The 250319-nt window shown below is 41.3% G+C and overlaps 8 protein-coding genes and 1 long non-coding RNA gene across 19 annotated transcripts; 4 read left to right on the top strand and 5 right to left on the bottom strand.

Moving 5' to 3' along the window:
- The first annotated feature begins 9321 nt into the window (after window positions 1–9321).
- SMTNL2 (smoothelin like 2) lies at window positions 9322–27716 on the top strand. Of its 2 annotated transcripts, none has more exons than XM_076354228.1 (9): window positions 9322–9834; window positions 16576–16663; window positions 17417–17656; window positions 18374–18427; window positions 20011–20086; window positions 21497–21667; window positions 22228–22345; window positions 23719–23870; window positions 26161–27716. In XM_076354228.1, exons 1-9 carry the CDS (start codon window positions 9430–9432, stop codon window positions 26285–26287), a joined length of 1431 nt encoding a protein of 476 aa, XP_076210343.1. In that variant the 5' UTR covers window positions 9322–9429; the 3' UTR covers window positions 26288–27716. The 2 variants fall into 2 exon arrangements, with proteins under 2 accessions (XP_076210343.1, XP_076210344.1); XM_076354229.1 differs by having other exon boundaries at window positions 9325–9561.
- Window positions 27717–32972: 5256 nt separating this feature from the next.
- Window positions 32973–39404, top strand: TEKT1 (tektin 1). Of its 3 annotated transcripts, XM_076354784.1 has the most exons (8): window positions 32973–33071; window positions 33891–34134; window positions 34530–34695; window positions 34996–35124; window positions 35563–35706; window positions 37571–37793; window positions 38422–38618; window positions 38886–39404. In XM_076354784.1, the coding sequence occupies exons 2-8, from the start codon at window positions 33945–33947 to the stop codon at window positions 39043–39045; spliced, it is 1209 nt and encodes a 402-aa protein (XP_076210899.1). In that variant the 5' UTR covers window positions 32973–33071; window positions 33891–33944; the 3' UTR covers window positions 39046–39404. The 3 variants fall into 3 exon arrangements, with proteins under 3 accessions (XP_076210899.1, XP_076210900.1, XP_076210901.1); XM_076354785.1 differs by lacking the exon at window positions 34996–35124; XM_076354786.1 differs by lacking the exon at window positions 35563–35706.
- On the bottom strand, window positions 35670–55298 carry FBXO39 (F-box protein 39). 3 transcript variants are annotated; one of them, XM_076354782.1, is made up of 4 exons: window positions 55256–55298; window positions 42185–43413; window positions 40860–41036; window positions 35670–36321 (listed from the first exon to the last, which is right to left on the bottom strand). In XM_076354782.1, exons 2-4 carry the CDS (start codon window positions 43196–43198, stop codon window positions 36208–36210), a joined length of 1305 nt encoding a protein of 434 aa, XP_076210897.1. In that variant the 5' UTR covers window positions 43199–43413; window positions 55256–55298; the 3' UTR covers window positions 35670–36207. The 3 variants fall into 3 exon arrangements, with proteins under 3 accessions (XP_076210897.1, XP_076210896.1, XP_076210898.1); XM_076354781.1 differs by lacking the exon at window positions 35670–36321 and adding an exon at window positions 39804–40117; XM_076354783.1 differs by lacking the exons at window positions 35670–36321; window positions 40860–41036 and adding an exon at window positions 41460–41780.
- PIMREG (PICALM interacting mitotic regulator) lies at window positions 46532–53834 on the top strand. Of its 2 annotated transcripts, none has more exons than XM_076354789.1 (5): window positions 46532–46547; window positions 48110–48429; window positions 49269–49603; window positions 50411–50506; window positions 52771–53834. In XM_076354789.1, the coding sequence occupies exons 2-5, from the start codon at window positions 48139–48141 to the stop codon at window positions 52829–52831; spliced, it is 783 nt and encodes a 260-aa protein (XP_076210904.1). In that variant the 5' UTR covers window positions 46532–46547; window positions 48110–48138; the 3' UTR covers window positions 52832–53834. The 2 variants fall into 2 exon arrangements, with proteins under 2 accessions (XP_076210904.1, XP_076210903.1); XM_076354788.1 differs by lacking the exon at window positions 46532–46547 and adding an exon at window positions 46565–46572.
- On the bottom strand, window positions 54603–202227 carry PITPNM3 (PITPNM family member 3). Of its 4 annotated transcripts, none has more exons than XM_076354776.1 (21): window positions 202109–202227; window positions 170271–170366; window positions 148043–148150; window positions 128294–128341; window positions 112564–112640; window positions 110116–110351; window positions 101608–101797; window positions 98635–98754; window positions 91753–91934; window positions 88622–88791; window positions 81080–81250; window positions 74586–74780; window positions 73693–73841; window positions 70310–70426; window positions 69503–69619; window positions 65259–65407; window positions 63120–63269; window positions 62057–62240; window positions 61525–61653; window positions 60850–61126; window positions 54603–55359 (listed from the first exon to the last, which is right to left on the bottom strand). In XM_076354776.1, the coding sequence occupies exons 1-21, from the start codon at window positions 202128–202130 to the stop codon at window positions 55289–55291; spliced, it is 2958 nt and encodes a 985-aa protein (XP_076210891.1). In that variant the 5' UTR covers window positions 202131–202227; the 3' UTR covers window positions 54603–55288. The 4 variants fall into 4 exon arrangements, with proteins under 4 accessions (XP_076210891.1, XP_076210895.1, XP_076210894.1 ...); XM_076354780.1 differs by having other exon boundaries at window positions 61525–61572; XM_076354779.1 differs by having other exon boundaries at window positions 73693–73787.
- On the bottom strand, window positions 176592–178516 carry LOC143168390 (uncharacterized). Its single transcript, XR_012996679.1, has 2 exons — window positions 178377–178516; window positions 176592–177477 (listed from the first exon to the last, which is right to left on the bottom strand). It is a non-coding gene; the product is annotated as an uncharacterized LOC143168390 (long non-coding RNA).
- A 17434-nt stretch (window positions 202228–219661) lies between the features above and the next one.
- KIAA0753 (KIAA0753 ortholog) lies at window positions 219662–240459 on the bottom strand. 2 transcript variants are annotated; one of them, XM_076354651.1, is made up of 16 exons: window positions 240413–240459; window positions 239291–239434; window positions 237312–237924; window positions 236192–236298; window positions 235832–235894; window positions 234770–234985; window positions 233402–233612; window positions 231842–232038; window positions 230500–230669; window positions 229568–229654; window positions 229314–229401; window positions 227787–227960; window positions 226632–226713; window positions 224034–224154; window positions 223640–223864; window positions 219662–221311 (listed from the first exon to the last, which is right to left on the bottom strand). In XM_076354651.1, exons 2-16 carry the CDS (start codon window positions 239378–239380, stop codon window positions 221194–221196), a joined length of 2562 nt encoding a protein of 853 aa, XP_076210766.1. In that variant the 5' UTR covers window positions 239381–239434; window positions 240413–240459; the 3' UTR covers window positions 219662–221193. The 2 variants fall into 2 exon arrangements, with proteins under 2 accessions (XP_076210766.1, XP_076210767.1); XM_076354652.1 differs by having other exon boundaries at window positions 231842–232035.
- Window positions 240460–240490: 31 nt separating this feature from the next.
- On the top strand, window positions 240491–243174 carry TXNDC17 (thioredoxin domain containing 17). Its single transcript, XM_076354654.1, has 4 exons — window positions 240491–240713; window positions 241778–241859; window positions 242155–242230; window positions 242888–243174. The coding sequence occupies exons 1-4, from the start codon at window positions 240572–240574 to the stop codon at window positions 242954–242956; spliced, it is 369 nt and encodes a 122-aa protein (XP_076210769.1). The 5' UTR covers window positions 240491–240571; the 3' UTR covers window positions 242957–243174.
- Window positions 243175–243599: 425 nt separating this feature from the next.
- MED31 (mediator complex subunit 31) lies at window positions 243600–249535 on the bottom strand. Its single transcript, XM_076354653.1, has 4 exons — window positions 249364–249535; window positions 246133–246210; window positions 245370–245466; window positions 243600–244621 (listed from the first exon to the last, which is right to left on the bottom strand). Exons 1-4 carry the CDS (start codon window positions 249371–249373, stop codon window positions 244429–244431), a joined length of 378 nt encoding a protein of 125 aa, XP_076210768.1. The 5' UTR covers window positions 249374–249535; the 3' UTR covers window positions 243600–244428.
- Between the last annotated feature and the right edge of the window lie 784 nt (window positions 249536–250319).

Here is a 250319-nt window from a genome sequence, read left to right as displayed (position 1 = left end):
AGCTAAGATTAGGAAATTTTCCTTAGATGGGGAGTTTGTAGGGACAAGGACTCTGGTCTCCCTCCATTAAGATCCTCATTCATGAAAGATGCTGGAGAAAAAGCTCTTGATGATATATGTGTGCACTGGCATGTAGGGACTTGGGTTATCACACAAATGAGCAGAGCTGGCACAGGAGTGGAGGGGCTCATGGTGTCAATACATAACTTGTCCCGGCAAAGAAGAGTATTTTGGGACAGCCAGCTTCTGCTGTTGAGGTGCTTCAGCTTCACAGTTTCTAGGGACAGCATCAGTTGTCTGTGCCCTTTTGCTAATGCTGCCTGGCGATGTGGCATGTCTCTCCTTATGTTATTTTTACTTGGGCCTACCCATCCATCTGTGGCAAATGTGCGGATGAAAGAAAGCTTCAGTCACCAAAGCAGCGGTAGCCACCCACCCGTCTAGGACATGGCACACAGCATGTTGATGTCAGGCGGAGTCATGGCTTGTTAGTGAGGAGTGAATAAATGATGATTATCTCTTAAGTTCAGAGCATTGCTTTCAAAGAATAAAGATCTAATATGGAAAAGCAGGAGCATGTGCTTTTGCCCTTTTGGGTCTCACTGCAGGATCCAGTTGACACAGACTGGCACAATGACTTACTCTGGGGACTATTCTTTTGAAGACGGCATTGGGACCTTGTGTGCCAGTGGCACCTGTGAAACAGGCTATGCCATTTGCAAATGAGACACTTTTCAGAAATTCAGAAGGTACCATGCAAGCAGATATTTATCTGCTCAGTGTGCAGGAATGCAGAACTTTCCATCATCTGGTCAAGGAGGAAGTGGCCTCTTCAGTACTGGAAATAACTGAAAGTTCTGAGCATAAGGATACTGCGGTAGTTTGTAGGATGCTACTTCCCATGAACTGAGTTGGCCTGGAAAGAATGTTAAATGTGCCCAACGAGAAGCTCTGCTCAGTTATCCTGAACTTCAGGGTGAGCTGAGCCTCCTAGCAACTGCTACTGTCATTTATTGGTGGGCCCTACCAAAGCCAATGGAAAACAATGCCACTGTGCCAAGTTGCTCAGAGAAGTGAAAGGCAGAGAAGCATCTTAGCTGCAATGGTGGTGCCCGGAGTACAATCTGCATGATCTTGCATATCTGTGACAGCGTTGGACACTTTTTACTGGCCCTATGCATACCATGCTTAGCATTTGGGTGATAGCATCTGGGTGAATGACTTTGCTGTTCACATTGTGTATGATAGCATTTTTAAGACAAAATTTGGCAGTGCTGAGGTCACAGACCAATGCTATTTGTCTGCATCGCCGTTTGTCTGTTGTCATATACTTATACAGGGAGTAGCCTGTTGTTTGCTGTTTGTTTAGCACTAACACAAAAGGAGTTCTGGCCTGTGACTGTGTTTCCCTTGTGCTATCATCGTACAAATAAGTAAATAGTAATATTAAAAAGAGGGGCGACAAATGTGTTGCCTTGAGTAGAGCAGGTTGGATATTCCAGCATGTTTCAGGCTGTACTCAGCACCTTGCGGGATTTGGCCTTGCATATTTTGATGTCTGATTAATTTTTTTTACCTTTGGGAGGGGAGATGATAAGAAGCTTTCACGGCTGGGCCAAAGCATCTAAATCATGTATTTCTATATTCTACAGGACTAGAGATTTCAGAAGGCTGCCAAGCATTTTCTGATTAAGGGAAGTACAGTAGGGATTTCTCTAAAAATTCCATTGAGAGAGCAGTTTGCTGCAGGGATGTTGTAGAATTCTGCCTGCAGGACAGACTAACTTTAAACTTTCTATGTATGTGGCAACCTGCTGTAATTAACGTATCACGTGTTCATGGCGACCATATCAGCAGAGGTAAATCCAGGCGTGGCTTCTGTTGTTGGAGTTGTGAGAGTAGTTGAATTGACTGTCTTGGGTTTTATTGCAAAAAGGAAGGGCCTCTAAATGGTGCTTCTGTCATAGGAGTTGAATCCTATTTGGTAAAAGCAATAAGCTCTACCCTTATGAGTAACATGGGTGGTGATATAACTACATTAATGCTAGATGTTGTGTAAATATTTCAGTTTAGGAAAATGATACTCCTAACTTAAATTATATAATGTCATTACCAAAAGTCAGGGTTTTCTAAGAACTGGAAGATGGAATCCAGGTCACACTGTCTTTAGGTGTCTTTCCACACTTAAACTTGCAATGCATTTAATCTCTCAAGCCTTACAGGCCTTCAGATGGAGCTGTCCAGGTGAAAAACAACTGCATTGACCCACAGATTTTATAAAAACGTGGAAGGTAGAGGCTCTTAGTATGACAGCCCTCCGCTTCTTTCCTTCCCCTCAAAATATTTCAGAAAGGCAGAAACTGCATTTGGCTTGAATTTTACTGAGTAGCTGCCTTGTGTTACAGTTTATCGCATCAGGGATTTGTAAGACACTGACCACTATCAGAAGTGTCTCTGTGTAAATGAATTGCAGAATAAGCTATTATCTTTACTGTGCTACAAAACTAAGTTATGGAGCCCATGTCAAAGAGAATTAAATATCTACAGAGTGGAATAAATCCTCACTGATATAATTCACAGCAAAATGCACCCAAAAAAATTAACTCTGTATATACCACTGGTTAATATGCTGGTGTAAATAGACATTTCCTGAAAGGAGGTTGTAGCGAGATGGGTGTCGATCTGTTTTCCCAAGTTACAAGTGATAGGACAAGAGGAAACGGCCTCAAGCTGTGCCAGGGGAGGTTTAGATTGGATATTAGGAAAAATCTCTTCACCAAAAAGGTTGTCAATCTAAGTTAACAGAAGGGGAAAGTGAAGCATGAGGTAAAATGATTTCCTCAAAGCCATGCAAAGAAAATGTGCCAGAGAGGACTAGTTCTGCCTCCAAGTCCTATTTTCAAGCCATGAACAGACCTCTCTTCTTCACATAGGGTTGAAGTATAATAGTAGAATATCTCTCCTAGGTAGCAGAAAGACTTCTTTTTCTGCGCTTGAGTTTGCCAGATTGTTGCAGGTGATTGATGAAAAGCTGGAGGTGATATCCCCTACCACTAAAATAGCAGAATCCTGAAGGGGACATCTGTCCAGCACCTTCGATACCTACATAATGATTCCCTTCTCATTCAGCTTTATACAACCTTAATTCCACTGAGCACATAGAATTAGTCTAGATTTACACCAGAGGTAAACAGAACCTGGGTCAGACCTTTGGAACTACACTGATAACAGGCATAAGAACCCATAACTTTAAATCATCCATATTACTGTGCTAAACCTGATTACCCTCTAGTTCAGTAGTCACAGTGGACACAGTTGTAATTTATATCCTTAAAGATTATGTTAGGAGGAGGAGGCAGCAAGAGCCATGCTTCGTCTCAGGGCCAACTTGCAGTAACCTGAGCAAATGGGAGTCATCAGAGTTACAGTGGTGCACCTGCACAGAGAACACGGCCCATGCTGGAAGGAACAAACTAGCTTTGCGCAAATCCTTCTGCAACTAGAGGGGAGAACCAAGAGAAAATCACAGGCAGTTGCTGTGTGCAGGGTTGCCACAGACTTCTTAGGGGGAGCTCCATGGAGGTATGCTAGCATCTGTGTGCATAGAGCCCCTTGGGGAAAAGGCAGACAGCTCAAGCATTTCTGGGTCCTATCCTGTGAGATGCCACGCATCAGATTGTGTAGTAGGGCCACGCGTGTGTATGCCAACATCTTGCAGCAGGGTGATGGCTGCATGCAGAGACAGGATGCCTTTCAATTGGGCTCCTTCAAATTAAAGACCTGCTTAAAAGGCTCGCTCTCTCTGGCTACTGCTCAGCACAGATGCAGTTACACCCGTGTTCCTTCAACTATGCTGGCCTTCGGGCAACAATGCTGAGCGTGCAACTCACTGCAGGCCACCACTCTTGTCTCCTTGGGTGGCCTGGGCTTTAACTGTAGAATGTCGTGTGGAAGAAGTAATCTCAGAAGGTCTCACAAGGCAGACATTGTCTGTAAGGTGGGGATTGAAGACTATGGCTTACACTGACAACCACTGAGGGTGCCACAGAACAGAACTGGAAAGGACTGCAGCAAATGCAGTTAAAGGTTAATGCAGAGGTTAAAAGGAAGGAGTGGAGGAAGGCTCTGTGTAGAACCTCAGCCTGTTCCAAGGGAGATAAGTAATATGATGTCAGTGCTCACATCGATGTAAATTTTGTGAGAGAAAACAGACCCACAGCCTGAGAAGATCTGTGACAAGAGCTGAAAGCCTCATTTTGAACTCTTCATCATCCTGCGCTGCTCACAATGAAAACAAAGACAGCAGTTGCTGAGTCTGAGCTGTTACTCGGTTCCCGGCTCTGTGCCTCGCAGGGGAGAACTGAAAGGAAATTCCATCCCACCCCACTGAGGTTCCCAGTTCCTGAAAACAGTAACAGAGAGATAGGTAGGAGGTAGAGGCTAACAAGACGGGAAGGATGTCTGATTTTAAAAGCCTTAAAACTTTCAAAAACCTTGAAAGAGCTGAATACTCCTCTCACACCAACAAAAAACAGAAGTATCTTCCAGATGTTTACACCAAGTGAATGTCTAGATCAGATCCAAAGTGTTAAAAAATTCCCTCAGTGATTTATAGAGATGTAGTGAGACCCTCATCCAATGTAGCTCATCCTCCTTCCACTGAATTCAATGGAGCTTTACCACTTCATGCATATTTAAGAAGTCACCCATTAAATCTCCAAAGAAAGCACCCCCAATGTGCGTGGCCATTATATTCTTGTCACCATTTGCCATTGAAATACATATTTCAGCATACTCCTTAAATGCATTCTGGCAAAATTATACTATAGTTATGCATGTATTTGTAACACCACAGTGCTATTAAAATATCATGAAAAGCACTTTACTATGCAGTGGAAGTAATCTGTGAATACCCAAGATTAAAAGAAAACAACTTTTTCTTTCACAAATCTGAAGCTCAAATGTACACGTTAAAGGGAACCCCTGGATCATGCAGAACTTGCCAACCGATATTGACTGATATTTATTTTAGGTCCATTTTATGCCAGTGATTGAGTAATCACCCGCTTTATCATGTTCTACATATGCTAGCAGATAATCCAAGACGATGTAAATCCAAATGCTTGGATATAAATTTGCTTACTGTGCTTACAGGAGTGGGTTCAACTGTTTGGATGAAGTTTAATTTGGATGATCTTGTGGCCTGTTTGATGTGCCAAATTTTCACTCTCAAACCACAGGGAAAACAATTTAGAGCTTAGCACTGCAAATTAAACTATTTAGTCTAGTATCGTTGTACTAGAGCACTGTGTTGATGTCAGAGATTTGAACCACTGGGAAAAAAAAATTATGGCAATGGATCAGTGCAGATCTGCCAGAACAGCTACACAGATTTTTTACAAAAACACACACACATAAAACCATTGGCATTGAGCTTTAATGTGAAATAAAGCTTGGAACTTTTAATAGATTATATAATACAGTGTTATTTTCTGTCCCCCAGTCAAATGAGACAGACCTCTTTCTTCTCTTTCTTCCTTTTCCCCTTTCCCATCTTTGCAGGAATCTTAATAGACTTGTGGAAGTGTTTCTATTCTCTGCTTAGAAATGAAAATATGATGAACTTCCCTGGGCAACGCTGGGAAAATGATCGTGCAACTGTTGCATACCCTAGCTGTTCTACTGGGCACAGATCAGTTTTCAAAAGGATTATTCATACTTGCACGAGGATCAGTGGCTCATATTGCTCTAGTCCGTAATTCCTGACCAGGACCACTGAAGGCAAAATGAGCATCTTGTAGCCTGCTGCACATTATTACTCCTGGTGGGGCACCAGATGGAAAGAACTCAAACTTGTTTACCAAAGCCGGTGGTGAGCATGTTGGACTGGCATTTCTTTAAAGACAAACTCAAAACTCCTCTGTACGTAAATTGAGCATATTTTGTTCTGGACTGAAACATTTTTGGTTTTTCCTTAGTTTGGTGCCTGGCTGTACCACTGAAAACGACAGTTTTCCAAGCAGAACCTTGCCTTAAGACAGCTAAACTGGTTATTTGAGATGGGCTGTGGAATGTAGTATGTTCCATGGATGCTGATTTGCTTGCAGGGTAGATTAGATACTCCAGAAATGCCATAAGGCCCCTACAAAAAACATGTGATATTGCTACAGAAATTGTTCAAACTATTGTATTACTGTAGGCTGTAGTATTTGGACCATTACTAACAGAATATTGACAGGGTTATCATAAGTCAGGTTTTCCTGGGTGTTTCCTCTTCTCCTGAGGGGAGATTTTGCCAAATGAGATTTTGAGGGTTTTATAGTCCTTGTCTAGGTTTCCCGCATGCCAAATATCTCTAGTCAGGCTATCCTTCCTCTAGAAATCCTGCATATAACCACAGCAAATTTTTAATATTATTTGTTCATCCTCCCCATGACATCCAGCCAAGCCATGTTACCAGCTAATTTAGCTGGAACTGTATGTTCTTCAAGGTTCTAAATTGTGTCTGAAGGCATAATAACTAGGACCTCTTTCTTGCTGGCAGAAGAGAGTTTATTTCATCATAGTAGACAAATGTCAAGAAGCCTCTTGTTTGGAGAAATGGAGGAAAGCAAACAGAGTTTGTTTTAATGAAATGGCATGTTGCTGCTGTTCTAGGACAGTTTTTCTTTCTTTCTAGTACTCCAGACTGATTCTAAAAAGTGGTAAACACGAGCGCTCAGGGAACTATTAAGATCCCATGAACAGAAAAACACCCATTGATCTTGGTCTTTGGGCTGTGGCTCAGATCTGAAAAGAGGTCCTTAATTGCTTGTACTTCAAAAGAAATCTTATTTCCTGATAGGATTTTATTGAAGAAAAAGAGCATCAGATACTGAGACAGAGAGAGGGAAGGAGAGCTGAACATGAAATTCCTAGTGTGATTTGGGCATCAAGATCTCTTAAGTAAATTTAAGCTCTGAGAATCTGAGTGTCATCTTTTCATCTTTGAATTGTATCATTTGGTTTAGGCTTCACTTCTGGTGTTTACTTACAATACTATCTGTTCTGAGAGGCTTTTGGAGACTAATATATTCCCATGCTGTGTCCAGCTGCAAGAGCTCAAACGGAGGAGATTTCAAACGGACACAGAAAGGTGGGTGTGGTTTTAGACTACTGAAGTATGAAGCCAATTCCTCATTTGGGGCAGGGCAGAGAGACAGGGTGAAAGTTGTACTTAAATTTGCTGTGAGATTAGGAAGTATCTGAATTGTTGGTATCTAACCTGTACTGTAAATTGTTCTAAATGCATGAACAAGAGGCAGTTTTAAAAATACTAGGTTTTTATGATTATTCTATGGTTGCTGAGTCTAGAAACAAAAGAATTTTATTTTCTTGGCTCTGCTACACCCTGCTGAGAGTGGGCTGAAAATTTTCTTTCAAAACACCTTTTGTCAGAAAACTGAACTTTCAAATAGATTAATATTGCATGAAAAAGTATAAGCTTTCCTTAGTAATTAAAAAATATTGTAAAAATGGAAATCTTTACCATGGAGGGAGGAATATTTTCCAAAGAATTATGGTATTAGTACCATTAACTAATAGCTGATAGCTGTGAGCTGTCAACTTTAATATTCCCCCCCCCCCCATGTATTATTGTTAGATAAGGTTGTATATGTTAAGAAATGACCCATGAGCAAGTGGTAATTGACTTCTGTTATTATTGCTGTAGGGTTTCACACATACTGACTTAAACCCTTTGCAACCTGGAGTTGGGTTTCCAACAAGTCGAGGCAGAATTTCTCCAACTTTCCCTGCTCATTCTAGATTTACAGGCTCAGCTATTTGCTGCTTCGTGTTCAGAGAACAACTGTTAAATGATGACTCCTTTCTGTAAGAAAGCAGTCGTTATCTTGTAAGACATTGGCATTTTTCTACAGCAGTATTTCAACGCTGTAAAATAGGTCCCACAAAAGAGTTTGGGGTAATAGAAGGGGAGGGCAAGGAAAAGGAATGCATACAGCAGTACTGGAAAAAAGGAAGAGATAAGTTGGTATTTAAAGTTATCAGTAGCTTAGATAAATGGGTAAATATTACATACAAATACACACACACACACATCCACAGAGGAGCGTTAAATTTGTACATACAAAAACTATCAAATGTAAAAAGCTTTAAATTACGGTGTGCATCTTTGTCCTGCTTCACTCCTGGAGGGTTCTGACACAGACCTGCAGGTATTATCTCTGTAGTGTTCTGCAAACATCTGGGAGTCTAGGCATGCTCGTAAATGTGTGTGTAAGTGAATTAGTTATGCATGTGAATGCAGTGTTCCTGAGAGAAAGAGGCAATGATTCAGTAATATGGTAAATCTTGTATGGTACCAAAAAAGTTGTAGCTACCTGACAGGAAGTGCTGAACACATACAGGCTAATTCTGATGGTGTAAATTTGCTTAAAATATCTTACAGATTTCCTTTTCCTGTGAGGCTTTATGCATGAGGTATTGTCTTGTGCTGCAGTAGGCAATAAAGAATAAACCCGAGAGCATTCCCCATCGTGGCTCTGGCTAGTTTGACAGAAATGTGTATCTCATCCCGCATGCACACACGTTGGATCTGCTGGATGATTTGGCAGCTTAGTATTAATGCACATCGAATTGCAGCCCACAATGGGAAACTCTTGAGCGTGAGGGTGAGTGTGGCGGGTGTGTGTACAAGTTTGTGTGCATGAAGGGACATGTGAGACTTCAGCATGCATGTCTAAAGGCACATGCGTGTGCATTTCTGTCTCTCTTCTCCCAGAAACAGCTCTCCTCTCCCTTTGCCTCAGTGCTCCCCCCGGAAGAGATAAACTGTGCTTACTTTGGCATCATCATCCAAGGAACGCGGGAAAGACCAGATACTCATCCCTCCTCTCCTCACTCTGTCTCTCTCCTATTCCTCACCGACCCCCGTCTCCCACTCCTTCCTCTCCCTTCCCCACACTGGCGCCGCGGCCCCGCCCGCAGCCCACCGCGCCCGGCCCTCTCAGGCCTCCACAGCCCTGGGCAGCTGCGAACAAGCCAGTGCCCCCGCCCCTTCTCCCTCCCTCTTCCACCGTTGCCTCCTGAAATTACATCTCCCCCTTTGAAGGAGCGTACGCCGAGCGGGGCAGCCGCCCCGCTCCCTCCGTGCCCCGCTGCTGTGCGGCGCTGCCGAGGCGCCCCCCGCCGGGCGCGGCGCGGGCTCTGCGGGGCTCTTCCTTCGCACCACGAGAGCGGGCCGCGGCCCGGCGGCGGCCGGCCAGCGCGGGGGCCGGGCTTAGGGCCGCCGGGAGGCAGAGGGCGCCCTCCGAGGGGAGGAGAGGAGAGGCGGTGGAGGGAGGGGAGACGGCCGGGCGTCTGCCGCTAGCGGCTCCCGAGCCTCCCGCCTCCCTGGCCGCGCCCCGCAGCTTGCGGTCCGCGGGCACCATGGCTAGCGAGATCGAGGATGTGAACGGCCGGGAGGCGCAGACCGTCTGCGAGGCCCTGGGGCGCTACGAGGACACGCTGCGGGGCGCCGTCCAGGAGATCCACGTGGACATCCAGGTGTTCAAGCAAGGGGTAGGCCGGCAGGTGGAGGAGGTGCTGCGCCTCGCCAGCCCCCTGGCACACACCGTCTCTGAGCTGCAGCAGGAGAACCGGCGCCTGCGGGCGCAGCTGGAGCGCCTGTCTCGGCAGGTGGAGGCTCTCGGCCGGTCGGCGGGGCTGCCGCAGGAGTGGGCGGACGAGGCGGCGGGGAGCCCCCCGGCGGCGGGGCCCGGGTCTCCGGGGCAGGTTTCGTCCGGCGGAAGGTTCTCCAGCCGTGCCAAGCTAGCGGTCGCTGGCCGGAGCCAAGTAAGCGCTGTCCGCGGCCAGGGAGGCGGCGGGAGGGAGGGCCGGGAGGGTGCATGAGCAGATGCTTCACAGGTGTTGCTAGGCTCTGTGCCGGCACGGGGGAGCGTTTAGGGACACGGGGCTCCTCTTTTGCAGTGCAGGGTCAATGGGCTTTTGGGAGGTGCTCTGAGAAACGGTCTTGGCCCTGATACCACCTAGAGATATTCCTGATTATGGCACTGCTTGGTCAAACTGGGATCTCGGTTAAAGTGGTAGCAACCTGTCAGTTCAGTGTGGTTAGAAATAAGAAGAGAAGCTGATGCAGTCTCAGCTATCAATATACATATGTGTGTATCTGTGTATCCTTTCTGGACTCGATTCAGGGGGATCTGTGTGCCAGCAATGCTGTTTTGCCAGTTGGCAAGCTCACAAAGGAGAACAGCTCAGCATATAGCAGGGCAGTAACATGTTTTCCTAAGATAGTGACTTAGCATCCTGCAGCGAGACAGTTTTGCTGCACAACCACTATCCTGCATGGCTGCAGCTTGTCCCCGAGAGGTGGGCCTCACGCAAGCTGTCATGGTCTCCATGACCTAAACTAGCACAAACACATACATTCCTCCCAGTGATAAAACTCTTTTTGCAGCGTAGTGGAGCCTTGTAACTCGGAAACCCCAGTTAGTGGGAAGCTTATCTGACACTGAGACATTTTATGTAATACTTTTTCTGTGTGTCCAGCTCTATGGAAAGAGTTCAGAGCTCCTGTACAATCCTTGACACCAGGAGGTGGCAGCCAGGCAGTACATCGTGATTCAGTCACATAAAACTGTGCAATACTTGAGACTTAGCTTTCACAGATGACAGCCTATTTCATGTAATCTTGATTAAGCCATGTCTTAAGGGGTCTTTAAAACTGTTGGAGCACGAAAAGCTGGTCTGTGGTCTATCCAGGCTTTGGGGATAGAAAATAAAAGCTTGCAAATTAAATTCACTCAAAGTTAAATTGGTGGGAATGAGCAGAGAGTCTGTATTGCATTCCAGCCCTTTTCATTCCTACTGACTCAAGAATGGGGGCATAGGGCTTCCCACAGCTGGACAAGCGAAAAGGTAAAGCTGCTGCTTGATGCATTGTTCCAACATAGTCGTGGCAACTGCTGCCTTTTCCCCCACGTAACAAAGGTAAGCAGCATACACACAACTTTCAGATCTGTTCCTTTTTGTTCCATGGAGCCATCCACACTTGTTTGTATTGTAAGGAACAGAAGTGAGCTGAGCGACATGGAAGGGAGGAGGGGGTGTGGTTCCGTACACCATCTCACCTGCTTATCACCACTGCCTACATTGTAGTGTGTACTTCACGCTCTGTGAAAAGTCTTGCATTGAGATTATGGCAATATCCAGCTTTAGATATCGGTCTGCATTAAAGCACAGAATGAGCTTTTGTTTGGATCGGAACCTTCCCACTTTGCTTTGAGGGTTCAGGGAAGATCACTTAAGAACTGATAGTTCTTCAGTGCCCTCCCAACAATTTTCCCCAGAAGGCTGGACAACTTCCCAAGTTAGCATAGCTGACCGAGAAGGAATTTCAGTACTGAGAATCACGAGAGATGCAGCTAGAGCTACACACACCAAATGCATGCAGTGAAAACATGATTTTGTGTGTAAGGCTCTGATGTGGCTGTGCTCAAATGGCTAAAGAACAAGCCTTGGTCACTGTGCTGGTCACCCAGATTCACAGTAATGAAGAAAGTGTTCCCTCAGTTGCTTGCAATTTCTGGTTATATGACCAAAGCACTTGAAACAGAGTACCATAAATGACACTGTGTATGTTTTCAGATAAACGAGTACCTGTGATAAAATTGGTGACGCTACTAGCTTTAGTAAATACTTCTATGGGATACGAGGAGCAAATAATACTGACCTGGAAATAGTAGCAAATCAAGATGTGCTCTTTTTCCTCCTGAAAAGATTTATTGGTTGAGTTCCTTTTTACTGTGTGGTTGATGCAGCGTTTATTCCAACAAAAGGCTGGGTTCTGTTGCCTTCAACATTTCTAGCAAAATAGTTGGGATAAGAGTTAAGACTATCTTTTGCAGATTGCATACTGGAGATTCTGAGCGTCTTCAGTGTCTGAACCATTATTTTCTAATATTGCTAGATTATTTTTCAAGGTAATTTGATTGAAAAAAGTGAAGCCAGGGAGTTCCAAGCATAGTTCAGAAGTAAGGACACAAATCTCCTTTTAATTCTAATCTTCAGGCAATCTCTGCTATGCTGTCCTTGAAATCTGGTGTACAACAGTCTTAAGTGCTGATTTAGGTGGAATTTTAAATGGCCATTAGCCACTGTGATTTGGAGGTAAGTCTTTCTGGTATTTTGATGCCAAACTTAAATTTGGCTCTCTAACCAGGCCAGAATCTGAGAGCTGCTTTCACAAAGGTGGAAAATAGGGTATGTTTGAAGAATTAATTTTAAAGCGGTTATCCTGGAGCCATAGCTGCACTACTGAGGATTTATCCCTCACTGAGCAGTTTGTTGCTGTTTGTCATCCTTTGCAGTCACTGAGGTCTCTCTCCTACCTGCCTGTGATTGTTAGAAAGGAAGAGTTTTGACCTTTTTTGTTGATCAGATCTTACATTTTGGTAGGAGCTTTACCACTTATGATCTTTCCATAGTGTTTGTGGTTGAGCATGATGCTTTTGTGAACAGGGAGGACTGAAAATACTGTAAGGGTGTTCTGTTTTTATACTGTCAGAAGAGTTTCTGTACAATGTGGACAGACTGCTGGACAGATTGCTGCAGAGAACCTGTCTGCAGTGGTCAAAGCAGCAGAGACAGGAATAGCTGGCTATGACCACCTGGGAAGATCTAAACAAATATTACCCATTGGTATCTCTCTGTGGTGACCTGATGGCACCCAACAGTTACTCAGCCTGGGAGTAACTGCATGAGGCATAATGACCTGGGGTATACAGGCAGGGAGATTAAGTGATCCAGCAGTCACCTGGCATTACATACTATGATTCGAAACCATCTCAACTCCTATATTTCATAAAGGAAGTCTGGTAGTTCCATTTCCTTCTTATTAGTCTCTTACACTTCCTGCAAGTGTCCTTTTGGAATAGTGGCATTCCAAGGTTGCCTTGATCCTTATCTGGATTATCTTTGTTGTTGTTGTTTGATTTAATTTCGTTTAATTCACTGTGACATAGCTGTGGGCACCTGCTGAAGCTGCCAAGGTAGAATTGTTCCCTGTTGTCTGTTTTTATCCAGCCTTGCTTTAAAAAAGGTTCTGTGAAAAGGGCTTCTATTGTTTTTCTTCAGTGATTATTCCATGTGCAAAAGCTTTCCTAATATGCTCATGGCATTCAAGGCTTTTTCCTCAAGCTGCAGGGTCAGTTACAGATAAAGAATACTTGTGTTATCTGACGGACAATAGCTTTCTAGTAGAAGAATTAAGGGGTAAATGTGGTGCAGTTCTTGCTGGCGTCTAGCAGCCTTGTTTGCATTTCCTCACACATTTCATCATTCCCCATTTCTGATATATCAACGACCTCTTTATATGCAAGGAACAGAGTGTCAAACCTTGCCTTGTGGAAGTCATCGGTGGTTTTGGTGTTCACCGAAGTGAACCATCAATTTCATCCGGCATGCGTAACAAGAGAGGGAGGTACCTCTCAAAGATAAACAGCATTTCTAGATCAAATTATTTTTATCATGACCCTTTTGATAATTGGTGCTTTTATGAAAGACTTTGGATGACTGAGATCTCTCATTTGAGAGAGAGGAATCTCATTTGTCTGTCATTCTTCTACAGTTTGACCTTGTTGCAGGCAAAAGCTTGAAGACATAACAGACATGCACCTTAGAGGCTCAGAGAGGAAATAAAAATTGTATATTTCTTTTCTTTCTAATCTCATGATCTGGTGCTTACTTTTTCTGAATGCTTGGGATTTTCACTGGGTTACAGTATTTGCCTGTTTTATAGCAGCTTCCAGTTAATGGATCTCCAAGGTCTAACTTCTTTGCAGTGAAGGAGGAATTCCAGTAGCCTTACAACTATGGAAAGTATTATGACCCTACATTACATGGAGACTTCTGAGCTACAGAGAGATTAGTTCTAAGAGCAAGCCTGAGTAAGACATGCAAAATGTTAGTGTTAACTTTCTTTTCTTCAGCTTCACCAGTTCCTCATCATGTTGCTGTTACATGAGTTGTACAAATGAGTAGTTCTTGTTATTAAGCACAGATATAGGTACCTGTCCCTCTGCTATTTACAATCTATGTAGCCAGCATTGACAGAGGAAGTATTGTTACACACATGGGTTTGTCAGAAGCTTGGCATCTCCAAACAAAGTGGATTTTAAAGTACATTTGCCTGACACTACTAAATGCATGGTAGAATCTGATCCCAGATCCTCCCAGTGTTTTATCAGCACAGCGGCCTTCCCTGTCCTCCAGCCTGGTATCGGTTTCTTCCCCAGCACTGTTAGCCAAAATGTAGTAACCAGGTTTGCATAAAATAAATTAATGCAGCACCTGTCACTGCATCAGGAAGCCAGTTCAGTGTGTAGGATGCTACATGATCTTTGCAATGACCACCTCATTTGACTGTTTTGCTCGCCCCCACCCCCCCGAGTTTATAATGTAGATTAATGTTTGCAGTCTACACAGGCATTCAACACATTCAGGTCATAATGGCTGACACGAATGGCTAAACAGTTCTAACTTTATGCCACAGGTACATTCTAGGGAGCTGCATTAGCTGTGCTTTACATTTCAGTTCTGGATATGGGCAATAATTGTTGACTAGGATCTCAATTACACTAAGTACAGCAATAAAAGTTCTGAGCCCTTGATTCTGCGTGGGTTGTATAATTAATAGTTGGTCTACTTTTCTCAAGTTAATCCTGGCAGCTAGAAAGGAAGTTTTAGATGCTGGGAAAGAGTGAGAAGTTCTCAACGTTCTGACTTCCCCAATCCAGTTTATTTTTCTTTCTTTTTATATAAGAAAAATAGAGGAAAATTAAAACGAAGCAAAAGTTCTCCTTGTTCGGATTGATATACTAAACTGCGTTACGGATTTGATTTGTAGAACTTGCACTGTGTCTTAAGGCAGGCTAACCTAATTGTGGAATGGACGTTCTAACTCCCAGCTATGTTAGGTGCACCTGAAGCTTTCATTGGGCATCAGTGCAAATCTGTCAGTCTTGTTAACGGGGCTGTAAGCAATATTGTGCTAAAACATGGTGTTGTGTGTGGTTGTTTGTTTGAGTGGTGGGTTTTTTTTGTTTGTTTTGGGTTTTTTTGTTTTTTTTCTAAAAGCAGCATCTCTCATGCATTTTAGTGGTAAACAGACTAAGGAATGTCTTGGTTCACCATGTAACCTCTGCGCTCTTATCTAGCAGAGCACATAAGTGCATGTATAACCCCAGGAAGATCATTGACTTAGAAACTAGGCAAGAGAATTAAATGAAAGCTCCCGGCTGAGAAACTTTTAGAAGTCGTCTTTTCTGAGAGTACATCTTCCACATTTTCGGGAAGTCTCCATTCCTCTTCTGAACTTTGTATTGTTTTGTTTGAAAATCATATCCAGGTGATTCTATCTCTTTTCCTTACCTAGCATAGAAAAAATTGACATTAGAATCTGACCCCAAGTTAAAAAATAGTATACAACCCAGTATAATAAAATACACCGTCCAAGCTGAGCTTTAAAGACAGTTCACAGTATCTCAGTGTCTTGCTGCCATTCCTTTCTGTGTTTTATTGTAATGTATCTTTGTAAGACACTTGCTTACAAGGCAGTAGGTCGTCATCTTGAAGTCAGATTAATGGGGTTTTACCACACTTTAATGGTTTCTCCAAATTATGCTGTAGTCTCAAAAAGCCTGGATACCGATTGTGATCTGAGAATGTAGGGCCAAACCTTAAAGTCAAGAGAAGGATTTTCCTCAACTTTAGTAGTGGAGGTGTGTAGCCCAAATTCTGCTATGTACACCTGTATTCCATTGAAATCAGTTGGAGGTTGACACTTAAATATCTAGGAGGAGCAGAATCTAAGCCCACAACTGTATACTCTAAGACAAAATCGTGTTTAAGCTGCCTTACTGTAATCTAATACTAGTTAACAAATTCTTAACAAGATCTCAGGCCATAGTTACCAAGAGTTGACTGGGATTTGTACTTGAGGTAATGAAAGTTCTAGTTTCTCAAGGATATTAAAACAGTCCGTGCACTCTGCAGCATATAACAAGATTAAATGCTTTTAAAAAATTTCCAAGGTGCATTAACGTTGTTGTCTGTTGTTCTTTACACTTACAACTGTAAAGGTCTAGGATAATACTTATTTTATCTGATGCTTTTACAATACGTTATCAGAATGTCATTTTTTCTGCAGCAAACAGAAAAAAACCTGCAGAGCATTAAGCGTTTTATGCAATCCCAATCAATATCTCCACTATTGTGCGGAGTCTTCTGTTTATCACCTTCACAGTGGATGGTGATGCCTTTATCTAACAAAAGTGGAAGACCCCTCCTAGGTCTGTGGGGTCTGTGAGGACAAGTATGTGAAGAGTGATACAAGTCCTGCATTGCCAGTGCTCGGTTTGCAGGTTTGGCTCTTGGGGTTAGATAATGGTTCCCTTCTTGTATTGTGGTCACTAGCACAAGGAAGACCTGTTCTTGGCAGGTGTTTCTGGATATTCTTCTAACTTTTGCTGCTGTTTGAAATTTAGCTGTTGTGTCTGTTGTCTGTTCTGACAGAGTGTAGACCTGGATGACCACCACAAACCTGAGTTTAGAAGAGTTTTTAGTTCTTCCATCATTGAAAATGGGCATCAGTCTTCATCAGGTAGGAACAGGGCATAAAAGAAAGTAGCACTACTTGTAAAATACCTGATCCTGGCAGTCATAGAGCAGCTCTCACATGTTGGAAGCATTAGAATCTGCTAGGGTTTCAGCATGGATATTGTACTGTGGCACTGATACCGTTTAACTTTATTTCCTAATTAGGAGTTTAACTTTTAAACTTGAACTTTATTGTTAAGCATGCACTATGGTGTTTCATAAATTAGAGACTATTACTGTCACGTTATCTTGGGGCACTAGTGATAATAAGGCCTGCTATTCTGGGTGCCAATGTAGCCTTGCATCCCAAAACATTTTGCAAATTACCTGTCCGCTTCCATCATCCTTCAGTGGATGGACTTACTATCTCCATTTTGGAGAAAACTAAGGCACACAGTGTTTCATAAAACCATGAAAAGAACAAGAATGCTGACTCCTCACCCACGGCAGGAGATTGGGGATGGGGGCTGCACAGAGGGGGAGGAGGAGCTTACCAAATGCAGATGCTAGTGGATTAATGATCTGAAGTTGTTCTTGCTGAGATTCATGTAGGACAGGTATGATAGCTGCAAGGATCACTTACACTAGGGTGGTTTCTGCAGCGTCCTGTAAATGGTATAATGTCCCACAGGGAGAACTAGGTGGAATAATTCCAATGAGTTGTAAAATAAAGTTGTTGCATGGAAATTGGTTTGTAACTTAGTTTATTTGCAGATTTGTAACATACTTCCTCTCTCCTTTTCTTTTTACTCACTAGGTCAGGCAAAAGTCTCCCATGAACTGACCTGTTTTCACACATCAGACTCTTCCCCTGAAGCCCATGCCCCTGCAGTCACCTTACAGATGCCCCACCTTCCTGTTACTGCAGTAACCAGGATATCAGAGAAGTTTTCAGGAGAGACCATCTGTTCAACAGGAACAACTAATGTGTCTCCTGGCCTGCTGGGACAGAGCAAGACCAAAAATGTGATGGCAGTGAAAACGTCCAACCAGTCAGGTAAGAGAGAAAAATAATTTGTTTGCTGAAGCTGTGTCCCATTTCTTTACTTCAAGAAACTGGTGCTACAGGGGTTGTCCTGTGACCTAGTGGTAATTATGAAACCTCGCTTCTGTGGCTACATATCCCATGGTGGGACACACTGATTTAGAATATTTTGGGTCCTAGGTGGAGCTTTAGGCTAGAATGTCACATCTGCTGAGAATTTTTGCTGCCTGATATAGTTGAGTTCATAGTGCAGCCTATCTTCTAGCACAGTTACTGAATAAGTGTCTCTTCAATGTGGCCAGCTATTTTAATGACATTTGCAGGATTTTTTAGTGCTTTGAGACCTGAGGCCCCTTGAGAAGTTAGGCAGATATTTGGCGAACGGGTTCAACAGTCATTTGGAGGGAGGAATGACCAACAGCAGACTGACACATATACACAAGTTAGAGTGACTGCAGAATCTTATTTATATCTAAATTGAGTTTAAAAACAAATCTCATTTCATTCATATTTTAGTTATTCATCTTTGAGCTGTATTTCATATACATTTAGTAATAGTGACACTTACAGATCAGACTATATATATGGGTCAGAAATTACAGAGAGAGAGACCAGATGGAATTGCTAGCAAGAGATAGGGATTATTTGCAGATTATTCTTTCAACTTTTATCTTATTAAAGCTAAGAATGTAGCAAAGCCTTCCTTTGTCTTTCTTTCTGCTGTTTCAGTGAAGGCCTGGAATTCAAGTACAGTAAGAACAGTGCGTTCATCTGCCACTGGAGGTGAGTGTTCCTATCAACGTGGCCTTACGCTACACAAATTGAGAGGGATTCCATGCTCCATGTCTGGGGGATTCAGATGTGAGCATGTAGTTCCGATTAGTAGGTACATGGTAATACTAAAATTGCTAACAAGACTGCATACAGATTCAGTTTCACAGGTATCATGGAAACTTGTTCCACTGCATCAGATTCTCAATCAGTTCAAATTGAGGGGTACTTATCCTTATTTGCACAGTGGTGTACGTGTACTGTTAGGCAATCTCTGCAGTGGAAGGAATAGCTGCCAGAAAAGTGTGGCAGAACAGACAGTTTGAGCAGTGAAGATTTCAGCTGACCAAGTGAAAACTGTGACTGAACACAAGGTAATGGCAGTTGGAAAGTGGTGGGCCCACCCTATGGATGTTGAAGCAAATTCCTTTGAGCAGAATAGCAGTAACTAGTCTCCTTCATATATGAATGTGTCAATGGACAAAATGCCTTAAGGATATTTGATTTCAGTCGAAATAGATGAGTTGACCTCTATCCAAAAGTACTTCTGACTGATGTCACCAAGCTCTTACTGTCTACACAATGTACTGGCATTTCACAGTGGTCTCGAGTGTCAGTTTAGCAAAGATGTAGCTCATCCAGAATAAGGATCACACTCCTCCTCAGCTTAAAAACTCTGAGATTTGCACAAATATCTGGCAATTGTTTGTGGTCCCAAATTTGTCACATCTGTATGCTGGCATTTACTAGGGTGTTGTACGTGAGAAGTCTAGTTGATCTGGATCCTTTCTATAAGCAGTGGGGAGTGTTCAGCATTTTTAGAGTGATTTGGACAGTGATCAGGTTGGATTGCTTCTAAGATGCCAGTCTTTCTTCTTTGTGTATAGAAGGAGCCTTCAATAAATAAGTTGCTGGCTTATGCAACAAGTTTTGGCTTTAATGTGTTAAAACTGGGCAAGCCACTCCATTGTTCTGCATTTACAGAGCATAGCTGGAGTCCAGAGCTGGGCTCTAAGAGGCAAAGCACAAAAGATAGAACTTCAGGGGCGGGGGGAGGAAGATGCAAAGTTGGTTTTAAGCCACCTTTGCAACCTTTGGAGTCTGCTCTACTTTACAAACAAAAACATTTCTTGGTGGAAATTAGGTAATTTAAATTATGCTCTCAATCATGGCAGACTTCCCAGGACTCCTTATGTCTGCCAGGATGACTGTTGCAAGCTGAGCTGTAGCACCATTTCTTCCTTTCACTGAAATGTCCGTAGCAGTGTGCTCTCCTCTGAGGTCTGCACAAGGGCCTGAAACGATCCAACCTTCCCAATGCAGTTTTATCAAAGGCATTCTCTCACAGCCCTTTCTGGTATGTTTATACCATCCTCGCTGCAGTGCAACAATTTTGCAGAGGGATTGAACCCCTGGGGAAAATCCCTCTCCAGCTTGTTAGCTCATACTGGAAGTTAGAGGCCTGCAGCTTTTCACTGTGGTGAGTAAAAATCAATGTGTGGCTATCTATCAGGAAATGGTTTGAAAATGTATGAAGAAAGGAGATCAAAGAAGTTTCTGCGCTGATGCATCTTGTTTTTCCTGCTTTTGTACAGAGAATACCACTTCTGTCACTAAGTCTGTCTCAACTGTGAGCTATGGGACGAGTAGTGGAACCAAAACTGGTGAAAGGTATACATTTTTCTTGACATTTTGTTAGGCCGTTGTGGTCAGTATAGTCTCAAGGGACAGGTGTTCTGCTGGCTTGGAGAACAGGTGAGTCCCAGATGCTGCATTTTAAGCCCATTAAAGGTTGTGAGCTTTCCTGAGTGAGGGCTAAGTGGAACAGAGATGGGAAGGCATAAAAGTCTTTCACAGAGCATTTTAAAGCTGACCTAGTTGTGGATTTCAGCATTGTTACAGCATTAGTAAAACTCTCAGTGCCAGTGGTGGATTTTTGTTAGGAGGAGCAAGTTATCAGGCCCTTTGAAAACACTTTTAAAAATACTCAGCTGTGTTGAAATTTGTACTTTGGGCTTATTTTTGGAAACCAACATGTGACTGCCGTCAAAGAACCTTAGTTTGGCTAGCCTAGAGTTTAGTTTGTAGATAAATGCCTTGCTGAGGACTGAGGACTGCTATGCATTCTTGATTAATTCGGAGTCGCAGTTGCTTAGTATAGGATTACATGGTATCACAATTACTACTGGCGTATTCAGGCATCCTCAGCATGCAAAATATCCATCAAGAAAAATGGGAGGGCAGCCAATTTAAATCTCTTAAATTGGGCTTGCATCTGCCTTGGAAATTATCCCAAATTTGGCATTACATTTCTTCCGAGTTAGTTCCAACATCAGCACTTCGATATTTGAGTCATGATACACTGAGCACCCTAGAGAACTTGCTATCAGATCTGACCTCCATCTGTACCAGAAATTAATGTGACACTGATGTTATTGCTCTTTGCCTCAGTTTCCCCATCTCTGTCACGGGGAACATTTCCAAGTGCAATGTGTGGCTTACTTCATTAATACTGATGAAGTGGTTTATGGTTCAAATAAACACAAATTAGAATATAATCCTATATTTCTCGATCAAATTACCAGTTTACGGTCAGTGAAGCAACACTGACATGAGCTCAGGATTCAGTGTACTATAAGTAAAAATTTCAAAAGTACTTCCTGAATTACTCTTCAAGTTCCATTTTTAAAATGTGACTTACCCTCCAGGAACACCAAAGTTGGAAATTAAAGGGATTTAGTGCTCCTGTGTGGCCACAACTTTTTTTTTTTCTTTTCTTTTTTTCTTTTTTCTTAAAGGTGTTTAATTGTTGTTCTACTCAGTGCTATAAAGCATTTGTGACTTGTCCAGCTATGTGTCATTTGTAAAAGTACCTTAGACTCTTCTATAGTTAAGTGCTGTCGTCTGTCAATAAAGCTTTGACTTTTACTTAAATTGCTTTTGACTCATTCAGGTCTTCTTGAAACGGCTGTTTTGGGAGGTTTAGAGTAGGCCACAGTTGGACCTTTATGCTGACGCCTGGCACTGCAGAGACTTACTTTTTTTGTTTAACCACATACTTTTCATGTTATGTTTCTCCAGTGCCACTGACAGTTACTGTGATGTGACCCCCAGCTCTCACTCCTCTCCTCCCACTGTACATCGCCAAGTTGAAAGGAGGCGAGAACTGGTGCGGTCTCAGACGCTCCCACGGACTACAGGAACACAGGCCAGGAAAGCGCTTTTCGAGAAATTTGAACACGATGGTGGAAAGTATGTCACACCCCTTGTCCCCAGAATGGGTTTGTTAATGGGAAACTAATTTGTCAATTATTACCAGCAGAGGACAGCTAGGTGGGAGGACCCTCTCAATGTAGGATTTTGAGCTAAGGGACAATATGGGGTCACGTATAGCTTTGCTGACTTTGCCCTGGAAATTCACAGCTACAGATTCTTTTGGCTTCGGAGTTGTTCAGCTGAAGAAGCAGATGACTTTTATCAGGAAAGAGTGTTGTGAAAGCCTTCTCTATCATTATAAGAGACTGGGAATATAGTGACTTTCTGTTGCCATTCATTAAGGACCAAAAGCGTGGACTGTTCTTTATGCACCATGATGGGGGTATGATTTAAATAGAAGTGGGCTTGGAATCCTGGCTTTAGTGAAATGAAAATGAGTTTTTCTTGCAGGACCAACAAGGTGAAGTTTCAGCAACGTGTTTCTCAAATATCACCTGGACAGGGGCTGACCTGGGCAAGGTTGCATAGATGTTGCTGACAAGTAGGTTGAAGTTTTTCTAGAATGTAATTTAATCTGGTCTCTGTTAATTTTCCAGAGGAAAAGGAGAATCCAGAGCTAAGCTGAAGAGGTCGCAGAGTTTTGGGGTTGCCAGCGCTAGCAGCATTAAACAAATTCTGTTAGACTGGTGTCGCTCAAAAACCATAGGATACAAGGTGAAGACATGCTAGCACTTTCAGCTCTCTCTTTTTCAGGAGAATTTGCCAAAAAAGCGTACTCAAAAAGTGAATGTAAAACATGCTAGACAATGAGCTAACTTCCTCAAGGTCATCAAGTTTTGTGCGGGTAATGCAAACATCATGGTTTGCATGGGCAGCACTTCAAGACAGTCAGTGATTGCATGAGTGAGATGCTGTATGTCTGTCAAAGCAATGCATTAGTGTTTGTCTGAAAGCCTGCATTTTTGTGCTTATGGATATAGACTTCAGTATACACTCACACATTTTTTTTCTTAGTTGCAGGCTATGATTTTTGCGTTCTCATTATACATGGCAAGATCTGAATAACATTTTGCCAGTACGTGGAGACTATGGCCATTTTGCTACACAGCAGACCAAAGTACTCTCTTACTGGTATTAGACAAGTGAATTTGTAGTAAATGGTTGAGGTTGAATCACACGGTGTTAGTGAGCTAATTTCTATGAGGTAACATCAGTGTAGCTAAAAGAATTCAGCAGTTGAGATTTCAGTAATTTTACCTGGCCTTAAGCTGCAATTGCCAAAGCAATTTCCAGGAGAAAGAGAAATTTTTTTTCTAGGCTTTTTTTCTGTAATATGTTTTTCAACGTTATTGTAAAATGTGTATTTTATTGCTGAACTCTAAATTATAGTATACATAAGCAGAACTAGTGAAAATTACTGTTAGTTGCTTACCAGAAAAGCTCGGGCTTGAATTTTAAATGATGGGAAAGCAGCATGAGACAAGAGCCCAGATACGTTTCTTTTCACTGTGGCGGTTGAAAGTAACAACAAGCACTTGTTCTAAGAATCAGGTTTTGCAGTAGGCGTAATTCTTCCTATATTTCTTCCTATATTTCTACCTATCTGTGTGTAAACAGGCATTGAATTTGGCCTTACCGAAAAGCAAAGCAAGCAAGCATAGTCTATCTAGTGTTATTCACAGCCACAAAATGAACCATTCTTCAATTATAAATACTTCACAGGGATAAGCAGTGTCCTTAGTTTCAGCAGATACTGAGCTAGTGCACTGGGCCTGCTCCAGAGCTCACTGACGTTGACAAGATTCTTCCCAGTATTTTCAGTGGGCTTTGGATCAGGGACCTTGACTGTGTGTCTGCTTTGCATCTGGGCATTTCAGGCAAAAGGCTTTCATTGCCGAGTGTGCCGTTTTTTCTCAGAATACAAATAATGTAATGGATATACAAAGAGGGGGAGAAAAACTTAAAGCCTGTGCTCTGTTGCTTTGGTTAGTGGGAGAGAAGGACAGAAAACTGCAGTGAGCAAAAGCAGCTGCTCTTTCCTGTTCCCCTGTGCTGCATTAATATGCGTGTTTTTTTTGTCATGACAGCACATTGATCTCCAGAACTTTTCCTCAAGCTGGAACGATGGGATGGCATTCTGTGCTCTTGTGCATTCTTTCTTTCCTGAAGCTTTTGATTATAATAAGCTTGACCCAGCTAATCGCAAGCAGAACTTTGAGCTGGCCTTCACCATGGCTGAGTGAGTATCACATTAGATCTCTGCGAAGTCCTTCCAGTTCAAGTCTAATGCGGCTGGGCAGCAGTGAAGAGTTTAATCATTCTTCTTGTAGGTCCTACGTCACTAGCTTATATGTGTTATGCCAGAGAAGATAATAAAGCTCTGCACAAAGAACGCATAGAACAGGAGACTCGGCAGTCTAAAATCAGAGGTGGTTTTACCAGGCACAGGATAATTCATTGGAGTCCTATGTTCAGGTCTTTCACAGTCTTCAGGCAGTACTTGCATTCTGCTTTCTCACCTCTGTGATTCTCACCAGCCTTAGCACTGACACACTAAACTTGAGAATTCAGCCTCCTGAGTTATGCTTGGACAGAAGAGGAAAAACCCCTCTTCTCTCTGTGTTTGTTTTTTAGTTTTTTTAATTATTTTGTTCTTGAAGTAATGAATGATTCTTAATGAATTTGCCAATATCAATCATAAAAAAGAAATTTGAGTTCATAGAGCACAAGGCATCCAATGTTTACTGACAGTCCATAGGAAGTGGACATACAACTTGTAGTTTCTTAGCCAATCCCACCTGCTTGATACCTGATTTGAATTTGAGGCATGTTAATATATCCATCCAGCCTCTCTGGAAAAACTGTGACCCTTGAACCACAGGGAGCAAATAGATTAACTTTTGGAATTGGGTTTTGTGGGAGGGTTCACCTCTGTCTGTACGTTGCTTTGGTTGAACATGAATGAAGGTTGAATTCAGCGTAAGTAGAGTTAGATCAAGGCTGAGAGCTTCTCAGTATCTCAACCTGGTAACTGCGTTTTTGTAAAACGGACAGAGCTAATACCCTCAGTCACACTGTCCTGATCCTTCTTGATGCAGTATATCAGGAAATTAAATGATAACGTGTTTGTTGAAGTCATTAGGAGTGTGAACTTGTCAGCTAGAAATAGTAACTTTTTTGACCTAGTATCAACATGATTCTTGGCTGCTGTTTTGTTTGACTTGTGTAACAGTAAGAACATTCTGTGTGGCATGCAGCTGGATTTGGTACACTCGTTTCTGAGTGTGGGGTGTGGGAATACATGGCTAAAGTTTCCTGGAGCTTCTGATACAGCTTCAAACACCGATACCACCAGACTGAAGCTCTGGGGTTCTTTCAGAGCGCTTTTTTTTTTTTTTTTTTTTTTTTTTTTTTAAATTAAAGCAATAACTCATAGAACTGGATTTACCCTTTGCCATTCCAGAGAAAAGCTTTGAAAATTCTTAGCATAATGTTGGCTCTCCTTATTACAGCCCCTAGCAAAGGAATTCATTTGGGAATTATCAGGTTTTTATACACACACAGATATACATGTATATATAAAAATTTTTGTTGCTTGTCAGCGAGTTGAAAGAGATTCTATGACACTTTTAGGTGGTTGATCTCTAAAACTATCTACAACTCTCAAAGGAAAGTTGCAGTGTTTTTCTATCTCAGTTTATGTATAACAGGAAGCATAGGGGAGAACAGAAGACAGCATGCGCACAACAGTAAGAAACATTAGGTAAGAGGTATCTACAGAACTGACTACTTCATAGCTATGACTACCTTTAAATTAACTGTTCTCCTCTAGTGCCAGAAAAGGCTCTTCTTTCAGTTATTGCTGTTCACCCCAGTACGAGCTCTGCTGATCAAATTGCTTCCTGCCTGCCCTTGTGATTTTTCATCCTAGGCCTCAGCAGATCTGTTCCTTTCTGCTGGTCCAGATCTCAGTCAGGCTTCTGCTCTTCAACCTGATCATCTGAGACTGTTGTCCAAGTCACTCACACCTTGAAGATATGGGGGTAGTGGAGAACAAACAATCCACAGCCACATGGGCCTTCATTGGCACATCTCATCTCTCCTCGTGTTTTCCCATTCTTTTGGAGCTTCCTATGTAATAACCAGAAAAACTCATGATTTGCAAACTCGCATGACCCTGCTTACTGAGACTTGGGCAGAGGAATGTGAGATTGGGCTACATGCTACAGGTATCAGGGATGTGAATGGCAGTCAGTGGGGAAAAAAAAAACCAACCCTACAGGGCTTTGGATCAGATCCCAGTATAGAGGAAGAGAGGGAAAGAACAGGAATATTCTATGGTCACAAAAATAACAATCTCCAACCTGAGCCTGACCATTTCATTGTGAAATGAAATGGTGCTGATAAACCTCAGGATTTCTTACATGCCTCAGTGATGCTCAAATCAGAGCAGCAAATGAATCTTGGAAGTAGTTACAGGCCTTAGATTTAACACTTGATTTGCTGTTTCTGTTTTATTATTACTACAGGAAAATGGCTCACTGTGATCGTCTGATAGAAGTGGATGACATGATGGTGATGGGTTACAAGCCAGATCCCATGTGTGTCTTCACCTATGTCCAGTCTCTATACAATCATCTGCGACGCTTTGAATAAAACCATTGACACCTCTCCAGCCAGAAGGGTCAAGTACAGTATGCTAATGGGAAGAGTGACTTTTTGCAAATGGAACACAGTGTTACTTCTTGCTTTTTACTGTCCCTTTGCTTACATTCAACTGTGTGGCTGGCTGACTGAAGTGTTGCTGAGCAGCGCCCCAAGTGTTGATCACATCAGCATGTCAGTAATACAGAAATATGTTTGAAAAAGACAAAAAAACATAGGGAAAGGCAAATGCTGTCATTTTGGTGCTAGTAGTAGGCTGGATTATTAATATTCTTGTGTTTAAAGATCACAGGAAGCTAATTTGCTGCTCCTATCTCTGTTAGGCTGGGGACACAGTTTTATGCAGTGACAGGTAACTCTGCTACGAAAGTGTTCCCTCTTAAAATGCAGGTAAAAGTCCAGAAGATACCACCTTCAATTCCACTTCTCTGTTGAGCATAGCACAAAAGAAATAGCAGATGGACAAGGAAAATTCCGTTTAGCAAATAATAACCTACTCAACCACTAGGGCAATATTGCCCCTCCTCCAACCCTACCCCCCCACTCCAGCATGCATGCACGCGCGCACACACACACACACATCAAACAGGCATTGTTCTGTTCTCTTAAAGCAGAAAGAGAACACAGCCTCTTACCTGCTGACTGGGGCGACAGATAACTACCATGTTACACAACAGCGTTTGTCTGTAATAGTCAACTCTAAAGTGATTTGCTTAGAGGCTTGCTAAAGCCTCTGCTGGCAGTCCTAGATTAATTTCTTGATCATGAAGAATAGCAACAGCTGGGGCTGTTCTGTGTAAGAGATTGTGTGTTTGCATGATTTAGGATCACAGGAAAGGGGGGTGCTAGCAAGATACTAAATCCTCTGAAGAGTTGTAATAGAAGCAAGACTGTAGCGTGCTTTGACCTGGACTCTGGGGGAGAGCAACTCTCCAGTGCGGACAGGAATGAAGTCTTTACAACTTGCTCAGTCCTCATGCTGACTCTGAGGTTGACAGGCAATATGCCAAAAAAGTATGAAAGATGTGGGAGTTTTGAAATGCCTTAGACTAGTTTCCATTTTCAGTTAAATTAGCGTTAAAACCACAATACAGTGGGATTATTCCAGATTTACTGGACAAAAAGGTCATGTGTCACCCTTTCTGGTTTTCTCTTTGATATATCAACAAAGCTTTGTTTTCACAGTGAATGTTAAAACCAAAACCACTAAAAAAGCATACTTTAAAAAAAAGAAGCCTTTTAAAATTATTTCTTCCCTAAGAACAGGCTCATAGAAAGTAAAATATGAAAGCCACAAGCCCTCTGCCCATCCTAGAGAATGTTTTTTAACCTGCATTTGTGCTTTTTGTAGATATTTATAAAGATGACTTTGGTTCTGTATTGATGACCATTTATAATAAAATATGTCAAATGCTCTTCAGATTTACTGCTTCTCTTTAGAATGAAGTGACAGGTAACAAAGTAAAATCCGTGAAAAGAACCCATAGCTTTTGCTTAGAAGATTTTTGTTCTAGCCATGATGCTGTGTGCTCTGAATTTCAGTGTAAAAAAGTACAGAAGTTCAGTGGCATTTGGAATAGGATTTTAGTTCAGCCTCCCTTTCTAGTGAAGTTTACTTAGAAAACCATGAATGAAGCAACCACTTTGTTAGCAGTCTCAGGAAAAAAAAAAACCACAAAACACACCACCAAAAGTGTACAAAGGTAAAGTATAAGTTAACTGCTGAAGGTCTGGATCATCAAGTTCTATTTGAAGTGTAGCTAGGCTGTTGCTATGACACTATGGAAATAGTTTGAAAGACTTTTAAATACACATCTTTTAATACAAGTATCTGAAAGATACTTGGTCAAACTAGCAGGGTCCTTGGTATTGCTAATCTCACAGCTTTAATGCAAGTGGCCAGAGGTTGGGTGGGCTGTTTGTATTTGTCACATGACTGCCATTGTCTTCAGTTTTTGACTTTCCCTTGAATGACCATAATTCTGAGGAGAAAGTGTGCACCTGTTCCTCCACCAAACACACTATAAGGATAAACACACTGTACTTGTATTTTGGAGAAGTGATTGAAATAAGCATGATGAGAAATCTGTCCACAACTGGCACATACGATACGCATATTTACATTCTTACAGCAGAATAGTTTTCATTGACTAGCAGAGCCAAGTTCCACTGTAGCTACAATAAGAGGGGCAATACTGGCTTTATACATCACATTCCTTCACAGTCCCAGGTCATGGATGATTTTCCTGTGTGATGTGAGTGCTAAAGACACAGGTAAGTGCTTGGCCAATTTAGGCCTAGTAGCAAATAATTATATAAAGGAAGACAATAAAATTATTGCCAATTTACCAGGGGGAGTTTACATCCTTTCTATAATTTAGCTTGTTTTCACAGCTACCCAGAAGCTATTTGTACAGGTTTTCTAAAGTCTGCCCACTTCAGAGAGGTGATCGTAAAGATACCTGGTACTTGCCTGGTACTGACTGATTTTAACTGCTGGTGGTTCGCATGTAAGAAGATGAGGGAGATGGTGCTGTGACATAGTTTTAGAAAAACCTACAGCTTTGTGCATTAAGAGAAGTCTGATCTATATGAATAACCTTGACAGTTAGACTGTATGATTAAATTGAAATTAAAGTATGTAATGTATGCCCCGGTGGATTTTTTAGTATTTTTAGTTCAAAAAATGCAGAGTGTGTGTGTATATATGACAGTAAACGTGTTCAGCACGAGTGATAAAGAGAACAATATGTTAAGTCGGCATAGTATATGTTTTACACAGATGGACTGTTTCCTGGCCTTTCTAATGTTTCTGCACTGTATCTAAAATTCAGTACTATCTAAGGTGGTTTATTGGCAACTTGATCCTACTTTTAAAGGCTAGATCAATTAATTCTGTGCAAGAATAATCTCAGCAGAGACATCACCTACTTTTTAAAACTATGTTCGCATATAGCTTCTGACAGCAGGGAAGTCTTCCTCCTTGAAAGTACAATAATTGGGTGGGTGCATCACTTCTCCCTTCGTGTGACATTTCCAATAAGTGTTTAATCTAAACATACGCTCAAACCAGTGCAAACTCCTGGGTACATGTAATTAGGTAGAAAACTAGGCCACGTGATTTGACCTGTGTCATTAATTTAAACCTGGCCTGGCTTACAGAGAGAGTTTTAAAGTGTCCAAAATAAAAGTTGGCATTGCTTTATGTAAGGTGCATTTAAAAGCCACTTTTGGTTATTCTAAAAAAGCTCTATGTCTAGATAAAGCCTCAGTGGAATTAACAGAATTACAGAACGGTTTGGGTTGGAAGGGACCTCTAAAGGTCATCTAGTCCAACCCCCCTGTAGTGAGCAGGGACATCTTCAATTAGATCAGGTTGCTCAGAGCCCCGTCCAACCTGACCTGGAATGTTTCCAGGGATGGGGCATCCACCACCTCTCTGGGCAACCTGTGCCAGTGCTTCACCACCCTTATTGTAAAAAAATGTCTTCCTTCTATCTAGTCTAAATCTCCCCGCTTTTAGTTTAAAACCATTAACCCTTGTCCTACCGCTACAGGCCCTACTAAAAAGTCTGTTGCCATCTTTCTTAAAGGAGGCTTGTAAGTATTGAAAGGCCGCAATGAGGTCTCCCTGGAGCCTTCTCTTCTCCAGGGTGAACAACCCCAGCTCTCTCAGCCTTTCTCCATAGGAGATTATTCTGGACACTAGTGGAACACCAGAATTCAGACCTGTTATGTCAGTCTGCTTTGCAATTTCAGCAACGTTGAAAGCAAGCAGTTAACAATGCTGCAGTATCAGCTCAACCTAGATTCTCCCACTTCAACCCACTGTCACAGCAGTTTGGATGATGGTTTAATCATCTGAAGAACGAGACTATGGTATTTTTAATGCATCTAATATGGAACATAGCAACACATTTAATTTAGATCTACTCTCATTAATGCTGGTTATTTAGACTCCTCCACAGAAAACATATGGTATTTTTCCAGACTCTGAGGACTTTGGCCACTTCTTCATAAATAATGAACCCAGTTTCTACATCCAGACCCAGTTCGCCATGGTGAGGAACTGCTCCTTTATAAAGGCCTTAGTATGGGATGTGGTATGTGAGCAGTGTTTCAGCAGCACTGAAGTTGGTGTTAGCTTACCAGTGCTTCTATACTGAGGAGGATTTGCTTTTTCGTCCAACTGTAACTGCTTTTACATGTTGTGCGTGGAGGGGGGCTGGAGGGGGAGATGGTGGGGGGCTGGAGCGGGGAGATGGCGGGGGGCAGGAGTGTGCTGCTGGTGGGAACAGCCGGGCCGGGCCGGCGCGAGGTGCGGTGGCAGACCCCAGTCTGTCCCGGGATCATTTTCTCCCCTTGTAAATTGCTAGAGGTTTTCAGGAATTAACAAGCCTTTTCCCTTCCCTTTCCCTTCCCTTTCCCTTCCCTTTCCCTTCCCTTTCCCTTCCCTTTCCCTTCCCTTTCCCTTCCCTTTCCCTTCCCTTTCCCTTCCCTTTCCCTTCCCTTTCCCTTCCCTTTCCCTTCCCTTTCCCTTCCCTTTCCCTTCCCTTTCCCTTCCCTTTCCCTTCCCTGTCCTAATTGCGGAGTTGATTTACCTCTGTTTGACGAATGGCGCATTGTTGTCAGCCTCAGGAAGTCTACAATGATTTAACCCCTGAAAACCATCTGAGGTAAAAATAAAACTTTCTTATGTCATATAATTCATATTGAAGGATCAGTTGCAAATTTCATATTAACAGTTTAAAAGGAAATAATCTTTTATGGTAAGCTAACAATGAAGAACAGATTTAGGGTTGGTAACTACAAATGAATTGCTTTATGACGGTGTCACTCACAAGTTTGGTCAGGACAGCATCAGATACTGGGTTTTCAGAACAAAACTGCATGAAGCCCCACGGGTCTCACAATGTCTTGGAGGACCATCACGTGGGGATTCCTCAGCTTTCAAAGCGACTGAGCACGTTTTCAGAAACATAAGACATTCATTGTTCTCAACCGCTGTTCCGATATCTCAGCATTTCAGTTTATTAAGAATCATTTTTGTCATCCCTCTTTAATTTGCTCATATTTGTAAAAGCCTTGGAATGTTAGTACTGTACTAACAGTACAGTACTACATGTACTGAGAGTACAAATAATAAAATTTTGTGGAAGATGACTAATATGCAGCCTGATACATATTCTGTGACTCACGCTGGCCAAAGTAAACCTCTGTTCAAACTAGCTTTGAGTTCAGATCTACTTAAGTCATTGCAGATCATAGATCTTTCAGTTATTACGGAAATGGCTCCAGTTCCTGCTCCAGCTGTTCATGTGACAAAAATTACTGCTTTCAACTAACTCATTTTAGCACGTTATGTTAAGAATCTGTTAAAAAAATATTCATTTTGGGGGGGAAGTATACCTAGACCAAGGGGAGCCAGAATGTACAAATCAAGGGACAGCCCATAGAAGCATTGCGCTCTTGTACCAATAGTTGCAGACTTCATGTGTGCAGTACCATATAAATTGATTTATAGGTCTGCGTCCATAGTGGTCTATGTAATTGATTCTGATCAGTGTTCAGCCTAGCCATAGTTTTGCTTTGCCTCATGATCAGGAGCATTCTGAGTGTCTGTGATCACAGCTTTCCTGCATCAGTTAGCATATATTGTTCATGTTCCTTGCTTGCCTTGCACCCCATTCTCTGCTGCTTCTTGAATCTCTAGGTCCTTCTCCTCTCAGGCTAATGGCTTCAGTTCTAATGTCAACCCTGTCTTCTGAAGCCTGTATTTTTCTTTGGCTAACTCTGAAATACCTGCATTTTTCTGTAAGACAGTATTTCTTCAGCTGAAACCCCTTTTTTGCTCAAGTACGTGCAGATTTCTGTTTACACGGCAGCTGACATGAGAGGCACTGTAGTTACCAGTTTTAATGATCACTGAGAGAATTTAGCTACTGTTTGAAGTAAGATCATTAGCAGCTTGCTAGCTGTCACTGCACTGTATTTACAACCAACAATTGCAGTTGCTTCCCACTTTTCCGTCTTGGACCAGCTCAACTTCTCTTGACCAATGCTACTTGCTTCTTTATCACTTTGCAATCTCCTTGAACCTTGTTGGGAACTCTGAGAAACCCTGCTCTGATCTAAACTACATCAGGGCTGTATGGAGGGGGCATAACTGTACCATCTGATGTAATGCTCTTTTGTCTCCTTCATTTCTTCTTCTTCTGTCTGGCTCCCAATCTCTTTTGTCCCAGGAAAGAATTTAGTTGCCATAAAGATGGAGCATACTACTAAGGATATTTTATGACTGACATTTTAGATAGCTAGGTACTTAACACGTCTTTAATTTGCTTTCACAATCTTTATGCATTTCTGCAATAAATTGATCAAAAATTACTGTCTGAAGCTGTGGGAACTATCTCAATTAATGTAAAAGAATACGTTTTTATTTACAGACAGATCTTACCTGGGAGTGGGTGAAAGGAAGCGCCACTGGCTTGTGTGTGCTGTGCTTCTTCCACCTGGTGCAATAGCAGGAGGTTGCCAGAGGCAGTGTTGCTGTTCCCATAGCAACCGGTTTGTTTACCTTCCATGCTGTTCTGAGCCACCTCCTGGAATATTTAGTTGCACATTTAAAAAGAAACTACGTGCTGCTGCTGTGGCGATTGAGGCTGGAAGACAGTTGGGAGCAAACCCCCCGATGAAGGGGAACTGAGGACGTGGCACTTTTAGCCAGGGTTTGACCTTGGGAGCAGCCTGGGCTAGGAGCAGTACCAGCCAAGAGGTGTGTGAGGGAGAAGGGGGATTGTTTTAAGGGTACCTGTGCTGGAGTGTGGGCAAAGCTGTGTGTTGCTGAGGAGCAGCTGTGTGCATTTGGGGTGAGGAGTTGTCTCAGGAACACTGGATGAGCATAGTGCAAGAATAGGAAAATTGATAAACTGCTGTGATTTTGCACATTTTTTGGGCATTGGTTTCACCCTACGTTAAACCAGTGTCCCCAGTATGCTTCGTTCTTTGTTCTGCTTCAGCCCTTCCTAGGCTTTTCCATTTCCTCATTTACCTGATGTATTTCCTCCTTCAGCTTTTCACGTCCTGATTGCTTTTTTTTTTCCCTAACGACTATTACGTTTCTTTTTTACAACCTTGAGTTCATCCACCTCTCCAGCCGTATTCTTAAGAGGTGTTTATTTCTCCAACCTGTGGGAGACTATTTAGCTTTTATATTTGTTTACTTTTTCTCAGTTTTCTGTGATTGTCCATTTAGTAATTCCATCCTTCCTCACAGGTCTCCTTTTCTTTCCCTTCTCTTCTCCCTCCTATTGCAGACAGCCCATCTTTTCCTCTCAGTTACACTTTCAAGCCTCTTTCTTACTCTCTCTCCTCCTAGCTTCCATTCCCAAATTCTTCTGTTTCTTCATTCTCCCACTCCAAACTCTCCCACACACCTTAGCAAATTCTTGGGGAGCCTTGAGCAAGAAGTCTTTTATTTTCATACCTGTGTCATTTTGCAGGTGAAAGGGGCAAGAATTTTTCTCACCCTCATGGACCTGTCTTCTCCCCCTCTTGCTTCTGCAGCCAAATATAACGCTATTCCTGTTTTCAGGTTCCACGTTCCAAGAACGGACCTGCGTTATATCCAGAAACTTTCCAAAAAACAATGGCCAGACTGTTGCAAGCTCCACCCAAGTTTCATCCCTCAGAATGGGACATTGCAAACAAGATGCAGTGTGCCAGTACAGAGTCTCAGAAATCCAGGTCAGAGCGCATGATAGCAGAGAGTCGGAGGCTGCTGGATGAAACAGAAAAGACAACTCAGAAAACCCAAAGTGATGTCAACAAGAAAATAGGTAATCCCATGTGTTCTGCCAGTGTCAAGATGTGTTATTTGAGCTATATGTTTAAGATGGCCTTCTTAGAAAATTAGTTGATAGTGAATAGGAATATATGTCAATGCCATGCTATCTGATCTCATGGAAAAATTAAAAATATTTTAAAAAATATTTTGAGGCAGGTTCTTTATTTTATAACAAATAAATTACTTCTCCAGAACACATAGAAAGCTATTCCAACCAAACCTCCTGATACAGGGTTGCAAAACTGTCTCCACACATCAGCCTACAGCACTACATGCACTCCACTATGGAATAAGTCTATTTTTAGCCCTATCTAAGATCTGACCCGCAGTGCTCTGGCATCTAAGATGGGCTTGTATTAATACCTGTTTGCAATTTTCATTCTGCAGAACAGAGACAGGAAGAAGTAAAATTCTGGAAGCAAGAATTAGAAAACAAACTTGAACAAATTGTTCATGAGACAGAGGTACTGTTGACTTTCAAGATTAGGCTGGAGAAATCTTTGGAGAGCTGCAAAGAGCCACTCATCATTGCCCGAAAGTGTCTCCTGAACAGGTGAGATGATTAAGAAGAAAACCATTCAGGGAGAGAAAAAAAATCTAGGTAACGAACCTTTAACGAATAATAAAAAAGGCTGCCTGCCTTTTTTAAATAATAAACTAAGGACCTGCCTCTCTTTGCAGTGGAGTCACAGTCTGATTTAGGTGTTGCAACACTGGGGAACCAAGGCCATAAGGGAAAAACTTCCTGTGTGGCAAGGAAAAGCCTTCAATTTGGAAAGCTGGGCTTCATCATCTTCTGTTAGCTGCAGGCATTTTAACAATGTGGCTGATGGCTTTTCCTCTTTTTGTTTAGGCAGAGGAGAGCTGGGATTGACTTGGTGCATGATGAAGTGGAACAGGAATTGGTGAAGGAAGCTGAAGTCCTCCAGGGGGTTATTGCTTTGCTTGGACGTACATTGGAACAAACCAATGAGCAAATCAGGTGCAGAGGCAAAGAGCGTAACTGAACACTGATTAGCTGGAAAGTAGGACAGCCATAATCCTGAGAAGTTGTAGGGTCAGGCTGAGCACAGGTCCAAAGTTACTTTCAGTGCTAAACAGTTACAAAGAAGTCAGTCCTAATTCATACCAGTCGCTCGGTAATGGTGAGAAGTTCTGTTTGTTAGAATTCAAAGTACTTGCACGTGATCCCTGGTCTTCTCATGATCCAGTCCTGTGCCTTTAATTCCAATGAGAATTGTACCATCAATTTATATGGAGGCAGCTTCATGCTCTAGATTTTGGGACGTTGCAACTGACAGTTCATACATGAAGAATTCCATAACAGCATTTATATTACCTAATGTATGTATGCATGCATGTTAGGGACACCTGTGAGTGCCTACACTTCGGCTTAGAGTCCGGTTGTTTCTCCTCCTAGACTAAACCGTTCAGCAAAATACAACCTGGAAATGGATCTGAAGGACAAGTTCACAGCTTTGATGATTGATGATTACTGTGCTAGCTTGACAAACAACACTCCTGATATCAGATATGCTGATAATGCAGTGAAAATAGAAGGAGAGTAAGTGGTTATTTAGTTCAATGAACATATGATAATTATACAGCTAGTATGAGCTGTTCCAGTAATAGCAAGATGAAAGTAATTTTATGTAAAACAGACTATATCTGTCCATCATCTGTCTGTGTAGATTGTTTTTTATACTTGTCATGGTTTAACCCCAGCTGACAACTAAGCCCCACGCAGCTGCTCGCTCACTCCCCTCCAGCGGGATGGGGGAGAGAATCGGACGGGTAAAAGTGAGAAAACTTGTGGGTTGAGATAAAGACAGTTTAATAGGGAAAGCAAAAGCCCCATGTGCAAGCAAATCAGAACAAGGAATTCATTCACTCTTTCCCATCGGCAGGCAGGTGTTCAGCCACCCCCAGGACAGCAGGGCTCCATCACACATAATGGTGACTTGAGAAGACAAACGCCATCACTCTGAACGCCCCCCCCTTCCTCCTTCTTCTCCCAGCTTTATATGCTGGGCATGACGCCATACGGTGTGGAATATCCCTTTGGTCAGTTGGGGTCAGCTGTCCCGGCTGTGTCCCCTCCCAGCTTCTTGTGCACCTCCAGCCTGCTCGCTGGTGGGGTGGGGTGAGGAGCAGAAAAGGTCTTGACGCTGTGTGAGCGCTGCACAGCAGTAAGGAAAACATCCCTCTGTTATCAACACTGTTTCCAGCACAAATCCAAAATATAGCCCCGTACTAGCTACTGTGAAGAAAATTAACTCTACCCCAGCCAAAACCAGCACAATACTTCTGTCCATCACTTTAGTATCTGTGTAATATGTCTGTGAAATAAGCCACAATAATCATGTTCCCAGTGAACTGCCATTTACTACAAGTTTTTGAGGCTCACAGTTAGCTAAGGAAAAATTTCACACATTGTTTAAACCCAGAATAGATTTACTCATCTAACTGCCTTTCCTCTCCCAGGGTGTCCTAGTGGGGAGAACACTGGACTGGGACACATGAGGTGTGGAGTCAGTTTCTGACTCAGTCATTAACCTGTCAAATGTGCCCCTTCTGTATGAGTCAGTTAGTGTGAACGGTTTAGATGGAGAAATAGCTAGCACAGAAAAACAGGCTGAAGAGAGGAAACACACTGAGAAAGCAGTGTGTGTGAGACAGTCTTCCAAGAACACTATTGGCTCTGCGAGAACTGACAAACTTGGAACACCAAGAGACTGACAGCTCTTGCTGCTAGCATGTTAGCGTGCATCAGCAACAGGTTGTGTAACTCAGACCACACCAGAATGGTGTTGGCTGCTATATGCAAATGACAATTACAGCTTTATATATCTACCCAATGAAACAAGGAACCCTCTGAGGAACTTTCCAAACACCTGCCTGCAAGCCACTGGTGCACAAGTATGACCCTCTAATTCTAGGGATGCTGTTGGGGGTTGGCGTCCCAACTGTACTATGAGGTGACTGTCTTATAGGTGGTAAACTATGTGAGAGAATAAGTGAATGTTTTGTGGGAATAGTTATCTGCTATTAACAGTAACAGCTGAATTATATTAGTAATAACAGCTTAATTAATGAAAGGTGTTCTAAGAAATATTGGTTATTATCTGTGTTTCCCCCACAACAACTTAATCCTTTATCAGGGAAAGGAAAGTTATAACAAAGTTGCTCTGTGACTTTAGCAAATTCGTTTCCATCCTATCCGTGTCTACTTCGTCTTGAAATGTTTGCGACAGAGAGGGTCTTTATTTTGTATCATCTGTAGAATTCCCAGCACAACTGGCACTTACTGGGACATGCAGTTAATAGTACTGCTTTGTTCTTGGTTTTGTGGACTAATTATAGATTTATGAAGTCACAGAGGGCCTGATGCTGCCAGTTGATGACCTTTTATTTTGACTCTCTTTCAGTTTTGTTAGCCTTGAAGACTGGATAGATTTCTCAAACATAAATATTGAAAAGGCTGACAAGCAGAGAAACAATTCTTTGGCACTGGGGGCACTGATTGATGGCATCCTCTCACAGACAAGGAATGACATGCGCAAGCAATGTGAGATGGTGAATGTTGCGTTTAGAAATAAGGTGAAGGAAGTCAAGGATGCCAAGCACAAGCTAGAGACACTCCTTGCAATGGTAAGTGGTAGGGGACAGTCAGCGAAAAAGTGGAAACAATGGGCTTGGGTTATCTATCAGTTTTCTCAATCCAGTGGCTTGAACTACTTTGCTTTAAGAATTTTACCTTTGCACTACTGGCAACCCCTGCCACATTTTCCTCCCTGCCCCCCCCCCCCCCCCCCCAAGTCATCTTGGATTTTATTTTCTCAGCTCTGCGTGCACCACTACAGAGGTTAATTTCTGGAATCACTCACTCAATTTAAGTGTTGCTGTAGACATCAGTAAAGTCAGGATTTCTCTTGTGATTTTTTTAGTTACATGGGGCTCCTATAGAATTTTCACAATTGTGATATAAGAGCCTAATAACTTATAAAATCAGGGTCAATGTGCTCAAAATTTGATACATGAAAACTGTTAATGTAAAAATTAATTGCTGAGCATAAATCTCCAGTTTCACTCAGAACAGTGATACCTGCTTTCCAATGAATCATAATCCTGGCTGACCTTTGTAAAATATCCTCTGATGAATAACATCTTAACAGAATGAGTGTTACTGTGATTGTTATTACTATAACTATTAAAGATCATTATGATTTCACCCATTGTAAGAGACTGTGCAGCACTTCCTTCTGTTGGATTTGTTAAGGTGATGGATGAGACTGCCTCACAGGAGAAGAACATTGCAGCTTTAAAGAAAGCAATCGCTGATAAAGAAGGACCTGTTAAGGTGGCTCAAACCCGCTTGGAAGCAAGAAACCATCGCCCCAATGTGGAATTGTGTTACGACACAGTGCAATACAGGCTGATTAGTGAAGTTCAAGAGATTACAAAAAATATGCAAAGGCAAGTGGAAATGATGAAAGAGCGGAAAATCTGTGGTATAGATTACTGGGTTAATTTAATGAGTCAAAGTAACATTGGGTCGCAGCTATTCTCCCTGAAAGGTTGAGAATTACTTTTCCCTTAAGGGCAGGACACTTTAAGGGAAGCTGCATGGATATTGTCTGTGAATCCCCTTCCATCTTTTTTTTCACTCAGAATTCTTATCCCATATGAAAAAAACCTATCCGTGTGTTTTCAACTAATGTCTGCCTGTATTCTCCCTTTTAGATTAAAGAGCACACTGGCACAGGCTGAGACAGTGCTGAAAGGTCTGAGCCGCCGACAGCTTTCCTTGGAGGAGGAGATCCAGGTCAAGGAGAATACCTTGTACATTGATGAAGTGCTCTGCATGCAAATGAGAGAGTCTGTTTACATTAACAGCTTCTGAAGCCATCATACTGGGAGATTGTATGTGCTCCAAAGAGCCAGCTCCTGCTGAAATTTTATTGACAAACCTCTAGATTTATTGTTTTGGCTCAATGCTGTCCTGGTTCTAGTTGTGCAAGGTAATTAAAACAGACCTAGTACTTACAGCTACCTGTTTCACAGCTATCTATACTCTAGAACGCCTGAAGAAATCTCCCGCTTGGCAATAAAATTCCAGAATAAGAAGAAATGTCCCTTCTTCCATGTTATTTATCTTGTGTGCAACTAATGGTATCTTTTGCCATTGAAAGGTCTAGAAGTTGTGGAAGCTAGAGCAAGAGTCTCCTCACAAGTCACTTGTTGGAAAGCTGGGCAAGTGGGAGGAGTGACTCTCAGAACTAGCCATAGTATGTTTTGTTCTTAACATCTGCTGTTAAGAACTAGGCACAGGGTGTATATCAAACTTAACAGGAGGTAGGGACTGGTGATACACTGGATAGTGCATCTGACTGCATCTGAGTCAAAGATCAAGCCAAGGCTGACTTTGCGCTAATCACTTCCTCACCTCATGTCTCAGTTTCCCTATTTGCAAAATGGAAACCAGATGGGCTTCATTGGTAAGGTGTTTGAAGCTCTACAATGAGAAGTGCTGAAAAAAGAGGAGGGCCTTATTTTCACTAGAGAAGCCTGTAAGGATGGAAAAGGGCTCACTGCTTACTTTGGTTCTGGTGAGGAAAAACAAAGCAAGGGCAAGAATAAATGATGCTGGAGACACAGGAGGCTGGTTCCCAAGTCCAACATTTTAATACATGGAGTGTAAAATTGTCCCTTGCCTCTCTCTTGCTGTAATGGTATCTCCCTTTCAGAGGCACTGCTGTCAAGATTCAAATCCCTTACTAACGCCCTCCAAAGGATCAGTTCATTGCTTGCTGATGTCACTGGGTGTTGTTCTCTCTTCCCGTGGTTTACACCATTGGGTAGGTGATGACAAAATAATTAAGCTCTGAGTCAATCAGGTATTTGAACTTCCTGTAAATATCGCATAACAGCCGATCCTCCTCACTGGTCTCTTGTCGGGCTGTGTAAATCCTGACCTGTATGCATGAATGACAGTCATGTCTCTCAGATAGAAGGCTCAGCCCATTAAAGCTCGCGACAACAAGAAGCCTCTGTGACTAATGAGGAATCTAGATAAGCCAAATTCCTTGGTTTTGAGTAAAATCTTGAGGTTTTACTCTGTTTTCACTCCAAACTGACTGAAAACATTATTTCCTGCCAAAGAATTTTTAGGAAGAGCAAGGTTCCTTTTACCCCCAGAACTGATGCATCCACAGATCTGGGAGGATCTACTGAATTCAGAATCTAGGACGCAAAGTAGCATGACAGCATGGTTTACACCAGCTGCAGTTGTGGTCTGGGCCCAGTTCAACACAGCATCCCTAAAGAGTGAGATGTGTTTATACCTTTTTGCAGTTTAGTGGGATTCAACCCATATGCCTCGATTTAAGCACAGACATAAGCACTGGGCCTGGGAAGTGACTGAGAATCCCTAGTTTGAACTAGAGGTAACAGAGGGAACCCCAGTCTAGGAAGGACTTGTGGAATTGTTGGGGCTTGTTATTAAGCTTCTGTAGTATTTGGTACATGGCTAAGTAGGTTGGAAAGCCCCATTTCTGTGAGTGGTTCTCAGGCTCCTTATAATGCTAAAACATAATGTAGGGAAGGTAGTTACGTTAACATTTCCGTAAGTGACCTTTCTATGGGCAGGGGGACCTCACCTTTCTCTGGGTACTGGAGAGAGGAAGGGAATGGGAGTTTTGAAGCACAAAGTCTTACCTTTATGGTAGTCAAAATGCATTTCCTTTCTGCACGGTTTTGTAGCAGCCTCTCCATAAAGGTGACACTTAGAAATGCCCAGACTTTCAGAAATAACAACCTCTTGCATGACAAGATGAGCTGTAGCAGCTCGTCATCCAGCAGCTCATGGTCATTGTTTAATTCGAGTGTTAATTTCTTGAAAAAAATGAACACTGTTAGTACTACTGAACAGAACTTGTGAATACAGTAACAAGAATTCAATAAACAAGTTTCCCAATTTTACCAACAGAAGTGACTGTCAGCAGATAAATTTTGTACCTTGACATTAGCAGAGAATCAGTTTTGTATTATAACAGTACAGAAATCTCCACACTCCTGTTAAGATGGGGGTGTCCCTTGTGCATTACTGTCCTGGTATTACTGTCCTGTGCATTACTGTCCGAAACCAGGACAATTACATACCATCCTAAGGGACAGACAACTTCTATTACCATTAGAAGATGCTACACCCACAGCTCATGCCATGATCTTATTTGACATATTGGAAATTATCCCAGATACAAGAGTAGATCCAAAGACAATTTCTAGAAAGCTTTACAGATCTCTGGTGTTTATTGGAAACTCTGCAATGCAACAGAACTTAAAGAAAGCTGTCAGCAACCATCAGGTATAAGGCCTTGTGCTTCCTTCAGGCATGCAAAGACCTGATGCTCGTTTACACATCAGCTGTTGCACACCTTTGGTGACACGTCCTTGGTGACACCAAAGTGCTTTGATATGCGCATCAGTTAATTTCCACGTGCTGTAAGACATTTGTGCATTGCCAAAATGGAGCAAACCCATCAGTGTAGGTTGATGCAGCTCTGTAAGCAAACAAGGTATACAAACTATTTTCCTCATATGCAGATTTCCCTGCAAAAGGGTGGGGTTCAGAAAAATCTGAAAGGATAAGAAAGTTATCAGTTACTAAACATGAAGGTGTCTAACCAGAATAAGCCTAAAGCTTTCTTACAAAAATGACATTTTACTGCCTGAAAGGTTCTTTTTGCTCACAGCTGACATTACAACCACCAGCATTTCGAGTGTTTTAGCTTTTTATGAGGGCAACCTGACATCAGCCTGACAGTGAAGACTAGCATAATGGGGATTGTAACTGGACAAGGATAATTACCTGAACTAGACTATAGCTGCAGCACTGGAATGGCTCACTTATGAAAACTACCCTCTGAACATAAAACTGAAGTGGTCAGGAATTCCTATTGATGACTGCTGTTATGCAGAAGGCCTATATGATTACTTAGCTTTGTGATACTGCAGTAAGATGTCACTACTGTTTCTCTTACCTGCAGAACATGCCAGTAGGCTGGGAGGAGGTTGGTGAGGGTAGGTCTCATTGTCCAGTCTGGGTCATTGAAATAGCAGCTCCGTAGACTGATGCTCCTGACTGGGATCTCCACTAGCAGGATCCTGGCTAGGTGATCGTGCTTCATGACTCTTTCAAAGAAGAAGTTCACTTTCAGTTTTGGGGCTCTCTTGGCCAAGTTTGCCCATGACATTCCCCAGATCACTTGCCCATGAGGGTCATGGATATGACATTTGATATTCAAGGTGCACAGGGAATGAGCGCTGTGCTCCCGCAGGATGTCCAGCAGTTCATCAGAGATGCAGTTATAATTGAAAGTCAGGATGACCAGGCTATGGAACTTGGACATAGTTTGGTGGAACAAAGTGCTGCTGTAGACAGGAAGGTGGAGACTGAAGAAATCCTCAATATTGATTTCAGATATAAAGCCTTTATTTGTCAAGAAGCTCAGAGAATTCAGAAGCTCACAGCCTTCTTCCAAGGTTACTCTTGCTCCTTTTAAGTTGAGATAATCAAGCTGTTTGCTCATTCTTTTCAGGAAGGTAGCTAAGGTCTTGATAAACTGAGCCCTGACCACATTTTTCCATATCAAGCGGTCTAATTCCAGGTACTTGATGCTCAGGGATACTAGGCGACTGTTACACTTACTCAGGTGTGAAAGAAGACCTCTCATAGTCACTTGAAATTTTTGGGTAAAGGCAGTATTGTAAGGATTCGATAACTTGATCTCAAGGTGCTCCAAATACTTGCCAAATTTCTTGACATACCACAGTGCACTTTGAAACTCCAATGTGTGTGCCCTTGATGGTCGGCCATAGAATGTGATGGTTCTTCTTCTCCAGAGGGATCCTGAGTACATGGCCCAACTCCATTTTTTACAGACCAAGGCAGCCTGAGATCTGTCCCTGTCGTCTAACCAATGGAAAACATGTGTCAGACAGACATCAGGTAGATGAGCCCAGGAGCGCTGCTCAGGTTCACTGTCGTCTTCCATTGAGAAGACAGTTTTTCACTTCTCTTCTGGGTGTTGAGCCAAACCTAGATGAAGAAAGCTGTGGGTAGATATCTTGCCATTCCCAACAGAATAGGCTTCCAAGCAAGTGGATGAAAGTTTGCTTCTTCACATTCACAAAACAACAATCCTTTCTTTGCCTCTGTACTCAAGCTGTCAGGGTCAAACAAGCTCTTGGGTCTAAACTATAATCTAACCTAAATCAAAAGAAAAAAAAAACAGTAAGTGAAGAACAATCACAGTACAAGCACAGGACACATCTTTTAACTTTTTGGCCTTCAGTCTAGCTAAACAGTGAAATGGTATCAACTGCTGATAGAGCAGCCACAACCTCTAGAAACCTTTGGTTAGCATCACCTGTAATTGATAATGGTTTGTGGCCTGATGCCTAGTGTCTAAAAGTATCCAGTGCTTTGGGCTGTACACATTTGAACAGTACTGTTGGTGTAAAACTAGTGCAAATGACTTTTCTTATCCTTCTGGGGTACTGTTCCATGACAATCATCTGAGGTAGTACCCTGCCACAGAGTAAGGTACAATCCCTGTTGAGAGTAATAAGCAATATAAGCTGTTCCATCACTTGATTCAAGCAGGATGTTCAGTCATTGTGCTCCAATGGACAGGGAGAAGGCTGGTGAGTCAGGACAGCAACTGGGTAGTGATAAAACACGTAAGTAAACAACCACAACGCAAGAAGTTACCAGTTCCACTCTCAAGGCTGGACTGTGTAAGTATTCAGCTCCCTGCACACTTTTCCAGCTCTCATAGTCTCCCTCCGGAGTTCAAGATTTGTTTTCTCTACCTCTGACCCCTCCCTCCTCAAAGTTCAGCCATTGCCATGGAGCAAAGAGGTAACGTTTGTGATGTCATGACAACTGAATTTATGCAAGGGCAAACAGTGAACAAAGCTGACTTGAGCCAAGTCATTTGGGCTAAGGTGAAGATAGTGAAAAGGAAAAGCAGACTTGTTTGGTAGTCCCTTAGGAAGTGAGAAATACAGGCCACAATCTACAAGCCAGGTACAGGCTGTGTGTCTTCTCTTGTCACTTTTCACCAACCAGATAAATGGATCAAGTGGCTGAGCAATGAACAGCCAAGAAGGGAAGTGATGCATCCTCTATCTTTTCAGCTATGAATTGCAAACTTCAGCTGTGAAATGCAAACTACATCCCACCGGTGCTTGTTTTCATGAGGCCTTTTACAGATCAGGATATTAGTTGACTCTGTGAACAGCCAAAGGGCATGGAAAGCTAGTATTTTGTTAGTACCTTTGCAGAGGCAAAAATTCAGAATGTATTTACTTCCCACCTCTATAGTGCATGTGTCTTATCATGTCCACTTGGTAAATCACTCCTTAGCTCTCGGGGATGAAATTGGAAAAACATCTAGTGATACTTTCTTATGGCCTATCCCAAAATCAAGGCTTATTGGCTGACTGGACTACAAGAAGATGCAACTCAAAAGTACATGATGCCAATCTCCAAACAATCTACCGTTCCTCCTTTGCATGTGCTGTTCTGTTGGGTAACAAAGTTGAAATGGATGGAAACAACAGAGGCACCATAAGAAGATGAAGAAAACATGCACACCTCCAAGAGTCTGTTTACAACTACAAAGGCTCAGATAGTTCTATTTTAGTTTTATAAACAGGCATGAAAGAACAGGCTGACTGGCCAGTTCAGCTTCAGCCTGCTGCTTTCCTTTTGGCCTACAGTTCTTCTGTCACACATTATCTCTCTGCCTATCCAATTAGCACTACGTCTATTCTTAGGGATTCCCCCTTCCCATCCAAAATGCCAATCCAAACCCCCAGCTCTCAAGATAACCCTTAGAAACTGAGCATGTGGATCTGATTACCACCTGACTGTCCACCTCTTGTGTTTAGTACCCCCTTCTCCCCCCAAGAGTTTTGTTTTGCAGAACTGTCAGTCATTTAGAAGGTCTTTACATGAATGACCCCATTTTGCCTGTCCAGACAAAGATCCGAGCCAAGTCTTGAAATATGGTGGCTCAAGCTGCAGTTTGCTAATGAGAAGAGCCTGAAACTTTCCCTATGGAGATGGGGGTGGGGCAGGACAGGGGAAGAGTCAGAACACATCTGCAATGATCTGGAAGCCAAAAAGCCAATGTGCAGAGGAAAGCAGAACAGCATATAGGGCTGTAATACATAGAAACACATGTCTATTAATAAGGGATATTTATTGAGATATACTCGCCCATATTACAGTGTGTGGATACAAAGGGTTCAAAGACCATCACGTAGAACTTTTTTAAAACCACAGCTCTTAGGAACTTATAGAAAGTATGTTTACAAGCTAATGGTGGAACTCAAGAGGTATCCTGCAGTGTTACTGCATTGCCTTCACCACGGCTCTAAGCCAAGTCTTAGCCATGGAGGTGTCTCTAGCTATCAGCTCTGAGTTTAACTTGGTGGTGGTGGTAAACCAAACCAAAGCTTTAGAAAAAAACAGAAGCTACTACAGCTTTTTCCAGAGCAATTTTTCAGGTAGAAGTGTTTTAAAGATAAATGTTTTGCATGTCTTGTTTTCCTCTAGGGTAGGATAAAAAAACCCCAAAACTAAACGAAACAAATAATTAAAAAAACCAACCCCCAAACAACCCACATTCTCCGCACTTGGCGTTTCTTTGCTGCCTCATTTGCTACAAAGGACATCCCAAAGCGTTTCCAGTACAACACTGTGCAGTTACACCAGCTGCCTCCTCCAGCAGGAGCTGCAGAAGCCGGTGGAGAAAAACCAAACGAACAAAAACCTTCTGTGGCTCATAATTAATTACCAGAAGTAACAGGAGCCGCGGCTTGGATACCCAAGCGGGCAGCCCAGCCTCTGAATCCTTTTGCTTGTTCCTTCTGACGTGGATCTCAAGGCCACAGACCCCCAGAGGCACTAAACCCATGGGGTGGGGTCGGGGGCCAGCGGTGCTGCCGCGCTCGGGACAGCCACCATCAGCGCCTCTACAGCACCTGCAGTTGCGCCGCGGCGGGGGGGGACCTGCGACTTATCGGCACGCATGGCCGCCACCGCCTCCCACCGCCTCGTCCTCCGCTTTACGCCCCTCATCCTCGCCACCCCGCCCGCCGGCGCGGGGAGGCCGGGGCCCGCCCCAAGGCGTCCCGACCCCCGCTCCCCCGGCGGAACAGCCGCAGCTGACGCGCAGACGCCGAGCCGTGTGACGGCCGCCGCGCCTGCGAGGGGCGCAGCGAAGGGGGGCGGGCCACGGCAGCGGCGCCAATCCGGGGAGCCGGAGTGGGCGGTGCGCCGTTCAAACGCGGCGGCGGAGGCGCGAGAAGGCTTCTGGCGGGCGGTGGCAGGTCGGTCCCGGTCCCGGTCCCCGCCGTGAGTACAGCCCCGAGCAGCTGCCGGAGCCGTCCGGTCGCGGCCCGCGTTTCCTGGCCGTGCAACAGGCCTGAGCTGGTCTCCTCCGGCCTCGGCGTCGCCTTTCGCACTTCTTGTTGCAACCGTCCCTGGCGGGCGAAATAACGGTGTCGGCTGGGCTTGCCCTGTGCCGCCGTGTCAGCTCTCGCGGTGCAGAACCGGTGCTGTTAGCCAGGCCGCAGCTGTACGGGCGGTTCCGGCCGCGACTGCCAGTAGCGAGCACGGGGAGTGCCAGTCACGAGAGCGAAGTCCTGCCCCAGCAGCGCAAGCTGCGTGGGTGAGCTGCAGGGGCCCCGTCCCGTTACCGTGGCAGGCACGTGTAAGGTGCCCGGCGCAGAAGCTGCCTGTAGTCTTGCCGTGGGTTCCAGGAGAACTGGAGCGCCACGTTGTATCGTGCCATGCCAGTTCGATAACGGATAAATGTAACCCTGGGACGGTAGCTCCCCCCTTCTGGGCGGTTCACCTGGGTAATATTTTCTAGCATAAATTAATCAACAGTAGTTAGCAGTTTATCAAAAGAAAGCTGGGTAAGCTGTGAGCTAGTAAGAGAACCGACTGGTTGCCTGACTACTAGCCTTTCCTTGTTGCCACATGCAGGACTGCATTAAAGGTGTTAATATCCCAAACATCTTCAGGATTAAAAGATTTCAATAAGCCTTATTGCTTTCTGACACAAATAAGGACACTTGTGAGAGATGGAGACAATTTGGGGGACCAGAGATTGTAAGGCATCTCGATAGGCTTTCCTAATATGTGGTATGATGATGGTAGAGACCTCCCAGTTTTTTTTATTAACAGTAATCTGCAATGAAGCATTGGTAAAATTAATTCACTCTCAATTCAGATTGCTCAAATACATTTGCACTTCAATTGCTTTTTAGAATTCGCTAGCAGTATCCTAGCTTAATAGCTAGTGAAAATGAAGAATTATATATATATATATATGTTTAAATTGTAATGTATCATATAGATAACAGGCATTTTAGCCTTTCCCACCAATGTCTTCTGCCAGTAACAATCCTGTCCATTTCAGGACTTACGTATCCACAGTCATAACTGTGACTTAAGTGTGAGCCTTCAGCTGGCAACTCAGGCAGGAGACAATAGTGGCTGTGTAAACTTGTCTGGCAGTGGAAGGCTGTTTTGATTAATGAAGGCAAAAAATTGGGATATGAGACCTTAGTCTGAGACACCAACAAGAAACTTTCAGTTACAGAGCATGCTACCTCACAAGCTTGAGTCTCACAGCTTACCAGGTCTGATGTCCAGTGCTGGAAATGCAGTATAAGACTTCTTCATGGACATGCACAGACATAAACAGCTGTAGAAATCAATGCTGTTCTCCTTCAAGCCTCCAAGTAAAAGTCTGCTCAGCTCTAACTTTGTTGTTTCAGGCAAATGTAACTGAATTTATTGTATAGCAATTTCCTTTTCTCCTTTTTCACACTGCTCTGTACCTTGTTCTGTCTAATTCTTGTTCTCATTCTGATTGTTTTAGAAATAAGGTTGACTAAGAACTGGAACAAGATGGTATCTGTGCTCCAAAATGTCAAGGCAACAATGGCCTGGCGGAAACACCAGCTCCTAGCAGACTTCGATGAGAATGAGAGCCCTGTACCCGACAAATTCAAGAGAAGGGCTTCTTTGAGTTCTGTCAATACCATCCGCATGTCTCTAAGGAAGCGAGTACCATTAAAGCAAGTAGAGCTGAATTTTCATAAGACCCCAACTTGGGAAAGTCTGGAAGCAAGACAGAAGTGCCAAACTCTTCAGAGTATTAAAAGAACAGCAAAAAATGCTTTTGGAGCAGTGTCCCAGGTACTTTGCCTTTGTAGTGGAGCATGGATAGAGTTTAGTTTTTGCTTCAACTTCAGTACTAAGATTTCTGGACTCTGTACAGAATGCTGTATTCCAGAGAGTCTATTCCACACACTTGCACACCGTAATGGTTGTCTCGTAGCTACTAACTAGTGAAATCTTTAATATCCTTGCTGAAGTATAGACAGGCAAATTATGGATCTGGCAGAACAGGGAGGAAGGTGAAAAGAAGAAATATGAGACATAGTTTCATCAGAGCTTTTATTACTAAATAAATGCTTTTCCCCTACTGTATTTCATCATGTATGGCAGAGCAGCCTTCACAAGGAGGAAGGTGGATAGAGACCACCATTGCCTGCAAAGAATTGTTTCTGAGAAATGTGTAGCCCTTTGGATTATTATTTTTCTTTACTCCTTTTCCTGTACCCATACTATTTATGAGCATGTTCTTCATTACAGTCAATCTAAATTTGGACTGACAAAAAATGCTAGATGGTAGCAGGGTACCAAACTCGAACTTGCACTTCCCTTTGGTGGAGACCTCTGATTTTAACCACATTAATTGTATGTTAGGGAGGCTGGCTCTTTGCTGCATAAGAGCAGCAGGAGCTCTGTTCCAATGCCTGCTGAAGTCCTTGACAAGTTCCAGGGATTGGTGGAGCAAATGATTCCTCCAACACAAATGGGTACAGAGGGTTGAGAAGCATTCATGCTAGACTAAACCTGATATGAGAATGAAAGCTAGGGATTCAGCTCAAATGTTCCTTGCCTAGAGTTTGGAACCAGAAAGACTAATCGAGTTCATTTAGCATAACATGTCTGTCTAATGCTTTTTTCAGAAAATACAGAAGTCTTGCCAAAGCCCAGTACACTCAATGGTGACCTTTCCAGCTGAATCCATCAGCAGAAGCTGTGCAACCAGTTCTACCAAGAAGAGAAGTACTACACCTCGAACCCCTTGCCATAAGAAGAGTGTTACTCCAGCAGCCAGTTCCAAAGGCACTCCAAGATCCAGCAGAAGAGCCTTGCCTGGGCCAGCAAGGATGTCAGAATATAGAGAATGGAGGGGTTTCTCATCCTGGCTTGGTAAAGATGCTGTCTCTCTCCGGAGATCAAGAAGAGCAGCAGCACTGAAGAGCCCTTATTCATCACCTGCTCCTGCCAGCAGAAAGATGTAAGCCACATTCTTTTGTAAATCTTACTCCTTTTTTTATTACTGTTATTAGAGTATTTTGTAAGGTGAAAGGCAAGATACTAAGGTTGCTATCCTATTCCACTGAAAGGGTGTGCTGTTCCAATAGTTAAGAAGGTAGTTACATGTCCCTGTATAGGCAGGGACTGAGCACTGCATAAAGCTGAAACATGAAACTTAATTTTGTGCTGTGACAAGAACTTTTTAAAAATCATTCTCCCACTGGGTAAGTTTACACCATGTTTCTCAGCACCAGTCCCCATCTGACACTAAGGACATACCTGAGTTCTTTGCTGATGCCCTTGTGGTAAAGAAAAATGCTCTCAATGCCTCTCACTTCTACTTAGCTCTAACTTTTCCAAAGTTGCTTTATGTACTGCAAAGATACCTGGAATAGCTCTGCTTATGCTGAGCTCTTTGTAGAGAGATTCTTGCCTCAGAGATTTAACACAAATGAGATAAAGGGTTGTGAGCTAGGGAAATACTTCATAATGCACACATAGGTTTTTGTTTTGATCAAAGTCACATGAGAAATGTCAAAGCTAGAAGCTGAATCCAAGCCTTGTGAATCTGAACCCAGTGTTTGAATTGGAAGATAGCATCTTGGGGATGAATGGAGATGTGAAGCAGTTGGTCAGTGGAATTAAGAGCATGATTGCTACAGCCCTAAACTTCTTTGGGTAAAGTCTGGAGGTAACTAGAGTTGTTACTGCAGGGATAGAGGCTTGGATAGCGACACCTAGTCAGTCTGTCCTGTTTGATCTTTAGTAATGACTGTTCTGTTTGCAGAGAGTTTGACTGCGAGTTGGAGCTGGTCTCCTCAGGGATTTGCCAATTGAAGCATATCTCCCAGGCATTTGATGATGCCATTGTGCAACAGGAGAGGTAAATACCGCTAACTGTCCCTCAACTTTTAGCAACAGGTTACTTCCCACTTGGACATTGCCAATTGCAGGCTAAGTGATTCCTGTAACTCAGGATGAGGAATAGTTGCAGAACTTTCTCAGCTGTAATGTAGCAGAGCCTTTCTTTCTTCAACATACCTGTGCAGATTATATCTGCAGTTGGACTTGCAGCTTCTAAAACCTGTCAAATGCTCTCCTTGTCTTCAGGTTTCTTGCTGTGGAAGTCAGATTTTTCCCAGCAAGAGCCTACCTTTGACCTTGTGTGAGAACAGTAGCTCCCTGCCTCTGTCTAAAAGAGGTGCCAATCCAGGCTGGGGGATGGGGGGAGGAATCCCATTGTACTGACACTGTCATTGGTGCCTGCACATTTATAAGAAAATCCTTTTATTAGATAGCATTATGTTAACAAATAGTCCGTGGTACCCATAACTCAAAAAATTTTGAGAATGCAGAGGCCTCTTATACAACACCTTGGTTAATCCATGAGGTGGTAGGCTGCTGTGTTTGTAAAGGTTATGTCATTCTGAATTAGACGTATTAAGACAGTAAAAACTAAAGGTCAGAAGTCTTGTCACAGGGCAATTCCCTAAACTCTTCCTCTCTTAGAACATTCGATGTCAAGCATTCAATAATTAAATGTCAAGCACCTAAAAACCTCTAGAGAGGGCTTAGCATTAAATACTTTTATCTACAAAGACGTAAGGGCTTAAAATCCTATGTAATTCCAAAAATTCAATTTTTACCAATGGGTCCATTTCTAGGTAACTATAGGTTAAATCCTGTATTAAGTTAATCATAATATCCATTGAAAGTTCACTAAATCTCACTCCTAATATTCTCCCATCTGTTAGTGATATGACAGTTTCTCTCATTCGTAACTGAAGATAGTATCAACCAGGTAAAGTAGCTGTTCACTTACCTTGTCTATACCTGCATGCATCTGTGGAGAGAAAACCTGCTGTTTGGAGAGAGAAAGGCTTAACTCATGCTTTTTTAAAGTATTATTATGCAGAACCACAGGGTTCTTCCCTCATATTCACTGCAGCTGTCTCTGCTACAGCAGATCATTGTGCAGTTGTGAAACTTCACCTCTATGTTGTGGATTAGTGAAACCTTGTGGGTTCGCAATGAACCTTAAGTTGGGCTTCTATGCAAACAGCAGCTTTTCTCATTCCAGACCAGAAAACTACTGGTACTAATGTCTTTGTCATTCGACCTCAGTTCTCACTGATTACTAATGAAGATCACAAAGCATGACAGAACAAACTATTATCCTGAGATGTCTAATTTTACAGCCTGTCTTTTCCATCCCTAGCATTGTCTTAGCAGTTAAGACGATGCTATCACAATAACAGCAGTTGATACCTGTATTGCTGGCATTTTTAAACACAGCGATTGTACCTAAATGGATGGGAACAGGAATTCTTTGCTGTAAGTTTCTAAACATCACTTCTAGTGTCAATACATTGAACCATTACCAGGTAAATGCCTCTATTACCTTCACTGAGATCTGTACTGTGACATTAATATCTTCACCTGTTATGTTGGAATTGTTCCTTTTGTTAAAGGGAAAGTTACATCCTGAATACTATGTCCTATTTTAGCAACAAAGATAGGTGTAAGAAGTTGATTGCTGTAATGTTTCAGGAAAAATGAGAGCAGTTTCAAATGCTTGACTGAAGCTTTAAACAGTGATGTGTACTGCTTCCACTAAGCAATTTGGTCCAGTTCTCCTGCATGTGTAGATGCATACAACATGCTCTGTCACTGGCTGGGTTGTAGGTTGACTACTGGAGTAACTATGAAATAAACTTTTTTGGAGGTGCCCTTACAGTCTTGCATATGACTTTCTGCTCTGGTATCCAATTGCCATGAGTTTTAGTGTTACAGCTCCCTTTTCATCTTTTCCATGATGAAACAAACCTTGATCTCAAACTGTTTATAGTTGCCAGCTCCATGTATTGTTCTAATGTTTTTCATTTTAATGAGTTAGATTACATCACAAGAAATGCTCCTGTTGCTAGTTGAAGTATTGCAGTACTTAATTTGTGTACTGCCATTTATGCTCACTGAAGGTAACAAAATATTCTCTTGCTAGTCTTTAAAACTGTTATACAGTGAAAGTGTACAGATCCCAGACTTGTTCCTTGCTCCCATCTAACAGTTTTCCAGCAATTTGCCTGACAACCAGTTAATTAACCTTACTGACTTCATGCTGCTAATGGCAGTCTTGTTCTTCTGCAGGCAAAACGCAGTATCAAACTACTACTATCTAATGGCACAAAACTTACAGTCTGCGCGTTGATCTTGGAAACTTTCTCAAGCTATCGGGAGGCGAGCAAAGAAACTCCATCGAGCACTTGGTACCTCGACAGAGATGGCTGTAACTATTGTTAGTTTATGAGTATATATAAAGGAGCACTTGAAAGGGTGCACTCTATATATTGAACAAGCCATTACATTTTATAATCTTTCTTGACAAAGCAGCTCAGGACTTCCCTTGCTTTCTCTTTTCAAGTGAACAAGAGAACCAAAATTGTACCACAGTGTATTATCTCCTGCTGAGATGAGGGTCCATCTTGAATTTGACTTTCATAAGGCAGTAAATACTTTGAAACTTATGTTGAACTGACCAGTAGGAATGGCCAGAGCAAGGGCCACAGACTTATGAAGGGTGATCATAGGTAACGGTAGTATTTAGACTGGTATCTGATTGCCATGAGTTTTAGTATGAGTACTTTGCATAGTAAAAGTACTGGTCCATTATTTTGAAAACCTAATAATTTTTTTCTGTATATGAACAAACCAAAAGTTAAGCATCATGTTTAACTGGAAGTTAATGAAACAGTAGTGGATTGTTTGAGTTCTGACCACAACTGCCATTCCAAGGCAATGGGTTTCTGTGAAGTCACTCACGCCACAACAGAGGAGCCACATTAGGACTTGTAATTCATGGCCTTAAGGATTGCTATTAGACTAGCCTAACTAATCCTATCTTAAGTAGTTGGGTTCCAGACAAATCAGAGCAACTTTGTCATTTCTTGCTGCTGCTTTAAATAGCATCTTGGCAGTTGAGTTAAACATTGCTTTTATACAACATTTGTCCTTTAGTTATATGCAGAAATTGGTTACTACAATTAATGTAATCTCTTACAACTACTGTTATTAGCTAGTATCACAGTGCAGGTATTTTATTTGATGAAGTATACTAAGCATTTGATACCTGTATTTTGCTTCTAATTACTTTTTGAAAAAAGTAACATTCATTTGACAAGCCTTTTTTGGTAGGTGATTCACAGTTTAACAAAGTTTAATCTTTCAAACTAAAGCAAAGATTTCTCAAGCTTCTAGAGTTCAATGCCAGGGCTGTTTTCCATGGTAGCAGCTTTGTGCAGGCTTCTCAGATTACATTCGCTCTAAGATGAACCTTCAAACAAAAGATTGATTTGGGAAACTTTGCTCTACTTGATAATTCTTAAGATGCATGTGTAATTCAGTAAAACTGGAACTACTAAAATTTTAATGGTATTAAGTATAAATATGGGAAGCAGTCATGCTCAGTTCTGATGTACGTGTTAAGTACTGATTTTAAACTTGCCCCCGATTGTTCTTTTTTCTTGTCAAGCTAGACTGTTTTAAAATATTGAAACAGTTAATGAGGCCTGGAAACATGAAAACAGACCTGACTTCCAGGCTTTCAGATGACTGAGAGCTTTTAGCTTGTGGTATTTCTTGATGTAGTTTTTGTGTGTTTTGCGTTGTTGTTGTTTGTTTTTTTTTTTAACCACCTTTCTATATGGAACAGTAGCTTGAAGTTATTCTTTGCATGTACTAAAACTACTTCTATAAAGCTTTCACAAAGACGGTGTCTCATTACTGAAATATTTTCTTATATGACTTTTCAAAAGCAAGGAGGGTTTGAGTTTTGTGAAAAGTCAACCTCCAATCTAAGTATTATTTTTGATAGTCAGATGTATTAAACAGCCTCTATTTATACTGTTTCCACTGGCTACTAGGACATGTACAATGATGATCTAATACTTCCCACATCACTGGTAAGAAAATCAGTGACACTGTTTGCTTAAAGTAAGGAAGGTTTTATTTAAGTGACTAATCTGTTACAAGATTTTAAAAACCAGCTCACATCAAAATCTATACCAGTTGTAGAAATCTTACTCCTTATTTCATATTAAGAAATTCATTATTGTACATTTTTGAATCTTTACAAGGCAGCCATAAGAAATATAAACATTTGTCACCAGATAGAACCTTCTCACTGACAAACAATATTTAAAAGTATGCACTTAATAAAACTATAGACTGAAAGAACATGTACAATTTCAAGTTTCCTTGTATGAATTCAGGTGTAAGTGGACTGCCCCCTTCCCTCCCCCACATAGAAAAATAAGTTATGCAGAAGGCTTGGGGTTCTGTGAGAGGACTGCCGTTCTGGGCCCTACACTAGTCCTCCCAGATTAACCTTATCTTTAAAGCTTCTAATCTGTAAATTATGTTTCAACATTATAATCTCTGGTATACCATCTCGCAGCATGTCACAATAAACCTGCCTTTCTCTCTCTTCCCCCCCCATAAGTTCTGTACATCCTTACAAATGAGAAATGAACTGTCAAATTTGTTTCATGTTCCCCCATCCCCCACAATTATATCCAGTTTCAAAGGTAGCTCATTGAGATAAATACAAATACGGGGTAAACTGTAATCCCCTTACCTTGGGTTTGAACTAAAATGAGGGAAAGAGGAACTACCAACACCTGACTTCAATTCCAGAATCCATGGCACAGGATTCTAGCTGCTCCAGGCCATTTCTTATTTCTGAAAAAAAAAAAAAGCTCTTTTCATCCAGAAAAATGTGTTATTACTTCCATTTTTTATGGGGGACTGAATTTAGGATCATCTGTAGGAACTTATATTTACACTTGAGTGATTAAACATCATGGAAGTCAAATTACCTTGTTAAACCCACATTTTCTGCTGAAGCTATGAACACATGAGGAATCATTGCTCTTAGAGAAACTGAGATAGATAAGTTAAGTTGGCAAGCTTTGTGTTTATGGGAATTCTATCCTGAACCAGCTCCAGAGGATGGAAAGTGTCACTTTCTCCCCTGCATGCCTGAAATGAACAATTCAATGCAGAAATCTTGAGTTCAGATCCCACATTTCAAGCTCTAATGAGAAGAATTATGAAACTGCAGTGTACAATCTCTTCTCTCCATTATTAAGCCAATGAGCTTATTAAAAAGGTGTCCATACTCCAATCATCTAGTACTTTTATGATGTACTCACCTTTCTGTGGCTTAGATGCAAGAGTGGGGAAAAAAGGTGGGGAAAATCCTATTTGTTCAGTAACAATTGTTGCACTTACAAATTTTAGAAACTGAAAATACCTATTGATTTCAGGTATTATTAAAAATGCTTATAAACAAAGTTTATAGCAAATTTAGGACAGGAAACAATATAGAAAGAAGGAAAAAAATCTTTTTTCCCCTTCTAAATTTATTCCATGAAGTACATGATGATACAATAGATCTAAGTATTGGGGATTTGCGTAAATACACACATTAGTACTGCCCTGGCCTAAAGACTGCAATGTATAAATGGGACAACTTGTTCAGTTCACTAATAATGGCAAACAAAGGCTATTTTGCGGAATGGTGGAGCTTCCAGGTAAAGTGTCGTCGTTCTGCTTATTTTAATAGTAGATTAAGGTGTGTCCTTTTTTTTTCTCTAGTTTACTGATAGTTCCACTTCTACATGACCAGTGAAAGTTTTAACTTTGTTTAGAAGTGACTTCCCTAGGTACTAGAGGAACAGGTGAAGTAATCTGTAAGAATTAAGACTCTATGTTCACGTAAACAAATCAAAATGGCAGCTCTCATGAACCCCAATGAACGAGAAGAATTATCAATGCCATGTCATTTTTACACCTAACAAAATTTTATGCTGACTATATATAAACCATGCCACAAAACTAAACAGGAGAACTTTGGTCAAGCAAGAATCTGTTCCAAGAGCACTAGTGTATGCAAACACTTCAAAAAAAAAAAAAAGTTATTCAAAATAAATAAGCAGATTTGGATCAATATCACTACTCAGGTCTGTGGAATATTCTGCACTCTTTATACAATGATATCTTTTTTCAAACTTACCTAACTAGACAACAAAACTGAATAAACAATCATTGTGGGTTTTTTTTCTTAAAAAGTATACTGGTTACAAATTTGCTGTGATAGCAGAACCAAAACTTCACTTAAGGTGTCTTCCAGTAGCTACACACACACACAAACAAAACACCACAGTTGTGAAGGTGTGTTTTCACAATATCTCAGATAAGTCTACCACTGCTATTAATCACAGCCATTTTTTTACAGTAATTTAAAACTGGATCCCTATCAATAGGGCAAAAAAAGTAAATGCTTCCAACTGTGGCCTACTTTGCACGGACTTGCACTGCTGACTTAGCACCCACTGGAATAACAGTTTTGTGTTTTACAGTTTCACTTATGCTTCCTCCATTCAGCAGGTTAAAAGAATGTGCTTTTCTGTAACAGACTGGAGGCACTAAAGGTGCTGAAACTACTGATGAGTCTAACCTGTGTTCCTTGGGCACCCACCATTCCTGCCTGACTTCTCTGTCCCTTTCCCTTCTCTGTATGCTTTAACATTTCCATAGCCTATAAAGTTTAAGTAAGTGCTGACTGCACAGAAACTGCAGCAATGAGGACTTGCAAACAGAGAATAAGACGACTGTATGATCAAGCTTATCCTCAGCAAATGGCCTGCTTAGGAGGACTGATAATCCTGCTGTGAAAGCACAAGTAAAACTGAAATCCAATTGCAAACTGAATACCCATGAACCACTGCATGTGGCTTCATGTGGACAGTGTGTAACTAAAACTCTGACTGGAAGGAAATGTTGTAAGAAAAAACACGATTGAAAAATTATGTTATAAATCTAGTGACTCATCAGGCAAACCTCAGAGATTGCCCAAAGCATAGCTGCGGGGGAAAAAAAAAAAAAAGCTAGTGGTTCAACATGCATGAGGTCCCCAGCCATTGCCACAGAATATTTGTTGAACTGTCAGCCTAGCTGTGAGATGTCTAAAATCACACTCATCTTGTTCATACTCCAACAGAAGTTGTTTTACCATTTTAGTGGCAACTGGCTAGTGCTTTCAAAACAAATGCATCTGGCCTCTGATGTTTCAGAAGATCAGCTCCTAATCAACATGAAGCCTTAACCTCCAAGCTAATGCCTGTATCACTGTTTGCCAAAGTGCTCAGCTGGAGGCATGTGATCAGGAGATAAACCATTCTATCCCTGAGCAATAAGTAGTGTTGGAATTATGCAAAGGCCACGTAAGCTCTCATATATTGTAGGAAACGAAGTCAGGGAAAATATTTTCAGCTTGATTTCAATCCCATGTGTAGAAACTTTGAAATTGTTACCACTCTAAATCATGCACACACGCTAGCATTTGTTTTACTACTATTAGCTCATAATATTCTTAAGAGAAGCCAGCACAGTGACTACTGTAAAGGTGACCCGGTTATTAACAGAAATACACAAAATCAGAGTTTTCATGACATGGTACCCTGCAAAATGACATTGTGTCTGCAAGAATAAAAGAGAGACCTTAACAACCTAGGAGATTTCTCTAACCTTGTGCTCAGACGCTAGTTCCTTTAATACAGTCACAGAACTGCACACAGATCCCTCTTTTGAAAGGAAGTAGGCCTTTCTACTACTACAGCAACTTAAAACGAAAAATAGATTTTGGAGTCTCTTGGATGATAGAGGTAGATGGCTAAAGCAACGTTAGCTTTGAACTTTGCAGCACGAACAGTGATGACTGTCAGGAGACATGCTATACAACACCTCAGTGCTTAAAAAGAACTTTGCAATCAATCACTGTTGCTTTTAGGTCCCCTCAGCAAATTTAAAATTCGCCTAGTGAGTTCCTCCCTCACAAGCCTTGGATTCCCGCACCTATTTAAAACTAACAAGCAGGAGCATGCTAACAGTGAACTGACTGGAGGGAGATGGAGTCTGGTGTACCTGTGCAATCTCCTCCTAGCTGCAGAGGATAGGAGAAGAAAAGGACTATGTGATTAGAATTATACACCCAGTGGGCCAAGACAGAACACAGAATAATTCCTCCAAGTTTGTGGGTTAAAGAACTAGGTGTGATACTACTGGGGAAGCATTTGTAAACCTGAAGACTGCTTCAATGTAGTTTGTGGATATCTTTCATTTAGCTTTGAACTGGCTGACTTGGCAACAGAGCATAAAACCCCAGCCCCCTGTAATGTAGTTACCTACTCTTAATTAGTGTGAGCTACCAAACTTTTAGTATCTTTCCTAAATCTTCAGCAAGGATTACCCCTTCCCTTAAAGGAAGCATTATAAAAAACAAATTACTGATGTGCCAGAGATCTTTCAGGAAGTTTGAAATAGGTAACTGACAATCTTGCCAAGTAATGTAAAAAAATAAATCAAAGATCTCCATTTGTGAGCTACTTTGCTGCCTTTTAAGGCAAAAAGCCACATTACTATGCCCTTCAAAAAGCACACTGAAACTTTTGGGTGAATAGGGAGTATAGACTTAGGTTTACTTCTGCACTGTCTTAATAGTTTTCCACTGCATTTCTTGTTTACATATCAACTTTCAAAATCATTAGCTAACAGACTTGTTGAGAGACTGTTTCTCGTCTAGCTACAGACTAGGAAAACCTGAAAGTAAGGGGGGGGAAGGCATGACACCCTCTCAGCCCCAACTTCTTGAAATTAAGAACAAACCAACCAACCAACCTGAAAAAGAAATCTCCTATTGACTTCAAGCTTTCTCAGTGTCAATAGTCTGGTTTTAACTTTTAAAGAAAAGGTTTTTTTATGTGCACTTGTAACTTCATTGCAGGCTTTAAAACATGCTTCAGTTCAGTCATGAAAGTTCTCTTGGTGAATTTAGTGCAGTGGAAGCATCTGCATGAAGAATCTGCAAATTGCTACTATGTTAAACTAACTACAACACTTTAGAAATATTACCACTTAGGGAAAATTACACACATTTTACTTCTAGTAAGTTCACTGAGAAATCCGAGAGAAATTTACATCAGTAGGAAAATGTCTATTTGGCACCTGCAATTTGGCACGTCCATTCTTTGAAGCTCAAATGCTGTAATTCTGAATGCTACAGATTGTCTTAACACAGCAGTTGCTATAAAGCATGAGAAGGTAAACAATTTCCCCATAGGAATTCCATTACTTTTTTTCTCCTTCAGTTTAAAGATTCTAGTTAGAATAATGAAAAAAGTGATTGCTCTGAAGTTTGCAGATCCCTTAGTAAAAGGGCTCCCTTTAGCTTACCATCTTAGGATCTCTCGGACTGAGATGGTCAGAGCCATCTCCTTGCTCAGAGTAGTCCATACATTTTGGACTGCGATGGTCAGAGCCATCTCCTTACTCAGAGTAGTCCACACATTTTGCACAGTCACCAAGTTCCACAAAACAATGTGATCTTTGTACACTTGCACATTACTTTGTATACAGCAACACTAACTGCTTCAAACTGTGGCAGACACGTTTATTTCTAACATGAAGTTTTTTATGATCTGGTTCATAAGCGGAGTTCTCCCATTTACTTGATGTCCAGCACCTCACACAAACACGAGTGCCCATGTTGGGGTCTGCTGACCAACACTGTAAGCTGAAAGGAAATCTTGGGTTTAAGGCACCCAAAAAGCATCTTGCTGTACAAATCCTGACCACCCATTATTGTAGTTCCTACCTCTGCTTCCCTTGCAAGCATATCGCTTTATCAAAAGTGAAGTGGAAACAGATACAACTATTTAATGTTTAAAATGTAAACCTTCTCTGCAACCTATGGGACCTACTGTTTATACTGTTTTGGGTGCAGCTAGTTAGCTGATACCATAATCCTTCTGAGTAAAATCAGCCTGTTACAGCTTTTTCTCTTATTGCACATTTTATTATATCTGTTGTAAAAAATAACCAAAGATATTTCCTGTTGCTTTGATGTTATAAGCACTTGCGATCGTTTTAGATTATTTTAAAATTTCCCAATAAATGTGTCAAGAGGAACAAACTGGAAGTTCCCCAGTTGGTGTAAGAAGGCAGATTCCAGAGCAGGGAAGACTCCGAGGTACAGGTTCCCCCCTACATCTCTTAGTTTGAAGCTGCCTAAATATTATCTTTGAGGCATGCCTACAAGTTTAAGGGGGTGCACCCAAGATCTATATTCCCAAGCTTCCTAGGAAACAGATTCAAATTTATGAACTCCACCTCGAACCCAAGCAATGGAGGGCAAATGCCTGTCATGATCTTTGTCTGATTCGGGCTGGCTCTGGGCACGCTCTGGCTTGGGGTTCGAAGAAGGTGGGTCAGGTTGCTGTACAGACATAGTCCTGCGGAGATGGTTTCTCTTGCGCAAAAACTCAGGTTGGGAGTGGAGGCCAAAGCTGCCTTTTCTCAAGATCATCCGAGAGTTGTTCTTTTTGGGTCGTGAATGGAGACTGAACTCCAGCGAGGCCAAGTGGGCTGCATAACCTTCACTGAGGAACTGAAATAGGAAGGAAAGAAAGGGAGTGACAAATTACTGCTGCCTCGACCTATGAGCTCTATGAGGAATTAAGTTCCTATCTTTGGCATCCCAGTTAGACAGCTACAGAATACTAATACTCCTCTCCCCTCACTTTTTTTTTCAGCGACCTGTTCCATTTTGTCATTGAGCAATATGCGATGCATGCACTTGGAGATACAACTTATGATACTCAATTCTCTTTACTATTCACCCTGCCAGAAAATGCATCATCTGCACACAAAACTACCCTTCTTTCTCTGAAACATTGTCTCTGCTCTTTATCGTGTGTATGTGTGTGTGTTTGCACATGCATTCACATGCACGCATTTCCTTGTTCCCCCTAGGACTTCCTGACTGAGTAAGCAAGAGTTACTTACTTGACACTGAGCCTGGTATTTCTTTGTTGATCGTCCAACTATGTAGATCTGGGATGGTGACAGAGCCAAGACATTGTACACAGAAATATCCTTCATGGAACCATATGCAGCACAGATTTTGATGTGGCACTGAAACAAATATTACTTCCAAAGTGACCGCTCTATTGAACACCATGCACTACAAGGATGGCACTTGTTTCACAATGAGGCAGCAGATGAGTTCATTGTTAACAACCTCATTCTGTAAACCACAGAAAGCTAAATCTGTCTGCCTGCATGCCAGCAAGAACTACAGATATGCACACAGGAAAGAGCAAGCAGTTCATTTATTTATTTGTCATGCCAGGAGGCCCCTTTGGATGCTTTATCAGCCCTCCTTGCTGTTTAAAAAGTGAGAAAAGAAAAGAGGAATGGCAAAAATACTTTGTGATGGCCAGTGAGATTTACTGCTCAAAAGGAAGTGAAATCTCTAACTTCACTGAATGACATTCTCTGGAAAAAGGTTTTAAGGCTATAAACAGGTTTCTAGTACCTCTTGCATGAGATTCCGGAGAAAAATGGTCTTTTGTCGCAGTGGGTCATGAACAAGTCCATCTGAGAAGAAGATCATCCCTTGTGGGAAGTTGTGTTGAGACAACCATGAAACCACACGCTGTTTTTGCATATCTGGACGGCCAGTAATATAGATAATCAGATATCCCAGGTCCTGCCAATGCCTGTCAAAAACAGTAGGTAAATTATGTAGCTGCAGAAAGAGAAACAATACCCACAGGTCAGGTCAGCATTGCTTTGCTCAGCACAGACCCAGTTAGAAGTCAGACGTTATCCTTCAGCAAGTGGAAAGCAGCATGCCTAAGTCTCTGCTCCTATCGAGAAATTAAGTAACAATGACTACAGCTTGAGGGAGATGGAGGGAAGCAAGAGAGATTCTTATACAATATGTTATATAAAATACGACAGCCATTTAAAAATGTATTTAGAATAGACCTTGCTACACATCAAGTCCTGCTACCTCTGAAACTTTTAATGAGATTTCCTGCCATTTCAGCTGTAAGGAGTGGAAACCCTTGAAAAGTGACAACCCTCCATTCCCATGCAAGTTCCAAAATGAGAGCTGTATTTCCCCACCCAGTGTGACATTAACAGACTTCCAAGAATGGATTAAAAGGCCTTTTAATTTTTCCTCCAAAAAATGCTCTTGCATTCATGGCACTTGGTATTTTTGAAGTAGACTTATGTCCTTACTTGAAGTTAGTGAAACACAAAATACTCTTTGCTAATCACAGTAACACATGGAATCATTATTAATTCACTGCACACACTTTAAGGCCATATTCCCAAAAAGCAACTTTTAATCTTTAGGCAACTTAAACTACAAACGTCAAAGTAAACCACAGTATGCTAAGATTCCTCTGAAAATCAGGCAGACCTGATGTCCAAGCAAATATAGAAATATATCTGCAAAGAATCCTGGCCTTTAAAGAACTGTTGTTTATTTAGTAAAAAAAAAACCCCTATTCTGCCTGCTTCCTTCCTATTGTATTCAAACAGGAAAGTCAGAGATTTACAAAGTGGAGTGTGCAAACCTCACTTACCTGACAACATCAACGGCCCCAGCTCGGACTTTGGGATCACTTCCCATAATTGAAACACTTGCTGCAAATGAACCATCAATGCTGAATACAACACATTCCATTCCTCGGGGAAGCACAGTCAGGTAACTTGCAGCACTGCTCTGGTCCCCTCTGGAGAGTCAAAGCAATAAATACATTTAAAAAGCAAAGTGTCAGAATGTATTTTCTGCACGTTCTAGTTAAGACCTGAAATTAGATCTGTCTGGATGTACAGCTTCAAAAATGACTGTCAAATAGGGCTTCTGATTTTAGCCTTATCTGGGGCAATTAAAACTTACACTTTTAGGAAACAGCTTTCCAAAGAGAAATTTGGAAGCTGACTTTAATAAGAAATCACATGTGTATAAATATCTAAAAGAAAAAAAAACCAAAACAGCCTGAAGTACTCAAACTACTACTCAAACATGCTATCTGCCTATATATGTATATATATGCCTATATATGTACACATATAAGACATGAATGCTATATATATGCACACACACATATACATACACACATAGCACACAGAAATTAGCTAAATTTTTTTTCCGGCAGTCTACAGTTACTGGCAAATTATTAGAAATTACAAGGGAAGAACTGATATGCACCTTTTATTGGCATGTACTTACACAAATCAGCTTTTCTCCATTAGATAAACAGTTGGTAATACTAGCATTACCCATCCCTCTATCCTTGCAAATTACAATGGGAATGCCAATCCAGAAAAGTAAAAAAAACCCCAAACCTAAACCAAAAGAGAAATGCAATCATAGTTGGCTTTTCTCATGGAAAGGCATGTGAAATGCAATCTTCTCCTCATGATGTATTTTCCCCAAGAGGTCTGGACATTAAGACACTAATAAAGCACAAAGCGATCCAACGCTCTTACCATCCCATGACCTCATGTTCCCTAAAAAAATGTAATCTGAAGACCACATCTTCTTTCCTTTAGAAAGATGATTATTGTATGATCTAGAAATTTATATCTGGTGATGAAGATTCTTACAATATGTGTGCACAGCTTAGTGAGCAAAGACAGGACAATTTCTTTCATTCCTGTTTGAAACTTATTCCTGCAGTCTAAAAGCCTGTGGGAGCTTAGGTTCTGAATACACCTTAATTTGTTTTTAAGTAACTCTCTTTTCTTGAATTGATTGTCTGTTCTATTACACTGAGGTCAAACATTTCTTCCTCCTCAATTAGCACTACATAAGATTGTAAATTGACTTTGGACTTGGTTCACTGGTGGGTAACAACACATTCTGTTTCAGCTAAATTCATCTCACTGATTTAGCCTCCAAAGAAGGGATTCAAAGGAAGCTGTAAAGCTCCTTCCTAAGTGGGTAGGCAATTTAATTCTAAGTGCAATGTTAAACTAAAATTCTGTATTAAATCAAACTGGATTTTTATTAAACATAAGATTTTTTAAAAGCACATCTACCCCAGTCCAACAAAATTTATTTCACACATCTTCATTCTTCATGCTTTACTTAGCACAGAGATTTTTAAGACATGCTGGAGAGCTAGGAGAGCTGACTGATTTTACTTCAATGAATTGTTATTTTCAGGTGCTGAGTTTTTTTTTTCTTTTTCCCAATTTAGAACAAGCATGGTCTTGAGTACAGAATTAACGTTAACTCTTCATCAGCCTGACATCAACAGATAAACAGGTGGCTGAGAGCAAGGCAGTACACTCTCTACTGTTAATTTGCATAAGAAAAGCTTCTTATCAGGCTGAGGAACAAAAGCTATACCCTTCAGCAGTCTTCTCCCCAATGAACAGGCTGCAAAATATCACAAGTCATACACTCTTGCCACAAGAAGACTGATTACAGTCATCCAGTCCCCATATTTTGCAAGACCAAGTGCTCCTAAATTGAATTGTACTGAGGATTTGTGTTGCAGTAGGGATAAACCCAGTGGCCTGGGCACCCCCAAACTGGCCAGTAAACAGATGATCACTGCTTCAAATCTAAGCTGACAACACAGTGACAAGACCAAGAAAAGATAACTAACTGACCAAAATCTCCCTCCGCACCCCCTTCAATCTTACACATCTTGGTGTCTTCCTCATCACAACAACCCATCACAGCTGTAGTTCCAGCTTGGAGCTATTACCTGACCACCATTTTGATGGGATACACACCAACTCTCAGTCTCTTCTGTTTGGGTATGTTGTAGGATATCCGGCCGCTGCTGTTGGATATCTCTGTGTCAAAGTACACCCACCTACCCGAAGATGGCTCAGTCATTATGAATATATCAACCTGCAAAAACAACAAAACAGTCATCTAGTGTGATAGTAGGCAACACCCCCCCTATTTACAAGGCCTGCCAAGCCTAGATCACATTAGTATCTCCAACTATGGCTTGTACTAAAAGCTTACAAGGAAGTTTGAAGGAACTACAAAACTTGGTAAAAACTTCACAGAGGGTCCTCTCAATTAGAAAATGCTTCCTAACACACAGTACAAGAGTTTATTGCCTTCATCATTTAAAGCACTCAGCACTGCAGGTGTGAAAGCAGGTGTACACACTGCAGGTGTATAGAGCTCAGAAACGTGGCAGGAAGCCTAAACTAGAAAAAAGATCATTTCAGCTTGCATGTGTATATTACATTTTTGCATACTAAACCTACAATATGGAAAATTTCATCTGGTTATTAGCAAAATGAAATCTTCCTCAAATCATAACCTTGCCTACAAATGTAAAACCTAAACACTTCAAATTATCAAGATTTTTCTTTTTTCAAAAGGTTTCATCAATATGGTTTTCTTCAACTGAAATATTTAATCAAAATTAACATAAAGTGTATGAAATACTTTGACTTGAACTGGCACTTTTTAGCAATAAGTACATCAGTAAATCTGAAGGAGGTATCTGCAAAGCTCTCCTCCTGTACTCAATTTTCACAGAACTTAGGCATACAAGGTTTATGTGGACTTCTTCAGTGCTCAACATGGGGCCAGATACTCTACAAGACTGGCCAGCAGCTTATGAGATCACGCTGTTTGTGTGGATATCTTAATAACTCTGCAGATATGCTCTTCTTGGACATAATGATGTTACACTGGGATGTAACTATAAATAACACTAAATTTATTCTGAACTGATGAAATTCAGAACTGAGTTTTTCTGAGGGATGAGCTTTGGTGCAAGGGAAGAAATGACAGGTATTGCTGAACCAGAAGTGTTATCAGGATCAAACAATGGGTTTACTCCTTTCTTCTGCTTTTTGACTGCAAAGTGAATTCACAGTTTGAATACAGATGTGTACCAACTGCCTCTTTAAAGTCTTGGATAGTATAAGTACGAGAAAAGCTTCACTTTGTACCCTAACTGATTCTGAACTTCCAACTTTCAAATGCACCATTAGCAGAGAGAGGGCCAAGGAAAACGTTTTTATGATTTGCTAGGGTAAAATCTAACTTCCTTCCAACCTGCAAAGGAATATAAGACCTAATCAGGAACAGAAATATTTTCTTTTGAGAATCATACTTCTAGCTTTGTTTTATTCAGCCATTCTGTTCTTACCTTCTATTCTTCCCCTTTAATGCATTTTCTCAAGTCAAGCCATTAAAGATGAGGGCAGGGTGTGTGTGTGTATGTGTGGTTCAGAAAAATGGTTTTTAAGTTTTCATTGGGCATTCTGAAAAAACTGCACAACTACAGTCCTTTCAGATCAACATTTTCTTTTTTCAATATCAATGTGAAAGCTAATAGAACAGCATTCTGCTGACTGTGGTCATTGAGTTGTTCTGGCTCAGTTTTCCCTCTCCACATCAAGAGATTATGAAATATAGCTTTTTATGTAAAGTTAGTTGAGATCCTTGGAGGGACAACATACAAGTGTAAAAAAAATACAGATAGTATTTCTATTAGTTTTGAAACCCCTCAAAATTAGAATAAAAACTATCAGTAATTCAATCACTGAGTATGGAATTCTTCCCAGCGCAATAATTCGTAATAATCTTAACATTTTCACTCAGCAATGCCTTTCAAGAGATTTTAATGACAGGATTCTATTCAATACCCAAGCATAATATGCATCTGTTTTACCACTGCAGAAACACAGCTTATTGTTCATCCCTATCCTTCTGAAATAGGAATATGACTTCAAGGCAACCAGCCAGCACACAATAATCTATGTAGGGAGGAAAAACATTAGACTATAATGCCCAGAAAATAATAGGTTAAGTAAATCCCAGAGAGGCACCTCCGGCCTCAGGAAAAGCACTGAAATGCTGAAATATATCTTCAACCTAGTTTGCATTTGCACACTGAAACGCTGAATATGTTGTCTTTTTTACCAGCCCAAATTCATCTTAGTAAAAGACCCAGGGCTAAAATGAATCCAGTCTACAAACCTGTAGAAACCCCAACAGGCCCATTTCAGGAATTCAGGAAAACAAGGGTAGTCTCCAGGACTGATCCTTGTCTCAATAAAAACTGGCATGTCAAGCCCATCTCAGGTTAATTAACGTTTTCTAATTGGTCAACAGACTGAGGCTGAGATTACCTAGGTGGCCAGTCCCTTGGGTGCATGAGAGTATATGACTGGCAGAGACTCTCAGAGAAGCTTAAGCTCCTGTCTCCTTATCTTGACCAGATGGCCTCATCCTGATTATCACTACTCTGTTGTGCCTCAACAGGAGCCACCCAAAGCAGATGAGGTTCAAGGAAAATTTCCTCCTGCTGAGGATAGCACTGTGATGTGACAGAGCAGATCAGGCTCTCCTGTCATAAGCAAACTAACACTTCAAGGTCTGTTCAAGTCTGCAGGCCACACTGCTAATTGACATAAATCCTTCCCCCCCTCTAATTCCCACCAGGGAAGGTGGGAGAGGGATAGCCTTTCCTTTGACAGATTCAATGGTCTTGTGGTAAAAACGGTTTCTTCTAATTTCTGCACTGTACCAGTTACAAGAGTGTCCAACTTTTGACCAGAGGCATTGCTATGATATAGGCACAAACAATGCATGCCAGGAGATTCATTAAATACACAGCTTTGATCTGCAGTCCTCCTGACTGTAGATCTAACTGAAGACCTTCAGTGCAATCCAATACACTCAGATACATTTAACTGACGTTTTGAACTTACATTTGAGAAATGGCACAGAGCGGAAATTATTAAGTCTTGGAACCATACAATCGTGGTGTTCTTCATAGGACCACTATGAACCCCTTTGGTGCCCTATTCATCATTGTGCCAGAACCACCTTATCAATGAATGAAATGTGATCAGATTGAAGAAATTTGTAAAAGCTAATAAAGAGCTGTGATTAAAATCTTCAAAATCAGACAAAATCTGTGATCCTGTCTTGCATGTAAACTCAAGTGATGGGGCTGCTTTAAGTTTTTTTTACAAACCATATGGGACAAGATTGAAGCAGCGATGGTCTTAAAATTGTAACCATAACTTATATTGACAGTTCAATGTGTATCAGCACAAGGTATGCTGAATTCTACGACAAAATCTTAGAAGCAGCACATCACTTATGTCTTGTGGAGTTGACTAACAAAGCCCAGCTGTGACAGAAGCATGGTCATTAGAGACATGGTTCCAGAAACATCCATCCCTGCCATTTGCACTAGCAAATATACTCCAAAGAAGGCATGCCATCAGCAGGCTGATCCCTAGAGGCATCAGGTTAGTGCTGCATCTCAGCAGAATGGGCACCCACAAAACAGGTCAAGTGTCAGGTGAAGCCTCCACGCTTCAGTTTTACTCTCAGCTCAGCAGCATTGCTCCGTTAATTTCCACAAAAATTCTTACAGTCTCAGTGAACACGAACAAATGTGTTCACTTAATGCTTGGCTTTGTTAGCTGTAAGCCTGGCTACTGCAGGCAGCTTTAGGAGTGACAGTTCCAATCGTGTCACATTACTGCTTAAATTCTAAAACTAATCTTTACTCTTCCATGTATAAGAGAAACAGCAGCCACCTAGCCTCTAGAATCCCTATTCCTTTATCTAGTTGTCTTACCTGGATAGGAGGATATACATTTTTCTTTTAGTGATTTGCCAACCACTACAAAATTCTTTTTCCTCCTTGCTCAAAAAGTTAATTGCCTCCAGTAGGTGGTACAATCAGATGGCAGGTTCAGAAATCACTGCACAGCATACTCATCATTAACCAGAGGAGATGGCCAGCATCATGTAAGAAGGATGAGAGCTGGGAAAAAGGTCAGCTATCAGGAAAGCCCACTTACAGCACATTTTTGCTGAAGTGATGGGGGCTAGTGACATACTTCCCCTCACTGTAAGGCTTTCTCTGGTACTATACATGCGTGCTACATTCAACAACTGTTTCTAGTAAAAGCTGGTTCAGAAAAATAAGGAAATTGATTACTCAAACTTTACCTTTTCACCTGTTAAAGCTACCATGTCCAGAGGTCCATACATAAAGCGCCCAACTAGTACCTGAGGACCGTCTTCTGCTGCAATGACGTCATTAGCTCGGTGATTAGCAGTCACATTCTGAAACAAGAACAGAAGGTGGGAAGGGTAGTATTTGCTTTTGTAATGAGGCTACTGTCTCTATTATGTTATTATGAACAGTGACACAGAAATACAGTTCTGGACAGTGTGTCTGAGGTACGTCACAGTGCACCTTAGAGCACCTAGCAAAACTGCATTCCTATTTCAGCTGGAGCCAGGTTTCCAGTAATGGTGGGTTCCTGAAAAGACTTTCTAGTGAGAGCGCTTAAGATGACCAAATAAGAGAGAACATTTAAGGGAATGCCAATTATCTTCACTTCAAGTGGTGCCATAGATTCACACGATTATGTGCAAAACACATGCATCTTAACTGACATTTCTAACTGAAGTGGCATCTGAAGAATGAAGAAAATATTTTTTTCCTGAGTTATGGATTCATCTAGCATATAAGAAAATAGAAGAATCACCTCTTTGCTTAACTGAAACTTAAGGCATCTCTGTTATTTAAAGAAAGAAATATACTTTCTCCCAACATGTACTGATAAACCAAGAATAAATTGTTCCTGTTCCCTAACTGTTAATTTGTTTGCCTCTGGATTACGTTAGCAGTTTTCAGCTCTTTGGTAATATTCAGTTATGTAAACTCATGCTTTGGGAGATCAAACTCTGTTTAAATTGCTGCCAAACCCAAGTTCTATAGCTGCCATAGATATTCAGATTTATACTTACTCTCAATTTGACATGTGTCCTTTTGCGTAGCCATTTTTCTCGTGGATTGGATGGACTTAGTGTTGCTGGATCCAGGCTGTCATTTTCCTTGAAATTTACATTTTCATACCTCATCACCTGAAATTATATTAATATTTTAAATAAACAGCGTGTGGCCTGAGGAGTCCCGGTACTTGGCAAAGAAAGGGAAAGTACACTGCTGCCCCAGACGAATGACACTGCAGAGCCAAAAGCACAATGAAAGCAGAAAGAGGTACAGGCCATATGTTCACATTAATTGTACAGACAAATAAACTGCTTTCACTCTGTTGGCAACACAATCTCAAGTACTTATTGAACAGCTTTTCCATTCACAACAGAGCTTGCACATTCTTCCAGAGAAAATGGTGAAAACATTAGTAAGGTATCAAGTGACAGTCACATTGTCTCCTCATGGTCTGCAAAGTCAGTAAAGCAGCTTAAGACCACAAAAGTAATTTTCAATGTCCTTTATGGGGCAGAGGTCAGATTCCTGACTCCATCTGCATTGATTTTCTATACATATACCCAGACAGAATAGTTCTTATCCCCTTTTGGATACTACCACTGCAGTAGGTGATAGGCTCAGGATTTGGCTTGTGGCTAGTAACATCTGAAGATAAGAGGACTTTAACTTGTGAACATGCAGAACCCTAATATGTCATACAAAATACACATTCTTACAACCTAAATAACACACACTTACCAAGAAACTTGTATGTCCAACTCAGATTTCAGGACACAACCCACAGATTACAGAATCTGTGGGTTATGCCCTGTTTCAATTGAAACCACAAGCCCTGTCTTACTGAAATCTGTGGGTTGCACCCTGGGATCACGGATAGCGTGAGCCTACTTCATTTTGAATAAGAAATAGCTTAGTCTGTTTCTTTCACAAGCTAGCAGAAAATTACTCAAGTTGAACGGTTGGTTTTCTGTGCTGAAGTTTTCCGCCCTGGGTGCCCTCTCTGGAAGAGTGGCCTAGAGTCCCTTTGAAAGATGTCTCATATGAAGTCTCTTGAGTAAAATCCTGCTGCATTCACAGCCTTAGCAAAGCAGTTGGCTTGCAACAAATCATAGTAATGCTGAGAGGTCAGAGTGTTTTTTAACAAATTGTCATAAATTCTATTCACTGGAGGTCCTGTGCAGGAAATATATGTGCCCACAGGAGCAGTTAGCCTTAACCTTAACCCCCAGCAAGGGCAGAATGTCCAGACTATGCTGGAACTAACCAGTCCTTTATGTAGTGCTGTAAGCTCACATATTGCTTTATGGGCATGTTCCAAATGCTTGAAGGGCTTACTAAATTCTAAAAACTGTAATGCACATACAAGTCTAGGTAAGACTTGTCTAGGTAAGAGCTGCAAAAGAGAGGAGAAACATCTATGTACAATTATCTAGGGCTCTTGAACAGAAAAAACAGGGATTTGCATCTTGTCACTTCCAGTAGAAACCTCTCCTCTACTTTGGGATGAGCATCAAATAAGATTCCTGTTCTGGACACTGTTCTCGTTCATGGAAAAACTCTCCAGCAACTTCTGCTTTGCCTTGATTATGGTGGTGCTAGTTATAAACAAAGTTTTTTAAATTAGCTTTTAAAATTCTGCATTGCTTAATGATACATTTTGACTGGAATCAGATATACTAAAGGATGCTCTGAAAGGACAGCAAGAGGTTAAAGGACTCTTAGAATTTCATAAATTAAAAACAGCAATCAAAAACTCCACAAGCATTCTGGTTACCAGCCAGACTGTCTGCTGCACAGTCAACTCACAGAATGCCATATAAAGATGGGGGCTTGGTACAATTGCACAATATGACTCAGCAGCAGTTCTGGACTGGAGGGAACTCGGCCTCTGAGCTTCCATTCCCAAGAGCTACCAGGTGTGCCTCCAGGGAGCTAACACCATTGACACCAGCACTGGGAGCAGGAGGTGGAGGGAGTTAACACTCAGAGACCAGCTAAAAGGTGTTGCAAGAGAGGCAGGCACACTGACATCTGCCAAACTGATTTAATGAAAAAAAAGTCACTGTGCAGTTTTCTGCATTATTCTCTCTACTATTTGCCTGGCAGCAGCTGTTTCATCATTCACTGGATGTAAAAAACACACTGATCCAAATTAAACTGCTTGTGACTGGCTTTTGGGTGAGGGTCACCCTCACCACTTTCTCTAGAGGTCAGAGCACTGCATTATCCCTAAGTCACTGTGAGTTGCTGACTAATTACTGACACAGTAGGAACAAGAGACCCATCATATGACTCAGAAATAAATTCTGAGGAGACAGCGCACACAATGCCTCAAAATACTCTAGTATAGTTACAGGAGAGACTTGATTTTCTTACAGGAGCAGTACTTTCAAACTGCTGGTTTATTATCAAATGTATGCTAATAATTTGCTATTTATTAGGGAAATATGTAATTAAGGCTGGAGATAGCCTATTCCTTCAAAAACAGGAGGAAATTAATACATAATACAGGGTTATACTGATCTGGGGCATGGGAGGGTGTCCTGGTTTCGGCAGGGATAGAGTTAATTTCCTTCCTAGTAGCTGGTACAGTGCTGTGTTTTGGATTTAGGGTGAGAACAATGTTGATAACACACGATGTTTTAGTTGTTGCTAGGTAGTGTTTACACTAGTCAAGGACTTTTCAGCTTCCCATGCTGAAATGGGAAGGCTGGAGGTGCACAAGAAGCTGGAAGGGGGCACAGCCAGGACAGCTGACCCAAACTGGCCAAAGGGATATTCCATACCATGTGACATCATGCTCAGTATATAAAGCTGGGGGAAGAAGGAGGAAGGGGGGACATTCGGGGTGATGGCGTTTGTCTTCCCAAGTAACCATTACGCCTGATGGAGCCCTGCTTTCCTGGAGATGGCTGAACACCTGCCTGCCCATGGGAAGTAGTGAATGAATTCCTTGTTTTGCTTTGCTTGCGTGCGCGGCTTTTGCTTTCCCTATTAAACTGTCTTTATCTCAACCCATGAGTTTTCTCACTTCTACCCTTCTGATTCTCTCCCCCATCCCACTGGGGGGGGAGTGAGCGAGCGGCTGCGTGGTGCTTAGTTGCCGACTGAGATTAAACCATGACAGAGGGGTGAGTAAGGTATGCATGACAGTGCATTGTGCCCAGTCACACAGTCAGTAGTAAGAATACCAGCCAACAGTGCTAATGGTGGGCTCACCGTCCCCTTCTCCTCTCCAATAAATCCACGTCTGTCATTTCTACATCCAGTTGTATGTGATGCAACCACAGTTAGCCATCTAACTGAACTAAAGATTAAAAGACTGATCACACTTGGAAGATGCAATCAACAATCACTCTGTTATTTGTTGCAGAGAAAAAATAAAGAGATCAATGACCTGTCTTAAAATGAAGGCCACAACGTCTGTTGATTCCCAGTAGCTGGCATGGAAGAGATGCGGCAGGGCCACAGTTGGAAAGGCTGTCAGCACATCTGGACAATACAAGGCATAATCTATTCGTTTTGTTCCCCACCACTTTGCAGTAACTACAGAAAACCCAAACAAAATAGCATCACATTTCTATAACATATCTTCTTAATAAATCTCTGCTGTCTTTATGTTTAAGCTAGATAATTGAATGAAGTCTTCTGCTTTTTAAATCTTGACATTTAGAGCTTGTCAAAGATATCTATCAAACACGAAAGTACTGTTTTCACTGACTGCATCATCACTTAAATGTCCGCAATCTAAACAGTTCCATTGGGTCCAAGTTTTGGGAAGCAGAAATCACCTCAGCATGATTGCTTCCTGGTCCACAGAAAATGTACAGTGAAAGACTAGTACTTTTATGATCATGTTATAGAGTAAGAATTGCAAATGCTTCCCAAATAGTGAACGGAATGTTGATATATGACTACAGTCTATAACAGGACAATATAATGATTTATAGCACTTTTAAATATGGGTAACAAATCTTATCTATCTATATTTCTTAGTATCTGGAACATGCTTCTAAATCCCTGTTAGTATGAAACCCTTAATGACTATTTATGAGTAGCACCTTAATATAAAACTGTGACTTCACTTCTATTACTTTATCTACTTAACTACAAACAGAAGAGGAAGCTAAATTGTGTTATTTAAAATTGCAGCAACTTAGGCTGCTCTCCTTCTCCCCAAATTTCCAAGCAGATAATTTTCCTTTTCATAATAAACTTTTCCACAGAAAGGATGTGGAGGGAAGGGTTGTTGCCATTATCAGACAGCACATGGCACCAGGCTTCACTCACTGTTGGTGAGGTATGCTGATGGCAAGCTTTCTGTTGACCCTGAGTTTTCACTGTTTGTGCTGGCCAAGCTCAACTTTCTTGTTTTTCCTTGTGGTTGATCAGATGCATTTGGAGATCCAGGACTCTCCTGAGAGAAAGGTATGTTCAAAGAGCTGTTCTCAAGGAACAGAGCACTGTGGTTGTGGATAGCATCACCTGCAGGTTACAGAAATGAAAATAATAATTAAAAAAACCCCCAGTGGGATGAACAACATGGCTTTGAAACTAGTGTGTATTTTTTTTTCCTTAAATACAGAGCCAATGAGCATTTTCCTGAATAATATCAGATTTAATGACCGTGGATGAAACTCCTTCAGAGTGAGGAGGACAGCGTGAGACAGCATGACTAAATGGAGAAAGCACACCCTACTGCCATCAAAATGCAATGGCAGCTGGGTGCTTTTGACCAAGATCTTCCAAACTGGGTAGTGATGTTGGGAGGCTATTTTACTTCACATTCAACACTACCCATTTTAAAGTCATTCTCTGAGAAATGCTACACAGCTCTGGGAGTCTGTGATACTTCTCTTGTCCTCTTCCTGACATAAGCAAAATGACTTTAGAGAGAGCCTTCAGCAAGGCTATTTACTGGTTTGCGTGTTCCCAAATGGAACGGAATTCTCATTTATTCATGCCACTCTGACAGATGAGCTATGGGCCATGGCTAACACCTCTACTTAATAAAAGAAAACAGCCTTCCTCCTGAGGTGTTCTGAAACATGCAAGAACAGATGTGCATTTAAACAAAAGCACTACTGATAATTTTGCTTGAAGCAGCCTGCACATCTCTCCTGTACCTAGGAAAGGCAGAACCTCAACTGAGACATAGGATATATAGCAAAGTGCATATCAAAAGCAGCTGACTCCTCAGTGTTGTTTTTCAAAGAACAAACCTCTTGGAGAGATTAAAACAGTGAGCAAAAGAAAAAGGAGACTCAGTTCAATGCACATAATACAAAAGAAAGCAGATGGCCCTCGATGATGTATTGCTCTATTTCTCAGTGTATTTCAGTCCCATTCAGACAAATAACTGTAATCACACTGTGCTCATCTTTCACATGATCTTGGGTTGGGGACTATGTCATACAATTACGTAGTGGAGGCCTAGAATAAGTTTCCCTTCAACTTTTCAAGTCTTACCAACTCTTAATGCAATGAATATCTCAATGGTGCACACCAGAGAACACAACAAGAAGTTGCTGCTTTCAAGGACACCATTCCTTAAAAAAAATACACTGGAAGCATAAGTGCCTATAGATTATCAGAACTGGTAAAACATGTCACCATTAAATGAAAAGGAACAGCAGCATAGCTCCCTACAATCTCCTCCCTTGCAAAAAGCAGACACGGCTCGAAAGATTCTGGCTTGTTTTGAGCTTGAGTACCTCAACTGCATAAGACAACACAAGGAGCTGCCCTGCAACGGAATCAGAGAAACAATTAAATTCTAACACTTTGTGATGGGTATGTAGTTTGGACAGAACATGTTCAATTGTAGTTTCCATGGGAACATGTGCTCTGAGTTTTCATTAAAGAAACCGCAGTGTACTGTTCTTTCAAAGGAATCTTGTTGACACCATACAGTAGGGAAAGCTATGTGTGGCTATAGGAAACCTTGATGGAGGTGAAAAGAATGGAAGGATAATTTTATTACTTCCCTTGTCTCAGGCAAACTATACAGACTCCAACACAGACAACTGAAAAGAAAACACAATGCTGCTTTCCTATTACTTACCTCACAAAATGAGGAAGTATTATATGCTCTTTGTAGTGAAAGAAGCAGCACAAAGAAGTCAAAGGTCTGATTCTATGTCATACTAAATACTGAACAGCAAGGCACCTGGTCCTTCTGGGACAACAAACCCCAAATCATGTGGCCTAAAATAACACAGCAAATCAGTTCACTGAAGAGAGTAGCAGAATCCACAGACATAAGCAGTAAGGAACAGGGAAGCTGCCAAATTGCACCCCATTAGGGGTCTATCTGAACCAGAAACCCTGATCCAAACATCAACCAACAGGAAATTGCACAGAAGAAGGTGCAATGAATCCCATAAATGAGAGCTATATCTCCATGAAGTGCTCATGATTGGCCTGATGCATACTTTCTGCTTCCCCTTCCAAAAGATTCACTGAAATAAAAAAGGTTGTGCTTTTAAAATAAATTTCCTGCTTCTGAATTGTTGTTGCTCTGCTGAAACAGTCGTAAATTGACCCTAATCTAATCCTTCCTCCCCCACTATAATTTTGCAAGAGTTTTGGGTTTTCATTCCCACTAAAATGGAGATGGAGAAAGAAGTAAAAATAGTAACTTTGCACAGAATGGAAAACATCTTGTCAGCCAACATATCTGTTAGCCTCTTCCATATTATTGACTAGCTTAAGATCAGCTTGGTAAGGGGTCTGGTGCCTTGAAACCTGTTGTTTATTTTGTAATACTGTTATTTTAAGCTCAGTAACCCTTCGCCCTATGAAGAGATCAAATCAATAAAAAGGAAGGCATTTTTGGCAGTTTTTTCTCTCCCATTTCCTGAATTATATTTATTTTGAACAGGTAGGGCAGCCTGCCTTCATCTCTGCAGGTCAGGTCTCTGTTGAACTGGTTAGAGATTAATAAAATACATGTAATACTGTTTTTTTTCCTAAAAGCTCTGTGCTCAACTTTAGACTAGGACAGTCTACTTGCCTAATTCTTCTATTTAAATAACTGAAATGGATACTTCCCACCAAAAACAACCTTTCTCATGGCTCTGAGGGTCACTAAAGTTTCTTATCATTTATCCTACTAATCTAAATTTACTATCATGCTTGGTAAGAAATAAAATAAAGACAGATCATTTTACAGAGTCTCATCTTGGATAATTATGATAGTTATAGCCAATACAAAGAGGCAAAGCAACGTCCTCAAGGCCACACAGTAACCACCTCCAGACAAAATTAATAATACTTTATTTTATGCATATACAATTGGAGAAGTACTGTGCTTTTAGACCTTAATTTCAATCTATCCATAATGAAGCAGACCAATTGGATCAGCCATAGTCTGGACTGGCACTCCTGCAAATTCCCTATAAATAAAATTTTGCAAGAGAAAAATTTTGCAATTATTTCAATTGTGCTGCAAAGTAAAATGTGAGGTAGAAGCTCAAACAGTAAAAAGGATTATGATTATCTACATTCTGCTATGTCAAATGTCTAAAAAGTAGGATAGGTTGAAAGCACGTGCTTTGAATTAATACACAGCAACCATACTTTTAACCCCCAAGTAGATAAAACGCATCATGTCATAAGCAGCAAAGCAAAAAAAGGAATTAAATCCCACACGTTATTAAGTGTCAAAAGACATGACTGGTGGTAGATCAGAGACCTGTCACAAAGCTAAGGCTCACTTATAATAGCTACAAAAGCACTTTGATTATGAAATGTCAGCTAGGCAGCAGCTGAGAAAGCTGCTGTTTAATGAAAGGTCAAGAGAGCATGGCTTTCTCCGGGCTGTAACATAACCTGAACTTTGTACCTTGCCCTTATAGTAAAAAAACCCCACCAATTACTAAATCGCATTTTTGAGCAATCACCATAGATGAAAGAGTTATGAAGATAAATGTTTTCTCCACCTGCTCTGTATATCTGGCAGTGCTTTGCATGCAGTTTCTTTTACTTTCATTTGTCTGTATATCACAGCAACAAGAGGTAAATATCCCCTTAAGAGGTAACTTCTGAAAAAGTGGGATGCCTTATATGATTATTTCCATTCCAGTGCATAGGTCAAAGATATCTCAGATATTAAACTTAATCTTTGCTAATTTTTCTTTCTCTTTGCATATAATGTGTTGACTCTCCTATACATTCAGAAAACTGAATTTAAATCATGCCTCAATTTTATTTTATTAAGCTATTTTATCAATAGCCTAATAATGTAATCACATCCACATTAGGAATTGTATCAACAGAAGATACAGTTGCAGCTGACCACGTAATTGACAGAAAGAGGAGTAATTCTCTGGGCTAGTCAAGTCTCTGTGATTGTCAAAATCAAGCCTGGTAAGAGTCAGCTTTCATCATCATTCAGCTCTTAATAGATCAATTCATCACACACGTGAACAATACCACATTACTACAAACTGAATGACCCTGGGGGCAGACTTAGTGATAGGTATTGATGCCTGCTGGATGCAAAAGGCAACTGTCTAGATAAACGTGCCCTGCTCTTTAAGTCCTGCCATTTAAGTCTTAGATGCTTCCTGAATCTCAATGGAAAGAGTAAATTTGATAAACTAAAAGCTTAAAGATAAACCCTATGCACAAAGCAGCTGGCTCCAAGAGCTTCATTTGATTGGCAAGAACTGAAAGACAGCTATAGAAATCCTACCCCCCAAGCTTTCATCATGTTCTCCAGCCTGTGTTATCGCTGAACCATTCATATGAATCATATGGTTAAATTCTCTTCTAGTAGTAAATTTTTTTTTAATGCGGCTTCCAGATCATAATTTTTTTCCACAGAGGCACCTATCACGAATGTCAGGCAGACAACAGAATCATTCTTATTTTAATCATCAGTTCTTATGAGAAAAGGAACAAGGAATGAGATTGTTTAATAACATGAAAGATTATCAGAAAAGGCTGTCTTGGGCAGTGCATAACAATTAGAGTTTGGTGTAACTAGGTCTCATCATAACTGATTAGTAAACTACCGTTCCAGTTGACACCACAAAGGCTCTCATTTTAAGAAATACTTTCACAAGCTCAGGTATCAGAGAAAGGAAAAAAAAATTATAGTCACTAGAATTAATCCTTTGTGAATGAAGAACCTTAAATTCCAAAAGGATCTCAAAGTAATTGCATTTAAATGGGAGGATTTCATGTTCATTGAAATATAATGCAGCTTAGGTGTAAAGCACAGCAATGATTTAATTCTGCACAGAGATTTAAATACAAAACCATACCATGGAACATTTGCTGATCATTAGCACTCAGGAATTTTTATTTTATAATATATCCAACAGACAGGATTTCCAGATTTACATGGTCTGTAAATCTTCTCACCCAGTGCCTTAGATGAACTCAAAAAGAACATCAGTTATTCCCAAACCACTTATGAAGTCTCTGCTTCAAGAATCACTGTATCTGAAGGGTTTACTTTAACATAACAAAGCTGGTAAAGTGTACCAACCTAAGGTTTTCCATTTGAAAAGCAGCCTAAGGGAACTATTCTTCCTATGACAGTTATTTAAAGGAGGGTTCAACTTTTCAAGATAGCCTTAGATATGTCTCAGTGACAGAATTTGTACCTAAGTAACCAGCAGGACTTCCAAGTGCAGTCAGTCATTATAATAACTCCAAGTCAGAATGCAAAGCAGGGTATATATTTCCATTGAAAGAAAACTCAGACACTGGGGTGAGGAGAGAGCACATGTTCCCTAGTTTGGACTGTCCCTCACCTTAGCTATTCCTTAAGTAATTCCTGAGGAACAGCCAGATCTTCACATGTTTCAGTGAAGCCAACACCTAGAAACCAACCTTCTGCAACTCAAGATCAACTGTTGCTTTTCAAACATTGATTTAATCAGATTCAAACTGATTTGCATCCAGTGTACACCATATTTGAGCACATAAAACAAAGGAGTTGTGTGTATCCTACTGCACAGAACAGATTCCCAATGATACGATTCTTCTAGCTCCAACAAATAGAAAACACTGCGATTTTACTATATTAGCCTCCAACCTTAAACTCTGAATCCTGAAAAGCCTTTTGAAATATCCTGCTGAGGCTTGAATTCATGTCTGAATCTGTAGCAAAAAGAATAAATCTAATGTGCATGCATGTACAGATACACACTGATCAATTCATTTTTTTTATAATATGACAAGTCAAGATACTTCGCACCTATATGATTTTCTCATTTTCTATAAAGTCAAAACAGCACAATTCCTTCTACTAGCACCTTGCTCATCCACGTCTTCCTCTTTCCTCCCCACAAATCAGTCTTATTTCTATTTTTTCCTGGATTCAAACATTTATTACCCAACATAACTATTGTTCAATAGCCTACCTAGGAAAAGAGCAATCAAAAGACAATTTGCCCAGTGATCTAATAAGTGACCAACAGAAACAATATCTGAGGATCTAGGCAAAGGTCAACTAAATGTAAAAATAAATTGTTTAAAATGATAGTCAAAAGACATGGAAGTTTGCAAGTGACACTGCAACTAAAGCAGTGGTATCACCTTCCAACCCCTCTTTAACACAACTGGTATCACAAAGCTCATACGTAAGAATAATTTTTTCTTGGTAATCTTTGGTTCCACACTTGCTAAATATGTCTGTGCCATTCTGTCCCAGATGACTTGTTTTTAGCATGTTAGCACATTGGTATTTCAAATCCTCTTGAGCTGTGTAAGGAGAGAATGCTTAAGAGAACAACAGGTAAGGAAAGCTATAAAAATCAGCACTGTACCTAACTGGTGAGATCTTCCATCCCCTAGTGGGTATCTCTGGTACCGTGGGACACTGAATGGAGGCAGGAGATGGAATCTTTTCTCCAGCAATGGTTCAAGTCTGCAGGCAGAGGGGTCAGCAGAGTGAAAGAAACTGTACACTTGGCTGCAGGCTGGGCGGACCTGGCATACTTGAATGAGAATGAGAAAGAGAGTTCAGTATTGCCCCTTTACAATTTTCAAGGAGTCTATACAGAAACATGTTTAATATGGTCTTCTGCAAACTCCAGACTAGCATACATCTGGCCACAAGAAATTTAACTAAACTGTTTGCTATTTCACATGTAAAGAAGACTTCACTGCAAAGGATTTTACAGACACATCACAATCTGAGATGCAGGCATGTAGCAGACGTGAAGACCAGCCAGAGAAATAGACAGAATTAAGGAAGGAAAAAGAAGTTTAAAAATCTTGTAAATATATTATTGAGCATTAGAGCTATGATGCTCAGCACTTCAAATATTTACCAGCAAAATGGTTTGATGGGCCTGTTATGTCCAGAGGACTTAAACCTAGGTGACAGCAGGAGCAGGTAGGTGACAGAAAGCCCTGCAGTTTCTTAAGTCACATTATGGAAGCTAATGTATAGAAATCAGGCTGGTCATAACAGCAAAGCAATGTTTATGATTCTTGCTGAAGGTGTGCAGCTCCTGAGGTTTCTGGGCTGCAACTGTAAGTGCAAATCTTGAAATCACTTACTCAGCTAATAAGACATTCTTTTGACTAAACACACAGCACCAAAGCATAACTTTTACTCAGGTGAGTGATCACACAAGACTGCTAAGGTCTGTAAAACAGCTGGTGTAGTCACTTCTCATCGCCACACATTTCAATCACACTGAATCTTGCCAGCGCGAGCAAATAAATTCATTATAGGCTCATTAAATTTAGTACAGTTTGTATAGTACTGCATTACATGTTACAACAGTCAGTTTATTAACTACAGGAGTAAAGGAATGACTAAAGTATTTATAAAATATGTTTGGGAATATTATGTCTGCTCCCCATGAACTCCATGCAAGCAAGACATATTTTCAAACCTGCTGTGCTATACAATAAACCCTAAATGTTCTTTTGATAGAATTACTATTTCCTTGTGGTGATAACAAAAAACAGGTAACATGTATGATGTTTTTCCTTAGAAGACATGTTTGGTACAGCATTGTTCCCATGCACAAGCCAAACACATGCTTAACTGGAAACCATGAAGAAAGATCTTAAGAGTTTTAATATAAGGTGTCACGGAATATTAGATCTAATGGAATCTATCTTAAGTGACATCTCTCACCAGAGCACCCATCATGGAATTAAAAAGGAAAAAAAAAATCAAAAACACACTACTTAGGTTCTTTCTCATTTTCAAGAGCAACAGTCAAGGTATTTGTACATAAGCAAAACTACAATGAGCAAACTTGATGCTGTACATCTTCCTCTGCTGCAGTCACAGAAAGTCACTAACAGCTACATCAGAAAACACTACATTCTTATAGATTTTCTCAAGTGCTTTCCACGTTGCTGGAAGGACTCTAAAAATTCATGTTCTGGTGCTTGCTGCTATTAATGGTATATAGGGACAAATCTTGATATAGGCTATGTCGATGTTACCAAGTTCTAAGCTTAAAAGATTGATACTGAGTTGTAATAGCAGCATTGCCATAAGCAGGTCAGAACAATACATTGTTTTGTTCTGTATGAATGTTTGTTCTACAAAGGCTACAGCACAGGCACACAATGTTTTTTCTCAAACTAGTAAGACAATTAACCTTTTATTGATCATAGTAAAAACTTTCTCAAGACACTTCAACATTGAGCATCCAATTCAGGAAAACATTAATTCCTAATTAAAGATCAGGCACATGTTTACTTATCTTTTCGAACAGGATCAGAAGCAGGACTATCTGAAAAGACAAAAATTCAGTTGCTCAGAAAAGGACTAGAATGGGGTGTCCTAGCTCATGAACAGCTAGCACACAATGCGAGACCCTGAGGAATTTGTGACGTGGGAAAGAAAGCAGTTCCTCTAATTTAATATTCTACCCGCTTCTCCACATTATCCTGCTAGTAGAGCACCAAATCACACTCAGCCCGTGTAGCTGTTGAAATATGGTACTGTCAGATACTGAAAATGCATTAAACCTCAGAAACCACGTGTGTACCCAGCCCACATTTGTACAGGCAGGCACCTTGCCAACTCTGCTTAAACCTATAATGAAGGGAGAATGGCACAGCCATTCAGAGAGCAACTAAATGCCAATCCATTGGTGACAGATGAAGACTAGACTGCTCCTCACGTGGTATCTGAGTTCACTGCTTAAGGTAGATGTGATGAAACACATCCATGGGGACCACTTCATTGCATGTGCTCTGTGCTAAAAAGTCTAGGAAACTTATCTTCATGTCATGAAGATGTCAATACTCATAGCCTCTCAAGAAATGCTCTGGGACAAATCTTCCAATAAGAGTATACCTATATACAATCCAGTTCTGCCAAACCATGAACTTTTTTCTTCTTTGGACATGCAGTGTGCATTGTATTTTGCATTCACTGACTCACTCTGGGGATGGTGCAACATCTCTTTAATTCTGCAGGATTTTTGTCACACAAAGTGAACAATGTGGGTGTCTTTGGGGGCATCAAGTGAAGCTTTGTGGGTTGTTTTTCCCCCCCAAGCTCTCTTTGTAAATTTTTTTAGGATTGTTATCGTTGGCAATTAGCAGGTTTCCAGCTGCAGGATAACCAAAACCTACTTTTGATGTCTGTTGTATGTTGATTTTTCTAGAAAGGATGGCTGTGTGCATCAATCAGCACACCTGGTAGCAGATGAAAAGAAAGCGGGAGATAATAAGACTGCTTGTTGAGGACACTATAGAATCTTTTCCCTTTCCCACTATCAAATAAATAGCAGCTTCATGCCACCTTTGTCCCTTTCCCACCATTAAGCCAGCCACATGCAAAAACTATGGCCTGTGAGATTCTTCTGTGAAGTACCTTTCCACAGTTCTCTGGGAACCACTATCAAGTACCCTTTTTTCCTAACATATTCTCCCAAGTACGGTACAAAATGTGCCCATCAGTTTATTGTGCTATGAAAACTGAGTAAATTCTCCCATGTATTCCAGTTAATTGCATCACAAGAGAAGCAGAAGGGAAACACCAGCAAGACTGCAAAGATCCAGATTACTTTTGATGGCTTTCTTCAAGCTGTATTTTGTTCTTAGTATTTGCCAGAAAAAATGGAAACAGGTCACCCGTGTGAGAGCATTTAAGCACAGCAGAAATTAATTCTTTGCAAGTAAAGTGTAATTCTCTTGCAGAGCCCAATAGTGTGAAATAAATTCTGTGAGGTAAAGCATTGCACTGCATTATAATTAAAACTGTATTTTGGCAAGCCTATAACTTTGACATGTGTAGTTAGGGATCTAGTGCTTATAAAGTAGAGCAGTAAACTGGGTATTACCCTACTAAACTAGAGCTTCCTTCCCTAGTGGGTAGTATATTGGTTTATTCTTTCTTTCTCGTCATGCTTAATATTAACTGTCAGAGCCAAACATAATAATTTCCTCATTTGGACATGAGGAAAAATTTCTTTACTGAAAGAGTGGTTAAACATTGGAACAGGCTACCCAGGGAAGTGGTTGAGTCACCATCCCTGGAAGTATTTAAAATACGTGTAGATGCGGCACTTAGGGACATGGTTTAGTGGGCATGGTGGTGTTGGGTCGACAGTTGGACTCGATGATCTTAGAGGTCTTTTCCAACCTTAATGATTCTATGATTCTAAAGGAAGCGCTTAATGTAATTAAATCACTTGTCTAATCGCACCTTCTAATACTTCTTGTACAGGAACTTTTTCTGTGTATGTCTGCCTTCTGTATATGCACTGAAGGCAGACAGAGACAAAGAAAGCCAGGAATGTAAACAGCAGGGTTATGAAAGTTGTCAACATAGGGCAAATTATGATATTTAGTGGCAACAAGAAAGCATGTCCTCTGGGTTAGCTGTTTTCATACCCCTCTTCCAACTTGGCAAAGGAATACAGCACATCATGTTCCAAAGGAGATTATTTCCTACTACTCTGGCATTTAGCAGTATTAGTTCCCAACCTGATCATTGAGAGCAAGTGCAAAACACCCTGCCATTACAACCATCCTAAGGTAAAACAGTGCCACTTTTTGGATGTAACTAAATGCTCATGATTTATTCAGAATTCTAAAAAACATTGACATTTTCATAGGGTAGCAAGCCTCTTCCAAGGATAATCAGCACACAGAGAGTGGAAGAATCTGACAGAGACACACAAATGATCAGTACTTTAGAAAACAAAAACTGAGACGAGACAGTGGGAGGACCACAGAAGAGAGTGCTAGAGGGTAACCAGAAGAACTGTCAAGGAAGCACTAAGGGACCAACAGAATATTTGACACAAGAGAATTAAAAGACATTTAGCAAGGAAATAAAAAACTGGAATGAAGATTTGGTTTTAGCCACACTCTTATTACTGTAAAGATAAATAAATATTCAGAAAGTAAAACATGACAAAATGCATCTGTTCTGCAGACAGAACAGGCAAACTCTGTATATAATTTTCTTACCTTTTATTTTAAAAACTGACTCTTAACAAAACAAATAAATAGAAACATCCTGAATTTTATTTCTCACATTTCCAGGCAGCTTTCCACCTTTCATTTCAGTACAAAGGGCACCTGACTCTTCTCACCTAACTTCCAACTGTCTGCATGACAGGTTTCAATTTGTCTGTTTTCCTCTCAACTGCACCATAATGATCACTTTAAAATGGGATCTCTTACCATATGTACCTCTAAAGACTAATTATGCTTCCAGTAAACTCTGCTCACCGTGGAATGTGTTTGAAATGCTGGTCAGTTGAGCTGCTCTCAAAGCATGCTCCCTGCAGGGTACCAGAGGGAGGATGGAAGTGAGAGCTAATTTGAAGAAGATACTTTAAAATACTAGTAATTAATGTGAAATTTTCCTGTCAAAGTGTCTGGAGGGTACCGGAGCTGAGATTGGGGAAAGGAGGACCATTGGCTAGAGAGTTTAGAAACTCTCTTTGCTTTCCAGTATCTAACGGTAAAAATGTAATTGTATGGCACATTAATTTCTTCCAAACTGGTAACAGGAATGCTTGCTGTGCAGAAGAGCTTGCTTTAGATTCCTGTAGCAAGTGGAAAACTGTGTAATAGACACATTATATCTTGCCCCAATCTTATCAGTTTCACTGTCCATAAGCCATGTCTCAGACATCTTCCTAAACTTAATGACGTTCTGTTTTCTCTTTACTGATACATTCTCACCAATAAATGGCAAGCAGACGCAGTAATCAGTCATGGTAACCTTCAGAAATTCCGTTCTTACCAGTCAGGGCAAAGCTGTCTCTTCTTTCTTCTCTTGCCTTGCAGCCTTCCCCAGTAACACAGATGAGTTTCAAGTTCAAACCAACATTATGGCCTCATACAAAACATAGTCAAAATATGGTAAGTCACTTTGTTTTTAAAGTTACCACCTGAGACAAATCCTAGTAGCCTCATTTTTATCTTGTTCATGCTTTGCCTGGATTTCAGACAGGGAAAGGTTATGATCAACTTGCAGAGCTTCCCCTGTCCCAGTGATCCTAACTTCACAATACAAGGTTTCAGGAAGGCAGCTCTCACCTCTGTGAATCCAACATTACTTCTAAAGGGCATGTTTATATGGCCAGCAATGACTTTTAAACGTAATTGTCACACTTTTGAACACACAAATGCTTTCACATGCAGCACAGCATTCAAGGGAAGACTTTCAGATTGCACAGAGAATTACATACAAAAACTGTATCACTTCAGAGCAACCCCTCTTGCAAAAAGCCACAATTCCATTAAATTTTCACACATTTTCAATACACGCGTACATTCCCTTGAAGTGAAATGTGAATTTCATCTGTGCTCATCAGGACTGACTGATGGGAGGGCTTACCACACACAGTCAACTGCTGACAGCCACCACTGGCTATACGAAAAGATGTGTCAATGTCTGCTACTGAGGTACTCATACCAAACACTGCCAGTATTTTCTACTTACTGTGCAATACCCGGCATCTGCTAATCAGCATTTGTCCTCAAAGACTCTAAAAAGGTATCTAATGAAACAGATGCATGCTCTATTTCATATGAGAATCCAGAGTAAATGTGTCCATTCTGATTTGTTAAATGGAAACCACAACATCTTGCAAAAATACGAATTCTAGCTCAAAAAATTTGAATCCATGCACGTAAATTAATACTGGTAGGTTTTTCCACATGAAGTCCTACAAAAAACCCCCCTCAACTCCCTGCTCCAAACCCCCCAGCAAAACCTCCACCGCCTTCAGAGGGAAGTGTTGCTAATCCTGTAAAGAAATCCCTAAGACAGAAAAACAAACTGCAGTGTAGTTTTCAAAGCCAGCCATCACCTGTGTAATTTTTGTTCATTTCCCTGACAGCTCTTTCACAGAAGCAAAAAGCCTTAATTTGTTCGAAAATATATATGAATTCCCATTCTCTTTAGCTGAGCTTTGGTTTTGGTTGGTTTTTTTATTCGAACAGAACTAAGTATTGCAAACATGAGGAATAAAATACAAAATGGGAGTTTAATTATGCTCTTTTGTAAGTCCATGGAACTTGCTAAAAAAATCCTACCAGATTTCTAAAGGCTCTGAAAGACATGGGTTTGGTAATTTTTTTAATTATGGCAGGTAGAATACTTTCCAGTTTATATTACATTCCACTTTATTCCCACAATCAAATGTGACTTTGAAAGCTCAGTCAAATGCATTACTCAGAAGTCTATAAATTGAGAAGAAAAAAATTGGGAGTCCTGAATTATTGTCTCCTCTCACTATTGCAACTGATTTTTCTCCCTCACCTGATAAATGAACGTATAATTTCCTATGAAGATGCTGTGCTATCTAAACCTCATACAATGCAGAGGCAAAACACGCACTGAATTTTGAAAAGTAAAGTAAGCTTTTACTTTAACTGAAAAACTGAAAAAATCCAGATATATTTAGAAATAAAACAAAAAAATCCTGTATGTGTCTGATCACAAGGCTCTGTTACCAGAGAGGAAAAAATGGCTCACAACCAACACACCCGGGGGCCAAATTTACCCATGAAGCCAGACATGAATAAGATGCAATGCTGAACCAAGCACAGATGTTATTTTTGGTATCTTTTTCAAGGACTGATCCTTGGTGAGGTGTAAGCTTCATGTTGTATGACATGGAATATATCATTAACAGCAGAGCAAAAGACACACTATTGTAAATGGGTAAGCAGTGACACCCCTGGAACAACCCTCATCACCTCAGTACCTACCTACACTAACACTCCCATCTTTTAGAGGAAGAAACTTACCTCACTCCCCAGTCTTTAAATAGGCTCCTTTATTTACCGCCTTTTATGAGAGTTTCTTTGTTCACAAAGGTCATTAAGCAGCCTGTATTCTAACCCCAGAAAGAGCTTACCATCCAGGCCAGGCAGAACAGTACTCCTCATGGCCAGCACCAAACCAAGCGGCGATCCAAAGAGGAAGAAATCAGACACCTCGAATTCAAATCGGCCCAGGTTTACTTCTGAGAGACTGGAAGTCACAGGAGGAAAGTCTGCACCATCTTTCAACACACTTGAGTGGATGCTGAGCAAAGAAAATGCACTGATTCAACAATAATGAAGAGGGCATCCAGAGAAAAAATCCATTCCCAAAACAGGCTGCTTAGAAAGCCCTAGCATCTCTAACTAGATCTAAGCAATATGCCTTAAACTGTAGATAGGTATTGCAGTATAGCAGCCACTTATGATTTTCACTGCGGCTATTCAGTAAATTTACTACCTTCAACATGCAAGAGTTTTCTACAGAATACTTATTGGTAAGTTATGCAAGGACTCTGAAGATTGAAGTTTACCTCCCCTCCCTTTTAGCAGTACAGATGTATGTAAGCTTATTCTAAAACTTCTGCTACAAATTCAAACCTACTCAGGTTGTATAAGGACAATGGTATTAAAAGGTTACAGTCATGAAGTATGTTACATGGGTACATAAAAAGCATTGTTCTAATCCGTTCCCTGAGCTATTAACTAGAATTTCACTACTTTTCAACTATTTATTACAGGTTAAAAATAGTGATGCTTATAGACAGCTTTTAATCTTTAAAGTGATTTAAACACTTTCAGTACTTAAAGGGGGCTTACAAAAAAGATGGCAGCAAACTTTTTAGCAGGGCCTGTTGCAACAGGACAAGGGGGAATGGCTTTAAACTAAAGGGGGATAGATTTAGACTAGATATAAGGAAGAAATTTTTTATGCTGAGGGTGGTGAAACACTGGCACAGGTTGCCCAGAGAGGTGGTGGATGCCCCATCCCTGGAAACATTCAGAGTTGGGTTGGACGGGGCTCTGAGTAACCTGGTCTAGTTGAAGATGTCCCTGCCCATGGCAGGGGGGGTGGACTAGATGACCTTTAGAGGTCCCTTCCAAACCAAACTATTCTATGATTCTATGGTTCTGTGATTTACTTTGTATGCCGTACATGCATGAGGTAAATACAGATCACCTATCCCTCACTGACAGAAAAGACTTGCCCCTCATTTAGTTCTGCTGGAGACGAAATTACTACATTCAGAAGCAGAAAAGTAGCATATACACCTGCTGTCCAGTCATGAGACAGAGCAGAACATGCCTCCAGAGTGTGCAGAACCTGGCTGAGGTGCTGACTGTGCTGACTTCAAGAGCTGTAACTGAAGCCCTCGTGAGTTATCTGCACACTACACTCTGCGTCAGTGGCCAAGCATGGAGCAGAATGCAGAAATCCTGAAGACTGGTCCCAAATCAGGCCAGGACACCAGGCCTCTCTTTCAATCTGAGAACCTAGTGACATTCTCAATTTATAACCTGATGTTATTAACTGAAACTCCGGGGACCAAGCTTAGGGCCCCTTTAGGGCAGAAATGAAGAAAGCCAAGAATTAAATCCATCATTGGCACAGCGGTTAGGAGTTACCTCTCTATGCCAAAAGCACTCAGACAAAAAGCACAAGCTGACACACTGAAACACAACCACAGTGTGTAGGACAAGGACATTTCTGTGTGAAAGAGCGATCTTTGTAACCTCATTACTCACGCTGACACAGCACCGCTAAATTGCAGTAAATGAGCTCACGGGGAAAAATGTCTTAATGATCTTACGCAAGTCTCACAGACAGGAAACGAAAGGCTTGGAATCTCTGTGTACAGGGTGGGTCAGAGGATGACATGGTTTGGTTTGATTTGTGGTTTTTTTCCCCCTCTTTACCTTACCAAGGAGTTTTTTCTGCCGTCTTTAGCCTGTGTTTGTCCAGCTAGTCCTCAATAACTCAGCAACAGCCTAAAGTTTGAGGAGTCCAAAATGTGAATGGAAGATAGCACTTTTCTATCTGCTTGCTTAAGTACAGCTGCATGTAAAGCTTTCAGTTTAAAATCATAGATACACAGGAAATGAAAAAAGGCTTGGAAGAAAACTGTTATCTTTGTCTTTTAATTATCCTATTATCCCCCAAGTCTGAAGTCCTTTATACAAGCCAACACTGTGCTTTAAACATAACACAGTACTCCTTCTATACAAGAACCTAAAAGTGACTGACCAAAAAAATCTTCATGTTTTCAGTTGTAGACAAACCAAAAACAACCATTCTGCCTCGGAGGGAAGACACTTTACAATGTATCGATATCCCAATGGTAAACCCAATGGTTTGAAAATAAAAGCAGAATAGTGAACAAAAGCAAAGCAAAGTACATTCAGTCAAAGCAAGAAAAGAAAAGAACTAAACTACTACTAACAAAACTGCCAGACTTGAAGTACAGTAGTAAGTCTGCACCATACTCAGCTATAGCAGAACTGAAACTTCAACACACAATAAGACTTCTCCCTCTGTGTCACTCCCAATGAAATAAAGGAAATAAGATGATGGATAGAGGGAAAAAAGCACAAAGAATTCAGATAAATAAAAAAAAACAAATAGATTAGAACAGGCAGAAACAATGAGACAAAGGGAATGCTTCTCTTCCCATCAAATCTGCATTTTTAAAGTTTTCTTAGGATCAAGGAAAGCTAATTAAGTTAACTCTCCTCCCAACCTTCTCCTCATTTAAGCCAAATGTTTATGCAGGGTTTTTTTTTGTTTTAAAGCTGATCTGAATAGATCATAGACCAATGGGAGCACCTAAAGTAATTATCTCACTCTCTACAGAATAACAGAAAGCCTGTAAGTGAAGTCAGAGGGATCTTTAGAAAGAAAAAAGTAACAGAAATTTAGAATTATGAAGCATTCATCCATCTTGATTTGTGTGGGCTGCACTGAAGAAATGGAACTACTTGCATTCAGTTTTGCATATTCAAAACTCTCACAACTGAATAAAGATTAAATAAAAAACTCTCCACGTGTGAGTAAGTTCATACTAGACCCACTATATCTATGGTTTTCTTTGAGGGGTATACAGTGGCTTTAAGCAAACCTCCAGAAACACACCACAAACAATAAAAATGATTCTGTTGCTCTGGTGCTGACAGGCTCCATTCAATAGGAAAGCCTATTTCTTTTACTCAGTCATCGAACACTAGTTACCTAGACAAGAAAGCATGATGTTGGGTTATAGTATCACAGTCATAGGTGGATGAGTCACTCTGTTTCCTAGGCAACGGCTGCCTTGGCTTCTCATCCTCCATGATTCCCGAGATGTCAATATTGCTTTTGCTCAGGCGTTTGCTGCCACCCAGACTGGAGTCCTCTGCTAAGAGGGGATTATCCTTCAGAGAATGAACAGAGCAAAAGGAAGATTTAGACAGTGACCAAAATACGACAGAGCTTATATGAAATGGCTGCATTTATACATTTGACCTCACTTTATCCAAGAAAGGGTGGAAGGGGTTAGACTTTCTCTCTGCAGTAGAGATAAGGAAAGAGATGAAGACTAAATTTCCCTGTAAGATGTATAGCCTAAAAGCTGGAAGGAGAATCAGGAATTGGGGGGGGGGGGGGGGGGAGAGAAAGACTAACACAAAAGCTTTATCCCTCATGACTTCATCATTCTTAGAGAACTATAAATATCATAAGGTAATCAGAAGGGGCCTTACCTGAGCGCACAAAATGCCCATTACAACATTAATGGTCTTGCTCATCACGTTCCATTGATGCGGGACCTGATTTTTTAAGAATGTGAACTTCTGTGGGATGCAAGAGGAGACCAGTGGTACCATATCTTTAAGGTACCCCTTAAAATAGGAAATAGATTTATTTATTGTTCATTTCCTCCAGCACTTCTGCAGCTCGCACCAGCATCCTCCCTGACATATCCCTATTACCCCCGGACTTTTATTCCTGCATCCATTTCAGTAGCCAATGCAAACGCTGCTTTTCAAAACAAACACCATTGGACTGAATGCCCCCATTCATGCGTGAGATCTGGGTGCATGAGGCATGCAAGATCTGGTTCTTTCTAACAACTGTGTAATCCAATTCTGTATACATCTCCTGCTATTCAGATCAACAAAATAAGACAGTGTGAAAATGCCTGACATCTGTTTTTACAAAACTTCAAAGATACGAACATCAACAAGGCACGCTGGGAGAACAGATACAGTTAAACTCTTTCTAATTGCGGAATTATTGGTTTTCATCCATACTCCACTAACTCTTACCAATGCAGTATGGGATATGATACAACTTGCATTAGCATCTTAATAACTTGCAGAAGATTAGTTTAGGACCAGCATGTTCACAGACAATTATTCCTGTGATGGTACAATGAAAAAACTTAACATGTGGGTAGGAATCTCTTTCTGCATTTCATAGTAATGTAGCAAAATTCACATCATGCCAACTTTCATATTAAAGTTGTGTAAGATTTAAGACCTTGCTTGGCATAATACTAATGTATCTACTATGCTAAAATTAAGCCTCACTTCTTGTAGTTGTTACTGAGTGCAGAGAACTATTTCACAGGGCCAGGTAGGAGGTAAGGGCTCCTGCTGTGTGTTGGCAGCTGACTGCTGCCACCGTTTTGCGTGCTAAAGTGATGTAAAACCAAAATAAAATCTCCACCTAAAATATGTGCTTCTGTTAAGTTGAAGCCAACTACAGGCCCTACTTGTATTTTTTTATGTAACCAGTAACTTTTTTTTCAGCCTGACACTGACTCTATGTAGCTTGATTTGCCCCGCAGTTTACAACCTTACACTGAAGCTCTGTTACAACATCAGTCCTTTTTAGCAACTCTCTCTATGCTCCAGAACACCAGGGACCTTTCAAAGCCAAAATTCCTATAACCAAAGTGTTTATGACAGTTTCTTACAGAGTAACTTTTCATAGGTGAATTCTCAAGAACATAAGTGAACAACATGTCTTTATCTGCTCACGTCTCATGATTATCTCAAATTGATTAGCCAAGTTATTTATTTACCTCTTAGCCTTCGTGATGAGTTCCGATCTCTAGCTTGTTCCCAAGCAACAGTGCCGTGAAAATGCAATATATTTATGATTTTGAATTGTAACTTGCATGCCTGCAACCTTTGCCTAAAATTCCAATTTGGTATTTTTACTATGAATAAATTTATTAGAGTGCATAAGAATATTCATGGTGGCACACAAAATGGAGGTGAATCCACATACACATAGCTGAAACGGAATTTTTAGAGATTGAACCAAAGCCCATGAAATACACTGACAAATCCCTTGATTTAAATCGGCTGTAGGTCAAGCTCTTAAACATCACACCACCAGTGACTTCTGAAAACCGTATCAGTGCTGTCAAGTCTCTGAGTTTCATCAAAACCCTGGTGACATTTTAAGGCTCTCTCGTTAAAATCACATGGCAGATATGTCAGCATCTTGGCTCCCATTACTTTTTAAAAAGGAATTCCTGTCAATGGATTGAGAAAAATGGGAACCCTTGAAGGTGCCAGAGCAAGAAAGCAAATGCAAGGAACTCAACATGATTAAATACTTTTGTTTAGGTCTCTTGATTTCCTGGTGGTCTCAGGAAGAAGTCTGGCTGTTGGAAAGGCATAAAGTTGACAGTAACGTAACACCAAACGCTTTTCTTTTAGTCACACACATATTTCTCCACAGTATTTAAAAACTAGCTTGTGTCACCACAGAACTAGCTAAGAAGACTTTTTAGTAATGGAAACTAGTATCTTCATCCCTGAAAGCTGGTAACAATTCACCTTTGTCCTCTAAGCTTCAGTAACGGGTTCTCCTTGCAGGGGGTGTGTTCTTCTCTTGTGTCATAAGACCTGTCTACTCTCAGACAGGTCAATTTTGCAGGAGTTTGACAGTCTCGGAACAATACTGTGTGGGAAAAGCATCAAACTCCCTTTTCTGCACTGCTATCATTAAGGTTAGCCTAGCATACCTAGCATTTCAGTTATGCATGTTGATTTATTGGGCACGATGTTTCTGTCAGAGACACAGTAGAATGCTAGCTGCTTTTTCTTTTTTTTTTTTTTTGTTAAACTCTAGAATAATAACCATCACCTAAAGCGAGTTAACAGGACATGGCATGCTATTATTGCACTGCACAAGAAAGCCTTCATTTTCTTTGGTCAAAATCAACACATTTTAAACTTGATTTTCTATGGGTAAAACTCAGGTCTTCCAAAGCATACATGCCACAGACAGTTCAATGAGGGAAGAAAAAAGTTGTTTTAGAAGGACAAGGGACTAGATCTCCCTGAGACGACCCTAGGGAAGGTCACTGGGAAATTGGTTAGGCATTGTACAAGAGAGTAGGATTCAAAGTTGTTCTTTTCCTTGTTGCATATAGCTCTCTCCCCACACTCATTTACATTTTCTCCATCACTGCTCCCTGCACCTGTCTCCTTGGACATAGCATTATGCCACTGCATTACACTCTTGAAGTGTCATTGGAACACTTCACAATTCATAACAACAAACGACCCAAGTGAAAACAGACTTTATCACGCTTAGTACTTTTAAGCAACTTGCAAAGAGTGTAAAATCCAACTAGACAAAACAGAGGATGTGAGAAACAGTGCAAGGCTTACAGATGAGGACTGAGGCATGATAGATCAAGAGACTTGGCCAAAGTCACGCAGACAGACTATGGAAAACATGCTCACTGAATCTATTTCTCTGAAGCTACAGAAAGAACAAGTTCATAGGACAGGTATTTCCCATAACCTCACTCAGTACTGGAGCACGTCAGCAGCCCTGTGCATGTGGGGTGAGACTTCATGTCAAGAAGAGATGTTGGAGAACCTAATCTGTTCTCCAGAATTATGCAGATGAGTTGCAGGAAAATGAAACCAAGACAGCAGCAGTATATGATCTATGAGATGAACCTTCCCACACTGTTCCACCTATAGTCTTTCAACAGCCAAGAGCACTTCCTGGCTTCTGTGACAAGTAAATAATTGGTCTTATTCCTGAGAACAGGGAACCTGGGAACTATAGTTAGTGCTGACTCTGGAGCTAGCTTTTATCCCATGAACAATCTGTTCATGTGATAGTCCCTTGGGGACTGAACTGGGACCAAATTCATTTTACACATGTTACTGAACAGCCATTCAATAGGGAAAGCCTGACAGCCATTTCACAGAGACAGCAGGTTATTTGGTGAGAAGTACTATCACTGAGAAATTAGCTTCTCTAAACCATCTGGGCCTTCTCTGCATCTGAACGGTGAAAATTACATCAGATGCTAAGAGTATGTCAAAATGTCTGCACACTGTGGTATCACGGTGAAGAGAAAGTGTTCAAATTTATAGTAGTCTAATACTTTAAAAAAAGTCTTGTTAAAAAATCCCCTATTCAAATCTATTCAAAAAACCTGGCCAGATTTTAATCTCACTGGTCTGAGCATTTAGGTTCACCTTCATGACGCAGTCTTTCTTGTATACTGCAAAAGAGACCGAGACAATTCAGCATTTATATTAGCCAGTTCAGGGAGTGAGAAATCGTTCCAAAAAATATACTAAACCACTTAAAAAGACATTAGGCAACACATTAGAAGAAGGTTGAGGAGATCAGCATAGAGACTATTTGCTGCATTTTAAACAGTTAAAAAGCTTGCTTTCCATTGCTACAAGCTCTTTCAACTCCCCCACATGCCACAATTAAAATCTCATCTGCAGTAAAATGGTATCAATACTGGGATCTGAATCAGTCACCCACAGGTGGCTTTTATTTATCCTTGATCCGCGTGAAGCAAATCGTCAACTTTCTCCATTCATCCTAATGAAGAGTCATCTACTTATGAGTATTTTAGCTGTTGCAACAGAAGAGAACCTTCTTCCTCTTCTAAGAGACAGTGTTCCCAACCAAGTACAGTGACTGCTAATATAAGACTTTGGCTTTCCACTTCTGATGATGTTCACTTCATCCTTCTGTCTTTTAATAACCCAAGGAGTGATATGACGATGATGATGACGACAACGCTGGCTTTCTTTGTTAAGTATTTTGACATTTATAAATGTAACTGATTTTTAAAGAGCAAGAGTTACTAGTCTGGTCTGAGCAGAATGACATTTGCTCTACTGCAGATTCTTTTATTGAACATGCAGGTAGATTTTCAAATACTGCCCTGTACAAGCATGTACACACAACAATCATCATGATCTCAGTAATCATTCACATTTCTGCCTATACTGTAGAAGTCACTACCTATTACAGATAATCCTGACTTGATTATTTAATGTATACTGGAAACTAAAATACAGAAAACAGACTACAACACACAAACCAACAAATACTCACCTGGGATAGTAGAGGAATGTACCATTCTAATTCCTTATTTACATTGCCTCATTAAATTAACAGGCCCTCTCTCTCCAAAAGGAAGTTTCTAGTGCCTAAAACTGTGAACTATTCAGTGAATGTAATGGTCACTGCATCACCAGTCTAGCTTATTATTATGGACCACTTTGAAATAAACTGAGTAAGAAGGGAACTATATAAACCTAATTTACTCTATTTTCACAGTTTATAAGCAGCACATAAAATGCAATGGTTGAGAGTACCTCAGTATCAACCTTATTTCCAACTAGTTTCATTTCACAAATGCCCCTGACATTTGTGAAATGGAAAAGTAAAAAACTCTCTTATATTTCTGCGTCTCAAACTCTTCCAATGAGATCCATTTCTACTGGAGACACCAAGGAAGGGAAAAAAACCAAAACAGTAAAAAAAGAGTCCTCCTGAATGTGTTTCACAGGAGCAAGCTGGGAACAATGGACAGAAAGACAAGATAAGGAAGTAAAGGAATACTTAGTTCTTCTGAACACACAGAGTAGTAGAGATGAAGACGGGAGGAGAAAAGGAAAAAGATGGAGAGAGGAATGGGAAGAGAAGCTCTGTGGTATCAAGAAAGAGATCTGATCCCCACTCAGATTCATCAGCAGCCCTTGCACAATCAACCCCACTGTAGGACTGGGATCCAGGAGGACGATTTCTCCATTTACTTTGCTTGCAATGCACTGTCCTCAGTGCTGGTACTGTCAAAGGCTGGTTGCTGAGAATCCAGAGCCATGTTATTAATGGTGAGTAATTCTCCTTCCTGGAAACATTTAGCGGATGTCTCCTTGCTCGAGAGCACTCCCATCACACATAGCTCTCAACTGAACCAAGCAGGTTGGTATCACTGAGCCCATTTTTGAGGGGAGAGGTAACTAAAGAGTCAAGAGATGAAACAATTTGGCCAGGGTCACAAAACCATCAAAGAACAGAGCGTGGGCACCTCACTCAGTGTCAACTCTAATACACCACATCCCCTCTCCATATCTACTTGAGTCTGAAGTACGTAAGATTAGTTGAACTTCAATTTTCTTTCTTAAGTGTTGAACACAATAATGAAGTTACATGCTAGCATTACTTTAAAAAATTGTTCTTTTACTATCATAAAATCTTTCCTGGATCACAGTTAGAATTAATCCTCCCTTCTCTCCAAACGTAGCACTCATACAGACACTGTTATGCTCAGTGGTCCATTCACAGATCCTCAGGTGACTTGCATTCCTTATCAGGAAGGAGACATTCTTTCACCAGTCACTAAAACTTATTCATGAACACATCTTAATGCTAGACTACCCCCAGGCAATAGCATAAGGAATTCCAGACCCTATGTGAACAAATAGAAAAAATTATAAAAAGAAAGAGAAAAGATTTTGGCAAAAACAGGAGCCTACCAGAGATTACTGAGAGAGGACATGTTTGCATCTACAGTTAGGGATACAATAAAGGGACTTGGTAACCCTACTTTAAAGATTTACAGATAAAGCCTTCACTAGTGATTTCTGTGTATCATAAAACTGAAACTGCAGACTTAATTTTCAGACAGCAATTTTTTGATATATGAGCAAAATCCCAGGCTATCATGGCAATTTACCAAATCCTTAAATTTTCTCTGGTTTATATGGAGCCGATTTCCTCCAGGGAATGATTCTATAATGAATCTATAGGGTTTCAGCTGTGTGGATTTTTTCTCTTCACCTGGATGCTGCTGATGCTTCCTCTCCTGCTACTGTTCCGACTCTCATCAGCTGTATTAGAATTATAGCAGATGGCATCAAAGCCCAAAATTCCTCCAACGCAGTCACCAATGAGACACACCTGAGGAAATAAAAAGATTTTTTTGGGAGATGTAGCAAGTGTTTTGAAAGAAACAAAAAGCATCACAGCACTGCAGAGGAGTTGCTGTCTTACTTTATACCCTTGTTCCTGTTTTTTTTACACCTTGGTTCCTATTGCAGCTGAAAATGTGTAGCCACTTTCTCCCACTTCCTTTTATCTCCAGACATATACCCTATGCCAAGAATATCTGTCCCAGGTACTATTTTGACCAGCTGGGAGTTCTGCCAAATGGGCTAGAATTCTTCCAGCTGCCTGCAGCCAGATTCCAGCTCGAAAAGTCCAGGTCACCGGACAACCTGTCTCACAAAGATTTCAAGCCACTTATTTCCTTCAGAATCATATAGGGAAGGGGATCTCAACAGATTAAACACAGATTGTTACTCCCCTGTCAGGACAAGGGAATGGAACTTTTAAATGAGGTATTAAGCAGAGAGATTCACTCTTGCTTCACATTTAATATAAACATACAAGCTACCTTCAAAGTGTGGACCTGGGAATTAAAATACATAGAGTACTAAAATTGGGAACTCAATAGTTGGAGTAATTTTATGGCACACTAGAATTTACCTCACAAGCCAATTCCACTGAACACCTCCCCATCCCACAAGAGATGATTCTTTCTCCCTGTCCCCCGTCTGTGTCTAAGGATGAGTAATAGCTGTATTACCTTTCTCCTTGATAACAACCCCCACAGTTCCACAGGTTCCAGCAATCCTTTCTCTCCAATTCTCAAACTGAAGCAAACATCTAGGCTGTTGTTCCCAACTCCAACTAGTTTAACAGAAGACATTACCTCTCCTTACAAACCTTAACTTGCTTCTAGCCTTAATTCAGCTTGGCTACAACACTAAACCAAGTTTTGGATAACAGGATGTTGTGCATGATTTCTTCAAAGTGAAGCGTGTTAGGAAAAGCGAGTGTTTCAAGATGCAGGTAGGGAAAAACCTCAAACTTCTCTTAGTGCATCTCCACATTCCACACTCTCTTAACTGAGTGCATTTCTTGGGATAAAAACATTTTAAAAAATAAAATAAAATATCAAAATACATTAAGGTAACATCTATCCTAAGACAATTCTAGTTCTAAAGTTGTATACAACTGAACAGCATGTTGATTTACTCTCTGATTTTCAAATTCCTATGCCACACAATGAAGTCCACAAAGAACTGAAAATTATATGATACAGGTAACCTTAGTAAAATTAACTGCACGTTTTGTGGGGGATTAATAGCATCTCCTTCAATTTACGATTTCATTTCTAATCCTCACTGTTATTGCCATTAAGGTAATGGAGTTAACTTGTTCCAGGTACTGTACAAAACCAAAAAGGCAATCTCTGATGTAATGAACTTGCAATATAAATGGAGAGAAGAGACCCAAATATGAAAGGAAAGGTACACAGAGGGTGGGAGGTCAGGTTATATGGTATGTATTTTAGAAGTACAGGACTTATTCACAGGTAGAGTTGAGATTTCTATCTAAGGACCAAAGCAAAACACTGTAGACAGCACAGAGAAATCACTTCCATTCTAACAATGCTGGTAATTGTTGATGGTGAAAATTCTGTGGAGCATACAGAGGTCATGCAGGCTTTTCCACATGAAAAATTAATATATACGGTTTGTAAAACACACCAAGGAGACTTCTTTGTAGCTTTGTCAAAGAAAAAAAACCCGTAACACTCAATTTCTATTGAGAGAATTGTTTTCACAATTATTTCTGTAACTGGTATAATTCTTCTTTACATAATCTCACCTTTCATAATGTTCTGTCACTGCAGCTGGGCTGTTTTTATGTGTCAAGCAATAATAGTTTACGATGGATATTAAAACTGGCTTCAAACCAAATTTTAGTCTAAAAATATTGCTATGCCACAGCATAATCTTATTACTGCTACGGAAATGAATTTGTTTGTGTAGTAAGACACATGCTTTCCTTCAAAGATTACACTGTACTCTATATTAAATGTCTTTTTTTTTTTCCTTTTTCTGAAGTCTGGAGGTCACTGTACTATAAGGAAGTGCGTGTTTCTGGCTACGTAGAGGGCCCCATCACAAAACAATTTCAGTAACTCACACAGGGTAGCAGTATCCTATTTATTCTATGTGAAGCAGGAAAGTACTGTTTTTTGTAGTCTGAAGATGGAGAAGCAGATGGAATACCTGTGACACATCAGCTGGAAGAAGTTTGCAGGTGACTTCACTGGGGAGTGGGTCACATCACAAAAATTACATGACTTTCCTAAAGTTACACAGGAAATATGCAACACTGCTAGTAACTGAGTATTTGTCTTCTAAGTTTCTTTACTGTCAATTGTTTTATTACTACTGTGATAGAGGCAAAAAAGAAATAGCAACAGTTAAATGTTGGAATCCTTATGCTCTTAGTCAGAGATGCCCCAACTTTTCTATCAGCTATAGCAGGTGTGTGAGGAACTCAGTAACATAGATTATCATTTGTCTTGGGCTGGCATGCTTGTTCACTGCTTAGCATACCACACTTTTAGCGCACAGCTAAGGCTCTTATACATTACCAGAGTTCGTAGCAATACTTAGTAAGAGCTTAGGGGTCAAAATGCTTGTGGGAGAAGGTATAGTATCTTCTAGCAATTGAGTAAGTCCAGGTTAGATACTGCACAGGATTCCAGAATTGTCTTTCTCATGCTGGGCACTGAGAAGGCATTTTGCATAGGCAATCCCATGCTAACATTCATTCATCATATCTGCAGTATTTTCCTGCACTCATAACTCAAATCCCTCAACACAACGGCTTAAAAAGAAACAGCCTTGCTCCGAAGGAATTTTACTTTGATGTAAGAGAAAATAGTCCTACCTGTCCATTAAAACCAGCCCCATCTGTAGATTTGAGAAATTCATTGTAAACTTGATTGGCTCTACTGATCACCATGGCAACTGCATCCTGGTACTGAGGGGATGAAACAGCCAGCAAGGGCAAGGCAGCCAGTGGGATGTGGTCTTCACTGCTGCTGAGACAGCTCTCATCATAGCTGTAGGGATTTAGGCTAGAGAAGGACATGCTATCATCAGGAAAAATGCAAGAGGCAGCACACAGCATTAGAGAATGAACAGTTACTTACTGACAGAAATAGATTGGGCTATTGCAGTTCACAATGAGAGAATACAGGAAAGATCATTTTCTCACAGAATTCAACTGCCTAAAAAATCAAGGAGTTACTGCTTTATGTGGATGAGATCATGCTAGAAGGCATTTCTGTAGTTAAACATACTTGATGCAATTTTTCCACATACGAGAGACATAATTTAGAACAGCAAAGAGATTATTCCGTTTCAGCTTTTTCTTATTCCCATATAACAACTTACTACATCAAAGAACGGGATCCAATCATCACAATGGAATATTGTTTCCTAGAACACGTGTGACAAATGTATTGTTCAAAAGCATATAAAAACATTTTTCCCAGTGTCCCATCCTTTCAAAAAGATGGAACAAAGCTGCACACGTTCTGAAATCATATGTAAATGTTTGCATAGTAACATTTGCAAAAAGGAGGTGACTCGACTGAAAATGCAAGCTTAAATTTGATAGGATGTCAGCTTTATTTTAGCTTGGATGAGCACCCTGCAAGTTTCTCAGTAAATCTGCCAATTGTGTCTTGACTGATTTTTATTGATGAGTGGGGAAAACAATTCACAGAGAGCCAAAGATGCAAGGCACATTAGTGTGTGCCAGATTCTCTTACAGTAAGTTGACTGTCCTTTAGAGATTAAAGAAAAGTCAGAAGTATTTTGGATAATTCAGCTCATCCAAAGTTCATTGAAAGCTGCAGACAGGCAACTTCAACACTATTTTGTATTCACTTTCTTTAAGAACTTTGTGGGCTATCACAATATTAAAAAGCAAGCTGCCTGAAATGGAATTAGAGTCTCTGTCTTTGCTAAAACCTGCATCCTTGAGACTATTACCAGGGTAATGGAAGAAGAACAGAAGACTTGCAACGCTCAAGTATGGAAGCTGGTCTATGTTCATGTCCTGAGCCTCACTGGACACTTCCACACTTGTCTCTTGCTGAAGTACTCCAATGATTTGGTATTTTTCATCTGAAGTAGTATAACAGTTTCTATGTCCTGGAGCTCAGCTGGTCTGCCAAGCTGTGTCAATTTATCAATTAACACAGCTTCATTTTGCCAGCTGATTAGATCATCCAAATGCACAGCAGACATACAGTTATGAATACTAACTCTCAAAAATGAAAAATGAACCTTAAAAACCTACATAAAAAGGACTCATTTACTCTAACAATTGACAGATAACACCTCAGAAAGGGAAAGGGAGAAACACAGGAAGAAAAAAATTATGAAGTAAATGTTTGAAATGGAAAAAAATACCTGCATATGTTTTCATAACAAAAGTAAAATGCAAACAATATTCACAAGAGAACTACACAAAACAGAGTCAATGGAAAAATGAATAGCTGGTAATATTTTTTTTCGTGGCTACAGGAATATAGATCAAACTGAAATCGAGCAATTATTGTCTAGACAGTTAATCACAGTTAACTGGCTTAGAAATGAGGGTTTGGGTTTTTAATTCCAATTTATTTTATTGTAAAGGTTGCGACCACAGAGACCTCCATTGTTATCGTAAACACAACACAAAGGGAAGAAAGATCCAGACCACCGAAAGAGTGTATGGAAGAGATGAAGGTGCTTATCAATAGGGGACATGCTAAGTATTAGTGCTGAAGCTGAGACAAACAGGTAAAATATCAGCGCTGGAGCTGAAAGGAGCACGAGTCTTGTCATCTCGATGCATTGGCAGGACACTGCAGAAGGTCGTTCCAAAGCACCAGCTTGGAAACATCACACTTGCACAAAGGCTGGAGATGGACAGGGAAGGAATCACAAGGAAGCAGCTGAAATCACCAAATGTAAGAGCCTGACAGATTAAAGTCACCGGTGTTAGAACCTAACACCTCCCTGATAAAAGGCAGCAAATGACTAGGCTGCAAGACAGAACTGGTCTTCCATGGTGGGTAAGAGTACCCCTGGCTCCCAGGGGAGAAGTGATTGATGGCACAGTGGCATCTGCCAGCAGGGATAACTGAGACTGCACCATGGAGATGGGGGGTGAGGGGTTACCCAACCCAGGGGGGAGGGGGGAGGAAAGGAGGAACAAGGGAATAAAAGCTTATTCTGAATGCAGAAAGCATCTGGCTAGATGCAGATCAAGACAAAACACTGGTCCCTCCTCAAAACTTCCTCAGGTCAGCAGTCCCTGACCATGGCAGAGGTGAGAGGAGAAGGCAGAGGGGGAAATCACCCATACGGTAACACTTGTTTGGATAACTGTCACGTAACCGTTTTTTGACTTTTATGGTTTGGCTATCTGCACTCCATGCTAACAGTCCTACGGACTTGCTATTGCTGTTTCTGAATGCCAGAATATGCATTTACTTCCTCCACTTTCAGGATAAAAGAAAAACAAGGAATAGAAAATACTCAAATCATAATGACTGGACTTCTCCATACGCTTTCTAATTAAATTATAAAAGTATTTTAAAAAATTGATTAGGAAAATGCAACACCAAGAGCTTACATTGCAGGACCCACCACTGTGCAAGCAGCATGTAAGGGGCTGAGCACTCCAAAACTCATCCAAAAACTTTCATCTCATTTGATTATTCATATGCTTACTTTCCTACTTAAGTGTTTGCTTCCTAAATGTAACTTTTGTTTTGGCCTTTTTTTTCCTTCTCTCTCCTCCCCCCCCGCCCAAGTTTGCAATTACTATTCTCCAGTTTGCCTAATACTGTAATTTAGGAGCTCTAGTCTGAGGTGTGAATCAATGTATGCTCATCAAATCACATGCTATAAAAAGCATAACAGTTGATCCACTCTGGGATACTTTTCTCCCTGAAAAGGGAAGAGACGGCTCTCAGGTCATCTAGCTGGAACAAGAATGTGCCTTAGTTTTAACCCTTATCTGTCCTTAGCAGCAAAGACAGAGATAAGTGTCACAGGAGATGAGTCAATGCATTACAAATTTACACAGGTTGCATAAACAGTGTCTTTCTGATTTATACGAGAGATACAGGAAACTGAAAGTGATGGGAGTAGATGGGAGCAGACCAGATTAAACAATCTGAAACATTTACTAGATGGAGTGATTTTGCCCTTAAAGATTCCTTTTCTTTAAGCCGCTATTTGCAAGGCAGGGAAGAGAACTGCATAGGTGCATTCAGATGAAAAGTCCCAGTGGAATCCCTCAGCACACAGACACAGCATAATTCAAAACCTGTGCCAAGGTAAACAGAGCGTTGTACTACCTTGGCATACACTAAGCCTGCACATTCAGAAAATGGAGGATACATTCAAACCAAACAAGAAATCTTGTGCTGCTGCTTAGTCAGTCATCTGGCTCACCCTCAATGAAACATTACAGTAATTAAAAAAACACTTCCTCCCCCACAGTTTGCTAAATGGAATGTTTACCACAAGTTTATGTTCCACAACTGCATCCTGGAGTTCTGGCTCTGAAAGCTGTTGGCATGAAGCTGCAGATATGTGAGAGCAGGGAATCATCTCTCCTTTTGTCAGCCCCAAATGGGTACATCACAAGCAGCTTCATGCAAGAACACACCAAGGCAATACCAATCTTATGTCAGTGCCGGGAATGATTCTATAAGACATTCAAACATCCAGCTTCGCTATTTTCAGTCTGGCTGAATACTGTGTGCTGCAACAAGAGGGATACAAAAAACACTGAAAGAAAGTGGGAGCTCTGTTCATTTGGGCTGCTAGCACACACTCCTTCTTCCACTCTACCAGCTCTTCTTCCAGATAGTTGAGACCTGCAGGCACTGCATTATGGGATACCTAAGAGACACTACTGAGCCCTGTGTTAATCAATGGCCCAAATGGGCAAGAGTGCTGGTTTTGGCTGGGACAGAGTTAATTCTCTTCGCAGTAGCTAGTATGGAGCTATGGTTTGGATTTGTGCTGAAAACAGTGCTGATAACACAGGGATGTTTTAGTTACTGCTGAGCAGTGCTGACACAGAGTCAAGGCCTTTTCTGCTCCTCACCCCACCCCACCAGCAAGCAGGCTGGGGGGGGCACAAGAAGTTGGGAGGGGACACAGCCGGGACAGCTGACCCCAACTGACCAAAGGGATATTCCACACCGTATGGCGTCATGCCCAGCATATAAAGCTGGGAGAAGAAGGAGGAAGGGGGGACATTCGGAGTGCTAGCGTTTGTCTTCCCAAGTCACCGTTATGCATGATGGAGCCCTGCTGTCCTAGAGATGGCTGAACACCTGCCTGCCCATGGGAAGTAGTGAATGAATACCTTGTTTTGCTTTGCTTGCACATGGGGCTTTTGCTTTCCCTATTAAACTGTCTTTATCTCAACCCACGAGTTTTCTCACTTTTACCCGTCCGATTCTCTCCCCTATCCCACTGGAGGGGAGTGAGCGAGCAGCTGTGTGGGGCTTAGTTGCCGGCTGGGGTTAAACCACAACAGCAAGGATGATCTCCCAAACACTCTGATGCTTCACCTCCTCTTCTACTATCAGTCCTCTTGCTTTACAGGGCAGCAACTTGGACATGCACACACTTCTTTCCTGGTTGTTTCAGTGTATTCCCCCTTGATGCGAACAGTCAGGCACACCTTCCACCAGTCTGGTCTGCACTCTGCCACCTCTTCTTCCTGTATGCCTGTCACAGCTTTAAGTCCAGCTAGTATTTCAGAACTTTAATGTATTCCCCATCTCTTCTCTCTAACTCTGTCATCTGGACAGCAGGCATCACCATTCCTGCACCTTACGGTCCAAAACGTGGTTGTAGACCTCCTCAACTCCTCTGCAGGGTTTTCTACTCTACGTGAGGTTCAAATGTAACCTTGGGCACTATACTGCAACAAAAAGACTATAAAAGTGACCGTCACTGAGGGGAAGCCCCAGACAAAACCAAGAGAAGTTTCTCTTTGTTTAGAAAAGAAGAAATCAAGCAAGTCTGATTCTGTCCTCCCCATCACTACAGAGTTCACTAGTTATTCCTAGTTTACACTTGTAGAAGAGTTGAAGCAGGCCCAAGAGTATGTGTTTCTTTCTCCTTTCTCTATCATGCCATTTGAAATATTTATGTTAAGGAAAATATCACTAAGGAAAGAAATGTTACCTGAAAAGATTCTCTCATTTAATGAGTGAATTTCAAGTCTGAAAAAGCGGGCGAGGAAGAGCAGCTACTGAAATGGATACATCCAATGGAAAACTCCATTTGTTATTTCTAAATTCATTTCACTAAAGCCACGGGGACAAATAACAACATCAAAAACATTTTAAGATTTTAATCGTTTCCCTTACTCAATATTCTGTATTTGCTTAGCTATCCTCTAGAATACTGCTTAGGCTAGTACCAGAACTAGAGCGCAATCAGAAGTACACTACCAGAACTGACAGAATATAATCGATTATCATTACGACGATGTGGAAGCCAATCATACAGCACTCAGTGGAAAGTTTGCTCACCACCTGCTAAAACTTTCATTCATTTAGTGTGCAAGTAAAATGGTGCACAGAAAAGTTGTTTCAGTGGGGGGAAAAAAGTAAAATTAAGTTGGTTACACTATTGCTGCTATGGTCCTCGTTTCTGCACGAACCTCGTAAGGCTACCTGGTCATTTAATAGGCTGGGAATGAAAGCGTAACATCTCCTCAATCATATAGGCTAAGATCAGCCTTTGTTCCTTGGTGTTAATTATCCTACAAAGGAACACCCAGACCACTCTCCTTCCCTCACAAATCATCTCCTCTCATGCTTAACAAGGTACCAGTTGTCAGTGTAAAGTCTCAGCATTGCTGTTTCCTTTCCAGCTTCAGGGGAACACGCCTTAAACCACAGTACCCTCTTACTCCTACATCCCTTAAGCTTTTCTCATATATCCTAGGCTACAGGCACAATCCAGACAGCAGAAATCTTCCTGTTTCTTTCTCAGGCTTTATGTTAGGCCTTTGGTTAATGACAGAAAAATTCCTCCTTGTATCATTTTAGCCTTGTTTCTGTTCAACAAATTTGAGAAGTGAGGCACCGACAGACTGATTTTCTCATTTATGGTCAACCAGGAAATTTGTTACAGACCCAGGAATAGTATCCATATCTCCTGATCCCCAAGTGGATGCTATAACTAGAGTCATATTTCCTCTCCCAAAGGAGTTGCTACATGTAATTTTTCACGTCTCACAGCATTGTCAAAAAGAGTGCATATCTGAAATTGTTACTGCCATAAACAACAATTGTTAAAATTAATAGTAGTAATAGTTTTGCAAGGCGACAATACCTTTCATATGAGCATGCACACAGGAACTTCAAAACATATCATTGTTGATGCACAGTTAACAGTTCAGAGTTATGTTCTTGCTTTGAGTGCAGAAGTGGTGGAGTCTCCATCCCTGGAGGTATTTAAAAGACGTGTAGATGTGGCACTTAGGGACATGGTTTAGCGGTGGTCTTGGCACTGTTAGGTTAATGGTGGGACTCGATGATCTTAAACATCTTTTCCAACCTAAATGATTCTATGATTCTATGAAACACTAGACTAAGCAGGTCTCTCAGATGCAGTTGCTAACTACTCTTCCTCTGAAAGTTGCATTTAGTATTTCATAGTGACTTGGTTTTGTATCAAAATATTGTCACAGCTTTTTACACAACAATAATTTTCAAATGCAGAAGTGACTACCAGGAATCTCAAAGACACTAGACTTAATGCCAATGTGATCTGATGAACTATCTCTTTAAGCCAGACACTAAGAGACATGTACTAAAACATTTCTGTGAGAATTTTCTTAAACCCCTCGGCCCCCCCCAAAAAATCCCAACACCCCCAAAACTTTCCCCAAATCCCAAACCCACCAAACTGTTTTTTTTTCAGTTAATAAGCAGCTTCCTAAAATGAAATCATTATCTCTGCTTCATATAGCAACTAGTAAGTGTTTCCTAGCAGAACCTGGTCTCAGACAGAAACAGGACCTGACAGCTGGAAATCTAAATGTGAATGTCATGTAGCATACCATACTATAGCTTGGTATCGTTTAAGTTTGCAGAGTTATGCTAATTGAGAAATTTACTAATTTTATCAATGACAAGATGTTTGAGGCATTCTTGCCTAGTGCTCTTCATTAATGAAGAGCTGATCCAGTATCTATTGTAATGCACAGCATTCTCTCCCAGTTGCTCTCTAGAAGCCCTGAACTGGGGTCTCTCTGCCTTTATGCATGTGAATTACCAAATTGCTTAAAGCAAACCACCCATCTCTCATGTTAGCAAGGGCAACCTCGTGAGTGCCATCCCCATTTACATCAGTTAGCAAATGCATCTGCTCAGACAGGAAATTCCATCAAAGCTAATGGAATCCTCTCACTATGCATGCAACCAAACCCTAGTTGTACTGCGAACCGAAGCCTTTATTAGCCAAAAGCACTGTTTCCTAGAGACGCATCCTTTGTAGCCCATTCAAGACACTTCTGTATGTGGCATTCTTGCAGGTTAATGATGATAAATGAGTGGTCTACCACTAAATACTACAGGACCTCAGAGTGCAGTATCTGCTATTGGGAACAAACAGATACTAAAGTTTTGTCATCTTAAAATGTAAAAAACATGTTCATATGTAAATTCTCTCTCACCAAGAAGACGTGTTAAATCACTCTTGGTTTAGATATTTATTTCTGTTCTCAATTTCCAGTGCAAAGCAGAATTTACTTAAATCAGCTTAAGTCTCTCAGCAATGCACTGGCTGCACTCTCAGCAATCTCCACTTTATTCCTAAACTCATGTTAGCAATATGCCATTTTTGTTAAAACTATCAGAAGCATTTTCTATAACATCCTATCCCTACAATGGCCAAATAATGAACAGATAAATAAGATAGACAAATGTCAGTTGGCATATCCGCAAGCAGATCTAGCTATGTTTCAATTTTAAAATAAGATAAAATTGACTACTGATTTTTTGGCGTCAGATTTGGTGAGGGGGGAGCAATTTAACAGTTATCACAGTTTTCTTCTTCTTTCCAGATTTCTTCTGGATTTTTTTTTTTTCCTTTTGGATGAATGTGGACAATAGGCTGTAGTCCACCATGGGTTTTGGTTTTGTGGGTTTTGTGGGTTTGGTGTTTTTTTGGTGGTTTTTTTTTTTTAAATAAATACATCCACTCAGAAAAGGATGAAAGATCACTCCAAGTCTTGCAGTAAGCAAAAGATTAAGAAGGATTCGCAACATTTCATTATGAAAAAGACAGGTCACAGAAATCCATTCAAAACCACACTGCAAAGCCAAACATTAGAAAATGCAAATCAACTTACTTGGAAACAAGAGAGAAAGCCGCTGAACAGATTGCTGGGCAGGGAACAAGTCTGATTAAGATGTGGCCCAAAGCGGCTGGGAAATGGGCTTGGGTCACTTTCTCAAACACAGAACTGAAGGTGTTGATGTCTGCCAGCTTGCTGCTGTGGTCCCCACCTCCAGTGTCTAAGATGTTCCCCCCATGTAGGATCAAAATTAGCACATGAGTTTTGCAGTTCTGGCGTTGAACTCCTTCCTGTGAGAAAAACAGGGAATAAGAACAGAGGAAGCATTTTTATGGACAGTGTTGGTATACTTGGTGTCAACGTTCACAAGCAGTTAGCGGTGATTTTTTCTCTCACCCCCACTGTGACCTTTTTGTGATATTTGCCTACACTCGGGGGGGGGGGGGGGGGCAGTGTGTGGGTGGGTGTGCCCTGTGTTCCATTTAATTCAAGTGTGCCTGAACCAAGTAGAGCACACTATGCTCTGCCAGAAAACCCCTGCAGCACAGATGTAGGTTTCAGATCAACAAAGATTATAAACAGCTTTGTGTACATCAAAAGCTATTTTAAATATATTGAGACTGGAGAATACCAACATCCACAGACAGCCTAAGTGAACGTCTGTCTAGGTATCATGAACGAGGCTACTGCATTTACTGGAAAGGTTCTAACTCAAATCATCACAGGTTCTAAAAAGACACATTTTTCTGCCAATGAAAACATCCAGCAAAAGCAGCTGGTACAGTTATCTCAGCCTTTTGAGATTGGCAACTTATTAAAATGAAAAAAATGGGGCTAACTTACCCAGACATTTACTGAAAGAGTAAAAAAATGTATCATTGCTGATATCCATAAACCTCACAAATACATTTATGAATATGTGAATACATGCATACACAAACAATAATCAGTGTGCTCTGTAGAATAAACAAAATATTATCTACTTGAGACTGGAAAAACATTTTGAATGTCTCACAACTCCGCTTTTTTTTCTTTTTTACCCCTTGAGAGTTATGTGCACTCAAAGAAGAACTCAGTTATACATTAAAAGATTAGGATATTTTTTGTTTTTAAATCTTGATTACCATTTTCTTCTTCGCTTTGGATCACATGATTCCTGGAGACTTCTAGTTCCTGACCAAATATGAACACACAATGAAAATAACAGTAACATTTCTTCTATTTGTCTGAGGATTGTTAATTGCTAGATTGGGTTATTTACTGAGAATCAGGCAATGTTCTGGACACTTTATTCTTAAGTTCTGGAACGAAAGCCACAATCTTCAACAGTAAATACAACATGAGAAAAATTGTTCTGACTTTAACAAGAATAACATTAATTGGAAAAGCTGACAAGTAAACAAGCACACACATACATTTCAGCCTGTAGTTTAGTGAGGGGTAGGGGTGGAAATGTTGTTGACATGGATAAGCCAAAGAAACTGGTAACTTTAGCACCTGTATAATGGTGCTAAATGGTTGAAAATGAGAGAATTATAAGTTGTTCCATAAAGCCACTATCTCTGTTCAGCCCATGATTTTTAGTATCCAGTAGAAGTATTCATTGTGAAGGCATTTTGCTGACCTGCCTTGTATCTGCTTAAGTACTGGATCTTACGAGAATTTTTAAGGTTCCACTTTTCCTTGCTCTAATTTACAATTTCCCTTTCCATATGGACCCATTCCAGTTATTCAGAAGAGAAATTTAATTCCCTTTAAAAGCTAAGTGTAGCTCCTTCCACAGCCAATGACAGCTTGTAAATAAGTGGCACTGCTGATGGGTTGGTGGAACTGAAAGCTTCGAAACAGAGGGAATAATTCAAGCGGGTCAACATCGCTAAAGTCACTGTTACAAAAAGTCTCTCAGCTGGATTTAACTGCATCCTTCACAAGAGGACTCAAAGGGAATGAAATTAATTTGCCTCTCAGCAGTAGTTCAGCCATGACTGAGACAAGGGGCTCAAGGGCTAATCAAAAGGACGTTTGAAGTCAATCAAAGACTGTCATCATTTTCAGGGGGTTGTAGGATTGGAATTCGTAAAAAATGGAAAAGTAGACATTTCCATTGCCTGTCCTATGCGTGAACAGAGGACCGTAATCAGTTAACTGGAAGGAAGACAACTTGTTTAGATTCTTTGCTGCTTCAAAAAAACCCCAATTTTGTCACTATCAATTTCATGACTGCTGCTGAATCTGCTTCACAAAACCTGCATTTCCACTGAAGTACTAAGTAGACATAACAATTTCTCTTCAGTGAACTGGGTCATATTTCCACATAAGTTAATTATGCAATGTCTAAAAAAGCTTGTGATGATTTTCAGTGATTGCATGTGCACCTACTGAACAAGGGAAAGACACACTAAGCCACCAAATGGGTTTATAATTCCATAATACAATATGAGAGTATTTCCACATGTCTACTCCTTGGAAATCAGCACAGCTTGTTTTGGGAAACAATCTCACCTCATTGTCCTCGTGTATTTCAACACTGCCTTGTGCCGGGAACCTTTGTTTTCTTAAAGAGGCTCTATATAATTCACCTAAAAGGAAAAGAGACACAATTGATCATATAAATATTTGTCTGCCTCATCTTTTACAGACATCTATGGAGGTAAGGCACATTTCTAGTTTCAAGACAGAAAGATCTGTTCACAGGAAATCCTGTGGACAAACAGAACAATAGACAAGGTTTCTTGCAGCCCTACATATTAGAGGCTCTTCTATTCTTAGCAGCAAAATTTAGAACAGGATTCAGGTCCTTATACAGAGGCGTGTAGTACCGGTACAGCTACTATTAGTCATCTGTGCCTTTCTGGAGCAGCAGTAGAAGAGGTCACCTGAGGTTCTGCATCATCTCTGCTCGTCCCATACAGATACCGATACCTTAGATACTCTGGTATGACTTAAATGGCACTAAACACCTATATATAGGCAAGTGAATTAAGCCTTTAAAGTTCTCCAAAGACTTTCAGGATCCAGCTCTTCCACAAACCTCTGTGACTACCTGGGAAATTCCCAGAAGTAACTGCAGTGCTCCGTTACCAGGATGCAAAATGGGAGTAACAGATCATAGAGCAAAAGACAGTTTCTCCTCAAAAAAACCCTCGTAACCTGAAAAATAGGAAATAACATTGCAGAGAAATACAGTGCTTTGCTAATACCTTTTCACATCAGGATCGCACGTGCAACATCCTCTGTTATAAACACAACAATGAAAGTCTCCACATTGACTTCAGAGCATGACCAAACAGACCCAAAGACCCACTTGTGACTACTTCTTAGGCAGACTGGCTGGACCTGCTATAAGTGGTGGAACATTCACAATACCAGCTTTAAGACCATGAGACTGTCCACTGTATGGCCATGGGAAGCAAAACTTAGGAAGCATTTCTTTGCAGAGAGAGTGGTCAAACACCGGAACAGGCTTCCTAGAGAGGCAGTCAATGCCCCAAGCCTGTCAGTGTTTAAGAGGCATTTGGACAATGTGCTTAATAATGTACTTTAACTTCTGGTCAGCCCTGAAGTGGTCAGGCAGTTGGACTACATGATTGTTGTAGGTCCCTTCCAACTGAAAATATTCTATTCTATAAAACTTCTACAGCTGGCTATGAAAAGCTGCCCTCTGAACAAATCTGGTCTGTCTTTGAGGACAAAGATGACGACGGTGTAGCACTATCCACTTTTTTTTTTTAACTGTGTTTCTTCAGTCATTGGAGAGCATTGCTAAGGGATCTTTCTGGTCTCTTCATAATGCAGTCTTTTTTCTACAGCTGCATGTGTTAGTTACCTAGGAAACAGCTATAGGATGAAATTTGATTAGCACTGTTGTCAGTTTCATTGTCACATTTATATATGGGGTCAACCTAATCCTTACAAATTAAAGGAATGTTCCATACTCCTGTCTCTTACAGCACTTATGAGACATCTACGTCAGAGGCGATGAGCACAGCTTTGCAAACAACACACTGAAGCCCACCTACTCACACTTAGCTTACAGGGTTCTGCAATCGGATCCTGGAACACTGATTTCTCAGTGAGAAAGAAGGAGACAAAGAAAAACATCAAAATTCTGATTTGCTGCTGTCTCTAAGAGGTATTCTGCTGGTCATTGTGCTTCGTTTCCAAACACAAGGACAAGAAAGTGACTGCTGGTAGTCAGCATGGATTTACAAAGGGAAAATCATGCCTAACCAACCTGATAGCCCTCTATGATGAGACGCCTGGCTTGATGGATGAAGGGAGAGCATTGGATGTTGTTTCTCTCAACTTTAGTAGGGCTTTCAACACTGTCTCTCATAACATCCTCATAGAGAAACTGAGAAAGTGCAGGCTACATGAATGGACAGTGAGATGGACTGAAAACTTGCTGAACTGCCAGGTTTAAAGGGTTGTGATCAGCAGCACAAGGTCCAGCTGGAAGCCAGTGACTAGTGGTGTACCCCAAGGGGTCACTACTGGGTCCAGTCCTGTTTAGCATTTTTATTAATGACCTAGATGATGGGACAGAGTGTACTCTCAGCAAGCTTGCAGACAATACAAAACTGGGGGGAGTAGCTGAAACACCAGATGGTTGTGCTGCCATTCAAAAGGATCTTAACAGGCTAGAGAAATGGGTTAAAAGGAATCTCATGAAGTTCAACCAACTGAAATGCAAAGTCCTGCATCTGGGGAGGAATAACCCCACTTAACAAGTACAGGCTGGGGACCAACCATCTGGAAAGCAGCTCTGCAGAAAAGGACCTGAGGATCCTGGTGGACAACAAGTTGACCTGGACCCAGCAACGTGCACTTGCAGCAGAATGCCAGCCGTATCCTAGACTGCATTAGGAAGAGTGTCTGTAGGTCAAGGGAGGTGATCATTCCCTTCTACTCAGACTGGTGAAAAGACATCTGCACTTCCGTGTCCAGATCTGGGCCCCTTAGTGTAAGAAAGACATTGACTCACTGGAGCAAGACCAGCAAAGGGACACAAAGATGATTAAGGGACAGGAGCACCTGACATGAGAAGAGGCTGAGAGAGACGGGTCTGTTTGGCCTTGAGAACAGAAGGCTTGGGGTATGTGGGGGAAATCTTATCAATGTGTGTATCTGACTTGAGGAAGTAAAGAAGATGGAGCCATAGTCCTCTTCATGATAGTCAGTGAAAGGACAAGAGGCAATGGGCACAAAGTGAAATACAGGAAATTTCATTTAAATATAGGAAAGAACTTTTTTACTGTGAGGGTGGTCAAACACTGGAATGGGTTGCCCAGACGAGTTATGGAGTCTCCATCCTTAGAGATATTCAAAACCTGACTGGACACAGCCCTAAGCAATCTGCTCTGAATGACCCTACTTTGAGCAGAGGAGTTGGGCTATACAATCTCCAGAGGTCCCTTCCAACCTCAGTCATTCTCTGAATTAGAAGACATCGGAACACAATATTTAGGTTTTTCATGGCCTTCAAAACATAGCAGTTCTTTAAAAATTAGTACCTGATGGCCACTATAACCCACAAACCAGATATTTGGTAGGATGCTCTCTTTGAATTTCTAGCAGTATTATGAAAACTCCAGTTTTACAGCACACAGCTGGCTTTTTTTAAAAGGCGCTAAAAAGAGAGTAGCAAAACTGAAACCTGATGGTTTTCCATTTAGAATTTAAAACATCTATGATGTGATTGCTTCTGCTACCATCTCAATTTCCTAGCAGTGACTTTTTACTTAAGACAGGAAACAGATAACGTATACAAGTAAACCCGAGAGGAAGACTTTAACACCTAAAACATTGTCAAGTTGAGTTTATTTGTTTAGTCTGCTAGCAATCTATGAACCAACCAATATTGACCTAGGAACAACAAATTAATTTCCTTTGAAATACAAACTCTACTGATACCTAGACCAGTAGAGATGATTTCTGCTTTATCTGTTAAATGTGCTCCTATTCATGAGTTTTCCCACTAATTTCACAATGCTTGCTTCTTTACCTTATATGCCATTGTTCTCCAGAATATTAATTTCTTTTTAAGATACAGAATATAAAAAGCTACAAATTAGTTGCTGTTTATTAAAATGTGCCAAATGGCAAAATTGCCATGATTTACTGCTAAGTCCAGCATCTCAACCTCTGCCTAAACATAACCACTCACGTAGTGAGAAGCAACAAAGGCCAGCAAAAGTTCTTTATGAGAACTACGGCATGGTCAAACTATGCCAGTCTTTCGTTTAAAAGAAAACAATTACAAACTAAAAGTGCCAGGCTGTCTTTAGACAATACCTTTTATTCCTATACCTCAGTGGACTTAAATAGAAATTAAATATTGCAACATCTCACTGAAGGAGAATTACTTCAGCTGAAGTTGTGGGGGTCAGTTCTTTGGGGAGGGCAAATGTGCTTTTCCCTTCTACAGACAGTGATCAAATTCCAAACAAGACGTGAATCCTCCTACCTCCGTAACACCTCCTCCTCCCTCTCATGGGGGGAGGAGGAGGCTTTGAAACCCTTCTGAATGTCAACACCAGAAATTTGTGATTTAAAACTTCAGCTGACTGCAGTGTTGCAGCCTTAAAATTCTACTCATCTCACAAAGGTTAGCTGTTCCACGAAAAACTGGGAGGCCTTCCTCCCTCCATGACAGATACAAGTTGTAGGAGTTAATGAGAGAGGATTGTACTAAATAATAATACCAAAGTAGTTCACTGATAGCTTTCTGGATTTAAACACATTTTCCTCTGTTTCTTCCACAATGTCAGAAGAAAATAAATGCATCACATAATGCTACAGATAACTCAGTTTCCTTTTTTTTTTTTGGCATTCTGAGTTCACACCCTGTTCGTGGTTCCGCTCCATTTGACATATGTCTATAGGTAGTCTGCCAGACCCTAAGAGAGCGGACTGTAATTTTCACCTCGCCAAGAACACTGATTAAGCAGGGTCTGGCCAGGTTATTCTAAAAGCACTGAATTTAGTCCAAAACACATTTCGAACACTCTCTACTCTTCTGCATTAGGATTGAGAGCTAATTCTACAGCAGATTCTACCACCATCATTCCTTATAGCTACTAGAAATTTATTTAACCTCTGTGGGTACGTTTCTCCATATTTAAAAGCAAGGTAATTATTCTTGTCTTTCTGGCAGGCAAGGATTTAAAGGATTAGCCATTTAATACTTCTACAAAACAAAACAATATAACAACAAAGACCAAACCACCAGAAAACAAACCCAACAGCAACAACACACACTCATAAACCCTGAACTTCCACCAAATGCAATTGCTTTCTGGAAGTCTCTGCAATTTAAAGCAGCTTCTAATTAAAAGTGTTGTTTCCAAAAGCCTGTCCAGAAGACTCACTTTTTTCTGAAGGTCATCATATGAAAAAGTGTCAGTTTAACACCTAAGCTCACAACAGAACCAATACCACAGAAACATTAGCTTTGTGTCATGAGAAAGAATTATTCAGGGCCATGAGGCACCACCTTATACTGAATCCCAGTATTTATCTTCAAGAGAATACTGAAACAGGAAACCCAGGACTCCTCATCACATGCTCACAAATCTCTTTGGTTATCTATACAGTGCAATGCACTAGACAAAAATACTTCTTCCGATTACTTGTGTGCTGTTCCTTTGAAAAACTTGTTCTGAAGATATGCTTTTAGAAAGCAGAGAGGGTGGTTTGCTTTTTTCCTAATGCATCAAATGCCAGGTTGGAAGATAGTTTCTTGCTTCACACACACAAAAATGTTATAGAAAACTGGACACTAGGATTCTAGGCATTGTTTTAATCACAATTTCTATTCTATTGTTAAAGTAGCCCTCTAGCATAAAATTGGGCTTCTTTTAAAACTGCTTTCTCACTTTGGCTGACAAAAAGAAAGAAAAAAGCATGATATCAACTTGCAGTATTAGAGATTACAGAAATGATGACGCACGGATCAGTCTATGGAAGCATACAAGGTATTCTTTTATTTCAAACATACCAATGTGCACAGTTCTACTGTCTTCAGAACACTGTTACACTGCCAAAAGGTCAGGCTGCAGTAACGCTATAACGTGTACTGTATTTTTTTGAAAATCTGCACTTAGAAGTACAGTTTTAACATAAAAAGAATGAGAAGATCTTTAAAAAAAAAAAAAGGCTAAGGCAAAGGGGAGCCAGGTGTTTTTTTGCCGATTTGCAACACAAGTCAGGAATTTCAATGGATAGATCTTCAGCAGTGTGCTGCCCAAAGAAACAAACTTGCCTGAATTCAAAGCAGTCCCACAGTGGGGGAGGCAGGGGCCTCTGTGTCACACGTGTGGCATGTCTAAGGGGATCAACACATGCCTTTATTTGAAGAGATGTGCTGATTATATACTTTGGAAAATAAGCAGATTTTGGGTCTACGTAGGTTCAGTTTTATTGTTTAGGTTAAATATCAGAGACTTAAATAACTGGGGGACTTCTCTGTCATGATATCAATATAAAGGGTAAGACTATTCAGCAGCTAAAGCTCTATAGGAGACAGAAACAGACAGCATGACCTACTAGAGAAAATGACAGAAATTTAATTAGGCACTGAAATGAAACTGATTACAGAGAAATTACGTGTTTTACTATTTACTGGAAGGGCTTTAGTGAGGTAAAATAATAACATGGTTTTGCTGGACCGAACCTCTCTGATGACATTATCAACATTTTACAGATTTTTCCAGCTGTCTTGATTCATACCATCATTATACCAATTTATACTAATTGTATCATTATGTAAATTGCAGTAACAAAAAAGATACTCAAATCCCGTACAGAGTCAGAAACCAGTGGGTTGTAATAGCTTACATTGTAACAGCTAGTGATGCAGTCAGGAAAGGTCAGGGTAGGATAAGATTAAAAACCTTCTGTTCATTTGTTTTGTCTTGTTTTTTAATTAACCTGCAAACACACCAGCTACAGAGTCCGCTAGGCTTCTCAAGTCTGGCACAAGGAGAGGAGACACAGGAATAGGAGAACATGCTGAAATCTCATTCCTCAAGAAGGTCCGCTCCTCTGCAGGCACTCAAACTAACTGATCAGTAGTGGGTAGATAGTAGTAGTGGCTAGTTCCAACTGCTGTCCTAATGCCCAAGTTTACAAAAGCAACCAGGTCTCCACACACACTGAGAGCTTTCAAAAACCCAGCCTTTGTTTTAATGCTTTCCTGGGAGCAAAACACTTGAAGAGCTCAATCTAAACACAGCTGCTGAGCCACTCTACACAGCTCTGGCTCATATTACTGAGCAGAGTGAATTCTTCATGCTATTAAGTGAACTTGGCCTAATATCATTGCATTGGTTTCCTGCAGGTTACAAGTCAGAATACAAATTCCTAGTATCTTTTTGCCCAGATGCTTTCTCAGCCCAGGCAGCATGGCAGGATGTAAAAGTCACAATCAGTTGTTCTGCTTCTAAAATGCAATGACCTCTCTCTAAAAGGGTAAACAATCTTGTCTCTGCAGATGGGAGCATCTTTTCCAGAGCTAGTCTGTGGAATTAACTCACCTATCACAAAACTCTGGACCTCCCACTCCCCCTGCAAAATGCTCTGCCTGTCAGAGAACAGAGTTGAATGTACAGTAGCATTGCAATAAAAAAAAGAAAAAAACAAAAACAAAAAAGAAACAAAATTCTGCTAAATCACAAAACTATCTTGCACATAAAACTCCACTGTGGACAGAAAGAAAAAACTGCATGGCATATGATGGATTTTAGCTACAACACTTTACCACACTCATAAAGGCAGTCAGATACAAAGGAAGAAAATGGTGTAAACCCACTTTGGGACAGACTAGTGAAACAGACAAAGAACAAACTACTGGCTAGGATGTAAGGTTTGGATCAAATTTTTGCTTCAGTGTATGCTTCTTCTATGGTACCTAAGTGTGGTGGGTTGACCTTGGCTGGATGCCAGGTGCCCACCCAGCTGCTCTATCACTCTCCCTCCTCAACTGGACAGGGGAGAGAAAAATGTAACAAAAGGCTCGTGATCGAGATAAGGACAGGGAGAGATCACCCAACAATTACCGTCATGGGCAAAACAGACTCAGCTTGGGGAAATTAATTTAATTTATTACCAATCTAAATCAGAGCAGGGTAATAAGAAATAAGAACAATCTTAAAGCACATTCCCCCCACGCCTCCCTTCTTCCTGAGCTCAACTTCACTCCCAAATTCTCTACCTCCTCCTCCCGAGTGGCACAGGGGGACGGGGAATGGGGGTTGTGGTCAGTTCATCACACGTCTCTGCCACTCCTTCCTCCTGATGCACCCCAGAATACAGTTTGCCCTCTTGGCTGCCAGGGCACACTGCTGACTCCTATTGAGCCTCCTGTCAACCAGCCCCACAGACTCCTTTCTGCAGGGCTGCTCTCCAGCCACTCCTATCCCAATTTATTCTTGCGTCCAGTGTTACTCCATCCCAGGTGCAGAATCTGGCATTTGTTCCTGTTAAAATCCATGCCACTGATGATTGCCCAATGCTCCAATCTAACCAGATCCCTCTGCAAGGCCTCTTGTCCCTCAAGAGAGTCAACAGCACCTCCCAGTTTAGTATCATCAGCAACTATATTACAGGGTCACACAGGTAACTCATAATGAATTTCTAAATCTGGAGAATTAACACAAGAACAAGCTTAATGCAGCACAGAAAAAAAAGCTGGACATATATAATTTCATAACAGTAACTTCATTAATATTTTACAATAGTCCTTCACACTGCTCTACAAAACCCCCAGAGAACACTTCCTGCTTCCTCTCACTACATACTACAGTGTTTTGCACTTTTGCTAAAAAAGGCTGTTGCTCCCTATAGATACTGGAAGAAAGAGAGAGAAACCAGTCTGAATATAACATACAGTCTGTAAAACATTACAGCAGTGTTCTCAAGTTTTTGGCAGCCAGCAGTCCTTTTTTTATTCTGTCTATGCATCAAGTAGTCTCTATCCACTGCAAACAGGCAGTGTGAGAGCAGCACATTTGTGTTTTCTTTTACCAACCTTTTCTTTGCTACTCTCATTTTCAGCCTAACTTCCTGATTTTACCCTCATATTAGATCAGAATATATCACCATTTCCTGCTTCCTGAGTTCCACGAAAATTAAGAAGTTAATAAAAGAAGCAACATAAAAACAATGAGCTTAGTTCTAAACTAATACGCCTCTTCTTAGAGAACCAGATTATCCATAAAGAGAGTCTAATATTCTATCGCACAGGTATTCACTCCACATTTAACACCACTTCCACTCCAGTTTTATTTCCTCCACACAGAACATAGATGAAAAAATAGTGAGAGGTTTTAATTCTCTACATCTATAATTCACTTACAGCAGTGAAAAACCCCATATAGCCATGCTGTGAATCAGGAATACCAAAATCTGCACATATTTCTGGATTAGGCACCGCTCAGAAATCTTCCCCAATAAGAATTTAATAGCAGTTAGAAGGTCTTCCGGTATTTTCAAATAATTCTGAGATAATATAGAAATCAGAGGACAGAGTACAAACCTCTCCTCACCCCCCTCTCTGGAACATTCTGGTATATCAGAATAATTGAATCAGTTCCTTTACAGAATCCAACAAAAGACCTTTCTTGACCTGCCTTGTCTGTTCAGTCCCTACACTCAGGCTCCAAATCCGAGTCAGGTCAGAGATTTATACTGTTACGCTATTGATATTTTAATGGCATACAGTCAGAGATGAGGGTTCCACAGAGCTGGTTGTTGTACAAACAGAAAACACAGTGAGAATCTTCTAAGGGAAAGATTCTGGAAATATTATTACTGACTAGAAGCAAATCCTACCCTTTGAAAACAAGGATGCCTTTTTAAAAGTGTTGCCATCTGTTAAGGTGTCACACCTAGACTGCTCTTTTCAAGAACAATAGCAACTAGAGTCCATGTAAGTGGGAATAATCCATGTTCATTAAAAGCAAGCTCACCTGGAGTTCTTCACAGCTGTTTTAGCTTGGTTAGTCACACAGCAGACCTATGTGATGTGAGGTGAGAGTAAGCATGGCTGTGGGAGGGGGAGAGGAGGAGCCATTCGATCCCAGTAGCTTTTGTACCTTGGCAAACTCAGCAGAAGAGTAGAGGCCTTTCATTACACTCCCAAAAATTTTGTGACACAAAACACCACTTGCTCCTCCTCAGAGCAAAAGAACCCAAATCACAAGAAACAGGATTGTCACTAAACCTGATCAATCTACACCCAGAAAAAAAAAAAACCACCCACTTTGCACCAGATATGAGGTTGACACTTTGCTTGGGCCAAGGAGAGACAGTCCACATTTAGGAGACAGACAAGTATTTTCTAAATGTTTTTAATGATGAAGTTTTGCTTGAAGCTGTTTCAATGTGCTTCAAAGGTCAGAATAAATGCCAGAGGGAGAGATGATCAAGCAGAAGACTGCAGAGACAAAGATATGTCAGCAACTAACACGCAGCTGGGCTATTTATCACACAGACCCACTGCCTACCCTGTGACCCTACCACTCATCTGACGGTTATGATGCGTCTGTCAGACATGCATGGATTTCTCTCTCACCTGTACCCACTCACTGTCATTTAAACAGATTTTGGGTATTTAACATCATCCTTGGAATAATATTCTCGGTGAAACACCAAAGAAAACCATTCACATACTAGAAATATCCTGTCTTTTCTTTACTTCTCAGTAAATGACCAAAATGAAACCGCCTGTGAAAAAAATAGGGCAAGACAACACATGGAATCTCTCTGTGATGTGAAAGGTCTATCAGACTTTAGTTTATTTACGTGTTTCAGTTTCTGAGCTATGACAGGTCTCTCACCTGCGCAAACAGCACAGTAATTTGCAGGCAGTGCTGCAAGGCAGAATGTAAAAAGCTGCTCTTGGCTGTAATGAATAAATTACATAGAGCAATACTGCGGCTCCTGATCGCAAGCCTGGAAAAATGAAATGAAGGGTGGTGTGTTTTATGTAAGAACATGAATGAATGCATCCCTTCCGATCACTCAGTTCGGAGTAGTCAGGACTACTCAAGTGACAGCAATGCATGCAACTCAGCTATATGGTTTGAAATCTGTACTTCCTGTGATTCTTGTCCTCTTCCACTAAATCTGCTGGTGTAGGTTTTGCAAAGCTGGAATGGTTAGGAAGCCTGACACAGACTGAAAAGATAAAACTGACTTTGCAGAAGACAAAAAAGGAAAAGGCTTTATTCATCATAACACAGTCACTCAGAAAGCCATGTGGTGCAGGAAACACAGACACACTTATTTGGCCAGGAAATTCTAGCTCTATTTGGCAGGAACACGTATACAGAAACACTAACCCACACACCTGTGCACACCTATCTAACCAGAGTCTTGCATGCATGCAAGTTCTCAAGTAGCAGAGCTGCCTCCAGTGCAGATGCACAGGACTGTTCTGTACTGAGGTTGTACCACAATATTAGAACAGCTCTAGTGATCTCAGTGCTGTCACATTAATTTCATGCCTCCCTGTCCAGATGAAATCCAGACTAGGAGACAAAATGGGACTCTGATAAAAATTGGCAGTGAAATGGGGTTTAGCTGCCTTCCAAAATACTATGGAAATAGCTCCTATTTCATAGCACCTGCCAGCTTGAAATGCAATAGTCTCTAGTACCCCTGTTTTATTTAAAATAAAAAAAAACTAAGAAAATCTACTAGTTGTAAACTGCTACGACAAACGAGGGTTATCCCAGACATCATCTGGGCTGCTTTGGACTATCAAGAACTGCATCAAACATGGTCAACTTCTACCTGCTCCTACCTCTTTCCCAGCCTCCACATACAAAGCCAACAACAGCTCTTCCTCCTTTCAGTTCATGCAAGGTTGGACACAAAGTCCTCCCCTGCACACCACCCCGCATTCCCTGGCCTTACTGACAGCAGGGACGGCAAGGAGCCCTCACAGAGACACTGTAGATGGACACTTTTAACAATCTGCCACTCATATCACAGATGAAGACTCAGCAGTCCCACTAAGCACACTACCAGACCATTACATTCATGCCCTGAGCAGCCACAGCTCATGACTCCTGCAAGCTCTGGGAGACCAGCATTATACAGCAGGGTAGCTCAAGCACAGGTTCTCTGATAGAATCAGACCTGGCTCCATGCCTCAGAACATACTGCATCATCCCTCTCTTTGGCTGCAGTTCTATCACAATAATCCGGAGGAGAGGGGAAGAAGGGTTGCAGGTCCCTGGCTCCATATTTGTATACCTCCCAACTCAATCTCAGTTTGATATCCACCAAGAACCCACCGTAAATATACCCCACAGCCTCTCCAGAGGTTTATCCATCAAGTATTTTTTGCCAGGAAAGGAAGATCTCTGCATTTGGAGAACTTTCATACAAGAGCTTTGGAGTCCCTGTAGAAAAAGCTTTACTAGTGTTTTTTACAAGAAGAGGGGTTGACCTCAAACATCCCTGCTGAACCCTCCTCGGACAATACAGTGCAGGCACAGGTACAATCCTTCCAGAAGCCAGCACAGCAAGGTAACTCCATTGCAATAAATCAATGGAGAAATGGATACATGCTGAATGTCCATAATAAATATTAGCATTTGTTTCTTTTATTATCAATAACATGACACTAAAAGAGCGTTTTTCAGTGCTTCCACCTCAGTAACATCTCACCTCTGACACTGTTGTACTATCTCTGTTTCGCATACTAACAGAAGTCATCCACAGCGTGCTGCGCCCAATATAAAGAATATACAAAGGTGGAAGACCATGAAGGCCACTGGCCCTCATCATTTTGAATTATCTGCAAAGAGGACAATCACTCTTGCCAACTGAGTGAGCCCAGAGTAGAAAGCGCAGAGTCATCCTAGAGAAATAAATCAGATGCTTCAACCATTATAATGTTTCTCTTTAATCATGTGCAGTTTCAAATGGTGTTGTACTAGATGATCTTTAAAGGTCCCTTCCAACCCAAACCATTCTATGATTCTATGAACTCAGAGAAAAGGATGCAGATATAACTGTTAGCCTCCAGTGACTGGATCAACATTCTTCTAAGTAAATAATTTCTTCTCTTCCTTCCTCTCTTGTTATCTTACATGTGCCATAAAGGAAACAGCAGCAGAATTTATCCAGAGATCTCCTAAGAGGGAGACTTTTCAAAAGCCACCAAGTCCTATTTCCTAATGTCTCTGTCTCCTCAGTACCTTTCTCATACAAAATTCTACTGGGTTTAGAGTATTCTACTGTGGAAAAGTGCACTTCTGGTTAAAGTACAGCAGAAGAAACTATATAGGAATGCAAGCAGATAGGTTCAGATAGGCAGCATCCAAATGCTGAGAATCCACCTGAAACAATTCAGGTTGACAGTAGCAAAAACACTGGTTTAGGATTGTCTCAGGCGCTTCATTGCCTAACATGCAAATCTGCCTTCCCTGAACAGTATTTATTTTCAGTGACTGTTTATTGCATCAAGTGAGATATTATCACCTAGTCTATCATAACCAGACTGTAGTGTGAAATGACGCTCATAAACCTTTCCCAGGTACAACAATAACCATATTTTGCCACTAAAGACACTATTCAGGTCAACAGCTACATGACTATTACTAGTCATCGGGGGAGTGCTTATGATTCAGAATTGGCTTGCAAAGATGTGGGGAATCTCTCCTAAGCTATTCCTGTCAAGTACACCTTTCAGGCAACCTAAAATAACAAAGCAAAACAAAACAAATCTTGGGTTACCAAGTTTTCTAACTCTTTTGTGCAAGAGACAGATACACACTAACAGCAGAACTCCTGCTCCTCAATACACTTTTTGCACTGAGCAATAGCCTCCCAGATAGCTCTGGGCAGCTCAGCTGAGTAGTATAAGCACAGGGCTGGATAATTCAGCATTCTGGAACAGCAACAGCTGAAATATGGAAAGGGGAAGGAGTACTTTCATTAAAATAACAGTAATTTTTAAAATGTTCACTTTCCCATTTCCTCCCCAGGGAAATTTCTTGACATTTTAATATAAGCTCTGCTCAGAAGTTGTAATCCAGGCTCTGACAAACGCCTTTCGTAACTTTCTACAGGTTTGTAGTCTGATACCAGCAACAGAGGTATCAGGGATGGAAAGAACAAAATTAATGCTATTATATTCCAACTGCAACAAGCCAAATTAAAAGAATACACGTCTCCCATTCTCTTTGGGGGGAGAGAAAGCAAGAGAGAGAGAGGCTGAAGTCTTGAAGAAAGAGTAAACCCTCTCAACCCAATCTCAAAACTGAAAACAGAGAATTGCATGTCTAGATGAAAATCTGAGACAAAATAGCATCCTGGAGACACATCCTGTAATCTGGGGCTAACTCAGCCAACCTGGAATACCTGGTAACCTCAGTTAAAACAGGACCAGTGTCTACCATCTAAGTCAACTGATTTAATGACTAGGGAAAAGATTTACCAAGTATTTCTGGAGACTGAGACATACACTGCTACCGCAGATACCAATGAGCCAGCATCTCTGGCACAAATTGTTTTGGACTCGAATTCCCACAGGAATTGGTATATATATGTTGCACATGTTCATCAGTGACTTACAGACACATCAAGCAAGCTGTGTGTCTCTAGCCTTGCCTGAAATAACCCATTACCCAAACAGTCTCTTCATATGGAGTACATCAGATCTCAAGATCAGCCATCAGCATGAGAAGAGCGCCAGGTGAAAGGAAAAGCTCAGACAGTGATTCAACACCCCAAATGAGCCATGAAAAGCATCAGTTCCATCCCTGACAAAAAAAAATAAGTAAATAAATATCCTGAATCTAGGAGAAAAGAATTTGCATGATCGTTCCCAAATTTCTGAGAACATGAGGTACAGTTCAAACCTGTACTAAGAATCAAGCCAGGTCCTCTTTTATTTTTTACAGACCATTTCAAACATCCTTAGTATTTTGCCATATTAATTACGGAGGAATTTAGAGTAAAAACAAGAGAACTTCCTTTAGGTACAAAGCATAAAGTGGTGATAGTCCCCAAAGAAAACTGTTATTTCCATTATAGCACTCACATGAGAAATTATGCTGCTTCTTGCCATCTGCTGTACTATTACTAGCCATTTATAATGACAAATCCATCATGAGAAATATGTTCACATGAATGCTGTAACATATGCTTTCTATTAACAAATGATAAAGAATATTGTAATACACTGCAGATGCAGTTTCACAAACTGCACTGTTTAGAGGAAAATAATGGCATGCATCACTGAGCCCAATCCTGCTCTGGAAGCCACAACATGAGATAGTGCCTGTGTTAACTTCCACACTGTTTCTTCATTGAATGAGTCTTACACACACACGCTACCAGATCTTGTACATGACAACTACAGAGCGCTGGAGTAGAAACAACACACAGGGTTTAGCCAAGGATCTAGACTCCAAGTGCTCCTCAACTCCAATTCTCAGACCAGGCCAGATGAGCTGGGCAAAGCATGATTTCCAAAGGGGAAGGGGTTAGCACAGAGTAACAGCATGTGCTTATGAACACAGTCACAAGAATAGCGAACAGACGTTTCACTGTGAACTCAGTGAGGGCAACCGACAATTGTTCCCAGAGAGAACTGTGATGAAAGAAAACACCCTCATTAACACCATTCATTTCTATAAGCCAATTTGCTCTCTTTAGCAAGCCATGCAAAAGCACAGAAAGATCAACAGCACAGTGACACACAAATGCACTCCTAAAAGTGGGGCACCAGCAGCAAAGGAACACTACCAATGCCAGGCATCGCACTACTTTTCATTCCTACAGCACTCAGAAGCTTTAACAGCAACACCTCGTGCACCTCTTTAAGCAGAGACGGGAGAAGTAGTCCAGAGCACAAAGCACTGAAGGCTTCTACGCTCCAAATCGAGCCACATTGTACTGTCCTGTACAAGCTATCATGTATACCAGCATCTTCATCCTCCAATGCTCCACCTCTGCCACTCTAGCAAATGCTATAAGGCGCTATCTAATGTATTATGTAACGTTACAGGCACTTTCTTAGTACATTTTCATAATCCACATTGAAAATAAATACATTTAAAACAAAACTCAAAAGAATCCTGGTCCCTCCACACCCATCTCCCTCCTTGACATAACGTAACACCAGACTTGTGCTGGTTAACATTTCTATTCTATTATTATCTCTAGTTGTTGAACAGCCTCGGTACAAAGAAAAATGAGAACTTCAACTCACGTTGTTTTTCCTGTAGAAAGGCAGATGAGCAAAACGCAGACTCTTCACCTGCAAAAAGAAAAAAACACAATGTGAAACAGGATTGCTTTACATGGACATCAAGCTCTTTACTTTTTCTACTGTATTGCATTAAGCATTTTGCAATTGACGACTATACTTATTTCTAAAACTCCCATTGGCTTCAGTGGGAATTGCTCAGCGTATGACACACTTGAAAACTGCTCTAATCCATTCATCAAAATGGTTAGTGTATAAGCCAGATTTTACTCTTCATTTCAAGAAAGGCATCATAAGCAATGAAATTGTAGCTAGGAATCTATTTGATTACCTGTAGCATTAGCCACTGAATCTCTAAATAACTAAGAATTAGCATAACTTATCTAGCAACACAAAACAGATTCTTAGTCCAAATATTAAATTAACAGTGCTTTTAGGAATGTCTCTGTGTTTCCATTCCCTCCCACAGTCCACCTGTCCAAGGAAAGTTGCAAGTACAAAGGGATTTTCTCAGATCTAAATACAAAAATCTAAAATACAGAGACACAAGGATACGGGAATAGAAGGGCCTTTCGTTTAGTTTGTGCATATAGATAAAGGCCTCCTACAGCACTCAGGCCATTTCTACCATGGAGGGTAAACACCTTTGCCATCATTCCACCACTACAGAAATGAAAGCCCAATGGTACCATCCCACAGCTACCATCAGAGCTGGGATGGGAGCACATCCCAGCCCAGCCAAAAGCAGCACACTTGCCCATGAGTTTTCTCACTTTTACCCTTCCAGTTCTCTTCCCCATCCTACTGGGAGGGAGTGAGTGAGCAGCTGTGTGGGGCTGAGCTGCTGGCCAGGGTTAAACCACAACTATCACCAAATGTGATAGAGGGGACACAAATATTCCTCAAGTTTTTTAAATTTAGGTTGAAGAGCTTTTGTAGAAACAAAAATCTAAGCTTTCTTTCAGACTCAGTACCTTGCCTCAAACTCATGTATGATCTGCAAGATGAATGCTGAAGAGTTGAGATAGTCATACCCATCTGCCCCTCAAAAACTAGTAATTGCCAGGATTAGTGTGACTCCAGACAAAACCCTGCTGTTTAATGCTTTCATGGCGGTAGCAGGGGGGAGTAAGAAAAGTTATTTATCACAAGTTTTTCAAAATTTGACCCAGCGTGTGAACATTAAATACACTGTCATTTTCTCAGGTTTTTCTGAGCACTGTTGCAAGCTGCTCCACAAAGTACTGAAACATTTATGGAATCCCATACTACCACTGAAATAATCTGCAAAAAAATATGAAGTACCCCCCCATAGTCTGTTTTTTCTTTCTTTCCTACAAACTTGCATTATTTCTAAAGCATAAACATTGCCTTCATTTGTTCTCTGTTGAAGTTAATGGTAATAGCCAAAAGAAGGAGCACTGTGCCAGTTTGTAAGTCACAGACTTTTACCTGTCTTGACGAAAGGCCAACAGGGTTGATAAACACTAGTACCCCAACAATATTGCCTGCAATATTTTCATGATATTTTTCAGGTAAGTGTTTGATAGTAATTTCTTTTTCTTTCTCCTTTTACATATTCCTTGATCTTGCACTAAACTTTCATAGGGATTCCATTAAGATGTGAGAATACTATTGTCCTGTTTCATACACTTCAATCAACAGAGACCATCTTAGCAGAGTACTACCACAACAGGGATTGTTCAAATATAGTAAACTACTTGCTACAAATTCCCTTTCCAGCTTAAAGATAAGGCCTCAAAAGCCCAGCAGAAACCAGCAAGCAGAATGGAGTAGAAAGTGTGAAAAGTGACTAATAAAACAAACAGGTGGTGCATAATCATTAGCCAGCTGGGAGCTAGAGTCATAGTGGAACAGTTCTGAGAATGCTGTTATCCTCACATTCAAAGCTAAGAAGCAAGAAGCTACAGTGCAAACTACTGCCAGGAGATATGGGAGCTGGCTGAATATTCCCTACCCTGCCTCGGTAATGGTGAGAGTGAAAGCTCTTTTGAGCTTCCATCCAGCCCTACATTTCCGAGTCCGTGCCTAGTCTTTCCTGTGTTATCCTATTTGGCAGTAATCTCCTGTCCTTTCTATTCCCTCAGTCCTCCAGAGAATTCATCACCTCCACGTTGCTGCAGTATTGTGTGTATGCAAAAAAAAAGGTCCCTTTACTGAGAGAATTCAGTTACCTGCTGAGCAGATTAATGCAAATTGCACATTCAGCTACATATCATCTCCTTTCACTTCACAGCCTCTGATCAGTGAAGATCTACATAATTTATAAACCTAATTTTAAAACATTTACAATTACATAAAAATAATCAGGATAACAGGCTCGCCTCCATGGTTGTTAAGAGATAAAGTTGGAATAATTTAACTTTTGGGCTGATTGGATTGGTTTAAAAATTCTAAAAGCTCACATTGCTCCTAAAATTCTTGCTTACCTCCTCTTCCCTCTCAACCTTCCAGCAAAATAGGCATAAAGCACGTAACTGGCTATGCACAAAGCAGTATATTCCTGGGAAATTCAGAGAGGGAAAAATGGTCAGAAGTGACAATATCTTTATACAGGGGAAGTTAAATCCTTGTTAGTAGGGATATAAGTACAGAACTTCAAGTTTATGACACTAAGCATAAACACACTAAGTCAGCATTTCCAGGTAATCCCCACACTCAGAATCTTCTCAAAGGGGCTGCAGAGTGCTTTTTGCAGTAACTCAGCAAGGGACATGCTGCCTTCACAGCTCATCACCCACTCTGCCCAGGGCTTCCTTTTTAAGCACCAAATATTCTGAAAATTTGCCCTCCAATTTTTTTTTCACGTTGAACTTGGGGTGTGGAGGGAATCTTTCTTCAATCTGTTTTGAAGACCTGTTCTGAGAGCTTATGGGCCCAATTCTGCAATCTACTATAGTAAATATGACTTGCTTGCTTTGGAACAGGGCATATATTTGCTTAAAATTTCAAAAGCGCCTGGAATTATTAGGTGCAAAATACATCCAATTTTTCACAATCGGTTATTTCACAGCACACATGATATTTTAAGCACACGTGTTCACTTTATTGATAACATAAGGAAAGGCAGCCATGAATTTCTGGATTTCTAAAGAAACTCAGAGATCTCAAAACCATCTTAAACTATGCTTAGATTGTGAGCTTAGGGACATGGTTTGGTGGGCACGGTGGTGTTGGGTCGACAGTTGGACTCGATGATCTTAGAGGTCTTTTCCAACCTTAATGATTCTATGATTCTTTTATAGCTTTGAACTTTCAGACATCACAGTTAGACATCTTGTAAAGTCTAGCCCCTAAAAACTTGTTGACACAAAGTTCTTTCCAGCACGTAATTAAAATGTGATGTTATCCACTTTTACAAACATTCACAAAAGGTAGATCCAGAGTATTAGGTTCATTAAATGTCCTTCAGCCACAGGTTCCTAGACTTAGGTTCTCTTCTTTCTTCCTCCTCCTTCTCATGAGTGAAATGTTCTCCAGCTTCAGGACACGCCACAGCACAGACTACAATGCAAGTCTAAAGGCCCCCTAAATCACATTATGTTTCTCTTCACATAGTCATCCCTCAAGAGGTTCAAGGAATATGAACCTAGACTGAAATGCAGACCTGGCATATTTTAAATTACCCTTCTGAAGACATTTACTCTGATAGGATGGGAAAAACTTTAGGGAAAAAAACTTGATGGGAAAATGTCGTGCCTGATTAACCACTTGAGGGCATTCTACTTCACCTGTGTAACTATGGTCCTTGAAAACCAGACTACTAAAGGGCTGAGATGTTAGTCCTACATTTAGAGACAAATTAATGAAGACAGTTTAGTTTATGAGAAGTCTCACCAAATTCAAAGAACTTGATAAAAAAAAAATTATGCTAGTGAAATTAAGGCAGTGGGAACTCTATGCTCTAAAGGAGTGTTAACTATGCTTGTCCAGATATTTTCATCACACAGTAATTTCCACAGAATCTGCAAAAAATTGCCACTTCTCTGGCCTGGAATTAAAAGATTATCTGCAATTACTCTAGTTGCATGCTACCAGCTATTGCAATGCTACAAAAAAAAATTAGCAAGCAGTTTTTTGGGCAGTGCTGAAACCAGAATAGAATCCACTTTACTTTCCCAGAAAGGATTGGTAACACCAGTAGAAGTAAACATATTTATTCACCAGAGAAAGTAGCTGCAGGGAAAAACAAGATTCACAAAGTTACCTTTAGTATCATGCTCTGGTACATAGTGATTACACATACATTTGTCTTTGCAGATCTGTGCTCCTGAGAAGTCAGAGGGCATTTTGTATAACTCTTGTCTCTTGTTTTGCTCTCCCCTGGGATTACATTGCTAATGGGATCAGAATCAGAGGACAGCGCAGCAGAACACAGTTGTGTGCCTCAGCACCAGTGAGATATTAGGGGGATCCTTCTTTGCCTTCTTCCCACACATCCAGTCTTGCAACATTAGCTACTGGAGTGACAGTAGGCTTTAAAAAGGAGTCATGCATACCATAATCATCTGAATTCATTTAACAACATAATTATACCACTGGAACAAACAATGTTTATGCTCCACTTTAGAACATGGCTTTCACCCCAGCAAGAATACCGTGAAATTTAACTTCTGAATAGAAAAAAATCTGGTTTGTTGATATTTTTTTTAATGCCATGGCAAATGTCAAACTTGGGAAAGTAGGGGGGGGAGGAAAAGAGGTAATATACCTACAGATGGTATGACTCTCTCGATGGGAATGGCAGCCAGGGAAACTCTAGGCCCAATGAAACTAATGCAAGAACACATGCTGATTTCAGCATGTAGACTGGATCTTAATACAGGTTGAAAAAGGAAAAGGGAATCTGTGGAGGGACTGCAAGGAAAGCAATACTCTCTGCAGCAGGGCTCAGTTCTCAGCTAAAAATATCTTAGTGGCTAGTTTAAGCTTCCTGCATTTTGCATGCATTTGCTGAGCTGTATTCTAGAACACACAGCATCACAAAATTAAATGACAGCAGTCGCAGAACACTGGTAACCTGCCCTAGTATAAACTGCTACCATAGGTGATTTGCAGAAATCCAGTTCACTGCTTCCTCTAAAACCTGCTGCTAGAAATAAATCTGTTCTTTATACGAGCCATCTGATGTGCCTTGGAATGCTGTTGGCTACTCTAGTTTCCATCTTTCCCTTCCACTGTTCACTCCACTAAGCCAAATTTTCTGTTTGCCACACTTCACCTTATTAGGCAGTGGCAGATGCCATTGCAATAAATTTAATAGCAGCATAAACACTGCAGTCAGATATGTACAAACACCCTCTAATTAATTATATGACTCTAGGAGGACATGACAAGGAGTGTCATGCTACTGGGGGGAAGGAAGAGAGCAGTTTGTTTATGCAGAACATTCACTTTGGACAAAATGAGGCAAGGCAGCCTTCAGAGGAAAGAGAGAGGAAAAAAAAAAATAAACTAGTCAAGGTAAAAATCACTACACTGAAAGCAAAGTCATGAGGGTGTAGAGATTTCTGTTATAACGGAGTGTTTTGACCATTGCATAAATGTTGTAGAACCTTTGAGATGCATGGCAGGTGTAACAAAGCAGACTGAATCAGTGAGCCAATGAAAAATGAGACCAGATGAAGAGCTCACTAAAAACATCTTAGAGTGCACCCAGTCTTGCACAGAAACACTAGTTTCCTGTAGGAGCTTAATGGATCCAACTCAACATAGCTCATAATTTCAGATACTATGGGTTAGTATCCACATCACAACTGACAAGTATCTTAACAAAAAGTCTAAACCATTTGATGTAAAAAATTAACCATTCCCATTTAAGCGGAAAATGCTAATTCACAGCCAAGTTGGCATATCTGCAATATTTTCTCTCTATTCTCTTGACCTAGTCATCAAATCTAACTTTTTTTTTTTTAAACATTAGAAATGCAAAATTCAACAAAACAATTAAGACCCACATATAGTTAGGCTGGAAAGAAATTAGTTGATTCCACCTCTACAGGTTTTATACACAAGAAAGCATCAAGTGAGAAGGAATTATATATATTTCACATTATTATATAAAGAAATTACACAAATATACAAGTTATACAAAGAAAGAAAACAAGAGAGAAAAAAAAAAAACCACCCCAATCTTCCCTGAAAAAAATGACCTTAAAAATCAAATTAACAGCTGCCTTCTTGCCATACTTTGCATTTAACTCAGGGCTGATTGCACCTTGGCGGTTTTCCTTGCCAAAGGTGTATTTAACCACTGCACAGGGAGCTGCAGGCTCTGCTTTACTCCTAACCAAGCACCACATGTACAGATTTAAACACTGTACGAACTTTATTATTGACTTAAACTGAGATGAATTTCATTTTACGAGAAACAATACATGGTTTCCAGACTACAAAGTCTTTCTCTTTCTGCAAAAACATCAATCTGGAGAGTGATGTAGCTAAACTCTCCTCTTACACTTAGGATTTGTATCGACTTAGCAGCAACCCAGTTGACAGTTTGATGAAGATAAATGTCCTGAAGTTGATGAATTACTTCTCTCTCATGTTAATGTTTCTCCATAATACAGGACTGGTTAGACTCTTAATTTGATGGAAAGATAAAGCAATACTGTTCCACAGCCAAATTAAGAACTGTTTATGCCCTATTAAGTAATAAAATACTAATTACTTTCTCACTGATTTCTCATTGACTCCCCTATCTCTACATTCCACCATGGAGTGAGATTAGGGTAAATTTTTGTAGCAGCTGTCAGTGTATCTTACCCTTCTGTCCAGTGTTGTCTCACCCTGTGCTGCATCACATTAGTCTAACCAGAGATTCAAGAGGTCTCAGACAAGAACAAAGGCATTTTCATAAGTGCTTAATGCTCCTGAATGCCCAATATGATTTACGGGAGATCAGTGCACTTTGAAAAGCTGGCCCTTGTGAACAGTCCACTCAAAACCAAACCAAACCAAACCAAACCAAACCAAACCAAACCAAACCAAACTTTCTCAGAACAGAAGAAGAATCACTATCACCAAGTTAAGTCTTTATAGCAGCCTTGTGCACACAAGACAACAGAAAAGATGAATTCCAAGTAGTGCAACAAAAGCTATTGTGAATCCTAGGGCTTTAGAATTGCAATGGAAGCACCAAACACAAGGGTACCCAATGTACTATTGTGGAAGTAGCCAGTGACTGACCATCCCTTCCATGCAGTCTCTGCTAAAAGCTACTAGGACAGATTCTGCTCTCCATTTTACTGCTGTAAGTCCAGTTTCTTCAGCAGGGTAACTCTGTACAGTAGTCTTTGCAAAGGATCAAAAGGTATTTGCATCAAAAGGCACTGCAATTGAGAGATGACTGCTGCACATTTTCTGGAAGCATAAATATGTGGTAGTAATGCTTGTTTCAAATTAGTGTGAAATATCATAGTATAATTGGACGATGCTCTTAGTCATATGGTTTAGTTTTAGGTAGTCCTGCAAAGAGCAGGGAGTTAGACTTGATGATCCTTATGGGTCCCTTCCAGCTTGAGATATTCTGATTCTATGAATTAGGTTACTCCACAGATGTATATTAATCTTAACCAAAAACATTATTCTTGTCTTCCAGCTCTGTCCAGTGCCTTGTGCACAGTATGACAGGAGAACAGAGATAGCAGTTGAGGGAATCAACAGGAACTTGCCCATTATCTCTTAGAAATGTGCTGCTTCACATATAAAACAGGCTTTTTTTTCCCCTTAGGCTAGACGGAAAAAGATGAGATCCAAAAGATATCATATCAGAGGGTAAAAAAATCATCACTCAGTGATGTATTTACTGTACTTAAGATCTCAGGAAATACTTTTTTAAAAGGGAGTTACAAAGAATAGCTGGAATGGTGGGGAGTCACAGTGCATGCCATGACTGCATTTATCAGCAGTCCTGGTTAACAAGGGAGGTCTGTTACGGCTGGAGGCTTGCCAATGTGATGCCCATCTACAAGAAGGGCCGGAAGGAGAATCCGGGGAAATACAGGCCTGTCAGCCTGACCTCGGTGCCAGGGAAGATTATGGAGCAGTTCATCTTGAGGGCGCTCACAAGGCATGTGTGGGACAACCAGGGGATCAGGCCCAGCCAGCACGGGTTCATGAAAGGCAGGTCCTGCTTGACCAACCTGATCTCCTTCTATGACCAGGTGACCCGTCTAGTGGATGAGGGAAAGGCTGTGGATGTGGTCTACCTGGACTTCAGTAAGGCCTTTGACACCGTCTCCCACAGCATTCTCCTGGAGAAACTGGCGGCTCATGGCTTAGACAGGTGTACTCTGCGCTGGGTCAAAAACTGGCTGGACGGCCGGGCCCAGAGAGTTGTGGTGAATGGAGTTACATCCAGTTGGCGGCCGGTCACGAGTGGTGTTCCCCAGGGCTCAGTTTTGGGGCCGGTCTTGTTCAATATCTTTATCAATGATCTGGATGAGGGGATTGAGTGCACCCTCAGTAAGTTTGCAGATGACACCAAGTTGGGCGGGAGTGTTGATCTGCTCAAGGGTAGGAAGGCTCTACAGAGGGACCTGGACAGGCTGGATCGATGGGCCAAGGCCAACTGGATGAGATTCAACAAGGACAAGTGCCGGGTCCTGCACTTGGGACACAACAACCCCAAGCAACGCTACAGGCTTGGGGAAGAGTGGCTGGAAAGCTGCCTGTCGGAAAAGGACCTGGGGGTGTTGGTCGACAGCCAGCTGAACATGAGCCAGCAGTGTGCCCAAGTGGCCAAGAAGGCCAATAGCATCCTGGCCTGTATCAGAAATAGTGTGGCCAGCAGGAGTAGGGAAGTGATCGTGCCCCTGTACTCGGCACTGGTGAGGCCGCACCTCGAGTACTGTGTTCAGTTTTGGGCCCCTCACTACAAGAAGGACGTTGAGGTGCTGGAGCGTGTCCAGAGAAGGGCAACAAAGCTGGTGAAGGGTCTGGAGAACAAGTCTGATGAGGAGCGGCTGAGGGAACTGGGGTTGTTTAGCCTGGAGAAAAGGAGGCTGAGGGGAGACCTCATCGCTCTCTACAACTCCCTGAAAGGAGGTTGTAGTGAGGTGGGCGCCGGTCTCTTCTCCCAAGTAACTAGTGATAGGACGAGAGGAAATGGCCTCAAGTTGCACCAGGGGAGGTTTAGACTGGACATGAGGAAAAATTTCTTTACTGAAAGAGTGGTTAAACATTGGAACAGGCTGCCCAGGGAAGTGGTTGAGTCACCATCCCTGGAAGTATTTAAAAGACGTGTAGATGAGGCACTTAGGGACATGGTTTAGTGGGCATGGTGGTGTTGGACTGACGGTTGGAGTCGATGATCTTAGAGGTCTTTTCCAACCTTAATGATTCTACGATTCTATGAATTCAACAGAATTTTATGGTCTACCATTCATAAGCCACAGTCTTTGGGGAACAATTCTTTGCAAGTTTTAAGATGAAAAGCACAGAATTTGTCTTTTCAAAAAATCAGTAGGAATTGCACAGCTCAATCCTAGGTGGTGCAGAAAGGGCAGGAATTGCAGGTTTCCATACACAGACCTAACACAACTTGCCCAACAGTAGCACCTCCCAGCTCCAAACGACTATCTTGTAATGGGCTGGGTGTGAAGACTAAAAGTTTAATCTAAATCAACAATTCAAATGTGTCCCAGAAAGAGAGCAATATTACTGTCAGCCCTATTTTCCAGACAGACAATCAATGCATTAAAAGATGAAAAGATCGGAGTAACCTGGTCTTGTGCAATGGGACCAAAAAAGGCCTTTCACTCACCTCATATGAAAATTTCCAGTTGTGAAAGCTGATCATGTCCATCTATTTTGCTGGTTACCAGTAAAGCAATCCATCAGTCTGTATGTGTGGCATATGAAGCACAGGAAAAGTGAATTTCACAGGCATTTTACAGTCAGTTATGTTTTAAACAACTAAAAATGAAATTGCATTTCATCAATTGCCTACCTGAGAATTCATCCTCATTTGAAGCACTTTAATTCAATTAGCTGGATTTGCAGCGTAAAATAGTAGCATATTGCTGACAGAACTGACCAATGGCTCTTAAAATTTAATTAGGGTGTATTAAATCAATAGTCATCCTTTGTGGCAAGCTGTATTACTGAAATTACATTGTTATTTGCTTGCTTGTTTACTTTATATTCTACAAAAATACCATTAATTATAGCTTTTAAAAAAAAAATTTCATATTGCAGAAATAAGGTTGCAAGCCCAGGGTATGCAGCAGATTTTAGAATGTCTTCTTGGCTTCAGGCACGAGAAGCATATTGACAATTCCAATCCTACCAATTTAAGGATGCTGACCGCCTTAAGCCTGTTGTACAAATTAAGTTTCAAAACAAAGAAACAGTCAAGGTTCACTGGGGTTTTGCCTGTTTCACTTTTTTTTGTGTGCATTTGTGGTTTTTTTAATGTTTACATTTCAGAAAATGCAAATGTCTTAAAACCAAAACTATCCACAGAAATGTGACTTTTTTTTTTCCTCACAAAGACTTCAAAAGAAACAAACTCACTGCAAAACAGCCAACAGACAAATGTTTATGGAACCCTTCTAAAAGAAGCCCAAGTTCAAGCTCCTGCTACAAATCTGGTAGAACTGGAATTTAAACTGTTTTACAGAAAACTTGAGTAATTGTATTGGGTTTACATAGCAAGGTCTTGGTAGTGGGGGCCTACAGGGGTGGCTTCTGTGAGAAGGCAAAGGAAGCTGCCCCCATGTCCAACAGAGCAAGCTCCAGCCAGCTCCAAGACGGACCTGCCGCTGCCCAAAGCTGAGCCCATCAGCAACGCTGGTAGCACCTCTGTGATAACGTATTTAAGAAGGGGTAAAACGCACTGTGCAACAGCTGTGAGAGAGAGAAGTGAGAAAATGTGAGAAACAACTATGCAGACACCAAAGTCAGTGAAGAAGGAGGAGGAGGAGGAGGAGGAGGTGCTTCAGGCACTGGAGCAGAGATTCCCCTGCGGCCCATGGAGGAGACCATGGTGACACAGGTTCTCCCCCTACAGCCCATGGAGGACCACAGTGGAGCAGATAACCACCCTTCAGCCCATGGAGGACCCCATGCTGGAGCAGGTGGATGTGCCCTGAAGGAAGCTGCAAGCTGAGCAGAGCCCACACTGGAGCAGGCTCCTGACAGGAACTGTGGCCCACAGAGAGAAAACCATGCTGGAGCAGGTTTTCTGGCAGGACCTGTGGCCCGTGGGGGACCCACGCTGGAGCAGTCCTTTCCTGAATGACTGCACCCTGTGGAAAGGACCCATGCTGGAGCAGATCTTGAGGAACTGCAGCCTGTGGGAACAACCCACACTGGAAAAGTTTATGAAGGATTGTATCCCATGGGATGGACCCCAGGCTGGCACAGGGGAAGAGCATGAGGAGGAAGGAGCAGCAGAGACGAAGCGTTAAGAACTGACCACAACCTCAGCTCCCCATCCCCTTGCATTGCTCGGGAAGGGGGGAGAAGAGCTGGGAATGAAGTCAAGCCTGGGAAGAAGGGAAGAGTGGGGGGAAGGTGTTTTTAGTTTCATTTCTCACTAGCCTACTCTGTTACAATTAATTGGTAATAAATTAAATTAATTTCCCCAAGTCAAGTCTGTTTTGCCTGTGATGGTAATTGGTAAGTAACCTCCCTGCCCTTATCTCAACCCACAAGCTTTTCATTGTGTTTTCTCCTCCTGTTCTGCTGAGAAGTCGGGGTGATAGAGTGGCTTAGTGGGACCAAAAAAAAAATCCTGTCTTTAAGATATAAATGTCCTTTCCATAGCAAAGAGTGGAATGATGAATCAAGAGAGAACAGTGAAATTTGTAAATATCCCATATGAATTTATAATGGTTATTTCGGAATCCGGGATCTGAAACCAAATCCCCTTCAACCGGCTGAGGGCAACGGAGGCTATTATCACCCATCCCTTTGGAACAGTTTTCACCTGTCACAATGGACCAACTGACCCTGTAGAGCTTCCTTTCATATAGTATGCTACTCCACTTCAGTCTTGGAAGCTCTTGTTTGAGTACTCTGGATAACAGCCTGGTTAATTTCTCTCTTCAGTGGGCCAGACAACCACTTCACACACTCATCAACAAAACATTGTGTGACTACAATCTTCTAATTCTCCGTGGTCTTTTCATGATGCAGCAGTCATCCTAGATACCAAGGTCTTCTGAATTCTGTACATGCAAAAAAAATGACTGAGATTAAAAAGGTCCTCCAAATCATTCAAAAGATATGGCCTACTTGAAAGGAGATTGCTGTCCTCTTAGGTGTACCCTTGCACTAGAATCATCAATAATATGACCATCTTATCATAAGGAGATGTACACTTCACAATGAATTCATACGCCCAAATTCCAGCCTCCAGGACCAGCTCCAATTGTTCTTCTGTGCTACCAGGACACCTTGGTCTTAAATAGCACTGCATATCCAAATGAATCTACGCAAGTTATAAGTTTACACAAAAATATCATCATAGTTGGGGGTGAAGAAAACATATCCTTATAGTTGGGGGTGAAGAAAGGTTAAAAAATCCCACATTTTCAAATGTGATCTATAGTAGGTAACCCTATAAAGTATATGTCTCAATATGTTTGAGTATGAGCTGCATGAAGACCAGAGTGTCAGAAGAGATGAAAGAAAAGAATGAAGAAGTCTTGACTACCAAACTCCTGCCTAGGACACAAATCTACTCTGCACCAAGTGTAGGCACATTAATTTCACTTAAGTTGGACCAACCTTAAAGCAGAGGAGCTTTAGGCACCTGAACAAGAATGAAACAAATCAAACAGAAGGTAATACATGATTAAAAGCACTGCACTTAAGCAGGAACTGCTTAAAAACACACACGCACAAAATCAGTTGCCAGAAGATGTAAGTGTTAGTCATTCTAATTTTCATCAACTTTTCAGTTAGAGTATTTTAAAAGGCAACAGAGCACTTACTACATTCTTGCTAGTATAAAAATAATATTTTGTGAGGTATGCCAAGCATTGACTCTACAGTTAGAAAACAATAGAGTAGCCATTATTCAGTCGTGATCCATTTTCCTTTTACTGCAAGTAATCACAAATAATGCCTCTCAGGATCACAAGTGTTTCACCAATAAAGAGCCAAATTTTATGTTTTGCCTTATGTGCAATAATATACACCACAGTCGCTTTACTGAGACTCCATGCAGTAACCAAGCACAGAATTCGGCTCTTTAATGGAGTAGCTAGGTTTGTCTCTGGACTAGAAATCTGCAGGATGATACTGTATAACAGTTGGCAATAAGAATGCTTCTCCACTTGTTTCTTAGAGGTCACAAAGTGACCTCAGATGGTTATAACGGTTGGCATTCATGCAGCTAAAATTGTAACTGTTGTTCTAGATGCTCAGTTCTCTGTATCACTTGGCCAGGCCCCAGACCTGGATAAACCCCTTGAGGAAACATTAAAGTCATTTTCATCAGAGCCTGCAGCAAATGTGCATAAGCAAGCAGACACTTCCATGCATCTCCAATATATTCTTTATGCACCAGAAGAGCAATAAAACTTGACTGCTTTCCAAAGGAGCTCTTAATGATCATGTTACTTAAAACACTGGAGCTCAACATACGTCCTGTCATACAACACGGTCTTTTGAGAGACAAAGCCAGACAGATTTATTTTTGCTTTTTGTACTGAGGTCAAGGTTCCCTTATTTGTCTTAAGTAATTTCATAGCTTTACCGCAATATAACTTTGAGAAGGTTCAGAACAAGAAAAGTCACCTATTGCCATTTTAATGAGCATACAAACTTTATCCACAAGTGTATTTGCCCTCAGATATTAAGTACATCTTCTGGTGAAAGCCAGAAATTGCATGCTCCTGAGAAGCATGAGTTGTGCAAGAGCAGACAGTCAAAAGAATCAGAAATTGCACACAGCGATTTTCAGATGTTCTCTAATTCTATCACATCTTACAAAGATGTGTATTTCTTTTCCTTAGAAGAAATAATGACCAAACAAGAACATGACAATTACCTATTATCCCACAACTACACCACAAATTCACATTACTGCAAATATCCTGCTATTGTGATTTTAATACATAAGCTAAAATAGGCCATTTCAACCTTCCTACTCACACATCCATCTATCTTTCTGGAGATCATTTCCACATCTCTCTAAATTTCTAAGGGAAGCTTTCGTAGGAAAAAGCTATTCACAGAGAAGAAAGATGCACAAGCACTTTCCACTCACTGCCAGACAAACTTTCCTTCAGGAACTCTCCCACCAACGCTAAGGACAACAGCTCTCTTTCTACCCATGTCAAGGTCAGTAAGCAAAGCTGTTACACATACAATGCATTCCTATCACATTACTGAGTAATTAAAAGTAGTATGACAGGGCAAATAGTCAAAGGAGGTCCATAAAGATTGCATTAAGATCTCAAGCTTGGCATTTGCTAAATTCTGAAATCTTGGCTTTGCAAACTTAGTTCTGGGATATTTGGCAACTGTAATGAAATATAGCCTGTCCTGACCTTCTGGTGTGTTGGGCTCCTGTCACTTCAGTGAAGGGCTGAAAGTGAGATCTGCGATGTCAGCCAGCCAACTGAATAGGCACACTGTTTTCACATCCAAACTGCTTCGCAGCAGCAAAGGGACAACACAGTCCCAAAACTCACTTGTGTCATAAAAGCTACAAACGATCTTGGAAATCCACTGCTCTTACGGTTTCTAAGGTTGTTTTTGCTTTATAAAAAGCACAGAGCTAAATAACAGACAATGAAAAATTAAGCCTCTGGGCAAGAGGAAGAGAGTCCAATGTCCCTCAAAAGGCAAGTCAGTCTCCTTTTGTTCAAAAGGGAACCAGTTGTGCTAAAAAATGCTACTGACAGAAAAAACACATGGAAGAAATAATAGAAAGGAATGGAGAGTAGCAGCACAAGTAACAAGACAACACAGTCCTTAATGAACTGAGAGTTTGAATACCTTCAGCATGATCTCCAGACAAATTTTTTTCTGCAAAGCAATTTTTTAATTTTATATGTTCACGCTATTCTTGCTTGCTTTTCTTGTGGAAGAGACACAATCAGCAGAGGGTAGCAGAGAGCTCAGCAAACCAAAAATCCCTACCAATTAACTGCAACATGTAGGGATAATGACTGCACGAGAGACAGCAGTACCTCAATGTTAAAACCGTTCAAAGGCTTGAACAAAACACTTTTTTTTTGTTTCTCCAAAGCAAATTTGGAGAAAACAAACAGTAAACAGGAAATACTAAAAAGACCACTCCATTTCAACACAGCTGCCTTTCCCATCCTGCCATGATCAGTCAGTCCTGGTTGGAGTATTTCACTATACCAAGAAACAGCAGCTGGTAGCGAAAGGAACATTACTGCAGTCACAAAAAGGATACATACCCTTGTTGATTAGCAAAACTGCTTGTGTGATCATTATGCAAGCACCTTAGCCATTGTGAAATTTTTCCACAATTGTACCAAGGTCAACTATAGGTGGAATTCTGTTCTTTTCCCTGCTGCAAGACACTTGCGGTATATACAGCTGGTGTACAGAAGACCCTTCTCCTTTCCAGACACCTTCTACGTCATCTCTCAGTGAAAGAAGGCAGTACAAGAAAAGCGAAGCCTAGCAACCTTTGCCTAGAAGAAACCTCTCTGGCATTTCTGGTAAGACGGCCAGAAATCCAAGTTGTCCAGCAATGGTTGTTGGCTCACTGAGGACAGGCAGAAAACCAGAGAGCCACAGACAAAAGCAGAAACTCAACACAAGAAAAATCATAAAACTTGTGTGTTTTGTTAAATGATGCCAAAAAAGAGGCCTGAAGTTGCAATGTAGCTTGCACAAATTTATGCACAGCAGCCCTGTCTGTGGCAATGATCCAGAAAATGCCAGCGGCTTCTACCCACCAGTTAGGAAGGCAGAGGTGAATAAAATTCCCCAGCGTGGAAGTTACCAACCCAGGAAGGGCAATCTGATCTACTAAAGCTGCAGAACGCAACCTTTTTCTCACTGCAGTTCAGTGTAATTAAAGCTGGTTCATGTTCATGGATGTGTGATGCTGGTCAGCTGGCAAAGCCCAGATATATTGGCATTGAACCACATTGCCCATTGCTTGACAGTGGCATGTTTCTTCTACTCTTTAGAAAAATAAGATGGGATGGGGGGGGGGGGGGGAAGAGGTGACAAAATGAAGGGCTAAGAGCAGTAAAGCTTGCTGTCTGTATATGGAGACTGAATCATAGCAGCACTGCTAATCTCCAACTGCAATGGCAAGCATGTATCTCCCCTATGGAGCTCTGCGGTTCTTCATCCATTTTAGATGTTTCTGGATTCCCTCACACTTTAATTTGTGTGTGTGAGAGAAAAGAAAAAAGAAATGGTATGTTAAACTCTTATAACACTTTCCATCTCTCAAGTCCACATTTTAAAAAAGGCCAAATATAACAAGAGACAGGCAACTGAGGGAGAGAGGACAACCCTACTATTCATGTGACCTTATTTTAAGTCTCATGCAGATTTGGTCTCAAACAAACATGTTTTGACCTCACAGGTAACGTCAACTCCAGCTATGGCATTTTTTCCCCCAGGGTTTCACCCTTTGAAATGCTGACACACGTTTAAGTTTACATGTCAATTACTAGCTTGGATTGAATGACATGTTTTTTCTGCAGCAAGTATTTGCCTAGTTTGCCAGTTAAAATGTACAGAAACCTCATTTCCCACTACAAAGAAACTCAAGTAACAAAATATAAAGCATATATTGAATTCAAAAGTATGCAAATAGTCTTTGCTGTATGTGCAAAGACTTCTTCACCTCACTTTCTCACTGCACTGTGTCAAGAGTACAAAAACAAACCAACAACAACTTCAACCTTACAAACATTAACAATATATACTTAAAGTAAGGATATGAACTCAAGATAGCTGGAGGAAATGTAAAGCACTGAAATCCAACAGGCTGAATTTGTTCCTAGTGCTCAGTACATGCAATTTTCCTTTACATAAGGGACAGATACTTTGCACCAGGAGTGAATTTAAATGCATGACTATGATGTGTGAAAATGCTTCTGTTCCACAACAGGGAAGGCATCTGCATCAACATAATTTATGCAGCTGTATGAGTTTTTAATTCAGCTTGATTGCTGTTTGTGTTATTTTCTGTAATGAAAACTTAATAAATTTAAATGCTGCTGCCAACTTTCCCCCAAAGACTTATTTCTGCCTCTGATGTGAAAGGTTGTGCTGGTCAAGTGCTCTCAGTCACACTTACTAAGAATCAATGATTGAATTAAATTATATACTTGCCATTTACAAAGTTCCTGAGGACCTTGTCTGTCTCACATTGGAATTCTGGCATTACCTAAGTAAGTAGCATCCAGTGGGTCTTCAGCTCTGCCCAGAGCATACTGCATCTTCTCATACATCTTCATTTGTTGAAGAGCCCATAATCATGTGCTTTATTAATCAATTTATTAAACCATGAAAAAGAACCAGTGCTCTGCTCTCTGCACAGGCACCCAGCAAAACCACTAGAGACTGACTGAATTGTAACAAAGCTCTCTGCAACCAAAGCCAATGAACTCATCATTCTCTGAGAGCCATAAGTAAATCCATCTTGGGGGGGTGGGGTTCCCTGAACCAGCAGACCATACTCCTCACATCTTTCCACTGAATGAGTGAAGTACCCTGGGAAAGAAGCCATATAGGACATCTTCCTCTTTTCTACATAATGTTTTTAAAGAGAGAATCCAGCTTTACCTGAACTTTTAATTTTTTACTATAAACAATTGGGCTAAGGCTGAAATATCTTTCTACTGTGGCACAGAAGACAACATAGTCTTCCTTCAAACATTGTCCTCCTTCCCTCTTTGCCTTTATAATTTGCATCTGGTGGTTGCTAATCACAGACTTTTCTAAAATTGCTGAATCAATAACACTGTTCAGTCTTGTTAAGCTATAACAAAAGCACTGCACAATTATCTGCACTAACACCACTGCAATATGACCTATCAGCACCTGGCAGATAATTCTATGAAGATAAGATACAGATGAGTACAGGTAAGGCAAAAAAGAAAAAATAATAATTAAAAAAAAATATCAACAAGTAGCTAATCAATAGGACTAAATCTGAGAGTACAAGGTGACAGAGGAAAGAAGGAAATGCACATAATTGCCTCGCCTATTTAGAAAGCTGATGTATTTAGCAGGGGTGCATCAGGGAAAATAGATTCTAACTGGCAGTGTGCGTTACAGCCAGAACTCTTTCTTTTGCGTTACTGAAATCACATTCTGGCATAATGAGATATGGTACATGTAATATTGGCTCAGACTGGTGTTAGCCCAGTTCTTAACGACTTCAATCCTTGCCTGACATCTCTGTTCAAGAACGGTCAAAATCAGCACAATGAACCGCGACCTAAAAGCCACAGTACACTTGCAGCATACGTGAAGCAATCTCGGAATGTAGATGCATCTTACACATTGGCCAATTCATCAAATGCTTTGAGTTAGGTACACTGGCTCTAAAGCCTCTTCTAATATAATATCTGCAAGAATGCAAGGATAGCTGGTTCTTGGCAAGTCATTTAGAAGACTAACTCATATTTGATGCAATACTGTATTAATTTTTCTTGCTACTTTGTAGCAGAGAAAATGGTATATTTACAACACATACAGTATCTCTTACAAATTGCCATTGAATCTCTGACTCTAAATGAAGTAAGTTACCAAGCAACATAAGTGAGGCCTTGATATCATTAAGAGTAAATGCAAAACAGAAAAGTTTTTTCTTCTCTAATTACCTATTTAACAATTGTAAATACACTGTGTGTATTGTGTCTACCTGTCACTTAAATACTATCTAAATAAATCATGCTCATGGTAGGTAATCAAGAAGTTTGTGACTCAGATATTACTTTTCTACACCTGTATACTAAAATAGACCTGTTCACAGCTATCTTCAGAATTGACTACATGTAGCAAATCCTTAAAGAAAAGCCTCCTGAAAAGGCTCTTAAAATGGACAAATCCGTCAAATTCTTTAAAAAGCTAGATTAATTAACAAGCACCATTATACATGAGCCCCATACCACCGACGGGTAAGGAAGTTTGGTCCTTCTCTCTCCCAGAGTCACTGAGGTAATTTTAATTTTCAAACGACTAGGCAATTTAGGAGCCAAAGTAACAATTAAAGGAAGACTGCTTAGGCTTTTGTCCTAGGTGTTGGATTCTTACTGGTGTATCAGTGCCCATTTCCCACTCATTTCAGTGGCACAGTTACCTAAATGTTTACCTAAAACGGGCCCCAAATACTCCTGAAAGTATGTGTCCCCTTGAAAATTCCAGATAATTATTTGCTGACTTTAAGAAGCAAAATAACCCAATGGCAACGACCAACAAGTCTCTTATATATGTTGATTACAGGAAACATGCAAAACATAAGTTGTGGTCTTGTAATCTATCTCATAGTTGTTGAGCTGAGTCCAACATTGACTTCCCACTGAAGTCAATAAATTTGTATTACCTGGCCTGCCAGAGAAGAAGTTTCCTCCTGAAAGAGATCATTGCAATTAATTTCTCAGCACTAAAATATTACTTACATGTCTATGTAAAGCTTTTAACTATGGGTACTGTAAATGATATTTCTGTTGAGTATTTACATAATATCTGACAACTAATTGCTTCTGTAGTCATATTTTCTTGTTAACTTTAAATTAATATGTAAGGCGAGCTAAACATTACCTTGATTTTCTTCCAGTTTCCCAATTGTTTCTATCTGCTCAACAAGGTCGTTTGAGTTCCACTGGCTCATGCCTATGAGAATGGCACTTTTTCCTTCCACCATCTCTTCTGTAGGAGGAAAATGGAGAACACAATAAATTGCAGTGACAAACAAGAGAAAAAAGACAGGGTGAGAACTAGTAATTGAGAGAGAAATAAACACTCATCATGGTCCCTATGTGCATGACTCTCCAGGAAAGCTTCTCGCTTACCGATATGCCCTACAGCGTACCTACATGCTTCATATATTGTGTGCAGGAAAACCATGGAAAAGAGAGGACTGCCTGAATTTTTGCTCTTACCTTGAGCAGTCACTTAAAAACAAAGCTTATAATAAATCACTTTGAGTGTTTAATATCAAGTAACAGAATTAGCCAGAATTCTTCCCCCCTCTTGGAAAAAATTCGTAATTTTTTTTACTTGTTCTGCAAGCATTGCAGAACGAAGATCAAACCCCCCTAAAATAATTATGCACATCTGTGTTTTTTTCCTAACAGCTAACAAAAGCTTCACTTAACCTACCAGTTTTGCCCAATCCGTGGTTCTCATTCTTCAGTTTCTACAAACTGAAAATACTTTCAGTATTAAAGCACCAACCTGTAATTTTTTTTTTCATGAAATTGACATTTCATGAAGGCTGACAATAGACTAAAACTATTTTCTCACCAGAAGTCATGTAAATATTTTTTATTTAATATTTACCCCAGCCCTGGGAAGTAATTTAGTAGGCTGAAAGCCTAGGGATACTCTTTCTTATGGGACTGAATGGAGCAGACGTGCTTCAGAGTACATGCACTGAAAAAGACAAAAGCTTGCTACTGTCAGTATCACTGTAAGCTGCTTGAAAAACGAATGGCCTTTTTGTTCTAAAAGCCTCCCACCTGATAGAGGAATACAAACACCACACTTTCACAGATATAATTCAGTCACCACTAACCCTGCCTCCATAATCCAGTAGCAACGTGAACAAAAAAACCTGATTTTCTGTGGGTGATATGTGTGAAAATGCTGTAATAATACTGTTGAACTAGTAACTATCTAGCACTGATACAATTATATAATACATACTGATTACATACTTATACTATAGAGTAATCAAAACAGTCCACAATAGTTCACAAACTGTATGAGCTGCTCAGAACACGAATACAACACTTTCCAAGATGCAAGGGAAACCTCAGACAAAATACTGGGGCTTTTATCAGTCATACACTGGCAGTTCAACATTCATTTCAGCCTGAAAAGAGAGCTGTAAATGTGTCTATAATTAAAAGCATTTTAAAGTTTACTATATATCACAATTTTAACCTGTAATCCAAAGTAGTATTTTCCTACTCTAGACTGGCCTGAAGTGAAAGTCTCTCTGTAAAAGTCAGCATTAAACCATCAGTATTAGCCAGTAGATTTCAGTATCCTAAAATTCTGACTTCAGAACATTCAAAAGGCAGAGCAGGGGGAAGAACGGACACACAGACCATTTTAAGGCTTTTCAAGCATGTTTTTTTCCCTTTTATCAAAGCCACCTGTGCTCCACAAAGCTTTAAATTTTCATCCAGGGACACAGAGACATAATGGAATGGCACCAAGCCCACAGCACAGAGAACCAGCTCTTTTATTGGGATCCCATCCAGGGAGGGGGGCAGGAAAAGCTGAAAGCACAAAACACAAACCATAGATATTCTCTCTCTCTCTTAAAAAAAACCCAAAAACAAACAGGCCTAGAATTTGTAGAAAAACATTTTCCTTCAATTTAACAGCTGTTTGGCAAGAAGGGTACATTAGTCCTTTACTGAATAAATTTACTAAAAGCATTTCAGCCTGGCTGTACACAGCCCAGAATGGTCTTTGTACCTAGGGTGAGTACACAGAAAAAAAAAGTACAATGAATAATCATGGTTCTTTACTTGTTAAGGCAGATTCTGAGAATGGGTCAAACCCTGCCTTCTCTTACTGCCTTTTGCAGAGAGAAGGGCTCTATTATGGGAGTAAACACAGAAGAATTTGGGCAGAACATTTCTGGCTAAAATGATCCACATTTTCAAACAAAAACAGAAACGTGAGTTTGTTGGTAACCAGGCCTTGCAGGGGGCATCCAAGTGATTTAAAAATTTATGTTCTTTCATGTTCTCTCATATGCACCTCTCTCATTTAGAGAGATCTTGGTACTGGGGAGGAGGAAAGTGGATCTGTATAAAGGCTTTTAAATCACTTCATAGTCATCACCATATCTTATCTCCCCCTATGTCCTACCTTTTAGAAATAAACACTAATAAAGGTCATTTGTCAGATTTATCAGAGAAGCTGGATCCAGCAAAGCCCCTACTGGACTTGATGCAATGTCAGCTGCTCCCTGAGGCAAAGAAAATCAACCACGTAGAACAGCATTTTGCTCAGGTTTTTGTTACTTTCTCTCACAAAGGCTGATTTATTTGAAGTTCTTCAAGGATGGAGGGAACGAGCCATGGGGTAGCTCTGGAGCACCCTGACGGGTTGGGTGAAGGCAGCTTGGTGGCACCCTGCCACAGCCACTACAGATGGACTGAGCTGCCCCAAGGACATCCTGCTCCTCCTGTGACCAAGTCAGCAACTGAAACCTTTGCCTAAAGCTCAGGGGCAGCTCGTCCATTGTGGGACTAGCTCCTTCTGCTTTAACTATTACCATGAAGTGAAATAAGGGAAGGTGAGACTGGGCCATTGAGCTCCTGGATGTCAATGCACAGGAGGCAGCTCTTTTGGCCTTCTTCATGCAGCATGCCTCCCGAGAGACCTGCCTCATCCAGCAGGAAGAGGCTGGACAGCCTTTCAGCAGTATTTTAAACAGCTGGCTTTGGGGTGAGGATCTGCCCTGATACTGGCTTTAGCACTTGGGAATTGTATCAAGAGGACGCTAAAGAACTGTCTGTTGCAGAGAAATAGGGCTCCAAAATTGTTTGAGCATTTAGATCTAGTATTTTCTTATCGCTTTCACTGTTATGTCATTTACCAAGCCAGGCATTCCAGATGGCCTCACTGTTTAGCAGAAAGGTGAAATAAGATTAGAGGTCAGACTCTGCTTCTCATTTCTATTGGCTTTCTGAGTTGGACAGAAAACATTAAACGTGGTCTGGAATACAATGGTATTTAGTCCCGGGCACCAGTGCCTAGTACACTCCAGACCCTGGCCCTGCGCCCATTCAGAAGGGAGGCTGTGGATCACCCCCCAGCCTTCCCATTAGTTTTAGGACCCCTTTTCCTCTCCCAGTCTAAAGAAAACAGTTATGTTCCTCACCAACTTTGCTCCCTCTACTTAGAGAGCTTCTTAACTATCCAGGCATGAAATTCCTCTATAAATATACATGCATGCTTTCCAAACTGGAAAGCCTCTTTCCCCAGACTAAACAACAGGAAAGAAGACCCTTAAGGACAAGCACGAAAAACTAACCTAGCGTGACTGCCCGACACTACGGAATATCCACATTCAAACACTTGTGGTCTGGTGGACAGTTATGATGTTCATCAGTATCAACTGCTCCCACAAGCATTAACCACTTCTGAACACTCTTTGTCTCACCTCATCATCTGCTGGCACTCTGAATTGGGTGAGCCTGCAGGTCTTCAAGTTGCACTGTTCCCAGTTGTTTCAAAGCAGACTAACAAGGATAAATGTGTAGGCTACTCTGTAAATGTCTGCCCGTATATACTGTCTGTCGGCAACCCAAAAAACAGCCAGACAATAAAGCCAAAATCATGTGGTAGTACACCTAAGTCAGCAAGACAGTTTCTCAACTGGAATAAACCGATGCATATAATTGAGTAAACAAGGTATCTGTTTAGTCTTAACTGGGTATCTGGACCTGTGAGTTTTCAAAGCAATTTTATGACTTGTGGACCACTACACAAAAGGATATAAACATGCATCTCTGCCTTTCGAAATAACGTTTCAAAGCAAATTCATGTAAATGTACACAGAAGGAAGGGAAAGTGGGGAAAAAAACTCTGAATTTTGTTATAACTTTTGACCTCAAGCAAGCACCATCAATGAAAGGAAAAAAAAATAATATTACAAATAAAAGGTATTCTATCTCCTTACCAGACTGCATACAAAAATGTCAAGCCTCTGCTTGTTTGCCTGTCTGTTTTGGAAGTCTGATAAAATGGCCAAATGGGAATGTGCAGGCTTCTTTGAGCAGCTTTTCAAATCTGAGAAAAAATGCTAGTTAAATAGTGGAATTTCATACTTTGACCATTTTATGAAGATGTATTCAGCTGTAACTTTCATCTTCTGTGATGAGAGGTATGTTGCAGCTAAATGATAGGGTAGTTTTCTGCATCAAATATCACTAGTTAGCAACATGTTGAGATGTAGCTGTACTTTTAAAACTGCTTATTTTTTGTATTATAGTAGAACCTATGGATTTCAAAGAAGTTGGGAAGTGCATTCAGTTTGCAAATGAGAAGCTTGAAGTGGAAGGCCCAAATACTCTCAAGCTTTGCATACAGCTTCACTTAAGAAAGCCAATGTTTCATCTACAAGTGATGATGTTTTTCCAGTGACAAAGAGCACAAGATGAATGCATGGAGGGGCACAAGCCTTACAGGTTTTAGTGGGATCTCTGTGGTTGTGGGATCTCTCTGTTTATGTGGATTCTCTGTAGAAGAACCAGCATTCTCTTTCCTATTGCATAGATGCAGCAGTCGGGCACAACCAGTCCTGTTGAACTTTCAAGGGTATTTTGGTTGGATTTGTAATCTGGTAGAAGATCTGTAGCAAGTCTAACAGTCACCTTTGAAAGTGTGAAACTCTTGTTTTCTTTCAGCAAAGAGTAACCTTTTCAGAAACAAACATTTAAATCTCCTGTAGGTTAAAATGTGATTAAAGCAGGCTCTAGAGTCTTCAGTGTTGCTCCTGCACAACTGTTCAGGTCTGTGAACAGTTTTGGAATGTATGTGGGAGGGAATGGTGTAGCCTAAAAATTCCAACTCTTTCATCAAACCCAGTTTACTCTCAGTCCCAGGACTGTTAGAAGAGCAACAAAACAGTTCATTTCTTCCAGTTCAGAAGGAGCAGATACAGACCTGGATGAAGACCTATCAGGGACTACACTGCCCACCCACCCCAGGGAAACTTGAGAAAGGAGTATTACAGTACTATATCTTTCCTGATTGCTAGGAAATGTATGCCAATTCAGTGGCTGTTAAATCAGACTTCAACAACCAAAAGACTTAACATTCTCCACAAGGCTATCAACATGAAAAGACCAGAGAAAAAACTGTGATATTTAACACATTCAGCACGCTTTGCCAGCACGTGCAGGAGGAGTAAAACTTGAGCACAGCCTCAGTGGTCTCTCTTTTCTGCCTCCACTTCCAACTTCCAGAGCAGTTATGAGAAGGGCAAGGCTAGAAGGGCAAGCAGGGACTTCAATGCATTTCCTCTTGCTTTTTTGTTAAACCAGTTTTCATATCGGCATGAAAAATTTCAAAGCAGAAATATTTCTAACTCTAGCATGTTCACCAGGAGCATAAACTATTAAGGTGCCTTTGGTTAAAGAAACAAGTCTCAGGCAATCTGTTCAGTCAAACCAACACTATGTAAGAGGTTGTCACAGCAAATTATTAAAAGGGTTACAGAGAAGGTTTGTAGACAAGATAGAGCTAAAAGTCACTCAGCAAGAGAAATCAAACAAAATACAGATGCATCCACAAGAAAGGAATTCTGCATTAACAAAAAAATCAAGCTTAAAAATTTGGATTTTACTCAAACTACAGTGATTTATATGTACTGTAACTGAGATGGATTTTGAACTGCATTAGGTTAGAAAGCCAGCTAGAGTCTTCAGTGTTGCTCCTGCACAACTGTTCAGGTCTGTGAACAGTTTTGGAATGTATTTGGGAGGGAGTGGACCACTACTGCTGCTCTGGGGGCAACGAACATTTCTGTAGATGAAAACCAGTTGGACAGCTTGAGTGTATCCATGACTACCACAGGTTGCTATACTTGGAAAAGAACATGTACCTGAAATTCTTTGTTCAAGTATAATTTGTCTTCAAGCAGAGCAAGATATATATTGTTTTTCACACTCAGGATATAAATATATAGTACCCCTTATGCCTAACTCACCAACATTTTGCAGCAAGAATCATCAGCTTGTGTCTTTTGTGATTATCGATGATGATTTTTATCTTCCATTTAAATGCTTTGAGGAGATGATGGAAAAAACCACAAACTTTTAAAGTTAAATAGAATGAATGTTAATATGAATAACACTGTTTACAAAGGGGAGATTTTTCTCTGCTTACTGTAAACATAAAGATCAGTGTTGAAGAGCTCAATACAGCACAGATGGTTTGGGTAAAAGATACTTTCAAACAGCAGGAACAAAGACATGTACTACTGAAAGGCCTTCACATTTACCTTGAGTAGTCTTCATGTCACACAGTTCTCTGTGAAATCAGAGTAGCCCTCTAATTTGAGCAAGGGCTGGCCCCTTACCCCCTGGGCCATTCCACTTTAAAACTCTGCTAACAGGCAAAGGGCTTCTGAGTATACAAATTTGGTCTTGAGTTTTTGCTCCCATTTAAACTTTTAGCATGCCACGGTGTTTCTAAAATGCAGTTTGTCTTAGAAGAATGCAACTATACGTGCCTAAGCAAAAGATTCCCCCTCCTCTCCTCATGTGTTTGCTTATCCCCACCCCTCCACTGCTGAGGTGATGGCAGAAGAATACACTCGAAGTCTGAAGGACACAGAGGGTGCTAGCACATCTAAAGGCAGCTGACTCTTACGCAAAAGACCTGGACTGTCTCTGTGGCTGCCACTGAACCTGGGATCCTGCCTGACCCTGGGAAAGCCATTCAGTTTCTCCTTGCCTCCAGTGCCTTGCCAGCAAACACAGGATGACCCCGCATCTTTCCTTCCATCGCTTGCCTGGTCAAACTCTGAAAAGCTTCCTACCTTGTTCACACACAGCTGGAAGTTCACATTGGTAGGACATTTGATACACAGAGAAAATATTTTTAGTGATCTTCATTTACCTGAGGAAAATCCGCTAGCACCAAGGCAAAAAATCTAATAAGCCTAAAGTTTCCAACATGGAAGCATAACTCAGTCCTGCTATGAACCGAGAGCTTTCTGCCTAACTTACTACATGCCACATGGAAAGCAAGAAACAAAGGAAAGTTGGGTAAAAGAAAACAGTAAAATATTACTTCTCGCTTTCTCTATGGATTTCACTAAATTAAGCAGCTAGCCGGGCAGATGAATCAACAGTCAAAACATGTACAGCTGCTCCATCTCAAACACAGGTGCTTCATCCTCTGTTTACAAGGCTGTCAGCCAGAAATTTCTTTGAGGAACTAGGGTTTGACCCCAGCTGTTTTTCAGAATGCAAAAGCAGCTCACTAATGTTAAGTTTTAACTGTGCCCACGGCTGTGCCCTCTGCCTCCTACTTCAGGCTGTCTCTGAAGTGCAAATTACACATGGGTAGATGTAGAGTCTGGGATAGCTTCCAAATTCTCCCATAAATTCAAATTCTCAAATAGCTTCCAAATTCTCCCATGGTACTCAACTCCAGCTGCACTGGGCAGAAAGTCCTTTCAGCTGCAAGAATATCAAGCATTGATGAAGCACTCTGTATAAATAACAGGGAATGGTTGAGAAATACAGGTAAGAAACATTACAGGAAATGTAATGCTGGAGACAGAATAAGGGTATCAAGCTACTTCATTTCTAGGAGGTGAAGGCTGCAGTGTCTCTCCTGGACAGGTTCTCCTCACTCCAGCACAAACTCCTGCAGTTTCTCTGGTTTATGTTTAATCCACTGATAATGCCAATTACTTTAGCCCACACATATGCTTTCCTCTACCAAAGATACAAGCTCCCTCATCACCCAGAGAGCTTCTGAGTGTAGAAACACCTTCTGCCTCTTTTGCTGGTATCTGTGCTTTTGTGCACATTTATTTTCCTGAAATTTAAACACTTCATTATTCCTGAAAGGCTGTTTGGGAGAAAGCGGAGATGATACTAAATTAGGAGGCGCTATGGACTCCCTCAAGGGTAGAAAGGCCTTACAGAGAGATGTGGATAGACTAGAGAGCTGGGCACTCACCAACCGTATGAAATTTAACAAGAGCAAGTGCTGGATTCTCCACCTGGGACAGGGTTAATCCTGGTTATACATACAAATTGTGGGACAAGAGGCTGGAGAGCAGCCCTGCCAGATTGGAAAGCAGGTTGATAACATCAATTTAGTAATATTCACTTCTGCCTCACGAGGACTCTCTCTTAGAATGGACAGCTCACTCCCACCTCTCACCCCATCTTTCTAAGAGCTGGTACTGAAAACTATACACACAAAAAACAGCAAAAGGCTTGTATCAGAATTCTCTTCTTCCAACTTAAAAATCTATTAGAACAAGCACAGATATCAACTTATGAACAGACAAAGTAATGGCATCTTTCTTCCACTCTTTTCAAAATTGGGTTATACTTTTCCTTCAAAATTCATTAATAAGAGATGCAAGGTTCTAATGGCTGGGATCTGATGATACAAACACATAATCAAGCAGTTAGGCTAGGACATCACCTTGGCGCTGTACAAACACAACAAAACCAACCTCCTGCTTCACTGTCTTTACCAAAACACTTGCAAGGGAGTCAGGACTAGCACACTGCTGAGAAAGCCTCCACATTTGCTTCAGTGAGGCCAGTGATGGACACCAGTATGAAAACACGGGACTGTTCGATTCTTTTTTTCTTCCTTTTCTTCCTTACATATTTAAACTTAAGAGAAAGCCCACAGCATAAAGAACAGAAAAACTGAAATCCCAACCATCTCAAATAGAAGTTTCCCATAAAATAATACCCTTTTCCATCCACTCCGCCAAAAACGCATGAACATCAGGAGTTCCAGTTACCTATGCAAGAGGTACAGGGGACCAACAGCTACCAAACCAACTTCAGAAGTGCCTAGAGAGTGAGAGCTTGACTATCACAACAACAGTTTGGGTAATGGAGGAAGGGGATACACCGTGCACTCCCTAGCACAAAGTCCACTTCCTGAGGGAAGAGTCAGCTTCACCCTTCCTGTGGGACATGTTATCTTCGAGTAATGACAAAGGGAGGCATGGCAGTAGGACCAATTGCTCAGATGACAAAGTGTCCATTCGGAGACCGCAAAGGCTGACATCAAATGCCAAACATAGCCAGAATGAATACAATCTGGGATAATTTCCCTATGGATTGATTAATTAAACTGTTTCTTCTCCTCACTTCTTTATTAAAAACACAGTACTTTCATGTTGTAACACCTAGTGAACCTGTTTTGCATATGAAGCAGTACTGACCAGGGCAAATGAAATACCCCAAGGCTGCAACCATAGCTGGATCTCCTTGTAGCATTCCAGAACAACTAACAACCAGCAGTAAGATACTGACTTAACACGTTTAAACATGCATTGCATTCTCTAGAAAGTAAATTTAGTTGTAGACAGACTACTGGAACAGAACCATTTTTTCCTCTAGTTCAGCCACCGATACAGTTTATGGCTCTGGGTAAGATGATTCCACTCTGTGCTGATTTCTTCAGCCTGTCTCCACCCATCTACTCAGAACAAAAGGTGACAAAGACAAGGCTGCAAAAGACATCCCTTGTGCATTTGCAAAGAGTTAAGTACAATAAGGCTTTTGTACTGGCCAAAGGCTATACGTGATCATTATAAGATACTCCACATAACCAACGTTATATTTGGTTGCTTAATAGGCCAATGACACTTACTGTAGAAATGAAGGAGTCCATTTCACCATACCACTTTTCTTCTGGAAATCTATCTGAAAAAAACTTGATTTAAAGAGCATTTTTGCAAGCTAACTATGAAGTAGTCAAAACTTGGAAATATTTGTGTCAAACTCTCTTGGTACAGTGGGTAATCACTGTTTATCAACATTTTAGTCTCCTGCAAAATTTATTTTCAAGTCTGCTCTATGACTTAGCTTGAATACAGACTACGTTCAGCAAATTCCAAGTGCATTTTTTGTTCTCATTAGTCTGTGATCCATGCCTCAGCAATTCCAAAAATGCAGTCATCACACTGACCTTCAAAGCATTCTTGAACAATGGATGTTGACAATTCAAAATAATATTCCGTCAAGCACAGTAAGCAATCATACTCCCAAAGACAGAACCCCGTAACATTTTTTGCATCAAAGAAACCACCTCATCTAAAATGTCTGAATCATCATCATTTTAGTTCTCTTTTTAGACAAAATTTGAAGCATGAGTTGGTACGCAAAGTTACAATTCCAGCTTCACATGGAATTTGGAAACATCACTGAAACCCTCAAGACAGCTGTTTTAAGCACATGGCAGGAGACCACTGAAAAGCACAAAGGCAGCATGGAGGTGTACCCATATGTTTGGGTTAATACCTATCCTAGCCTGTAGCCTTCATTGTACTAGCCTGATTACCTTGTATAAACAATGCATGCCTTAAAACGACCATGCCCTTGAAGAAGAACTAGAAGACTGAGAGAAGGGGAACATCCCGCCCTAGAAGGCGTCGGAGGCTAGATGGTTGCCAAAGAAACAAGAAGTCAGCAAGAAACTGCGGTAACTAGGGGAAAGGTAAAGGCGGCAGGGGGAGATCGCAACCACCAACTCAATTCAAGACTGGAAAGACTTGCTGCCCACACCTGCAAGGAGCATGTGTGCTAATTTACATAGCAAGCAAGGCTAATTTGAACACAACTAACCAATGAGCACGACCTTAGGCGGGTTTTTCCTAATCATGTAACAATATAAATACGCTGTAGTTCTTTTGTGTGGTGTGCTAGCTTTGTGGAATTACCACCTAGCACCTATCTTTGCACAAACATGAGATAAATAAATATCTCGGCTCTGTGTGTAAGGTTGGCTTATTGCACACCGGGTACTGGACCCTGCTTGTGGGACAACAGAGGAAAATCAGCAGAGGCTATTCTTCTCTTCTATTTCCAACTCTTCCACTCACTAAAGCTTAAGATTTCAATGCAGCTTGAACAATTTAGGTATCCTATTCTTATTGAACACCCAGCGGGAAGAGAGCACCATCTCTCATTCTATTTGTGCCTAGATGTCTCCAATAGACATTTAATTTTGATCCACATAATAATTTAATGTGTGATATACTGCTTATCTCTCACTAAAAGTCTGTTATTAGAGGATTAACAACTCAGTAACAGATGTCATTCATTATCTATACACAGAAGTTGCTATTTCAAGTAACAATTATAAAAAAGATAGCTACTGTCATTAGAAGCGTTTCAGACTACGTAGACTGTTCCCGACATTAAAAAATTAAGAAGTATTTAATGAAAGCTGTATTACATACTAAATCAATATACTTTATACACAGCATTCTGTGCTCAAAAACTAGGAGTATCATGACATTTCTCCCAAATATATTTAAAATATAATATGTAAAATATTATACATACACACCCTCTTCCTTCCAAACTTTGGAAATCATCCTGCCACAGAAGAGCTGAGACAGCAAACAGCATTAGAAATGGAAAAATTATTGCACAGACATTCCGATTTTAAAGTAGTTTATGTCAAAAAAGAGGAATTAAGAGAATGGAGGCAGTAGACTGGGACAAGGAGTATTTGGGATTGTCTTCTCCATTCCAAAATCCAATGCATTATATACAAAGTGTTCTTGCTAAAGTTTGTCACTGCAGTAGCCACACAGCTGAACACCACTGGCTGGCACATGGAATACAACATACTAGGTCCAGAACTGTTACTGACAGAAAATGAGGCCCATTTCAGTTGGGCCTGAGCAACTCATAGATGTCCTATTCTAGGCAAATGCACAGTGAGTGAGGTTTTGGGAGGGAATGTTGCATAAGCCTTTGAATCACTTCAGTTTGACAGAAGTGTAGCTAATATTTTCAAGCACAAAGAGGAAAAGGGGCTTGATGGGAGCATGGGATGCTTTTCAAAAATGAAGATTAATATTTCATCTTTCTTTTTTCCAAATCTTTCCAATCTGGGGGTTCTCAATTTATGTAACTTTCAGTATTCTTGATTTTCAGAGCCTGGGTACTCTGAAAAAAAAAAACTTTAAAAAAAACCCAATCAACTTCAAACCAGACACCTCAAATTCATAGTATTTAGGAAGTCAGTGTTGACTTGGTTTTTAATTTGATAGAGGTTTTTCACCCCAAAATAATCTTCAGACTAACTTCAGTGAGCTATGAGGTTCCTTTAACATGCATAAACACCAGGAAGAGGATATCTTTCCTCACATTTCTGAAGCATTGTGTGAATCCGGTGCAGTAATAAATTACTGCTCATAGATTAGTATCATCATCTGCACTAAACAAAATGGGAAACATACCACACATTATGAGAAGTGATGACACTCTAGATAAACTCACAGCTCTTTGCGCTGATCAACAATAAAAATATTTTAAATAAATTTTGGAAGCATCAAAACGTTGAAACTGGTATTGTCATGATATGACAATGTCTGCTATGGAACAACTCAATTCCAACATTAAATCTGCCATCTGACAAAAGACACAGCACTGGCTTTAAATTACACAGCTAAGTATCTGTAACCAAGAACAGACACTATCTGTTTTAAGCAACAGCTAAAAAAGTTATATGAACAGGGAGGTTTGGAAGACCGTTGCATACAGTTTGCACAGAAATATCTGGAAACTTTAATACCTATATTTGTCTCTTGGAAAGTCCTGTAAGCAAAGAAGGCGATGGAAGACTATGAGTCAAGTCCACAGATATAATCTACTACAAACACCAGAGACAAAGAGCTACTCTAATGCCACAGGTGCAGGAGTAGCACTAGCAACATCAAGCACTTGGGTCGCTTCCAAATGGACGGACGGTAAACCACATATCATCAGCAATGAATGTATCACATGGAAAATAACATGCTTACAGAAGTGCCTTACACTGATGTTTAAACTTGGGGGGGGCGGGCGGGAAATTACACCCACTAAAAACTGAGGCAGGAAAAGATATCTATCTTGACATTAAGACATTCACAAGCCATCTTTGCAACACAGCCTCTTCTTAAAATTCATGTACTTTACTGAATGAGGGTCAGCATCCTCACGCCTTGAGAGGCTTTTTGCTAAGCACAATAGAATTTTACATCACACTGTTGCATTAGAGCACAAACATGCTGAGGAGTGTTTAGACCTCCCAAACTTCCACTTTGGGCCATTGGCAGCATTTCTAAATAATATTCAAGTTACTCAGCAGAACATTTTAAAATTAAATAAATGAGACTGGTAGATCTATTTTCAGGAGGGGAAGGTGCAGCAAATTAAGAGCAGCTCTTAATTAGCAGAGAGCTACCACAGCCTCTTTCATGAATAAGAATCTTGAGAAAGAACACACAGAGCCTGGCTTGAAATATATACCACCTATCTGTTGGCTTCAGCTTTATATGAACATAGTAATACAGAAGACAGTGCCATAAGGCTCATTTTAAGAAGGCAAAACTAATGACAAAAGTTTTTATGCAGACTAAATAAACTCAGCTGGAGAAAAAGAGGCAGCTGTATTCCACGCCACCTCTTCAATCTTCAGCAAAGCTGTCAGCAGGCTTTTGACTGTAACATCTGCTACAGTTACAGACTTAGGAAGAAAGAAAAGAAGAAAAAAAAAAAAAGCCCTCACATTCTGAATCAGAAGCCTAATGCACAGATAAAGAAATGATGAAGAAGGTATGTTTCTGATAGTTCAGATTCTCATCTGCTGGACTAGTTTAAATCCAGAGTAACTGTTGAAGTCAGAGTTCATTTGAATTTAAAGTAGGTCAGAAAGTGGCTACAGGATCCCCTGCAAACAGCAATACTACCATTTGCATCTTACCACAAACATGATACCAACTGTTAACTTTGCTTCTGAGGGAGTCCACAAAAAGCCTGAAATCACCTCCCAAGTATTTTAATAATAACCATCATCAACAGCTTCCTCTTAAATACCACTCTAATTTCCAGCCACCTGCCAGAAAAGATTTCTTGCAGTTTACAATTGGAAAAATGAAAACCTAGAAATAGAATGAATAGTTTTATATGACTCAGAAAATTAGTGCCCTAAAATAGACCGTATGTACCCACAGTCCATTTATTTTTTACCCACTTCCTCATGCTGCCTCCTATAAAGAGTCCGGTGCCCAAATGGAACCAGTCTTTAAGTCAATCACACCTTTCTGTCATACAGCGTGATCCAACATGATCAGCTTTGCCATGTCTTCTCTACATTATTCCCAAGCCACATCTTTAAAGTCCTTCTACTTCTGGAAGGGACATCTTGCTAACTTTCTGAGGTGGTATGAGGAGTGTTTGCTGAATGAGAACTTGTACCAGAGCTCAAATGCTGTAGGCAACATTTCTGTCAGTCCACAGGGCATGGATAAAAGGCTCACAAGTAAGTATGTAGGTGGAAGCTTAGATACACTGGCTTTGTTTTAACTTCCAAACATAGGGATTCCTCCTTGTGCTCGGCTCTGCCAGCTGCTCCAGCCACTACGCTCTGTGCTGAAATTAGAGCTGCAAGTTGCTAGACTTGTCAACAGCACATAAACTCCCCAAAAAGGGCAGGGAAATAAGGAGAGCAATTTTTGTAGCACAAAAATCAAGATAACAAGAAAAAAATTAAATCAAAGTAACGGGGCCACAACAAGAAGAAAAACCTTAAATTTATCTTCATACTAGTGGTTGGAGTCTAGGTTATAAAAAAGAATTGGAATTGTTCATTGAGGAGCGTGAATGCAACCTAGTTTGCAGTATATGAACTCAATGAGAAGAGTTACACAGCAACTGTTAAAATAAATGCTTATAGCCTGTTTAGGAAGCAGTACACTGACCAAGGGACGGGAGAGGCATGCAGTTTGTCAAAAACAGTATTCCCAGCTTACAGTACATGCACCACCACATGAAACCAAAACTAACTTAAATGCTCACCAACAATGCTCCAACACACACCCCAAAACACACAACAGTTTCTGTTCTTAATGCACATGCGTCCTTCTTCTACACTTCTACATTTATTCACTGACTTCAACAAAAAATAGCAACTTCCACAATTAGCTGCTTTGGATATGACCCCTGATTGAGACTACCTTTGGCCAGTTTCCTACTCTCATTTTGCTCTTAGATCTCCTGTTGCTAAAGCCAAATTACGCTTCTCTCATGACTACATCTGACTGCTATTTACATCACCAGGGATCTGGAGTGGTAAATGTGCCATGTCTTAGTGGCCTGACTAGCAAAGACAGTCTCACTGCAATGTCGGTACATGCTGCCGAGTTCTCTCCTCATTATCAACTTTTGCTTCATGTTCTCAAGTGTCAGCCATCAGGGAGTACCAGATAAAAGGGAGGTTAGAGGGCTCCAATATTCACATATTGGAAGATACACATTCGAATACACGACTTCCCTCAGCTCTGCCCTTCTTCAACCTAATTGTCTAGAAAAGTCATAGTCCTAGAAACATGATGAAACTACAACAATTTCACATTATGGACCCCATTCAGAACAGCACCCTATACAAGGGCCTACAGGCCATTCCTTCTCAAGAAAGCACAAAACCTCCCATTTATATCCACAGCTTGTAAGCATTTCCAAGTCCTTTCATCGTCCACCTGACAGCAGCTGGCAGATGATCACTGCTCTTGACAGCTTGTGGCAGTACACAGACTTAGGGCCCCTTCAGAAGCCCAAAGTAGTCTGTTTGCAACTCAATGCAGCATTTACCTAAGTTGTAAATATACACCAGGAAAAACTACTTGCATACATAGCACACAGTTCTCCTGCCCAAACACCAAAAAAAAAAAAAAAAAAAAAAAAAAAAAAAGAGAAAACAAAACCAAAACAACCCACACTGAACAGCCTTGTATTTTATGCTTCATTGCCATGCTGTGCAGCAACTGTCCACCTGCCCTTTGGTGTGAATTCAACAAAAATTTTCAGTAGCTGAAGCTCTCTTTCCACCTTCCAGCCAAGAGGCAAAGCAACATTAACTGCAGGTTTTCAGACCATGAAGCGTGTAGTATTGGGTAGAGCAGAGCCATTTACCTTAGCAGGACTCAATGCACATGGGGCAGCAATATCACTTTAGCAAAGTGCCAAGAAAAAAAATAAAAGAGCTTAAAACAGTGGCAAATTCTGAATGGCAAATAAACTATAGTGTCCTGGTGATTCCTTTCAGCTGTTGTTACTGCCTGGAATTTGATACTGTCCACAATTATCTTACCGTGAGTATTTCAGTACATGCATTTCATGAAATCTAGCCATAAGCAGTCCCCGTGGAAAGAAGAGAGACTAGTATTTCCTTAGCAAAAACCCTGGAGATTGATATTTCATCCTGCCTACTCCTCACTGCCAGGATCTGTGATCCCCTGTATGATACAGAATACATTTCTGTGATCCCCTGAAGGCATTTTCTGCTCCACAGTAACATCTCCCACTTAGTAGTGTCTCCTCCAGTCTAGAGCTTTGATATAGGCAATATAGATTCTACCTCAAAATGTAAGTAAGATGGCAGATGATGCCTCAAAAAGAAAAAAAAAAAAAGAAAAAAGAAAAAAAGAATGTCTACCAACCTGAAAGCAATGATACCAAAATGACTCGTGTGATGACAGACTTGAGGAAAATGACCCAGCCGTAAGCGGGTTGTGGACAGTACAGACCAAAGATCTGAGAATCTCAGCTCCTACCTGGTATCTTAATCCAAAGACAGCCAACTCCCCTAAAATTTCCACTTGTTTTTTCATTTAGCAAAGTCACAGTTCAGTCAGCAACACCAAAATGATATCCTGACTCTGACAGAATGGACACGAGCTCCTGCACCCCGGCTCTGAGGGCAGTAAAGATCCACATTTGCAAACTAGGTGTGGTGTAGCCAAGTCTGATGCTTGAGGAAATGGCAGCAAGACTTCTGCGCTGGAGTCAAACACAGCATGTAGAGTCAACATGGGATAAGCAGGAATCCCTATTTAGGGCTATATGAATGAAAGAATTTAAGAAGACTCATTAGATTAGACAGTACTGGACTTCTCTGGCAGTCCCTCATCTTCTACACACACATCCATTCTTGCATGTCATAGCTTTTAAAAATACAAGCAAAACTGAAATCAGTCTTTTACATGCAAATATATTTGTTGGGGAGACACTTGATTCCAGCAGTGATGCGGCTTTTGCAGTTTCTGTAAATTTTACACTCCAAACAGATTAGAATTCCACATGCCCTCGCTCTTCCTTGCATTAAATGGTTCTGAGTGAAAATGTTTATGTTACTCATTTTAAACACAGAAATCCAAGGCCTGAGTCTTCTGTCAGTTGCACTGATTTGTTTCCCTTGGTTCTTCTCAATTTCTGTCAGCATAAAGTACAAAGGAGGAGGGAGCAGTCTGTCTGACAACTGCACATAGGATTAGTTTTCATCAGGTTTTCTTTCCTTTTTGATGAATTAAAGAGCAGACTGAATTGGTGCACATCCACTCATTTCCAGAGAGCTTTCCTGACACACAGCAACCATTGGCCCTGCCTGCATCTCTTCCTACAACTCTAAGAAATTTCTCTTTCTTTGTGGATATGTATTTGAGAAATGAGAATGTGCATCTCAAACACCAATTTAAAGCATCACATTTTGATTTCTCCAGTTTTCTTACGGAATAAGATTTAGAAACCTGTACTAGAAATTATTTCTTCTCAAAATCAATCCAGACAGGCTGCTTTTCATAAGCTACTCGCCTAGATAGCCTGTAGCACCTTTTTATAACCATGCTCTAACCCACGTGTCAGCCCCAGAATCCCAGGACACATTTTGCCCAGGGAACCACACACTACTGTTACAGCTATGGCCTTGTTTCAGTATCACTGTGGCTAGAATCCTTCTCTTGTTATTGCTCAGAAAAATTAAACACATTTCTCGAAGGCTGTAGAATTTTTACCCTTCCTAAATAGCACTACAATCTATCATGCTTCAAGGGTCAAATATTCAACAACAGTTCTCAGACAAGTTGCGGTAGCTAACCCACAATCAGGCCAAGTTAGCTGAAGTTTCACAAGTGAGAATACAAAGATTACAACATCTAAAATTATGGTCAAAAGTAATCAGTGAAAGTGATTACTTAATGACTATGACTATGAGTGAAACTCTCCGAATGAGGCTTAGAGTAGTTGCACATGTAAATGTTTGCAAATTTGGCCCTAGCCTGTCAAGTAACAATATTCAACCCCAAACCCCTATTGCTACAGTCAATCCTGTGGACTAGGCACTAGGAGAGATGCAACAAGTCAAACTTAAGCACAGTGGTCATCATCTTATTTAACATTGCACTTTCTCCCTACAGTGACAGCTTTTCACAGTGCCAAACAGATTCACTTCACTTCAAGTATCTGCAATGCAGAACAGCATCTTCAACACTGATCTTCATGTGTGTCACAGGGCATTACTTCTATCACATTACACTTCAGTTACTTAGCAGAAGCACGCAATTCTGCTGTAGCTAAAGCCCCTTCCCGAAAGAGCAGACTTCCTCCTGACCGGCAAAGCCAAACCAGGCTTGGAGACCTGATCAACAAGAACGTAGAAAGCTTTTCTGTACTGGTGAATTAATTTATTGTTTACTAGTTCTCTCAGTGCAAGGAGACTTCCATAGACTGAGATGGATTTCAAGGGCACGTATTTTCATGAGACATGACACAAATACTTTGAGATTTGGTTTTGCCTCCAAAACACAAGACAACTAGCTGCCATTCTTATGGTTAAAAAAGCAAATAAAGTATGTATCCACACACATATGCCACACACAGCCTCTCCCCAAAAAATCTCAGTTACACATCCACATCAGCTTTGTACCTATGACAATTTACAGCACTCATAATCTGATGTTAAACTCCCATAATAATGAAGCATCCATCGGGGGGGGGGGGGGGGGGGGGGGGGGATAAAAAAAAAAATCTAAGTGCAAGGATCATCTGAGTACCAGCTGCAGTGTCTGTGTGCCTACCCACTGACAATAAAGATTACAAGGGACAAATCAGCTTATAACATCCATATTTCTTTCCTCTGTCTGTGGAGACAGCTGTGCAGACAGCTGGAACATACCTGTGCTAAAAGTCTCTTTCCAATAAGATAGCCGTTTGGTTCAGAACAAGGAGAAAATAATCAGTGTTCAGCAGTGTATTTTCTGAAACGTGCACTCATGTGCATGCACACACACAGAGGTCTTCACTCAGAGCTCTCAAATCCCTCTTCAAATAGAGATGGACTGCTAAGTCCCAGCTCAGAAGTGCAGATCTGAGCTGATTTCAGGCTGGGCATGAGCTGGCATTGTGACATCAGACAACATATAGTTGGGCTTTGTGCCTCAGCCTACCTATAAATTGTTTTAAAACCCTCTCATTTATTTACCTTTCCGGGTCACTTATTTCTTTACTCTTCTGTGGGTTGCTTCTTGATTCTCAGATATAGACCCCTTTACACCAGCGAAGTAGTTATTACTGTAAGCCTAGCTGTACAAGAACAGGGAAGAAAACTGGTATTTGATGCATATCTCATGTCTCAGACTTCAAAAAGGCTCTGAACTGAATACACACCTTATTAATACAGGGAATTTTGTTCCCCAGAATGTACTTTTTTAAAAACAAACAAACAAACAAACAACAACAAACCAAAAAACCAACCAACAAACCTACCATAGGACATCCTTTCAAATTAAGTCAGAAAGAACATCTGCATCTCTTTTTCTGCACAGTGGCTGTAGCATACTTGTACAGCCAGGGACTCATTTCTAGCTGTGGTAAATCAAGGGGGTGCAAGCATGTTTCTGAAAGAACATGAAGTCCACAGTCAATTTCACAGATTCTAGAGATAGAAGGATCCATTAAATCATTTCACCAGACTTCCTGAATGAACCACATCGAATAGTTTCATCCTGCTATACCTGATCAACCAAACACCAATCATTTGAATTTCATAAAAACATTATTCCAATATCCATCTCCATTTAGATGCCTGATTTCAATGGACAACTGTAGTGTTCTAGGTGAGGCCAGAACTTTGTGCCAAGTTTTCAAATTCCATTTTATTTTGAAAACTTTTCTTCCCCTGTTTGATTGAGGCTGTTGCCTACTGGGAGGGGGGCAATAAAAGAAAATCTAACTCTCATGTAAGCAGCTTGTCTTTCAAGTTTAAAGTTGTCATAAATTTTATAGCTACAGTAGGCAATTTACAGAAAAGAAAATGGAAAATAAGTGGTTCACCATCAGATAAAGTCACCATCATTGTCAGAGCAACTGGCAGGTAAACTGAAGTCGAGGCATCCTGGATCCAAACCTGTACTTTGAATAATACACAGTAATAATCTGATTAATATTAATTATGCCTCTGCAAAAACAGCTCGTTTAGGAAAATAACATTGCAAATTCAGCCTCACAGAAATAAATCAGTGAGTTATCAGTGAAGTTGCTTCAGAGCTTCCAAACCATTCAGAGCACAGAGCTGATCCCCCACAAAAGCTGTTTCATTTTCACTGCCTACCTCCTACCCTCTGCATTTTTAAAGCTCCTGACGTAACAACTCCTTCATGCTGAATTTCAACTCAAGCTTATGCCAGCATGAAAACACAAGAGTCAGTAGCCTACCATTCCTGCACCAATTCTACCCACAAAGAAAATTAAAACATGCTGAAATATAAAGTTCACTGCAAGACAGCAGACATTTAATGCCAAATACTGCCTTAAAAACAGCAACTGCCATTTGCAATACCACCATGCATCTCCAGACATCAAATCAGCACACAGCAATGAGACTGAAGCCAATGCAGTCCTGTAAAAGAAAATTAATTTGCTCAGAAACAGGCCTCACTCAAGAAGAACAGAATGCTGGGAAGGGAGGGGATTTTCTCTCTGTACCATAAATATCAACAGAGGGACAAACTGAGTGACAATCTTAGCCATGCAAATGTTTTTGCACTTAGACATCAGCAGAATGTCTGCTGAGTGTGCTGTTAATGAAGCAACCAAACTAAGAATAAAAAGCACATCCAAACCCAAGCCAAGTTTCCCACGGGACAGTTGAGTTTTCCACTTTGGATTAGGTTTACTTTAAACTAGAAGTCTCAACAAATATTTGGGGGGAGGGGAATCCCTCTCCTTTTCATAGAATCATGGAATTGTTTGGGTTGTAAGAGACTTTTAAAGATCATCTTGTCCAAACCTTCCTGCCACGGGCAGGGACATCTTTCACTAGATCAGGTTGCTCAAAGCCTTAGGAATTGCTCTGTACTTAATGAATCCAGTTTGCTACAAAAGCCAAAGGACATTGAACAAGTTCATTCCATCACCCTTCATTCCTGACTTCCAGGTAACATGAGGACATAAGGACAGCTCAGTCTGACCTCAATAGCCTACACTCTGAAAGATCCTACAGCTGGATTTCAGAGTAGTAGCAGAATTAATCCTCCCTTTCTGGTTATTCTCTTCAGAAAAGCAAATTAAACATGTCAGAAAAGCATTAGGTTTGGCTCCTGCAAACAAAACCAAAAACAGAGCCCCTGTCTCCCACTGCAGGTGGGAGGTTGTGTGTGCACACAACCTACAAACTTTACTCCCACTTCAGGAGAAAACTTGGCATGTTAAAGAGCATTCCAAGATTCAGGGTCTCATCAGATGTTGTAGAGAGCGCTGTATTTTGGATTCACCTGATTAAACCCCCAAGCATTCAAATATTGCTGCTTCTTGAACAAGCAGAGGTCCCAGTCACTTCAGTGAAAGTTTTGCCAGAGTGGAAAACTTAGGCCATTGGTTTTAAAAGTTGGCCATCAGTAACAGAGAGACTCATGGTCTTCATCAGAACTCTAAACAAGAGCACTCCAACTGTAACATTATGTACTACCTGACCTGTAAACAAGCTGGGCCCAAGGGACCCCATGAAGCTCTGTACTGTTGTAGTCATGCTGCTTCTGATGCCAGATCCAGTTCATGGCAGCTTGCTCATCCACCCCAGCACTTCACCCACCTCCCGTAAATTTAGGCCCATTCAGAAATCCTTTAGAGAAGATCCGATGGGTTTTTTCAGATCTCAGCCTGATGAGGACAATGTTGTCAGTTCATCCCCAAAGAAGCTTAGTTACTTGCTGCAAAATTGGGGAAAGAATGGGGAGGGGAGCACAAAAACGTGTACTGACCTCGCGCATCGAAGAATTCATCATCGGAGCTCTCCACAGAGTCTTTGAGGACGTTCTGCATGTGCCACTGAGCACCACTGAATCGGCGTGGGCCAGCTGGAAATACAGAGAGACTCACATTAACTGAAGGGAATGCTAACCTCTGCTCCAGGCTTAAAGAAAAAAAAAAAAACAATAATAAACGGTTTGTGTAGATGGCTCAGGAGGATCATTTTGGTCAGTGCACATACTTTAATCTCAAACAGTCAGAGTTCTCAGGATGGCACAAAAATTACACCTCTCGCTTCCACCTAACAAAAGTGATTAAAACAAGTTCTCGTTAAAGATAAGCTTGCATCACTTTAAGCTAATGCAGTGACTTGAAAAGATAAATTCTTCCCTGTTGAATTCACCAGGCTGTTCAATTCCAACACTCAAACTGTACATTGTTTCTAAGACATGAAGCAGCATTTCCCCAGGACATGGCAGTAGCTCCCATTTAAATTCAATTTCACTTCTAAAAGAAGTGCCATCCTATTTGGCTCACAGATTTACAGGCAAACTACTGAATTCTCACTCACTGAGCTGTTTTCATCAAACAGCTTTGTTTTGCTGGAGCCTGGGGCTTTCATTTGAAGCTTGCCATTTGAAGACAGGAAGGCAAAACCACATTAGAATAGGTACAGTAACAGATAGAGTCATGACAGCTTAGATGGTCCCAATGGATTATCATACTCAAACTAATTTGTAATTAGTAAACCAGACCTGTCTAACTATATCAGTTCTCCTTACATCTACAGCAACCCAACACTAGAAAGTAGTAGTGAAATATATTGCCTTATATTAACAATAAAGTCTCCCCCAAATCAGTGGGGAACCAGGGATCAAATCCACCATATCCATAACAACACCACAGCTATCACAGAGAGGACTCTCATTACCAACCAGAATAGTGTCCTTGGTTTTATTCATTTCTCCAAATGATGACATCAGACCTGAAATCTAGTATCCTAAGGCTCTGTCCACAAAAGCATTCTCCTTCTCACAGTAGTAATAGAGCAACTCAAGCAGGGGAGGCATCCTTCTACGTTATTCTGGGGGAAACATGCCACTAGGTCAGAAGTCTTTTGTTTTACTCCATCTATAGCTGAACTAATCAGAAATATAAATGAAAGGCTGCAGGAGGAAGCAGATTTTAGCTGGCCAAGAAGAGAGTAAAAATAATAATCAGTTAATAGCATTTTAATAGCTTAAAAAAACCCCCAAACAAAACCAAAAACATTCAAAATAATTAGTTATTAAGGAGTCAGTGCTCATTACAAGAGTACAGTGTGTATTGGGAATATGTCCAGTGATATTTGGCAGCTACCAGAGAATGCATACAGATCATTACATTTACTGTTACAGATTTCTGGAACCCTTCACTAACGACAGGGAACAGCAAACTGAATTATTCCTTACCAAACAACACCTTGTCCCTCCATTCAAATATATGTATCTTAAAACTTATCACTATAGTCGTCAAAATAGTGGTAGAAAGAATACTATTCTTAACTTCTAATGAAGAAAAGTCTGCATTTGGTCAATGCTTGGAAGAATAGGAATTCCAAAATTTCAAAGCATGAGAATGGGAAGCACCACAAAAGAGCCAGCGTGACAGATGGGAAAGGGAGAATCTGCAAAATTCAGTCTTTGGATAAAAGCCCATACGCTACAAAAGAGCGGGAGGAGGGAATAATCTGCCTCACTTTTGGAGATGCTAGATCTGAAAAACAAAATGTAACACTAATAGTCTTAGTAGAAAAATTCTTCAGTAAACTACTCTTTTTCAGCCTTATGTAGAATATTAGATGTCCTGATCACAGGTCTTAAGATCTATGAGCAGCCAGAAGAAAGGCAGTAAACCAGGAAATTTATGAAGAACATAGAAATGAGAGGCGGGTCCACAGAACATGAGAACAAGAGTGAGACAGAGAGAATGACGAGAAGGTAAAGGACTGCCTCGAACATCTCAAGAGTGTTCAGAATTTTCCTCTGCAAGAAAACAGCTCCTCGCTCAGCTACCCTGGTCAATCAAATATCTGTAACTGAAGCTGAAATTCTATGCTATGGATGTTTATTAAATCACGGGAATATCCAAACTAAGACTATGAGGAGCAGCTGAGAGAACTGGGGTTGTTTAGCCTGGAGAAAAGGAGGCTCAGGGGAGACCTTATCACGCTCTACAACTACCTGAAAGGAGGTTGTAGCGAGGTGGACATTGGTCTCTTTTCCCAAGTAACAAGTAATAGGACAAGAGGAAACGGCCTCAAGCTGTGCCAGGGAGGTTTAGATTGGGTATTCGGAAAGATCTCTTCACCGAAAGGGTTATCAAGCATTGGAACAGGCTGCCCAGGGAAGTGGTTGAGTCACCATCCCTGAAGGTATTTAAAAGATGTGTAGACGTGGTGCTTAGGGACATAGTTTAGTGGTGGACTTGGCAGTGCTAGGTTAACGGTTGGACTTGATGATCTTAAGGGACTTTTCCAACCTAAATGATTCTATGATTCTAAGATTCCAAGACAGATAGACTTCATTGGTAACACACAGTTAATGCCTTTTGGGGTCCTGTAGATGCAGACACTCCCATACTGAACATAAATTTCACACAGAAAATTCTGCTCAGATTTTCCAAACCAGATGTTTGGAACTGATGATAGTTCTTCCATGGCTAAAAACTGAGGAGTCCGATTTTCATATATTTTGAGCATTCAGTGACTCCACAAGAAGCCAGAGGGCTACATTTGCAGAAACAAACAAACAAAAATGCCACAACAAAAAATACCATCTTACGGCAGCAGATAATTTGTTTTGAAGAGACACTTAGGGGCCTGACTTTCAGAAGTTAGCTTCTCTGCACTTTTTAAAGCCGTATAACCATATGCCTCTGGTCAGGCACCACAAATGCTGGTATCCAAAGCCAGCAAACACTGGGAAAAAGAACAAACAAAAAGAAACAAACTGGAAGAAACAAGTATTTGGCATTTTGGATATTTATTTTAAGGATTTGTCTTATCATGATTTTAAAGATTCTCCAATTTTTATTATGTCAGTCAGCTGTATTTCCCATGCATTGGTGAAGTCCCATTCAATGTGGTTGTGGGCTTCCATAATTCTCCAGCAAAAACTTAAGATTTAAGACCAGAAGGACCCACTCATTCTTTCTTCCTTCCTTTTCTTCTTTGCCTTTCCTGATATCTAGCCCCCTTGCAAAATCTACCTTCAAAGAACAAATACTAGAAGTTACAGGATTAATCCAACACCTGCAATAAGTGAGCCAGTTCCTTCCATTTCATGGTATATGCCTTCTCACCTCAATTTTGATTTGGTTTCTCTGCTGAAGACAGCCAGTTCTTCTGGCAAGAAACTGTCTGCTACTGTTTGTTTTTACCGAACAGATTTTGAGACTTACTATGACAAAGATGTAGCCATATGTTTGGGTTAATACCTATCCTAGCCTGTAGCCTTCATTGTACTAGCCTGATTACCTTGTATAAACAATGCATGCCTTAAAACGACCATGCCCTTGAAGAAGAACTAGAAGACTGAGAGAAGGGGAACATCCCGCCCTAGAAGGCGTCGGAGGCTAGATGGTTGCCAAAGAAACAAGAAGTCAGCAAGAAACTGCGGTAACTAGGGGAAAGGTAAAGGCGGCAGGGGGAGATCGCAACCACCAACTCAATTCAAGACTGGAAAGACTTGCTGCCCACACCTGCAAGGAGCATGTGTGCTAATTTACATAGCAAGCAAGGCTAATTTGAACACAACTAACCAATGAGCACGACCTTAGGCGGGTTTTTCCTAATCATGTAACAATATAAATACGCTGTAGTTCTTTTGTGTGGTGTGCTAGCTTTGTGGAATTACCACCTAGCACCTATCTTTGCACAAACATGAGATAAATAAATATCTCGGCTCTGTGTGTAAGATTGGCTTATTGCACACCGGGTACTGGACCCTGCTTGTGGGACAACAAAGACAGCAAATAACATCAAAAACACTACAGAAATCACTGAAGAGTAAGGTAGTTTAAGCATCTGGATGATTCACTGATTTGTATGCGATAATAACAAAGGCATTTTCAGCGTGGTTTTCTTAATCAAATAAAAATTAATGCAGATCAAGACATATATGACTGTGGTCCACTTCTAAATTCTAGTTCAATTCTGGTATGCAGAATTAAAGGATTCAGAATGCAAGCTATTTATCAAGGAAGTCTCTTGGCACACAGAATAATTTAAAAAAAAATAAATCAATGTTTCATTTCAGAAATTTTCAACTGGATTGTGAAAATAATCTGATCTGCATTTGACTGGAGGGAACAAAGCACTGTTACAAAAACAAAAATATAAGTCTCGAGAGAACAACAAAAGAAATCCAAATTAACTCAGTCTTGGTACAAAACTCCTTTTAAGGACTGTATTCATTACTTGACATTTTGGCTGTCAAACACAGCTTAATTTGGAGCACAAGAAAACCAAGATGATAGACCTCAGTCCTTCAAGAAACCAAGTATCCTCAGCTCCCATGTAATAGGACCCACAGTCTTCACATATCAGTAGAAAGTCTAGAGCCAAGCTCCATGGATTGCAGACATCATCCCCTTTCCGCCAGGTTATAGGAAAAGCAATAGGACACATTTCCATGAGTGCTTGCTAATCTTTAACAGTTCTCTAAAGCAATGGGCTTTTCAGTTGTCAGTAAGTACTAACAAGTCATTACTGCATTTACTGTGGACTTTGTTTTCGCAATACCCTCATGAACACAAACATTTCCTTCCCATTATATCAGAAATGACAGCTACCTTGGTGGTTTCAACATTTAAAACGCCTACAATTATATGTTACATATAACTATCAACCACAGTTACTTGTTTCCAGCTAAACTTTTCTTGTTCAGACCCTTCCATATTGCCACCACAGCTCCCATGTATCACAGCATGTTAATTTATGGTGTCTCCAATGGAATTTCAAGGTCTAATTTGCATGTTGAGGTAGTAATTTCCTAGGGAGGAGGGGAAAAAAAGAAAACAAACCCACACCAAAAAACAAACCAACCAGTTCTTTAGGTACATTGTTCAATATCTTTATCGATGATCTGGATGAGGGGATTGAGTGCACCCTCAGTAAGTTTGCAGACGACACCAAGTTGGGTGGGAGTGTTGATCTGCTCAAGGGTAGGAAGGCTCTGCAGAGGGACCTGGACAGGCTGGATCGATGGGACGAGGCCAACTGGATGAGATTCAACAAGGACAAGTGCCGGGTCCTGCACTTGGGACACAACAACCCCAAGCAACGCTACAGGCTTGGGGAAGAGTGGCTGGAAAGCTGCCTGTCGGAAAAGGACCTGGGGGTGCTGGTCGACAGCCGGCTGAAGATGAGCCGGCAGTGTGCCCAGGCGGCCAAGAAGGCCAACGGCATCTTGGCCTGTATCAGAAATAGTGTGGCCAGCAGGAGTAGGGAAGTGCTCGTGCCCCTGTACTCGGCACTGGTGAGGCCGCACCTCGAATACTGTGTTCAGTTTTGGGCCCCTCACTACAAGGACGTTGAGGTGCTGGAGCGTGTCCAGAGAAGGGCAACGAGGCTGGTGAGGGGTCTGGAGAACAAGTCTGCTGAGGAGCGGCTGAGGGAACTGGGGTTGTTTAGCCTGGAGAAAAGGAGGCTGAGGGGAGACCTCATCGCTCTCTACAACTCCCTGAAAGGAGGTTGTAGTGAGGTGGGCGCCGGTCTCTTCTCCCAAGTAACTAGTGATAGGACGAGAGGAAATGGCCTCAAGTTGCGCCAGGGGAGGTTTAGATTGGATGTGAGGAAAAATTTCTTTACTGAAAGAGTGGTTAAACATTGGAACAGGCTGCCCAGGGAAGTGGTTGAGTCCCCATCCCTGGAGGTATTTAAAAGACGAGTAGATGAGGCACTTAGGGACATGGTTTAGTGGGTGGTGGTGTTGGGTCGACGGTTGGACTCGATGATCTTAGAGGTCTTTTCCAACCTCAATGATTCTATGATTCTATACATTGTTTTACAACAGATAGTATTCACAAATTTTACTTTCAGCTCACCTTGACAAAGTCCCCATTTATCCTTAAGATAAAAGTAGACGTTGGACATTTTCATTAACAACCTACTTGAATCTCTTGATGGAATATAGAATAGCAGTCCTGACAACTGTGGGTAATGGAAGAGGGCAAGATTTTCAGTAACTGTACTTGAGTTCCACATATTCTTTTAAAAAAAAAATCCAATTCCAATTTTTGCTTCTTAATCCATTTTTTTCTACTAAAGGAAATGAAATCCAAGAAATAAGTCAGTCCAGAAAGCACATTTATTACGTGTACAACTTCCAGTGGCATAGCTTCTAAACTTCTCATAAGCACAAATGCACTTCCCCTTACAGCACTCCTGTGAAGTAGGGAAGTGCTTTCTCTCCCATTCATCAGGTAGGGAAAAAGACACATTCCTAAACTTAAGGTAGTTAAATTAGTACAATATTCCATGCAGACAAGACCTCAGGATCCCCACAGACACCTTGGCATTATTTCACTTGGGCCCCAATTTTTAAGCGCATAAGCTTTCATGCAAAGACCTGATCTTGAACTTGCATTTAACTTCAGTTTCAAGTCCAAATGCTCTCTTGGGTTGATAACATCAGCATGCAAAAGCTGCGTAGGCTTAATAAGAACAAAATAATTGCTCAGATGCTTCTAAACCTGTTGTAATCAGTATGTCTAAATGCCTTTGAGATACCACCTGAATTGTTTTTCAGCAAAAGGAAGTAAAACCAAAACAAGTAGGTTTACAGAATCACAGAATGGTTGAGGTGGGAAGGGACCCGGAGTTCATCTGGTCTAAACCCCCCTGCTCAAGCAGGTCACCTAGAGCAGGTTGCCCAGGACCGTGTGCAGACAGCTTTTGAATATCTCCAAGGAGGGAGACTCCACAGCCTCTCTGGGAAACCTGTGCCAGTGCTCAGTCACCCTCACAGTGTAAAGAAGAAAAAAAAAAGAAAAAAAAAAAAGAAAAGAAAAGAAGCATTTCCTGATGTTCAGAGGGAACCTCCTGTGTTTCTTCTTCATTGCTTCTTGTCCTGTCACTGGGCACCACTGAGAAGAAGCTGGCTCCATCTTCCTTACATCCTCCCTTCAGATACTTGTTTAGCTGGTGAGAGCAATACAAGACCACTGACCAAACACCTCAAATAAAACAGAAGGAACATTGGTGAGTACTGCTGTCACCTCACCTCTCCATTTCCAAGACTATCTTCCCAGTCCACTACCCTCAAGACCAACACACTTCCAACTTCTACAGACTACCATTAAGTAAAGGTATCATGGCTGATACCTATTACTACATTTCCTAGCTGCTGCAAAGCATATTCATCCCAGCAAAGCAGAGAACATTCTTCCTCCTCAATGATGCATAACTTCCCAAAGCCAGCCCACTAACAGTAATTACAGAATACAGTGGATTGCATTTAAATTCCCACAGGGTGCAGAAAACTGTTTGCTACTGAAGCCATGTTTGACAGTCTCATTAGAGAGAGAATGCTAAACAAAAACTTAAAAAGTATGTTTCTTTTAACTGAAGCAGTGGTACTAATAAGTGCTCATTTCACACTTTCACCTTTTTTTTTTTTAACCTCTGTTTTTATTTCTGTTTAAGAAAACCTCTGTAACAATATATAATGTTTAAAAAATTGCAGCCTTTAAAAACAATCACACCAATACGGAAGAGTTATTTCAAGCTTTTACTTAGTACAGTAATGTGCATATTTAAATTGTTTGTTAAAAAATACCACTGCAAAAGCCCCACACAGTACACCATCAGGCACTAGGATCACACTTGGTACTGTATTTTTTTTCTGTCAAGCATCCACTTGAAAAACTCTCCAATTATGCATTCACCTGATACAGTAAGTATGATTCATTGAAGACTCATTCCTCATTATGATTATCATTCATTTGCTATGATTCATTGATACAGTAGAGCAATTGTTTAAAGACTTCGTAACAGCACTACTTTTCCTCAACTCCCAGCTCCCTTAAAAATACAGATAAATTTGTACTCATTTTAAGAAAAAGAAGATTCTCACCCTGAGCTGTTTCCAGATCAAAATAAGGAACAATAAAGCCAAGGTAGACAATTGTGTGCACACAGGTGTTTGCAGGCGTGCAGAAGCCTTGTGACATGAAGGAAGTGTCCTGGAGAGACAGTTCTTAACAGAGTGCCTCAAGCTTACACTGCTCATCTGCATAAATGACACAAAAGGGCATGGAACTTTATTGGAAAGGGAGCAATCTACAAACTCCATAATGGCAATGGCGATGGAGGAAGCATAGGCAAGAGAAGATATGCTGGTGGGGAAAAAAGGCATTGGAGATGAACAAAAGTGAGGACAAGTACAGACCTGTGTACAAAAAGTTCTGCATGCTTTGGCTAGGTCAGACAATGTAGCCCAGTAGCAACTTGGTGGGCAGATCTCAGATTTACAAAGCAGGACCCTGCCCAAGCAAGCAGATAGTGCTCCCCAAGCACCCTTCATTTAAGAACCTCCCAGTTAAATATTTCCTCATCACCTTGGTGTCCAGCAGGTCAGATCTTTAGCTCACATGCTAGCAACCCCAAGAAATCACCATGTCTATGTTAATTTGTCCATTTGAATACGGAAAAGGTGTCGCACAAAGTTTAAAAACCCTATTCATTCTAGGAAAACCATCTGCCTGCACATGACAGAAAACGTTTTAAATACAATAATGAAAATTAGTCTCCTATTGCAGTGGCCCCTGCAGATTTTCACACTGCACTTTACTTTGGCTTTTAGTGTTTACTATCAACAAAGAAAACTCTAAGAGTTCTGAGACAGATTAGATGATTCTAAAACTGTAACAAGTTTTATAGAAGTTTTATCTTTTTTAAATCAAAACATTGAAATAGGACACATCTTAACTGCTTTGAGTTTAGAGGACTTTGATTTGAAAATATTGAAAAGCTGACCTTCCTATCTAAGATTCTAATTGAATCTTACCAGTTAATAGGAGTTTTACACCCTTACAAGACAAGGAAGTATTAGCAGGTCTATTTTATGGACAGGCACTCCCAGGCACAAGCAGATGGATCCAAGTCTCATTTTTGTCACTTAATTTCCTTCTTAAACAGTTGCCTGATGATGAAAGGCTAAGGGAACAGGGCTTGTTCTACCTGGAAATGAGAAGGCTTCAGGGGGAACAGACAGCAGCCTGCCAGTGCCTGTGAACAAAGTGTCGAGGAGGCAGAGCAAGACTCTTCACAGTGGTGCAGGATGGGAGAACAGGAGACACTGGGTGTAAGTAGAAGTGAGTTTCATATTGGGTTTTTCCTTAAACGTTTTCCCCAGAAGAAAAGTCATTCTTTGGAAGCAGTTGCCCAGAGTTTCGCAATCTTCATCCTTCAAAATTTTCAAGGCCCAGCTGGATAGAGCCCCGAACAACCTGATCTGCTCCCATAGTTGACCCTGCTTTCAGCAGGAGGTTGGACTAGAAACCTCCTCAGGTCCTTTCCACCCTGAATTGTCCTATAATCCTAAATCAGAAGGAGAAAAATTTGTTATCTGCTGGGGTAACAGGAACTAATGGAAACATCTGTGGTTGCACTGAAGAAAAGTTTATGGCAAAGACCACATTCATTCACAGAGTACTGGCAGGAGATGTTTCTGCTTAACAGTAAACAGGAGGCAGTATGAGAAATTGGCATTGGCTAAACTACTGGTACAACAGGGCAACCTCCAAGGTGAGATATACAGATCTTAAGACTGTGGAGTGTACTTAGAAGCAGTCTGGCTCTATTACTTTAGTAAGTTCATAGCAACCAGCCAAGATTGTGCCAGGCACTGCAAAACCACAGAACAGCAGACATCCTGTTACCCTGCAGAACACACAATTTAAACACTTCGTCTGGAAGAGAAGCAAATTTCCCCAGCATTCAGAATTGAGTAGGGAAGGTCTGATGGTTTGGTTCAGGCCTATTCTTTCAAATATATGTATTTATGTATTTTTAAACACAGTTGTCTATTCTGAACATATGATTCACTTTGAAAATGATCAGGCATGATTCTGGGAAACAGAAGAGCTGGATTGCATTCTCACCCCATTCCAGACTCCTTTTTAATCTCAAGCAAAACTAAGGCTAATATTTCCAGAAGAAGCACTAATACCTATACAATAGAAGCACAATGGAAAAATGCAATTGTCAGACCTTGGTATTACATTTTAACTTCATAATCTATTTAAAAATTCAGCTAACATTATATTCTGTGAAAGCATTTTCTTCCTTCCCTTCTAAAGATAATGGAAATTAAAAGGTTTCTAAGCATTAGAGATGTTATAATCAAATTCTCGGGCAGTTTTTCATTTCTGTATTTTCACTGAAGATTACAGATTCATCTGCTGTGTATTTAATCACATCGGAAGCATTTTATCTTCACTGTGCTGAGGCCCTTAGGACACAAAGCAATTTTCTAAGCCATGCAAAGATCATGAGATACATTCTTCTGTTTGATTGTTTTGGGGTTTGGTTTTGTTTTTACCAGTCAGGTTTAAAGTGGGTTCTCTGAAATACAGATAACAGCTACCTGGATCAGGAGTACTACACTACAACCACTCGCACTTCCTCCTGCACTTTCAGACAGGGCTATGCTGCATTAGAAGACACACAGACAAAACCAGAAATGAAAGAAAACTTGGAAACAAACTCAAAAGTGACAATCACTGTTTCGGGTAAATCTCAACATGGGCAGACAGCAGACTATTACGGCTTATCTTGTAGATAAACACATAACTAGTAAATGTTTAACCAGTAAATTCCTAAACTAGGAATTCCTAGTTTAGCTCTACCAGACTAATTCCACCTTTTCAAGCTGCCTAGGCTACATAAGGCCTCATCATATATCCAGAAAAAGCTTTCAACTGTATTGTTACAGATACTCTTCTAATGAATCAAGTAATGAATATCTTATGAGGTTAGATAAAGGAGTTAAAACACAAAAGTGAGGAAGGTACAACAGGGATACATTGTACATTGGACATAGGGGACAGCATGCCCAAACAGAACAACCATCTTTAGGATCACACAGTTGATGTCTTCACCCTTTTATAATAATTAAGGTGAACATAAACCACCAGCTTTTAACACAGCCTTTGAAAACTGAAGTGGGGAAAACCTGCAAGCAGTTTCTGTCCTTTCCCTCCAAGGATACTTATGAAAGAACCAGCATTTTTTTCAGTAATCTTACTGATAAACGTTCTAAAGCTAAACACTTTGTTTTGGTTTCAAGTGACAAAAGCCTTCCCCTCAAGTCTATTTTCCATACAAAGTGCCTGAGTAATTCTATTAAACATCCAGTCTTCGGTCTCCAGCCAAACCAACTACTACTTTAGCTAACAATGTTAGTGCATAATAATCACTGAACATTATTTAAAAGCTCTTAAAATTTTAAAGAGCAGCAACATCAGTTTGAAAAAGATATACTCTACTGTTTGGGCTTTTCCCTTTACTTCTGTTGTGGTTTAACCTCAGTCGGCAACTGAGCACCACGAAGCCGCTCGCTCACTCCCCCCCAGTGGGATGGATGGCGGAGAGAATCGGAAGAGTAAGAGTGAGAAAACTCGTGGGTTGAGATAAAAACAGTTTAATAATTGAAATAAAATACTACTACTAATAATAATAATAGTAATAATAATAAGAATAATCTACAAAGCAAGTGATGCACAATGCAATTGCTCACCACCCGCCGACCGATGCCCAGCCAGTGCCTGAGCAGCAGCCCCCCTGGCCAGCTACCCCCAGTTTATGTACTGAGCATGACGTCACATGGTATGGAATGTCCCTTTGGCCAGTTTGGGTCAACTGTCCTGGCTGTGCCCCCTCCCATCTTCTCGCTGGCAGGGCATGAGAAGCTGAAAAGTCCTTGACTAGTGCAAGCACTACTGAGCAACAACTAAAACATCGGGGTGTTATCAACATTATTCTCATCCTAAATCCAAAACACAGTGCTGTACCAGCTTCTAGGAAGAAAATTAACTCTATCCCAGCCGAAACCAGGACAACTTCTGACCTGTGGAAATTCAAAATTGGTCTGATAGCTGCTGCGTTGCAAATCAAGCTCTTACAGACACATATCTGAGGAGAAAGTATGCTCTTTGCATGGGAGTTAAGAGTTGAAATGCAGCCATGTTATATGAAAGACAGATAGAAAACACTAAATCAGGATCAAACTGTTCTGAAGATTGTACAAAGACTCAATCAAAAGCTCTACTGCTACTGTCAACAGACCCTGACATTGGCCACAGACACCTTATGCCTCTCCAAGAAGGGGAAAAGATCATCGCAGGCTTCAATTCTAATATAGTGGTGGGATTAGTCTTCACAACCAAAATCCTGATAGAAGTCTCATGTTTAAACAGTAAACTAAATACACGTGTAGACTTACACCTTGCAAATGTAGTGGGAAACAACTGCAACTCCTCTCCATTCCAGTGCTCTGCCTTTTTCCATCTATTAGCCACGTAAGACTAAGGCAAATACCTGCAGCATTAAATGAGGCTAACAGCACCAAATTTGTCTTCTGACATAACTTCACTGAGGTCAATAGTTATCTCAGCAGGGATCCATCTATACAGATGAAGTCAGCGTATCAAGTGAGTTTAAGTGCCTGCCTCCAAGCTCAGCAACCATAATGAAGCCATAGCCCTGTATCAGCCTCCTGTAAATAACTGGCCATTCATTCAGTTGTTTAAACAATGATTCAGAAATCTGGCTACAGCACCACTTCACAGGAAAATCCCTGGGGCAAACTCAGATTAAAAGAAATACGTAGACAGCCTCAGAGTATATGCAATGAATCCATATAATTCCACTTCATGTCCTGTTACTCATCATCTTAGCATGCCACAGGACAGGTTTGCTTTCCTGCTTATTTCCCAGACCAGCAAGAATCCAGGTCTCCTTAAAACTTGCCCGAGGAAAAACTGATGTGAAATAACATAATCATTATTAAACACTTATCTGAAGCACTTCAAAAACTTTTTTTAAAAGCCATATATTCATGGCAGGTTTATGTTCACTACATAAGACTAGAGAGATATATCATGGAAATAGAGAAAGTACAGTAAATCGTAATTACATCTCAGCGGGGGGGGGGAGAACTAGATGAGCATGCATTAACTATTTTCCAAAGAGCTGCAGAGCCCCTCTACATAACCTTTATTTTCATTTATTTACTGCCAATCAAATTTTACCATTTAGCTCACAATACAGGAAGCAATTAAAATAATTGATCCATCTCCTTTTTCTCCTAGCAGCAGCTTTTTGTTCTGCTTTTGTCTGTAGAGCAGATGTATCTTAAACCAGATCGGTACTGAGAAAATTGGCAGAGGTGGGGACAGAGAACATGTAAGTGCATATATGCACACACACAAGCATGTGTGCATGTAAATGAAATTGTGGTATAGACACTCCAACTTGAAAGATAAAGATACTCCCTGCGATGACACACAGCGCACTCTCATCAGAGGGAATGCATTGAAGAGAATGCCAATAAGCTTCTATTGCTGCAACTGCACAGACTGCATTTCTGACCAGGCCAAGTTTCTGCACGTTGTCAATACCTCATTCACAGGCAGTTCTGCAACACCCTGCTCCACCACAGAAAGGGATAGGTTCTGTCATTTTAGAAAAGTTCACCGGAGGCCGAAGCTCACTGTGCACAAAGCACCAGAGCAAAAACCTGCAAGGTAAAAACATGACTTTCTTTTCTGGGGAGAAGCATTAAACATCCATAACTCTGTTACAGATTTAAGGAAGCATGTACGTCAAAGGGATCACTGGACTCCTGTCCAAAAGGGTGTGTTGCCCAGCAACAACAACAAAAAGAATAGTTGGAAGAATAACAATCTACAGTAAAAACTTTATTGATATGTAAAGAAAAGTCTCATGTATGACCCCAGAAGATCTTTGTAGCTGAGGATGGTGGTGGAGGGCAGGGAAGAAAAGCAGACACCCTTCCTGAAGTGCGTTAAAGGAATTAAGAAAAATTGTGCAAGAATCCATAAAGGAGCAAATCCATTTCAAAACCAATGGTATGACAATGAATTGAAAAAAGGATGGCAGCTCAAGGCTGAAGCTAATTGAAGCATTAATGTTTCATTGCATCTATTTCCATTTTTCATTTTTACTTCCTCTTTGAATATGCTACCAAAAAGATACGCTGGGACCCTGTCCACTTCCTGGTGGCATCTGCTGGGTTTCAGACAGCTGACATGCAGGTCTGTTAAGACACAGAACATGCCGAGATATCCTTTCAAACCCAGTATGTTGTACATGGAGGCAGAGCAAAGAGGATGCCAATAGCTCTATGCAGGCTGCTAAGTGCACAGCTAGCACATTGTCTGGAAAGTCACAGGCACAAAGAGGCACTATGATCAATGCTGCATCCCCAAATGCCATAATAAATGCTTAAATACAGCAGAGAACAATTGGGAGTCATGTATTCTGCCCACTGCATGGAAAACTTAGCCAGCAGCTCCCACTGACAGCCACAGATGTAGTTCTCAGTATCTCTAAGTACAAGACCAAAAAAGTCCCATCAGTCCTTCTGTGGAGTCACTTTTGTTCTTCTGACTGACCAGCTTAGGAACAAAATGTCTTTTTTCCCCCTGGGCAGACCACAGCCTTGTGCAAACCCACTGCATCTCTGGCAAGCAGGGACATGAAGCACGAGGAGGAAGGAATGGGTGCACAGGGTACTTAAGTGACCCTGTTACACAACAAATCACTGCAGCACTCAGCACAGAGCCACCAACTTGAAAGACAAATGCAAGAGAAAAAGGACAAGTCTATAGGTGTTTCGAATACAAATGAAAGAGAGAGAAAAGCTCATGTTTGGTCATGGCCTCTGCTAAAAACGCAGCAGGGCAAGTCACTTGCAGCAGGATTTCTTCAACAGTAGCTAGTGCTCGTCCACAGCTGATCACAGAGTCAGACTGTGGCTCAAGCCTGTAATCTGGTTTCCCCATATTCATACAAAGGTGCTACAGCCACATGACTCTGGTCCAGTGTAACCTCGTAACACAAGTTCCCATCTGTCAAAAACATGCTGGAGGGTTAACTTCGGTACCAGACAGCTTCGTGACAAATCAGGCATTCTCTGCCTGCAGTCAGAACAGAAACATAACGCTAGCATAAGCACTGTGTCATGTTCTTCAGCTGGTTTGATGGAAATGCGATGATGTACCCCCACCTGATCCAAACAGACGCTATACTGCAGGGTGACAACACACAAATTCATAATGTCCATGACTGGACAGAAAACACAGCACTTCTGAAAACTGGTCATCTCTCTCTGCAGTCCTCAGCAATGAGACAAGGAGAAGACCTAATCGCATCTCCACTCTGTCATCTACTTTTAATGGTCTCTCTCTCCCTGAAGAGCCAAGACCATCTATTGGGTGCCCAGACCTATCAGAATTGGATCCCAACCTCCTTTGCAACCTCTGCAATCAGAGTACACTAGTATCAGCTTTATGATAAAGAAAAAATCTACTGCAATTTACTAACAAAGTCCTTGGTTAATTTTTTTTAAAAGACGGAATTTAGCTGCAGTAAAATTGTTATTTTAAAATGAAAACAGAAATCTAATAGTGCATTTATTAGAGAGGAAGTTACATGCTCGCATTTTTTTTTTCCAGCTCTACTTATGTTAAGACTCAGTTTCTGGTGTTTACTCCCTCCAACTGTTCAAAGTTCATTGCTGCATCCCGAAATACCTGGGTTATCAGTCTGCAGGGAATTCATACTTCATAAGGCCTCTTCTTAAGGACAATGTGCCAAGACTATCAGGCCTACTTTAAAGACACTTAGAGGAGTAAACAGTCCATGAAAAAACATCCTTTCCTGGCTACAGGATTGGACTTCACTCCAATTTCACAATTGCCATTGATCTGCTGGATAACATTGGGCATATTTTCTCTTTGCCCTGTCCTTTACCTGTCTCATTCACTTGAAGATCTGACTGAAGGGTTTCCTATAAAGCTGAATCCAGTAGCCCCAAGGGCTCCCTGGATCCTGTCAATGTTGGAGAAAAAAAAATATTAAAAAAAATTATTTAGTCTTATGCAGAACGACTGCTACCCACAGCCACACCATTACTGGATTCCCATTCCTGGTTCAGCTTGGAAGAGTTGAGAGGGTGCATCACAGGGAGGCCCTGATAACTCACTGGGACCAGAGAAAGATGGTGCCCTGCTGACCCCACCTGGCATCAAGGTCATAATTTGAGCTGGAGATAACAAAGCTCTTTTTTTAATGTTCACAAAGACAATGTGTCATCTGCAGGCTGTTCATTATAATGCAATTCACTCTTTCAGTAGCTGTGATGCCACAACCTCAGCAGAAGAGGAAAGGAATTAGCTGAGGAAACTCACCAACTATAAGCAGAAGAGGCAACATGCAGAAGAGCTAGAGAAGCTGACTGTTGGCAGTTGGGCAACAGCAAGCTTGCCACCCACTGTCACAAAACAAGCCTGCAATCCTTAGAGCAGGCCTACTGGCCTGAGAAACTTTCTGCACCCCATACAGAACAGTATAGCATAAGCATGCTTGGGCAATGTTAACTCCTTTGACATGCTATTCCCAAAACTGATTTGAGTCAAGCTGGCCTTTGCCTTAATGATACACAAGGTAGAAAACACAGCAAAGCCCCACTAACAGATATTCTCTATTGTGCAGGTCAAGAAAGCTAAAGTCGTCATAACCTTCTGGGAAGAGCCAACTGTACAAGCTGGTCCCATTAGACAGCTCTTGGAAAAGATCTTATTAATCCTCATTCTCCTACCTCAGAGCAAAAACTCATTCTCATGCCCTTCTACTGTCAAGGCATGTCAAGTATCATGAATGTGCCAGAAGAGGCAAAATGCCTTCCTTTTAATGCTGAGAGAAGTCTCCAAAGTCATCACCGTGTGCTTGAAAAAGCATCAGAGGAAGATAAAATACTCTGAACTCTTGTTTCTTACTCATTAGAGTGGCAATTAAAAGAAAAACAATAGAAAACAAAACAAACAAAAAAACCTCACCACATTCACAGTCATTGGGCAGTACAGGTTCTAACACAATGTTTATAAAAATGCTGTCTCCATAAAATGGAAAAGAATTACCTTGAAACAGCAAGAAAACAAAAATGTGAGCATCAAGAAATTGAAAGGGAAGATGTTCCAGGGAATAATTTTTTCCTGTAACACTAACAGCAGCTTAAGCCAGGCTATTCTCCAGAAAATAAAACTGTTTTCCATGTTTTAAAACATGCAGAAAAGCACAAACTATGGGGCAACCCCAGTTTTACTGTAACACCAAGGGCCTAGTTCTCACACAGAGAGACTGCCTCACCGCACCAAGTGTCATGAAATGAGTATAAAGATGTATCTGCAACAATCTTAGAGCTTTTTTTTTTTTTTTTTTTGAGCAGCTTAATGTTCTCATTCTTGGTAACACAAGCATCCTGCCAGCTTCTGCTCTATAAAAAGTGTGCTTATGCAGAGTAATCCAAGTGACAAATCTATCCCCATATCTCTAGACAGGCAGACATCCCTTCATGTATGACAAGGCTTTCTACCTGTATATACCCTCTGGTTCGTTAGTACTGACTGTTACCAGGGCTCTTGGGCCAGGGTTTGGGTTTAGCTCACATTTTCATATCCGAATTAGAGAAGCTTAAGCACTTGACCTATCTCAGTAATTAGGGCTAAGTTACCTTGACAAGACCATAAAATTTGAGCTGGAAGCCTCTCCTTAGCTTCCCTCAGTTCAAGTTACCATCACACAGATACCAAAAGCGGGACTGGAACTTGGAAAGACAAAATCTGACTAGGGTAAAAACAGCAAGCCTCTAGAGATAGTTGTGCACACTCAAAACACAGACTGAGCCTGCTGTACTACTGCAACTACTTAACTCTTGCTTCTCCACTCATTCAACTGGCACTGTTCAGCAAACAGGCTCTGGGGAGGGAGGAGGAGCAAATGAACTTCAAAACTTACCAGTCTTTAAAACTGTCGTGGTTTAATCTCAGTCGGCAACTAAGCACCACGCAGCCGCTCGCTCACTCCCCCCCACCCGGTGGGATGGGGGAGAGAATTGGAAGAGCACAAGTGAGAAAAAACTTGTGGGTTGAGATAAAAACAGTTTAATAATGGAAATAAAATGATAATAATAATAATATGATGATAATAATAATAATAATAATAATAATAATAATAATAATAATAATACACAAAGCAAGTGATGCACAGTACAACTGCTCACCACCCGCCGACCGATGCCCAGCCAGTCCCCGAGCAGCGGCCCCCCCGGCCAGCTTTCCCCAGTTTATGTACTGAGCATGACGTCCCATGGTATGGAATGTCCCTTTGGCCAGTTTGGCTGTGCCCCCTCCCAGCTTCTTGTGCACCTCCAGCCTTCTCAGCCCGTAGAGCATGGAAAACTAAAGAGTCCTTGGCTAGTGTAAGCATTACCTAGCAACAACTAAAACATTGGTGCGTTATCAACTTTGTTCTCATCCTAAATCCAAAACACTGTACCAGCTACTAGAAAGGAAATTAACTCTATCCCTGCCGAAACCAGGACAATATGGAGCCCACATTCCATCTTTAAGGGAAGGAAAACAAATCTTAAAGAATTTAATTTGCACTGAAGAACAGTTCCATAAGAGATATTTGCCTAATATGTTTGTGATGTACTTTGGAGGCAGCCATCCAGCACACAAGATGTAATAAAGACAAAAGGGAGTGAAAACAAGAGTTAGGTGTTTTTGTTATGATTTTCTTTCTTCCCTTTCTTTCCAAAATTATTGGAAAATCTTGAGTATCAACAAAGACAGCCAAGAACTCCATGTGCAAGTAAAGCGGATTCTGTTAAGTCAATACACACCCAATGAGCTACAGTGCCACCCAGAAAAGCTCACTGATACTGCATAAATTCACCGTCTTGGCTTAAAATTCATCCATACCTCTAAGTAATAAGCAATGCACGATGTCTGTGCAGCATCTGCTCGTATTAATAACTGTTCTTTCCCGTAAATCTATCCAATTTGCTTGGGTTTTGCTCTCTTCTCTTGACCCCCAAGTTCTTTTGTTTTCTCTTTTGTTTTTTCTTTTCTTTACTCTTTGGCAGTAGGGGAAAATATCTTCTGATGTGCTCATTTTTAGGCTTAGAAAGGTTGTTTTCATTTTTCAAGGCAGGGAGAGACAGAGAACAACTGACTTCATGCATGGCAATTTTAAAATGTTTCTACAAAACAACCCTGTTTCTCAGTAATAACCTTAAAATAAACCCATCCAGCCAGGAAGAATGTGAGTCTCGAGGCACAGCAATGTAATGCAGCAATGAGCACATGCAGATTTTCACATAACCTGTACAAGCCCCAAATATAAAGACAAGTGAAAAACTGTACCTCAATCCCTAATCAAAGCCCTCAAAAAGATGGCTAAGCACTTAAGTACCCTCGAAGTCCTAACAAAGATGACTATTTACTTACTTACTCTGATCGTCAGCGGAATCCTGCTCTGTCCTGCACCTCAGCCAAATCTCATTGGTAGCAACTTGATGGGATGCAGAAGATGCCTGAGTTATGCACAGTTTGTCAGAATCAAAAGCTGTTCTCTACAGGTTTTTCCACTCTGGTGATGGTAGCAACTGCTCTCAGGACTCCTGCACTTTATGTTCAACTCTGATCCCAAAGCCCAAGGTCAAAGAGTTAATCTACGTTTACACCAGAGAAAGCTATGAAGTTGTATTGGGTTTACATGGCAAGGTTCTGGTAGTGGGGGGGCTACAGGGGTGGCTTCTGTAAGAAGATGCCAGAAGCTTCCCCAATGTCCAACAAAGTTCCAGCCAGCTCCAAGACGGACCCTCCACTGACCAAGGCTGAGCCCATCAGCGATGCTGGTAGCACCTCTGTGATAACATATTTAAGAAGGGGTAAAAACTGCTGCGCAACAGAAGCTGGGAGAGAGGAGTGAGAATATGTGAGAGAAACAGCCCTGCAGACACCAAGGTCAGCGAAGAAGGAGGGCAAGGAGGTGCTCCAAGCGCCGGAGCAGAGATTACCCTGCAGCCCATGGTGAAGACCGAGGTGAGGCAGGCTGTCCCCCTGCAGCCTGTGAAGGTCCACGGTGGAGCAGATATCCACCTGCAGCCCGTGGAGGACCCCACGTCAGAGCTGGTGGATGTGCCCTAAAGGAGGCTGTGACCCCATGGCGAGCCTGCGCTGGAACAGGCTCCTTGCAGGACTTGTGGCCCCATGGAAAGGAGCCCACACTAGAGCAGGTCTTCTGGCAGGACCATGGGTCCCCCATGGGTGTCCCCCCCCGATGGGGGACCCATGCTGGAGCAATCCACTCATGAAGGACTGCACCCTGTGGAAGGGCCGATGCTGGAGCAGTTTGTGAAGAACTGTAGCCCATGGGAAGGGCTCCATTGGAGAAGTTCATGGAGGACTGTCTCCTGTGGGAGGGACCCCACACTGGAGCAGGGAAAGAGCATGAGGAGGAAGGAGCGGCAGAGACAATGTGTGATGAACTGACCACAACCCCCATTCCCCACCCCCCTGCTCTGCTCAGGGGGAGGAGGTAGAGAATTCAGGAGTGAAGTTGAGCCCAGGAAGAAGGGAGGGGTGGGGGGAATGTCCTTTAAGATTGTTCTTATTTCTTATTATCCTGCTCTAATTTAGATTGGTAATAAATTAAATTAATTTCCCCAAGCTGAGTCTGTTTTGCCTGTGACTGTAATTGCTGAATTATCTCCCTGTCCTTATCTCAACCCATGAGCCTTTCATCATATTTTCTGCCCCCCCCCCCCCCCCCCCCCCCCCCCCCCCGGGCGTCTTGTTGAAGAGGGGGAGTGGTAAGTGTCTTGGCAGGGCACCTGGCAGCTAGCCAAGGTCAACCCACCACAGAAGTACACAGAGCATTCACACACAGGGTGTTCATATGTAGTTGCCACTGCATTATGGATTCCATATTGGCGCAAATTTGGTTAGTGTTCCAAAATGCAGTGTGCTAGGCAGAGTATTCTCTTCAGCATTCTCCATTTTTATTCCTTCATGAAACAACAACAGCAGCAGACTTTGTTCAACTACCAGCTGGGACAGTTTCTACCTTTGGGCCCACTGACAGAAAAAAAAAAGTCATTTCCCTGCTCACTGTGCTGGAGATGAGCTGTTACACCATTAGCCAAGGTGTGCTGAACAGAACAGTCATAGGAACATAAGGCTGAAATGTACCTTTTGTCTAGCATGCTTACGTGGCACCACAAGAGAAAATTTGTTTAACTTGCACAAGCTCCCTCATAAAAAGACATGAGGGATGGGACTGCCTCATTATTCTGACCAGGAGGCTCTTACATACACTGTTACCCTGCCAGTCTGAAACTTTTTCCTTATTTTCTGTCTTGATGTCTTCATGGCTGCTCTACACCCACTTGGTTTACAGTCAACATCAGTTTCAGTACCTTTTCTTCAATGTCCTGGCCACTCACCAACCTAATCCACAGCAATGAAATCAGGCTTCCATTTTGCTAGACAAAGAAAGCCATCTCCTTCCAATTTCCTCACAAAGCAGGACTCTTCCACTACCTGCTCCACTGTCCCATCCCTTCCTCCACCCTTTCATGCTTTCTTTTAGACCAGCAACTGTCAGGGAATGGTCAAGTACCAGGCTAGAAAGGAGGATTATGCAGAGCCAAAAAACCCAGAAGCTCGTTTTGTCACAATTCCTGACCTGTGATGCAGAAGCTGGGAAATTAATGGGGAAGCTGTTGTGAAACTCTGTAGAAACCCTAGTAAGAGAAGCTGCTGCTTCTTTGGAAAGAACTCTGGATTGTTACAAGAAGAAAAGAACTTATCTGAGGGACTGCTGGAAGACAATGCTTGACACATGCAACTACTGTGATAAGTATCTGACTGTACCTCCTGTCAAGCCATATGCAAAAAATCAGCCCCTGCAACTCAAGGAAAAAGACTGGAGACACTTTAGGAAAATGAAGAAAACGCTCCTTTGGGAAGAGCACAGCAACACTTTGCACAGAACATTATTAAAGATGCAGTAGATGCATGCTGCTAATCCACATCCCGTTGGTCACAGACTATCAAGCTCCCAAGTCTTAAGGGAACTGTATCATCTTTACAGCAAAGGCATGGAAATCTTGACACCTGCCTACAGAGGCTTTCATGAAAGCACACAATACAGATTAAAAAAAAAGTTTTAGAAATCTAAAAGCACTAAAACATGGGAAGAAATAAATGTAGCAGCACTGAATTTCAGTGCCAGCACTGCAGTGCTGCGAGGTGCATGACCCACAGATAAAACAGCTCTAAGGTGTTTCAGGTCATTTGCTTTATCTAATCATTCCCCTTCTGGAGGCGTTAAGATATTCAAAGCTTCTCTTCAAATCTATTCACTTTTAAATTTTTCACTAGTAATTTATGCTTATAAGCAGTAGTAGAACATGGAAAGTTGTTCATTTCCCAGCTTTGTACTTCCCTAGTGTTGTATGCAGTGGCTTCCAGGAATGTTTCATACATGGAAGTAAGGCCCAGTCCAAAAGTGGAAACTGCCATTTCCCTCAGCTACAGAGCCAATGCTGGCATGGCAGCTTTAAGGTGTTCACCCCAAGCACAGCATGCTGCCCATGGAAAATGGAAGTAAATACAAACGCACCTCCCACGAGGGAGGGCATTTTTTTCCCCTAACACTTTCAACTTAAATTCCAAAGACCACAAACATCTCCCTAACCAACACCATTCTAGTGTTACTTAATCTGGATTAAGTATCTCCTGATGAATAACGTAAAATTGAAGGAACTTCTGGCTGAAGCAGAGCCTAAAAGGCCTTGCAGGGATTGTTGCTTTTTTGCCAGAACAAAAAGCTTTCCGTTTTAGCCACTAGAATTTGCTGGGAAGGAAGGAACGGAGAAAGCTGTATAAATATAAAATTGTAAAGACTTCACAAGTACTCTGAAGAAAACAGCAGCTCCCTGGAGAAGAACTGCCACTAGCCTGGCTGGAAATCAGTAGAAGTGCTGGCCCCACAAAGAAGGCCCATACTTCCAGTGACCTTGGAGTTTGATGCAGAATGTGAAGGGAGGGCAGGGAAAAGTGTCACAAATCTCCAGGCATAACTTCTGGCTACGAGAAAAGCCCTTGGGAGCATCAGTTTTATTATATCGCACTAGGAATGCTTCTAGATTTAGAAGCAGCTTAAACATAGCCACAGTCAGCAGCACAAGTCTGCGTATGCTCACTGCAGCAGTTCTTCACATCTACATTTATTTGCTGGCTGGACTGCATTGCATCACCCTAATACATTAGTCTTATTGAGTCTGCTTCCTTCTGTGCCAACAGATTAGCATTAGCCACCTTAATAGGACTCTATTAACATTTCTTGATTGCATTAGATACTAGCATTGCCTGGACTCATTGATTTGATTTACAGTGTCAACTGTTGCATATTTTATGATTTTATTTCAGAGAACGAAAAGACCAGCCCTACTTCAAAATACAGGCTAATTCGCTGGTAATGACACTTGATGCTTCTATGTCAGCAAACTTTATCATATTTGTTGACTGATTCCTAGCAGCCAGATTTCAGCAATTTTTGCAAGCAGGCTAGCAACTTACATTTCATTTCAGTTGTTCAGTATCACAATTTCTGAGGACAGAAGAGGAAACCATGTAGAAATACAATGCCTTTAACAGAAACCCACTACATCACTAATTTGCCAGTCACAACAGTTGAACTAGAAGCACATGTAGTAGTTCCCATAGGCACGACAGACTGACAGTAGGATATAAGGGGAACATTTCCAAGTGGGAGAGGGAGAGTTCACAGAAACGCACAGGTACTTTTCTTCTAGGAGAAGCAGAAGCAAAGTTTCCTACCTAAACTGTTTTCTTTTGCATAGTACTGCAGGTTGCTACACTTGCCTGTTACAGAGGGAGCTGACTGGGGGCTTGCCTTGAGCCACAGTAACAGCAGGGGAGAAGACAAAAGCACAGCCATCTTACAGCACCATGCACAGAAGCTGAATTCTCTAGTTAGGCTAGCACTAATTGTAATTAAGATTACAATCAGTGACTTTCTTCTGTAAAAAAGTCTTGCTTTTTTCCTTCAACAAAGAACAGCTGGAATTCCATTGATACTTTGCTGCATCTGTGATCTGGTGACGTGAGATGAGGTGATGTGATGCATGAGTAAAATGCAACTTTGAAAAGCACTCTCTTGATTTTCCCTGCACTAAATCATTTCACATTTTAATTTTTCTGTGGCTGCATGAAGACAACTCTTGCAGGACCTACAGAAAACAATTTTCCACATCATGGATATACTAGATCTGGGTTTGTGATTCACCATACTTCACCATATACCCCAACCTCACAGTAGCTCTTATTATATAAATTGCTAATTAAAAGTAAAGTCACTTCTGAATGTTCTTGAAAAAGAATCAGTTAAAGTAAGATTTTTAGATTTATAATATGCTCAATAGCCAATTTACCCATGTTAGATATTGATTTCTTTAGCACTAAGATGTATAAATAAGGATCACAACGGAAACCTATATCCTGTACAGCAGTAGCTTCCATAAGGGCGAGAGCAGCAGATACAATCAGTTGCATCCTGTTGCAATAGGCATTAAAATAGCTAACTGACCCCACACCTGAATGAGCACCTAAACTCATCCCTGAAGAATGCTTAGCAGCTCTGACCCTCATTTACAAAAAAAAAAACCCACCCCAACAACAACCCAAAAAACCCCCCACAACACTCTTCCTAGGAATATCCAGGATCTTACTTGACTAAGAATTGCTACAGAAATAGTTCCATGTCCTATTATGTGACACTCGTACTTCTGTTTGACGGCAAGTCAGACTGCACCTCTGCAGATCTCATCCAAATTTAGATGTGAGGCAAATTTCATCCTTGGTGTTTAGTGACTGTACATAGTTCCAGCAACCTGCAGAAGAAATAGTTCCCACTCATGTATCAGCAGCTTCTAATGCTATCCATCCAAATAAGAAGAAAAAACCCACTATGATCATGCAATCTCTGGTATGTTCCACAAATAAACCTAAGGAGCAGAACAGCCACGGGAAAGGCCAATTCCACTTTCACCCACAAACACCAGCAGAGCTCATTTTCTCATAGTTTCATGAGCAAATTATCCTGCTGAAATCAACAGTAGTTGAAAAGTGTATATAAGAGAAGAATCAGGTCTAGTTTCTCCTGGTCAGAAGACATAAATCCAAATTCTTTCCAAAGGCAGGGGTTTTTTTGGTTTTGTTTTTTAAGAAATGTGGCAAACTGGCAGTGATATGATAATTAAGCAGTGCATGAGCACACTTCATTCCACGTGATCTGAGGGTGTTTCTAAAAGAGAGAAAAAAAAAAAAAAACACAAGAGGAATTAAAGTGACCCTACTGGTCTGTAGCCAACATTCTCAGAACCAAGGAAATGGAAGCAGAAAAACAGACAAGAAGTGAAGTAAGGCCTAAGAGGCTCTGAAAAACACTTTAAGAAACAAAGGTCTTCCTCTGAAAATTGAATAGCTAATACTAGTGATTCCTGACTTTAATTTAACCACTTTCCTTTATCATTTTAAAAGGCCTGGTGTCCAAGACCCACTCATTCTGTAAGTCCCAAGCATCCTAAGACAGAACAGCTCACTGCTGTCACTCAATAATTCCACACGCTCTGCTACCAGTACCAAAAATGCTGTTTCAATATTACTTGTTATGCAAAGATCGTATTTAAAACGCCTATCAAGTCAGGAGAAAGAAAAGGCATCTATGTGTTCCATTCCTGACTTAGAATAAACCAATACTGTACACGGTAGGCCCCAGTTCTTTAGGTGCAATACATGTGGAGATGAAATGTGTGCAGAGCACAGTAATACCTTCTGCAATACAGAAGGAACGTTTGCATACGGAAATTATGTCCTCTAGTGGACAGCACACTTTACCAAGATACAGGGCTCTGCCATTGGATCTAATGAGTTCAAAAGTCATTTTACAAATGCACCGGGAAGTAAGCCTAGCCCTGCTGTGAAACAGCCATGTTACCTTTCTTCACTGGTTCTGCTTTCTCCTCGGCTTGAATTAGCTTTTACAAACACTGTCTGCAGCTGAAAAAGAAAACCGTAACTCGAGTCATCACTGCTTACAGCAGAACTTCACCAGCAGGATCAGCACAAACACTTTGGGAATGAAATAGCAATGATTTTATACCTGAAGCATATTTGTGAGAGGGCAGAGTAGCAGAACAGTAGGCACAGTCCAGAAGTGTCAGTTTAATAATCACCCCAGCATCTGCTAAAGGCCCTCTTCTCCTTAACAATGCATGAATCAATGGTTACCTTGTCAGGCAAATAGGACAGATGGAAAGAAAGCAGGCTGATCTGAATGCCAGTCATACCAGCCCCTCATGGGCACTGGCAGTATCACTAATGTACCAGGCTAGTCCAACAGACCATCCAGGCTCAGGTGTGCTTGTACCCGACCTTCCAGGAAGATGCATTCAAGCAGCCTGGGATAAGAACAGCAGTTTTCGTTGGATGTGATTACAGCAGTGAGCCTTCCTGTAAAACTAATTCAGTATGATTCACGTCACTGTCATAGTATTACAGATTTCAAGCTTTGCAGCAGGCCCAGCAGTTCGCTACATCTTTTGGTTGGTAATAAGCATTTGCTGATCAAGCATAGACATAAGCACATGCCACAGACAGGAGACTGTAAAAAAAGCACTCCTGAATACTACCACACCAATCTAGTTAGCAGAGACAAAATAGCACACAATGTTCTCATAGGTACTGAAAACTCAGTCTTTTACATAGCAAAGTATTGAAGACTGAATTAATCTCAATAAAAAAATAATCAAAAATAGACTCTGTTGCAGAGATTAAAACATTTCCACTTGTCAAAACCTGTTTTAGAACTGTGACCATTTTTAATTCAGGGAAGGTTTTCCTAATAAAATTAAAAAAGCACAAGTCATTTTTCCATTTGGAAAGAGATGCTGGGTAGAAGGAATGACCTTTGCTGTTGCCATTGACTGCTGTTGCATAATAATACTTCTTTCTGTTCTGCTGGTTTCAAATGCTTCCTGCCTACCCATTAAGTGATTTAACTGAGCTACCCACACAGTGTTACCTAGTGACTACGCAGTTAAGACTTACTGGAGGCCAAAATTACCCACTGTTATTTTCTAGCTATGTTTTTAATTTCTTCTTTGGCAAACGTAAAACTGAAGACGTACTTTAAGAAGATGTGAATTTAACTACTGGAGGCAATCCTCAGACTCAGGAGCTCAGGCAAGACTGGAGATGCTGATCCTCCCTCCAATTATTCCAGAGTGAAAACTAAAGTATGCTCAGAGTAAGCCTTCACCTGTGCACAGACCACCAGAAAAGAAGGACCATATATGCCATTATTGTTAGCAGGGCCACACAGAATTCATCCAAAGTCACACAATGAATCTGTAGCAGAGACTGGAACCAAAATTAAATCAGTTGAAATTGAAATGAAACCTGCTGCAAATGGAAGGGGCTGGGAGAGGAGAGTGGGAGGCCTATAGAAATGCGAGGCCAAAGGGGGAGAGGAGGAGGCCACAGGGGGAGAGCGAGAAAAATAAAAGCGGGAGGTGAGAGGGAGGTCGGGGAGAAAGAGAGCATACAAGGCCAAGGGGGACAGGGAAGAAAAAAGTGGAAGGCCAAGGGGGAGAGCACTCAGAGGGCAAAGTGGGAGGCCAGACAGGTGGAAGAGAGAAGGAGGAAAATTAAAAAAAAAAAAAAAAAGAGAACCTGATGGGGGAGAGATGGAGGCTGACAGTGACAGGAAGCGGGAGGGGTGGGCTGAGGGGGAGACAGCAGGAGGCCAAAGGCCGAGGGGGAGAGCACCACACAAGGCCAACAGGACAGGGGGTGGCCGGAGCGGGAACAGGTGGCTGGCCAGTGGGGGAGGCAGAAGAGGAACAGGAAGCCAAGGGGGTGAGTGCACAGGGCCAGAGGAAGATGGGGAGCCAGCGTGGGGAAGGGGGAGCCCCAAAGGAGAGAGGGGGAAGAAAATAAAAGAGTGGCAGGCCAAGGGGGAGAGGGGAGGAAAATAGGGAGCCAAATAAAGGAGTAGGAGGTCAATGGAGGGGGGGAGAGACGTCCAACCAGCCTAACTGGTAGCTGCTTATAAAGGATGTGATCCTGTTTCCCTCTTCCCACCAGGGAGGGCAGTCACCTGACCCTGCAGTTGAGCCTGTAAAGACAGTAAAACTGGCAGAAGACAAACTTTCTGAAAAATTAAGATAATGAAGCACTTTCCACCTGTTTGGTTCCCAGAACTAGCCTTCAGAAGAGCTGGGGGAGCCTGGGAGCTGGCATGGGAAAGAGGTGGAAATACGCAAGATTTCTCTTACTGTTGGCAGCAAGCCACCAGATGATCAAACCATACCTTCCATTCATGAACCTGCAGTACTCTAAGTACAGGCTGAGTCCTGCCCTGCTGAAATCTGTGTACGCTTACAGTCTTATGAATTGCAGACTTGGAAGCATTGTTGGCACTTCAGAAAGAGGACAGAAGAAGAAGAATTAAAAGGGACATAAGTGGGAGCTTTGAGGACAAGTACTAGGAGAAAGTTCCTGGTTTAAGAGGCAGCAGGATGAAAGGCAAGAAGTCAGGAGCACGTAAGTGGGAGAAAAGGAGAAGAAAGGTAATCCTGAAAGGGCAATAAAGCAAGCAGGGTCTTAGAGTGAACAAAGTCACTAAGTTTATCAGAGAAGCTGCAGCCCAGAGAAGAAATGTTACAATACTCCCTTGGAGAGCAGTCCTGGGCTGACAGAGGTAGTGTACTGAGACAGGATTTCTAAAAGGTGGGAAAAGGGTCAACAGGTACAAAGGAAAAACTGAAAGGTGAAGGGAAGCATTAAGGGAAGAATGAAGTAGTCAGTTTTGGAAAGAAAGCAGCTTGGGACAGGAAGTGGAGAGGAGAAGCAGCTTGAAGACAGTCAGCAAGATGGAGCAGATACCAGGAAAGGCTAGAAAGGGGGAAGGGTCAGGAGCTCCCTTTGTTCCTATTGTGTCTGCACCAGTCCCTAAATAAAAATCAAAAGGAGAGCAAAGAGCACAGCTGACAAAGCCAGAGACATAGTTAAAGGCAGAAGAAAGTCCACAAAAAATGCAGGTTCCCTTGTCAAGAAGTCAAGTGAAAGAGCTAACTGAAAGAACAGTCCAGACACCACTGTGGTCAGAAGTACCCAATATAACCAACTCCTCTCTCCCATTCCTCACTCAGCGTCTTTCATCTCATAGCAATTCAGCAACGGCAAGTCCCCAGTTACCTACTCTGTACATCCTTCAACCGGCAGTTCTGCAGCAGATGGTAAGGACTGGCATGTATTTGCTTACTGAGTACAGGAAACAAATCAAGAAACTAAGCCATGCAGGCCTTTAAGCCCCTATTTTAAGGTACCAGTGACATTTCCAGTCTTGTACCTTATGGGATTACTGGTGAGATGGAGGAAGAGAGAGAGGAGGTTTAACATGGCTGTTCAGGCTCCAAATCCTAGATCAAGCTTTCCTGTAAATGTGGTACATCTCTTAGAGCTGTTTCTTGATGCTTCAGATGCCAGCTTCCCCAAAGCAGAAATTAACTTCACCCTCCCTCTCAGTATCATCACCTCCTCCAAACTCACTCCCCAAAACGAGAGAAGATATGAATATTCTCTAACCTTTTCCTGCAATGACTGTAGGTGGACTGCCTGCATCACATCTGAAAGGCTCTACTTTCACAGTACAGAGATTTTGGCTTTCTGAGGAAGATCTGGCATTTTTGAGTCACTGCTGCCTGTTAAAAAATGAAGTAGGAGATGAAGAGCAGATACCACACCACCCCCACAGGAACATGTCAGGTAGTGATCTGCATTTGCTGCTATGTGGTTTTGCAACCTACAATCCTGCAAATGTCCAAGCATTTCTGTGCAGAGACTTTTCCAAGCGCTTAAGATTTGGAGTCCACTAGGTGAGATCTGGCTACTCAAATGAGTCAAGTTCACCACCTCTAAAAGCCCTTCATAAGCACACGTGTCATTCAACAGTGATCAAGCAGCAGATTTCATGGCTACTAGAATGATGGTCTTTCTTTGTATTTGTGATAAGGCTACAACACTGGCAGGGGCTGCAAGGCAGGGTACGTACAAGCAAAACAGCCACAACATTTCTATATTTGTGCATATTCCAGCTCACATCGATAAACTCAGTAGGTTCAATTTATAAAAGCAGCACATTTCCCCTGCTCCTAACCCAGATATATTCTGCCAGAGCTCCTTTGTGAATGGTCAATTCTTGCTTTTCTTTACAGTAGGAAGTAGTGACAACATCGTAAAGCTGGCATCAAAAGTCATATTTTGTCTAGTGAAGTGAGTGGAATCACATCAAAGAGAAGTACCATCCTTTAAAATTCCTGTGCAAAGTTGGGTTTGAACAAGCAAGCTCTGTGTGCAGGCTACATTACTCAAGTACCAATGAAAGTGAAAGCAATGCTCTCTTATTTTGCTACCCAAGTTAAAAGGACTGCAAACCAATGCCAAAGAAAAAACAATGAGACTTTTTCCCCATTTGATTATATCTTCATCTTCCAAAGATGAAAAACAACCATTTAGTTCAATACTCAATACTATACTTGCATCTTCTGAAATTATTGATGCTCTCATGTTCCTGAGCACTGTGTCTCTGGGCTGCCACCAATCCATGCCTATTTTGGGGGAATATTAAAAAAAAACCACACTGCTGGGCAAAAGCTTTGGGTTTAATATTACCATGCTGCTGTAAAGCTGTGCCAAGAATTGGCACCAAACACCAGGCAAGTTTCACATACAGACCAGCAGGCATTCAGTCATAGCAGTTAGACCTTCACCTTCAAAACCAATGGGCTCCGTGTGCAACCTAGAAGAAAGCCACTTCTGCAGCAGCAAGAGGTTTCTCATCTGTTCTGCTAGCTGGCACTGGTCATTCATGCACACCTGCTGTATATGCCACCTGCTGCAGGGCTGCTGCTGCCACTGCCACCAGGCATGGGGCATCAGGGCTTTGCTGCTGAGTATCCCCAAGCCCTCTGGCCCCAGTAAACCGACCTCCAAATTGCTCAGACTCTGGAGGAAGCGTGAGTTAAAACACGTGAACCTGCAAGGCGCAAGAGAGACTGCACCTGCCTTTTCCTTTCAGCAAGTCCTACCCAACAAGCACACCTTTCTTATTTTCAGAAGAGCCTACGGCTGCTGCGTCCCACTCCATTTCTCCCGAGCAGGCGGCAGCGAGCATCGGCGCCACAAGGCGGCAGCCACGGAGCTCCTCCAGAGCCGGGAGAAACCCTTCCCGGCCCAGCACCGGGATGGAAAGCCGGGAGGAGGCCAGACTGCGGCGACCGGGGCGGACGCCCGCGATGCCCCTGCAGTCCCGCACGGCACTCTCGCGACCACCGGCACCAGCCGACGCAGGCGCCGAAGGCAGAGCGGACCCCGCTCGGAAAAGACGAGGAGGGCAAATGCACCTGCGTCTCGTTCACAGAAGTTTGCATTTACCGTTACGGTGGGCCGGCAGCGGGGTCGGCGGATGCGGAGCCGGGACCGCCCGCGCGGCCGCCGGTGGGCGGGAGCGCCCTGGAGCCTCACTTCCCGCGGCGCGGGGCCCCGCGCTCCCCTCAGGGCTGCCTCCGCCCCGCGTTCCTCTCAGGGCTGTCCCATCCCGCCGTGCGGGCTCAGCACTCACCTGGGCGCGGAGCTTTCGCCATTTCAGGGCTGCCCGCTCGCAGCAAAGCCGTCGCCGACCGCGTCAGGTGCTCGCCCGCGAGGCCCTCCCGGCGCGCCGGCGCCCCGCGTTCCGCCACCCCATCTGCTCCCGGCGGACGGCCCGCACCGCCCACTCGCCTGCGGCGCTGAAAGACGCGGCCGGGAGACGCCGCCGCGCCGCTCGGTCCCGCCGCGCAGCCCACCCGCCGCGGCGCAGCCGCCGTCGTTAAAGGCGCAGCGAGCGGCTCCGCGGAGAGTGGGGGCCGGGCCGGGCCGGGCCGGGCCAGGCGCGGCTCAAAAATGCCCTGGAGAAGCAGTTGGCGAGGTCCGAGCAGCCCTCCGGTACGGGGAGGGGCGCAGCGGCAGGTCTCCCCGAGCCCGTCCGCAGGGCTTGCCTGGCCTCGCCGCTGCTGCAGAGACCCGCGCCAGTGCGAGGCACAGGCCGAGACCGCCCGCTCCTGCGGGCGGCGGGGCCTGGAGCAGAGGCCCTCCAGGGCTGTGGCCGGTTCGCCCTGCCCGGTAGCCCCCAGGGTGCGCCCGCCGGGGCGGGGTCGGGGCTCCCTTGCCGTCGTGGTGCTCCTCGGAGCCGTGGGCGTGGGGTGGTCAGAGGAGGAAGGGGGGTGGGGTCTGCCGCCCCACTTCTGACCCGTCCCGTGCCCGACTCCCGTCCCCAGCAGCTCGGAGAGCCAGTTACCGCTGGACTGCTGCCCTGGCCTGGTGTGCTGGAGGGCATACCGGGGGCACACGGTTTAGTCACTGCTGTAGTACTACCCGCGCAAACCGCTCCTGCAAGTGGTTGCTCTGGACTTTGACAGCAAAAATCCTTTGGCTGTTGCCAAGTCCTGTGTCAATGCAGTGGTTGCACTGCTGCAACACACTACCTTTTAAGTCTGCGGTAGGCAAGCAGTTTACAGTCCGCTGAGAGTTGAACTAGGGAACTTTCAGGGCAAGACTTGCTTCTTCCCTCTCTGAGAGCCTCCCCAGAGGCATTTCTCTAACACCATCAAGGAAAAAAGTAGAGTACCCAGCTTCTCCAGATCTCCCAAGAACTGGGAGAAACTCACCTTAAGAAACATCTTAAGTGACAGCCGCTCTTGTGGGAACAATGGGAGGAGGCAGGCAGAGAGCCTATGAGGGCTTATATTTTATTTACAGCATGTCAGAACACCACCAAGTAAAGCACAGTAAACAAAAGTTTTGCCCCAGGAAGCATACAATTAAAGAGCCAAGCAAACACAATGCAACCAAGTCCTAAAGCAACTTACACGCTCTGTGCCAATACCAATTTGGTAGGTATAAAAATAAGTACATGATTTGCTCTGGGTGTTGCTAAGCAGTTCATTGAAGGAGCCACAGCAAATACCACTGAGAACAGAGCGAGTTAAGTAGTTTTGTTTGAGGCTTAAGTGGAATAGCCACAGCTCCCAGCAATTCTCACCCCCAGAGCCAGCTGCAAGTAAACTAACTATAGTTCACCTTCCCTCATCTATGGGTGACAGTGCTACATGCTGGGAAATTTGGCCTTGAGCCACATTGCCTCTGCTGTTTCACCTGAAGTCCCGTTTAAAAAATTTGACCATGATTGCTTTCTCAAAGATGCTATAGTGTCACTAAGCCACCAAATAAAGCAATTCTAGAGAAAGGTTGTGGATATATTCACGGATCTGGTGGCAGTACTGGTTCAGGGAAAAATGTCTGAAAGGCAGAGATATGTTTGGACAAGAGTAGTGAGTTCCCTACTCTGTGCTGCTTCCTACTGTGAAAGTTGCAGTACTTTCCAAACAGCTTCTGTCTTGTACAGATGTGACCTGCCACCATCAGTTCTGGGAAGGAGCAGGTCAGTAACCAATGGGATAAACCCACCTATTTTAATTGGATGTTAACTCAGTATGAGTTGGAGTAGGAAACAGAACAAAAGACATGATAGGACTGAAATGTAGTTTTAACAGGTAGTTGAAAATGCATGATTATGCACAGCTATCAAATGTACGACAAACCCATTTGCAGTTTATCATAAAGGCTATCATGACAACAGCATGCAAGGAAGTGATGGACAAACAGCAGTTGTCTCCTCCCTCCTATTCACCAAGGGAAAATGCGCATTAAGCTTTGCTTTCTGTTATGCCAGTGCAATATCTCCGAAATCTACGAAGTTGGCATAGACTAAGGCATAATTTAATCTCTTCTTTCCAAAGCTGATGCTGTCACCTATGCAGAAGGCTAGCACAAGACTTACGCCTCACATCAGTATTATTTCAAGAAACCTACCCATACCGAAGGCACGTGCTACCAAGAGTCTGTCAGTGATGCACATCCAAGAAAATAACCATTACAGACCAGACACTGATCTGCTTGCACGGTAGCCTTTTGAAAGGTCTCATCCTTCCCATATTTGCATTCAGTCTGGGCATACAAAAGCATGAGCAACAAGAAGCTGTTCCTAGGCTGAATTCATCCAATCCTAACTGCTGTTAAGCAGTTTCATAAAGGTAACTGAAGTGAACCACAGTAACTTTTAAGAAGTGTCAGGCTAACAGTCTCCATGCCAGCTACCATGTAGAAGACACACCAAAACAGATTCTTATCATCATCTGAACAGAACTTTGAATGACATGAGTTTTTCTAGGGCTTGGAAGAACTTTGTTTCCAGGTAGGAAACAACCAGGGAGATTCCCATGAGACATTGACCTGTCTTCCATTAACTGCACTCAATTTAATAGCCAGACCAAGATTAAAATGAAAGTGATTTCTTTTCCATGCTCCCCAAATCTTCATTGGAAGAGAAAGAGAGAGAACCTGCCTAGAATAGCTCTTCTATTTAGAGATGTGAAGCAGTTCACACAGACACAGAACAATGCAGCCATTTACATAAAATGTCTGTACAATGTATCCAAAATGGTTTTGTCAATAAGATTTCTGCAGAATATTACATTCTGGGTAAATACAAATACTGAACTCACTCAATTCAGTCTCTCACTTAAGAGAAAAAACACAAGATGCATCAATGTAGGCATTAACATCTGTATGAGATTCAAGCTCTGCAAACTGTTTTCAAAACCACCATATTCTATGCTCCAAAAAGGTTTGGCTAATTTTACTGGAAGAATAACTTTTCTTCTGAAATGCCTTGAGAATCTGAACTGTATGGAGAACATGAACAATACTGTACTCAGATCTGATAAATTTTAAACTCCTCTCTCCTTCTTCGTCCTCTACCCCGTTTTGATGACAGGGAAAGCAAAGTACAAAGACCAGAGGCAGAAGTGGAATCCAGGTGTACGTTCCCAGAGCTCTGCCCACCATGCTCAGAGGTTCTTCATTAAACAACTCCTTTCAACATATGTCACAAAGAGCAAATTTACACCTTGCAGTGATGGCACACTACAAGATATATCCCAAGCTACTATATTTACATAATGTGGTAGTAGGCAAAGGCTGGAACTTGGGTCAGGAGACACTACTACCATATCAGTTTGATAAACACTGCTTTTCCCTGCCAGCTCAGCTATCTCTGCCCTGCACTCCTTTGCTCAAAGAAAGACCCTGAATAACATGTAAGAGCAATCTTTGCCTTTAATCAAAGTTATATTAGTGCCTCTTTGAAAACACACTTTAAAATCAGATTCTGACTCAGCCATTGAAAGAAGATTGGATTAGCATTTGATACCAGTTTAACTGGATTGGTTTGTAATTTGAACATAAACTGGCACCACCATCAACAGGTGCCCCATCCATTGCTCAACAATTTTATGGAAATCATACCAGCAAACTGTACTGGAAGAGTAGGCTTTACAAAGCAAGTTTTTAATTTTCCCTGCCCCAGATTCTCTCATCTAGGAGTCATTGCAGATGTGCTGCCTCCCCACCCACCATCCTCCCCCAAGGAGGTAGAAAGAAATTAGACCTTTGCACAATAGCTCTGGATGTAAGAAAGCATAAGCTTTCTTGTTGTTCACACACACCACCACAATCATTCCAACACATATTCATCCTTAATGGCTCTTTTGCATCGGGCTAGATGCAGTGACTGAAGGGAAAAAAAAAAAAAAAAAAGGCTTTCCATTGGCATGGCTGCCTGAGCGGGCAGTTAACTGCAGCCTCTGAAGGCAGTAAGAACCACAATGCCTCCCTCGCGGGGAAAAGATTAATTTACATTGTCCTGAATAGTGAAAGCAGACAACTACCAGCTCTTGACAACATAAACCTCCAGAAATTTTCTCTTTCTCCTGAAGACTTGCAAAAGCTTCACAGATTGCTACTAAATCCTTTCAGTACATAAAGGCACACAGTTTTTTCCATGCATTACAGAGGACGTGGAACCTCTACAAGAGTCAGCCAAATAATAATGTAAGAAAACTATACTAAGCCAGGCAATGGCCTGAGCTGCAATGCCCTTAAAGATATTTATACATCCAAGTACCTGTTGAGAAAAGAATCTAATTCCAAACACATTTACTCTTAATGCCGAACACGTTCTGTTTTACCGGTGATCCAAGTTCTTTTCCTTACAATAGAGCAGAGAAACTCCTCTCAGGACAAAGCCTCTGTCAAAGGATGATCCCCATCATTATTAGTTTTTTTGGTGTTGCAAGTTGTCTAATTATAGAAATCAAACCTTGTACAAAACACGGTTTGCATGCTAATTCATGCAGAAAAAGATCAACACAATAGGCAGTGCCATGTGTTAGAGGCAATACAGAGCCACCTGAGGATGTGAGCTCAGAGAAGAATGCTATCTACTGACACTATTGCCCCGCTGAAAACATATGCCCACCTAATGATCCAAACCTGCTCAAACTGGGCAGGGAAAGTTGCTCCAGCTGTACACTTAAGGTCCTAGGCAGCAAAGCTGAAGGTTGATTGGTTGGTTAATATCTCCGGGACTGAATTCAAGCCTGGCTTCTATAGAGTTGTGCCTGCTGACACTAGGTTCAATCTGGTTTAAGCAGCCTTCGGAGCCAAACCAGGAGACTGCTGAGGAAGTCAGGGAAATGGGAGATCTGTCCTCTAGAGCCAACATTGCTTGTCCAAAGTCAGAAGATAATTGCTTATTTCAGGAAGGGGGTGATGCTGAGTGCAGTTCCATCAGCAGTTATGGGGTTTCAGCGATACAGCAGCGTGGGACTCAAGGAAAGCAGCTTATGAGGAGGGTGCAGTGAAGGTCAGGAGAACCCTTTAAGCTCAGTTCCTGTATCCTCCTTTAAGTCACCACAGAATTTGAGAGGCAGCCCTAAGGAGCAGACACCACATTGAGTCAGAGAAAACACCAGGCGGTAGAGCAGCTCACAGCCAAGTGTTTCATGTCAGCCACCCACTAGAAATGGGTTGCACTACGCTGTTTTACTTGGAAGGACTGAGAAATTCTCTGGCAGCAGATACACCTGCTTTGTGGCTGCTCGTGCCAGTTAAACAGCCAAAGAAGCTGTCCAGGATCCAAGAACAAGCCTTGAGATGGCAACTCTTGGCAACATAACTTCAAATAGTTTGAGAGGCCTCTCCGCACTGTTTATATGTCACCCACAGCCAAAATAAAAAAGAGACAGGGTATGCCAGAGCCCAGCACTTTAGAGGAGAACAGCATTCTTCCAAAAAGGAAAGGGAACAAAACCCACAGAGGCATAACAGAAGACAGCAATGGATGGGCAACTGGTCCCAACAGACTTTATGGTACTCCCAGGTACAGGGAATTGTCTAGCAGGAAGGTACGTGGCTTGGTGAGGAGGCTGTGATGTTGCCAGGTTGCTGCTAGCTCTAGTTAATCCCAGATACCAGAAAGGCCTCATACAGCCCTTATTACTAAGGTTGCACTGACTGACTCCAGGATTACTCAGTTTTGCAGCTGAAGCTGGATGCATGGCTGTAAAAAGTCCACAACAGACACAAGGCAGCCAGACAAATGCCTGGGCCTGGCAATGAAAATTTTCCTAACAATATCACAGGTCTTGCTCTGCAGAGCAGCAGGGTCTAACTAATGGCCAAGCCAGCTGTCAATAGCTGCAGAAGCAAGAGCTGAGTGAGGCTCAGTCCTGAACCAGTCAGCCCCCACATCTGTTATTTCTTCATTGGCTCTGAACTGAAAGATGCTCTTTCCTCCTGCCTCAAGTCTTCTCAATAGCCAGAGCCTATCCAATTAAAGGTCTATCAGAGCAGGAGCAGACTTGTACTGATCAATAATGTCAGGGCTGAGGCCTTCTTAAATGCAGGCAAGGAAAAATGGTACTTGCTGTTTTAACTCCAGTGCTCTCCAGTATTGGTAGCTACATGAGGAGGAAGGCACAAGGTATAAAAACAGATGGAAAGAAAGTTGGTAAGAACTAAAATCACAGGATTTAAGCAGGATTTCACAAGTAATTAATTTATATCTAGTATATGTTACCACACTGCAGAATCACTACTTTAATCAAGATTGTCTCTTTTCTCTGCACTGTTTACAATTCCTTAATAAAAGGGAGAGATTTGCTGAGCACAAGGCAATCAGCTTCCAGTTCCAGATGGGAGACAGAAATATAGCTCACAAAAACTCCTTGGGTACAAATGAGAGCACATGGAAGATGTGCTCCAGACCTACAGGAAAGCTCCCACATTCAAATATGCCCATATAGTCATGACTTTTCATACCTGCTAGTGCTGCAGAAAAAGTCACTTGGAAGAAGCAATCCTCCCTGTCCACTCTAAATAGCACATCAAGGACAGGGATCTTAGCAATTTTCAGAAGACCGGTTCCACAGATTAAAAAAACCACAAGTGTTCAGAAATTCGTGAATCAAAACTTAAAGCCATAGTATGAAATTGTAGCAGCTGTAGATTTTTATGCTGTTACTTTAGGGCAATTTTGGGAGCTTTTTCATCAAGTTTTGAAATGGGGAAGGGAAGAAGCTGGAAAAGGAGGGCAATGTCTTAATTTTCAAAATGTTAGAATAGAGGTCACGTTTGTCGAGTTTTCCACTCTCAAAAATCAGGACAGGACAGTGGCAAAACACCACATTGAGAGGGAAAGGAGGAAGAAGCAAGCAAACCTAAAGGTACAATTTTTATCTAGATTGCTGCAGACACACAGAAAAAGCCTAAGTTAATCAGTGTCTACCGACTGAAAACAAAAGGTAAAACCTGCCATGACTATATACTGGTTTGCTCATTACTACAAACTTTCTGGTTAGATATCTCATACTTTCAATATGGACTAGTTCAGATTTTGTCCTCTCTTGCCTCCCCAATCTAACCCGCAGTCTCCAATCTCCAATACTGCTGACATTTGCTCTGCTTTATTGAGCCCTTTCTGATTTTTTCCATTAAAAAAGGAGGATGACAGTGATAAAATTGTGGGGTCTCTCCATTTCAGTGGATAAGCACAGTGCATCTATTATTTCCATGTGGAAAAGTCTATCAGTTTCCCAATGTTATTTTTCATAGACAGCCTGTTTTTTCTAAAACATTGTTATAGTGGCTTAATGCGTTGCTAGGAAGCCTTCTTTCCAGAGCCTGATTGCTGGTCCATAGCAGAGCAGAATGTTAGGAGATATCAGCAGGAGGAAGGACCATGATAAATGCAAGATTTGTTGATGAATATCAGCTTGATCCTAAATCCATCTTTGTTTACTAAATGAGGGACTGGGTATTTGAAAAAAAAAAAGTGAATACATTCAGGAGAACAAAAATTAAATGCTAAAGGAGTAATCAGGCAGCACAGCTGTCTGGGTGCTTTAGACAGTAGGCTATTTTTAGTCATCTGTTTCCTAACTGAAATGCCGAGGGGAGAGGGAGAGACAGTGATACCAGGATTTTTAGAAGCATCTATGGAGCATTCCTGTTCTGCAGCGCAGCAGCTGTTTGCACAGACATACCCAACCTCAATTTCCACTGGCTTTCTCAGGCACAGACCAATCTCAGCTAGGGCAAGATGCTCATCCTGATCCTGGGAGTGACACCGCAGAGTGGCTGAACTCTGCCACAGGTCCACAGCTCATGGCACCCAGCCAGGCTTGTGGATGGCTAGCTGCATGACAGACAAACCTGCATGAACCATGCTCACACTCCAGTCATACTATGAGCAAGGTAAGGCAGAAGAGCCCACGGAATCAGGGAAAGAAGGGTAGCTGAACTTGTATCTACCCTATTCAGCAGGATGGAGACTTTCACACCATCCTGCCATGCCACCCATGTCACTTTGACTGAAGTTAGACCTACCCTGACTGTCACAGCTGAGAAACTCAGAGCGGCACAGCTAGGCTGGCATTAAATTGTCACTGTCAGATACTAATAGCCATATAGCTGTGGTATCAAACAGCTTATCTGAAGCTGCAAAGCATCTGCAGGAAGCAAGGGAGTTACTTGTGCAGTTAGCCCCTCTGAATTCTCCGCTACTATAGGTATATTGCAATCAATAACCAAGTAAGACTGTCAGCTATAAACAGCCATTATAGCTTGACAATATCTTACACATTTCTTTATACCATGTTTAGAGAGTTAACAGTTTGGAAAATCCCGTCATAGATGAACTGGAAATGCACAAATAACTCCTAAAAAAGCATTTTTCTCCCAGGACTTGCACCTTGGTTTCTGCTGGTACACAAGTTATTCAGAACCAGCTCACAAAAGCATTCATGGGAAAAGAAATTCAGATTTTTTTTTTTTTTTTATTTGCTGCATATTCAGAAGGTCCAAATATTCTCAGTTCACTCAGTGCTGGTTCCTCCTCCAAATTCAGCTAAAAAATTCAGTTAATAATTTGGTAAAAAGATGTAGGGTGGGTGGGGGAAAAGCCTCCCAACCCATATTTTTCTATCCATCAACCCACAAAGGCCCAGACTGAGTCAAGAGACTGACTCCGTAGCCTGCTGTACATATGCTGGGTGACTCCACACACATCATTTCCCTGAGCCCCGTTTCCTCCTGTCTGTAAAGAGAGGCAGGTGATGCATTTCCTCACCTGTAATACAATTTTAGATCTATTAATATTTCCAGTAATGCTTTCTCTTGAAGCAAGCAAGACTCAGCTACTATAACTCCCAAACTGCTAGCTTCTTCCTTCTTTAGAAGGTATCTGATCTTCACTTTACATTTTGAGGAAACAGCCTCCTAAGATATTCACAGCCTCCCGCCAATAGACAATTATCATTGTCCTGCTGATACACACAGAGTGAGACTGCATACTAGGCATTGGCTATTTCAATACCCACTTTGTCTCTAGTAAGAGGAGTAAGAAAAAAGCAGGCAAAGTCACAGAATGCTGTGCAAAGGAGAGAGAAAAATCTCAACATTAATTAGAAACTTCCCTAGAAATCACAGACTGGGTGGGATTGGACAAAGCTGACACTCTAGCGGCAGAACTCTGGCTAAGGGTACTCTAATTTGTAAAGTAGATTATCTCAAGGGTCTATTTAAACAAAATAATGCAATAATGCAGCTGAGATGCAGTGAAAGCACAATGACTCAACTTCCTCTGGAGATACTGCTAGTAATAGCCCTACTAGGTACCAACAGTGATATGATTTAGCTTCTTCAACGTGGTAAGAAGGTGTGAATTGAAGAAGTGATATGCACCGTTCAATCCTGCTAAGATGGATCAGATCCAGTTAGGTTACTGTCTCAGCAAAAGCTACCACAGTGCTATTAAGAAGATTAAAAAAAACTTTTTCCATTGTTAGAGTGTTTCCAAATAAAGCAAGAAGGTACACACCTTGGGCATACCAACCTAATCCACTTTCCTAAACATCTGTCAAAATGGGAAAGTAACAACATTTATTATCCAAATCAAAAAACACTGACACAGTGCATTGGTAAGACAATGCTACTTGGTGCTCTGGAGACTTGAATCTGCTCTGTGGGCATCTGGCAGACTTCAGCAAGCTTTCCTCCCTTACATGTATGTGGAGCTTTGTTCAGCTCACACAGTTTCTATTCAACAGATAAATCTTCCCCTGGCTCAGCTTTGCTAAGACATGCTGCCTAGAACCACAAATGAAGCTGATGCAGCTGGATTGCTCAGTTCTAAAATCAGGCCTCCATATAAGCCAAGGCAATGCCATCAGTGTAATGCAGAAGAGCAAGTTAGTAATCCACGAGTGGAGACACTCTGAAGAGGCCAGTGCATTCAAGAGCATGAAATTCTGCACACACACCCCTCTGCCATTCCCACTGTTATTAATAACCTCTCGTGCGGGAAGTCTTCACGCTGATGTGAAATGTCACTCTACACCCCCTGCCTCAGACTAATAACTTACTTACAGAATATTTTTTCTTGGTGGCACCCATGGCCATCTTATTTATCAGTACCATGTAAGAGAAGGCTATGGAACCATCTGTGTAAGGCATAGGGAGAAATAACGTCAAGCATGCAGAAACTATGCTTCTAAGGCTGACATTTTCAAACTCTTTCATGACCCTTCAAGCTCAGCTACACCAGGTTACAGTCAGCCTTTCCCTTTCTCGGACAAAGGGGATTTTGCTAAATTTTTGACACTGAGTCTTCATCCTGGAGCTACAGTACCTGGTGAGTTTTCAAAGAACATTACTGGACTGCAGGTATTTTTTTCCCCTGCTTCCTTGCCACAACCCAATTCACCCTACCTTTTGGCACAAGCCAGGTGCATTAAGCAGACATTTATGTTTTTCAGACGTTTTGGTGAAGATTCAACCTGGCAGCAAGGTTAAGGTGAAGAGAGATTTGCCTCTTCCACTTATTCTGCTCCTGCATAACTCACTGCCTAAAGGGTCAGTGTCACACTGCCCACAGGACTAAACATACACAAGGCAAAAATAAATCCATTGCATCTTTCCCACAGCATTGTCACTCACTGATCCAGAGCCCTGCCCTGTCTGAGACTGGGCAGCAGGCCTCTGCTGGCCTTAGACTGGTAATGATGCTGGACCCCTTCTTAGTAAGACCCACAAGGCGCAACATGTCACCAACTTTTACCCCAGCCCCGGGAAGTTCTGGCTGTGCCTGCAGGTAAAGTCCAAGCCTGCAAATGTTTCCAGGCTGTTCTTCAGGTTCTGGGAATGGATTGAAATCTGGATTAGAAGACAGTTCTATTGGGGCTTAGATTCAGAGAAAAAATGTGCCATCAACAGCTTTGTCACAAAGCAGAAAGGCAAAGCCCCTGGACCTCAAGAGCATGTATTTTAGAGCCGGCATGCTGCCACCCCGCCCCCAAAACCCAAAGCTAATGAGGGCTGTTGGAGAAGCAAAGGGTGATGTTTCAGAAAGGGAACAAATGTGCTAGTTGTTGACTTTTCTTTGATGGGCTGTATTATTCGCTGGGCAGCCTTCATCTTATACAGTTGATTCTGTTTTGGACAGACTTCAGGACACTGGAAGAGCCAGCTTAAGGAGCTGTCTATATGGAATAGCCCAGCTTGATCTCCCTTGAGCATCTCAGTTTGGGTCCATTTGAACAATGCTATTTATGTTTCATTAATACTGTGGACTTTTTGTTCTGTGCCAGCTCAAAAAGGGACAGAAATTGCTACAGTGAGTTAAAAAAAGGAAGAAGAACAAGAAAGAAAAAGAGCCAGCATGTGCATTTTAAGAGGTTTATTAATACCTGACACCAATGGTGCCACCTCCTGCTGATATAATCATTGTTAAGCATGTACTCCTGAGGTGGTTAGAAATCCATGCTGGAAGCCTTGACAACAGAAGCAACCACTCTTTCTTCCCCTTTTAAAGAAGTTTACTTGTTCTCTGTCTCCTTCCTGCTCACCCAGTTCTGTTTGGCTGTTTTTTCCTCAGCCTAAATACTCAGACTGGTTGCAGAAGCAGGAGAGGAAAGCCAGAGGCATGGGGGTTGAGGGTGGAGGGGAAGGCAGCAGCAGCAGCCTTACCTTTAGTTTAATTGGTGCTACTTAGTTTCATATTCAGAACAAGCTTCTTTTCCCAATCGAAAGACAACAGACAATTATACAGAGCACAACCTTTCATTTGAATTTCATCCACATTTACAAACATCAGAGACAAATGAAAGTTCCAGTGAAAACACCTTGACAGTGAAATTAGCTTTCATTCTGCTGCCTGCACTGCTGTAGCCTGCAGAATTTACAATATGAAGACCAGGTTCTTTGCAGATTGCCCAAACTGAAGGCCAAGTGCCTGACAATTGTTGAGCACCAAACTCCAGCTGAAATTGCAGGAGCTTGTCCCTACCAAGAATTCACTGGAAAAACTAAAGACCAACTCCCCAGACATGAACCTTCATAACATTGCTATTCTCATGTTTGACTCACAGAAGGAAAGGAATAGCCAAACATAAAAAATTAAATCAGTGCAATAAATAAATGAGACTCAGATTCCCAAGAGAGGTTAAAGCCTGCAGAAATTTGTGATTGCTTAATTTCTATCAGGCAGATGCAAGTAAGATGTCTCAAGCTTTTGTTCTGCTCATTAGAAGGCTGAGCAAAACTTCCGTGAAGACAAAGGGGTTGGTAGCAGAAAAAGAATTGCAATTTAATTAAAAAAAAAAATAAAATAAAAAAATCAGCGTTTTCTGTCCATGACTTCATCAACACTGATTGTTCTCTTGCTCTGCATTCGGTTTGATCAAGATAACTTCACTGACTACCACTTGCTCAGAGACAAGTGCATTACAGAATAAGAATTTAGACTGCTGTAACTAAGTGATAACTGATTAGCACTGCTTGCATTTCAATGAGGGAGTAAACTTCAAAGGCATCTTGAATAGCTTGAGGTAAATCTTTTCTATCAATATAAATCAAGATCCAATGAACAACAATATGAAAAAGAAATCAGCCTAACAGAGTTAGGACATGTTACCAGAAACAACTAGCTTTCCTTTCAGCCACCAGCAGGCAGGACAGACTAATGAGACATTGGTTTTCCTTGTCAAGCTCACAACAATTTCCAACCCCCTCCCTTTTTCATTGCACTTTATCTATTTTAAAATAATCTTCCCACACAGAGAAACACTATGTGGTACATCAGATATAAACAACCATGACAACACGTTCCCTGAGAGTGAGCTGAGCAGAACACAAGACACCAGTCCATTCTAGGTATCCTCACAGGGTTTACTGTACAAAGAGTAGTTGGTGCCAGATTGGCAGTGCCAAGTTGTTGATGGTCTCACAGCAGTCTTCAGCTAGGCCAGAAGACCAGCTTTTGCTATGTTAGCCCACAGGCCTGCTATGCCCAAAGCTGCCACCACTGCAGCACAGCGTGCAGGGGATGGGGCAGACATCTTTCCTCTGGACACAGCACCTTAAAACACCAGCCACAAAATAGCAGTGCTCTATTGCTGTTGTTTGATTTCCAGTTCAAACATAGCCTGTAGAGACTGTACAGTTACTAATCCCACACAGGGCCCTGCTGAAGGACTTTTACAACTACAGGGATAATAAAGGGCTGTTGACTGGCAGAATGGGGAATCTATTGACAGCCATTTCACTCATAAAATGATCTAAGCTGTAGCCTTTCCTCCAAGCCTATTAAATCTTACCATTTCCTAACCTCTGACACATGCACAAACAGAAAGCCAAAACCTTTCTTAAAAAAGGCAACAGCAAAGGAATTCTAATCCGTTAGCACGGAACAGAGTAAGTCTTTCTGCAGAAAATCTTCTTTATAGGACACCCACACTTCCTCCCTCTCCCAGCTCCTGTCTAAATCTTCCACAAGTAATAAGACCAATTTACATTACATAATGAGCAGGCTGAGATAAACCAAAGGGCTTGGCAAGCCTAGAGCATCCCTCAGCTTTCAGTCCTGCAGGTTTATTCCTCTACAACGGGGTGCTGTTATACACTGATCCAGCGCTTTCAGATCAGGGCTGCATCCACTCCCAACCATGTAGGCTGGCTCAAGGTCAGGTTTATGTAATGGGGTTACGAGAAACAACACTGAAACAAATCCTTAAGGGAACTAGATCAAGACAGCAGTGACATTCAGTGCCTACTGATTTTAGTGGGAGTCCAAAGGACTAGCAAGCAGCTTCAAAAATCACCACAACGAGCCAGGTTCTGGCTCCACAGAGCTTTCAGGTACCAAACAGAGGGTGGAGAACCAGTGCTTAGTGCATAAGGAAAGGTTACAATTCTCAGTAGTACCACTAAAAAAAAAAAAAATCTGTATTATTGAAGTCCTGAGAAAACACTCCTCCCTATATTAAACAGCTCACTGAGCATGACTGAGAGCTACTCAGACATAATTCATTCTCTCTCTTTATTCCCATCCCTTCCTCACCCAGTTCTCACACTAATCTAATGGTCTGGTGCACCATGTATTCCCCATAGGAAGGCTACCTACATTAACATCGAGGGAGCTGGCCTGCTCCAGAAACCGGAGCTCAGAGCAGGGACCAGTCTCCCTCCTCCAGCTGGCACTCAGGCAGCTTTCCCAGCCCCAGAAGGAAACACACAAGGTATTCCAGCAACGCCTTCTACTGAGCGAGGTGGAAACAGCAAGCACATAGCCCTACATGGTCCCAAGCTGCAGCATTCTCACCCTGGTTACCTTCTCATACAGGCTGAGACCACTAACACCAGAGTGACTGCAGCTATGGCCAGTCTAACCCACCCGGCTCCTTTGCTCCTGCACAGAACCCCAGGCTCTTGCCTTCTCCTGGCCACTATGAGATTGCTTCATCTTGGCCCCTCGAGCCCCTAAGCCACAGCAACAGCGCCCTCTCAGGTATTGCCCATGGCATGTACCCCAGTTTATCAGGGTGACCCTGTCTTTTGTGTGTGTGCCTCTGGCACAGCTAGACTGAAAATACAAATCTCCGCTGAGGGAAAAATGGGGCAAAAGGAAAGCACGGACTACAACCTTGATGCTGTGGGACCATATTCTGTGGTTTTTTTAAAGCTGGAATCTATAGCTAGATTTACATGCATATATGTGGTACAGTAGGAATTTGATTGAAGGAAAACTCATGTAGCTCATGAATTAGCTCTGAATTCAGCAATTTTTACACCCATGCCTATATAATTGCTTTAGAAGTTACGCATGTCCAAAAGCATCTTGGCAAATCAGGGGGCTGCTTAAAAGAACATTTAAAACCAAAAAGTAAATATATTAAAAATCAGTCCTTGAAAAATACCACTCGGCAGCAGTGACTGAGTTTATTCTGTGAAAAGAGAAATCTTCCTACAGCAAAAAGAATAAAGAAAACAACCAGTAAAGAAAGACATCGTCTCCACTAAATGAGTGGAAGTAAGGACTGAACTTTGAACACTGGGTTACATTTCCTTCTATGCAGGATAATACCTGCAATTTAAAATGAAATCCTGTTTTGCATTTATTTCAGTTGTTCTCAATGAAGTATTTCAGAAGGCAGGTTCTGCCAGCCAGATGTCTGTCCCACATTAATATTGTTGTTAAATATTGTTGATAAATGACCAGTTGGGACCACTGTCCTTCAACCTGCTTCTTTTCTCTCAGACCAGACTACCATCCTAAACCATAAGTGCAATCTAGTACTTCAAGCATGCTGCAAGAGAGAATGTGGGGTCTTCTGAGGAATAATATGGTTGAAAACTATTATGTTCTTCCAGGACATACCTTCAGCAGATATACTGAAGCAGATCTTCTATTTGGCTGATAATTGACTGACATGTACGTCATGAACAGAGCCCCTTTTCCTATTGCTGGTGAATCAGTTCTCAAAAAAAACCCCAAACCAAAAAAACCCCACCTCTTTTTCCCGGTGGAAGAAAAGTAGTCCATAGAGAAGCAGGATGTGCAGAAAGTTAGCCTCCAGGAGTAACGCAGAGACAAAGCAAGCCGAAGAGAAGAAAGGAGTTCAATTATGCTCTTACACTGACATTAATGGAAGTTGAATTAGGTCCAGCATTAGTAGAAAAAAGCAGCTCTCCAAAGCACTGGTAGAGCAAACACTGTTGCCATAACTACCTCACTCCCAGAAGCACACCAATTTAATTTCTACAGTTAAGTATTTACAGAGTAGATTGCATGTTTTCAGGATTTCCAGGAGCTGCTCGTAGAATACAAATGCACAGTCCTGTCTTCAGGGTCCTCACAGAAGATTTCCAGAGTCACACCTCACCCCCTTGCTTCATCGCTCCCTACACACCTAGTTATCTATCAGGAAGGAGGAGTATGGCTGCCCCAGGAGGGAGGACAAGCCCAGAGCCAAGGGTACCCACGGCACAGGCTGGGAAGTGACTGCACCAGCAGGACACAGTCCCACAGCACCTGAGCAAGGTAGGATGGTGACAGTCACAGGTCCCACTGACAGCCCAGGCATCACCAGACCACACAAGGCAATGAGTCGGAGCCAAGGTCAAGTGAGTCTGGATGAGCAGGGGGCAGGGGGGAACATGGCTGTACCTGTGGCACAGCTTTAGCAAAGACTGGGAACTTGCCTGAAGGCAGGTTCTTGGCCACGGGCAGAGGTCCCAGGCAGGCTAGTCAGGGCAATTAATGCCTGTTGGTGCACCTAGGATATGGTACTGCCCTTGCACCAAACTGCTCTGATATGCTTCTACCAGCCATCACCTAAATCACCCCGAACCACTCTGTAAACTTTAATTCTACTTCAGCTATATATGACTGCAGCATATTTGTTGGAACTGTCCACATGTCTATAGAACCACTGAATTCTTTCATCCTGTTTTTGCTTCATCCCTCTCACAGCTCTGACACTGAAGAAACTTGCACATAAAGAATCAAGAAAAAAATAGGCCTGCAAAGATCTTACAATGAAATCTAGTCCAGATCCATGGAAGTGGATCCTCTGCAACACCAGGTAGAACAGTGTGTTTTGGATATCTAACCTGTTCCTAAAGACTTTCAGCAATGAGAAACAGCGCAGTCTCCAAGAAAATGTATTCTTCATTATCTATACCATTAAAATACTTTTTAAATCTGAAACTGCTTCTGGTACTCTCCCATGACTTAGCTTTAAAGAAGTATGGACTTAGATGCATGATAGGGCTTTAAATAACTGCATGGCCAGTTATGGCTCATTAGATGCATAGTTAACAATTGCAGTGGTATTATGGTTGCACATTTCAGCCCCATATATAGTCTCTATCAACATACTGTGACAAGAATTATGCACATGTATGTTTATCCAGCTTGATGCTGATTTGTCCCTTAGGAACAATGACATGCAGAGTCACTTTAAGATGAAGCCCTACAATTATGAAATTTTTCAGGGTAGAAACTTCCTAATTGTCTAGCTTGGATGTGTAAATAATGCATCGCAAAATCCTTTAGTTAAGTTCCTTAGGAAGGACTAAAGAGTGTGAAGTCAGGGATCCTACCTAAAGCCTTCACTCTCCACACATTTCTGCTCCAAGAAGGCACCCAAATGCCACAAAATTCTCATCCAGAATAAAAGTTCACTTTGGCATCATCAGTCAAAGGATACCACTCACGGCACCATGGGATTTAAGAGAGAAAGCATGTTTACCTTGACAGATGACCACGTTACTTCGAGGCATATGGTAGTCTGACTCTTGTAATGTTGCCAGGTACTCCCTTGTATGTTGGGTGCTGACTATTCCAAATGGGTTCAGATGGAAGTTATCTTAAATTAAAACTATGTTCAGTCCTAAGAAACAAGTGTTATTTATTAAAAAATAAAATATCTTGAAAATACTTTCACAAGCATATTTACACATACATAGAGACACTATGGCTTTAATCTTTTGGACTTAAAACCAGACTTATCTCTATAATCTTCAAAATAAAAAAGATAGTGTTTTAAATTACAGAAATCACACATCAGCAAAGTCACACATCAGCAGTAACATTTACATCATTACATTTGGTGTAAATTTCAAGACAAAGAAAACAGTAAACCAGGCTTCAATAAAAACAAAATTATTTTTAAAATGTATGTTCTGATTAGAGGAAATAAAAATAATCTTAGAAGGTTAAAAATGATTCTGTTATAGGTTGAACACTATTGGAGAAAATAAATTTGTCAAAGGAAACAGACTGTCATATTGGTTTTTGGGTTACCTCAAGGGTTGAATTCTCATTTCCCTAGGCTACTACCATAAATAATTATTACTCATTGTTTGCTCCAGACATAACCCAAACTAGTACATTGATTACTTGAAATGAACAAGTTAATTCAATATTGCAGAAATGCCAATTGTTCATTTATTTTGTTGTTCTTGATTTCAATGGGATTCTTAAGAGTAAGGAATGTGGGGCTGGATCACTAAATGCTGATAAAATGATAATATTTTAGACTAGTTTAAGAAGAAAAGGAAGAAAATCTCCATCATGTGCTTCAATTGAAAGGTCTCATTTGTCTATGCGTAATGTACTTGTGACAGTCAGAAACCAACAGAAGAGGTACTACATTCAGAAGTTGATTGCAAGAGTCCAAGCAGGCTGTTGGCCTATGAGTACAGCCAATGCTAAGTGTTTACATCTACTTAATGCTTTGCCATGAGAATCCTTCTTCCTTTGGATAGCCACATCCCCAAAAGAACTAATCCTAGTATATATGCTAAGCATGGTGGTCAGACAACATCTTTCTTACACGATACTGAAAGTCCTAAACAGGAAACCAAACAGCTTTTACTCTGGACTGTTCCATATTTGCTTTAGAAATACAATAACGCTTCATTCTTCCGACACAGCTATCAGATATATTCAATGCATTTTACTGAGAAGAATAAACTAAACCCCATAGCTCCCTTATGAGGTAGGTAAGTAAGATTCTCTCCGGTGAAAATTGAGGCACAGTACAACTAAGTCCATGACACTGCTTGAACCCAATCCTCCTCCCAGTTTTATTCTAATAAGAAAATCACACATAAAATGAATGAAGTAATACAGGTACACAAATGGATCGGTATTTCTATCAAAATATATAAACTTTACCTGTAACAGTTTACTTCATTCTATTGAAACACCACCTAAAAATAAGTCCTGATAAATATAGTATAATAAAGTCTGAAAATATTATGATAATGGTTTTATAAAAACCTGAGATGAATCCTTGATGGACTTAATTCATTTGGTGAACACACTCTCACACTTTTAAAAAAACATGAAAAATGAGATCATCTGATAAGACTGTTAGACTGAGGCTCACGTTGCATTTGATAATGGGGCAGATTTGAAAGCATTTACTGCGCTGGCTGCAAAAACTCTGACGTGAACACAGCTTCTGCGTAATCCTCACAAACATCCTGCAGCTCTGCTGCCACATCACATAGGGCTTCTTCTGTTAGTTGCTCTGCAAGACTGAGGGAGAGGGAGGGGAAAAAAAGAAAAGGTTCAGAAAGTCAGATTTCAAATTCCAGTCATTCACTCCATTGATATCAATGCTCTGATTTTAAAAGGCAAATACTCATGTTTTTTCATTCTTTCTACTGCTTAGCCCAAGAAAAGATCTGATATGTGTTCTGATATGTGTTACATAAGATATCAGAAATTCTTTCCTCAGTCTGGGTCATAGCAAAGGACATACTTCAGGCTTAAAAGTGTTTAGAGATCTCAGTTGCTTCCTTTTTTCACACTCTTAGATACTAATCCTGCTTTGGGAATAGGAGTTAACATACTATGGTGTTCATCCACAGGCCACTGAAGTAAATGGGAAGCTTCTTATTGATTTTAGCTGCCACTGAACCAGGCCTTACTGAGAGCAATAAAGTTTAAGGAAAAGTGAGATGAGAAATTTCACTTTTCAGTGATGTCTGGACCACAGCAGATGTTACAGAAGGAAAAACTATTTTAGTGTAAGAACACAGTTTACTGGCCTCTTGAAAACTCCTCTTCAGAGTTTTGCATATATTCTAAAATATCATAAAGTTAGTCTTTCTAAGACCTTTTGAGCATAGCATGGGAGTGTTTCTTTTGAACGTTGTGTGATACTGTTTTCTATAAAAGATTTATAATGCCCTCTGGTGGTAAGAATAAGTCAATGAAGCATGCTGGATATCGGACTGCATTTGTAGTTTGATTTCAAGTAACAGCATGTATCAGGCAAATGGCAGCAGTGGAATTCAGCTGTCAGAAGGAGAGATTCACTGCCATTTAATCCATCTGCCGATCCCAAGAAGGTGTCAGTCCTTGAACTACCCAGCTTCACACCAATTAGGAAAAGGAGTACAGTTCAGAAGGCAGAATGACAGTACTGAGAACTGACAAGGCATATTTCAGTGGTTTAGTTCAGCAGATTCAAATACAGTGGTCTAACCACAGTTATTAAAACATTTGCCTACTTATCCACAGTTGGGCAAACCTTCAACACACATGATTAACTTCATGCATGCAAGTAATCTCAAATATTGCAGGACCTGTTCCTGGAAATACTGATGCAGACGCCAAATGTTACTCAAATGAGCTATACCACCGATTTCCATGCTACTACATTAAAAATGTGTGCAGAAGTTGAAGAACTCTTGGCAATTAAGCCTGATGTCCAATCTGCCAATACAGACAATTATGGCAAACCACTCCATCTACAACCACTGAAGTTATATTTTATAATTCTTTCTCAGTACTCCAGAGTTTTCTCCTTTCACTTCTCTCCACTCATAGTCAGAAGTCTTTTGATTTCCACTCTGCAGGGAATTAATGGCCTTTCTATGCCAACTGATGTTGTGCCAGTATTTCTTCAGTTCTGAAAGAACAGGACTAGCAAGGTTCAAATTCAGCCTATATTTCCATGCTTTTTTTGGGCTGGGACTTCACAAGACCAATAGGTGATTTCTAAAATATATCATACGTATTGAGAACGATTTCTAGGCAATTGTAGGCAATCACTCAAGAAAAGTGCAAGGAAATGATAACCAGTGATATCACTTAGTTGCTATACCTGTTACTGAGCAATCAAAACACTTATTTGAGCTTCAGTGCAAGGTGGATATTTCAGCTCACATTGCCCTGCTTGCTTAGCAGACATTGAGCATGATAAATAATTTTTCTTTGCCAAGAAGTGAACAGCAGAGAGACTGTTACTTATTGCTTCTTCACCTCTTCTATTTGTACTAAGGGATGGTGAGCCACCTATGTCACACTTCCCACAGTGAACTCCATGAAGCATGAAGACTTGTGGAAGAGGAAGCACTGAAATCTGCGCTAAGGCCAGTGGTCTCTTTTAAAGAGTATCTACTGTTGTTCCTTGAAACATCAACTTCATAATCCCTCACCACAAAGATTAAAATTTGCACAGTTATTTACAGTACTTTATTTCTTTTTCACTCAACAACAACAACAAAAAAAGTTAATTTTGTTTTCCTTCAATTTACCTGTTGACGATAGTCTTCTGAAAATAATTTAAGTTATCCTGTATTTCACACAGTTGTTTTTGTGGTAATGCCATAGAAAGATGTGAAAAATAATCACTCCTCCAGGACATTCTGCTCCCATATCCTTTCGTTTGTTCAACTACCTTAAAAATCCATGAACACCAAGTACCAGTAGAGAAACAGTCCAATAGCCAACTGCTTTTGGCTTTCAATTTAGAATTTAAATGGCCCCCTCCCCACTCCTTTCCTGAATAAGGACAGAAAAAACTGTTAATCAGCTGATACATTCACTTCAAAACCACAAAGATAGTTCATATACCTCTCAGCAATCCGCCATGGATTGAAACTGCCTATCGCCTCATGGGAAATAAGCTTTAAGTGATGCTTGTATCTGCTGTTATAATCCAAGATGCTCTGGAGCATATGCTTTGGCACAGAGAGAGACACATAGCACTCTTTCTGTAGCGAATTCCGAGTCAAGGGCTGCAGAATGTCATTTCCAGTCCGCAAGTTCTCCTCTGATTCTTTGTTTTCATCAGTATCACTGGAAATATAAAATAGTCATTAAGCCAGAACTAGATTTTCAAGTACCTTTTTGAAGGATCAGAAAATCTCTTCAAACAGTAACCGTAATTTTCTGTAATGAAAACATTATAAAGACACACAGCTCATATGCACCACAGCTTAAGTGTAGGGCTGAATATTCTACTTACTAGCCATCAAAAAGTTTTTCAAATAAAATGTCCATTTCTGGCTCTGTGTGTCCGATTGATTTGGTTATCTGAATTGGATGAGGAGATGTAGGTCTTTTAGCTATCGATGCAATTTGTTGTTCTAGAAGGAAGAAAATAACATTTAAAACTGTTTCTTTGGAAGAGAAAAACTACATTTATTGCAGGTAAGTCCTCACAAAGACTTTTGCTTCTTTTAAGGGGAAGTCCTTCAGACAAGTAAAGTATTGAAGGTGATGAGCCCCTAAAATGGGAATTCAAGATAGAATTTCCAAGAGCTCAGTGTATCAAAGCTGAGCATTTTAGAAATCCTACCTTTAGTGTAAATAGTTTGTTGTGTCAGTGGATACTTCTAGAGAAGAGACAGAAAATAGCACTCGAAAACTAGTGTAGTCTATTAAGCTTGGCAGTAAATCCAAGACATGGAAAAAAAAAATCCAACAAGATTTGGGCTAAGTCTTCACCAGTCTTATTGTGAGATTTTCCAACCAGTGTAAAACAACACAGTTCCATTAAAGTCAATATGTGATCCGATACTCAGCTTGGAAAATCACTGTAGCATCAATCAAATAGTAGGATAATGAACAGAGCAGGGGGATGGGAAAAACAAGCATAAGTCATCCTTATTAGCATGCCACTGTGGCAAACAGTATTGAAGTATGTACATTTATGTACGGGAAACATCAAACTATTGTTTGGAATGCTACCTTTCATTAGTGAACAGTTTCCTACTAATATTACTTAGGTCCCTCTCAATTAAAAAATTAATCTGATGTGAAAAGTTACTTATATCTTTCATCTGAAGGACTTTACATTCTTTATTTTCCATCCAATAAAAACAAGCAGGAAAAGTGTGATTAATGTGAACTGGAAGCATCCAAACTGTTTTTTTCAAGGATTAAATACTTTTTGCTGAAGCATATTGGATAATGAATTCTGTACAGAAAAATCCAGATTTTCTGAGTGTCCTGGTTTCGGCTGGGATAGAGTTAATTTTCTTCCTAGAAGCTGGTACAGCACTGTGTTTTGGATTTAGGATGAGAATAACGTTGATAACACCCCGATGTTTTAGTTGTTGCTCAGTAGTGCTTGCACTAGTCAAGGACTTTTCAGCTTCTCATGCCCTGCCAGCGAGAAGCTGGGAAGGGGCACAGCCAGGACAGCTGACCCAAACTGGCCAAAGGGGTATTCCATACCATACGACGTCATGCTCACTACATAAACTGGGGGTAGTTGGCCAGGGGGAGGTGACCGCTGCTCGGGAACTGGTTGGGCATCGGTCGGCAGGTGGTGAGCAATTGCATTGTGCATCACTTATTTTGTATATTCTTTTATCATTATTATTATTATTATTTTCCCTTCCTTTTCTGTCCTATTAAACTGTCTTTATCTCAACCCACAAATTTTACTTTGTTTTTTTCAATTCTCTCCCCCATCCCACTGGGGGGCGGGGGAGTGAGCAAACAGCTGTGTGGTGTTTAGCTGCCTGCTGGGTTAAACCACAACACTGAGGCTATAAAAATTAAACTTGCATGTATGCTGCAAGATCTAAAAACAGTATCACCATCACTTGAAAGGAATAAGGAAAGAGAAAAATCTTCTAAGCTTAAGTAATTTAATATTATCTTCTGTGTACTGCCAGAAGAACCTTAAACTGTTGTGGATTCACTGCTACACTAATATTTACCTAACATTTACTCTTGAACTCTAAGCCATTTAAACTGATGGTTTATTAAAACTAAAGGAAAGAAAATGGAAGAAGCAAACTAGAAGATAAATATCTGCTTGCTCCTGCCTAAGCAAATCAACAGCAGGAACAAACTGAGACTGTTTCACTATACCTTACCTCAGCCTGTGAACTCTTAAGAATAGTTTTGAATTCATTAGCATGAAAATGATTACTGCTAAGTAATTAATGGTGTTTCAAAGGAATCAAGTCAAATGAGAACACACTAAATACTCATTTCAAGATTAAGATTTACAGATTTGCCAGTCCTTTTCTCAAAGCTGAAGACAGGCAAGTCATGAAGAGCTTAACAAGAAAACGAGTGAAGTGGCTTTAGGATACCTCAGACTTAGAAAGTAAACTAGCTGTCTTCTGGAGTAAATTCAAGTAGCTTACAGATGAATTGGAGTGTATGTACTTATGGAACATCGTCTTCACTGCACAAAAATCATTACGCACATTTTGGTAGAAATGAACATATCTAAGCTAAGGAATGACAAATGCCTAGAAAAGGGAGAACAACATTCAAACTTAACATTTGATGATTGGAATTATGTGTTAAAGATTCCTATCCTTCAGCTAAGTTGCACTAGCAGTGCTTTCCATCCAAATGCAGCCCCAATACAGTCAGGTAGAAAATGACAGCCTGTTCTCAGAAGAGATCCTTCCTCTTTAAAATATTGATTTAAGAACTGTATTTTAGAAACAGTCCTCTGAAAGGACCGCCTATAGTAAAAAATGTGTCTGGATGGTGCTATTTGATCACACATAACCCAATGATTTTGATTTCAAAACATCTGAATTTAAAGATACAGATTACACGGAAAAGCAAGTTGCATTAAAAAGACACTTACCCATTTTGTCTTCCTGGACCCAGAACTCCGAATCACTGTACACAATTTGGGTGAATCTCCTGCGTACAGCCTCCTGGTATGTCTGGTTTTGAACATACAAAATTAATCAATCAACACATACTTAGCAGTTCAGCTGTACTAGTTATCACCCAATAGGAAAGCAGGTCATGATCCTCCTTGGTCAAAGTAGGCTTATTTTGCCTAGTTAACATAACACATAAAAGGGGTAGGCAGGGTGAAATCACAGATAATCATCTTGTTCAGAATGCCATACAAGACTCAACTAGTAGCTAGTACCATGGCAACTCCTCCCATTTCAGATCAACAGCAGTTAGCCAAACAACTGAAGGGCCCTCATGCTGTTCCTGCCTTACCACCAGTGAATTCAAATGTATGCTCAAATGCCTCATATGGATAAGGACACTGCACAATGTAAGCTTCACGCTTCCAACTTATTAATAGATCTCTAGAAGTAAATGGCACTAAACTCAGTAGTTCTAAGTTAAGATAATTTCACTGAACAGGAAGGTAGAGATGAGACTTTAACCAAAAACTATGGAAAAGCTGATCAAAGAAAAATTTTTAAGAAAGCAATATATGAGAAAGTTCAAGTCAAGTAAATGATAACCTCATGAATATTTACATAGCAAGATGGATAAATAAGGGCACAGATAACCATGTATTTGTCTGACTTCCCCATGTTGCCCCGTAAAATATTTTGGATTGCCAGAGCATATTTCCTTGAGATGCTCATGCTACTAGAATACTAGGATCCTATATCACCAAAAAAATGAGGGAAAAAAGTTAAATTAATAAATATTCAAATACTTTCCAATCTGTGAGACAATCAACATAACCACCATACTGATTCTCCCATTCACATATGATGATCTAAGCCACAGGGTCTTGAGGCAGGAAGCAAACTCGGGTCTACCAACTCTAAAGCCATCACTAAAACTATTAGGGCAAACAATCTTCTTCTATTCTTACACTACTTTTTGCTGGAAGTGCAAACTCCTTCCCAGTCTTTCATTTCATACACTGATCCAGTCAGACCTTGCTTCATTTAAGACTGTAGATACTTACAGATATTACAATTTATGGACAGTAAACAAGAAATTGGCACTAATGAGACCAAACGAGAGAAAATCTTACTTCAATTTCTTCCATTCTTTGCAACATTGACTCCAGACTATGAGTATCAGCCATAAGCAGAGCCTCAGTCTGGAGTCTCTCACGCTGCTCCATACTCCACAGTTCCTGAGCAGTATCTTCCAAAAGATCATCCAATAGCTTTTCACTCAGAATAGCTGCATTTGCTGCAACCTGCTATTAAAAAAAAAACCACAAACAAAAAAACCCAACGAAAAACCACACAGCCAATGCAAGAAAGAAAGAAAAAAAAACCCAAAAACAACTGGGGGGGAAAAGAATGCTTACAAATCAAACATTTCTTACAGCAGCTCATAGAAATAATCCAATTGTTATCTCAACTTTTCCCTTCAATGAAAATCCAAATAAATTCCTGTTTTCCTTCCACCCACACAATAAGCCAAATCAATAAAAACAGCTTAGTATGTTCCTTCCAATAAAATCAATGAATATGGAAAAAACTTGCTACGCAACTATGTTCCCAAATTGAAGATGAAAATGTCACAGGTTCAGAGATTACCCAGGAATTCAAGAAAGTGAAGTGAAGGCCCTCATCTTACAAAACACTACACACACATTTAACTTCTCTTACAGGAACAGTCTCACAGCAGCTCCAGGTGGTAATGAGTAAATATATGAGATCCAGGCCACAGCCATAGATTTCAGTTGTGTCCAATTTTACCAATTAGCCATGGTATGATATCACTATTCATTTATCTGTATTATTTTACATGAATACATTTTGCCCCCTAAGCAACTTTATGCATTCAAGGTCACATCAAGCAAAAAATATGCAAAAGAGATGATGTTAGAAAGAGCTTTCTCATTGTTTCGTATTGTACATGGTTACAGGACAATACTTTAGAAGGCATGCATGCCCATACAATGTCACTGTTTTAAAGATGTGGCTTATGTAAGTTGAAATTGCTAAGTTCTGGAAATCAGTACTACTTTTCCAGTTGCATTCTGCTATATGGCAAAGATAAAAATTCATCTTAAATGTCAAACAGCTTTACTCTATGACATACAGACAGAATATACCTTCTCAGCTGCATGAGTTAAAAGGTGGTTTATAAATGAAGAATCCTTCAAATGACAGTTTGTTTCCAAGGAGAGATTGATCTTCTAAATAAACGTAAATCCTCTCATGATAATCAAGCTTTCTGTATTATTAGTCATTACTAGTCCAAATTTATTTAGTCATTAAATATGGTATTATAAGAATTATTAAAATAACCTTATCAAGTTATGTTCAGTGTGGAACTGTTATGACCATTCAAAAACAACTTAAAAATGCATCTACTTGACAAGAAGATAACCAAAATATTTAATGCAGCTTTGCCAAACGTCATTACAGTAATTCAAGACCCACATACTGAAATGGAAATACACTCTCCAAATGTCCAAAACTGTTGACTACATAAATATGACTTGCATTAAGTTGAAAAGAAACTGTGTGTTGCCCCTTTATAAATGTTTTACAGCTCTAAAGGCATCCTTCAAACAGTAGCATGAGCTTGACTGTACTACCTGTGTCCTATCTAATAGAGGTTCTAAGCGCTCCCGTACTGCCTTCTCAACTTTGTCTGCACACTGGGTTGGAGAAGCACTTTGTGACCTACACAAAAAAGAACAAATGACAACGGCATTCTGAAACTTGGTATGACAACAATAATTTAAAAATCCCAAACACATAAATGTACTTTTTGGGGGACTGGTGGGAGTGCAGAGAAGACCATATCAGATCTGACACCATTTATTAGCTCTTCAAAGTAAGTCATTACCTTAACTTTTGTATTTTTTTCATTTCTCCTCTGCTAAGGTCAGTTAGAACCTTCACTCTTCTTGAAGTTTCTGCTTCAAGCCATGGTCTTCAAAAATAAAACAGTAACATAGAGGGTTACAAAATGCACATTCTAACAACTGGAGAATGAAATCACATGATTCTGAGTATTATTATATTAATTATATAATATATATAAAAGTATTATCTTAGGTTAGAAAACTTGCAAAAAAACTTTAGAGAGAAAATTAATATTGACTTTAAGACCATATAAGCCAGGAAATTCTGTTGAGAATCGGGGATCTTCAATTATGTTTCTGCTACTGGCAAACAGGCAACTTCATGGCTATCCACAAATACTGCCCAGAGAGACAAGCTCCTTATCTTACCACGCACACTGCCTACTACAGATCCAGCAGCTGGATCAGCAGTTGGATCTCCTGCTTCAACTGCCACAAACAGCAGTCCCAAAGCAAACTAAATTTGGGGAGCCCTGGTCTACAGGATGCTGAATATAGTTTAAAATAAACAAACCTGCACTCTATTACTGGCTAAGACAAAGATATATATTTTGTCCTCCTGGAACAGGGAGATAATATTTACCTTCTTAATGCAGTGCTGTAAATATCCATTCTGCATACTGTGTATTTTGTCAATGCCCTGCCTAGCACAGTTTGGCCTGTGACTCCCAGACAATACTTGGACCTGATCCAGGAAAAAGCATAAAGCAGTGGCTCTCCCCAGGCTGTATGAGTGAGGTCACTTTGTGCTGAGTGGGAAAAGAATACAACTATACGGTAGCAAGCTGTGCTGTGCCACTTGCCTTCATGGTCTGACAGCCAGGCCAAATCCATCCTATTTACTAGTACAGATATAGCAGCATTTCCACAGGAAAGCAGGGTAAAGATGGGTTCCACTAGACTGTGAACGTACCGCTTAGGTGAAACAGGTGGAGATGTAGGGTTTGGAGGCACGCAGGGTATTCTGCTCTCCTTAACAAGTCGTTTGTTCTCTTTTAGCTGGAAAGCTATAGTTGTCTCCTGAAATCGTGCATGCTTTTCTTGAGGCTGTACCTGTCTTGATTTTAGAGATTTCGGCATTCCCTTAAAATTAACACAATCACATTAAAAACATATATTCCAGTTGTTGGATTTTTGAAGTATTTTGCATTCTGCTTCAGAATTTGTCTTGAAGTCATGCCTGCTGGCTTTGTTGCACAGTTGACGTGTGGAGGTTTTACAACTGATTTAAAGGGAAGTACAACTGTGCCTGAACAGAACTTATGCTTAATCCTGCAACTATTATTTTTGCAAACAGTTCCAATTTTTCCAATGTTGCTCTTCATGGGGAAAAAACTTCTTTTGAAATTTTCAGCATTAGACTCTATGTTAACTCTTAATAAATCCAAATAGAAGGTTTCCAAGGTAACATTTTATTCAGCCATGAAACTATAATATTGCCATATTTGTATTTGCTACAAGGACACTTCGACTAGTCCCCTCAGTATGAATTATTTAAATGCTTAACCTTCCTGCTCACAGTCCTCACTGATAGATAGATAGATAGATAGATAGATATGGGAAGCAGTAAGTTACATATGCATACATATATGTTACTGTATCAGATCTGATTTTTCAAGCTGATGGTGATACTCTGAGGAAGGAAAAAAAAGAGCATTTAATAAAAAACCCCAACTATATGCAAAATTTAGCACTTTGAAATATTCTTTAAAGAACTCATTTGTTTGCATTACAGAAGCCTCTTGCTGGTTGCAAGAAGGACTTACCAGAAACCAGAATTTGTATTGTGAAGTTTTATAATTTCTGTAATCAATGAAGTAAATCTGCCTAACTTACATATTCCAACTAACAGTACCATTAGCACAACATTACTGCTGAGTGCGTTTTTCATGACAGAGCATGACCAATAAGAGGAAAATATTTCAGCTTTCATTTCAAGCTGAAAAATAACCATGCTAATTTCAAACATGAAACTAGTTTCGGTGAAAGCTTTCCTTGCTAATCCTGTTATTCATTGTTTCTAGTTGTACAGTGAGTTTCCAAGGAACAATAACACTACTTTCAAAAAACATTTGATAAAATAGTCATAACCACTAGAAATAACATAGGCGGATGACATAGTTTATCCCCCTATGCCTCCTAGCTCAGAATAAAAAAATTGTGAGGAAGTGCAAAGCTTGACAGCGTCTTACATTATATAACAAATCCCAGAGGACAAATAGAAGAAAGCATAAATTCTTTTATCACTTCCATACCTGTGATTTTGCAGGCAATAACACACCTTTCTTCTTCAAAGGGCCACTTTCAAGGATGGGATCTTTTTTTACAGCTCTAGCTCTCACCAATGCGTCTATGCTTCCTTGCAAAGTGGCATTTCTCTCTGGAGTACGTGGGTCACTTTCTTGGAATTTATTGTGCAATGTATGAGCACAACTGTTTGCCTTCTGAACTGCTGAAATATTTGCAACATGTCAATGTTTATCTGTGTCAAAAATAATAAATAAACTTTCAACTGTAAGTTGAAACGGGCAAGAATCATCTTTATTTCTACATTTGATACTTCTGTTATGCTAGGTATACCTAATAATGAACTTCTAAGCTTTACCATAATTAAAAAAAAAAATCAAATAAAAAAAGAAAAAAAAAAACCCTTGTATTTCCTGTCACGTATTAAATAAGCTGTCTTTCTTACACTGTTTCAATGAACAGGAGATTTTGGGTTTTGTGTGCATATACATATTTATACGTATATAGATATTTGAAAATACACATATATATGAAAACCATGGGAAAGCCTTTTGGTAGTAATCGCCATATGAAGTCTAGGCAGTGATAACAAAACATTCTTTTTTTAGGCAGCAAGACACGTGGAAACCATTCGATGCTTGTCAATATACTGCCTCTCTGGACTGCCAAAGATGAATTCATCTCATAGAATTCTTCTCACCCTTACTTAGGGGTAGAAAGGAATACTTACTATTCTAGTAAAAACCAGTATGAGGTATGAGAAAGACACACCAAAGAATAAAAAAATTAATATAGGTTATATAATAATGTAATAAGCTATAATGGCTTTCATGAGGTGTCAAAATACTTCAGGTGAAAGAATAAAGCCCATTTCCTTTCATATATGAAGAACAATAAAGTAAACCAATTCCCAAAGGTTGCATGGTGAACTAGTAGTGAAAAAAACAAAGCCTTCAGCTTAACTATCAGTTAACGTGTCTCTAGGTACTGAAACTGTGATTACTGTGCAGAAGACAGTAACATTAATGAGCTGGCAAGAATAAAACACTGCCACCCCCCTCAAAACTAGAGAAACTGCACAAACCAAGGAAATTCTGAGCCAAGGCTTCAGTAAATCTTTTCACTGTAAACTGTTAAACAACAATAGCTTTGTTGGGAGATTTGCTAACAGTCAGAGACTTTGCATTCCAAAATAATATATTTATACAGTATTTTCTAGTTAGATATTTGGAAATATTCTGTATGCTCCATTAATGTCAACTTGTAAACTGCCATTTAGGTGTACACCGCAGAAAAACAATCTAAGTGTAGCCCACAGTAAAAGAAATGGACAAAAATAGGAAGAACATGATGATGTTAATAATATAGTTATAAAGAGGTATATAAACCTGCAGGTCTATCATCTCAGGGAAACAGCTGAAAAAAATGCATAACAAGGCTATGTGAATCTGATAACTACATATGGGCTGTTATACACTTTTGACCAACAATACATAACATACTATAAAACCGAACCGCAGATGGTAAGTTAACTGATAAAAATGTATTTAGTAATTCAAAATACAAACCAGTCAAGAGACTCCTGGCAGCTGGAGGTTTTCTAGGTTCTTGTCTGTGCTGTCCCTTTAAGATGAGAGATTTGTTTTCTCCTTTTGGAGATGTAAGCTGCTTTCTGGCTGGAAATGTCTCTGTGTTCCTTGGAGATTTGCCCTGAGATGCTGAAATACATTTCTTCACTTTTTTGGGTGTTTGTTTCTTTTCCAGCAGTGAATCCAGATCCTGCACCAAATATTTAGAATTTTAATTACACTCTCAGTAAACCTGATGTAATAATGAGAAGCAAATTCAAGAGATTCTATGTAGTTGGAACTTTTTTGGTGTGGTTTTTGTTTTTGTGGTAGTGATTATTCCTGATAGCTTGTTCATGCAGAAGCTTCTTCATATTATTATCTTACAGAAAAGCCTTGCATTTTTATATTTACAACTGACTCCAGCAAATTATCTGCTTACAGCATGTTCAAAAAGAAACGGACACAAAGGCTACAGACAAAAAATGCCCACATGACTGTGGTAAGACAGACCGACACTTCTTCCAATGCTAAATCCAAACTTAAACAATTCTACCTCCTTTCCTGTTCCCAGGCAGTTAGCACTGTTGCTGTTCTCATAAGCAGTTCGGAACAGTAAAAATAAAAACACAGCTCTTACAGTTATAACAATATTTTAAGGAAAATAAAATATCTTATGGCTATTGCATCAGTTGCTTTTATTCAAATTAATTAAATACTGGTTTCATAATAGTTCAGGTTACATAGGTTCTTAAAAAAAAAAAATCTTGTAGGCAGGAACTGCAGCAGGAAATGTGAATCAGAACTTTTCTATTATACTAACAACATGTTTTAAGACACCAGATATCACTAACAAAAGTCATTTGAAGGGCATAGAGCTTAAGTAACTCTTGTAGCTACAACTTTATCTTCTGCCTGGACAATTCTGCACCCACCACCATGTGTGAGGTCAGATGCTTATCACTAATCCTGATGACTAAAGCATGCATTGCAAAACAATAAACACATAACTTACGCCAATGTATAAAATGCAATTCTTTCAGTCTTGAAAATGGCAAACGAACCAGAAACTGGTGCTTTGTTAACCACTATCACTACCAGTCCTCACTCTACCAGGAGAGCCAGTAAAGACAGGAACAGCATCAACAAGAAAAGCAGCAGGTAGCTTCTGTGTTTAAGATGCAACTCTGTATTACACTACCATTATTTAGGAACTTCAGAAACATATTTATACATTAGAAAATTGGCCTTTAAAAAAAACCAACCCAACAGCAAGATATTCTGCCATTTCATGAACACACAATATAGTTTGCAGTGTCGTATTTCACGTCTTTTCTGCCTTAGCAAAAACATTTTGTTTTTTCCTACCTCAACTTGCAGCAAAATATCTATGATAACATCAGAAATGGAAGAATCCACTTCTAGTTTGGCAGAACAGAGGGACAGTTGTCGAATGAGACTGCCCAGTTCCTTGTAGTGGGTAGGAATCTGCTGCTCTGTTTGATCTGTAAACTGATTGGCAAATGCCTGCAAGGCTCGTACAGCTCCTCTGTGCGCTGCTGCCAATCTGGATACTGCTCGAGACTGGAAAAATGAAAAATAAATGCTTTAATAGCTATAGTTTCTATGAATACTGATACTATTCAAAGAATTGTTGCCAAAATTTCACGGAGAAACACTCAGGCTTGGGATAATTCTGATGGATATGAGGCCATTTGTGAGACAAAACAACAAAACAAACAGGCATTTGAGCAATCTACTAAAGCACTACACAACAGTACTCATATCAAGTATCATGCTAGCTTCAGATAAAATAGCCTGGTTATAACATATTCTGATGTTTCTACTACCTACACCAACAGAGTACTGTAGTCACGGGCTTGACCCTAACGTGCAACAATTGCACAAACATAGAACATTCTCCATCCTCCAGTTTTTGTTACAGAAGAAAATACAAGTGATGGAAAAGCACAAGAGAACAACAGGACAATATTGGCCAAACAGTAGACATGATCTCAGTACTATCTTTCTGAAAGATGCTGGGCGGAGAAAAAAATCAGAAAAGAGGCTGATAAGACTGAGTGACATCAACAGGAAATTAAAAAAAGTAGTCAAGAGTAGAACACACTGTTATTCAGAGAAGGAAGTGGAATGAAGAAGGAATTGGAAGCCACATAAAAGCAGAAGACCAACAGCCTTCCTCTCCAGTTTACTGTAGACAGATAAGAACTGAGGAGAAGAGGGAAGGAGCAAAGGCAGTATCAGACCAAGTGAGACATACTTCTGTGAGAATGAGATGAAAGGTGCAAGAAACAAAGAAAATCTCCCTTCTGGAGAGGGCCTAGGTGTACCCTAGACAATCAAACTCAATTAGCTAGAAAACTTTCTGTCAATAAGTTACTCACAGCCTGAAGGATAATTACATCTTACCTTTTTAGTATGTTTGATTTTATGAGGACTCAGTTTCTCTAAATCATCCTGAATTTCTTTTACCTGTTTATCAAGAAAGGAGGGGGAGAGGGGAAAGTCAGTCAGAATTAGCTCCATGTCTATAAATGAACAATTAATCTTCACTGTAACGTCTGAGTGAAAGTCCAATTTTTCCAACAGTGATGCTCATCTCTCTGTCCAGTCATGAGAGAAATTAGTCACACCATCCAGATCCAAACTAGAATGCCATGGAAGTTCAGAGATAACCCAATCGAATTTCTCTTGTTTCAGTTAATTTCTGTCAAATTCATCACAATAAACTAGCTATTCTACACCCCAATTTAAAACACTGATTCCTACCTGTTGCTGGAGCACATACAGCATCCGAGCTGACCGTGCAGCTTGTTTCTGTCTCCTAGTGCAAACTTGTTGCTCTTTATCAGGATCTAAAATTTCTCTCTCTCTCCCTAAAAAGCATGAAATGTAAAGTTTTATGTCTTCATTTAACCTGTGAAAACCCCTATTAAGCCATGATAACAAACATAATTTAGCAATAACCCTCTTTCATGCAGAACCTATACACAATGTATCACATTTTGCAGGGCTCCCTTGAGCAGCAAAGCACTGCAAAGCACTAAGGCTTTCTCTTTTTTCAACTATGCCCTGCCAGTGCAGAGGCTGGGGGTGTGAAAGAAGCTGGGAGGGGACACAGCCAGGACAGCTAACCCCAACTGATCAAAGGGATATTCCACGCCGTGCCAGGCAATAAAAAAAAAATGGAGGTTTTTTGAGGGAAGGTAGCCTTTGCTCACAGATTGTCTGAGCATTGGGTCTACTTGTGGGAGGTAGCGCGTGATTGCCTTTGCATCACTTGTTTTTTTCTTTCTTCTTCCTCTTTCCTTCCCTTCCTAAACTATCCTTATCTCAACCCATAAGTTTTCCTGCTTTTAATCTTTCTATTCTCTCCCCCGTCCCACCAGGGGGAAAAGAAGCACAAGTGTGTGGCGCTTCGCTGCTGACCAGGGTTAGCCCACAACAGTGTCACAAAGCACATTAATCACGCTACTGCACAGCCATAAATTAGGTGTCAGACTTGTGAAATGAAATTTTACTAACTGTTGCCCCCTTTCTCATCACTGATAAGAATGTGGTTAATTATGATACTGTTTTTTGCAGTCTGAATATCTAGTCAATAGGCCTACAGACACCAATATTTTTTCACCCATGTTATTAAATAGCTTACCACTAATTTACTATCGTTGCAGGTTGGATTGGAACTTACCACAAACACTCAAAGATATTAAACTCTGCTATTGCTTAAACAGGCTAGCCATTCTAGCTTTTATCTACTTTTGAAAAAAGTAGATGGTTCTCAAAAATCCAGAACTAAATACGGATTCTAATCCAAGCCAAAAACCAGAAAAACAAATCAACCAACTACTGTACATTTATATAACATAATTATTGTTCAGTCTTACACCTTTTTTAGTCAGTTCTTCAATTTTGTGGATGTAGCTCCTCAATTCCTTTTGCAGCCGTCGGACTTCCTGCATATTTTTATCTTCTTTTTTGTTTACATTTGGCTTGGGGTCCGGTCCTGTGTCATGGGTGGGTGGAGAGTCCAAAACAGCTGGTATTAGCTTTCTCTCATTTGGTGTGTAGAGATAAACTTTAGCACCAGAGATGGTAGTCTCCACTTTGGAAGGCTGACCAAGTTTCTGCTGATATTTCAAGTGAGTTTGAGACTTCACTGCATTTTTATGTTCTGGACTTTCAAATACTTCAGTCTTCTGCTGTTGTGACTTCTGGGCTAACAATGGTTTATTGACAGCATCTCCAAACACTTGCTGTTTCACTTGCTCTTCAAGATGTCTTCGTTTTATGTCCCTTTTGGCTAGCTGAATAGCCAATTTTAGTCTCTCTTCAGATATCACTGAAAACATGACAGAGCTTCTTATGCTGGGGTCCTCACTTCCAGCTAGATTTCTCTGATCATTGGACGCCTTCAGTTTTTCTATTATAATTGGACGGGGGTTAGAGAATCTGAGAGCCAAGTTCTCTGGAACTGCAGGGACATTTCTATTAAACTGGAGCTGTTCCAAAGGGTAAAAAAAAAAGCTGATGTTACATAGAACACTTTACACAGGTGATGTACTTCTAGTGTATAACAGTAAGGAAGTTGGATCTTCTTTCATATTAGAATGCATTCTGTCATGATGGTACTTCTTCAATGCATGCAAGGCATTCCGTCCACTCAGACAAATGCCAGTATTCAAAATTATTTTGAATTAAGCATTTAGATCATCTTGTAAATAACATTAGGCACTTATCTGCAACTTAGGGTGGGCACCTTAGGGAGGGTACACACATTGAAAAATCTGCTCCAAAGTGACTGGGCAATGGACAATGAATGCCCTTATAAAGATTTTTTTTAAGAGTTCTGACAATGAAATTAATGACTTATAACAACAATTAACATTAGTAATATAAATGGGTATGATTATAGCATACTGATTTAGTAAGGCAATACTAAATTTACAAAAGTAACAGAAGGAGAAATGATGAAGGAGATGCATGATGAAGAAGAAATGGAAAGCTGAAACATGGTACCAGAACAAAGTTTCTAGGTTCTGTTTCCATGTAGTAAAGTAAGAGCTTAAGATACTGTGCTGGTTTTGGCTAGGATAGAATTAATTTTCTTCATAGTAGCTAGTACGGGGCTATGTTTTTGGATTTGTGCTGAAAACAGTGTTGATAACACAGGGATGTTTTTGTTACTGCTGTGCAGCGCTCACACAGAGTCAAGGCCTTTTCTGCTCCTCACCCCACCCCACCAGCGAGCAGGCTGGGGGGGCACAAGAAGTTGGGAGGGGACACAGCCGGGACAGCTGACCCCAACTGACCAAAGGGATATTCCACACTGTATGGCGTCATGCCCAGCATATAAAGCTGGGGGAAGAAGGAGGAAAGGGGGAATGTTTGGAGTTACGGCATTTGTCTTCCCAAGTCACCATTACATGTGATAAAGCTGCAGAAATGGCTAAACGCCTGCCTGCCAATGGGATGTAGTGAATGAATTTCTTATTTCGCTTTGCTAGCACGTGCAGCTTTCACTTTACCTAGTAAGCTGCCTTTATCTCAACCCATGAGTTTTCACACTTTTACCCTTCCGATTCTCTTCCCCATCCCACTGGGGGAGAGTGAGCGAGCGGCTGTGTCCTTAGCTGTCTACTGGGATTAAACCACAACAGACAGGTAAATAATATTTACAGATGTAGTTTCTGATCCATACCATTACAAAAGGACAGGGTCAAGATTATGTATGACAGCATCATGAAAGCAAGTATGAAGATTTCACGCTCACTAGTGGGCTATTCTCAGGAAGTGGCTCATAATCATCTTTTTATAACAATCACAAATGAAAACCAATTCAGCATCGCTGCAGAAGTCAAATAATACCTGTGTTTGTAAATCCTTTGCTTCATTCCTGTACAGCTGAGTAGTGAATGCAAATGTAGCATCAGACATGGTTGGCTTGCTTGGTCCCATCACATCGGCCTGATGCTGAAAATCCAGTTATTTATCCTTTGCTTACAATTACAACTATGAACATGAGAAGAATCATACATTATTTCTGCCTCTCAAAAGCAATCCCAGGTCGGATGTGAATAACAGATAGAGAACCAACCTGAGGAGGCATGTAGAAATGCAAAACGTATCATGTGTACTTGTACAGGCAGTACACAAAATGGAGAGTACAATCCCGCCATTTTAAGGCAAAATTTACAATTTATATCCTTCTCTTACAGACCCCCACGGAGAGCTGAGGAGCACCACTACAGACTATGAGGCTCACACTATGAACCATAAGAAGACTACCGCAGAACTTTTATAGCTATTACTTATCTAGAAGGGAAACAGTATACTGCAACGAGAAGAAAAGAAAACAGACTAGCAAGATAGCCTAAGGCAATGCTCAAGGCAGCCGGGTCTGCACAAAACACGTGAGTGTCAAAGGAAAACAGATCAAGGGCATGCCCATACCTAAACCTCTTCACAGAGAAGGATTTAAAATAAAAGCAACGTGTGGAGACAGCCTGAGGCTTACGTCTCCTTCATCTGCCTCCGAGAATTAAAAAATGAGCAGGATCCAACGCATAACGCTGTTAAAACTTTCTATCGCGACTGAATTACAGGTTCTGTCTCTGCTCCTTAGCTCAGCCGCATGTACCTCTTCAGGTCTCACACAACTCAAGAGTCCGGACGCCTGTTAGGCCGTGCCTGCCTGCAGGTTTTGGTCACGACGCGCCTCTCGCGAGGGGGACACCCCTGCGGTGCGACCTCTCTCCAGCCGCCCGCAAGTCAGAGCCCGGCGGCCGACCTACCTCGCGCCCCAACCCTGCCGGCGACAGCCCGCGGCGGCGGCGGCCGCCCCCGCCCCCGCTGCCCGCCAGCGGCCTGCTCCCCGCCTCGCCCTCACGGCATCCCGCGCGGGCGGGCGAGACCGACACCAGCGGTCCGCCCCGCCCGCTGCCGCTGAGGAAGGGCGCGCGGGCGGCCCGGGCCCGGGCCGGGACCTACCGGGACGCTGTTCAAACCCGCTCCTGGCAACCGCCGCCGCAGAGGCTGCCGGGAAGCGGCCGGAGCAGCGCGGAACTACGGTGCCCGACGCGGGCCAGGGGCGCAGCCCGCCCCTTCCCGCCGCCGCCACCACCACCGCCCGCTCCTCCCGCGGGCGCCATGGGCTGGGAGGAGAAGCAGGTTCGCGGGTACTCCGAGTTCGTGCAGACGGCGCAGCGCTACCACGGCCGGCCCATCTTCGCGCTCTTCTGCGGCGACAAGGATGCCGAGGGTAGAAGCTGGTGCCCGGACTGCGTGACGGGTGAGGCCCGCGGGGTGTACCGGGGCGGGCGGGACGCCCGGCTCCCCGCTGGGGGGTCCTCGGCGGGCGCAGGGGCAGACGTGGCCGGCGGCGCCCCGAGCGGCAGGGAAGTGCCCTTCTTCGGCCCTCGCAGGGCCCCCAGCAGCGGCGGAGCGACTCCGGTGGCGGGGCGCCCTCGGCGCTCAGCCCCGCGGGGACCGTGCTAACTGCCCTCGGCCGGCTGCGCGGCGGGGTGTCTCTGCCCGCGGGTACGCGCTGTCTCTCTCCCGTTTGCCCGAGGAAGCCGGAGAGGCCCCGGGTGCCCTTCCTGGAACATGTAAGGTCGTCCACTAGCAGCTCCAGGTGCAGAGCGGCCTCACAACATCCTGCCTCCGTACCCAGCCTCCATTTTCGAGGATCGTGAGCAGACTGGGTGACGTTCAGGTTTCAAGCTCTAGCTGCAGTTACCAAGCTCGTGAATCTAACCGGCAGTGTAGGCTGTGACTAGGAGCTGGCTAAAGCTGCTGCCTCACTAACAAGCTGTCCGTGCTGCTCTCGGTTTCGCTAGCCACATTCCACTGAATGGCATGTAATGTCACATGTTTGGCGGAGGCTGGTACAAAGGCCCAGCAAACAATTACATGTGAATCTTACGATCAGTTAATTCACCTCTACTTTACATGTCAAGAGGCGCATGTCAAGTGACCTTACCAGTCAGTATCTGGCAGTAGAATATGAAGGCAGTTCCTCAGAAAACATTGCACTGAACTTTCTAGCTCATACATGCCAGAGTACATATGGCAACTACTTACCGCTGTTCTGATGGGCTTTCATGCAGACAGGAGACAATGATTATTTTTCTTACTTGTTAAAGCAGAAATTGGCCTTTACTCAGACCAGTCCCTTCAACATTAAGGATGTAAATTCTGCAAAGCTTGTGGATAACCAGATGAAACAAAATACAGATCTCTACCTGAAGTAGACAAAACATTAATTAGCAGCCTTGCTGGTCAAAGTAGATCCGTGTGATTCTGTAGCACAGTAAAAGTATTAAGTACTAATAGATTTTAAAAATTACTCTCTAGCTGAACCAGTTGTGAGGAGGGAACTTCATAACATGCCTGATGAGTCCGTATTCATCTACTGCCTAGTGGGAGACAGAGCCTAGTAAGTAACTGTTTTAATGCCAACAACTGATATAACTTTGCTATTCGTGGACTGGAGGTTAACCTACCTGTTGGAACAACTGACTGAACTATCCTTTTCTGCAAGGAATGAAGCATTTTTTTTGAGTTTTGAGGTCTACACCATCCCTAATGTGAACTATCTGCATGCTTGTTCTAGAAGTGGGTTGGGGAGGTGCAAGGCAAAACCCTTTGAATCATCCTTTTGAAGGAATTTTAACAGGCTAATTTCAAACTGCACCTCTACAAGCTGTGCTTAACCCCTTCTTCCTGAACAGCTGGAAAGATCCCAACAATGAATTCAGGAAGAATCTGAAACTAACAGGAGTGCCTACACTACTTAAATATGGAACAGTAAGTGATTTATTGTATGTTCTGGATCTACAGGCATTCAGATGGGAAACTGGCAGAAGCTTATGGCTGTAAATGAATTAGTCATGCATGTTTTCTGATACCCTCTCATTTAAAAAGAGCAGACAATTAGGAACAGCTCTTCTGCTCCCACCCATGCAGTCTTCCTGGCCCAAACAGTTCCTCAAGAGAGAACCACTCCGCTTTCTGTAGAATGTTGTCTATAATAAACATATAGTAAAGAAAATACATACACTTAGCATGTAGTGGTTGAGGGGTAGAGAAAATTCTTAGCAACATATTGTTAGCTTCCTGATTTGCAGCTCCTCAAGTTTTAAAAAAATCCAAATGCTGAATTACGGGAGTGAAACAAGGTTATATGCAGTATACTCTTGATTCGAACAGACTACAGCTCAAGTTTTAACTTGTGCGTATTATTTAAATTGGCAATTACTTTCTTAGAAATGCCTCTTCCAAGGCCAGAAAACCCTCAGGCATTTTTCAGTTATTCTTACCTTGCTTGCTCCACGCTCCCCCCGCTCCCCCCTCCCCCCCCCGAAAAACAATTGCTGGAGTATGGCTAATGTTAGCATGCACAAATGGCTCTAGTCTAGAACAGGTTTTTGAATTGCCGCTAAAACATCTTAACTTTTCTTTCAGCCTCAGAAGCTGGTTGAAGAAGAATGTTTTAAAGCAGAGCTTGTGCGTATGTTGTTTACTGAAGACTAAATCCTCCAGTAGTCAATCATTTACGAAGATGTTAAACTCAAGTTATTTGCAGTGTCCTTTCAAGGAATCCTTAACCTTTTTTAAACTTTCATGGTTAATTACTTCAGACTAGTCAAGATAAATGTCATTAAATTCTAGGTCCAAACCTTCCACTAAAATCCTGCAACAAAACACTGTATCTTTCCTTTCATGTTTAAATAAACTTGAGTTTGCAAACAGTCCTTTTCAAAGGAGCTGAGCTCATGTTATAAACTGAGAGAGCAGCCTACAATTACTGAAGAGTAAGACTTAACTGTTAAGTTATACCTTTAATAGTGAATAAGGGAGGGGGGGCGGGTAGGAGAAACAGAAAAACCTGCTTACTCTTCCTAGATCTGACTTTACATAGCTACTGAAGCTGTTAAGATAAATTTTCAGTGCCAGAGATGTTTAATGGCTTATCTGTTCAGTTTAAGTATGGTAAGCTGAAGGCTGATAGTCCTGGTGTCACTGATCACATGTTAAGGGTTAACAGTTGCAGTACCTGCTCCTACAAGGATACGAAATATAACATGAATGCAGCACGAATACAATCTAAAATATGAAAATTAAATCCCTGACGGCTGCCAAGATCTGTGTTCTTACAATAAAAACTATACAGGAATAAATGGCAAATGCTTCTCTGATACTGCAAGCGTTTACACCTTTTTTTGTAACACAAACTGTTTTCACTACACATACGGTAGAGAAGCCGAAGAGCAGCCACTATTTCACTGGCAGAAAACCGAGATTAAAGTAAGCTGACTTTAGTGGAATAGATACAGCTACAGCCTATTTCCTTCTGTTGAGTATCTGCAAAGTTTATTACTACTTATCTCTGCTCCACTCCTGCAGTCCTTGTCTTGTCACACTTTGATTTCTATCTCTAAAACATGCTGTAAGAAAAACTCTGTAAGACCCCCAGCAACAATGATTACCAGGTAAACAGAAGTGACAAGTGATAGCTCAGCTCGGTTTCAAGGCAAAAATCCACAATTTAGATTTTGTACAGTATCATCACTTCAACTTTGCTCATCCTGCAGTTGTAAAAAGTAGTACGTGAGGGAGTTCTTAGCCACACTTTGAGACACATCATTATTCTCCAGGGAAAATGCCTCCTACGAGCAGACTTCTGAGCTACACTTTGTGTTAGATGATACTTAAATGTCAGTGCCCTCAAAACTATGTTTTGTTTTCAAAATCAAGAGGAACCAATAACTACAGTAAGTAATGCTCTCACAAAATTGTCCATGCCACAAAGTAAATTGCAGAAGTAGATGTTTATCAGTCTTGTATCTTTAAAAAAGTTGATAAAAAAAAAAACCAGTCACTTGATAAATCAAAAATTAAATGTACACACACCCAGAGCCAAACCTACAAAAGGGTTCATTCCTCTCTTGTAAATACTTCAACTGACACAAAGTACACCTTATCATCACTCTTCCAAGCGTTTTTCATTTTACAGAGGTGTTGTTTTGTTGCTGCTGCTCTGCAAGTGCTTGCTGGAGGCGCATTCTTTTCCGTGAATAGTGCTGCCAGTGAAGAATCTGTTGCTCGTCAATAAATTTAGCACACTGAGCATTTACCAGTTCTTTGCGGAAATGCTCATATTGGAGCAGCTCTAACATATGCAAACATTGAGGATACCTGGATTAAAAATAAACATACTTTAATACAAGTTTTTACAAGGTATGCTTATACTGGAGACTCCAATAATTCTGCAGTTCATTATTTTAGTTTTATTATGGATGTGCTTTACTCAAGTATCGAATCACTTAAGACTGCACCTATTCCACACACTGTAACTTAATAACTTCAGTATTAGGCTAGGAAACAAGAAGTCTTGTAACAGTTTATAAATGGATATACATGCTTGCTTAGAGTAGCTTTTCTAATGGCTAGATTTTACTAAAACAAATACATAACAACTACAGTATCTGTTTCCAGAGCTCATTTAAAGAACATAACCAAGAACTGTTCTCCCAAAATTTGAAGGATTTTGCACACTCACAAAAATGCAAAGTCATCCTTTGTTTCATGTAAGCATCAACAATGCAAAATCACTCTTAGAATGTACTTACTGGGCCTAACTGAAATAGTTTTGTACCATAATGTTCAATAGTTTTACTTTAAACAAATGGTAAAGTGCAAATACAGGCTGCAAAAGGAAGATTTCACGCACGACTCATGAGAGACAAGTTTTATGATTCTGTCTATTCTTGCTACATCTGGACTGTTGGAAACAGGAAAATTTACGTTGCATAGAAACACAGTGGGGAGGACAAAGGTAAGGTTACAGGCAGAAATCAAATACTGACATGCTGCTGTACAGTACATAACAGAAGGTAAACATGAAATCATTAAACTGCAGAAACCTAAGCAATTTAACACTTACTTCAGGTATTTTGCATATTCAGGTTCTTTCCAATAAAGTAAATATTTAAGATAATTTACAAAAGCTTTGTCTTTGAAGTAGCCTCTTTGTGCAAGAACTGAAATGACAAATAAGGAATTGTCAGTTACAGATGCATGAAAAAATCTGCCAAACTTGAAGAACATGTATTCACAAAACTATACAAAGAGGCACTTTAGTCAAAACTTTATCATTACAATCAAATTTTGATAATTCAAAATGAAAAAAACACAGGGGAAAAATACATTTTATGTCAACATACTAGGCAAAATAAACTAGTCTCATCTCCCGTACAATATATCTTTCATACAACAGCAAGGAAGAGAACAGCTTTTTGAAACAGGAAATTTTGACTGTAGCATCAAAATTGGCAGAAAATTCAAGGGAATTCAGTATAGTACCTGAAACTATTATTAATATTAGTAAAATTCTGTTTTCAGATAAAGGAATACTGTTAGCTTGACATTACTTTTTAACTGCAGACTTGAACTTCTTACTTTTTTCTCCACCAGACAGATGCATTTTTTTTTATTTCAACCAATAAAACATTTTGCATTTTAAAAACCCCACCTGCTAGAAATCTAGACAAATTAAATTATTTACAGACTACCTTTATGCTGTGAAAAACCCACTCCCTTTTCTTTGTTTAGCCCTCTCTCTCCCTGTCTAACATTACCAGTAATAATAAACACCATTAAACTATATTCATTCATCAGGATCCTGATATTTACTTTTAAGTACTCACAGTTGAGGTAATTTGGATTTGCCAGACATTGAACAAACTCTAACTCCAGCTGGAACCGAAGTCGATTTCCTGTATCATCTGATACACAAGAAAAACAGTAATAATTGGACCCACACAGTAGATTTGAAAGTAATTTTCTCAGTTTAAGTCATACAAATAAAGATAATATGTTTAAACAGGAGAAAAAGCAGTAACTCCCCATAATAAATATGGATTCATTTAGCAAAGCCTTCATTACATGAATCAGTGTTGGGCCTGCATTAATAAACATGCTGGGGTTTTTTCGTTTGTTTTTTTTACAGCCAAGCAAGTGCAAAGAATGGAGGAATGCCCACTGACACTTTGTTTAGAGTGAAGGAAAAGAGACGACCAAGAAGCCTGGAATATTTGTACAGGGAAAATTAAGAAGGTAAGAATAGGGAACTGTGAACAGCCCACCGAAATCCTAGTTGTACATATTTTTAAAAGTGGTGCAAGGCAGCATTTTTTTTTGCAGAAAGATATCTTGCTATAGTACACTAGTGAGAATACTGCAATGTTCTCACAGTACAATGTACACCAATCAGTAGTGGTATACTGTTGGGGTTGATACGGGATCCAGTGCTGTTTGACATCTTTATTAATAACCTAGATGATGTGACAGACTGCATGTGCAGCAAGTTTGTAGATCACATAAAACTGGGAGGAGTGGCTGAAACACAGGAGGGTTGTGCAGCCATTCAGACGGACCTCAACGGGCTGGAGGAATGTGCCAACAAGGAATCTCATGAAGTTCAACGAAGTGAAATTCAAAGTCCTGCACCTGGGGAGGAATAACCCCGTGCAACAGTACAGGCTGGGGACCAACCTTCTGAAAAGCAGCTTTGCAGAAAAGGAGCTGGGGTCCTGGTGGACAAGTTGATATGACCTGCGGTGAGCTGTTGCAGCAAAGAAGTTCAAGAGCATCCTGGGCTGCATTAGGAAAAACACTGCCAGCAGGTCAAGGGAGGTGATCCTTCCCCTCTAGTCAGCACTGGTGGGACCTCATCTGGTGTGCTGCATCCAATTATGGGCTCCCCGGGAAAAGACAGACATGGATATACAGGAGCAAGTCCAGCAAAGGGACACAAAGATAATTAAGGGACTGAAGCTTCTGACATACAAAGAGAAGCTGAGAGAGCTGGGACTGTTCAACTTTGAGAACAGAAGGCTCAGGGGTGATCTTATCAATGTGTATAAACATGTGATGTGAGGGAATGAAGACAGAATCAAACTCTTCTCAGTGGTGCCCAGAGAAAAGACAAAAGGCAATGGGCACAAACTGAAATACAGGAAGTTCCTTTTAAACATACGTTTGGGGTTTTGTGGGTTGGGTTTTTTTTTTTTTTTTTACTGTGATGGTGATTGATTGTAGGAACATATTGCCCAGAGAGGCTGTGGAATCCCCATCCCTGGAGATACCGAAGACCTGACTAGACAAGGTCCTGAGCAATCTGGTCTAGTTGACCCTGCTTTGAGCAGGGGGTTGGACTAGATGATCTCCAAAGGTTCCTTTGAACATGAACTATTCTGAAATTCTGCCAAACAGTCCCATCTTGAAAGGTGAAATGTGGAAGAACAGCCTACTTACTTGAACCCAATACCAAATCAAAGCTGGGTACTGAGAGTTTTCGCCTGTTTAGCAGTGGTCATAAGAAATTCACTTAATTTCTACATTTATGCCCATAACTATGCGAGCTGGGGGCTACCATACCAAAAGAGAGGAATAAACAATCAACTGACTTTCTTACTTTTAGAATCACTCCATCAAAGTATCTTCATTTTAATTTTTTTTCTTTTTCAGTGTCACTGTATTCTAGAAAAATGTCTCTCTTCTCTATTGGTATAAACAATGTTATTTGATCCAGGTTGGTTATTACAGATTTTCCCTCACCTATTTTCACCATATCACCTATATTTGTATTAATTTTGAAAACTATTAAATATTTCATTGAGAACATAAGCTCTAGGGGATCCTGACAGGAAAAAAAAAAAATCCACGTAAATGATGATTCTACATTTAAAATTATTTTTTACAAACTACTAAACAGTCATTTTTTAATCTGTTTAAAATAGCCCACACTGCCTTTAGTTCTTTTAGTTTTTGTAGCATCAATGAAGACTAAATAAAATACTTTAAGTCAGAGTAACTATTTATGTAATACTTATAAAACTTATGACATAAAAATTAGGTGATAGTAATTTGATAAATTCTATTTGCCATTATATTTTAGTGACAAGTCTCTAATTCCTTAGTGACTCCATCTCTTACCTCAGAGCATTTCCACACTACAGAGAAATGGCTATGTCCTTAAAAAAATAAGAAACTTGAACACAGCATACAAGAGCAGTACAATGCAAGTTGAGAACATGGGTAACAATAAGGAGAACGCCCAAGTCTTAACCATCATGAACACATAGCAAACCCTTATTGACGGAAGACAGGCTCTCGATTCTCAGAGTTCTGCTGTTACCACTAGAGACCACTCATTCACAGGACTACGAAGCCAACTTTCAGTTCCCAGCTGTGGCCATCAACAGACCTTAACACCAGGATACACATCCTTCTGAAAAGGTTGCATCTGAACACACCTTCCTTTTTCTAAAAAGCTATCCAGGCATAGCAACTAGTCCAGGGCTCGCAGAGAACTGTGAAACCCAATGCCTTCCACAGGAATAAAGATGAAGGACAGACTAGGATTGACTGAAGGCCTTGTGCTCCCAGATTTGCTGCTCTGATTCCTGAATCACGGGCAAACATTAAAAATGAGATCGGGGTGTCACCTGCAGCAATATTTAAGAGTTTTGGGAAAGCGGGATTTAGCTCTACAACCACGGATGCGCCCTCTGATGCCTTCTCGCCACCTCCTCTCCCACGGCCTCTGGGTGGATGAGGGCCGCGGGTACTTCCAGGAGCGCCACGGACGGCGGTAACGTAGCCGGAGCCGGCCTGACCAGGACAGAAACGGGAGGGCCCGCGGGGCAGCAGGAGCTTGCCCCAAGCCCCCTTCTCCGAGGAAGCGGGCTCAGAACCCGCCCAGCATCTGCCGCCCGCCAGGGCCGCGCCACGCCGGCCCCAGCTCCTGTGCGGCAGGACCGCAGGCGGCCTCTCCCCGGGCCGCAAGCGCTCGGCCTGCCCGCCCCTCGCCGTGCTGTCCCACCGGACCCAGCACTCCGAGCGCCCGGGAGGCAGCGGCAACCGCCACCCCTCACCTGTCTCCATGGCGGCCCGCCGGGCTGCGCGACTCGCCCAGGCACAAGATGGCAGCGGGGACAGCCGCTGCCAGGAGGCGGAAGCCCGGCGGAAAGCAGCACTGAGGCACGCTGGGAGGGCGGCGACAAGTTGCCCGGTACAGGCCGAGCCGCGGCTCCTCGCTCGGTGCCACCGCCCGCGGGGCGGGATGTGCGCACGGGGCCGGCGGAAGGCGGGGCCGGCGGAAGGCGGGGCCGCGAGCCTCGGGCGAGGGGCCTCGGGCGGCCAAGCCCGCCCGGCACAGGCGCATGGGGTGCCGGGGGAGAAGCCCGCCTCCGGCCGCCTGCGTTGAGGTAATCCGCCAGGAGCAGTGGTGGAGGCTGCTCGGGAGCGGCTGCAGGGCCGCGTACTCCGTCAGCAGAGAGCGGGGAGAGCAGGAAGGATCGATCCGGTGCTGCCTTCTCATGCACTGCAGTTTTCCCATGGTAAAGGGAGTTCCTCGTGAAAATTCTCATTCATCGTTCTCAAACGTATGATGACAGGATTCCTCATTCTGCATTCGTTTTTAGACAGTGATATAACATCCCTTGGACAAATGCTGATTATTTTAAATTTTCAGTTCCCTAAAAAATTAGTTCCATCACTTTCATGAGGGGAATGTACACTGCTCAGAGGGAGTATTTTCCCCATAACAATATTACACAGAAACACGTAGATAAGATACACAGGAATTCGGATTTTGAGTATAGCCAGCATCATCCGTTTACCACTGTAGGTGAGGGAACACCTCTCTTGGTTTTAAAGTAGCAGAGCATATAATATCTGTAGCTGGAAAGACTATTGAGAGATTTCAATATCCAAATAAAAACCCAAACTGAATATAGTACTGGGAAAATGCCTCCCTTTTCAAGTTGCTCTGCTGTCCTGTGGTCTGCTGCAGCTCACTTCAAACTTTAAAGTGGCAGAAGTAAAAAAT

This window comes from Aptenodytes patagonicus, chromosome 17 (assembly GCF_965638725.1).
Source record: "Aptenodytes patagonicus chromosome 17, bAptPat1.pri.cur, whole genome shotgun sequence".
Lineage (NCBI taxonomy): Eukaryota > Metazoa > Chordata > Aves > Sphenisciformes > Spheniscidae > Aptenodytes > Aptenodytes patagonicus.
This window is presented reverse-complemented; position numbering and strand designations above follow the sequence as displayed.

Excerpts from the sequence above, each read along its gene's own strand:
- PIMREG (XM_076354789.1), top strand. The coding sequence starts at position 48,139 with ATGGTATCTGTGCTCCAAAATGTCAAGGCAACAATGGCCTGGCGGAAA. Across the intron at positions 48,430-49,268 it reads CTTTTGGAGCAGTGTCCCAG|AAAATACAGAAGTCTTGCCA; the intron begins GTACTTTGCCTT and ends TGCTTTTTTCAG. Across the intron at positions 50,507-52,770 it reads GCCATTGTGCAACAGGAGAG|GCAAAACGCAGTATCAAACT; the intron begins GTAAATACCGCT and ends GTTCTTCTGCAG.
- KIAA0753 (XM_076354651.1), bottom strand. The coding sequence starts at position 239,380 with ATGGGACCAAGCAAGCCAACCATGTCTGATGCTACATTTGCATTCACT. Across the intron at positions 226,714-227,786 it reads AAAGAATGGAAGAAATTGAA|ACATACCAGGAGGCTGTACG; the intron begins GTAAGATTTTCT and ends GTTCAAAACCAG. Across the intron at positions 224,155-226,631 it reads GGTCCAGGAAGACAAAATGG|AACAACAAATTGCATCGATA; the intron begins GTAAGTGTCTTT and ends TCTTCCTTCTAG.
- SMTNL2 (XM_076354228.1), top strand. The coding sequence starts at position 9,430 with ATGGCTAGCGAGATCGAGGATGTGAACGGCCGGGAGGCGCAGACCGTC. Across the intron at positions 20,087-21,496 it reads GGAACCAAAACTGGTGAAAG|TGCCACTGACAGTTACTGTG; the intron begins GTATACATTTTT and ends ATGTTTCTCCAG. Across the intron at positions 23,871-26,160 it reads CTGGCCTTCACCATGGCTGA|GAAAATGGCTCACTGTGATC; the intron begins GTGAGTATCACA and ends TTATTACTACAG.
- FBXO39 (XM_076354781.1), bottom strand. The coding sequence starts at position 43,198 with ATGGAAGACGACAGTGAACCTGAGCAGCGCTCCTGGGCTCATCTACCT. Across the intron at positions 41,037-42,184 it reads CCTACTGGCATGTTCTGCAG|AAATTAACACTCGAATTAAA; the intron begins GTAAGAGAAACA and ends ATTTTTTTCAAG. Across the intron at positions 40,118-40,859 it reads GCATTTTGACTACCATAAAG|GTCAGGATTTACACAGCCCG; the intron begins GTAAGACTTTGT and ends TCATGCATACAG.
- TEKT1 (XM_076354784.1), top strand. The coding sequence starts at position 33,945 with ATGGCCAGACTGTTGCAAGCTCCACCCAAGTTTCATCCCTCAGAATGG. Across the intron at positions 34,135-34,529 it reads TGATGTCAACAAGAAAATAG|AACAGAGACAGGAAGAAGTA; the intron begins GTAATCCCATGT and ends TTCATTCTGCAG. Across the intron at positions 35,707-37,570 it reads GCAGTGAAAATAGAAGGAGA|TTTTGTTAGCCTTGAAGACT; the intron begins GTAAGTGGTTAT and ends ACTCTCTTTCAG.
- TXNDC17 (XM_076354654.1), top strand. The coding sequence starts at position 240,572 with ATGGGCTGGGAGGAGAAGCAGGTTCGCGGGTACTCCGAGTTCGTGCAG. Across the intron at positions 240,714-241,777 it reads GTGCCCGGACTGCGTGACGG|CTGAACCAGTTGTGAGGAGG; the intron begins GTGAGGCCCGCG and ends ATTACTCTCTAG. Across the intron at positions 242,231-242,887 it reads CACTACTTAAATATGGAACA|CCTCAGAAGCTGGTTGAAGA; the intron begins GTAAGTGATTTA and ends CTTTTCTTTCAG.
- MED31 (XM_076354653.1), bottom strand. Across the intron at positions 245,467-246,132 it reads AAATCCAAATTACCTCAACT|TTCTTGCACAAAGAGGCTAC; the intron begins GTGAGTACTTAA and ends TTGTCATTTCAG. Across the intron at positions 244,622-245,369 it reads GAATATGCAAAATACCTGAA|GTATCCTCAATGTTTGCATA; the intron begins GTAAGTGTTAAA and ends TTTTTAATCCAG.
- PITPNM3 (XM_076354776.1), bottom strand. The coding sequence starts at position 202,130 with ATGGCGAAAGCTCCGCGCCCAG. Across the intron at positions 70,427-73,692 it reads TGGCCTTCATTTTAAGACAG|GTGATGAGGTATGAAAATGT; the intron begins GTCATTGATCTC and ends ATATAATTTCAG. Across the intron at positions 63,270-65,258 it reads CCCATCAAAATGGTGGTCAG|AGGGGACCAGAGCAGTGCTG; the intron begins GTAATAGCTCCA and ends TTGACTCTCCAG.